The sequence below is a fragment of the Perna viridis genome, chromosome 14 (assembly GCF_037379345.1).
Source record: "Perna viridis isolate PV_CMFRI_1.1 ecotype Kerala chromosome 14, ASM3737934v1, whole genome shotgun sequence".
Lineage (NCBI taxonomy): Eukaryota > Metazoa > Mollusca > Bivalvia > Mytilida > Mytilidae > Perna > Perna viridis.
Genome location: NC_142458.1, coordinates 3,786,005 through 4,060,340, shown reverse-complemented (window position 1 = coordinate 4,060,340; position 274,336 = coordinate 3,786,005). Strand labels below are relative to the sequence as shown.

Here is a 274,336-nt window from a genome sequence, read left to right as displayed (position 1 = left end):
AAATGTTGATTACATATCTTTAAATGAAAAAAAGAAAATTAAAGTTATGTCATCAAACTTCACTCTAAATATACAAAAGAACATGACGTTTGTGGAAGATTTTATTAAATGGCAAATTTTACCGAATGATAGAGAAAGAAATATGGTCCATTTTCAGAACAAATAAATGAAATCACTGATAAGTTTAACCCATACAAATCATAATAAATGTTAAGTTTACCTTGCTGAGTATAGTCACATTAAGTTACTAAATCACATTCATCAAAGAGTTACATGTATGTGTAATTTTTCTTTTATTTCAGAAGACCGTACAATTTGCAAAATTTTGCATTTCTATAGGAGTAAAATTTCTTTTTTGCCAAAATCATGAAAACTTCAACTACAATCTGTATTTATATTTTGCAGCTTTAAAATGCCAAATAGAAAGGAACATCGCTATGTTGAGAACAGTAATGGATCCTCGGTGTCGCGATCAGTATGGAGATACCATATATTCACTATGGTACGGAGAGCAATAGCTGTCAGTATGGTACGGAGAGTACTAGTTGTCAGTATGGTACGGAGAGTACTAGCTGTCAGTATGGTACGGAGAGTACCAGTTGTCACTATGGTACAAAGAGTACTAGCTCTCAGTATGGTACGGAGAGTATTAGTTGTCAGTATGGTACAGAGAGTACTAGCTGTCAGTATGGCATGGATATTACTAGCTGTCAGTATGGTATGGAGAGTACCAGCTGTCAGTATGGTATGGAGAGCACTAGCTGTCAGTATGGTATGAGGTGTACTAGCTGTCAGTTTGGTATGGAGAGTATCAACTGTCAGTATGGAATGGTGAGTACTAGCTATCAGTATGGTAAAGAGAGTACTAGCTGCTAGTATGGTATAGAGGGTACTAGCTGTGAGTATGATATGGATAGTACTAGCTGCCAGTATGGTATGTATAGTACTAGCTGCCAGTATGGTATGTATAGTACTAGCTGCCAGTATGGTATAGAGAGTACTAGCTGCCAGTATGGTATAGAGAGTACTAGCTGCTAGTATGGTATGGAGAGTATCAACTGTCAGTGAGGTATGAATAGTACTAGCTGCAAGAATGGTATGTAGAGTACTAGCTGTCATAATGGTAAGGAGAGTACCCGATGTCAATATGATATGGAGAGTACTAGCTTTCAGTATGGTATGGAGAGTACTAGATGTCAGTACGGTATGGAGAGTATCAACTGCCTGTATGATATGGAGAGTACTACCTGCTAGTATTGTATGGAGAATATTGTCTGTCAGTATGATATGGAGAGTACTAGCTGTCAGTTTGGTATGGATAGTAATTATAGTTCTCACGTTGATAATAGTGATAATAGAATATTCTCAAGTAAATTGTTTCATGGGGGTATAACATCGTTCTTATCTAGAAAGTGCTTTATACGATAGTATCTTGTCAGCCTCTAACAGCCTTCTCAGTGATGTATACTATAGTATTTTGTCCACCTCTAACAGCCTTTTCAATGATTTATACTGTAGTATCTTCTCCGTCTATAAACAGCCATCTCAGTGATTTATACTGTAGTATCTTGACCACCATTAAGAGCCTTCTGAGTGATTTATACTGTAGTATCATGTCCGTCGCTGACAGCCATCCCAATGATTTATACTGTAGTATCTTGTCCATCTCTAACAGCCATCTCAGTGATTTATACTATAGTATTTTGACCATCATTAAGAGCCTTTTGAGTGATTTATACTGTAGTATCATGTCCGTCGCTGACAGCCATCTCAGTGATTTATATACCCCGTGCAGGTCCGGGTGTTAAAAGAATAGGCCTGCAGCAGCGCTAAGCTTGTCGTAAAAGGCGACTAAATAGTGCTCAGAACCTTAGCCGGGGGCTAGGGCGCTCTACCCACAGAGCAACTGGGATGTGTGCCCCAGGTGGTGGAATGGGGTAACCCTGGCGTGTTACATGCTGGGGTTGTCAGGCTATAATACGGAAAACCTGACCGCAAACCATAGTGGTGCACCGTGTTGGGAAAGATGCCATGTTCCTCGCACGTTAAAGAACCCTACTGTGGTATTCTCCCGGAGTAGGAACCATAGGGCTCCGCCACAGGAGGCTAAATTGCCCGACCCTACCCACCTCTCCCTATTTCCAGTGGCGATCAAGATTTGTCGACCCCATTGTCCTTGTGTCCCGTCCCTTTTTCATTTCATTATCATTTCATGTTCATTTTATCATCAATTTCATGTTCATCGTCTGAATATAGCTGAAATATTGCTGCTCGGACGTTAAACCAAAACAAACAAACAAACAAACAGTGATTTATACTGTAGTATCTTGTCCATCTCTAACATCCATCTCAGTGATTTATACTGTAGTATTTTGATCATCATTAAGAGCCTTCTCAGTGATTTATACTGTATTACCATGTCCGTCACTAACAGCTTTCGCAGTGCTTTATACTGTAGTATATTGACCATCATTAAGAGTCTTCTCAGTGATTTATACTGTATTATCATGTCCGTCACTAACAGCTTTCGCAGTGCTTTATACTGTAGTATATTGACCATCATTAAGAGTCTTCTCAGTGATTTATACTGTAGTATCATGTCCGTCACTAACAGCTTTCGCAGTGCTTTATACTGTAGTATATTGACCATCATTAAGAGTCTTCTCAGTGATTTATACTGTAGTACCATGTCCGTCACTAACAGCTTTCGCAGTGATTTATACTGTAGTATATTGACCATCATTAAGAGCCTTCTGAGTAATTTATACGGTATTATCATGTCCGTCACTAACAGCTTTCGCAGTGCTTTATACTGTAGTATATTGACCATCATTAAGAGTCTTCTCAGTGATTTATACTGTAGTATCATGTCCGTCACTAACAGCTTTCGCAGTGATTTATACTGTAGTATATTGACCATCATTAAGAGTCTTCTCAGTGATTTATACGGTATTATCATGTCCGTCACTAACAGCTTTCGCAGTGATTTATACTGTAGTATATTGACCATCATTAAGAGTCTTCTCAGTGATTTATACTGTAGTATCATGTCCGTCACTAACAGCTTTCGCAGTGATTTATACTGTAGTATATTGACCATCATTAAGAGTCTTCTCAGTGATTTATACGGTATTACCATGTCCGTCACTAACAGCTTTCGCAGTGCTTTATACTGTAGTATATTGACCATCATTAAGAGTCTTCTCAGTGATTTATACGGTATTATCATGTCCGTCACTAACAGCTTTCGCAGTGCTTTATACTGTAGTATATTGACCATCATTAAGAGTCTTCTCAGTGATTTATACTGTAGTATCATGTCCGTCACTAACAGCTTTCGCAGTGCTTTATACTGTAGTATATTGACCATCATTAAGAGTCTTCTCAGTGATTTATACTGTAGTATCATGTCCGTCACTAACAGCTTTCGCAGTGCTTTATACTGTAGTATATTGACCATCATTAAGAGTCTTCTCAGTGATTTATACTGTAGTATCATGTCCGTCACTAACAGCTTTCGCAGTGCTTTATACTGTAGTATATTGACCATCATTAAGAGTCTTCTCAGTGATTTATACGGTATTATCATGTCCGTCACTAACAGCTTTCTTAGTGATTTATACTGTATTTTCATGTCCATATATAATGGTACAACATGTATATGCTATTAAATAAAATGTTTTACTTATTTATTCTTCATTTATTTACTTTTTTTAGCTCACCTGGCCATTGGCCAAGTGAGCTATTGTCATCACTTCGTTTCCTTAGTTGTCGTCGTTTGTCGTCCTCTGTCGTCGTCGTTATTAATTAAAAACAACTTTTCCTCTGAAACTACAAAATCAATCAGAACCGATGTGTTATATATATGTTCCCTAGGGCATTCTGCATAGAATATGGGGATTTTTTATTCCTTAAAATGCAAGGCCGCCATTACTAAGAATAGAACATAGTGGACAGACGAAAATTTTTCGCATTTATGAGATCTATCTCTGGTCAATTTTCGTTCTAATCTGTTAACCTATGTTGGAGTTATTGTACCTTTTTAACGTTTCCCCTATTTTTAATGTTATTTCTTTTAAATATCTTTTCCTCAGAACCAAAGTTAGCAAGAATGTTCATTATTGTGTACTGCATAAAACTGATGTTGGGATTTTTGATCCGACGAAAAACTGCCGCTGTTACTAAAGTAGAACAAAAGGGTCAATAAGCAGTTTTCTCATATTTCTCCAAAAGTGATAGGTTACGCCATTTTCTTTCAATTGCCGAAATGATCTTTTTTATAAGGTATACAAAAGTCTGCGGGGATCAAAGTTGTCGAACGACTTTTTGTTAGTTATTACTATTGAAAGGCGAAAAATGATGCTTTAAACAGTTTTCAGCCAATATCTTGAAAACTATAATAGATATAAAGGAACTTTCAATTGATGAAATGATCCTTATGATAAGTTAAACCAAAGTCTTCTTTGAATCGAAACAGCCGGACAACTACTTGTTAGAGTTACTGCCTTTAAAATGCAAAAATTTAACCAGGTGAGAGATTCAGCCCTTGGGAACCTCTTGTTTTATATTTAATTTAAAACATTAGGAGTGTTGAATTATATATGGACGATCTTTCTTATCAAACTTTAGTTGAAAGCACTTTTCAACAATTACTTTTGTAAGCTTATCATTATTTTAATCTATAAAATCGTTTCCTGGAAGGTTCCATTCTGAAATATCCATTGGTGAGGGTGTTAATAGCAACTTGTATAATGAAGCCATTGTCGTCGCCGGCCGAGAGTGCGTTCTTGTGATGGTATAAACTGGTGAAAACTACCCCTTATTATGATATTCATGGTGTGGTAGTACTGTTTGTGAATGCCGAGGCATGTCTTCAAATCAATGAATGTCGTACTGTTTTTGATGACACGTTTTTCCACCTATTGTCTTTTTTACCTAAGGGCACTGACCTTAAAGTCATTTATATTCGCTTTTAAACAGCAAACCCAGCCCGGTTGACGGTTGGATAGTCAATAGTTTTGCAAGATACATAATTGTTTATGATTTTAAAAAGTCTTAGCTTTTTGCAGTTATCGAACTTGGATCTTTAAACAAGCATTGATGTCGCTGAGCATGTACCTCACTGTGTCTCCAATTTTTATACACTTGTTTCTCCTTTATGGAAATCGTTGGTTTCGTAGTTTAGTTTAAGGCTGCATTAGCTGTCATTTTCGTAAATTTTCGTTTCTGTTGAAATATACCTTATCTTTGAATTATTTATACTAAATTGTACTTTTCCTGTATAATTTCATTTGATATCCACAAATTAAAATGCATTAAAATACATGAAGTAGATGTCTATATATTTATTGTCTTGCAAGACAAAAAAACCGACCTAGATAAATCCGTATGCATGTGACTTCTTGTGACCTTAATCCGCGCATGTGCTGTAAGGGTCGCCTCTTTAATAACGAATCTGATAAGCGAAAGTGGTCATTCAACGGTAAGGAAGACCGACGGACTCGAGCAATTATAGAAAAAAGTTCAAATATAACGCAAGGATCCTTTTGCAATTTACCTATTGTGACATAATGTGGCTCAAATATGGTCATTATTTATTTGAAAACTGGTCAAGAAGTAGATGAAATGAAATGAAAACAAGGCATGTGTTTACTTGTGTATCCCTTATTGTTATTTTTTTTTCAAAGGTGAGAGTATTTTTGACCCAGGTGGGATCAGAGCTATCGATCTCCTCTGATTTAAAAAACGTTGCTTTCACAATATTCTGTAGGTATTATCGCCATTCATTGCTTCAATTGCATTACTACTAACTTATTTCATTGAATCAGCAAAATTCAGTAGAATCAAAACTGAACAAATTTGGCAGCTAAAGCAGCTTTAAATAATATTTCATTCAGTATAATGCTGAATATGATCGGGCAGCAGGCACTGCCTATATGAGCCCTCTCCAAAATTAGATTCGTAGGCTAGACCTTTCTGAAGTTCTCGAAGAAGTCACCAAAATAGAGAATTGTCTACTGCAGATAGATATAGAGATCATGGTATACTCTCTTACAATGATGATGTATATCTTTGTTGGAGGAAGTTAACCATAGTCGACGTGATTCATTTCTCCGGATGTATCTTCCTGAAAAAGGCTTTCTGGTATAGAAACTTGGCGGTATCCAGTGTTCTATGATTTTTTTAACCATTCCATAGCTTACTAAGTGAACAGATGTACTCTTACCCAACCATATTTCTCATGTGTTACCAACCTACTAACCTGCATGCTCATGTAGAGATCGGTTCATTTTGCTAATTCAAGATGAAGTTGGATTTTGATTCCAATTTTTTTTTTTGCTTGACCTCATTTTGTTTTGATTTCTGCCGAGTCTTCAATGATTTAGGACATGTTAGTCGAAATAACCGCAAGCTTTGAAAGTATCCTTGCTTTGGGAACTTCTGTTTCTGTTTTGTTCTTTGCGCAAACGCAATAAGAGTAAGTATCTCAAAATGAGGGGTACATTTTTTATTATTTATCCAAATGAATTTGAATGAGTTTTTAATTTCCACTAAAAGTAATATGGGTATTGCTATAAGTTAAGATGGATAGTAATGGTGCATCCATTTATACCCGAAAATCCAACTAAATTATTTGCTCGATCTTATGTTTATTGAATTTGTTTATTTTAATTGTGACCTGCTATTTTATTTTTCTGACGCAGTCGGCAAAGTTTTGCTTTTTACACTTTGACCTTAAAGACGTTGTTCTATGGAAACACAAGTCACCTGATCGCAATTCCGTTTCCCGATTGGTCAAATACTAATAAATTATTGGCTTCGAAAAAACTGTATCGAAAATTGGAATTGCGTGCCATGTATTATTTCCTGAATGAAATGTAGAAAATAATAAGAAAAAAGAACAAATTTACTGCTTGGACTATCTTATTTTTTAAGATAGTACTTGTTTACCTTTACCTATTGTTTTACATGTATGTGGAATTGACTTCAATAAGGTTCAAGCTTGCTAGGGTGCGGGTTCATCTGTTTAGCTTTGCTCACATTAATTCTAGTTTTACATTTTTAGTTTTGGTAGCTTTGTTTTAATCACATCACAAGTCTTGTTTGGTACATGTAAGCGTCATCTCATTTAATTTCTTACCACATGGAGTTAAATGAACTTTCATTCTTCATCGATTATCAAATAAAATCACCACAAAAAGTAGTGTTAAGTACGCGATAAACAATTAATATTGTCGATTGTCCACCCTGGGGAGGTTTTTACACATGGGAATGCAACTATCATTTTGCTTTTTTAAACATTCACTCTTCCACAAGGCTAGATAGTCTAATTACAAGGATCGTGTTTCTATGTCGTTATTGTTATTACACAAATATAAAAACGTTATCGTTTGTCGTTGTTTTTGTGTTTATTGTTATGAGATATCAAAACAAAGTCGTGTCTATATCCTTCGTGAACTTAAGATAACTATATAGAATAACTTTGCTTATTCCGTTTCGTATTCTGTCGCGTTTTCTTCACTTGATTATCATTTCACGATCGAGTAAATTACCAAAATGCTATACTCATGCAAAAATGAGTTAATGGTTTGATGCTCGACTATTTACTGTTGCGGGGTGAATGATGCCAACTTTACGGCTTAAAATCTTATTCAAGCAAAGACACATTCCTGCCTAGACCTAAAACAATTTTTGGTCGAAAATCTTTCCATATATCAGCTGTTAAAATTTGGAATGAACAACCAGCATCCCTGCATGTAAAATGTTATAGCCTGTTAATTTAGGTTTATTTAAAACATATTGTTTTCAACACTGTTTTTTTAACTGCATGTACAAAATGTTACTGCGCAATTGATTATTTGTTTAAATTTCATTTGTGTTTTAGAGTGTCCCATTCAAATGTGGAGTTCTTCTAATTGAGTTACCCTCATTTAATAAAGAATGTATTTACATTCGTACTCACGGCGTAGTAGGCTTGCAGCCTCTATATTATGTTGAAGCTATTACTATAAAAATTCCAAGTGTGCAGACTAGACCATATTGTGTCGAATGTAAATTTATATACGATATAGTTTACATGCAGTAAATTTATTAACGTGTCTATTTTTCTATTGTTTTCTGTAACAATTTTGTTTAATTTGTCAAGTATTGGGTAACATACCATTTTAGATTCTTCTTAATGGGGGGACGGCGAGGAGAGCGAAATCAGTCATGTTCCGCAGTAGCATGAGTTATTGTATGAATTTCATTTGGCAAACTACATTCTTAAGTATTGGGGGAAATTTAATCTTAATATCATTGTTATAAAATAATTATTCATTATAACATCTGGAATACAGAGACAATATGGATTGTAGCATCTGGAATAGAAAGACTATATAAATTGTGCCATATGAAGCACAAACATATGGTATTGATTGTACCATTTGCTGTACAGAGACGGTATGGGTCCTACCATCTGCAGAACAAAGACAGTATAGATCGCACCATTGCTGTACAGAGATAGTATCGATTGTACTATATGCAGGACAGAAACAGTTTAGACTGTACCATTTGCTGTACAGAGATAGTATAGATTGTTCCATCTGCAGGCCAGAGAAAGTACAGAGTGTACCATCTGCTGTACAGAGATGTTATAGATTGTACAATCTACAGAACTGAGACAGTATACAGGGGCGTAGCTAGGCCTGTTTTATTTGTACGCAAAATTACGGCGAGGGGTCTTGGGGGGGGGTCGCTCTAGGCCCCCAGTGAGTCATTGCATAAAACCTTTATTTCATCTTTAAAATGTGTGTTTTTATTTTTGTTACTTTTTTCCGAAAGTACGCAACTGCGTATTTGCGTATAGGCAGCTACGCCCCTGGTACAGATCGCACCATTTGCTGTACAGAGATAGTCTAGATTATACCATCTGCATGACAGAAACAGTACAGTGTGTACCATCTGCTGTACAGAGATAGTATGATTGTACCATCTGCAGGACAGAGACAGTACAGATTGTACCATGTACCATTTTCTGTAGAGAGATAGTATAGATTGTACCATCTGCAGGACAGAAAAAGTATAGATTGTACCATTTGCGGTACAGAGATAATATAGATTGTGTAATCTGCAGGACAGAGACAGTATAGATTGTACCAGTTGTTGTACAGAGATATAATAGATTAAAATATCTGCAGAATGAGACAGTATAGATTGTACCATTTGCTGTGCAGAGATATTATAGATTGTACTATCTGCAGAACAGAGGCAGTACAGAGTGTACCATCTGCAAGTAAAAGACAGTATTGTCATTATTTTAAATTGATCAGCATTGAAATTGTCTCGTCATTCAATGAAAGATTGTTTTTCTTTGTTTTTTTTGTTTTTTTTTTGTTTTTTGTTTGTTTTTTTTTGTATTTATTTTTTGTGGGTTTCTTGTTTGTTTGTTGTTTTATATTGGTCTTTTGTTTTTGCTTAGGATATTTTCTGTTTGATACATTCCCATACATTATGTAAAAACCCATTATATATTTGACATGTATATTCTGATTTGTTTTATAATAGGTCCCCTTGGGTTTTTCTAATCAAATAAGCCTTGAAAATAAGAAATTTGTAAATCTATTTTAATACAAACGGTAACAATTTTTGCACATTGTGCTAATGTGATGTCATGGCAAGATGAGTAAGGATGATGTGTCTCCGCTTCTTATCACAGAATGCTTTATTATAATCCTACTTTATGTTACACTTCCTTCTATAGAATCAGATTCCATTTCAGAATTTACTTCTATTACCCATTTTTTAATCCATTCTTCTTTCTCAGATCCCATTAATTCATTGTCACGAATATACTTTTTCACATCGGTATACGCATATGAATCATTTACATCTCTCCAAGTCTTCCATGTTTGTTCTGAATGTGATCTTTCTACTTCCGCTCCCCCGGAACTATCCTGTGTCGTAGGTAGATCGTCGGGTGCACTCTTCCCATGAGATTTATCGTTACGTCCGTGATTACTCGGACTAAAAACTGTCGGTAGTTCGTTCATATCTGCCATGGGTTTTGTAATTTTTCTCTTGTCAGCGTCATATTGTTCATCAACCTCTTTACGAATCGAGTCGATTTTTTTGTTTATAATTTCTTTCTCGTGCCATTTCTGGTTTACTATCTCCTTTTCATGCCATTTCCGAAACTGTTCAATTTTCTTTCGAATCGAAAAATTCTCGTCTGCTTTAGAATGTTTAAATTTTCTGTCCATTCGTTCCACTAATCCAATTTTATTTGTGTTGAGCAGCAATTTGGGGTTTTTATCGCTTTCAAAACTCCGATGTATAGTATTATTAAACCCTTTTCTACTGTTTTGATTACGATCGTTTCTCGACCGTCTGTCTGTTCGTTCTATGTACGGAGAAGAAGAGTGCAATTTACCGTCTATTATAAAGGAGTTTTCTTTAGAATACCGTTGAACGTCTGCAATATTCCCGCCCGACATATTAGACACACGAGTCAGTTCTTTTTGATTTGGCTGTGGTGAGAGAGGTTCTATCTTGTTACTAAACGTACTGTGCATAAGATATGGCGTTGTGACGTCATTTAGTCGACTTATGGTATGACCATTTACCAGAGCAAGTTCGTTATCCTCATTGTGTGAATTGAAACTCATTTGGGTGTCCTTTCTAGCATTTTGTGATTGAGCAATTGGAGGAAATAATGAATACTCGTGGCGCTTTTGTCTAGCTCGTTTTTTCATTAACATCTTGGTTTTCCCTTTGGGGTTGTGTTCAATTGCCTCCTTCATGAATGTGTCCGATGTGTCCTGTTTATGTGACGGCGAAAACGTACCGTCCTCACCGGCAATCGAATATTTTAGCATTATTTTCGAAAATATCTGGCAAGTTAATGCAATTAAATATGTTTATACTAACGAAATATAGTGATTTGTTCTCTGTTTCAATCCCCTTGATGACCATCTTGAACAGCTACATCATCTAAAATCAAAATAATAAGTCGTTTATCAAGAACTGGAAATAATGTCTGCCAATGTTGTACATATTTTTTTCATTGGTACAGTTCGATGGAAACACTACAACATGAAAAAAATACGCATATAGGGACTACAGTAATATACACACTTTCAACCAGAATATATATATGATAATACTGTATGTTGTTATTTGTTTTTATTCATTAAAACCTAAACAAAACTTTCATAGCAATACATGTAAGCTTGTTTTTAGACACGTGTAACTTCCCGGGTCAACCAAATGTTTGAAATGGCTTGATTCCTTTCTTTTTATTCCTTACATGTTGTTTAGCTGATATCCTTAATACATTTATTAATTAAAAAAACGGGTCTGACTTATTAGTCGTCCTGTCTATTATTCAATGTGCATAGTAAATTCAAAAGGATATTGTACAAGTCAACACGTTTTCAAAAGTAATATGCATATAGAATTTATGCCTTGCCACAGTAGACAAATACTTCTCCGTGACGTTTAAATCATGTCAGGGAAGAAATGTCATTTTTACGTTAAACCATGACCATACATGGGAGGGTGGACAGGGGTGGTTTACGGGGTGAAGAGGACGGGAATCGGTGGTTGAAAGGGTGGGGAACGGTGGTCGAAAGGGCTGGGAATGGGGAGTGAAAAATACGGGAAGCGGGGATTATGTTTGGGAACAAACAAAAGGGGGAGCGGTGGTCTAGCAGAAGGGAAGCGGGGATGAATTTCCCCTATACATGTACTACCAAAAGGAAGTTATCTAGGTATATATCGATTAAAATAAGAAAATGTCAGCATGAAGATCCCTATTGTTCTGATGAAAAGGGATCATCCATTGTTATGGTGATATCATCCGTTGTTATGGTGATAGAAGTTCTCTCTTGATTGTGTTGAATCAATAGTATCAATATTTTTCAATTATAAATCTTCAAAATTTGTTAAAGATTAAAACGTTGGGAAATATGACTGGTGAACACAATCCATAAATCTTCTTAAGTGTTACAAACCTGAAATAGAACCATGTCGAAATATCATTCCAAAGTCAACTCTTGATGTTTTTTTAATATTGTAAAAACATTTAATAGATTTTATCAAAAGATATTCGTGGTTCGGTTTTTATATTTCATTGTGAGTGAGTTTATCTACCTTTGTCAACATGCAGTATAGATCAACACTAGAACTAGAATGTTTACGCTTGTATAATGTTGGATTTATAATCTTTTTAATAAAGATTTTATAAGAGCTATTGACACTTTTAACTGTAATATATGAAAGCATGACAATCAATACATCAATAAAGCTTGATTCTGAGTCAATAGATGTTGATCAATCGAGTCGCTTTGAAAAAACATGAAATTCTCACGTTACTATCTCATAAGTAAGTGGTGAGGGGGTCCACATTAAATCTATAAAAACTAAGGTGTTTGTTGTCTACATTATAAATACAATTCAAGGTTGGTGTCCATATTTTATATATCCAAGTTGATAAATGTTTTCTATCCACATTATGTATAAAATTTAGGGGTTTGATGGCCACATCAATTGTACAATTCAAAGTTTGGTTGGCACATTACGTGTGCATGTGTAATATATAAAATTCAAGAATTGAACATTAGTGTCCACACCGTGTATAAAATTTAGGGGTTAACACTAGTGGCCACATTATGTATAAAATTCAGGGGTTTACACTAGTGGCCACATTATGTATAAAATTCAGGGGTTTACACTAGTGACCACACCACGTATAAAATTCAGGGACTTAACGTTTTTTGGGGGGAGACGCGTCATTTTATAGAAAAAAAATAATTTGTCGTCATTATGTAAATCCATCATCTACAAACTATATGTCAGAAACAGAATATTTCTCACTAAGATCTGAATATCGGAAATATAACTTTTTAGGCAGCATTTGAGACGTATTTTTATAACCTTGGTCCAAAAGCCTGTCTCTCAAAGGAGATAAATGAAAATTTCTTTTCGTTTATTCGGTTTGCAAAATACATAGTTAATTACATTCCTATCAAAACAATTAATATGCTGCAATAACGTTTAGTGTACTCGTGCAACCTAAGGCTTCACTAATTCTAAATAAGGGTAACAACAAAATTACTGATCAGAAATCCGATCCATAATCAAGTCAAATCCAAATTGAATCTGACAAAAAAGATATTACATCACCGGAGTAGCTGGTACCGCAATGTTCCTGACTTGGTACAGCATTTCAAACGAAATGGTGGGTTAAATCTAGGTTTTACAGCCGCCAAACCTGCCTCTTCCATTGCAGGGTAAATATACCGGTGATGATTAAATAGCATTTGCATGCAAATCAATGGTCATATCAGTACAAAGAATACTAATTTACAAAAAAGAAATCATAAGTCATTGTTTTAGAAGAAACTGTATTTTACAACAAAGGACTGATATCTGGAAAAATTTTTAGTAAGAGACTTTCTGAGACGTATTTCCTCATGCCCCAGATTCAGGAGTATCTATGGCGTTCAAAGAAATCAGAACAGTTAGTACTTGCTCTAGCGTAACGAATCATGTGCTGTACGTATTACAACGTGCTCATCTGAAGAAGTGAAACGATGCTTTCCATTTTTTTCGAATGTTCTTCATATCCGGGCACTTTATTTGGTGAACGCCGCCGTCGACAAACCTTAAATATACATGGCGCTTCATGATATTAAAGTCCAATTAATTTGCATCATGCATCCAATAGTCATACGGTAATGATCCGTAATTATATACAGGTACAAATAATTTTGTTCACAGGAATAATTATGGTATCTGTAATTACATTTTTCTTTATATCCTACAGAGAAACGAAGAATATATAATTGATATTTTATTCATTAATGCAGGACCTGTAAACCCTAGGACCGATCGATATCACCCTGAATCAGATGAAAAGAAGATATTTTATAGAAATGTAGAGAACAACAATATCGGGATACTCACAGGATAACACGTATTCGTATACGTAGTAAAGCGTGTTCGACCGGAAATACATGTGTTTTCTAACCACATAGTAACAGCCCAGACGATACAAAAATCTTATCAAAGCTTGGTTATTCAAGTCTGTACGATAATTAGATGATATGTGTCCTGGAAAACCAAAAGAATCTTATAAAAAAACAGAAATAACATTGTACCGTCCTATACTAATACAGTTAACAACAAAATGAGATGTTATTTTCTTACAATCTTTAAGTATGAAAAGTAAACAATAATTATGTAAAAAGGATAATAGTTCTTCGATAAGTGTAATACATTGCCCCATAGCGAGTTATTTCGATAGTCAGAGTTCGTGACTGGTTTGCTTCTGTTCTCAATGAAAACAAAATTCTTGTACTATTTCAGTATTCTATGCCTTTAAAGTTCCGACCACAATATCTCTTTAGTCTATAATATTATTTTAAATAACACGTAAATTCAACAGGGGGTGTAGAGGAGAAAAAAACTTCCAAATTTATCCTCTTGAGACGTTTAAAAAACAATTGAAACGTAAAAATATTATTGAAACGTAAAAAATAATAAATAAAATGGGGCCCAAGTTTTCGGCCTTACGGTCTTCGTCTGAAAAGAAGACAGACAACTGCCGACCCCCACCACAGCGATAAGGGTGCCCTTCAAAATTTATCTTGATCATTGTGAAGATGCGTCAAGTTCAAGATGAAAAAAATATAAATTTTAGAGAAGCTATTATGAAAACTATTCGAAAATAGTGCTATGATGACTAAATAATGCGGGTTTTTATATTCATCCCAAAGGGATGGGCAGTCCCATGAAAGCTGATGATACGTTGTTCTAGGAACTTTCGTTGTTTCCAAAAGGACAGTTACTTTCATTTCGTCGACACTGTGGTTAGCCTCCAGAAAATGTTAACTGTCTGGACAATGAATAGAAAAGGGTCTTATTATTTTTTACCTTTTTTCCACCTACTCCATGCATGCTTTCATCCTGTGGTAGTGTCTAAGTGCCTGATATTTTATAAAACATAGTAATTGGCTGTTAGTTTTGGAAAGGCACCCCTGATTTGTACTAAAACTCAGAAATATTTTTATCAGTATGTTACCATGGCTGCTTGATTTTATAACAATAATCACTAAATTACTTCTAAATGACATGAACCTCTACACAACAAGGATTACAAAAATATGCACTTTTTATGACAAAACACTGGAAATTTCTCTGCGGACTGCCTCAAAACAGCTTTATTTCAACAAAATGAGACCAAATTTTCAGAAATGACCTAACAGTATTGTACTACCTATACGTAAGGTATACGTGAAACCATAACGTTGGCTGGCCCGACGACCTCGTCAGTTTCCGAAGTAAAAGAACAGCGTAGTCTCTTACAGTGTCGTGTGCCTTTGTAACTGATAGGGGGCGTCTAGTGCCACTCTTGAAAGAACTTGTAACGAGGTGTGCTCTATCATTTTCTAATATATGCAGTAATGGGAAGCGAGTCGTTGAATACTGAGGACATGTATAATCAAACATGTCATGGTGACAGACACTCCACATCGCTCAAACAGGTCACGGTGACAGACACTTCATATCCTTTGGGCTTTTGCGTATGCCGCTGAGCTTATGCTATGGTCGCAATTTCTATCAATTGAAAGCTCAAGGGTTTAGAGACATAATCTTTGTAGCAGAAATGCAGAATTTTTTACATTATAGGAAAGGACAGTTGACAATGTGGAAATCAAAGTCGTTAGGTTTGTCATCGAGGGCTTCTCTTTTTGTCAAATTTGAGATAATGGCAAAAATAAAAGTAAGACTGAACAAACTTTTTCCTAATGCATTCTTTTAATGATTCTATTAAAAAAATAAATGTTTTAATATTAAACATCCATAGAATTAAGAGGACTGCCAACCTTTTGTTGGGCGGACAGTTTTTGCTGAAGTATTGAGCAATTTTCCTGATTAAGCAATACACGACTCAAAGAAAATGTTTATTAATGTACAAATATCATTATTGGTTTTAAATAAATTTGGTTGTAATCCGATAATCTTGATAACCAAATCAGATTATCTCGCCCTAATCTTTTATTTATATCAGTATGTAATTAATATGTATAACCGAGTTGGATTAGGCCAGCTATAGACTTGTTTAGAAAATAAATCATCGAAATACATGTACATTTATCAAATTAGTACACATAATATATAATTTCCATAAAATCCACGCCGTTAATGTACAAGAACTAAACAAGTGTGAACACTTCTCTGCACTTAAGTGCTCATAAATTAACAGAAAGCAAAAATTATAGTGTTGCAAATCACCTAGAAATCATCATGATTGAAATATTACAGACATGTATCTGTCTGAAATAACCTAAAAAGCTTTTTAGGGTCATCATCCTAATCTCTACATTTTATACGTTTTTTTTTTTTTTTAGGAAATCCTTGGTTCTTGCTTTTTTCTTTTTTATTACAAATCCAATTATTCTGATCCTCAAATTTCTAAAGAAGTGTCGTTGTCTTTTATTGAAATTTTTACCATACTTAAGTTTTTGTAATTGAATGACTTCTGCTTTCAGGAAATACCATATGGACTTTTACAGAACATAAATGTTAAGCGACATTGGGCGCCAAAACTGTTCATGCTCCCAATGTAAAAAAATAAAATACACAGGAATTTGCCTAATTATACACATTGGTTGATACTGCTTGTATTTACAACAGCGGGACTTGAACCCCCTTTTTGACGAAAAAGTTTTTAATAGTGTGTAAAATTTTAGGCAAATGCACAAAAGATAGATTGAAGCCTCATTTTTAAAGTTCTTGAACCGAAACCCCACCCCGTTTATAAATTTCCGGGTCCGCCCCTGCACAGTCAGCACTGCTAGTATCCGTATCTCCAACCTTCAAGTCAATCATCAAACTAAAACTACATTTTTACTAAATGTACTTTTTTTTAATTTGGTACGATGCTTGGAGAAATCCGAATCAAACTTAAGTGAACTAAGGTCTAATCTTACCTTTCTTGTGTTAAATTCCAGGCGAACATTACTGTACATTGAAGGATTTATCCACATTCAAATGAATTCACTTCTATTCTTTATCTGTAGGGTTTAAAAATTGATGACGGTAAATGCCAATGACTGCCAAATGAATCTTTTTCTCTGTCTGTTTTTTTTTTCATGAGTATTTGTTTATAAATCTGTCCCGTTGTTAACAAGAATAGATATTACCGTTTGTTCTCGATAATCTACGTTATTGATTGTACACAATGTGACCTTAAATGCCAAGCGAATAGAAACGAAATTAACCGTATACTTTCTAACTTTAAATGTGGGGACACAATGACGAACCGGTATTGTTTTCCGACCCTTTTAAATTTTTGACAAGATCGTCAGGGGATTAAACCGTTAAGTCTTTCAGTATCAAATTTTCACAAATAAACTTAAATGGCCTTTTAACAAAAACAGCACAAATCTTGTTTTGTTAAGAAATCAATATATCTTTCCACATACAAATGATTAACCTAAGTTCGTTCGTTTCAAATTGATGCGAGCTTTATGTATATGAATCGAATTTTAATTTGTCATTTAAACTTTTATAAACTACCCAACTATTTCATTAGGCAGATCAATACAAGTCGCTATGTAAGTTTAACAACAGATAATTTTAATTGGACTCGTTCGTGTCTTCACCGGGATTCTTACCAACCATTTAGGATTATATAGATGATTATTTTTTCCCTTTTATGCAAAGTATATATAATGAATAAACAACACACTATGGTCAGACATTTCTCTCTATTAACACAATATATAACTGCATGGTCAAACATTTCTCTCCATTAACACAAATAGACAACAGCATGATCAAACATTTCTCTCTATTAACATAATACACAACGTGTTTAGACATTTCTCTATATTAACATAATAGACAACAACGTGGTCAGATATTTCTCTCCATTAACATAATAGACAACAACAGCATGGTCAAACATTTCTCTCTATTAACATAATAGACAACGTGGTAAGACATTTCTCTATATTAATATAATAGACAACAGTGTGGTCAGACATTTATCTCCATTAACACAATAGACAACAGCATGGTCAGACTTACTCTCCATTAAACATATGATGAAATGTCTCAAACAAAAATAACAATAAAGATTTAATGAAAATATTTCATAAAAAGTCTACGGAAAATAAGGTCTTCGAGCAAATGCCAAGATAAAAAAGCAATGACCGGATGTAGGACGAAATGTAATATTTGATTCCTTAACATTAGACTCAATGTTAGAACCAATAAAAAACATAATTCAAAGACCTAACATTGACACGGTGAAGATAACCCTTATGGATCGAAAAAAGTCCGGGTCTGAGTTTATTTATATGGACTTTAAAGAATTCATTATTTGCATTTCGAATATACAGAATTTATGTATTTTTTTTGTACAAAGGATAGGCTACCTATATATAGAGTGCACAAGTCTGCCAGGCTATATATCTACTGATTGTTTACTCTGGTGATCGATATATATTGATATTGTATCTGGTTATCTAGTTGAGTGTAATAATATTTTCATGCATACTTCTGACCCCGCAGTGATATATTAATTATATTGTTTTTGTTAGTAAAACCATGCCTGTTTTTTTCCAAATAATATTAACGTTTAAAGACAAACCCCACAATTCTGGCGTTAGGAATTTATCAAGGTTTCACAGAAATGTTCCAAAGTATAAAGGCATGGAAATAGGAATAAGAATATAGGTCACTGTGCTCAAAGTAAATATTTACCAGTTCAAAAATTCGTTATGCACAATGATTCCAATCGTCCTAAACCTACTGCGGGTAATAAAGAATCGAAATATAAAATATCCGAAATCGAATGCTTACCATATACTAGTACGGTAATGTAAAAGGTACCGAGGCGCATGTCGAGGGTATTTATAATTGTATGTTAGTAAGTAGCAGTCTTTATAAAATTCAGACAGTAGATGATTCATGAATGTCAAAAACCCACCAAATTCAGTTTTATTTCTTATTCAGAAACAGTTACTGAGCACATAGCCTGTCTTAGTTTTGATATTGTCACTTTGCAAGAGTTATCGTTCTTGATTTGGTTTCATTTGGTTGAGGTGTAAAACCACTATCAATAGTCCCATTACTTTCTATGTTGAATTAAGCAATTTTCAAGGTCCCAATCTTTTTTTAAAGTTTGTTAAAATGAACTTTAACAGGTTTTATCATAGAGGGGACCCTTTAAAGACTCTCTCATAAAATTTGCAGCATACCTTTAATGGCTTCTAAGAAAGAATGGTGAAGTGAAAGTAGACAGGTACTAAAAATACTGCTTTCTTTTGGAAATTTGACAAATCAATGGGCTTAAGATCTAGACTCTGACAAATTATTCTCTACATCAGAGTTCAAAACTGTTGTATTCAGTGTGTACCTGACATGATAAGCTTTCAGATGATACCAAGTTTGCATATACTGGCTAAATCACAAAAAATATACAATGCATCCTAAGAACTACTTTGTTTTTTACGGACTACTTTCTGGTATGTGCAGGCGACTGGTTCCCCTTAATAGTGGTATTATACCTTAATTCCTTAATTGTAGTGGTAGATAAATGAATGATTTTCTAAAATGTGCAGATCTGCATGCAGCAATAATTATTGTTGTGTGAAAGTATGGCAAATGTAGACTGAAAAGGCATCGTTTGTTTGGTGGGTTTTTCTACACCACGAATCACTTTACCATTGGCAGTGTCTGAATTTTATATGGACTTGTACTAAAAGAGAATAACCGTCTATTAACATGAACTTAAAATGTTTGAGGCAAAAGAGAAACAGTCCTGGTGTATTTTATGGGGCAAATATTTTATGTTAAACTAAATGGTACGTCAATAACTGGTCAGACTTGCAACACTTTGATTTTAGCTGCAATATTCTTTCGATTTTTGTTGAATTCGAAGGTAAATACAACGTAGACCACTCAAAAAGGGAATGCGTGCACTTGTTTTCACTGGCTACAATTTTTACACACCACAGACTGGTTTTGCTATGAATGCGTAACGTCACAATGTGGAAAAAAAGTTGTTGATATATTCATGGTACAGATTACAGTATATTACACACTATCATAGAAACATAGGTTATTTGACCAGTGTGCAGCGACAACCTCGAATACCCCAAGTACTATGTCAAAATATGATAGGATCAATTTCATCTTCGACCCAGACATTATCTATTCAGTTCAGGCCAGTACTAACACTAAGATTGGTTGCTCTACCCTTTTGTTAGAATAATGCTTTGCCACGGTAGCATCAACAACATCTAATTTGATCGATTCCCAGAATGATTTTTATTAGGAACGGAAGTTCAGCAATTAAAGAAAAATGGTTAAAATGACTTACTTTACTTGAATGTATTCCCTTACAACGAATATTGGCGTCTATTACCACCGTGGTGAAAATAATTGTCAAAGCATAAGTTGGTTTACGTAAAATGTACATGCAATCTTTAAAGGTACAAATTCTATTATTAAGAGTTTATAGTTTACCTAATTGAATTCTATCTGTAAGAACTTGAAGTCGATAATAACCTTCATGCCTTTTATTCGGTAATACGGATCTATTTAACGATTAAAAGAAAAATAATAAAGATCTTGAATTTCAATCTAAATAATTTCACACCTAAAAATATTTTCAATTCATATAAATACTGCAAGTCATTGATATGACGTGAATAGAACGTCTCACTTTTGTGTATCATCAACAAAGTGTTACAGACGTCTAACTAATGTGTATCATCACCAACGTTTCACAGACTTCTCACTTATGTGTGCCATCACCAAGGTGTCAAAGACGTCTCACTTCATCACCAAAGTGTTACAGACGTCTCAATATCCTTGTCTCCGTGACTGCGACAGCGATAATGACCAGTTTATCGACAACTATTTTATAATTAATGTGTATCGTCATCAAAGTGTTACAGACTTCCCATTTAAGCGTATCATCACCAAAGTGTCACAGACGTCTCATCTAAATATAGGTTTCGTTTTATTTAAGGAGGACATCCATTTGAAGAATGGAAATTAAGGTAGAAATTTCGATCTCGACTTTTTTATTCCATTTTTTACTTATCATTTTGAAACATCTTGACCCTTAGTTTTTATGTTTTATCTTTTGATCGCGAAATATTTTTTTCTGGATTATTTTTAAAGTGTTAATTGTTATGACATTGTGTTTACTCCAGGATTTCAGTGTCCCATCAATTCGAAGAATATCAAAACTTATCCAAACATATTTCCCTACGAATTATAATTAATCACAATAATAATGTGAGTAAATGAACTAAGTAAGCAAAAATCAAAGTCTATATATATTTTTTTCTTAAACATTTTCATTAAACATACAACTGTATTTATATGGCAAAAAAATATTTTTCATTAGGAAAAATTCTTTTTGGTTTTATATTTCCCTTTTAAATTGTGTTGAAATGTTTTTTTTTCTTTTTTGTAAACTTATGGTCACGAAGAGGGTGGCTATGAATAAAATTTTCAAAGGAGGGGGCGACCGATGTATTTAGATTACGGATGTACCTGTCGTAATATGGTGGCATAGTATTGTTTAAAATGAATATTTCCACCAGTTTTACATATCAAATTGTATTTTCTGAACTATTGATTTATGACTTACAACATATCGTAAGATCAAACAAGTGTGATAAGTGTGATAAGAACATGGTTAAACAGTCGGTTTTATCATCCTCGGGTACTTTAAATTTTAGAATTCATTATTTTTGTTTTCAACGAGTTATCAAAAAATTAAAACTTTCGTTTAGAAAACGATAGATTTTTTGAAGTTTCTTCCCTAACACATTGTATTGTTTACACAATCTTACATGTTTATAAACTTGTACAATAATGACACTCTACCTTGTGATTTACCCGTATCGTTTCTTTATTAACATGTGATGTGGAATTTTTATTAAAATATTGCTTGAAATACCACAAAAATTAAAGTGTTATAGGAAGAGAAGTATACATTACTTTAAATTGATATTTATCTTCTGATATGATCTAGTCGTTCATTCTGTACCAAGCAATCAACATACACAGTCGTATAATACTAGCTAAATAAATAGACTAAGTACATACTAATACATACCAGGGTTCTGTGGCATCCCTGTTATGATTTCAGTATTCCGGATCCATTTCAATCAAAACATGGCAAACTGTATACCATAGAAAATCTTGGCATGTAGCATGTTATTCCATCGATTACAAATTTACAATTTCTAAGATCGAGCGGTTTAAGGATTTTACAATGTCTTCTAATCGGGGCAATCGATCCTCATTACAAAGTAGGTTCATATTGTTAACATTGAACTTATACTTTTAGACATTTTCCAGTCATACAGTGGGTTATACATTCTGTTTGAATATATCACAGCGGTCTGACTTTTGTTTAGATATTTATATCTTATATAGACAAATTAATTTTGTATTCCTAGTTACTATGATCAAAACAATCTTCAGCTGTCAACTTAATACCTTGATGTAAAATTGGTGTAAAAAGCAAGGAAATAAAAATCACACAAGTACTAACTAACATTGATTTTACTGATATATACAGTCTTCAGAATACAACATAAAATATAGTATGTAATCACAAACAAAAACACCACTCGTTATGAAGAGATGGACAAGGGAGTACTTCATCCCCGCATCTCTCCCCCTAGACCACCGCCTCCAACCCTCCTGACCACCGCTCCCCGACCTCTTTCATTTTACCCCCGGTTATTATTCCCAACCACATTCCACACTTCCGGTATTTTTCACACCCCATTCCCGCCCCTTTCAGTTACTGTTCCCCCTCCCTATCCCCATCCCCATGTCCACCTTCCCAGTTATGTTTCAACTATAGTATGTCAATTGTTTGTAAAACAATACGATACGATTATTATCACTCATACAGTGCATGGTTATGGCATATTACAACAGACAGAAATATTACAAAAAAAACATATGACGAAAAACTGTAATATTTAAACAGTATATTTTTGTTAATTTACATGACTTCGCTATTGAAGACTAGTGTCTCTTGTTTCAAAACAATTCAATACAAATGTGGAGGACATTCTCAGAATAATTGTTTAGCTACTGACAAGAACATTTATATTTTAGATGAAAGCTAAGTTTCACAAAGCCTTCATTAGATTTTTTCTTTCTTGTTCATAGTGAATACAATGAAGTAAGAAATGTTCTTCATTTTCAAATTGTCAAGAGTTACAAACTGTACATAGACGTTCTGAAACGGAATTCTATATGCCATCCCTTTTCTATCATCAAAGAAAGGGACCTTGTCAGTATTTTAACAAAGCATCACATTGGGCTATTTTCTCTATTTTGTCTACATATGATATTCGTTGTCCCATCTCGTATGTGTTAAAAAGATCTAGTTTTAAAGAGTATACAAGGGAACCAAGATTCTAGCGGAAATCAAAAGGATGTAATTCAGGGATAAACATCGGACATGGAAAACAGACAAACACATCAAAGAACATTTAATAACCAAAATAATACATACAAAGTAAAGTAACAAAAGTAAATAAGGAACTCGGAACTTGAGCATTTTGCACTTACTAACCCCAATCAGTTTCTTTTTCGGTAAAACATCACAAAATTGATATTTATGATGTTCACGTTAGGACTTTCGTTTGATATACAATCCTACATGTAGCCAATTTTTGCACGCCCTGACCCCACCACCCAACCCATCCATATTTCGAAATGTACGTTTTAAGACTAATCTGGAATGATCAACAGAATAGGATTAATCTGGAATGGTAACCATAACAAGACATATCTGGAATGGTAATCATAGTAGGGCTAATCTAAAACGGTAATCATAACAGGACTAATCTGGAATGGTAATCATAACAGGACTACACAGGAATGGTAATCATAACAGGAATGATCTGGATTGGTAATCATAACAGGACTAATCTGGAATGGTAATCATAACAGGACTACACAGGAATGGTAATCTTAGCAGGAATAATCAGGAATGGTAATCATAACAGGACTAATCTGGAATGGTAATCATAGTAGGGCTAATCTAAAACGGTAATCATAACAGGACTACACAGGAATGGTAATCATAACAGGAATGATCTGGATTGGTAATCATAACAGGACTAATCTGGAATGGTAATCATAACAGGAATGATCTGGATTGGTAATCATAACAGGACTAATCTGGAATGGTAATCATAGCAGGACTACACAGGAATGGTAATCATAACAGGAATGATCTGGATTGGTAATCATAACAGGACTAATCTGGTATGGTAATCATAACAGGACATATCTGGAATGATAGTCATAGCAGGAATAATCAGGAATGGTAATCATAACAGGATTAATCTGGAATGGTAATCATAACAGGACTACACAGGAATGGTAATCATAACAGGAATGATCTGGATTGGTAATCATAACAGGACTAATCTGGTATGGTAATCATAACAGGACATATCTGGAATGATAGTCATAGCAGGAATAATCAGGAATGGTAATCATAACAGGACTAATCTGGAATGGTAATCATAGTAGGGCTAATCTGAAATGCTCATCATAACTGGACTTATCTGGAATGCTCATCATAACTGGACTAATCTGGAATGATCATCATGACAGGACAAATCTGAAATTGTAATCATTACTGGACTAATCTGGAATGATAATCATAACAGGACTAATCTGGAATGATCACCAGAACAGGACAAATCTGAAATTGTAATCGTGACTGGACTAATATAGAATGATCATCATAACAAGACTAACCTGGAATGATCATATTAACAGGATTAATCTGGAATGGTCATCATAACAGGACTAATCTGGAATGATCAACATAATTGAAATAATCTGGAATGCTCATCATAACAGGGCTTATCTGGAATGGTAATTATAACAGGACTAATCTGGAATGATCATCATAACAGGACTAATCTGAAATGATCATCATAACAGGACTAATCTGGAATGATCATCATGACAGAACAAATCTGAAATTGTAATCGTGACTGGACTAATCTGGAATGATCATCATGTCAGAACAAATCTGAAATTGTAATCGTGACTGGACTAATCTGGAATGATCATCATAACAGGACTAATCTGGAATGATCATCATGACAGAACAAATCTGAAATTGTAATCGTGACTGGACTAATCTGGAACGATCATCATAATAGGGACTTTCATAAAGGAACAATTCAAATATGCATGAACCATTGTAGCGGAAGCGTGGTTGTATCAAGATTATCTCCTATCTCCTATCCAAGAATAATATAACACGTTTTACTTACCATGTAAAGTGTTGAATATTATTACACAGGGAACATTCAATAACACTACCATCTATATAATGTATAGGTAATTGACGCTATGTCCGTAGTGTACAGTTGTATTAGCTTTTCAGTCACAGTCACCCGGGACTCGCCATTCTTTGCCCATCTTTGTACTTGTAATTTATTTATGAAACTGGCTTGACTTGCTTCCCACAGTAAAATACGACGGAGTTTTTTAAGTATTGGCTTTTCTTATAATTAGTTTCTCTCTCAAAATGATTGCATGTTAAAAAGAATAAATCGAAGCATTTAACTAAGGATACCTGGGGGAGAATTCGATTTCTCTCTATAGCTAAAAACATGAAAAACTCTGAATATTAGCCTTTACTTATCCTAGAATTTAGAGATCCTTCATAGTTCTTGTGTTTGTGGTAGAAGGGAGATAATCCTAGCATATTCATATTCGGACAGGAGAAGACTGACTACACAAAAAATAGTTTTATTTTTCTCTCAAAAGAATATAGTGTAAGAAAATTCTAGATATACATATATGCATGCAATGCAACGATGTTAGAACTGTCAAATTTGCGAAGCCCTAGATTAATCCTACGAGGAGGAATGACCCGGCCAGTGAAAGCTGTATTTTTATATAGCCTAGCTGGCCAAGTGGTCTAGGGCGCTGGACTTAGTGCAGGCGGTGTTGCCATAGATGTCACAGCGGTACGAGTTCGAGTACCGCGGAGGGAACGATCAAAAATTTGCTTCGCAAATTTGACAGTTCTAATATCGTTGGGAATTTTTCAGACCCTTCTATAAGTTTACGTTATCTTCCCTGTATCAATTTGATCCGATGGAGCAGTGTAGCGAATAGAGTCGTCACATTCTGAGACGTTGTATATATGTATATATATATATATATATTTAAAATCGTCTAAATAACAATAACAATAATCTTACGGGGTGATGGATCGTTAAAAACGATGCGAAACATAACAATATATAAAAAAATAACGTCTAAATATGTTTAATATCACCAGAAGATGGTAAAATTTAAATTGAATATTTCGGATAACAGATATCCTTCCTCAGCATAAAACTCACAAAACTTAACGAGCATAAAGTTCAAGATCAAAACAGACTCAGAAGCTGAATCGCGTGCGCTATGGGTGATTGTACCTTTATCAAAGGCTCACATAAGCAACTGATGAGGAGCCTGAATGAAAATAACAAAGAGAGTCTTTTAATCAAAGTTACAATTAACTGTTGCCATAGATGTCACGGCGGTACGAGTTCGAGTCCCGCGGAGGGAACGACCAAAAATTTGCATCGCAAATATGACAGTTCTAACATCGTTGGGAATTTTTCAGACCTTTCTATACGTTTAAATATCTTCCCCGTATCAATTTGATCCGATGGAGCAGTGTAGTGAATAGAGTCGTCACATTCTGAGACGTTATATATATATATATATATATATATATATGTTTCACACAGAAATCAGCACTTTCATGCCGATTACTTACAAGCATTTAGTTCTTATTGTAACTTCATAATTAGGGCAGAATTGTATTCAAGGGGCGGAAGAAAAGTGGCTAAAGCATTAAAATTACGGTGCCACTATATTATTTAGTATTTTTATAGATACTTATCGTTTCCCTTCCTCTGGAAAATAAAAGCTTGAATTCTGTATTTATTATTAAATTCATCGTTGGACCAAGGTTTGATTCAGTCAATAAAATGTTGTTACGTCATGATTATTGCCAACTATAATTGAACTTTTTACACACTGAGCAATAAATAGATACATAGGTTTAAAATCAATAAATCGATAGTCGTTCTTTATGACAAACACACAATATGAAAATGGTATTTAAATTTTCTCAGGTTGATGTTTAACCTTACAGGTACACAATCAATAAACACAATGGAAGTCGTTGGTTAACTTTAAATGGTAAGTCTATATAATGTATGATAATATTCTGATTCGTTGTAATCCTTGTTTTTTTTTTACTGCATTATATCTTTTGTATGATATATTCAATTTTGTGTAAGTTGATGTATGTCAAGTTATAAAGATGTTTAAGGAAGAATGTAACACTCGTGTCAAGTATCACACAGTACATGTTTTGCACAAATTACTTCCAAAAGCCAATCACAGGCGCGGATCCAGACAGTTTGAAAAGGAGGGGTGCCAGCTGGGGTTCCTGAGAAAAAGGGTGCTAGGACATTATTAACCATTTTTTCTCAATTTTACATATGAAATGACAATTTTCCAATATATAGGCTAGTTACCAACCCCCTGTACCCCCACCCCTGGATCTGCTATTGGCATCCGCCGTTGTCATGTTTTGAACCATACACAGACGAATATTGGTTGTTTCCCTTTTGTTTTCCTAATGTCATGATAGTTCATTATACCACGTATGATTGACGAGCATTAATAGTATTTATATATGTACTTGCTTTTAGAACCGTTGATGTGAATACATATACAATGGACGACTTTGAACGGAGGTCTCTATACAATTGTCGTCACTATTTCTATGATGACGTTAATATAAAGAATTTCCTACAAAAACTACAAAGATATGGCATTCTGTGTGATGATCGGAGAAAGGATATTGAGGTAATAGTTTATAAAACTAGTCAGTTTGTAATATTAATACCGCACCAAACATAATATTTCAACCTGTTACTAAAACTTTGTAAGTTAACGTTGAATATATCTCATGTAACGACACTTCGTATCACTTACCGGTATTCTTAAGTGAATAGTGTACGACACTTTGAGTCACTTACCGGTATTCAAGTGAACAGTGTACCAATTGGTGTCATAGTATATGAATACTGAAAAAATACATGGAACAAAAGTTTGTTGAATTTACGTCGTGATTAATTTACTTCATTAATAAGTCTTCTTAAAAAAATATAATATTCTAATGTACGTTTATATACCAATAGAAAAATGAAACGGTACCTTCCCGTTTAAAATCAATATAAAGTAACAAAACTTCAAACACACATTAAATTCTTAAAATTGCAGATATTTGCTGATTTTTTTTTATTTTACCTAATGACAAGCTAATAGGGTAAATCAATTTTCAGTCAAAGTAGAAAAACGTGTGAACTTTAGTTTCGGAGATTCAAAAAACACCTTTTTTTTTACATAAAAACAGAAAAAAAGACAATTTTGTTGCAAAGTTCATGTGTAAACTTCCCAAAAATGATGATCAAATGTTGTAGTCAGAAATATCTTCGCAGTCAGAAATTGAAAATGTACGCTGCTGTTCAAGATCAGATTGTGAATTCATTTTTCGTACGACTTATCTTTTTTTTCTAAATTCCCACTCAAGAAAATTTGAACTGGAAAGTTTAGGAAATGGGAATAAAAACAAAAATATGTTAACATTTTGACGTAAGACCATTCCGTCTTTAAATCATTAAACTCGAAAGGTGTGTATAGTATCTTTTTCCATTAGTACATGTATACTTGAAGAGAGAGAATCTACTTTAGTCCGGTAAAATCCATAAAAATCGTGTGCTATCAAGACGAATCTAGTAAAAACAAATATAAACACTACTGATTTGACAGATGGATTAAAATACTGACAAAAATACTTCAATTTTCTGAACAACTAAGTGATTTACGGCATATAAAATATTCTACTTGAATTTTTAGACTGGAAATTCAGAAAAAGAACACATGGCAAATCTGTTACGGTACTTATCATTTAAAAACGAGGATTGTTTCCAAATCGTTATCAATATTATAAAAGAAGATTATCCGGTCATTGCCAATAAAATTGAGCTCGAGTTGCTGAAAGAACGAACGAGTTTTTCCAAAGATATAAATGATGGTTTGATAGAGATCATTAATGAACAACTGTTACCACTTGTGTATGGCAAAGGAACACATCCTACAAAGGCTGACAAAATGAACTCCGAGAAGCCACAAGAATCGCTGACAAGACTTTCGGAACTTATCAAACGTCTAAAATGTCGGTGTCTCCGTATTCTTGGCGTGAAACCTAGTGAGCTGAGATATACGTCACTTCCTAATTTGATAAATCAACGTATAAAAGAACAACAGTCGACTATTAGTCAACTTAAAGCAGATATAAAAGAAATCAAAGATCTACCGAAGAAAAATAAACTTTTAGAAGGAACAGAGGAAATAACTCCTTCTGAAAAGGTGTTTTATTTACGGAAGGATTTACAGGAGCAGCACGAAAGAACACGTCAGCTTCGACTGACTTTACATGCAAAAGAAGAAAACATAAACAAAATTAAACACGAAAATATTTTGATTTCAAAGGAAATTGAAGAACTTGCGAAAAAAGAGGGTTCTGGAAAGTTGGAGCTACATCCTCTTTTCGACAGCTATACTTGATAATTTTGTACCCGATCTAATGAAAATAAATTATGATATGAAAAGTAAAATCTTTTACAATCTATTCGACATTTTACAAATTGAAGGGAAAAAAACGACACAAAAAATAATCTCATGTTGTTAAATTAATTTTGTATGTTGAGGTATTCCGTAGAAACAGTTTTATGTATTATTCAATATTACGGTGCGTTTATTTGTTGTTTCAGTTCATTTTTGACCTTACATTAAAGTTTGGTTGTTAATGCCTTTGTTGCGTTTCACAATATCACCTTTTTTCTATTACTTAATATATACAACAATATGACATATATACAACGTGATAGCTTTAGGTTTGACTATGATGGTACTTAATCAGGGAAAATATATGTGAAGTCATGTCATTCTATTTGTAATTTCAAATTCTGGATAGTAAAACAGAGCAAACCTTAATTTATGTATATAAAATTCAATTGTAATCTGTGCAATACATCAATATACTGCACATTCAGACTTCTCTGGAGCTAAATGGACAAGGTGACGTGTGTTCAAAATGGATACAACGCGTCCCGTAAAAACAAAGTTTTCGCTATTTGGAATAGTGGTAACGTTTATGTGGTTTCAGATAGGTACACATCTATAAAAACGTACTGTTTGCTCTGATTGTTCGGTTTTGTCTGTTTGTTTGTTTTTTTTTCGTTTTGTTTTCATTTATACTTTAATGATGATTTATAGTTAATGTAGGTTTGTGTTGCTCCGTGCGTAGAAACAATACCTCCACACTAGTTGTGTTGTCTACACATAATATACAATATTTACCTGTGTGATTAACTTCTAAGTTACTTACTAAGAGTTTCGTTACTTTAAGTTATTGAGTATTACGGCCGTATTCCCAAATGATATATTTGCCAGAGGCTTTGAGTTGTATCAGTCTCTCCTTTTCAAGTGTAATAACTTATTTCTTGTCATTCTGAATTGACACCTCAAAATCACAGTACCCGTTTATAAAGTTGCACACGTGTTTTTGTGTTTTAAAGGGGGGTTTGTTTCGTCGTTATTTGTATGGTTTTTTTGGTTTTTGTTTTTTTTTCGTTCGTTTGTTTGTTAAATGTTTAATTATTGAAAGCAAAATCGGTTGTCTCGCGATGTGTAACGATCCTTTTAAATTACATTTCATTAGAACTACAAAGTATGTTCATACTTCTAATTTATACCTGACTTCACAAAAGGCTGGAGAAACCAGAAAGCAAGAGACAAACATCTACTAGTGTTAAACAGGAAATTAATTACCGGCGATGGTTGGTTCTGGCTGCAGCGTTTTTCTCCACTACTGTTACAGCTCCTTACTTCTCCTACTTTTCTATATTATATGTTGAATGGCTTGAGGAGTTTAGACAATCGAACTCGGAAACATCTTTGGTACAGTCAATATGTTCTGGAACGTTTCAAATAGCGGGTATTTATTCCATAAATAAGTAGACTAATGTGATTTATACCATACTTTAAAAACATTGTTTGGAAAAAAAATAATGCACATTATAAAGGTCCGCATACAGCACTGTGCAAAAAGTCAGTCCCATTTTTAAAATCAATATAAAATTACATTTTCACAAAATATTTTGTGAAGCCGTTCTGTCGTCCATCAACAGATGGTATGTATGTCTCTTTGGGTTAAAGATTTAGTAAGATCACTTTGACAATAAATTAAACTCGATAGAAAAAAATGATATCAGAACTTTACTTGCTTTTAAATTGTGGCTCCATAATTTTTAATTTAATTTAATCAATGGTACGTGTGTGTTTTAAAACAATAATAATGGTTTATTCTCTAAATATTTCTCTTAAATGAGATAAAAAGCTCTTTCAAATTATTTGCGAAATGGTTTCACAATTGTTTTTTTTTCTAAGTAGTTTTGTTTAGATTCCATGGCAAATATTGAAAATGGAACTGATATGGTTAACTTGTGCAAAGTTTAGTTTTTGACTATGGTATCAATAATTTCGGCTTTTTCATACTTTTACAATGGATTTGTTTCCACTTTGATGACGTCTACGTTCTTGTTTATTTTAGGAGGTGTTGTAGGTTTATTGGTAACTAAGTTTGGTCCGTTGAAATGCGGTGTAGTTGGTGGTATTTTAGCATCCATAGGACTGATCGCTTCCTTTTTAACTACTTCTATTCTATACTTAACATTAACTATGGGACTTATATATGGTAGGTATACAAAGTTAGTTGTTCCCATTTATTGTGCGTCATAGGAAAACTAACATTAATCAACTAAACTGGACATGCTATTGTCATCTCTTAGATTTAGAATCGAAGTGACTATGTTTAAGATGTAATTTTAACCGAGTCGATAATGTACCGGGTAACGCTAGTAGTGTTTATTTATCCTACGATCAAAGTTGACTTAATGTCGATAGAACAATAAGCGATTCCGTTTACCAATGGAAGTCTGAATCGCGTACAAGTACATTGAAGACCCTTATTATCGATGGGTGTCTTAAAGGTTTTTATTGTCGAAGTTTATCATATAGATTCCTTCGTTAATTTTTAAGATGGAATGCTTCGTTAGCATATCGATTATCGATGTATTTCGTACTATCAATAAGATCCTACACATCATTCATATTGTCTAAAAACTACGTATTAGTTATTCATATTCAAATTTGTAACATTTACACACTTCACTTGTTTAATCACGAATAAAAACAGTTTTGTTTATATGAATTATTTGTATCGTATTACAGGTTTTGGTTTGTCTTTAGTATATATATCGTCCTGTGCAAGTGTCAGTCAACACTTTCATGGAAAGCAGCGATTAATGGCGCTTGCTTTTAATTCCACTGCAATAGGCATAGGAGGGGCAGTTTTCCCAACGATGACGCAGTTCATCATCTCCAGATACAATTGGAGAGGTTGTTTGCTTATTTTATCAGGAATTATTCTCCATACAGTGCCATTTGCATGCGTGTATGTCAAACCTAAAGAAAACATGGCATTTAATGGCAATAGAAATTACAAACGTATACAATACAATAAAGTAGAAGAGAAAATTGATATAAATATAACCAAGACTCAACACAGCGTTTTAAATACTAAACCAAATACCACCATAGATAATACACTTGATATACGCCATGTACTGAAATCTATTTTTACCAACAAAACGTTGATTCTTTATCTATGTAACACTTCTGTCGCGTTGGCAGCCATAAGTTCAATTCAAATATTTTTTATTGACTATTACCTATTTAAAGGCCTTGCCAGAACAGACGCAGTGTCCATTTTAACTTACACAAATCTTGTTAGCATTGCAGCCCGTCTGTTCACTGGAATTGTCAAACAAATCCCTCATATCAGTGTCTTCGTCGTACCAATACTGTGCTCACTTCTTTGTGCTGTATCTCTGATGGTATTCCCAAAGATTGGGGATTCCTTTTTATTAAATTTAGCCGTGGCTGCTCCGATCGGAATAGGCAATGGCGGTTTGATTTCTGTAATAAGTATATCACTGATAAAACTAGCTGGGCAGGATAACTACACTGCTGCTTTTGGTGTTAACTTGACATTGGGCGGAATCCTCAGTGTAATGGTCGGTCCTCTGTCAGGTAAGTTATATATGCCTTTATTATATAAATAGCAGTGATTTACCAAATGTTCCCTGTGTAAAAAAAATCGATATTTCACTTTCGTGCTTTCTCCTGCCAAAACACACACGAATATCAATCCGCCGTTCATAAATTTCAAAATTTTATTGAAAATAATGCAATTCCGAAATGGAATGGAGGAAATCTACATGATAAACAGGATAATCAATTGGTAATCGTGAATAACCATAATATGACCACTCGTGTTAAGAACGCAGTAAGAAGTTAACTCGTTACATCTGGGCGTTCTTCAGCACTCATGATCACATTTTGGTTATTCGCTCTTTCCAATTAATTATCCTGTTAATCTATGCATCTTTCTTTCATTAAAAAGGAACATATTAATATGCGATTACAAAACTAAGCTGCGTTTTCATTCAATTTTTATCTTATGTCTGTAATTTTACACGAAATACACGGTTTTAATTACAAAAAGCAACACAAATGGTAAAATGGTCCCTTCTCATATTTTTATATTATCAGGTTATATCAGAGATCAAACTGGTGATTATATTGTGTCATTGTATAGTGCAGGTGCAACACTCTTACTGACGTCTGCGTTCTTTTGTCTTATTATCGTAATTCGACATTACGCTGCCAAAGGTACACCATCGACAAAGGCAGAAATTGAAGTTGTAGTACATGACGAAATCAAACTGTAACAAAATATAAATAAATATCGTGTTATCGTTTGAACCCTTTGCTTATCTAGATGATAATGTTGGTTGTGAAAAGTTGTATGGTGAATTTTTTTTTTAAATAATGCTTATATGAAATACCAACCATTTTTTCTCAGACAATTAAAAACAACAACGATCGAGAGAAAGAAATAACAGAGACTCTACAAAACAATATAACCATCATCATGACTGTCAATATTACATCAGTTTTTAAAGATCTCGATGTAGTCAAAAACAGTATCCACTATACATGATGCATATGTTATTGTACCTGCAGACAAAGGCATAAACAATATTGTCTTTGTCTGCAAGACACATAACATCCAATGCTTATCATTGGAGGTAGACGTGGAAAAATAGCAGTAAGAAGACCTATATTGCTACCACACATTCTAAAGAAGAGATCGCGGAAAACCATAAATCCACTTTATATTCTTTGGGTGTCTCCACTAAAGACGATGATTGTGTTCTACCGTCAATGTACTGGAATCCAAAACTTCGCCAAAATATACCACCAAACCTATTTCGAAACTCTTTACTTTCATACTCGCAGTGGTAAATGAGGGTCTTCAGTCTTATTACGACACTTGTTTCTCCTGTAGGGATATCAATTAAATGTGGATCCTGCAAGTTCGAAAAGATCTTCTGAAAACCCTCAATGCTAGATTATTATCAGAAGATAGAAACATCGATTTTTCAACCCTTTATACTACTATTAGCCGTACTTACTTAAAATCCCGACTTAAAAGCTTTATGCATCTTTGTTACTCATAAAAGACGGTATACCTAGATACCTGTATTTTTTTTTATCGACAACATATTTGTCTAGTGAGGTGGACGCGTTTTTCAACAGACGGTCAGCATTCCAATGGATACAAATTGTGCTTCTGCACTCGCTGACCTATTCTTTCACTCTTATGAGGCTGACTTTATAACTTATCTGATCCAAAAAGAAGGGTCCTTTAGCAAAGATCCTTTGATCTCAGTTTCCGCTTATTAGATGACGTATTATTTTTAAATAATCCTAGTTTCAGGGATTTTATGAATCGCATCCATCTCAAAGAACTTGAGATTCAAAATACTACAAAAGTCAGTCTCATATCTTGATTTACACTTAGAGATCGATGGAAAAGGAAAACGCGTCACAAAACTATACGAAAAACGCGATGACTTCTCATTTTGTATCGTCAACTTTCCTTGCATACTACATGTATAGTATGTGGCAAAATCCCTTCAGCACTTACGTATGGGGTTTTTATATCACAATTCATACGTTATACAAAGGCTTGCCGTGACTACACGGATTTTTCGCACGTGACATTTTATGAGCAACTAGGCGCGTGTTTCTAGAAAAGCAGAGAACGCTTACCATACCGATGCACCTGGTCCACACCCCTTTTTTTCGGTGGAGTCTAGGTTGCTCAATCACTTTTGTTTCATTGTACGTGTTATTTTTGTTATTTCATGTTCTTAATTGTGTATGTCTATTTTCCATGTTTAGTCTTCATTATTGGAAAATGAATTCCGCTCTAATCTTGGGTTCCCTTGATAACTCTTCAGGGTGTCTGCATATCTTTAAATTAACAATTACCATAATGATAATAATTTCCTATTCGTATATTAATTAAAAATGTTTAAAATTGATCAACAACTACAAAGCAATGATTTGCTCAGGTCACGTCTGACATAGTACGACAGAAAAAGGAGATAAATTCAAAATATATCTTGTAGTTCTTTTGGCTGTCGATGGCGTAGAATTGAAGTATGTAAATGAAGTATTTTTGGTCCAATTTTTCCCAATTTTTTTAAGGTTAAGGTTCGTAAACAATTTTTAAGTTCTTAAACGAATAACATGAAATAAAGTTGACAGCGTAACGTAAGTTCGAACGACCTTGTACTTACCTTAACGATAAGATAATTAAGGAATCATGGGAATGATTATTATATTTTCTCGGTCTATGAAGAAATAATCTCAATAACGTGGTGCACGCCCAATTACCTGCCTAGTATGTTATTTTCAAGAGTGCACCACGGTCTTTCTGGTTATTTTAAATTGACCGATAAAATATAACAGTCATACCTTATAATTTAATTTAGGCATCAAATTCAATTTGTAATAATTCTAAAAGGTTGATGACGTCACAGTCACATTACAAAATTTGATCTATGAAATGATGAACAAACGGTTTTATCTAATCAGAAAACGTGTTACTTCCGAAATTTAATTATCGTTTAATAAATTAAAAATCATTCGTTGTAGTTTTTTGTAAGTATTAAATTACACGACATTCGTTCAATATTACATCGCTTTGCCATTGTTTCACACTTGCCAACCAGTACCCATCCATTATTACGTACTTGTAGTCAATACATAATACACATATTTAAATGCATTTCAAAAAATCTATTATAACTTAGTTAACTATAGACGGTCGTTGTTTTATGTTCTTTGTGTCCAATTGTCCAATGTCTGAATACCATCACGAGGAAGAAAACTATTGATGAAGAACACGACAACCCTGACAGAACGTAAAACGGTTTGTCATAGCTACCCGTCACATCCCGAATATGTCCTGAAAGATCCATAAAAGAATGAACAGTTTTAATAGAGACCAAAAGAAAAATAATCAAATGCCATCAGATTTTCACCCATACATGTAACACCGTAAAAATATAATGCATTGGTTAGCAGTTTTGGATAACTTCACAGAAAACAAGTTCATTGATCTGGAGTCCTTGGTGTTTTTCTTTTTGTCATATTGACATGGATGATAAAAAATCTGACAAGTAAAAGATGAATTACTTTGGTGATAATTATGTCGTGACAAGAATAACACACTCTAAAGAGTTTATCTGTAGGTAAATATATGAAAAGTTCCTGTAGGCTAGACAAATTATTATGTATGATTTTGTCCCACTGAGCAATTTTGATACAATATGAAATTCTCTCTTAATACCAGCTAGGACCTTAAGTTTCACTAATTAAAATGGAATGTGTATTATAAATGAAAGACTTTTTTTTCTTCTTCTGCTCTTTCTATTTCTCTCTCGTATTTATACCTGGGGCGGATCCAGGATTTTAGATTGGGGGGAGGGGCGCACAGTTAAAAATTCGCCGAGCGGAGCGAGAGAGTGGGTGCAATGTAGATATCTTTTATGGTAAAATTAGCTAGAAATTAACTAGCACTCCAGCTAAGAATCATGCAAAATGTGATTCATGGGTAAAAAGCTTACATATTTTTATTTTTGATATTTTGTTTGAAATGTCATAGTAAACAGAAATTAACATGTGGTTTTTCATATAACCCGTGCTCTTAGGAGATAAAAATTATATAGAATGCACTGTAGATTTCAAAATTAAGGGAGATAACTCTGTAAATGACGCTCAAATACAATAGAATCTACTGGATTTTCAATGTTGATTATCTCCTAAGAGCGGGCAGATTTGAATGAATAATTACATATTTCATAATATAGACCCATAAGACAACTTAATTACAAAAATAAAAATATGTAGCCTTTTTTAGGATGTATCACATTTTCCAGATTTTGCATGATTCTTACAAAGACAGCTACTTAAAGTTTCAACCTAAAACCGCTTAACTACCCCTGACAACCCATGCTTAGCCAATTTTAGGGCGGGGTGCCCACCCGCCACGCCCCCGCATGAATCCGTCTCTGTATACTTCAATTTGTATGTGTGTGTTTATGATTTATGAAAAACTGTGCTTACCAATGAAAGGTCCAAACAGTGTACTTGTTGTTCCCGTGAATGTCATAATAATTCCCATACCAACTGCAAAATGTTTTACATCAACAAATTTAACCACAGATAAGGACAAAACTGTCACCATGGAGCCTTGTGATGCTCCAGCTGCACATGCCAGAATTGTATTCAATGAAATTGAATTTCCGGTCAGAGCTAATAGTGCTATAGCTATACCTCCCAACAGTGAACAGATGGTAGGTATTGCTAAAACACTCACGTGTGGAATTTGTTTAATTACACCAGTAAGTAACCGTGAAAAGGAGCTGGTAAAGTTCATATAAAGAAATATGGCTACCCCTTCAGATCGCATCAATTCCTTCGATTCGAAAAAGTCAATAAGAAATATTAATAAGGCTGTGTATACAGAATAAGATACTGCATACGTTGCAGCATACACTATAAAAATCTTATTGGACAAAACCTGTCTAAAAATAGACAAAATGGGTGTCTTCGTTACTCTGCTTAATTCCATAGAGATCCTAGATCCAATTTCTTTTTGAATTCGTGAGCTGTTAGGTTCATCATTGATAATGTCTTTATTTGATGCCCCGTCATAGCTTTGGTTTGAATCGGACACTGTAAAAATATCGTTTGTAATAGATGATGTGCTCTGTTCTCTGTTTACCCCTCCATAAATGTAGCTACATAAAATTAAATGTAGTAAGATTGCCGCTGAAATAACGTGGGTACCTCTCCATCCATATTTATTATTTAAAAGATCGAACAGTCCAGGAAAAGAAGATGATCCAACACCAGATCCAAATGTTACTACAGCTAAAGCCATAATCTTATGCTTGCCTTCAAAGTTCATGCCAACCTCAGTTGTGGCACAGACGTAAGTCACTGAAAAAGCTGTACCTAGTAATAAATATAGGGTATGTAAGTCTCGTCACATGACTCCGTGGTTTCATGAGAATAGGTCTTCGTCTACCATTCAAATGCATGGAGATTCGTCATTAACGTAGCATTGAGTTATAATATCATAAGCAAAATATCTTTCTTGTGAAAAAAATACTGATAAAAAAGAAAAATGTCTAGTTATGCAGGATAAAAATGTTAAGAAAAACATAAAATAGAAGATTTTGCATTGTGACGAAGCGTTTTGATTTTTCGGAAGTAAACAATAAAAGGCAGATCGGATTTCAATACGTTCGACATCGGAAATTCCGGAAGGGAAACTGAAACTAGAACGAGACTTGCAAACCCTATTGGAAGAATATATTAGATATGAATGACAAATACATAATGCTGGAATACTAGACAAACTCCAACAAGCGGTATTGTTTCTTTGATATTTGTAATAATTACTGTTCTATGATTTGTTGTACTATTAATACGGTATGAATACAATAACATTATTCTACTACTCATCAGTTGACTGAAGTGAACTAATACACGATGATTATATATAGAAAAAAACTAACAATTTGAATCTATTAATCATAATATTAAGGGGACGAAAAACTTTGCAATTAAGGAAGTAGACCTAGGGTAAGGGACCCAACTCTTACAAATCATTGGAACGTTTGAATTCAGCATTTTACATCAAACTTATGTAGGCATCAAAGTAACTTTGACTGATTTCATTCCGTTCCAAATGAAAGCCAGCCTGAAAGGCTGTTGTGAAATTGAATATGATACAAACTTATCACTGATTTCACTGAGTTATGTCCCTTACCGTAGGTCTACCTCCTTAAATAATAGTGAATTTTGGGTTTGTAGAATTCACTTATCAAGGCTATCAGTGAGAGGATATATGCTTTCTTCTCCGTAAAGTAGTTTTCAATCGCATTTTTAATTCAGTTAACCATACCAGCCCACAGACCAAGCGATACAATAAAATATGATAACTTGCCAGCCTACAGATCAACCAATACAATAAAGTATGTTAACTCATCAGCTCATAGACCAACCGATGAAATAAAATATGTTAACTCACCAGAGCATAGACCAACCAATACAATAAGATAGGCTTACTTACCAATCCATACCAAACTGATATTCTTCATCCCGGTGGTGTTGTTAACTCTTCGACATATTCTCCGTATCCATTCTCGTTATAACATACTACAGCATATACCAAACGATACAATAAGATAGGTTTACTTACCACAGCATAAATCAAACGATACAATAAGATAGGTGCATACCAGACCATAGACCAACCGATGCAATAAAATAGGTTAACTTACCAAAGCATAGACCAACCGATACATAAAATATGTTAACTTAACTGCGCAAAGACTGGCCGATATGATAAGATAGATTAACTTAACAACCCATAGACCAACCGATACAATAAAATTGAAAAGGAACAGATATGGTGAAACGCAACAAATGGACCATGGTATAACCCATATAAATATAGTAAATACTTAAAGATGACCGAAGGGTCTGCAGTAAGCACACCTCAAAGTAGGCACAGAAAAGCCTCGACAACAAAAGTAATACTATCCACGGTAACAAAATGAAGACCCGCATAGACGAACCAAAATAATAAGATATAATAACTTACCAGCCAATAGACCGACCGATACAATAAAATAGGTCAGTGCAAAGCCTGACCGATACAATAAGATAGGTTATCATACCAGCCAATAGACCGACCAATATAATAAAATAGGTTACTTTACCAGCGCAATGCCTGACCGATACAATAAGATAGGTTAACTTACCAGCCAATAGACCGACAGATACAATAAGATAGGTTAAACTCGTAGCAAAGTAAGAAACTCCTACACTTAAGGCAGCAACAACGCCAGCACATATTCCACATTTTCTTGTACCAAACTTCGCAATAACACTTCCGGCTGCAAACCCTGAAATATACACATGCATGTATATATATACCGGCAAAAATATACTGAATATCAAAAAATAAGAACATATAACAGACATCAAAATTTAAATACTGAGACGATCAATATACAATATATATAGACATTAGAACACAATACAATTGCATACATTAAACATGAATATAGAAATAAGACAGCACACTCAATAGTAAAGCATTTGCAATATGACCCCCCTACCCCCCCAACAAAATGGGAGTGACAACAGGAAAAGGGAAGCATGTCTCTGCTGATTCACGAATTCATTTATTTATAGCAGTAATTGTGTCATTTTAAGGGTATATGAAAGGAGTCTTATCCATTGCTTGAAATGATCATCGGTATTTTAGAATTCATATATTTTCCAGAAAGTGAATATTATGTTGCTATCTAAAAATGTACTTTTTATCTTGGTCATCATCTTGGATATGCTTGGATCGATATTTTCTATCACGCTGGTAAATTCGTATCTACAAAACTTAGGCTTGTACATTTTTGAATTTTTAAACAGACTATGTTCGGAATATATTTCGAAAAGAATCAAGAGCATACCCATGATCATGAACATTCCCATGCATACTGACTGGATTACTGCTGTTTCAGAATTAGATTTTCCAAAGTCATCCAGCCATTCAACGTACATAACTGTTAGACTGTATGGGAACCCGGCCACCAAGAAATAGGACAGAAATCCGGCAACTAATACGACCCATTTTCTGAAACTTCAATTTGGATTAAAATCATCAATGGAGAAAATAAATGCGTCGGATATTCTTAGTATGTATTCTCATATTGGAGGTATTTGTCTACAGTGATAGACGAAGATTTAGATTCAAAAACTGGTATTTCCTTATTGCTGAATATAATTACTATAGTTTACTATATTCAACTTTTTATCTTTTTTTAAGTTTAGAGAAATTAGAATCCAGTCAAGATCACACATACAGTAAAATGTTGATAGTTGTCTTACCTGTTCGGATTTTTCATTTGGTTTTAAACAGTACCAGCTGTACGAAGTTCTTTTCTGTCTCGCTTTGATATAAGACTATTTTTTTTATCATTTAATTACAATGTATCCGACCCTGCTGTTGCAAAATTAGTGTCCCTAAAATAGTTCCTTTGATACAATATACGTGTTCTTGAATAATAGAATAATTCAGCAAACCGTCAGTGTGTCGAAAATCGTTTAAACGGGAAATAAACAACCAAATTCTAACGTTTTCAATCAAGGAAGGCAGACTGATCGATCAATGAACGTACTCTTACTATGTAAGAGGTTAGAATTCCGTTTGTTGGGATGGCACCAAGTCAGAAAACAGCTTGCCAGACAACCTCTAGTAGTAATACATGTGAACGAATATATTTCTGCATTATTTGTCGAAGATTTTACATGTTTTTAACATTGGCTAACCTTTTCAATACAGATTTATGACAATTTACCTCTGACTTGGTCTCCATGTAATGATTGGCCGATAGATCTCTGGGATATTTCCGTTCTGTTATTACAAATATGAGCCTCTCGTGGAAACAGCGTTAATCGATACTAAATCGGTAAAGATCGGTAAATCATTTGTACTTAAATCGTTATGGAATGATTATGAATTTCGTTAATTATCGGCAGATATTCTTTATCACAGGTTCCTATTATGCTAGAACACTCGCTTCTGGAAAATATCAAGGCAGACCCGTCCATGAGATCACACGAATTACATCATGAATAGTCACAGTAATAAACTTGGGAAATCATGTTGAGAAATTGCGATCACCAAAAATGAATATTCATAGGCTAATTAACCACGTGACCAGGAGCCCGATATCCGACATTTCGAATACCACATGGTTTTCCAGATATCAATAAAGAACTGAATATTCGTTTCTGTCATCGTTCTGTGGTTTAGTGATATTGTCCTAGTGTGTGACCCGGGAAATTTCAAAAACAAACATTAAATAATTTTACCATTTTTTATGTTAAAACTATGGAAACGCATATGGTACACCCCTTGTAAGGATACTTTGTGGCAAATAAGTCAGAATAATAAGTTCTGTTGTGCGTTATAAGCTGGAATCAAGTTATCATGTTGAAGATAGCATGTCGGAATGATGTAGAAAAAAAATGAATTGCAATATCGACTTGCTAATAATGATGCTATGACATATTAGTAAGATGTCGACATGTTGAATTCAACTTGTTTATTGATGATGTCAACATATAAGGTCAAATTGCTCATCTTGTGATATATCGTCATGTTGAAATCAACATGTCGGAATAATAAAGCAAAAATTGAATTTACAATGTCTACTTGCTCATATAAATGTAATGACATAAAAACAAGATGTCGACATGTTGATTTCAACATGACAATTTATCATCATCTACACATACAAGTTGACATAATAAATAAACAAGTTGAATTCAACATGTCGACATCTTACTAATATGTCGTTACATTAATATTAGGAAGTCGACATTGTAATTCATTTTTTTCTACATCATTCCGACATGTTATCTTTAACATAGTGATTCGATTCCAGCTTATAACACACAATATAACTTATCATTCCGACTTATTTGCCACAAAGTATCCTTATAAGGGGTGTACCATATGCGTTTCCATAATATGCGTTTCCAAAGGTTTGGCTCTCAATCGATGGCATTTATACAGGTATACGCAAATGTAAGCCCGGGTAATATTTTCGTTCCACAAGTTTCTCTCAAATATATTATCCTAGGGTCGCTTATGATATTGACCCGGGAACCAGATTAACGCAAATGAAGCTGCCGTTATCCTGAAAATTAATGTAAAAACCGGATATTGATGCTTTTTTCCTGCCGTAAGTATACAGAACCAAGTTAATAATATAACCATAAACACTCGCGAAGTAATATTCAAGGCTGATATTTAATTCAGTCTGGTTATATGTTTTTAGCGATCCAAGCTTCAAGAGCATTTAAATTTGATCCCACCGCTAAAAAAATTATTTATTTTTTACTGCTTATGGTTGCCTTATTTATTCGTATAAACCTAATTCAATATTTTTAATAAAATTTGAGTGCCATGGGATTTTTTCTTCAAATATACACTTACTTTTCAATGTGTTTATATCTTTATATTACAGGAATATATGCAAACATTTATAATGGAAACGGTAGCATACATGTATTCCGGTGATGTTGCTGAACTTGAAGAGTTGATAAAATATTATTTTCTACTGAATTTGTAAAATTGATGACTTCCGTGACTTTTTATGTTTTGTACATGGAAAGATGGTAAGCCATTCAAAAGTATCACGAGTTATGAGACGACTGAATCTGAAAAGGAATAACTGAAGCAGACTTCGCAACAGTTGTTGCAACCATTCTACATTTACAAAGAAATGGATACAAAAATTGCGGATATAAAATGTAATGGGTCATGATGAATGTAGAATATGGTGTGCGAGTTACTCAGAGAACCTTCCGTCTAGCACTTGGTGTAGTTGACCCCCAAGGCGTAAATCTAAGATTACACAGAAGGTTACATAGGGGCACCTATCATAACAGGGGACCAAATTATTGTATACATATTGATGGTAATGATAAACTGAAACCCTATGGTATATGCATTCATGGTGCAATTGACGGATTTTCGAGAAGAATACTTTGGTTAAAGGCTGGATATTCCAACAACAATCCAAAATTAATTGGAAGAATCTACCTAGAATACATTCGAGAAGTTGAAAGTTTTTCTAGATGCATAAGAGCAGATGCTGGTACGGAAAATACACTGGTTAGAGATATTCAGCGTGCCTTGTACACCTGTTCAAATCAAAACGGGTCACACCCTTCATATCTGTGTGGGAAATCAAATGTAAACCAAACTATAGAGCGCTTCTGGGGAAGTCTTCGTACAGCTTTTACTGATGTATGGAAAAATTTCCTTAAAGATTTGTGTGACACAGGTTGTCTTGATACCAGCTACAACCTTCATATAGAATGTGTTCGCTTTGTATTCCTACCCTTGATCCAAACTCAATTAGATACGTATAGACACGTATGGAATCTGCATAGGGTTCGTTTTCAGAATCAAGTGTCTACTCCATTAGGCATACCAAACGTACTTTTTTACCAGCTTTACCTTTACGATGCACATGATTATTCTATTCCTTTCCCATTCAACATAGAAACATTGGACGAGCTCACTACTGAATATACTCTATGTTATCCAGAATTTGGCTGCAGTGACGATTTCAGTAAGCTGGTTGAGGCCTTAACAAACACTAACCGGTATGAACTTGAGATGCCAAAAGCTATGCAAGAAGGATTGGAGCTTTATGTTTGTCTTTCTGAACTCATCGCTGCTATTGATAATGCGCTATAGACCTCAGAGATTGAAAATGCCATTTTACTTGCATTACTTCGATTTGGTCCTACTATTATTATTATGATGTGATGAACATTACTCTATTTTTCCCCATATCGGTATCTTAGACGACGATTAAATAACAAATGTTATGATGTTTACAAACTTTGATGTACATTATCTTAATTAAATGCAGTTCCATTGTGAAATAATAACGGTTACAGAATACCCATTTAACAATTAAAGACACTATCTAGCTAATATAATCCAATAGAATCTTTGATAGATGATATGATATTGAGCTCTGTGGCTGATATGAGTCGAGTGCTGATACAAGGACCGATATGTAACAATGAAGTCATAATCTATTTGAGTTTTTGCCAGCACTTTGCGTATGTCGTCCGTCTTTCGCCGTCTGTCATCCGCTAACTTTCCGTGTTTTATCTTCTTGGGAACCACTCAACACAATTGACTAGTACTCAAACATGGCACAGAGATTCCTTTTGAGAATCTCTTTCGTTTTTCTTTAATTATGAGTGTCAATTTCGTAATGAGTCGTTATAACTTGGCCGCCATATGACTTTTAAGTTTCGGTTGGTCCAATTCTTTGGATCTTCTCAAGAACTACTGAAGGAATTTAATTCTAGTTTAGTCTGTATGATTCTATGACTGTCCTTAATTCCAAGTCTTATTCGTCGGCAATCGAAAATTCAAAATTTTATCGCTGCCAACAAAGTTCAAAGTTCACATCAAAACCCTATGGGAAAGACTTAATTATTTTCTCCAATGTTTAATGTTCTGCCTCGTCATTCGCAGCCGTATATTCTGAATATTTATGTTATGTGCAGGATATCCTAAGAAATAAACATACAAGGTCTTGGTACAATAAGTTTACGATTTCAGTAGAGAAGGTTTTTAAAATAAAATATCATTAAATATTTTAAAAATCATTAAAAATTCAGATAAAATGTTGTATCTGGGGAAAGGGTCATTCCAAGTATTCTTCCCTGTAAATTTTATTTGTAGAACAATTTACGATTGAAATTATCTTCCTATCAAAATTAGTTTTGAGCTATGTAGCAAAATAAACATACACAGGCATACATAGTTCACGGGAAATTCACGTGAATCGAGATTCACATGGCATTCACGTGAATTTCGCATGCATTTCACGTAATTTTCATATGAAAACTGAATTTGATGTGAAAGTTCGATTCACTTGAATTTCACGTGAACTCTGTAACAAAACTTTTTAACTCAATTCAGGTGAAAATCCTGTGAAATTCACGTGAAGATATTTTGCCGGTGTAACATCAAAGAAAATTGCGAATAAAGGACCATAATTTTATTATACCAGTTGTCTAATTTTCTTCCAGTGAGATTGCTATGAATAAACATTAGACTTTTCTACTTTATACTGCCTTCCCGCATAAAAAAAAACGGAAATTACGTTCAAAAAGATTTTTTCCGTAAATTTTTTTCCGATGCAAGGAATTTGTTGTTTAAGGCTATAATTCCAGATATTTTTCAAAGTCATCACCTACAGGAAAGGAAAAGTTTACTACACCAAAATATGTTTGCAGCATGCTTAACATCATCCGTTCGATAAACATTTGTCATAAAGGGGGAGAGAAATATATAATCAACAAGAAGTAGCCATACCCATTGGTTCAAGTTGTGCAAATCTCCCTGCTGAATTGTTTTTTTTTATTTAATCGAGACTGAATTTCTTTAGGAACTCGTGAGGAACAAACTAATGAAGGATGTCAAATGCTTTAATCACAATAATAGATATATCAAAAACGTCCTGTCCATAAACAACACTTCCTTTGCAAAGTGTATTCATTCAATCTATCCGCCAGAACTTGTGTTTAAAAAACAACAGATATAGCTCTATATCCTTTGTAGACTTATACCTCGAAATTGACGAAAGTGTTCATCTCATTACAAAAATCTACGAAAATGTCAATTCTAAAATGATCAATTTTCCAAACTTGTGAAGTAATATCTTCTCTTCTTCTGGTCATGGGATGTTTCTTTCTCAGTTGGTGCGACAAGCACGTTCTACTCTGATATCTTGACCCATCATCGCTATCTAAGAGACCAGGTTACAAGAAAATACGTCTTAAACGGTCCCTCAAAAAGTTATTCTTTAGATATCAGTCTCTTGTGAATAAATTCAACGTTTAAGCTAAAACAATGGTTCAAGATGGTTTTTCTTAGTTACGTTTTACTTTTGTACTGGGATAAACACTTTGTATTCGCAATTTATCCGTTCAGTAGCGTTTTACCGTTTTGATTCTAAAGAACACTATGGACCAAAATCACTGGGAGTAAACTGATAACTGCAGTTACCGACATTCCGACATGGCAGATGCAAAAACAGGCAGGATCGACTTCTTCAATCTACAGCTTAGATCGTTTAAAGAAACATCATATTAGGTACATCAATCTTCGACATTGGAACAAATTGGAAGTGAACGTCAGTCAAAAAAGTCCCTTTCTTTGTTTCTTGGTTTGATTAATATCTAAAGATGACGGTTACTAAGGTCGAGGAAGCCGGTAACTTAAAAAGTCACATACAATAGGAAGTCAGTAACATCAATTGTTTCTTTGGGTTAAAGGATTTTTTTAAAACCAAATTAGTTTATAGATACATGTACATATATTCAAATTTATCAACTTACACTTTTCGTTGATGATTAGAAAAATCCGTTATTCAAACACATCTGTATGCAACCCATGAAATATGCTCAAGGCATACCCGTTAAAGTAAATATTGATAATTAGTTTTTTTTTCAGCCGAGTGGGTACTATTCTTGTTATCTTTTTATGAAAAAGGATATGTTAGGTTATGAATACTTATTGGAGACTAATGTTTGATTCTGGTCTTCCTATGTATTTGGTTCTATTTGTTGATGGTGAGATGATGCTCCTTGAAACACGTATACAGCACAATGCAATTCAAAATATTCTTTTAACATCGGTATTTTGCTTTTTTTATAAAGTTAGGACATGTATTAGTATAATTATGTTTATTGACTACAGTAAAAAATATCTACATGTACATGGAGAAGCTCATGGTACAGATATAATGTCTTTTGGGAAAACTTTGACATGTTGCGCGTGTAAACTTTGACTCCTCATGAACGTTTCTAGATTGATAATGGAGTCCATGTCTTGATATATTTACATGAAAAACACAGGTTCTTAACCCTAATAAAGAAAGTGAATGGACCTGAAATAAAATATGACTTGCTTTTGAAAGATCTGTAAAATTTTATTATAGTGTATATAGCTTGACGTTTTGGTGACCTTAGTTTACTTAGACCAGTTGTAGTAATAAGAATCATGATAGTTGTTCAGAAATCAGGCCGAAACAAATTCAAAAATAACAACGCACGGATTATGCCCTAAAATCACACTATTGCAACGATCAGCATACACGTAAGTGATTAGACAGGCAATCCGGACGCGACTAAAAGGAAACTAAGCAGTATGAAGAACGAAAACCTGAAATTTCTGTTGAAAGGGTAGCAAAGGAGAACAGGAGTCCCGGGTAGGGGAGAATCAATCGGAGAAGATGCAGGTGAATATGAAATCAGTAAATACTCCTGTCAACCTCTTATTATTTTATATAAGCATACCTTGTTGACTGTGTTAGGACGCTTTGCAAGAGGTATTGTGTGCTTGAGACAATAAGTCCTTCTGTCCCAGAATTCTCCTGCTGATATCACAATATAATATCATTGAAAAGATAACAATGAATTTCTGCAATCCAAATTAATGCTAGATGGTGATTGGACTTTTAAGAAGTTGACATCAACCGTGAAGATCGTAATTTTCTACTTCCCAACACAATATAGTGTGGCTCTGGTGAGGTTACTCCTACATTGTAAAAGGTTGGAATTCCGTTCCTCCATACCCCAACCTCTTACTTCCGAGCGCCATATTGCATAACGCTCTTTCCGCCGTTCCTTGAAATCGGCAGAATTATAGTAAACTATTTTCCATTTAAAACATTTTATACAGTTAGAAGGTGACTAAACTAAAGAACAACCATGACCTACCCGATGAGAAAATCCAACAATGCTGGAAATCCTTTGCGAAAGCAATTAAAATGAACTTCATATCTGGTTTTTAGCTTTTTTAGTGTGTAATTCCGGTTAATAAAATTACGGATTTTAAAATTAGTGAAACGAACATATCAAATTAACCAACGGCCTTTACCAACTTTAAGGTCGTTTTGTCAAAAATATATTGTATTCCGTAAAAGTAGTGACCTAATTAAAAATTGCTGGTCATTTTGACAACTGTCTTCATAACAAATGTTTTCTAGTTATTTAACAAATATTTAGGATTTTTATCGTTCGATTTCCGGTAGGTTAAACTTCGTTTGTGTAAATAAAAGACAAAGTATTTTAAAACACACATTGAGCTAATTAACATTTGCGTTGGCTTTCAACATGTCAGCTGCTAGAGGTTAGGATGGCACCAAATCAGAAAATAGCTTGCCAGACAACCTCTAACACTGATGGAGTAAGGTTAGGTAGAAGATGAAATGCATTTCCTTTTCTGATGTACAAAATATGACAATGAACGCCAACAACTGTTTGTAAAGCACTGCAATCATGTTAAAATTGTACTCATTAAGACCTCCAAATAAATTTATTTTGTTAATGACTTGTTAAGAGAGTAATATTTTTAGAGATCATTCAATTTTTTTTAAAAATAATGTAGCAAATATACTTATTGCAGTTTAAAGACAAATTGGCAGCTGGCCCTAATAAACCATTTTTTCTGCATTGACACAAGGAGAAAATCTGCATCTCCTATCAGGGGATAGCACATCCAATAACACCGTTCCTTGGTGTCTTCTAGATACACAACATTATGTGATTTGCTTTGAATGATCTATGTGTATGCATGTTAATATTTACGTTTACTTTACTCAATTATATTTATTTTTTCTCTCTGTTGGCTTTTCTGCATTGGATAGGAGGCAAATTTGTATTCTTACTAAATCACCGTCCCCTATCAGGGCCGCAAATATCATTGAGGCATATAGGCATTTGCCTCCTATTGCGGACTGGCAAAACAAACAAATATAGAACACATTCAAATGACTTGTAGATAACAGAAATACCGATTCAAACACAAACGTGCTAACCAATGGCATGAACGACAGAATGTAATCGATACTTATGATATTAGTTATCACCGAGAGGTGATTTATAATAATTAGGGCTGCGTCACAAAAAGTGGCGGACACCCTTTAGTGACCAGTATGTCTTTCCGTGCGTCCGTCTGTAACAAATCGCAGTATTTTTCTCTGTCTTTTGTTATAGGTTTTGATATCAGGCAAACGGAGGTGGATTCCATCTCAATGATATCCAGTACGTTAATTTTGTAATCGAGTTTTCCGTGCATGGAATGTGTTATTTGCGTTTCTTTACATCCACAAATCTAATTTACTCATATCAAAAAAGGCATACATGTAAAAGATGATGAAACAATTTTCTTAGAGAATAGAGACAACATTAACCATTTGCCTGCGAGAAGTTTGTTTACCGTACGTGACGTTATTTTACGGTAACGTCACAAGCGTCACTTTTTCTTTGTTACGACGTCGTTAATTAAACGTCGCAGGCACCTGTTACGTTGTTAATTAACTGAACGCTCTAAATAACCATGTAATCTACACGGATGAAAAAACTATACCCAAAACACTTACCATTACCATTGTACATTTCTGCTTTTATCTTACTTTAACTAAAGTGTTCTTCACTAGAATACAAGACGGAATAAATATACAGAAACTGAATTTAGCCAATTTTATTTTATTTATGATTTTCTTTGTTGTGTATGTCTGTTTTCCATGTCTGATCTTTGTCCCTGGATTACATTCTTTTGATTACCGCTATAACCTTGGTTCCCTTGATTACTCTATCTATTGCTTTACTCCTCTGTAACCACCCTTCTGGTATGAAATCGTTCAAAACATTCCCCTATGCACAGTCCTACATTACAATGGTTATCCGGGCACCAAGTTCTCACTTTTCCATTGCAAACTTTACAGACTTTTCTCTTTTTATCTGAAATAAAATATGACATACGGCAAACTTTTACAGACTGATTAAAAATCGCCGCGAACCGGAAATGTATATATTTTAGCGCTGTAGGTATTTGGTTGCATCTTCTGACCGATCTTTTACCAAGTTCATCATCAGTATAATTGGGTTTTTTTTACAGATTACCGTGCTAAAAAAAATGAGATATTTCATGTAACTCAAAAATAAACTTGAGATGCGAAAGACAAGTAATGTTGTGACAAACGGATGGAGAACTTGTCAGTTTTTTAAGTTATAACAAGTCATCAACATGTAGTTTTATATACTTTTTTACAATACTATGTATGATTATAATTATTCGGCCTGAACCCTGGAAATTTATATCATAAATTATAGTGTTATAATAATCATGTACCTGGGATATTATGTATAAAAGGACTTTCAGTCAATATTAATGGGATGGGGTGAACGGCTGGTTTTCCTGTTCTTTTCTTCTCACAAGCGTATTTCCCTATCAGTTCCCGGTAAAGTCTGCACGTAAACTCTAAATGACTCATTTTGCTGACTAAACCTCTGTTTTGCAGATAAACTATGTAGCTATTCACTAAAAAGAAAGTGAAACATTTTGAAGCCGAGAAGAAGAATCAGACGTTCAAATAATGTAGATTTTTAATATTTTTTTTTATAGATGCAGGTGACTTTTCCGAACAAATAAACGGACGGACAGGTTATAGACTATGTAACAAAAATAGTACATGTAAACAATTTGATTAAAGACATATTTGATAAAAAGAAAAGCTGATGGGAAAAAGAGTAATCAAGGGAACCAAGGTTATAGCGGTAATCAAAAGAATGTAATCCAGGGACAAAGACCAGACATGGAAAACAGACATACACAACAAAGAACATAAAGTAACTAAAATCATACATACAAAGTAACAAAAGTAAATGAGCAACTCGGACTCCACTAAAAACTGGGAGCATGGACCAGGTGCACCGGTAGGGTAAGCGTCCTCTGCTTTTCTAGAAAAACCCACCGAGTTGCTCATAAAAAGTCAAGTCCGGATTAGACAAACGAGGAAAGGAAAACTATGACCCGTTGAATAAATCAGTTTTCATGGTGCTGATGGATACACCATAACGATCTACGAGTTCATGATGACGACCATAAAACTTCTGTAGTGATGACTTCAATCTTGTAGCAACATAACCCTGTTCCAGAAGCCTATTTGTTAGAGTTCTAGCGCGATACAAAAAGTCTGCGTAGTTTCGGCAAACTCTGGCATAAGTATGAGTTGTGATATGAACACCCCATGTGTTTATGTTTTCTAAGAAAGAAATTAAGAATATCAACAAAGGTAAATATGACCAAAGTATTACCCGAATAATAGCAGAACTTCACATTAAATTGGCCAATTCGCCAAAAGTAGGGGTATGTGCCATCACCCCCACCCCCACCCCCACCCCGGCCTACGACTCCCGCTTCTACGCCGATGTTGAAGTTTGCAATCACCTGTACTCCTCTGTCGTGACTCGTCGTTCTTATGATTTAACGGCGGATTTATGCTTTAGGGGAATGAAACCATACTTCCACAAGCGGCGTTATTTCAGTTGTGTATCGAGCGTATTAGACGAATTCGGCTGGGTCGTCGTCGAGGGCATACGCCCTCTTTGATTGCATTTTTTCATGTGTTTTTCCAGAAGAAAAAAAGGCAAAAATGTTTTTGATCTTTTTTTGGATAAAATAGTTTAAAAAATGTGCAAATGAAATGGTTAACCAAGTGTGCATCATTAACTCGAAATCAAAAAGCTCTCTCACAATTGTAGAGAATGGGCTGGTTCTGGGTCTACTAAATCATCCTTGTTTAATCAATCCTGGTCATGGTAGTAATAGGGGTATGAACAAGACGGATCGAATTTACGATAATTGATACGTGAAATTTTAGGTTACAGACCACCAATTCAACCAATAAGCATTTGGAACGTACGCAAAAATAGTCCTACGCAGAAATTACCCCTGTTCCTCATAGTGCTGTGAAAAAAGTTCTCATCTCATGTTAAAAATTTAAACAGTTTCTGAAAGAAAAAACATTTCTGTACATTTTATAGGTGCATTTTGCTACTTGTGACGTGAAGCCTAATCTCCATAATGATTTCTAAATATACCCCTATCTTGTGAAAACACTGGGATTTCCCATGCCATTTATACACTTCACTTCCGGTGACCAGTACTGCACTGCAAGTCTGCTAACCCCACATGCCATTCTGAGGATTGTGAGCTGACATATGTAGAATCATGCTGATATATAGTCCTCTGCAGGTTAAAGTTAAGGTAAAGTCCAGAGAAGCCATTGAATATTGTGAAATTAGCATAGAAGCCTATGGGAAGTGGAATTAGTGGTTTTTAGCCTTAATAATATCTATAACAAAACGTATAGGTAAACTCGAATCATTGACAAGTGGCACTTCCATTTTCAGCAGCCATTTTCTCTCACAGACTGTCAAATTACTTAACCGGGTTGTTTATCTCATTAAAATAAACCATTTTTTGAATATCATCTACTTCATATGATTTGAACCAAAATGCATGCCGATAATCGATATGTGACAAACAAGTGGACAAGTCTACATACAGATAAACGTCTTATTTCATAAAAGTTGCCTTAAATATGTCAATATGTAATGATCAACGTTTCAAGTCGCTTAATCGTATGTCATCCAATAAAGTTTATAAATAAGTGAAAAAAATATATTGACATATTTTTTAAATCATGTTAATGACATTCCAAGGAAAGAAATAGCGACGCCAAATCGACGTATATTTGTCCACAAGAATAGTGCAGTAGAACAAGTGCGATTATTTAAGTCGATTTGTCATATTAATATACAATAACTTAAGTTAAAAAAAAAAAGTAGAGATGAAACAATGAAAATTTAAAAGGTGACCCAAATGCGTTTCCATAGTAAGTTGATGTAACAAGTTAGCTAAGTTGATATAACAAGTTAGTTAAGTTGTTATAACAAGATAAAAAAGAGCTTCACATGGTACTAACGGGCTTCCGTAAAAAAGGGAAAAAAATTGTACTGTCAAAGATTAATTTCAACACCTGAATTCGTGCAAAACAATGATATCTGACTGCAAATTCAAGTCGTCTTTGAAAATCACTAAAGCACGAAAGCCGCCATTTATCTACAGCATTTTTGTATAGAAAAGTACGTGCTCCCGCTTCGAGATTTCATTTTCTGTGGGAACCACTTGTCGTTTGTGCATTGTGCAATGTTTGTTGGGTTAAACTAAGAGATAAAAATATTTTATAAAATGTGGAGGTCCTGAAATAATTAAGGACCTTAGAAATCGAACGTGGAGGACATGAAATCGAATTAAATACGCCAATATCTGTAATTGAGGACGAAATCCTCATAATAGTAATCAATACGAGTTTAACCTTTAATCTTAGAAGTTTTAGTCTGACAGGAAGTAAAACTGAGTTAGGAACTTTACTAGTTCAGTATCTTTAGAAAACAAATTGTTTAGTAACGTTTTGTTGAAAAAATAATGTAAAAAATAAAGTTCTAGTTTATGCAAAACTCATAGAAAAGAACAAACTAAAAACAATAAAAAAATAACATATATTGTAAGATATATCCCCATTTCACTCATTTAATTTTAAGCTGCCTACAGAGAACGTCCCCTACAATATTTTCAGTTCATTGTAAATATTTACAGGATTGTATATGTATTGTTTCTATTTTGTTGTTAAGTGAAATGTACCAGGAGCTGTTGCAGTCATCATGTAATGTCACAAAACTTCATACTTTGAAATGCTTTTAGAAAAATACAATTGAATTTCTGTATTGAAAATGAAGGTTTTACTTCGTTTATGTGTAAAAACGGCAAAAGAAGATGTGCCATAATTAAGCATTAAGGTCAAGGTCAAAAAGTGAACTTCATATCAAAGGTCAGGCATTGCACATTAAAGATCAAAACAACATTAAAGCTTTAAATTAACAAAATTCTCTAACAGCTAACTTTATATTAATATAATAATAATAATCGTATACATATAGCAAACATTACGGAAATGATATTCAACATCCAGAAAACAAAATGTCAAATCTTTTACTAGCATTTTCATTAATATACTTCAAACATAAGAATGAGGAGCTACAAAGACGGCAAGCCTTTTTGAAAAAGCTCAGCTTGTAATATACATAGTAATTCCAGCTTGGATAGTTCTTCTACTAAAATGCCACTCTTTGTTAAGGTATATCATCTTTTTAGATTTTAAAATCTGTTATAGTTATTCAATTTCTAACTATGGAGTTCATAAATTGATTTACAATTTTACCTTTTAAAGAATATTTTCCAAAAATATAAACCTAAATGTTTTTATTTTATTTTTTTTTCCAATCACAATGATATAGCATAACGTAATTTATTTATATCGGCTTATAGAGGTCTTGTGTGTAAATATGGCCCTAAATGTTCAATTGTGCTGTACATTTAAATAGTTGTTCAAAACTATAAACAATGAATAAAAATATAGGGTTAAAGGAGACTACATTTTTTAAGACAAACAGGTGCCGTAGGATGAGGAAGATCAAGGTGGTGTTTGGGAGTTGGAACGCTCTTTTCAAAAGCGTTTTGAAAAACTACATCAGTTTTCAAAGACCCCGATGTAGCAGAAACATTGTCTACTATACATGACAAATATCTTGTCGTACCAGCAGATAAAGCCCAAAAGAACATTGTTTTTGTCTGCAAAACGTTTTACATCAAATGTTTATTATCAGAGGTAGACGTAGAATAATAGCAGTGATAAGACCTATACTGCTACCACACTCTCCAAAGAAGAGATTGTAGAAAACTATAAATCTGTGCTATCCTCTTTTGCTCTCTCTACCAAGGACGATTATTGTAATTTACCGTCTATGTATTGGATTCCTAAACTCCACAAGAATCCATACAAACAACGTTTCATAGCTGGATGTGAAAAAAGTACTAACAAATCTCTTTCAAAACTTTTAACTTCTATACTCACAACTGTCAAAGAGGGTCTGCAGTCCTACCACAACACTTCTTACTCCCGTAGTGGTATTAATTCAATGTGAATCCTGATAAATTCGAAAGATCTTTTGGAGACAATCAGTTCAAGACTATTATTTGAATATAATAGCATTAAAACCTATGATTTTTCAACACTGTACACTTCTATTCCCCATACTCAGTTAAAATCCTGACTTAAAAACATTATACATCGTTGTTTTTCCAAAAAAGATGGTACACCTAGATACAAATATATAGTTCTTGGTAGAGATTTCTCATGCTGGAATTTTTAATCGACAACATATTTGTCCAGTGTTTTTCAACAAACGGTCGGCATTCCAATGGGAATAAATTTGGGTCAAAACTTGTGACCGCTAGCCTCTAATGTAAACATCTTAATGTGAAGGAGCTGAACTACGTGTAATTAACCTCTTTTAGTACAGCTCTGGTCATTAATATTTTTAGATTCGTACTGCACGTATCGAAATCCAATTAATTGTTTTCAGTTTTAAGTAAAAAGTAAAGACAAGATATAGCTCTGTTATTCTATATTATTTTACTAATTACTAAATCTAAGTGTAAGTGCGGCTACATAGTATTCGGTATTCAATTAACATATACCATCAGTTCGTTCTCATATTATAAAATTTCACTACTAAATATAACTTGTAGAATCCTTAAAATTATATCTAAAAACCCAACACCCAAAATTAACATCAATCCTCTTTTTTATATCCCCAGACTGCACGTGCTTTCTACAATTCAAAATAATGAATATGCATGAGCAGTTGGGGTGTGGCATAACTACCATGCTTATTATGAAATGATAAGTCAATATGAATTGATTTGATTTCACTAACTGGTATCAATTTCACAAATATAACATTCCCGCCCCTTTTCAGAAATTTTATCAAAAATTTCTTACCGCTTTGAGAAATCAATAAAAAAATAAAATTAACTTTACTAGAAAACAAAAGAAAACTGCAAGTTATTTCACAATCAAATATATGTAAAAGCAAAAAGTTAAAAAAAAAATACAATGTTCTAAACGAAAAAAAATGTTTTATAGTAGAATTCATCGTTGGGGAGGTAAAATTAATATATAAAATTAATTTAACTGGAAAAAGAAACCATCAAATAAAAAAAAAATAAGAAACAATGAATCTACATTTTCAAGAACAAAAATTTAATAATAATAATTAAAAAAAACTTTTGTCTTTATCAAATACTTCAACAAGTGTCTCCCTGGTGAAATAGAAAAGAGGCTTTAATTTTATGTACAGTAGACATAAAAAATACAAAGCAAGATCTGTCATTCTCAATTATTTAAAATATTTTGCTCTTTCCTGACCTTTTGATCCCATTCCCAATCTGACTTCAGTTTACTAATTATGTTTTGAGAACATGGGTTTGCCTTGGCATCATGTTACAATTAATTTGTCAGAAGTACTCTCAGATTAATGTATTCTTGATTATCTTTCAACACAAATGACAAGAAACTAAACAAATCACAGGAAATGCATCCTTATCAAAACCGCAAAAGTCAATTAAGGCACCAACAATAGACTTATTCATCAGAAACAATATGATATACAGTGTCATTCTCGACCACACCAAGCCTTAACTATAAATTTCCCATGCCACGGAATACCTAATCGTTACAATTTGCTGATGCATCAATTTGTAGCTTCAGACTCTATATAACATGCAGTCTTATGAAAAATGAAACTAGCATAGGCCTTTAACATATGAGAAAGGTCGTGCGTCTTTTAATATTAAAAAACTTTCCTTATATATAAAAAATGATTTTGTAATATTAAAAATTCATTCTCTAATATTACAAAATATTGATTTTTGTCCATTTTGGCTTGCATTAAATCAGGATTCAATACATTCAGATCAAAACTTAGTATTTCTACTAAAATCTGTAAATTAGATCCAAATTTACTCAAACGAAAAAAACGTCAATTTTAATAAAAAAAAAACTTCAATATTTGCAGGACTTGACCAGACCATTCCTACTGTACATAACATAGAAATAATATATTAAACATTCAACCACCTTAAATTTCAATCCTAAAAAAAATGAAGTTGAATGTAAAAAATGCAGAATTTCAATTAAGTAAAAGTCAGTCCGTTTCAAAAATCGGTACAATATCATTAAATGTCAACAGACTTTTTGTAATCTTATAAAAATTACATGTTTGTGACCAGAACTCCTGAGGAGTTTGTTGACTGGTTGACAAACATGACCCCAGTTACTACTGTAACGGAGAGACCGAAATAATTTCTCTTGATTAGAACTTTGTATCACAATAAACAACAATTATTGTTGGATTCCAGGGAAATATTGAACATTGATTCTGCGTATGGAAGATTTTTAAAAATGGATACTTGAACTAGACATTTTGTACAGGGACCATTGGTTACGTATGTTGTCATGCATACTGATTTGTGCTGCTGAATTCTTCTTGTAGAAATCGCCCCGTGCAGGTCCGAGTGGTAATAGAATAGACCTGCAGCAGCGCTAAGCTTGTCGTAAAAGGCGACTTAATAGTGCTCAGAAAGCTAGCCGGGGGCTAGGCGCTCTGCCCACAGAGCAACTGGGATGTGTGCCCCAGGTGGTGGAATGGGGTACCACTGGCGTATTACATGCTGGGGTTGTCCGGCTATAATACAGAAAACCTGACCGCAAACCATAGTGGTGCACCGTGTTGGGAAAGATGCCACGTTCCTTGCACGTTAAAGGACCCGGCTGTGGTATTCGATAGGAGTAGGAACCTTTGCGCTCCGCCACAGGATGCTAAATTGCCCGCCCTTACCCATCCCTCCCTTTTTCTAGTGGCAATCAAAATTTGTCGACCCTATTATTACTGATCACAATACTGGTAATATAGAAATGTGTTCCAGTATTGTATACCAATATTGTACCAGTAGTGTACCAGTATTGTGATTTAAAAAATAATCACCCATGGACAGAAAAAAATCAATATCGCCCATTACAATGTAGATCTTCAAATATTTTTTAACTCCGGCTGCTGCTAAAAAAATGTTCCAACTCCAAATAAGATCACAGGCACCCCCGCCCCAATCGACCAGAAAATGGTGCACAATACTGGAACAATTGTTATATCAGTAGTGTACATTAAACTGGTATACCAGTATTGAGATCAGTTAGTACAGGATTCTCTTTCACACAGTTTTATAGGTAAAATGTTATTTTATCTTTAATAAATATGAACTATCCCATTGCTATAGCTCAGACCTCAGTCTGACACGAGGGAATGAGGGGCATAGTCACCCGACCCTCCTGTTACACGAAAAAGAAGATACACCGCAATCGTGTAGCGCTTTTAAGATAAATACGAAGAATTCCGAATGGTATGAGGGATACTTTATTTTACAATACAGCCGCGCCATTTCTCGTCATAATTACTGTAAAAATTCCATGCGTGCTAGTTCTTAATGACAAGTGCCTATTGCGTATTGCTTATGTCTGCTATTTCGTACTAAGTGAAATAAACAGTTTTCCACAGAAGACAATTTTATTAAAACATTTAGTGTTTCACAGTTTGGATAATATGGAAGTCATTAGAAAATATACACTTAGCCGTACGTATTATTAAAGACAAGTATTGCAATACTAGGAATAGAAAATAAAGTAAGCATTACAAAGAAAGAAATTGGCAGTAGTAACAACAGACTAACAAATTGTCAGTAATCAGTATGCATTAGAAAGGATTCAGTTGTCAGTAGTCAATTACCACTTAGTTGAAGTTAACGTTGTCAGTTGTTTTTAAAGTGTCCTTATAATTCCAATCCCTATTATAAATATATTTCTATTTTTTTTTCTTGTAGACTCTCATGCAGTGAAATTGACACCTGAAATCGACATTGTAAAAGGTGGCGTTCCAGCGACGTGACATGGTTGTCAATATTCGAAGTATTTACAGGCTACTGATAACTGTATTCATTCAAACTAACTGCTTTGAATATACAATGCCGAATAATGAATGGAATACAGCAGAGAATACTGTTTTGGGCCTCTAAACGACTCTTATCTTTTGTCGAAGCGATGGTAGCCATATTGTTTACAATATGTACATGGAATTTACAGTCAGCTAATTAGATTGGAATGATTATTTTCTTAACAACTATCCACAGGCCCAATCTATGACCAGTTTGTGTATAATGCTACGCATGACTAAATTCATGTGACAATTCTCATTCCATGAAAATATCGCAGAACTGCATGGCTAACTGTATATGAAATAGGTCTTTAGCTTTGTTAAAGTGAATATTCACCTTGTACTCTATACTGACATGTTGGTAAAAATACTCTAAATCATGTTTTAATTTTTATGTAATTTGTTATGCACAATTCATTCTCCGTAAAGCAGGTCGTTTTCACCAAAATCAGACTTCAGATGATTTTTTTCACTTGTTGTCGCTGATTTGCAGATTATAATAATAATAACGGATACCAGTGATGCTTTATAATGAAGTTACATCTACAGACTTCCTTCGCCAAGGAAAAATACTGGATCTTCGTCTTGATTTACGCCGTATTACTAATTCAAAATCAAATCGCGACGGTTGGTCCTTTCTCGTGCAGTATCTGGTAACCATGACAATGCTGAAGAGAATGGATCCTAACAGCATACATGCAGATGAACTGTAGATGACCATGTCATAACTCCCAGTCTGGTCACGTATCAATCCTTAAAATATAATTTGAAACATTTTTTTCACAAGAGCAGGAACTGTTAAATTTTGGTTCCGCTAAAGTAAAAATTTATCAAAATATTTTTATTTACAATTTCAAGAATGCGTTTAAGGAATCCGTGAAATTTGCTAGATGCTTTATAATACAATAATCTGCACATAAGCATTAAATAGGTTATTGTTATCATTATACTTCTCAAACAAAATGAAGATCTATTGCTTCACTAAGACATATTTTTGTTAAGAGGCACATATTCTGTAGCTTATACATGTAAATCTGCATGGTGCAGAGCAAACGGCCACAGATTTGAACATTTAAACTATAAACTATGAAGAAATGATAATTATTTTATGCAAATGAATGACTATTAACCCTGCATAATACACTTAGGATCTGGAATATCTGAATTTCAGTAGTAAAATCTGAATTTTCAAAGTTGTAGATTTATTTAAAACGATGTTGTTTAAACTTTTGTTGTTAAATAATGATATTTTTTCCAAACTTGGCATATGTACATTGGTGTTTAATGACGCATCAATATCATACATATAGCAAACTTTTATATGAATAACAAGAGTAATCAAGGGAACCAAGACTATAGCGGTAATCAAAAGAATGTAATCTAGGGACAAAGACCAGACATGGAAAACAGACATACACAACAAAGAACATAAAGTAACTAAAATCATACATGCAAAGTAACAAAAGTAAATGAATAACTCGGACGCCACTAAAAACTGGGAGCATGGACCGGTAGGGTAAGCGTCCTCTGCTTTACTAGAAACACCCGCCGAGTTGCTCATAAAAAGTCAAGTCCGGGTAGACAAACGAGAGAAGGAAAGCTATGACCCGTTTAATAAAACAGTTTTCATGGTGCAGATGGATACACCATAACGATCCACGAGTTCATGATGACAACCATAAAACTTCTGTAGTGATGACTTCAATCTTGTAGCATCATAACCCTGTTCCAAAAGCCTATTTGTTAGAGTTCTAGCGATACAAAAAGTCTGCGTAGTTTCGGCAAACTCTGGCATAACGTATGGGTTGTGATATGAACACTCCATACGTAGGTGCTGGAGGGATGTTGCCACAGATGAAAGGAAAGTTGACAGTTCTGAATGAAAAGTCATCACGTTTGTCGAAAAATTTGGTCAATAGTTTTCCTTTACCATCTATTTCTAAGTGTAGGTCAAGATATGAGGCTGACTTCACAGTGTCTGTAGTATCCTTTATCTCAAGTTCTTTGGGGGTAGATGCGATGTATCAAATCCCCGAAATTAGGATTGTTTAAAGATAATATGTCATCTATATAGCGGAAACTGAGATTAAAGGATCTAGCCCAACGATATTCTTTCTTTCTGATCAGATCAGCTATAAAGAAATGTCCTAGATATTAGTTTCAGTGGAATCTGAATATTCAAACAGTAATTTATACCATGGACCAAAAAGTAAACAAATGTAAACACACAGAAAACTTAAATTAAATGGATCACACACAATTTCAACAATATTTTCATTTTTTATTCTGGTAATATGATAAATTATAAGATTGCGCGTTCGTTCTTCAGTGGAAATCTCTAATAATAGAAAATTATCAACGTAATGCATGTAATGCGTGTTTGATATACATTGTGATATGAACATGCAGCGCATTTCGATGTTTTTAAAACAACGTGTTCCTTAAGTTGTACCAAATAGACGTCAGTTGTGATGTTTTAAATATACTAATATACTTGCCTGCAACGGGGCCATAAGTTGTGTTTAGTACTCCTGTCACTGTCATGCTAACGCCTAAAGCGACAGCATAGTGTTTATCCCCCACCAGTTTTATTATTGCTACTGTAAGAACTGAAATGATTCCACCAAGCCCGGTGCCAAACACCATTGTCACTGCTAGGTTCTCTGTGAAGGAAGATCCAGCCAACGGGAACAAAACCAGAGCTATACAACCAGCACCTGTAGCAATGGCGGGAATGGCTAAAATACTGACATGAGGAAGTTGCTTGGCCAGACCTGGCACTATCCGAAATACTGTATTGAATATGTTCATGTATGTTATTATTGAAACTGCATCTTGCCTACTCAATCCTTTTGATTGAATGTAATCGATGAAAAATATCAAAACAGAATTAAATGAAGCAATACTAAGTCCAACTGCAAAAATGAAAAGCACAAAAACTTTATCCTTTAATACTATTACTAGAATGCGAGAAGCGCTTTTCTCTTCAAAGTCATTTTCTGCATCGTACAATTGTCTCACCTCTGAGCTTGCAAAAGACACACGTTTTTGTTCATTTGTTGTATTTGAACTTAATGTTGATAATTCAACTTCAGTGCTACAGTTTTTGCAAATGGAAGGTGTTTTGTTAAAATCGATTCGTTGTGGGTCTTTTGGTTTAGTAAGCAACATTGCAACTACAAATAAATGCATCGTAGCTCCAGCAATTACAAGTAATGCTCCCCTCCAGGCGTATTTATTAATTAACGTCTCACATAAGATAGGTAAAACAGAACCTCCAACCCCTCCTGCCATAGTAACAAATGCTAAGACAAGCAAACGTTGCTTTCCTTCAAAGTATAGACCAACAGTCGAACTCGCTGACAAGAACGACAAAGAGAAACCGAAACCTGAAGAAGAAGGATAATATTATATTATGCATTATCAAACAATATATTGTAATAGCTGTTGGAACCGATGCACCGGAACAGTTGTCCTGACTTGTTCAAACAAGGAATATAAAAAGTCAGGGGTCGAATATAAACACATGCAACACAGAAGGTACCACTTGAACAACGAACGACAAAACGTGAATAGCTCACGGATATATAGGAAATATGATACAGATGCAGCGGTAGATATAGTTCCATTGTTTCTTTTTAATGCCTACTATGTTGCTTTTTCACAAGTTATACAGAAGAAATGGATAAACTATACAGACCACAAGCTTATAATCACGGCCATGCTTTCAACTTTATCTTGGCTACATATAATACGAAAATACCATTATAAACCATAAACTCATTAAAATAACAGTATTAGAAAAATATATATAGAAGCAAAAATAAAGTTATCATGATAGTATCATAGCAGTACAACTTACCAGCCACAACACCCACTGATAATATCAGATGCAAAATAGATTCTGCCAAAAATGACAATCCAAGACCTAAAACTGACAGAAATGCTCCCATGATTCCACATTTTACCGGACCATATTTGATTACTGCTATTCCTGTTACAGAACCTTAAAGGAAAAAATACAATCAGTTACAGTAACTAACTCCAGCAGACAACACGTTGATACACAGATCCCTATGTGTTTACAATAAAATGACTTATTGACTACCGTTCGATTATTAGTCTAAATATGATCAAAACTGCGTATACAAAACAAAATACAAAAGTTCGTCAATACAGGATTTAGTCGTCCAAAACGGCTTTTACCCGTCCAATACGTCATCTTAGCCTGGTTGAAATTTATAATGGCCTAGCCCAATATGACGCCTTTGACACATTCACGGATCACCACTCCGGCTGCACTCCGGGTAAAATTCAACGGACGATTCCGAAAAAGTCATCTCATCACGATTTTGTAAGAAGGCCTCTAATTGGATATAGTAACCGAAGCTCGAAATATTCGGGAACTTGTGTCTGCGAGACCCGCAGTTACTATATCCAATGAGAGACCTTCTTACAAAATCGTGATGAGAGAATTCATTTGCATATCCAGAGGGTTCTGTACACTAATTGGCATACAAAATTGACTTCTGTGACACAATAATGACTTTTATGACACAAAAGTGAATTTTGTGTTAAATCACAGTCATGCAAAAGTGATTTTTTATGACCGAATTCAATTTTGTAAACACACACAAAATTGAATTTTGTGACAATATTTAATTTTGTCATGATATTTCGCAGTTGTGTCTGCAAATTAGTTAACATAATCCATTATACTAAACTAATTTGCATACAAAATTTACTTTTGTTACCCAATATTCAAATTAGGTAACAAAACTAAAGTCTATGATACAAAAATGAATTTTGTCATGACAATAGTAACTTTTGTCCTCTGTATGACAAAATGTTATAAGTTTTGTTAATCTGAAATCATTTTTGTTGAACAAACTCACTTTTATGTATGTACTGCAGATATACAGCGTGCGGTGTGCTACGGAATAGGTAGTCTACTATGTATAAGTACGGTCCACTACGGAAAAGTACTAATCGCTACGGAGCGATACGGACGCTTAAACAGTAAGAAAAATAGCTGCACTAAAAAATCTCGTCATTACACAAAAAATGCACAAGACACATATACAGGATATCTGGTCGAGGAGGTGGAGTTGATGTAAGATTTTAAATTTGTATTCTCTTTCCACGGATTTCGAAATAAGCAGATTTTTAATGATTTAAAATATCCATTTAGTATTAATGATGAAATGCAGTTTAAGAAGAGATAAACGTTAGAAAAACCTTCTTTCCTCCATGTATGTGTATCAACAGTCAGTTTTGCGGTGGAAGCTGAATGTGTAGTCCATACGTCAAATGTCAAAATTTGTCCGTGATTGCCATAATTGCATAGTGTAAAATGTGAAATGATGCTTCCTTGCAACAAGCACACGACATAACAATGTGCAATTATATTAAACTCCAAAATAATCAGCTGACACACTTTCCATTCTGTATTTTTCTCTTCCAGTTTATGTCAAAAATTTGCGACAAGCATATATGCATCCAGAGCGTTTACCCGATCTTGAAAGCGACGAGGAAAAGGATGACAAACTTTAGGACACATCGCTATCTTTGTCTACTGCTAGTGTGGATACATTCACGCCAGCTGCTCCCAATGTGAAGAGAAAAGTAAAACCAAGGACAACTCCAATGCATTCCTGCTGCGTTCGGAAGAGCGTATTGAATAACCAAGTGCCTTGCAGGCGATTTTGTTCGATCAAATTTGGGCACCTACAGACTCGCGATATTAGACGACTCGCTTTGATCTGATTTCAAGGCGGAATCGTTCCATGCAGTTGAAAAATTCATACAAGTCTCGCTCAAAGCGTGTACAGCAAGCTACAGCTACCATTCAGCAGCAGGAACGTGCATGCAGAGTTCGATGCAGCAAATCGATCATCTCCAAACGTTTATATTAACTATTTGTCCAATCATGAGGGCTATTTACCTATATGGCAACAGGTGTATCAACCACCTCCTCCTCGTGCCATGCCTGCACTCCTCTCTTCTACCATGGGAAAACCTCTATCAGCACCATTGCCGGCGACAGGTACATTGTCATCCAGCAAGACCACAGCTGGACTGAATTACATACTGTTGGGCAGACGGATTCTTTGAGGGAACTAATGAGTTATTTTGGAATTTCTGGCATGGATGCATCTTGTGATAGTAACACACGTAGTATTGACGTGTAATATATGTAGACACATTAATATTGAATTATAAGAGATAAACAATGACAATTCTATCTGATTAAAGACTTTTCCATTTTTAAATTGTCTCATTCCAATATGGCTAGCCAAGCTAATATGGAAAACCTTGTGCAATAATACTATATTACAGTTCCAATATAGTTGTTGTACTTGGATATAATGTCAGTTTGTCAACACTTTTTATCATCAAAATTCTTCAAAGCAAAGTAATAAAGATGTCCGTCATTATTAAGACACTGACAAAAAGGGAAACGTTCAGTCATCTTTCAGAAATATCCCGTCCGTTACTTTTATATCTGTACTTATCTCAATTTGCTTACAAGTTGCAGGTTTGTACCAAATATTAAAAAAAAAAACATTCAATACCATGCATCACATCACCCCTTCCGAAACTGGTTGGTCATTACAGAGAATTGCCCTTCAAGCTAGGCTATGAATACATCTTACACAGAAATTTAAGCTATTTTATATAAAACTCAGATTTTAAAGAAAGCTGGTCAGTATATATTTAACATAGGATTATCGAGTTTTTAATCGCTTTCAATTGCTTTATGTGTTTTATTGTTGGTTTATTTCTTTACAGTCCTATATTATATATACATTAATTTTACCTCCAATTAGAAACACTCCGATACAGACAGATTGAACTAGTGATGTCTCGGAATTTGATTTTCCAAATTCTTCTAACCATTCTACATAGAAGATTGTCAAATTAAATGGTAAGGATGTAGAAAGTAAGACTGCTGTAAAGGTAGCCACCAAAACAATCAATTTTCTCTTGAAGGTGATGGCCTGTGTGGAGGTTATAGTTTCGTTTGATATCTTTCCATTGATATTGTTTTTCTGTACGGAAGCTTGCCTAAAATTTAAAAAAAAATGATTGAACGAAAGGAGTGAAATGTATATAAATCAACCAAAAACAACAATCACATATGCATGAGGAAACTTACATAAGATGACTAATGACTGATAGAAGTGTTGTACCTTTGTGTCGTATGGGCAGTACTTTATAATTTGCATGGCATGCTTGTTTCTTATGTATAATTCAGTCTTTCTGGGACAGGTAAAGGTAATTCAGAACTATGACTGATTATAGGCCTTACATTGATCAACAAGAATATTCTAGAACTATAGGTACAACTATCTTAACAAGATTTACCCATCTCCAAACATCTCAGGGCCTTTAATAATGACATCTTTAATCGGATGACTACCATCGTTTCTACTATAAAACATCGTCGCGTCATCATCATTGGCGTAAATAATAGTGATTCGACTATTCTCTCCATTCTTAAAGCTTCTCTCTTCGTTCACCATGTTGGTAGTTTCATCATGTTCACGCTTTTGTTCCATGTTCGTCTTATTTTCAACACGTTCCTGGTTTTCCTGCTTTTGATTAATGTTCGTCTTATTTTCAACCGTTTCATGATTTTCCCACTTTTGATCCTTTTTCGTCTTAATTCCTACCGTTTCCCGATTTTCCCATTTTTGATCCATGTTCATCTTGTTTTCAACCATTTCCCGATTTTCACGTTTTTGATCCATGTTCGTCTTGTTTTCAACCATTTCCTGATTTTCCCGTTTTTGATCCATGTTCGTCTTATTTTCAACAGTTCTATTATTTTCTTCTCGCTTTGTTTCATTTTCCGTTTCATCGGTTTCCAATGTTTGTTTCTTGTTAGCATGATTTCCAAATACATTTCCGTTTTCAAGAGTCCGTTTCTTGTATGTCTGGTTTTCAATCGGTACATTAATAGAAATCTCAAAAAAACCCTTTACAGCATGGTCGAATTTAGAAAGGTCACATTGTGTATCGCATCCATTAGCCATCATATCTCTTTATCTGCTGTGCAAAATTTGATACTAATTTGAGGCTTCTTAATATTCAATTAAAAGTTGCCGTATCGTGACCAACAATATATCATGTATACATGTTCTGAAATAACTTACATTGCACTACTATATATTTACTAAGATCGAGTCGTACACTCCACAGACAAAATAAAAACCGTAACATAAAAATAGACTTACAGACAAAATATTGAAACTATGGTATTATTTCGGAAGGTTTTCCATATTGGCTGAGTTATTGGTCTGCGGCTAGCCATATTGGCCTGAGGCGTATCCGAAGTCCAATATTGCTAGCCGAGAACCAGTAATTCAGCAAATATGGAAAAACTCACGCATTTAGGTTACAGACCACCAATTCAACCAATGAGCATTTGGAACGTACGCAAAAATAGTCCTACGCAGAAATTACCCCTGTTCCTCATAGTGCTGTGAAAAAAGTTCTCATCTTATTTAAAAAATTTAAACAGTTTCTGAAAGGAAAAACATTTCTGTACATTTTATAGGTGCATTTTGCTTCTTGTGATGTGAAGCCTAATCTCCATAATGATTTTTAAATATACCCCTATCTTGTGAAAACGCTGGGATTTCCTATGCTATTTATAGACCCTTCACTTCCGGTGACCAGTACTGCACTGCAAGTCTGCTAACCCCACATGCCATTCTGAGGATTGTGAGCTGACATATGTAGAATTATGCTGATATATAGTCCTCTGCAGGTTAAAGTTAAGGTAAAGTCCAGAGAAGCCATTGAATATTGTGAAATTAGCATAGAAGCCTATGGAAAGTGGAATTAGTGGTTTTTAGCCTTAAGAAGAAGCCATGGCAAAACGAAAAGTTTCTTGAAATAGCTTTAAACTACTTGAAGATCTTGTTAACTTTGCCATGAGAGGAATACACTACAAAAATCCTTCAAAATATGCATTTTTTTAAGTTATAGGTCCAAATTATGGAAAATTGGTCTTTTTGGCTGATTTTTATGTCCTATCTTGTAAAAAATGTAGAAAATTTAGTAAAAATATCAAATATTAAACTTTGAGGGCTATATTTACCTAAATATGGTGGCAATAAGCACTTGAAATCAAGTTTTGTGTAGATTTGGGCAAAAATTAGGTTAGAAATGAGGAAAAACTCACTTTCATTACTGCGGTTAAGGCCATATCAGCATTCCCCTATGGCAACATGGAAAATCCATTATTGAGTACTTTTTTTGCTTTAGGTGCCCTTTACTGGTCATGTTTTAATGTGAAAACACTGTATTTACAAATTTAAAGCCAAATATATCACCTTTTGTGAAAATTTAAAGATTTAGGATTTTTGACATGTGATCAAGAAAAAGGGGGAGGCATGTCAGAAATAAATTTTTAAAAATAGACCAATTTCTCAGAAAATGATTACTTTTAAAACTATTTCTTCATTAATATTGTTAAAAAACAAGTTGTGATTGATATTTTTTATTTGAAAAGTCAGAAAAAGTTCTTTGCAAATATTTAATGCATTTAAGTATGGTAGAATATTGTCACTTTTTTGCTCACACAACTTGGTTACCCTATATTTAAAAATCAAATATTTAAAAAAGTGCTTGTCACATTTCACTGAAACTTTGCAAATGCATTCAGTATGTGTGTAGGAAGATACCTGTATAGTTATTTATTTTTTCTAAGACAAAAAGTGACTCTTTAGGTTACAGACCACCAATTCAACCAATGAGCATTTGGAACGTACGCAAAAATAGTCCTACGCAGAAATTACCCCTGTTCCTCATAGTGCTGTGAAAAAAGTTCTCATCTTATTTAAAAAATTTAAACAGTTTCTGAAAGGAAAAACATTTCTGTACATTTTATAGGTGCATTTTGCTTCTTGTGATGTGAAGCCTAATCTCCATAATGATTTTTAAATATACCCCTATCTTGTGAAAACGCTGGGATTTCCTATGCTATTTATAGACCCTTCACTTCCGGTGACCAGTACTGCACTGCAAGTCTGCTAACCCCACATGCCATTCTGAGGATTGTGAGCTGACATATGTAGAATTATGCTGATATATAGTCCTCTGCAGGTTAAAGTTAAGGTAAAGTCCAGAGAAGCCATTGAATATTGTGAAATTAGCATAGAAGCCTATGGAAAGTGGAATTAGTGGTTTTTAGCCTTTACACCTTTATTGACTAACTAGTCCAATATGCTATGCCAATATGGATTTTAACCAGTCCAGTATGACGTATTGGACGGATGAAAGCCGTATTGGACAGTTAAATCCCTTATTGGCGCACTTTTATATTGTGCGTTGTATTGGCAGTTTTAATCATATTTTGGCCAATATTCGAACGTTAGTCAATAATATATATTAATAAATATGTAATTTCATATTGGCTCTGTTATAGGTTTGAGGTCTGTCATATTGGTCGAGGCGGTTATATTGGTCCCGAGGCATCGCCGAGGGTTAATACGGCTGTCGAGTCCAATATGATTGACCGAAACCTATAACAGGGCCAATATGAAATTACATATTTATTGACAATTTTATTAACCAACTCAACTAGATGATTTGTAGAACAGTTGTTTTTCGTGTTTTACCAAAAATGTGTAGGTTTATTTGCATTAAGTCTTAAATATTCTTTTTGTATCAAATGGAAGATTTTTTTAAGTTTCTGCAGCTTTTAGTCCTGATGATCAAAGTTCATGAACTCCCATTGTAACTCGAAATGGCGGTGTCAAACGACCGGAAGTTATGATGCCGTATTGGCCCTGGTTTGATCCACATTGGCCATCATTTTTCATATTGGCCCCGTATAAATGCCCGGCTTGAATTCATGTCAATTGGTCAGTTTTTAAAATATTTTAACGTATTTTGGGTAGTTGGTTAATAATACACATGATCGCATAGTCGATAAATGATTTGATACATTCTTAACTGCACCAGTTGGGCATAGATTTAACTTTGGTGTACGTTTTTACTACTTTTTCGCAGGCACCAGCAACAGTCAGAGGTGGAAGACATTTTGAATCGTCTCATCTTAATTTGGATAGATCACAAAGCAGCAGGTCTTTTTTCTGTTGAGAACAGGGCATGGGTCGACATGATGTGGATTAAAGATGAAACTGGATTGTGTTCATCAGGAACATTTAATGCAGAATAACAGAAAATGCATAAACTACCATTCTGAGATTATATAAATAAATATTTTCGTTTACTATTTATTATTTAGCTATATATCCTGTTGGTCCAATAGACTCGAAAACTGAAGAACTTCTTCTGTTAACAGCATTTCGTCTATCATTAAAAATATCACCCTTTTGATTGTTCTTGTACGGAAGTGAATCGGTATATAAGCTATGACAAACAAAACAATGAGGTGACTATGTATTTAATCGTGATCAATAATAAATGTGAAGAGGAACTAATTCAGTTCGCATATAATTAAACACAATACATGTATACACCTAAAATAGAGAGAAATAAAGTAAACGGCATTGCTATATGAATGTGAATATGATGGTACGTAACGTTGAGCAAACTTACAAACAGAATTTCCAGCTTCAATGGAATCAAGTGTTTAGTGTCTCCCTGTATATACCTCATATAGATATAATAACAGAAATTTTAATTACAATTTTCATCAAAACCCCTTGAGGTGTTTAGGAGGATTTGTGCTCATTTAATAAGTTAAAAATACTGTTCAGGACACGGTCATGTGTAGGTGTTCAGGGGTGTAACCAAGTATAGATGCATGTGGAAATTCATTACAACAAGGGGGCTGAGGGCCGCATAAGGAATTTTCGTTAATTGGAGACCAAAAAAATCATGTCCAGAAATTACCAGCATTTATACCTTTTTGTGGTCTCTTATACGTTGAACGAATAATAATGGATATGAGGAAAATACTGGTTCACCAAATTAGTTACCATTCTTGACTATAATTTAACAGATTTAACATATTAATATATCAAGAATGCGAAGTTGGCATACACAGTGACAAGATTTTCTTATTTGGATTACGCGTAAATCGTATCTGCATGGGTTAAGAATATGTTCAACATAGAACTGACGTGACTGAGGTTTCTCTATCTCAGACGTACAAGAATTATTGTATTCCTAGAAAAATTCCCAAAACTGGATAATTATATTTAATAATGTAGTAGAGAGCTAGAATATTAATTTACTCTTTAGTATACTCGAAATTAAATAGTGTTTAATATAAGTATAATCCAGGTCAGCGTCGTCTTCTACTCTGAATAGGAATTCTAGTCTTTGGTTCTTGCATACAATCTAAATCTTATCAGACAGGTTAATTACATAAATTTCCTGTGTCCTTTATATATGATAAAAAGGGACTTGTAGCAAGTCTAGTTAATTTCTCTACTTCATCTACGCTATTCAACATGGCTTTCCGTCTACGAGTTTTAATTTATCGAATGTTATGTCTGCATGCCAGGTCAGACCTGAAAGTGTCATAAAAAGTGTCTGAAAGTGTCATAAAAAGTGTTTGTAACATCATCAGTAAGACCATCTATCATTGAATGAATGATGCGCTCAGCAAAATAACTATCTTCGTTTTTTTTTATCAGTTCATCATGAAATTCCCGGAAAAGATGGTCATTGAATGGAAGAAACTAGGCTTCGTTCTATTACTGATTAGGGTTTGCTACCAGGACATTGACACGGTGTTGCTCTTTTGAAGCTCCTCGAGAGATACGGGGAATCACTTATACACTGTTTTCGATCGCAACTGCTTGTTCAAATATAGTCTCATTCAGTTTCATTATTTCGCTTTTCCTGCAACCGAGATACAACGACCTTTGCCTCTGAAACTACTGGAATCAAATCATAGTCCTTGGTTTGAAGAATTGTAGATAACCGATCATTTCGTGCTGCAACCAAACCAAAGTCAAAGTCAAACTTTGTGACTTAGTAGTAGTAGCTACGTGCCTTAGCATCGCCATCTTGTTGCAGATAATCGAAAGAGCTATCTGCACCATGAGAACCGATTTGTTCAACGTGTCATAGATTTGCTTCCCTCTTTCGTCTACCCCGGACTTGACTTTTTATGAGCAACTCGGCGGGTGTTTCTAGAAAAGCAGAGGACGCTTACCCTACCGGTGCACTTGGTCCATGCTCCCGGTTTTAGTGGAGTCCGAGTTGTTCATTTACTTTTGTTACTTTGTATCTATGATTTTAGTTACTTTATGTTCTTTGTTGTGTATGTCTGTTTTCTATGTCTAGTCTTTGTCCCTGGATTACATTCTTTTGATTACCGCTATTACCTTGGTTCCCTTGATTACTCTTTCGTCAGTTGAGCAGCTTGTAGATGTGGCTGCAGAAGTTGAAACATTGGCATTATAAGCGTTAACAGGTTCACTGGTTTGGTTGATTTCTTATATTTCGTTGCATTATCAACTTTACGTAAGTTGTATAAACTGTTCAAATTGATGGGTCAAGAGAGAAGTGTGAAAAAATTGCTTATTTCGTTTGGTCAAAACTGCCGCCGTCGGAATCGATTGATACTGTATAAATTGAATTTGTGCATATCTTCATCAAACGCGGTCGGCATTTGATGACGACATGTTTGGTTACTGGGAATATTTGGTTGATGGGAAACAAACCCTATATAGACAAATTAAGGGATTCAGACGAAAACATATTTACATCGTAATTAAATCTGATACTTTCACGTAGTATGACTTCTAAATTCAACAAATGGTATATAATGTCTACCAGTGGACAAGTAGTGAATCACGCCCCTTCCCCTTCTCTCTCTCTCTCTTGACAAAAGTATGTGGAAGCTTCTAGCTTTCGAGCTTCCATCTAGCTACGCGCCTGAGTGTTGCTCAACAGCCAACTTCTTCTTTTTATTTTATGTAACCAATGTCTCCCTAGTATTAAGTAGCAGTCTTTCTGAAAAACCGTCAGAATGGGGTTTATGCATGTCAAAAACACATTGAATTCAGTTTTATTTCTTGTTCAGAAACAGTTACTGATCACATAACCAATCTCAGTTTTGCATTTGGTTGTTGCGCTTTTGAGATAAAAAAAATTACATAGATTGTACATGAAATTTGCCCTTTGGAAGAGTTAATGTTCTTTATTTAGCTTCATTTGGTAGATTTTAGCGGGAGATGAGAGTAAGATTTTCTAAAAAGTGCAGATCTGAATTGCAGAAAAAAAATGTTGTTATGTGAAAGTGTAGCATATGTAGACTGAAAAAGCATTGTTTGTTTGGTGTGTTTTTCTTCACCATGAACCACTTTACCATTGGCAGTGTCTGAATTATATGTGGACTGGTACTTATATAAATTTTATCGCAACCATGCGATTTTTGGTACGACTTATATAGGAGTACGAAATAAAATTTTTCGCCTAATTTCACGCATGCGTACTACTTGCGGAAAATGGCGGATGAATTAAATGCGTACGAAATGGCAAAAATGTAAACAATGCTTTATATTTAACTAATATAGGTCCTTTTACAGTATATTCTTCGTCTCAATTGAAAAGTCAAGTATTTTAGAATCCCACTGATGTCATCGGCGTGAAACGTTACACGTCACAAGCCCATGAAGTTTTAAGTCTAACCTGTCAAAACAAAGCGCAGCAGAACTTGCTCGAATGACATTGACAGTCCGTGCAAAGGGGCTCGTAAAAGTGATATACAAGATATATACTGATATAGGGGCCTCGATGGTATATGACTGGGAGAAGGGAAGAAACAAGTTTTCTACCGCCAACATTGTCAAACTTTTTTCACGCCAATCAAGCTACCTAAAATTACCGAAACTCAGATGCAAAAACCATGTGTTTATATCAGAAAACCTCCTATGTTATTTAAATTTATCCTGCAATGAGGTTATTTGTTAAACGAATAAAGGTATACGGTTATTTTTTTTTGCTGTATCCATACATTCAGGGATTGACACCAACAGTCGCCCGTGGCGACTTAAATTTTTGCTGGGCGACGATAATAACCATTGTTTGTTGTCCGAGTGGCGACCGTAATTTTGGTACGTGGTCGGGTTTGTTTTCCGGTTTTTAGGCATACCGGAAATCGCAACTGGTTGAATTTTGCGTACAAATACAAATAATAAATACCATTTCATGAAATGTTTATTTGTGAGTACTCACTACAGTACTAGATGAGAACCAATTAGGTAATAAAGTGAAGACAGGGAAATAAATAGTTTATTCCATAATACTTTTAAAATCTCTTGAAAAGAAATGTATTTTCAAACAATTACACATTAAACTAATATTCTGAAAAATTTTCTGGGCGCCTAACTTTTTTTCTGGGCTCCTAGATTTTTTAACTTAGGAGCCCGGGTGGCAACCAAGATAAAAAAGTTAGTGTCAATCCCTGTACATTAGCAGGTAATCGACTTTCTGGCTCCTCCCACTCACATGATCGGTGGAACTGCTTTTTTCTGTTATGCATAAATTAATCATGGCCACCACCATAGATACGATATAAACAAATTGCGATTGCGTATCCGGTTAATCTTTTTTTCGCTGTTTTGTTTCGTTCTCACTTTTCTTTAGCTGAATGAAATAAAAGATTTTATGTAAACCAAATAATGATTTTGTTTGTATTTTTTTCACCGATATATATATGGCAAATCCCAAATTTCGTTTAGATTTGATTCATCAGTTTGCAGGCAACTTCCCCTGTTATTTCAGTCATGTCGGACTCGGAACAAGAGTATCAGTCACAATTTAACATGAACTGGTCCCCACTTCAAGAAATTGAAGCATTACAATATGATAAAACTCTTGAAGAGACAAATGACCAGGAAACTGTTATGCTCTTGGATTTATTACTGCTTAAACTCCAAGATAATCAAAGGAACACTACATTATAGATCTGCCCATACAACTGCCTCTTCTTCAAAAATCTCAAACAAATATTTCAAATCCCAAAGAAACTAGTGCACAAATTTCACCCCAGAAATCTGCTGCCATATACCAAACAGAAACAAATCAGCTTCCACCTTCCTCGCGAAATTCAAAACTTTAATGTTCTTAAAATCGACTTGACAACATTTAAAATATTTGTATTTATTGTTCATTGTACTTATTCTTCTCTTGGAATTAAATAAATTTTGATACATTGCTTATTTTCTTCGAACAGCTTTGACAGATTATATGGTGCGGATCAAATTTCAATGTTTGCTGAGTCATACGCCATGCGTATTAATTTTTTTCTTCCGGTTTAATGTTCAGGGCTCCTCAGGGGATATGCATTTTAAAATTTTATTTTAAAAATGTACACACATACAAAACTATTAATATAACAGGATAAAAACAATAAAAATAGGTACATTGTCAAAAATTATTGAAGATATGTGTATTTGGCTTGGAACAGGGGAAATAGCTCTGCAGAGCCTCGCATTTCCTACCCGTTCCGTCGCCTCATCACATATCTTCAATAATTTTTGACAATGTACCTATATTGTATATATACATTAAATAAGCTTTTCTTGAATAAAAAGTGTTATATGCACATTACAAGACTTTCTAACAACCCAGCAGAAGTGTTATTGAGGTACATGTGTTGTTATGTAGTAGTCGTTGTAAGAATCATGCAAATTCTGTAAAATGTAATACACCTTAAAAAAGGCTGCATATTTTAATTTTTGATATGAAGTTGATTTATGGGTCTATATTATGAAATGTGTAATTATTCATTCAAATCTGTCTGCTCTAAGGAGATAATCAACATTGAAAATCTAATAGATTCTATTGTATTTGAGTGTCATTATGGAGTTATCTCCTTTAATTTTGAAATCTACAGTGTGGGAAACCACCGCTCGCCAGCTTGCCAAATACAAGTAGATGTTTAATTTGGCGAGTTCTCATTAGCTTGCACTTGTCAATTTGGCAACCGTCATTTGATTGGCGAGTTCCAAGGAAAGTTAGCCAGCCAACATCTTATTTAGTTTAACATCCCTTAACATCATACATTAAAAATATGTTCCCTACATATTAAGAAGTTTAGCTTGAATATGTCAAGTGAATTTTGCACAATTTTATTGATTTGTAAAGCATTGTTTACGATCTTCCTTTTTAATTTTCTGTAAACGGGATGTGCCGAAACCTACGCGACGGTCCCGATCTCGTATTAGTAGTCAAACGAAATTATCTGGGTAATTTATGAAATGTTACCTTAGCTGTTTATTGTAAAAATAAAAATGAACAAGAAGCAAATAATAAACATTTTCTTGTTTCACAATGATGAATCTGTTGAAATATAATTTTATTTTTAAATATGAGTTCAGAAATGGAGTACTTTAAGTACTTGAAAAACTTCAACAGGAGGGAATATTCGAAAATGGAAAAGTTTTTGATGAATTTAAAAACAAATGAAAAGATAGTTGAAGAAAGAAAAAGAAAGGCAGAAGATAGTCAAATCTAAGCGAAAACAGATGACAGTACAGACAAAAAAACCAAAAAAAATTGGCTAGTTGAATTTCTGTTTGGCTAGCAAGATCAGTATTCCACTAGCCAGTATGGCAAGTTGGGGAAAAAAATGGTTTCCCACACTGATTCTATATGATTTTTATCACCTAAGAGCATGAGTTATATGAAAAATCCAATATTAATTTCAGTTTACTATGGCATTTCAAACAAAATATCAAAAATAAAAATATGTAGGCTTTTCACCTATTAATCACATTTTGCATGATTCTTAGCTGGAGTACTAAATACAATACCAAGGTTTATGGTTATTTGAGCTACCTCTTTTTTCACCAACTGACTACTTATTTAGCATTTTTCTGAACCCAGAAGCTGATCTTCATATTTGAACCATGCATTTGCAATGACTATGCAATTAAGTCTGCAATGTTTGAGGAAATTCAGCTGTATTGTACGAAATCAATGACCCAGACTTCAATTTTGTCATTGACGAAAGACTGTGGGGTGACGAAAATAATCTAGTCTTATTTCGTTACCCAAAATCTTTGAAAGTACAAAAAAGATCATTAAGAGCTGTAAGCCCAACATTGGTTCAAGTGGCAAAAGTGATGATTTTATTACCCTAAGCTAATTACAACTGAAAACATGTGTCAACATTTTGTGTAAACAATCACCTAATGTTGAGTTAATGTCAATCTCTTGATCACTCAACTGTGACTTTAATGCACACGGTTAATGGTCTGTAAATATGCTTATAAAAATTTCTGCTGGGAAAATTATTTTACTTCTCATTATTTTTGTAGCGAAATGACATAAAAAGTTATTTATCATTTATTTTTGCACATCAAACATGAGTAAAACAAATTTGGGTAATTTGGTCACTACCCCGAGGTCACTACATTTTGTAGTTGTATATTGGCAATATTAACAATCTTGAAAATATCATTTATGATATCAATGAACTCTTCAGAGACCAATACTAAAAATAACAGCAAAATAATGACATAAAATTGAGTTGAAATTGTGCTAAAAGTAGAATCTCATGAGGCAACATAGGGGATATATTTATTGAAAATATTTTGTCTACACTATGGTAGATATATTGAGTTTTTGATCCTTCAGGACACTGAACACTACACAAAAATATAGTCCAAATGTAATTCCTTTTATATCATTTAATACCTCATTTATAACAAGTTAATATGTTTCTTGCAATTTATCTGCTCAATAATACTCTATTATTTATGCAAATAAAATTATGATCTAGTCTTCATATCAACTCAAGATTTGAGGGACTCCTTTTTGAATTTATTTCTTGTAGTAATGTATCTGGAATGATAAAATGTGTTTAATATTTTCATTTTAAAACACTTATAAATCAAATTATCCATCCTTTCATTACTTTTTTACCATTTGTAAACAGGAAGTGAAGAGCATTGACCAAGTAAAATTGGTGGGAAAATTCAAATTTATTAAGAATGTCCAGATTTTGAAAATCTTGTGTTAAGGAAATTATGTTCTTCAGCTGATATTGCTTTTATTTTATTTATGATAGACCTTCAAAATTGCATTGCACACAATACATTAATGTGCACTATACACACCAAAATACGGTATATCTCCAAAATTGTTAGGTTTAAACAAATTTTGTCAGGGTAAAAGTATTTAGCATGATGAGGTTTATCTGTGGTCAAATTTTGGTGAAAATCTGTTGACCCATGTTGGAGTTATTGCCCTATTTGGACATTTTTTGCTGTTTTTTTTATATTATTTTCAAAAATCTTCTCAAAAACTGCTATACAGAATTCAATGAAAGTTGGTATTTTTGATTTGTGTTTTGTAGGGTATAACAAAACAATCTTTTGGGTTTATGATCGGTTAAAAAACATAGCCGCCTTTACTGAAAATAGAACATAGGGGTTGTACAGTAGTTTTTTGCATATATTTCCAAAACCGTTAGATTTGGCCAATATCTTGTAATTGCTGAAATATCCTTATCATAAGGCCTACAAAAGTCTTTGGGGATAAAAGTTAAGAGACGACTCTTTGTAAGGATTATTGCCCTTGAGATGTGAAAAATGAGTAATTTTTTTTTACAGTTTTCAACCTATATCTTGAAAACTATGATAGATAGAATGAAAGTTTCAATTGATGAAATTATTCTTATTTAAAGGCCTACAAAAGTCCATATAAGAGTAATTGCCCTTGATAGGCAAAAAATTATGTTTTTTGCAGTTTTCAGTCAATATGTTGAAAATTATAATAGATAGAATGAAACTTTTGATTGATGAAATGATCCTCATGATAAGTCCTACCAAAGTCTTCATGGAGTCAAAATTGTCGGACAATTTCTAGCTAGAGTTATTGCCCTTGAAAAGCAAAAAATTTAACTAAGTGAGTGACTCAGGCTCCTTGGAGCCTCTTGTTTACGATTTTTACGTTATACATGTATTTGTCAATCTTTCATACCAAGTGCTAATCGTCTCAACCGCTGTTTTATTGTACCAATGCCTTGGATTTTAGCTGGACAAATCAACGGATCTAGTATCACTTTCGGCGATTGGACTAAGAATTTTCACATGTCCTTTGGACTCCCTTGTGATTTTCTAGGGTCCCAAATGAATTTTGGAGATCAGTGACCTGGGAGCTCGGGTACTAACGTCTATATTGTCGGTGAAGATCAATGAGTTAACCTTCACTGTGCTGGTGATTTTTCACCAAGTTCGGTGGTTCTCCGCACACAAGGCCAAAAAAAAAAATTTGTTTAGGGTTACATTCCTGACCAAAAAAAAGGTAGGTAGGTAGGCATTTTCATTTTATTTTTTCTCAAATAAAGTTGAGCCTTTATTTGTAAAATAGCATCAAGTTTAAGTCATGAAAGTGTATGGTTTTAAGAAGAAAGTTTAATTTTTTTAATTTTCATTTATTTGTTATATTAAACTTTGAGTATGAAGAATGTCTGACCTGTATGTTATAGAGGTACAAATGTATATCTGGTACTGTAAAATAAGTGGCAACAAGCAGAAACCGATACCCTGTCTAGAGCAGCTGAGTTCACTCCAGAACTAATGCAAGTTCATGTTGCTGATTGTAATATGTTTCTTTATAGTGTTGTTCTATGTGTCTTCTATGTCTAATAATTTTGTCTGGTTTTGTGTTTTGGACTTCAAAATTCAAACCTCCTTAAGGCTTTTAATGTTTAGTAGTTAAAAACTATCAGTTTGACACTGGACAAAGACTGGGGGATAAAGGCTCTTGAATATGATCTGTTTAAGTTGTAATTTAACCTGCACAAGAAAAATCTAATTATTTCATGTACAATCACTTTAAATCTAGGAGAATGTTTAAAGAACTTTAACAAAAACAAAATATTAAAGTATTGTTTGACAAAAACCAACTGTGTCAAAACAACATGGATGTCCTGTTCAACACTTTATAGTATTTGATGCAATATTTTTGTTGTTGCATGTTGCTATTTAGGCCATATCAAGTAAATTATAAATAGATTCTCATCCACATATGTTAAAAATATTTGGCAGGATGAGAGGCTTTTATTTTTTAATTATTTTCATTTAAAAAGTCCATAAAATTAAAAGAATTTTGTAAAAATTCCAAAAATAAAATAACTTAGCAGTTATAAAGTTTGAGCGGTGGGGATCAGAATCTACATATTAATTTGATATGGCCTATGGATAGTAAAGTGAATAAAGTTTCATTAAGATCCAACTGACTTTTTCCTTAAAGTCAACCAATCAGCTTCAATGTGAAGGTCTGTGAAAGTACATGTGAATCATAGGGAGAAGACACAAACTGAAACCTCTGGCATTGAAAGTAAGCCCTTCACTATACTATAATATCAAGTCTACTCTTGGTGTCTTAAGAAAAAACAATTACAAATGAAAGTACAGGAAAAGTATCTGACATATTAGTCTGAGAAACTTTGTCACTTCTGTTTGCCATATGGCCTTTGAGCAATTATTTTCTTTCCAGCTTGTAAGCAATCTTCGCAGATTTGACACTGTTTTAAATTTTTTTTCATTTCAATATCAACAACCCCGACATCACAACAGTAGCAACACGTCTACATTTCCTAAGCCACTACTGTAATATGCTAGTTCAATGGGCATACTACATGTCAAATTTGACCTGCACATCACTTTCTTACTCATTGCATTTAATGGTGGGAAAAGTGCAGGTCCAAATGTATATTCATACTCAGACATATGCAATAACCAGGAAACTTGCTTTCGCTCTGTTAATCTGTGGCAGGAATAAACTACCCTAGGCTTTTCACCCTTGATCCATGTACAAACTGATCTAGCACTTTGAACAGTGCATAGAAATGGGTCTGACACTGGAATCTCTATTTCCGTATCGGCTTCAGTTTGATCTTCAGTAATATTGACTTCTTCAACAACTTCTACCGTTTCTGAGTTACCTATCACTACTTTATCTTTCTTTAGCTTACTTGTTTTTCCTTTTCTGGTTTTAAAGATGGCCTGTTCTTCTCGTCTGTTTCCATCCCTTTTAATTCCATGTATGGTTATAATGTTCTCCTGTGCCATCCAATACAGGATCTTGCAACCAGTTCAACTCTTCCCTACTTAAAACTGGCTCCAAGCAACAGTTACGGTCTTCACATTTTCACAATTGAAAGACATACTGACTCATTTTCGCATGTTTCTGTATCCAGTCGATGTAAGATGGAGGTGAAATCTGTCTTGCACTTAACAGTTATTGTAAATGTTTTTCTGTTAACTTCTTCATGATAGAGCTCGAAAAGCTCTGTAAGTACAATCAGTCTATTTGGAAGCGCTGACATGAGAGATTTGCTTTCTTGGTGACAGCATTTATTATATTTTAGTGCCATGATACTCGTGGCTTCCATTGTGCTCATCATCAGTGATACGCTTGGATTTACGTGATATAAATCAGTCTCCTATTCAAACGCTATTGTGACCTGGTTTTAAACGTTCTTTTGGTTTTACCAGAAATGATCCGTATTATACTGGAAAAAGGTGGAAAGTACCGATTTTGTTAATTTTGGAGAAAAAATGTATTAGGGTTTGGAGAAAAAATTAGGGTCGATCAGGAAACCCGAAACAGACATATTTTTTTTTTGTGCCCAATTAACAACTGGGATATAGAATGTCCCAGCTGGGTGGGTGTAACATTTCACCGTGAAAACATCCGACTGGCACTGTGTTTCACTCACTAACACAGATTTAAAACTCTGACATGAGTGTTAGAGAAACACAAGTTGCTTTGTGAAGTGTAGATTGACTTTCGGTTTTTACATATTAAAAAAGGACAGTTCTTAATAGTATTTTAAATGCAATGTATGATCACAATTTTATTTAACATCATATAATCTTTGAAATTTTGTTGATGCTACAATTTTCACAAGAATCAAAAACCACCAGTGCTATCAGTACTTCGATTGTGTTTCAACAAAAGGTGGCCATGTAGAAAACAGCTTTTTTTCAATATAAAGGGCTTTAAAATTATGTCAGGGATGATTAGGTTATATGGTTCTGAATTAAGTACATGTACCGTACATGTATAAGAGCTTTGTTAGGCGTGAAATTACCCAATCTATTTTATAGCGTATAAAATGTTCAAAAATAGAAATCATTCCACAATTAAGATGAAAATTTTCGCAAATACCTTAATAAAAGTCGCACTTTTGATGTTTCAACATCAGTGATTTTCTTGCTTGTTGGTTGTAAAACTTCCATACATTAATGAAACATATATTTTTCATTGAAGTGTATTTTATTAAAATTATTTGAACAATTCTTATGAATTTCATACTTCCATATGAAAATAGCATCACTCTGACTATTTGTTTGCTGAAAATTCTTTAAAGCAAAATGGCATTCCTTCTTGTACCTCTGTCAAACACCATGTTTTAGCCCTGAGGCATTTATTTACACAATATTGATTTACCTATATGTGCAAGCATCAGGCTAGTGATTGATAATTACCACTAATCTTACTATTTAAGCTCAACAAGCCGTGATGGGTTTGATATCAATCAATAATAAGTTTTGTTTGTTTGTTTGTTTGTTGGGGTTTAACGTCCGAGCAGCAATATTTCAGCTATATTCAGACGATGAACATGAAATGATGGTGATATGAAAAAGGGATGGGACACAAGGACAATGGGGTCGACAAATTTTGATTGCCACTGGAAATAGGGAGAGGTGGGTAGGGTCGGGCAATTTAGCCTCCTGTGGGGGAGCCCTATGGTTCCTACTCCAGTAGAATACCACAGTAGGGTTTTTTAACGTGCGAGGAATGTGGCATCTTTCCCAACACGGTGCACCATTATGTTTGCGGTCAGGTTTTCTGTATTATAGCCTGACAATCCCAACATGTAACATGCCAGGGGTACTCCATTCCACCACCTGGGGCACACATCCCAGTTGCTCTGTAGGCAGAGTGCCCTAGCCCCCGGCTAGGGTTCTGAACACTATTTAGTCGCCTTTTATGACAAGCTTAGCGCTGCTGCAGGCCTATTCTTTTAACACCCGGACCTGCACAGGGCATAAAAAATAAGAGAGTGTATTTTAACTTCACAAGACTGGGAAAGATGCACACCGAAACAACAAGTCTAGAAGTGTTACTGAGATCTCTGACTATTTAATTTTAATACAGTAACAATTTGCTAACCAGTTATGTACTTAAGATAGAAATAGAATAACTGGAACTACTTCCAATTGTAGATCAAAACATAATTCAGATATGTATCACATGAATCTGCCGGATCATGATCTGTTTTGTAAAGGACGAAATATTTATTTCTTATGTGCCTTGTTTTTGTTTCTTTTTTTCTCACATTTATTGTCCCCTTTCGGCAAATGCCGAAGGGGACTTAGGTTTGCACTCCGTCTGTCAGTCAGTCCATCAGTCACACTTGGTTTTCTGGACTTTGTTTTGTAATGCCTCATCTAATTGATTTCATATTTGGTATATAGTCTTATCATGACAAGTCACAAGTTAAGTTCGAATGACGTAACGGTCGAACAATTTTTACAGAAGTTATGGTCCTTGGACATAGAAAATTTCATAAAATTTTATGTTTTCCGGACTTTTTTTTGTAATGCCTCTTCCAATTGATATCATATTTTGTATATAGTCTTATCATGACAAGTTACAAGTTAAGTGCGAATGACATTATGGTTAAACGATTTTTACAGAAGTTATGGTCCTTGGACATAGAAAATTTCATGAAATTTTATGTTTTTCAGACTTTTTTTTGTATTGCTTCATCCAATTGATTTCATTTTTGGTATATTGTCTTATCATGACAAGTTACAAATTAAATTTAAATATTATTGCAGCAAAATGGTTTATATGGAACTTATGGTCCTTGGACATAGAAAATTACATAACATTTTACGTTTCATCATTTTGATGCAAATTGCTGCTGTCATTGTAGAGTTATTGCCCTTTAATTCATAATAATAAAGTTTTTTCAACTTTCCAGGTGATAGAAAGAGAATACTTTATGCAGCTTTCTGTAATGCAAAAATGTTATTGTCTACTGTAAAACGAAGCTCAGGTTTGATTTTGATTGTTAAAAAAATAACACCATCCATTGTTATTTCACATATATATAAAAAAAAAATCTCATAAAGGCAGTGAGTTCAAAGGCCGAAAGGGGACACTATATTGCATCAGCAATACTGTCAGAATGCTTGTTTTATCTACTCTGACTTTCTTCACATTTCAGGCACATTCCAGATACTGACAGTAGTTACAGAATCAATGATTTAGAGACCAATTTTACATACAAGAGAATGACAACACCTGAAATTTTACCAAATGTAAGTATAAGGTCATTAATAGATTATGTACAATTTGAATAGATTCATGGCTCTCACTTCTACAAGGTACATACTGTAGTGCATTCCCGTGCCTTGGTGTCAGTAGTAGTTCTGAGCAAAAGTATTGCTATTGACAGTGAAAACATTCTGACATTATGGACTTCAATCATTGTCCTAAAAATTTTCATATCTAGAGAAGAAGTACATGTACTTCCAAAAACATTAATATAACAAGACAGAATATATACATGTACTCAGACCCAGTCTTTGACTTCTAAACTTCAAACAAGACCTACTCTTAATCTAAAAAGAATTTTATCTAGGATACATTGGCTTGAAAGCAAAATTTCTGCAAGCCCGCGTCTATTTTGACCAGCATTGGCTGGTGGGCAGGACTGGGTCACTACTCTAAATATTTCAGTACATCCATGTTATGGTTGTTGAGTTTTACATGAAAATGGGATGGTTTTATTCCCATGAACAATTTCCCTATATGTGTAGTGTACATGTAGAGTTTTATTCTTAGTGCAGACTTTCAAGCGAGCCCTTATTTTCCTAATTTTCCTTATTTTTCAAAAACAGTCGTAATTTTCCTAATAAAAGCAGAAGAATCCTAAAAAAAGTTCTATTTTTGTTGAGAAATTCCTTATTTTTCGAATTTTGAAATGTTTAAATAGTAATATCCCTTTATATTGTTTGTATTAATGGAATCTAGCTGAGTATACTTTCAGAAAATGAATATTATGATCAAATAAACATCTCAGAAGACATTTTGATGGTCATTAGCAGTTGCTGAATACAATTGTTGACGGCCACTGACATGATCTTCTGGGTTGGTAAATAGCTTTTATATTATTGTCTTTAGCCAGTGGTAAGTAACTTGTTTTTCTTTAAGTATTATAATTGAAAAAGAAAGAATGTCATCCCTTATTTTTGTGTTAAAAGCACTAAAAAATCCTGAATTTAACCCTTATTTTTTAAGAATTTGGCCTTTAAAATAGCCCTTATTTTTTACAAAAAGTCACTTGAAAGTCAGTGTAAAAATTAGATTATTTTCCTTTTTCTATTGCAGAATCACAATTTACATCTTGATAAAGCTGGTTTGACTGGAAAACGACTGTCATTCGGTACTCCTTCATATCCTTCTCCTCTAGATAGGATAAGAGGTGGGCGATATGAAAGAGCTAACCAGTTTGGATTGCAGATTGGACAGGAGGCTTCATTTGAAGGAAGTCAGTCTTTTCCCAAAATAAATATTGGTCAGTTCTGCCTAGATGAAACTATGTCTAAACCTAAGACTAGTAAAAACCATGTTGGTATCAACAGTGAGTGTTACAATCTTATCAATTAAATAAGTATATAACAGTGTCCTATTTTAAAATAAAGGGTACAGCACCCTTTCTTCTTTCAGTGTATTTAGAAATGTCCATCTCTTGCAAAAGAAAATTGAAAATAAGTTCTATCGAATATGCTTAATTCATCTTTAAATCCCTGTATATAGTTTAAAAAAGAAATTGTTGAAATGCTATACACATAGCATGGTCATTATATATTAATTATTGCTAGACAGACTACTGTAGGTCTTTTTGATATACAGTGTACCAGTTTCAAGTTTTAATTGCTTGGCTTTTGAGACATGACTAATATCATACATGTAATTAGATTTATCAGAATTTCCAGTGTCATGTGAAAATTATATTTCTTCAATAGAGGTACATTTTACAGTTGAACAACACTTTCCTTTAAAACTTCACACTTCCCATGATAGTAGACTGTCTAGACATTTTACAATTGTCATGGTAGTAGACTGACTACACATTTGACACTTGTCATGATAGTAGATTGTCTAGACATTTGACACTTGTCATGATAGTAGACTGACTAGACATTTGACACTTGCCATGATAGTAGATTGTCTAGACATTTAACACTTGTCATGATAGTAGACTTTCTGGACATTTGACACTTGCTATGATAGTAGACTTTCTGGACATTTGACACTTGTCATGATAGTAGATTGTCTAGACATTTGACACTTGTCATGGTAGTAGACTGACTAGACATTTGACACTTGTCATGATAATAGACTTTCTGGACATTTGACACTTGCCATGATAGTAGACTGACTAGACATTTGACACTTGTCATGATAGTAGACTGACTAGACATTTGACACTTGTCATGATAGTAGATTGTCTAGACATTTGACACTTGTCATGATAGTAGACTGACTAGACATTTGACACTTGCCATGATAGTAGATTGTCTAGACATTTAACACTTGTCATGATAGTAGACTTTCTGGACATTTGACACTTGCTATGATAGTAGACTTTCTGGACATTTGACACTTGTCATGATAGTAGATTGTCTAGACATTTGACACTTGTCATGGTAGTAGACTGACTAGACATTTGACACTTGTCATGATAATAGACTTTCTGGACATTTGACACTTGCCATGATAGTAGACTGACTAGACATTTGACACTTGTCATGATAGTAGACTGACTAGACACTTTACCCTTGTCATTATAGTAGACTGACTAGACATTTGACACTTGTCATAATAGTAGACTGACTAGACATTTGACACTTGTCATGATAGGTGACTGACTAGACATTTGACACTTGTCATGATAGGAGACTTTCTAGTCATTTGACACTTGCCATGATAGTAGACTGTCTAGACACTTTACACTTGCCTCGATAATAGATGTCTAGACATTTGACATTTGTTTTAATAGTAGATTATCTATGTTAACTTGTGTACGACCTTACAGTGATGTCTCATTCTCTTTATTTTATTTGTCATTTACTTCTATTTTATTTGTGTAGATGGTAAATTAGATGATGTGAGTTACTCTCCTGTTAGGAGCAAGGGCTCATTCCTGAGTCCACATGATACCAGTTTAAACATGTCTAACAGTGAGAACTGGTCATTTTACAACTATCTTGGCGGACACACTACATCAGCATTCCCTACTACAGTCAGAAACCCTAACAAGGCAATATGTACGATCAACGCCAAAACATCAGAGGTCAGTTTAATTAATACTTGTGCATATATGTACTTCTTAGGGTGAAACAATATCATATAAATGGCCAGCCTATGGTAAAAATGGCGTTTCTGTGATTTATATTTTAATACAAAACCATTCCTTATCTTGTTTTGTAAAATAGTACACATTTGCAATACACATTGACAAAAACTCTTAAAATACATAATTTAAACACATTTAAACATTGAAAACATAGGAACTTTGTAAAAACTCTAATCCTTTAATACTTTGTACATGTGGAAATTGCTACACTATGGATATGTTCTTTACAATATGAAATAAATTTTAAAAAATGATGGAAATTTCTTGAATTAAAGCAGGTATACGAAAGTCTTATTTATCAGGCTGATGAAATGGTCTGTTTTCTTCCCAGTTTTCTTTCACAAATAGACTAAGCCATGGAATAGGCAATTCAAATACAATTAAAGTTAATACATCGTATAATTGCATAAAATGAAGTTTAAAAAAAATCGATTTTTAGAAAATCGATCAAATTTTGCTTCAGAAAGTTGACATAGTTGTGATATGTTTTTAGATTCTTATAGCAAATGATATTGCCTGTGTTTTGTTTGGCTATGAGTTAGAAGATTTGATTGGTCGTAACTTAAGGGACTTAATCAAATTAAAACCTAAAGACCAAGCTACTATCAGTGAGTCACATCTTGATGAAGCTTCAGGAGAGATGGTCACAATCTCAGGCAAAGTGGTAGGTATTCAATACAGAGATATGTTAAGGAAACAATATCAGTCAAGGTGGTAGGTATTCAATACAGAGATATGTTAAGGAAACAATATCAGGCAAAGTGGTAGGTATTCAGTACAGAGATATGTTAAGGAAACAATCTCAGGCAAAGTGGTAAGTATTCCACACAGAGATATGTTAAGGAAACAATATCAGGCAAAGTGGTAAGTATTCCACAGAGATATATTAAGGAAACAATCTCAGGCAAAATGTTACACTTTTTCTCTTAATTCTAATGATGAATCATATTGTCATTTATTTTCTCACAAGCAGGCAACATTTTATCTGTTTTGCTGCATGATTGAAGTATCTTAAATGAGCACTCGCTCAAGGTACCTCTGGTATTTTTCAGTTTTCCATAAATTTATTATCATGAAAGCCACATCCACATAAACCAAAAGTGCGTTCAGTGTCTGTTGATTTGGCAAGAGTCTTGCTTTTTTGTTACTTTTTTTTTTTTTTTATTATTTTCTGTTTACACAAAATAAATAATACAAGGACTGAAATTTCCTTATGACTTTGCATTGTAAAGACAATTTGGAATTCCTTTATAAACGTTTCTCCACAGTCATTAATCACGATGTTACCGTTCATACTTTGATGGCTTTATTGCAGGTAGATGCTTGTGATAGTGAGGGTATAGTAATGGCAGTGTCTATCTGGGTCCGCAAGTTAAATTGTAAAACAGAACCAAGATGTTTAGTAGTCATGGAACCAGTAGAAAGAACAGTTGCCATGGTTACATTTAATAATCAGGTTTGTTTTTACAAAGAGACAAAGTTTCTATTTTTACAGAACGATAATGGTTTTAGTAAAGGTGACAATGGAAGTATCAAAGAAAATGAAATAAAAACAAATTTCTGACCCTTAAACTCAAACTCTGAAATTTTCATCAACATAACCTTCTGCACACGAATGAAAAATACCCTAGAACTAACAAAACTCCAGTAGGAAGTATGCAATTTCTAACCATCAAGTCGAACTCTGACCGGCAACAGAATAAATCTGGAAATCTTCAGACTTCAATTTCTTGAACTCTTTGATAACTTGAACACAGTTTAATGATCCCTTTGTGTTTGAGCTACAGAGGTTTGACTGTATACACTTGGCCACTGAGTGGAAATATTTCATTTCCATTTTAGGGTGTGATACTGTCATGTGACCATCAGTTAGCCTATTTACATGGATTTGATTCTCCTGATGATATTGAGGGCCTTGACCTGACACAGTTGATCCCTTCCTTTACCATGCCAAAAACTGGTAAAACTTTAGACAAGGTAAACAGTATAAATCAATGGTAAAACTTGAGACATGGTAAACAGTATTAATCGTTGGTAAAACTATTGACATAGTTAACAACATTAATTAATGGTAAACCTTTAGACGAAGTTTCAGTATTAATCAATAGTAAAACTTGAGACATAGTAAACAGTATTAATCAATAGTAAAACTTTTAGACAAGGTAAACAATATCAATCATTGGTAAAACTATTGACATAGTTAACAACATTAATTAATGGTAAACCTTTAGACAAAGTTTCAATATTAATCAATGGTAAAACCTGAGACCAGGTAGACAATATTAATCAATGGTAAAACTTTACACCTGGTAAGCAATATTAATCAGTGGTAAAACTTTACACAAGGCAAGCAATTTTAATCAATGGTAAAACTTTACACCAGGTAAACAATATTAATGGTTAAAGTAAATATAAGGTTACCAATATTAATCAAAAGTAAAACTTAAGACAAGGTTAACAATATAAGTTAATAGTAAAACTAATTACTAGGTTGATAATATTAACAGTGTTAATCAATGGTAAAACTTAAGACAAGGTAAACACATTCAGTATTAATCACTGGTAAACAATGAAAAAGATGAAATTTAGTTATTGTGTTAACAGTGTAGAATAGTTTGTATTTTGTTATAGGTTTTTTAAACGGATCCCTTAGGATTAGGAGCTTCTAAGGATTGTATCATTTGAGTTCTATCTTGTGATGTTACATGAAAATGTTTTAACCAATTTTGTAAGAAGTGTCTCTATGAAGAGTAAAATTGGTAAACTCTTTGGATTAGGTATTAACACTTATCTCTTGTGTTTCAGAATCTTAGATAATCCCTTGTATGCCACATTCTTTCATATGATAGAGCATTGCTTTATGATACCAAAGATTTATCAAACACTTCTCAAGGTACACTTTAAAGTATCTTAGATGCTGAAAGTGTATGTTATATATGTCAAGAAAAGCCTATCACAGTCTTAATAATATTTCAAGATCAAAACTTCTGCCCTCACAGATGTACCAATTTTTCATCTGTATTTTATGGTTATAATTTAATAGTCATCTAAAGATGCAAGTAGCTTAAATTGAAACTCAAGCTTAAGGGTTTTTGGTCTTTTTCATACAACACAAGTATTTCAATGAATGAAGTCTCATGCATTCGATAATTGGCATGTTTAAAAACCCCATGGTATTGGCAACATGTTTCCATCATAGTAATTGAGACCTGCAGTAAACATTTATCAACAGGAAATAAGAAAACAGAGAGCAACAGGCAGAACAAGAGATGGTGTTCCTTTCCCGTTAAGTATCTCAGTAAAGAATGCATCAGATGTCGAGGATGACCCTAGAAATATACCACCTCATCTCCAAGGTAAATCTAAAAACTATCATCATATCTCCAAGGTAAATCTATATACTACATGTGCCGCCTCTCCATCAAGGTAAACTTGAAACTGTTACCTCATCTACCAGGAATGTGGTAAGGGAAATTTTCAATAGTAATTGAGAGTAATGTTATCACATATAATTTGAATTATACTGAGTTTAATTGATTATAACAAAAATTGGCGGTTTTTAATTACTATAGTAGAAAAATGTAACCATTTAAAACGTGCCATCTACCTGAATTTATGCTTTTGGCTTACGCATTTCATACTTCAGTGATTCTGTAGCAATACATTTATTTTTGCATGCATAGGGTTAGATTTTTATCATTAGCATTACTACAGCTGTTTACCCTTTCCCTCATGAGATTTGGTTGATGTGGTACCTATGTGATTTGAGCTAAAAATTTAAAATGTTCTAGATCATTCAAATTAAGTCCATGAAACTCAAACTTGGGGTAAGTATTAACTGGCAAAGTGTCCTGAGAAAACAGGTTGCCATGATTGGTCAATAGTTGCTATGGAAACAGCAGTGGGCCTCAAAGGGAATGAAAATTGAAAAATGCATTTTCAGACCATTTTTAGCATTTTGCTTGGCGCCTGTCGTCGTTGTTGACAATTTTTCAGAACTCTTCTCCTCTGACACAACTTATATAAGGCCTACAAAAGTCTCCAAGGGATTAAAATTGTTAGAGGAATCCTTGTAAGATGAAAAATGACTTTTTTTTGTTTTTTGTTGTTTTTTTTTTTTTTTTTGACAGTTTTCAGGCAAAATCTTGAAAACTATAATGGATAGAAAGAAACTTTCAATTGCTGAAATGATCCTTATGATAAGTCCTATCAAAGTCTTCTTGAGTCAAAATTGTTGGACATCTCCTTGTTAAATTTATTGCACTTGAAAGACAAAATTTAACTATGTGAGTGATTCAGGCTCCTGGGAGCAGTGATTGGGATTACCGTGTGCCATGCGCCATAGTCGCATTTCCTCTTAGAAATAGCCCATTGAGTGACTAATGTGTCACGTCATGTGTGCGCATTAAGTTTCCATCATTGATGGTGGAGTGTTGTCCACTACTTGTGACAGTAAAAAAGGCATGAACGTGTCTTTCAACAATGTTTTTATTAGCTGCAAGTGGATGTTTTGATCACCACGTTTTTTTTAGGGGATTTGAAGACTGGGAAATGAAATGGTACTTTGTCAATTTTTAGATTACATATTCTTGATCGCTTAAGCTTTTGAAAGAACAATAAACATTGTTTTAAAGAATAAATTTAATACCAAAACAGGAGAAATTATCTTTTTCAATGCCTAAAAAATATTAATGATGGTAATTAACAGAATCAAACTGCATTTTTGATGAAACTAACTTGGCAGCAAGAGACAATTATGAACCCCTTATTGAAAATACTGATAATGGTGGAGTCATATTATCTGGTCCTGAAGCACCCCAAAAAAATTCAAAATCTGATTGCAGCCAAACAAAAAAAATAGACTCTTTCATATCATTTGTCATTAGCTACTTTAATAGCCTAACTGATGGCGGATCTGTGGACTATGATAAAGGATAAGACAATACATTAGTATAAATGTGACAATTAATTGACACGTTAATTGTTAACTCTTAATAAACATTTGATCTGCAGTGTAAATTAAAGTTTGTTTATGTTACATTTAGTCTTCTATGTCTAGCCACCCTTAGCTGTTATTCCAAATTTTGTCCAGTGTTTTTTTTAGAATGGTCCATTGAAATTGAAAATCTCCCATTGAATTGAAGGGTAAAGGGGCCATAGTCCCATTGGCAAAATTTTAATCCCAATCACTGTGAGAGCCTCTTGTTTGACTAAAAGTTGGTTTAAAAAAATTTTTTTAAATCAGTATTAAATGGTGGGATCAGAAACCTGTTATATCCGTTTTGAATGAATTTTTAGGCAATTTGGCAAAGCTGAAAGATGTTCAGATTTTGCTATCAGCAAGGGTCTCTTTGCTCTCATTTGAATTTCAAGATAGGAGAAATTTAATTTTTTAAGAATTGTTATGTAAGACCCCTTTTTTGTAATTTCTTAAAACAACATAATTTACAACTGATGTACGATTTTGACCATTTTCCAATGGGTTCCTAATCTTGACAATTGGGAATTTTTCAACATATTGGAAATTTTCAAGACTGTTGGAATCAATACATACTAATTCAACTTTTATGTGTTACATCAATGCAATGAGCAATAACCTAAAACATGCAAAATTACGCACCAACATAAGTTATCCACCCAAAAATATATTCCTTAAATCTGCCTCAATGAACTTTTCACATAAGTTCATTGGGAAAATACCATGAGTTCCCACAAAAGGAGGCTGGACTTCCTCACTACTTCAGTCAAAATTGTGATAAAAAGTTCAGTACTAAACTTCGGTTAAGCTTATTTGACATAAAACCATAACTATTCTAGAGATGGTTTGATTTGTTGGAAATTTCAGAAAGTATCAATTTAATGAGTTAGGTAGTTTCATGACTTTTATTTGGTGGTAATTATACAATAATACACAAGCAATGTTTTTTTTTCACCCAGTGCGATTTAAAGATTAAGGTAGATCATACTTAAATATTTTTTGTCAATATATTCATTTTGTTTTCTTCTAAGATGACATTGAATGAACATACTGTAAAATTGAAAAAAAAAGAACTTATTAGATGTGTGTTCCAGCCAATTATCTCCCCTTGAAAGAGGATTTTACAATAAATGTGTGTATGTGTTTATATGTCATATGTTAAAATGTTTTAAAGCTGATTTTTTAACACCATTTCAATCATTATTTGCTCATTGAAAATACAGACTTGCTAGGTGACAGAATAAAAGATGCTCCATATATAAAAGGGATGATATACCTTAATCTAAAAAGTATAATAATATATTTCATGTACATTTGAATAAAAGATGCTCCATATATAAAAGGGATGATATACCTTAATCTAAAAAGTATAATAATATATTTCATGTACGTTTGATTATCTAGATGGATGCTATGACAACATATACCTGGGTATAGTTTGGGTTTTCTCTAGTATCAGTGGACTTATAACATTCCTGCCAGATGGGAGAATCCAGTCTATCAATGAAAACTTCTCCAGGCTCCTGTTTGGTTATAATAGTGAGGAACTCATTGGAAAGGTAATTATAATTGAATCATTTATAATGTCTAATCTAATACATGACTTAAACTGCAATGGTAAGGGACATAAACCTTACAATCATTGGAACGTTTGTATTCAGCATTTTACATCAATGTCATGTAAGCATCAAAGTAACTTGGATTGATTTCATTCTGTGTCAAATGAAAGCTTGATACGCTTTGGTGAAATTGAATACGATACAAACATATCACTGACTTCATGAGTTTTGTCCCTCACCCTAGGTCTACCTCCTTAAAAAAAATTCCATAATTGTAATAATTTCAAACTTATTCTGTTTTGTTTCAATATAAAGAACTCAAATATATTTTGTATTTTTTATGTCAGTCTCAATGAATTAAAAGTATAGTTATCTGATATCTGGGTTTGAAATTAACAGTGAGCCACTATCCAAATAGGCCTGCCTTTTTTCTCTAATTTCTAGCCAGTTTTCACATCGCACGACTGGTTAGTCTCTCTCTAGAGTTTTCTGTTTCATTGCATTTGATTATCTAAGCTACAAAATATGTATCTATTGTCCTGAACTCTTCTTGAATTACTATGCTGGTCTGAGGTGTTTATTTCATTAATACAAGATATTTTTTTTTTTTTATTTTCTTACCTTGAATACACTATTTGAAAATTATTATGAAGAATTGAAAAAAGAAATAGACTGATTTATGTTTTTATGGATGGTAAGTATGCATGTGATGTCAAAAGGTGTGTGTAAATCAGAATGGTAATATTTCACACACAAATTATTTTTTTGTTTTGAAATATTAAAGGAAACAGAATCTACAGTTCGAGCTTGCTAATTTCTCTCGATGTAAGAAATTAGATAATCCACTCTCTAGTGTTGCAGATTCTATATTTCTCTTCATGCTTACCCTACCAGTGCATCTGGTCCATCCTTCCAGTTTTTAGTGGAGCCCGAATTGCTCATAAACTTTTGTCACTTTGTATGTATTATTTTGGTTACTTTATGTATTTTGGTGTGTGTGTCTTGTTTTCCTTGTCTGGTCTTTGTCCCTGGATTACATTCTTTTGATTTCTGCTAGAATCTTGTTTCCCTTGATTAATCTTTATATGCAGACTACCAACATTTTAACTAGGTGCTTCCAAGCAAATAATTGAATTTAAAACTTTTTAAAACTATTTAATCACACTTTATCATTACCATTATATAGATGTATAATGATCTTGATAGGTTGGGTATCATATGTTGATCATTACTAGATGTGCATGAAGGATTATATTTACTGTCGGAGGACTCCAGAGGGAGATAATCTAATGTAAGGGTTTTAAATGTTAAAATCTTGTAAGCCCAATTCCTCCACTCATGGGATTTGATAAAATTTGACATGAAGGTTGGGTATTCTATGTAGATGTGTATAAAGGGACACAATTACTGTCAGAGGACTCCTAAGGGAGATAATCCAAATCATGGGTTTTACATGTGAAAACCTGGTAAGTGCAACTACTACACCATTCAAGGGATTTTGATGTAATTTTATCAGAAGGTTGGGTGTCATATGCAGATGTGCATAATGGAATGTAATTTTTATTGGAGGACTCCAAAGGGAAATAATCCGAATTATGGGTTTTACATGTTAAAACATGTTAGAACTTGTTTTATGAATTTTGCTTCTGTGTTGATGCTTGCCAGTTGGTGGTATTCTCCGTGTTAACACTGACCAGTTGGTGATGGTCTCTATGCTAATACTTGCATTTTCAATGTTAATACTTGCCAGTTGGTGGCATTCTCTATGTTGATACTTGCCAGTTGGTGGCTTTCTCTATTTTAATATTTGCCAGTGGGTGGTATTCTCTATGTTAATACTTGCCAGTTGGTGGCATTCTCTATATTAATACTTGCCAGTTGGTGGTATCCTCTGTTAACACTGGCCAGTTGGTGGTATTCTCTATGTTAATACTTGCCAGTTGGTGGCATTCTCTATTTTAATACTTGCCAGTTGGTGGTATTCACTGGCCAGTTGGTGATGGTCTCTATATTAATACTTGCCAGTTAGTGGCTTTCTCTATTTTTTGGTGATGTTTACTTATTGCCATGGAAGAACTGTAAGTTTGAGATTTTTGTTGTTTCTTTATTTTATGGCATTTTGATGTTAATACCAGATTTTGGTGTGATTTATATTGTTTTTCTTTTTTTTTGTAGGATATTTCAATTTTAATACCAGATATTGGTGAGATTTTAGAAGACAATGGATTTCATGCACCAAAAGAAGATCTCGGTGAAGATAACAGTAGCCATATAAAGAGAAAGAAGTGTAATATTTTTTGTGTTACACAGTGTTCTAGGATTCCTATTTCCCGTTAGCCGGGAAAAGTGAAAATTGGGTCAGGGAAAGTTAGGGACTTAGTTACACTTTCTCGTGGCAATTTGAAAACTTCATATGCTGTAAGGATTTGTTTTGTTAGAAAAGCAGTCATTGACTGTGGGAAAGTTGGTTTTATATGGATTTTTCCTGTTGAAACCTCAATTTCTGAAAAATCCTAGAACACTGTTATACCCATGTAAACCACAAGAACCTTGGACATGTCTATCAAGTTTTGCAGCAAATCATTTTAAGTCTTTTCTAAAAACATGAATTATACGATTTTGTTTAGTATGAAATACAAACCAAGTTCATAGAAAATTGAGACATTTTAGGTTTTTCTAAATCAAAAGTAATGTTGATATTGCAGGGATGATTTTTTTCTGTTTTTTGTTTTGCGGAAATTCTGCTATTTAAAATTTACTGTTACGATTCTTTTTTTACTGTTTTTTTTTCCGATTTTGCCAAATTCTGCTTTGTTTGTAGACCTCATAAGATCATCCCAGATACTGTGATATTTGGTTTATGTGATTTTAGCAGTGAGTATGAAGCTAGGTTCTCTTGAAATGATGGATGAAATTCTACAGAGGTTCATCCAATTGTAGCAATAAAAATGATCAGCAATGCATTTTCAAACAGTGATCATAATTACTAAGATCATAATAATATAAAATTATTTTAATTGGTGAAAACTATTGTTGTATATTCCATGCCTCAAAGGATTTACTATAGTCTGTCTATCAGTGTTTTTTGTAACAGTTGTTAAAACAACTACTTTGTGTTCTCTTTTAGAATTGGTCATTGATTATGTAGAAAAATAAATCCCAGGAATTCCATTTTATCATTTTTTTTACCATGGACTGGCCATTTATGTTGCACAATTTTACCCTGTGATTTAATTTGATTCTTAAAGGACTTGTTTCTCCACATGTTTAGAAAGATGGGTTCTGTGTGTTGCAGGAAATGGCAACCATTATAAAGCACAATTGTATTGTGACCTTAGTAAAATTGGGTTTATCCCTGATGTCTGAAATAAGATTATTATGGCATTGTTCATATGTTTATCAAAGTTTTACCATGGCTACCTTTAAAGGACATCATAGTAGAACAGATGTTGGTATATTACAGTGACAGAAACTGATTGTAGTGAGGATCAGGGTATCGGAAGTAGTATAATTTATGTTTGTATATTACAGTGAAAGAGACTGATTGTAGTGAGGATCAGGGTATTGGAAGTAGTATAATATCTGGCCAGACTGCATCAGCTTTAGAGACATTAGCTGATCTAAAACCTGGAGTCACATCTACACCTAATAAAGGACATGCACAGTCATTTCTTAGGTTAGCACAATAACTTGACCATTCTCAGTTTGTTAGTAAAACTATTTAGAGTGTGTGTATGTATATAGTCTTTTGAAGACACAAATTCTGTATATTTGTGCAAGTGAGTAACCCTAAATGGAGATTATCCAACTAAAGGGTTATATATTTTATTACATGTAAAGCAGGGGGATTCTATTTTGTGATCTTGCTCACAGTATTTCTAGTTCATTACTGTGCTGGGTAAAATTTCAAGATTTCTATCTGTATTACATTTTTTAAATTTATCTGTAAAATTCCATGTAAAAATTTGCAGTTGTATAATGGTATCATGCTGTCATCTGCATTTTTTCTGGTGTTCATAGACAATTTGGTTTCCAGACAATAACTTGAGTATAAGTGAATGGATTTTAACTTTTTCAATGCTGCAAAGTTAATAGGCCATTTTGGCTGCCACCTCTGCATTTTTCTAATATTTTTATGCTCATTGCACACACTGTTTCATGCTCAAACTTTTTACCTTTGGAGTTACAAAGAAAAGTTTATATATGAAGAATTATCTACAGGTTCCAAAATATCATAATTTTACATTAATTCAGACTTACATTGCACATAAAGCACCCAAGTGAAATGTTTTTTAATCCAAGTATTTAAAGTTAATGGTGCATGAAACAGGAAAACACAAGTCCATTCAATGTCTGTGTTCTCAAATTCAATCAAATTCTATTTCTTGGGAGAACATCATTATGATTTATGATGTTCACTTTCAATGTCCAATTGACCAAAATACATTTTGATTAAGTCGGCGTCTTTATTGTATGCCATTTTGCTTCATATTTTGTTGATTCAAGTCCAACTTTTCGTGCAACAATTTCCTAAAGAAAGTACCTAGATTTTAAACACAAAGATGATATTTGTATGCATTTTATAATTGGGTAAAACCTTTAGGTCTGGCAAAATCAAGTAGTTGGAAAAACGACTTCTGCAATAGAAGGCATTGATTGATTTTTGGATTGTCACTTAAACTGTTTAGGAATTATGGACAGGAAACAAATGTTTTTATGCTATCTGGACGACAACTTGCATATAAGTGAATGGATCTCTTTTAAATTGTACTGCAAGATGCCATATTAGGAAAGGAAGGCTTGAATTTATTTAGGGGGTTGTCAATAGAACTGTTTAGGAATTGAGGTCAGAAAATTGCATTTTCATTACTATTGGACAGTAACTTTAATGTAAGTGAATTGATCTCTTTGAGGCCACCCACAAGGAAGACTGATATTGATTTTAGGGGTTGTGACTGAAACCATTTATTAATGAAAGGCTTCTTTGATTCTGGTTGAATTCTTATCCCATGTCATATTTAATCAGAATCAAAATTGGAGCAGTATCAAATTTAAATAGTGTGTCAAACTTGCTCTTACAGATCAGTATTCTACCTCTGTGGTCGTATCAAGCTTGGGCCAGACAAGTATTTATTTTTTCATGTATTTTGTAGGACTGCCTTGGACAGTGAAAACAGCAAGACTATTAAAGATATTTCACCTTTGGCTGAGACAGACAGTATCGCAATGAAATTAAACCTTGATTCTGACAGTGACAGTGATGACATTATAAAGCCTCTTTATAAATCAGATGTTAGGTCACCTGTGCGTTTAAGTGATGTTTCATCTTCAAGTACTGATACTATACCGACTGCAAGAGAGAATAAAAAGTTCTTTCCTCCAATTGCCCCAGATGCTGGAGGTGACATCCCTCCATCTAAATTACAAAAGTCCAGTGATACAGAAATGGAACAGTTTACAAAGAATGTACAACCAGTTGAAAGAATAGATGATTTAAGTGACATTGAGTCTGGCAATGAAGAGTCAGAACTTAGTAGCACTGCTGAACTTCTCGCCGCCAAAGTAGGAATTCTACATATTCATTCTACTGAAGATTTACTCAATAAAAGTATCCCATCAGAACAGTTTGACTCTATAGAGCAGGGAGCATCAGGAGATGTTAGTAACAATTGTCAATCAAGTAGTGGATATAGAGAATCAACAGATGACAGTTTCCATGACAACCCAATGCAAAACAATGTAGACTACATCCCTCCAATTAACCACCATTTTGTAGTGAGTAGTAGTACAGAATCAGACCTCTCCTGTGACGAGATGCCACAGATTCCTAAAGCATTATCTCCCTCATGTGGAAACTCTTGGGAGAACCTTGGCACAGACAGTAACTTAACAGACTTAATGCCTGAGTGTGATTCTAGTCTTGCTGAAAAATATGGATTCTTTTCTGCCAGCAGTGCTTCAGACTCTATGAAAAAGTCTAATGGATCTTTGTCTTATTCAAAATCCCGAAGTCCTCGAAAACATCGACGAGGTCGTGGAGAGTTCAAACAGAAGCCAGATTTTAATAAAAATGGAAGTAAATTGGACAATAGTGTGTATGCTGAGGGAAGTTTTGCTGGTGCCTGCGTACATAAGGATGGATCACATTTAGGTAACCTAGAAATCAATGATATGTTGTGTCATATTCAATTTCATCGAAGCCTTTCAAGCTTTCCTTTGAAACAGAATGAAGTCAGTCCAAGTTACTTTGATGTTTACATGAGATTGATGTATAATGGTGAATACAAACATTCAAATGATTTATAAGAGTTGTGTCCCTTACCCTAGGTCTACCTCCTTAAATAGGAATAGATTTAATTGATTTTTGTCAATAGCATTCTGATAGATGAACACCTTTTTGGTGTTAATGCTATGATAAAATATAAATAAATGAATAATGGAAGAAACCTTTCAACAATTAAATTGAAATGAAGCACTAAAGAAGTAATGAACAAAATTGGTCAATTACACATAATTTTTTTGGTCTTAATTACTTTTTATCCCCCCTCCTGCTAAACAAATTTAGGGGTATATGCATGTAGGAATCAATCTGTCTCTTTGTTCATCTGTCAACTTTTCTTATGACAACTTTGGATTTTGATGAAACTTTTTGAAGAGGTTGGACAACATATGTAGATGTGTATGAATTAATAGAACTCGAAAGGGAAATCATTCTACTAAAAGGTTTTTTATTTGTGTTGAAATCTCACCTTATAAGTGCAACCCCTCCTAGGTCATTTCAAGGATTCTGATGAAATCTTACAAGAAGGTGGATATCAGAAGTAGATATGCATGAAGGAATACAATACTGTAAAAATACTTCATATTCATGGATACCAATTTTTGTGGATTAGGGAAGAAACACAAGTTCTTGGATTTTTTAATTCATGGTTTTGAGGTTTGTAGTATACACATCAATGAAAATTTCCTTTTCATTGGAGACCAAATTTTATTGTTTGGCCTAACCACAAAAACAACGAAAATTGGTACCCCATGAACAATAGTACTTTCACAGTAGTGTGAAGTCACCAATGGGAGGTTTTTCAACTTAAGGGTTTAACATTTTAACTTTATTTGAATTGGGGGTGGGAGTAGGGGTCTTGCACATAGAATTTCTAATATATTTGCTATTTTTTCTAAGATGTGTGTATCAGTCACACAAAGAAATTGATGAAGTAATATCTGTTACAACTAAAAGTAAAGACAATATCCTTACTGAATTAATATGGATGAGTATTTTATAATTCACAGGTGTGATATTCCAAATTAAGAAGATAGAATTAGATGATGGGACATTTACATATTGTATGTGGGTATCTCGTGATCCAGAAGATGCGCCTGAGTATGGAAAATCCTTTACTAATCTGACACTAGCTACAAGCTTTAACAGTACGATGGACAGGTCCAACTGTAGTGTAGGGGAGGTAAGAATAAATTATCAATTAGGGAAGTCCAACTGTAGTGTAGGGGAGGTAAGAATAAATTATCAATTAGGGAAGTCCAACTTTAGTAAAGGGAAGGTACTGAACAATTGCAGTCCAAGCAACTTATTGCCAAAAGATATTCCTAACACTATCAGTTTAAGAAAGGATCACATTAAGTTTATCCATAAGAGCATCTTAGACTTACACTTTTCGAAATTTCAAAGTTTTTGCTATCATTTGCTTTAGAGAAAAATGAAATTAGCATTTGACACTTTACTCTGAGGTTTTGTCATTAACAAATTTTTTTGTGCTAGTTTATTATAGATAAGAATGACAATGAGCGGAAAGAATCTGATGAAACCGAGGATAAATCACCAGGACGAGGGTTATATGACCTAAAATATGAAACACTGGACTCCATTGGTAAAGGAGCATTTGGTTTTGTCAAGATAGGTGCCCGGAGAACTGATGGCAAAGAGGTAGGAAGACAAACTTTTTTAGAGTGTTCAGTGTGTTTTGGATTTAGTATGAGTCTTTTTTTTTTCATTATATATACATTACCAGTTCTTGTCAACTCCTGTTTCCATGAAAAAGCCAAGCATATTGTTTTTTGCATTATTTATCTTATATCCTGAAAAAACATTGGATACAGTCTTTGAATTTAGCCAGGGGCCATGTGGCCCAGGCCCCTAAAATCTGCCTCGTTTCCCTAAAATTATGTTCTTATGAAGCCTGACAGACTTCTACAAATTTTGGGGTGTTGTAGTGTTCTGTTTATTTTTTGGTTCTTAGACATAACTAAATAGTCTGAATCGAACGGGCATTTATTGTTATGTAATTTCATTATACAGTCAAACCTCCATGTGTAGAACTCGGATTAGTCGAAATCTCGGATACCTCAAACTAATAACAAAGTCCCAGCAAAACTCCCCTTACTCCAATTCAATTTTACCTCAGATGACTCGAACTCGGATGAATTGAAACCTCCGATAACTCGAGGTAAACAGTCAGTCTCCTCGATAGGACTTTAAGGTTAATTGACCGTGATGTCTCGAGGTCAACTAATTAGTCGGAAATCTGATTGCTTTATTATAAACCATGATTGAAGTTGGTTTAACTACGTTTAGTGTGGCTTTTGAAATTGATTTGTTGACACTCTTTATGACTTGATTTGTTTATTTAATTAATTTAAAATTGTGCGTTTGAAAAGAAACGAATTTTATTAATCACAAGTTGGAATTCACCCTAACAGTGATATCAGATATTTTGATAAAAATTTGTTTAAAAATACAGATGAATTGTAATGATATCCGACAATTTATTGAAACACCAAACAGACAATAGTAAGTGTATTTCAACGACTACATTTGTTTCGCTAGTGAATTTGAAATTTTATCGTAATAATGTAGAGCACATGGTTTGATGACACTCCTGATTGTGAGTCAAACAAAGCAGCATGGTTCCTTCGACTTCAACTTAACGAGGTAGACATATTCAGATTTTAAAAAAAAGTGTTCCTAATAAAGCCCTGTAAAGAGGGGGAAGCTGGCTTGGATTATGATGATGATGAAGATGTTGACTACCCAAAAATTACAGTAAAAGACATTGACAATATTTTATTTAATATGTTTATAGACAATTTTCATATAATTTCAAATTTTTTTTGGCCCCTGAATAGTCATTCAGACTTCCAATTGTTGGAACTTTGGAAGTCTGAATGGTTTCTGTCTGAAAAAGTTAACCGTGAAGACTGTGGATAGAAACTTCTAAATGATAAATTATTATTATTACATTGTCTACAAAAGTCTCCCTTGGGTTGAAGTTATATGAATGACTTAAAATGACAAAGTTTGAATCTTCAAAATGACAATGCCAGATTAGGATAAATTTTTGCTGAAATTAGCCAGCCCTGACAAACAATAGCCAGTCTTGGGTTGGTGGGCAGGCTACTATTTCTAACTCTGCCAGTAGTTGTAAGCTCAGTTTTAACAGCCACAATGCCACTATTATAGTTAAACTTTGAATGTTATATTATACAACTATGTTCTTGTTTCCTCCTGTAGATATATATCTGGCATTTTTTATTACCCCCACTGGTTTTACATGTTATATGTGTTGAAATCACCTTGTCTATTTGTCTTTCAAAATATTATTAAATAATTGATTAATGGAAAAAATGTTTTTGAAAATATAATCTAAACAAGATCATTCCCTTTCATTTTTTGTGTTCTATTTGTTTTAAGTATCAGTCTTTCTGAAAATCAGACAGAAGGTGATTCATGCATGTCAAAAACCCACCGAATTTAGTTTTACTTCTTATTTAGAAACAGTTATTGATCACACAACCAGTCTTAGTTTTTCATTTTGAATAGGCCTGCAGCAGGGCTAAGCTTGTCGTAAAAGGCGACTAAATAGTGCTCTGGCGTTGGTTTCACAAAAAGTCGTAAGTATGAAATTGATCGTAAATCATGACGTCACAATGCTTTTTTAGTTTATGACGTCATTACTTACGATCAATTTTACACTTACGACTTTTTGTGAAACTGACACCAGAATCCTAGCCAGGGACTAGGGCGCTTTGCTCAGAAGCAACTTGGTTGTGCGCCCCAGGTGGTGGAATGGGGTACCCCTGGTGTGTCACAGGCTGGGGTTGTCAGGCTATAATACGGAAAACCTGACTGCAAACCACAGTGGTGCACTGTGTTGGGAAAGATGCGACGTTCCTCGCACGTTAAAAAACCCTACTGTGGTATTCTCCTGGAGTAGCAACCATAGGGCTCCACCACAGGAGACTAAATTGCCCGACCCTACCCACCTCTCCCTATTTCCAGTGGCAATCAAAATTTGTCGACCCCATTGTCCTTGTGTCCCGTCTCATTTTTCATTTCATCATCATTTCATGTTCATTTTATCATCCACTTCATGTTCATCGCCTGAATATAGCTGAAATATTGTTGCTTGGGCGTTAAATCCCAACACACTTTCATAAATCTTGTACTCTGACACTACTTGACCAATTAGAACCAAACTTAGTATGAATATTCTAAGAGTATTCTGTCCAGAATAGGGGATTTTTTATTTTGTAGAATAACAAGGCTGCCATTACTAAAAAAAAAATATTGGTCAGACAGTACCCATTAGGTTTAGCCAAATTCTAATAGGATAGAATTGCTTTCTTTCAAAAATCTTCTCCTGTGGAACCACTGGACAGAAAATCAATGAAAGTTGTTTCTTATGAGTTAACATCAGGAATTTTTATCCAAGGAAAAACATGGCCACTTCTCCAAAAAATATAATGTGACTTATTTAGCCAGGTGAGCTATGAGGATCTTTAGAGCCTCTAGTTTTATATTCACTTCAGGTTGTGGTGAAGTTTATTAGGAAGTGTAAAGTACTGCATGAGTGTTGGATCACTGAAAAGACAGGAGACAAAATTCCCATGGAGGTGTCACTGCTGAAAAAACTTTCACATCCAAACATTGTTTCTGTATGTATTTCATTACATATTGTAACAGGTATACCACATATGCATTGTAGTAATAACAGTTTTAATGTGTTCTGTTTCAATAAACAAACCAATTACATCTTCCATTAAGATATTTCTAACACATCAAAGACGGGGCATCACTTTGTCTGGATAGATTTTCATAATATCAAAAACATGGATTCTTCATGGATGAAAAAAAAAACACAATAAATAATACCTTAAATTTGTAATACATGTTGAAGACTCCACTTTCTGCATCATTTACAAGTAAAATAATCTCAATAGATACACCAGCATAACATGTTAAAATAATTAGATATTCACACAAATCTTTAGGCCAAATTATCTGTGTTCAATATAAGTGATCATAAGTCTTCACCTCTTGTCATGTAAAATTACATCTTAACAGTAAATAGCATTGTGACATTATATCTTTCAGCAAACTTTACACTTTCAACTTTTGTGAAATTGACTCCAGTCTTCTGAATCCCTTTAAAAGAAACAATTTTGTTAAAATCTGCTTTATTGAAAAGACTGCCATGCTGACAAAATTTATGTGGCAAACCAGCTTTTCTGTAAAAGTGAATTTTGGTCCTTGCACCAAAATGAAAAGTTATGAGAAAAAATTAACTTTTCTGGCAGACTGCTGTTGCTTGATACACTATGATTATTTCTGTATTTCAGATACTGGAAGTATTTGAGAATGATGACTATGTACAGATGGTGATGGAGAAACATGGTAGTGGTATGGATCTGTTTGAGTTTATTGACAGGAGTCCTCTACTGGATGAAGGTCTAGCTAGTTATATTTTTAGGCAGGTTAGTTTAATATCATTATTGACATTTTCTTCATCAATTTCAAGCATTTGTTCTATCAATAAAGAAGATAATGAAGGAAAACCCAAATATGAAATTATTTTTTACAAAACTTTAATTTGATAAAAAACTTTCTAAAATGAAGAAAGGACTTCTTTTTACCTGCGTCCTACAGGGAAAGCAGACCTAGTTGTTGCTGGACTTAATTCATCCATCTCGTACTGACTGGAATGCTTAAATAGTTGGTATATTGCTTTCTCATGATGACTTGTACTGTGTGTTTCTCATTTTAGGTTTTTGGCTCTTCTACTTCCTGTTTACTGATTGACTTTATGGTTTTTTTAGGTGCCTTTCGTAACAGATTTCTCAGCTTTTAATGGAGGGAATGCTTAGATATTTGGTTTATTGCTTTCTCATAATGACTTATACCATGTCTCCCCTTTTTAAGTTCATGGCTCATCTACTTCCTGTTTATGAATAAATGTAGTAATTTTTTTAGCATGCAACAGTCTTGTTATTGAAACTTTTCACACTACATCTCCTATTATTGAAAAAAAAATTAACAAAAGTAATCCTACATTTTTAGCATGTTGAACAGTTTATGTTGTCAAGGGAACTTACTTTGAGTAATATTATTCTTTACTGCAGTCAAAGTGGTGAAATATAATAAGAAAAATATTTTAATGATTTATTTGAGCCAATAACATTTTTTTATTATGTTTTATTGTATGGTAGTGATAATAATTACAATGTGGATATAAAAGTGAAAGATTTGATTATTTTAGATGGTGAGTGCCATATCGTATCTCCATAGCAACCATGTCTTACATCGTGATGTGAAGGACGAAAATGTCATTCTGAATGAAGTATTTCAGATAAAACTTATAGATTTTGGTGCTGCAGCCTACATGGAACCATCCAAACTATTTGGCACTTTCTGTGGAACATTAGAATACTGTAGTCCTGAGGTCCTGTTAGGCACCAAGTATGTTACAAATAATTAAAAGCATTGTTAATTTTTTTCTGCTTTTTAGCGGAATTCTGCTAATTGAAATCGGGATTTTACCGTTATGATTCTTATTTTTACGTTTGATGTAGGTGTTTCTCCAAAAAGCACCGTGCTTCATATTGCATTCTTATTTTAATTAGTTTCTGATACCACAGTGCTAAAAATCATACCAAAGCGCAGCACTAAAATGACCTTGTGAGAACTTATATAAAATGAATTGAATTTAAAGTGAACCATTATAGTAATATGAAATGCTGTGTTATTATACCATCGCTTCGAAGAAGAGTAGGTTTACTGTTTTAGCTCTGTCCATTACTCCATCCATAACCAGAACTTTAGTAACATTTTTCTCAGTAACTTCTGACCATAGCCACCAGATCTTTGGTATGCTGCCTCAACTAGTGGTCACATACCGCACTTAACAATTTTGATAACAACTTCTGGAAGAATACTTTTTTGGGGGAAAGTGGGGGGTATTCTCAGTGTGTAGTAGCTCACGGATCCCTTGTTGTTCATGGGTTACAAATTATTATTGTTTTAGCAAATATAAAAATTTGGTTTCTAGTGTTCAGAAATTTCTCTTTCATTTATATGGTGGAGTTAACAAATCCACAGATTCAGAAATCTACAAAGATTTAAAGTTTTTTCTTAAACCATTGAAATTAATTCTCATGAATTAAAGTACTTCCACTGCATTGATTGACGTGTAGTTTACAATACTGAAGATTACATTGTTTTTCTCATTTGAACATGCTCTTATAACCGAAGTTGGATTTTGAGGATCAATTTCACCAATAGATATATTTGACGTATTTGACTTTTAAACAAACATAAAAGCTGTGTTGACTTTAATCATTGCACTCTTCATATTAGATACCGTGGACCAGAATTAGAAATGTGGTCAATGGGAGTTACCCTGTACACCCTGGTGTTTGGAGAAAACCCTTTCTTTGATGTAGATGAAACAATCCAGTGTGTACTTAAACCACCATTTGTTGTTTCTAGATGTAAGTTAAATAGATACATGTGTTGTTTCTAGATGTAAGTTAAATAGATACATGTGTTGTTTCTAGATGTAAGTTAAATAGATACATGTGTTGTTTCTAGATGTAAGTTAAATACATACATGTGTTGTTTCTAGATGTAAGTTAAATACAGTCGACTCCACCTAATCGCATATCTCTTTATTGCATATTTCGGTTATTAGCATAATTTTCTCCTGCACAAAACCATTTCCTATTATTCTATTAGGGAAAAAATCACTTATTTGCATAGGCCTTGCAGGTGCATTTCGGTTTATTTTATAGAGAATTTTGCCTCATCCAGGTAAAGACAGGTTTTCCCAAATTCTATTTGAAGCCTTCAGGTCTTAAATATGTCAATCATATTTATTGTTGTAAAAACTATATTATCATCAATCAGGGGGTGTTAGTAATGGATTAAAAACATAATGGACATAAAAGACAATTTAAATTATTTCTAATTACATTAAAATAAACAAGCACCTAGGTGAACAAGGACTTTTGACGACATGCCAAACATCACCTTATGATGCTGCTTGGGGTTTGGCTTGGGGTATTTTTGTCCCTATTTAAATTCTTCCGACTACAAATGATTATCAATGTAAATTTAATTTTCTTTAATGAGCTGAACAGTTTTGAGTGAGCTTGGGTTACTAGGCATAAATATCAACCGAAAATTAAAAGTCATCATTCATTCAGTACAATGTCTAATGAAATTCAACTACCCTAAGGTGCCCCATACTATCCACACTTCATAGGATTATATCGAGGTCAATGACATGTATAATACACAACTATCAGTGTACAATGGTGATGAACAGAGGAATAAAAACACACAGACCATTTCAAAAGCCCACAAACTGCAAACATTGATGAATATTACACTGAATCCTGGCTGAAATATGAAATATGGGATTTTCTTTCATAGAAAGGTCAGGAAATTACTTGACTATTTATAGATGAGAAACACGTGGTTTTACTTATAAATACACACAACATAAAGAAGGTCAATAAACAAGACAAACACAATATATATTATTATTCATTGATGAAAGAACAATACAATGAGAAGGTCTATAACAATTAAATACCAGATCAGAAATGTTGAACAGTGATATTCCTGGTTGATCCACAGTATCGTCGTCTTACCTGAACTCACACTTCAGGTAAAATCATAATTTCGGTCATAAGAATAGCCCGGTTATTTGCATAATTTTTACTGGCAAATAGGCTATGCAATTAAGCGGAATCCACTGTACATACATGTGTTGTTTCTAGATGTAAGTTAAATACATACATGTGTTATTTCTAGATTTAAGTTAAATACATATATTTATTTTATAGACAGCAGTGATTTACCGAATGTTCCCAGTATAATTTTTTTTCGATAATTCACACTGTGAAATAAATTTGGTAATTTCACTCTCCTGCCTTCTCCCGCCAAAACGTCACAACACAAATATATCAATCCGCCGTTCACAAAATTTAAAATTAATGTTGAAAATAACATTAAATAATGCAGGAAATCTATAGAATAAATAGGATAATCAATCGGTTATTGTGAATAACTAAAATATGATCACTTGTGTCAAGAACGCATTAATTTTTAACTCGTGTGCAGAACAAGTTCTGCTAACTCATTAAATCTAGGCATTCTTTGTGATCATATTTTGGTTATTCACTCTCTCCAATTACTTATCCTATTAGTGTTGTGTCTAGATGTAAGTGAAATGTGTTGGTTGTTTTACAAATGCATTATTTTGTGCATTTATCTAAATACCAAACAGGTTACTGTATGCAAACAAAATAAATACCAGTATCTGTTTTTTTTATCTATATTTCAATGTTTTTATACCTCTGCTTCTAAAGAGTTGAGTTTATAGTCAAGTCAAACTAGTAAAATTTGACAATAAATATTAACTAATTGCAAAAGGATTTTAAGTTCTAATTAATACCAAAAACAAACACACAAAAAAATCTTAAATTATCTTAAAAACTCTTAAAGCTGAATTAGCTGTCACTTTCGTAAATTTTTGTCTCTGTTGAAATATACCTTAACTTTGAATTATTTCTACTAAATTGTACTTTTCCTGTATAATTTCATTCGATATCCACAAATAAAATGCATTACATACATGAAATAGGTGTCTATATATTGTCTTGCAAGACAAAAAATCAACCTAGATAACTTTGTATGCATGTGACTTCTGGTGACCTTAATATGCGCATGTGCTGTAAGGGTTGCTTCTTTAATAACAAATCTTATTGCAAAGCAAAATCCTTGTAAGTGCAACCCCACCTAAACCATATTTGGGGTTTTGATGAAACTTTATAGGAAAGTTTTGTAACATGTAGATGTGCATGAAAGAATATATTTACTGTCGGTGAACTCAAAGGGAGATAATATTACTTAAGTGTTTTGAATGTTAAATACAAATCATTCAACTTAACATTCAAAGGATTTTGATGAAAAACTTGGCAGGTTTGTCATCATATGTAGATGTACATTAAAGAATATAGTTACTGTCAGGGGACTGGAACGGGAGGAAGTCAAATGTACTGGTTGTACATTTAACTGAATTTGAAGGGGGGATGTATTCTTAGACAGGGATGATTTTCTTCTGGTCTTTTAACTGATTTCCGCTATTTCAAATCTGGATTTTACTGTTACAATTCTTTTTTTATTGTATATTTGCTTCCGATTTTGCCAATTTTCACTTGTTTGTTGTAAAATGGTCCCTGCTTAGAGAGCTTGCACACAGTAATTTTAGTTTTTTTTTACCCTTACATATCATGATAGCAGAATATATGAGATAGTCAAGAAGGAACAAAAAAAGAGATATTGATGTATTAACATGAATTTAACATGCAAATGTTAAAAATGAGGCAAAAAAAATCGACAAATAAGGGTAACAACAAAATTACCGATCCATAATCAATTCAAGTCCAAAATATATGTAAATCTGGCAAAGTAGATATTACACCACTGGTACCGCAATAGTCCTGACTTGGTACAGGCACTTCAACTGAAGTGTAGGGTTAAATCTAGATTTTACAGAACACTAAACCTGCCTCTTCCACTGCGGCATGACTATACCAGTGATGATTACAATGGTAGTTTTTCAGAGCTTAGAAATGCCTATTTTGAGTTATTTGCAAATAGTATTTTTAGAATTTTTTTTCTATGTGGCATAATGCTTTAGATTTGGATGAAAACATTTTCTGTAAATAATAAATATTTTAATGTTTTTAATGTATAAATTATTTTGACTTCACAATTATTAGTCTCACCATTTATTTCTTAATGATATTTTATATTAGAAGCTGCTTCCAATTCTTTCCATCCTGTGGATCATGAAATAGAGCTCTTGTCTGTTCAGGAGCTATTGCCAGTTTCCACTTCAAAACTTCAGTATACAAGTCACAACATTGATATGCTGTAGATTTTTTTAATGCATGGATAATTGTGATTACCTGGTAGTTTTTTTTAATGTAGGGATCACAGGCAAATTTTGACAGCCCATGCTGGACATTTTATCAAACTTAAGCAGATGTTTGTGTCATTCTTTTACATGCTCAGACCGAAAGTAAACTTTTTATGTAGTTATTTTACCATAGAAATTGTGTTATTTCATCACATACTCTGTCTTTTATATTATATATTAGAGGGAGCTGACGAGTTCGGTTTTGACCACACGTGGACGTTCAAACATGTAAACAGAACATTGTATCTCTTAGACTTTTTCATCATATTGGCAAACAGCCGAAAACTTCTGAGTGATGAAAAAAATGAAGAAAATTGCTAACACATTTTGTATATTTATTTAAATAATTTAAATTGGTCCGTTGACTTCTGTGTTAAAAAGATTCAATCGATGAATTAATAATTACAAACTACGACTGATTCATAGTTTCAGTTCCACATGCTTTCGTTACCTCTGAAAGATCGGCGGGAAAATTGTGGACTTTTTTTCTTAATTCTCAACTAATACATGTATGAAAATTCTCCGAGTTACTTCAAATGATTTGTATACGCAATAGGGCAGCACGTGCACTGTTAATGCAATTATGCTATCAACTAATCGGTTACAGGTAAATCACAGTCACAGGTGGCTGCACATCGGCTAAAATTGACACACACCTGTCAATTCATTTCCAATAAACAATTAGGAGACTGGTAGACAGGATGTTTATGCACTAATAAAACCATGCAGTCTGTAATTTATAAGGTTTGACAATTTTTTAATGTTCAATATTGGAAAATGGTTGTTGGTCAATGACCAGCATTTTTTACCGTTTCCGGATCCATGATCACCGGGTTAATATACTCTAGTTTTTATTGTAATTCTGACTGGCTACAACTCTTGTTATAGATTTCATTTTTGCTTGTTTTCAGCATTAATGTTCTTACTAATGGGGCTACTTCACCCAGATCCACTAAGACGGTCTACAATCAAAGACTGTGAGAAAGATAGATGGGTTAATCAGCCTGTAGATATAACTAGATACAAGTGGGAGGATGTTTTACCTAACTCAGGTGTGTTTGTCACTAGATACAATGGGGAGGACTTTTTACATAACTCGTGTGGATTTATCAACCTTTAGTTGCAACTAGATATATGTTGGAATGTGTTTTGCCTAAATCAGTCACTGAACAGATTGATTTCAAGAGTAATGTGTGGCTTAATATAGATGAAGCCTCAGTTGTTAGTGATTTTTGGGGGGGGGGGGGATCTCTAATATCGACTTTCTGTTTTGGTTGGAATGCTGTACTAGTGTATGTATACAATGTTTGCATACAGTTTATTAAGGAGCGATCAAGGTAAACATGATTCTAGCCGAAGTCAAAAGAATGTAATCCATTCTTAGACCAGACATGGAAAACAGACATACACAATAAAGAAACATAAAATAACTAAAATAATACATACAAAGTAACCAAGGTAAATGAGCAACTCAGATTCCACTAAAAACTGGGAGCATGGACCATGTGCACCGGTAGGGTAAACATCCTCTACTTTGCTAGAAATACCCACGGAGTTGCTCATAAAAAGTCAAGTCTTAGTAGAAGAAAAAGGAAACGACAACAATGACACGTTGAACAAATCATTTGGATACACCTTAACAATCCATGAGTTCATGATGTAGAATTTACATTACAATAAGATATACTTAGAAAAATTTCTCCACATCTGCTCTATTGGTTTGAATGAAATTTTATAGCAAGGTAAATATGTAGATGTATATCAAAGACGAAACCTGTAAAGGGAGATAATCAAACATTTAGCGTTGATATGATAGTGTCTGATGCATGCAAAGGGAGATAATCAAAGTTTAGAGTTGACATGATGGTACTAGTATCGCATTGCATATCACTGAGTGGGTGTATGTCAAAACATGGATGCAATAAAGATATAGAGCATTTTCTTTTTGCTTCTCTACAAACAAATGTTTTGACAAAAGATATGAACAATGACTTGTAAAATAGAGGCAACATCACACTGTAAGATGAAAAACTTTTTTAAAAAGAAAATCTAACATAATAATATAAAAATGGTCTACTGAAAAGGTTGGTTTGTTGAGTGCAAAACGAAAGTGAAAGTAGAGAAAATGACTATTTATAGTTAAATACTACTTTTCTGTCCAATCTTTGTGGACTCACCCTATTTTCTTTGTGGGAAATTATTTTTGCACATGTCCTTAGAAATGCTACATAAGTGAAAGGTTTATTGAATCAATTTACATATTTTTTCTAAAATTGTAAAAATATGCACTTCACTATAGAAGTCTGTGGGAAAATTAATACGATACTGAGACCTGATAGTGTCTGATGCCTGCAAAGGGAGATAATAAAACTTTAGATTTAGCATGATTTGAGTCCACTTTCTTCATTTTCTGTTGGATTTGATTGAAATACTGTCATGAATATTTCTCTTACAAATTTGAAAAAAAATCAATGAATATTGTGCAGGTACATGTATCAACTGAGGCAAGCTGGAGACATGGAACACATTTATTTTTTCATATATTCTGTTTTATTTTTTACAGTAAACTTTACTACAGAATCATCTAAGTTTATAGTAAAAAGTATCATCCATACTAAATACCTTCTTAACATATTTACACAAAATGAATACAGACACAAGAAATGTGGACAGCAGATGAATCGACAGATACACAGGTGATTCCTATAAATCTCCCTACACTTAGTTTGAAATGAATCTCCTACCACCTATACATGTATGATAATTTGGAGTTTGTCATTCCTTTGTAAGTTATCAATTTTTTTTATAATTGTAGAATTTCATGGAAACACAGCTTCAGACAACAGAATGAAATCTCCAGACCTTCACAAAGAACATGATAAATGGTTAAAACATAGTGGTCTGATGCCAGTGAAACCCGGCATTTAGCAAGGACAAGATGCCACTTTAATCTTAACATATTCTCTTATATGTACTAAACAGCTGTAACAAATGACTAATATATCTATACTCATGTAATAGATGTTTCTATTTTTATACCATGGTAAAGAACAGTATTTAGCAATTATTTGTAAATCTGAGCAGGGGAATAATTACTACAGCTTTCATACATATAGCTGGCAGCACATTGTATCATGTCATACTGTTATTATTTTCAATTAGATGGACTTAATTTTCTTAGGAAAAGGTTATATTGTGTAGGGCCTTCCTTCTAAATCTAATTTTGATACAAATTTCATTCCAGAAGGCCTGACATGTTAGAAAATTTTAAATTTGATGAAGATTTAATTTTTTTTTTTTTATTCCACCCCAAACAAACTTGTTTGCATTTGTGTATCTATACATCTATCTATGTTTCTTGCAACTGCTCTTAAACCGGGCAAGGGATTATGATTGAATTTTATAGAAAGGTTGGGAATCATTGGAAGATATACATTAAGAAATATTGTTATGGTTGGAAAACTCCAAAGGGAGGTATTCTAATGTATGTGTTTTACATGCAGACATGGTATTTTTCCTGCTTTTTAGCTTAATTCCACTATTTCTAAAGCAGAATTTTCCATTTCGATTCTTTTTACTGTATATTTACTTCCGATTTCGCCAAATTCTTTGGGTTTTTTTTACCTAGTAAAATCATTCCTTTACATGCTAGATCTTTAAAAGTGCAACTTTTCCTAAACCATTCACAGGATTTTGATGAAATTTTATTAGTAGGTTAGGCATCATATGTATATATGCATGATTGAATATAATTGCTGTTTGAGGATTTCAAAGAGAAATAATTCAGTGTTTAGGTTTAACATGTTAAACCTCTTAAATGAAACTTCACTAAACCATGGAAAGGAATTTATTGGAGAACTTCAAAGGGAGATAATCCAACTCATGATTTCACATTTTGAAATATCATAAGTGCAAATCTCAAAAAATCTTGATGGCTTTTGGTTGGAGATAATTGAACTTGAAGAGTTTAACTCCCAATGAAGCATTAGGTATTAAATTTGTGAGCTTGCTCACTTTATTTTTTAGTTTCTTTAATTGTTGATGTAAGAATTAGAAAAAAACTGTCTTAAACACTGCTGGGCAGTGGCATGTTACAGTTTATGATATTAAGATAATGTAGATTAAAGTTGAAATTTTTTTTTTCAGCATAAGAACAAAACCAGTAGATGTTACAATTATTATCATTGTTATGATTGAAAAAGTAGGATAATTACATGTAACAGAATAGGAACTTAATTTGTATCTTATGAATTTTTATCTATGCTTTTCACAAACTGTATTTGAGAAGGTCTAGGAATTGAAGTAAAAGCTTTCGTAATTTCACAATTATCTCATGTAGACTGTATTTATGGAGGTGAAAATAAAACACCAGAAAAATTTAATACCTCTATTCATAAAACAAATAGTGAAATTTGGCACCCTAAAAATTACCTGCTATATGGTATTTTTTAGTCCAACTTCCCATAGACTGCTCTGGATTTATTTTTTTTTTAAAATATAGAAAAGTAAGGCATATGTAGATGTGCATGAAGCAAGGGATTTATTGCTAAATGCTTGAAAGGACAGAGTAGTGAACTTAAAGGTTTTAGGAGTCCAAGTGGGGTTATCTGCATTAGTCCTCAGTATAGTTTATTAGTTGAGGATCTATAGAAGACACTCAAAGTTTGTTTATAGTTATGCAATAAATTAAATAATTAAAGTCTGTGTAAATTAAAATTGTTACCCTGAAACATGAAGTAACTATGCATATGTTGTATTGATGAGTTTTTTTGTTTTTTTTACCTTTTTATTGATCAGTTTTATGTTATTTTCAATTATTGTGATTACATATATGGATCAAATTTATGAATCTCCTAGTCATATTTGTCATGTTGTATATACTACATTGCTGGAGATATTGACCTATAACCTAGAACGCTCAGGGGTCAATGATCAGGGTCATTTTTATCATTAACCACTTGAGATAAGGTCGATGGCTGGTTTTTTTTTTAATAGGAGTCTATATTTTTTAAATGAAGTAGTGGTAAATTCTGCTGTTAGGCAAATGCATATTTTTACAAGTTTTTCTGATTCTTTTTTTTTTCAAATTTAGTCATTTCCTCAATAGAAAACTTGTATACAAATATAAGTGCTACTGTTTGGAAACTGCTCCCCTGAAGATACATGATCCGTAAAGCTTTAAGTTCGAGAAAAAATCATTTTTAGTTTTAATTAGTAGAGTTTTCTTAGGAATAGTATTCTTCATTTTTTTCATAGAATTACAGGGAACTTGATTTAGATCATACTGTGTTCTCCCAATAATAGCACAATGTCCATGGAGTATTCATTTCTGGTGGCACAGGGCTTAAAATAGTAGACATGCTTGTCTCAGTACCTTACAGGCATGGGGAGAAGACTGGCACATACACATTTTGTTCACGAAGAGGGACCGAAATCTTCATATCATCTTTTTACCTGGTATGTCATAAACATGCTAGTCACCATGTTTTACAGGGGAGAAGACTGACATTTTGTTCAAGAAGAGGGATCGAAATCTTCATATTATCTACATATGTCATTTAACAGTTGATATGTGTTCTGTTGTTATCGCTGAACAAGTGGTTTTTCACAATTTAACCAATTTTCTGGACCATATTTTATACAAGAAGTGTTCTGTTAAAGGCTCAATTATCTCATATTCAACTTCAGTGACCTATGATTTTGAGTATGCCCATCAAATTATCTTACACAAAAATTTGTCTGAAAAGTTATATTTAAAATTAATATGGAAAGCATTGAATGTACAAATTACAAAGTACTAGTATGTGCATAATATCTTTATTCCAAATTATGATTCTACTGAGATGGAGTTTACAGGTATATTTGATGGTTGTATATTATGTGCTTTTGAAAATGTGTGTACAATTTTATATTCCATCCAGTTAGTATTTAAAATATATAGTATTTATAAATAAGATGTAAATAAATTTTAGTCGAAACAGTAGTATTTGCCTCATTTCAAGGACATTGTTCTTTATCAATACTATATTTGTATGAATTAACATGTCTTCAAACTCTATCAGACAGTGGTATCCAGGATTGTTCAGGGTTAAAGATCTATATAGGAATTGGGAGTCAAGGGACAAGATAAAATAACCAGGCTCCAAGAAGCCTGAATGACTCTCCTGGTTCAGTTTTCGCCCTTCAAGGGAAATGACTAAGAAAGAGTTGTACTACAACTTTGATGACCTTATCATAAGAATCATTTCATCAATTAAAAGTTATTTTTTGTTACCATAGTTTTCAAGATATTGGCCAAAAAATGCAAAATGAGTATTTTTTGCCTTTTGAGGGAAATAACAAGGAGTTGTCCAACAACTTTGACCAAAAAGAATTTAGTATGCCTTATCATAAGGATGCAAGGGTGTTAAGGTGCTTTGAGGAATTTTTTTGGTAAGGGAAATAACTCTACATTGACATTTTTGATGTCAGGATGGCGGGACCATAAGGAGTGGTCTTTTCTGAGAGAAAACGTTCGATTGCTATCGTATTAGCATCGTGCAAACAGTATGTTGTGGTTCTTATGATGCATATTAATTTCTTGTTTGACAAACAATTCTTATTTTTTGGTTTAAAACTGATCGGAAAGTGTATTTTGAAGAAAACTGGTGAATCTTGCCATGCCCAGCTTTAACTTTAGACCAATCAATGGCTTTTGGTCATTCATCAGGATGAATGTGAAGCTTTTCTACAAGGTCAGCTCAGCTGTCAACACCCATGACACTGCTTCAAGTAAACTCTGCATGATTTCACCATTTCACCAAGTACTGATGACACAAGAGGGGGAATGATAGGTAATTAATGTTGATTTATATACCTGTATCTGTCAGGTCTGAGCTACATATGTATAAAAAGTGCTCCTTGGAAATATATCCCAGTTATCAACTCAATTATATACACATTCTTTACTTAGACAAAAAAGGGACAAAATTCTATGCATATCACAGGCATACATGTATATAGACTAAGAGTTAGTATGATAAAAGCTACTGTTGTTGTTGGTGGTCTGTTCCTCCAGTGACAGTGGAGCACTCTAAAAATGTAGATACATATTAAATTGTATGTTCAGACACTTTATGGGACAGGATAGATTGTACATTTCGCCAGTGACTATATTACTGGTACAGGGCATAATGACCTGTTGTGTTGATCTGCATATACATGTATGATTAAAGGTTTCCATAACATACTTGTTAATAAAGCAGACACAAATCTGGTTTGCTAGTTTGACTATTGCTGTTTACTTTATGGAATCTTTAACACACTTTTCCTTAATTGCTCTTAGTAACTACACAAAATGTATGTTTATAAATGACATGCAGTGATAAAACTTTGTGTGCATTAAGTATGATCACAAGAAGTTAAAAGCTATATATATGTACAATAATGTTGGTTATTAAAAAAATATGTACATACATGTATTAACAGTCTGCACATAAATATGTAAATTGTTTATACCCACACAAGTGCATCTCTGAACATTGTGGACTACAAATTTTACCAAAGAAACAAATGTACATGAATATTGTGGCACAATAATGAGGATGGGAACAATATATGTCATTGTTAACCACTGTATGAACAATTTTACACAAGCATATACTGTACATGTACATGTAGCTTACCAGTTTTTTGGACCCATATCAGTGTACATGTGTATACATCTTGTGTTAAAAGAGCAAGAAGAATAAGATTTACAAGCAAGTATGACAGTATGGCATTGATAGTTTTTGGACTGTTAACTGAGCGGATATATACTTGTTAATTGTAACCTTATAAGTTGATGGTCTGTTTCTAATATTATAATCCAGTCTTAAACAGAAGTGAGACACTCAATGTTTTGTTCAGGCTATAAAAAAATCATTTGTAACAAAAAAGAAAAGTATTTGTACATTCTGACATGGGTACATATACCTGTACAGTGTGACTAAGTATTGTTATAGGTAACAATATCATTTTTGAAAAGGATAATTTATGTCTTAGCATTTGTACTTAGGTCATTATTATGCATGCATACATCATTTTACATGTATTTTTGACCATAACATTTATGTATTATATTTGGTATTATCATGATTATCATACTACCTATATGTTTAATCATCAAAGAATTGAAAAGCTAAAATACATTGTGACATAGGGTCTCACTCGCTTTCCATTAACTTTTGTATTGAATCATGCGTAGTAAGTACAAGTACCTGAACTTGCCATTGTACATGTATGTGCATGTGCATTTACCTTTCATTTAGGTGCTTGGTAATTATACATGCAGGCCAAATAGTCACTAAGTCAGTAGTGATTGAGGTACATTATCTGATGTAGCATGTTCATGATGTTGACAAAAAATAATTTTCGATCATTAAGCTAGATTGAATGCATGCATATGATTAACATTTAGGGACCAGTCATTTTTGTCCCCATTCGGCAAATGCCACATCCAATTGATTTCATATTTGGTATATAGTCTAAGTTTGAATGACGTTACGGTTGAACGATTTTTACAGAAGTTATGGCCCTTGGACATAGAAAATTTCATGAAATTTTATGTCTTCCGGACTGTTTTTGTAATGCCTCTTCCAATTGATTTCAAATTTTGTATATAGTCTTATCATGACAAGTTACAATTTAAATTTAAATATTATTGCGGCAAAATGGTTTATATGGAACTTATGGCCCTTTGACATAGAAAATTACATAAAATTTTATGTTTCATCATTTTGATGCAAATTGCTGCTGTCATTGTAGAGTTATTTGCCCTTTAATTCATAATAACGAAGTTTTTTTCAACTTTCCATGTGATAGAATGAGAATGCCTTTATGCAGCTTTCTGTAATGCAAAAATGTTATTATCTACTGTAAAATGAAGCTCGGGTTTAATTTTGATGGAATTTGCTTTTGCTGTTCAAGAGTTATTTTCTCTTGATTGTTAAAAAAATAACACCATCCATTGTTAGTTCACTTATATAAAAAAAATCTCATAAAGGCAATGAGTTCAAAGGCCAAAAGGGGACACTGTATTGCATCAGCAATACTGTCAGAATGCTTGTTTTATCTCCAGGTGTGGGCTGGCAAAATATAAATTTACATTAGAAAAACAGGACTGACTCCCTTTTCAAAATATGGTAAAATTAATATTCAACCCACCCTCTTTCAACTACAATGTACCGGTACTAAAAAAATAGAAAAAAATTGATACCCCCTTTTAAATGCATGTGATGGAAGTATTTCTGCCAAGTGTAAATGCATTAAACAAAGAATTGTCAATTTTACTGTCAAAATTATGCTTGAGTGTCAGTATTCATTTCATAATGAAAGCATGTATAATTTTGATTTAAAAGTCATAAAGTCTGCAGTATAAAAGTGCAAACAGGCTAAATAGGAAGTGGTTTATGTAAAAATCCATTTAGATTGATCAGGGATTTATCTTTATTCAGACTGAGGCAAAAAATAGAATACAGAATTCACAGGAAGTAATTTTATAAGCAAAATGGAGTATAATAATAATCTGAAGTGCGTTTTACATATACAGGGATTTTATATGCAGACTGGAGTAAAAATTACTATATACGCATACATTGGATATGATTGTATATGTTGATAGGAGTATGAAAGTGCTTGAGATTGGTGAATGATTTCATGTGCAGACTGGGTTATAATAGAGTATTAAGCATCCAAGTATAAAAGTGTATATTGCGTATATACTCAAGGAGCAATACTATATGTGGTTGGGGGTTAAAAATGCTTATAGCATACGCAGGGCGTACTTTGGTATAAAAGCACATATTACATTTTCTGGCGTAAATTTTATTTGTATCATATAACCATGACTAATTAATATTAAAAGAAAATCATGATCCCCTCCCCCATTCAATAAATCAGAAAATGTGTTTTTTTTTTTTTTTTTTTTTTTTGTTTGTTTGTTTTTTTTTTTTGACACCCCCTTTTTTAGCTACCCTACCCCTGGAGATAATGACCAGTCCCTTAGTATTATAACCCCACTCAAAGAGTGGAAGTATATTGCAATCACTTTCTTTATTCTTTCATATGATTTTTTTTGCCCTTATCTCAGCTCTCAAGTTTAGTATTTGGTTTTGGATAGATTGGGTGTACACTATAAATAATTTTGGTTGCTGTCCGATATCAACTTCCTGATTTATCTTGTACGAAACTTCACGTTTAAAATATTTAAAAACTACTTGTATGTACAATGTACATCGTAAATGTGTGCCGATATATATTAATTCTTTATTTACAGACTTCAAAGTTGTATGAATGGACCTTTACTATAGTCTGGTTTGTAACCATTTGCCTCTACTAGTGCCTGGATTATGTACATGATGTAAGTAGCATAGACTATTGCAATTCATGTATTTTAAAAATTTGTTTATAACAGTAAAAAATTGAAAATTGTCTTTAACTATCTTGATGAAAACAGCAGTGCATGTTTCATGTAGTTTTCTTGTGCAACTTTTGTATCATATGATTTTCGTAATGATGGATACAATAACATGTGTACATAACACATCAATGTAGAAAACATCTGTAGGGCCTTTCGAGGGGAAGGTGAATTGGGGCACAATAACTGTTCTTTTTCATATTTGAAACCGGGTTCTTTGATATAAATTTGAGAAAGGCAAAATGGGACTCAATAAAAATACCACGAGGAAAGGGCAAACTAGCGTAGGCAAAAACATCTAATATTGGTCCCAGTATATGCAGTGGGGTAAGAAACAACCTTTCGTTGAAAAAAATTGTTATTTTCGTGAAAATACTGGCGAAAGAGCAATCCACCCCTTTCAAAATCTTAAAAATTGAAGACTGAAATTTAAGCGGTTAAATCCTAGATATTGAAACAGTTTATGATTCAAGAGTAATCAATGGAACCAAGGTTATAGCGATAATCAAAAGAATGTAATCCAGGGACAAAGAACAGACATGGAAAACAGACATATACAACAAAGAACATAAAGTAACTAAACCCATACATATAAAGTAACAAAAGCAAATGAGCAACTCGCACTCCACTAAAAACTGGGAGCATGGACCAGGTGCATCAACTTCCACCTTTCCCTGGCTATACCTGCAGTTTTGTCTGCACAAAAATGACAGAAAATTTGAACATAAATTCCGCCCTTAGTGCATATGTCAAGCAAAGTGAAACCGATAATCCGTTTCTCCCTGCGACGCTTCGGAATAAATGTATTTTTGTCGATATTTGACAACGACGGTACCCAAATTATTAATTATAAATAAGCCAGTTATATCATGTTCAGTTTAAACTATGATTGACATCCTATGTTTCTTTTTTCGGTTGATAAAAATAATTTGAATTCCAAGTTTACTGAAAGAATATAACATTTCAAATGCAAAAAGGAAACAACAACAATAATAAAATATCACAAGAAGAGCTATTACATGCCAATAAATTACCAGAGAATAGACCCTTTTTCTGGTAAGGTGATGAGCATGCTCAATATACACTTCCGCGGGGTAGAGCTTGGGTAGAACGAAAGAATTTTCCTCGCGGAGTGTAAATTGAGCATGCTCTATACGCATACTCATCGACTATCCCCAATTAGCACAAAAGGGTCTATTGATGAAACGTTTAAATGTTTTAAAAACTTGATTACCCAGTACATACAATTAAAGGGATTTTACAAGATTTATAAATGTCATTCCACTTATTTTTTTTTACATTATAATACATATATTATATTTTGAGTTAAAATACCATTTGTCCGACAAACGAAATCATATTTTGTTAACATCGATATCCCGTAGCGTAAAGTATGCGCACAGCGGGATTAGTACAGAAAAATAATGTTGGTGGATCAGCCCAAACTGCTGTGAATAATCCAGATCAATCAGTAGTTACATGTCAACTGTGCAGTGCTGACCCAAAGATAAAATGGAGATGTTTCACCTGTACCAAGTTGACCTGTGATTCGTGCATAGACGGGACATACCAGAAAAGTTGGAGGCCATCTTATAATTCAAATTGAAGACGATAATTGGATACAATATCATCTTTACCTGATATAGAATGTTTAGATACATATCATCTTTACCTGATATAGAATGTTTAGATACGTATCATCTTTACCTGATATAGAATGTTTATGCTCTTGCTCAGATGGTTCTATATGGATAAGTTGTGATAAAAACAAACGAATTGTCAATTTAATGGCGGATATGGGAGGTAATCTTGTAAGTAAATCAAAGTTTTTTTTTAAAGAATTGGTGCCTCCGTTCAAAGTATTTTTCTGAATTTAATATTTCACAATGGCTGTAGATACTTCAAATAACCTTCTTTTTATGCCAGGTACAGTTATCATATCCATTCTCCATGGTATTTATTTCATATCAATGGTTTGACAAACTAATATTAACAGTCCCTATATAGATCCGATCCAAAATGTGAAAATTATATCCATGTAACAGGTCAGGGGTTACTTATGTTATACGGCTATCGTCGGATGTTCGATTGGTGTAAGCTAACAATAATTGAACCATATGGAACACTTAAAAATTAGTTTAAACTTTATAAAAAAAAGACAAGCGTATTCCTGCTTTTTCACGAGGGTTAACGAGCACGCGTAATGGGTTTATACATCTGTTGGATAACTTTACTGGTATATCATCCAATTTGAAAGTAAGAATCGTGGTTCTATCTGAAAAAGGCGAGAATGTCAATACTCACGAAAATTTCGTCCCTGGAGGAATTTATTCAACTCCACAAGATAATGTTATAGTTATGGACCGCATATCTGGAAATTTGCACATTACTAATTGTTTTTGGTTATCCTGTTTCCTTGTGTAATACAAGAGACGTTGGTATTACCCGGCCGTATACATTCACAGTAACCTGGAATGGATCAATCTTGATCTGTTCCAAAAGAAGCAAGATATTTCAAGCGAATGAGAATATACAAAGCGAATTATATCTACGTACTTCGGACAGATGTTAGAATAAATTGTGTAAGGTGTATTTCCAAATGTTAAATTTTCCTTTGAGCAAAAAAAAAAAAAACATTGGGCATAGGGTCTTTGACACCTAGTGAAAATATGAACAAATTATTGATATAAATTCATAAGTTAACAAGTACTATCTTTGAAAAAAGATAGCCGACTTAGTAAGATTTGTTTTCTACATTTCATTTAGGAAATAACACGTGATACACAATTTCAATTTCCGATACAACTTTTTTTCGAACGCCGCTAAGTTATCAGCATTTGGCCAATTGGGAAACAGAATTGCGATCAGGTGACTTTCGTTTCCATGGAAGAGCTTCTTTAAGGTCAAAGGGTAAAAAGCAAAACTATACCGACTGCGTCGCAAAAATGTTTGTCAAGAAACATGAATAAGGGCTTGTACTTAAATATAAACTTTTGTTAATTGTATTTTTGTCAAACGAACGGTTTTTTTAAGGTTAACACAATATCCAAAAACTCAAACATCAGTAATAACAATATCTACAGACATGCTTCTGCTTCTTGATTAGTTTGAATACGCCTTCCATACTTGATACAGAATCCTGGATCTTTTGTTCAAATATTTATCGGTTTGATAAACGTAATTCCCTGTACAACCTTCTAATAAAAGTTATCCTGTGTGTAAACTGTATTCAGCAGATATAAGGTTTTGAACAACTGAGTTCTGTACAGACGAAAAGCAAAGTCAATAAAATTGCGCCGCCAATCTGCAAAAGTCATGTGACACATGAACCCAGAATGCCGATATTTTTCACTGCCAAAACGTGCACTGAAAAATCGACTCGTTAGAGCTTCATCGATTACATCGGCAAAATTAACCGATATGCTGCTCATCTTTGTTCATTTTATCATTAAAATATAGCAATAAAAAGCCAAAATATCTCACAGAAGAGATTCTGTCAGCTTTTTCCAGACCAACCCCTTGTCAAAAATTCGCCGCCTAGCGAAATAAAAATAAAGATATCTCAATTTCTAGATTTTGAAACACAATGAAGGACCGATATATTTCTGAGCTGCAGTGAATGTTTTTACTTGCGAAGTGGTGTTAAATGCAATTCTGTCAGCTTATTTAAAATTTCGTTCTTGACAGGGGAGGCAACTGTGTTCGGAAGTGTAAGTAAAATTCGGAAATAACAAGTACTTGTTGCATTTTGACGCCTCACCTCTTTATATTACACACAAAATATATATATACTATAATTTTAAATACAATTATAAACAGAAAAAATGTAGGAATACATTTTTATTTCAAAATTCACTGCACTGAAATCAATTTGGTACATATGAGACTGTAATGGGTTCTACTTAGGTTTGTTCTTATACAAACTGAAATAAATGACTATTTTTTATATATATATAGCTACATCCACAAATTAATAATTAATTATTTGTTCATTAAAATAATGTATGCAAGGATTTTTATAGCATATTTCAAACTCCTTAATTGGTGTATGTAAGCAGAAAGAATAAAGACATTAAAATTATGGACCATTCTGACTTGGTTGGGGCAATCCAATTTGCCTTTTGGGAAAATATATGTGTATTCGTGGTGTATAGGCTAGAAACCACTAATTCCACTTCCCTTAGGCTTCTATGTTAATTTCACAATATTCAATGGCTTCTCTGGACTTTACCTTAACTTTAACCTGGAGAGGACTATACATCAGCATGATTCTACATATGTCAGCTCACAATCCTCAGAATGGCATGTGGGGTTAGCAGACTTGCAGTGCAGTACTGGTCACCGGAAGTGAAGTGTCTATAAATAGCATGGGAAATCCCAGTGTTTTCACAAGATAGGGGTATATTTAGAAATCATTATGGAGATTAGGCTTCACATCACAAGAAGCAAAATGCACCTACAAAATGTACAGAAATGTTTTTTTCTTTCAGAAACTGTTTAAATTTTTTAAATGAGATGAGAACTTTTTTCACAGCACTATGAGGAACAGGGGTAATTTCTGCGTAGGACTATTTTTGCGTACGTTCCAAATGCTCATTGGTTGAATTGGTGGTCTGTAACCTGTATACTGATGATAAGAATGAGTGTTTACACCATGCTAAACACAATGTTCGCTGTTTCAACGTAGATTTTGCGTTGGAAAATGGGGGGGGGGCTTGAACCATTTCATGACTAATCCCATCAAAGATAACGCACAAGATATGTTAGGGTGGCATAACTAACCTGAATAAACATGCTCTGGTCCCAATTTTACCATTTATTGTTCGTATCAACAGGTATTTTGGCGAGATATCGCTTGATTTTGTCACTGACAGCGACGTGCACATTCCATTTCGGTGGTCTCAAAAGTTTGCAAACAAACGGTGATCCCGACTTTGAAACAGTTAATCCCCTTAGATGGTCAAAGATCATTGGTCAATCTACAGAGAATACCCCTCTATCTTTAATTATGACGTGTTAAATGCGATTTTGTCAGCTTTTTCATTGGGTATTATGTTTTCCGTTTTCCGAGAGAGTGATTTTATTTCGATCTCATCGCTCATCATGAACTCATGGATCGTTATGGTATATCCATCAGCACCATGAAAACTGATTTATTCAACGGGTCATAGATTCCCTTTCCTCGTTTGTCTACCCCGTACTTGACTTTTTATGAGCAACTCGGCGGGTGTTTCTAGAAAAGTAGAGGACGCTTACCCTACCGGTGCACCTGGTCCTTGCTCCCAGTTTTTAGTGGAGTCCGAGTTGCTCATTTACTTTTGTTACTTTGTATGTATAATTTTAGTTACTTTATATTCTTTGTTGTGTATGTCTGTTTTCCATGTCTGGTCTTTGTCCCTGGATTACATTCTTTTGATTACCACTATAATCTTGGTTCCCTTGATTACTCTTTGACAGTTGTAGATTTATTCTATGTATGTAGTTTACATTTTTGTTGTTAATGTTATATAGAAGTTAAAACCTATGTTTCTAAATTTGAGATATGCTTGTTTGTCATATACGTATAAAGATGCATTTAGCAATGTTTCAGTGTTAGATTTTTTTTAAACAAATGTTTTTGATGTTATTATTTTAAAAATCTTCTCAAAAACTACTGCACAGAATTAAATGAATGTTAGTATTTTTGTTTTATAGGGTATTGACAAAATGACTGTTTGGATTTTTGATCTGTTAAAAGCATGACCGCCATTGCTCAAATCGAACGTTGGGGTCAGATAGCAGATTTTTCCATATATCTCCAAAACGGTTAGGTTTAACCAAATCCTGACAGACTAAAACTATTCAGCATGATGAGATCTATCTGTGGTCAAATTTTGGTGAAAATCTGTTGACCCATGTTGGAGTTATTGCCCTTTTTGGGGCGTTTTTTTGCTGTTATTGGTGTTATTACTTTACAAAATCTTCTCCGCAGAAACTATTCTACAAAATTCAATGAAAGTTGACATTCTTGTTTTATAGGGTATCCTTAAGGCACTGACCATTTTTATACTGAGAATTGGGGGGGGGGCTTGGATTTTCAATGTTGCTAAATATTTTTTTCTACTCTTCTTAAAACTATTTGATTATTTTTTCCAGTAGCAAATGAATTATATATTTTTTTTCTCAGCATAATGGCAAATTTGTTTTTGCCAGTCAACTTAACGATAAACAATAAATGGCCCGTGAATTAAATAAATGGGACAGGAATTTCAAAATTAGGATTTTTGTTCACGTCAGTTTCTTGTATTTAGGCCTTATAACACACAAATCTTTCAATTCTTGTTGACCAAAATAATGTTTCTTATCTGAAACTGATGTGGCTATGGATTTAGAACATGTCTATACATCAGATAGCTAAAACTAGGCTATAGCAAACGTTTGGTAAGGAGTACAGAAAAAAAATCCTGACAACAACCCCATATTGTTGGTGAGGGTTGGATGTAATTTACTTGGCCTAAGCAAGACAATGCCTTGTCTGTAGCCAGGAATTGGACAAGAAGCTGCCTTTTTTTATAAAACATAACAAAGCACGAGAAAGTCTGGGACTCGTGCAGTCCAAGAAGCTTCCCTTGCGATAGCATGAAAAAGTCTGGGACTCGTGCAGTCCAAGAAGCTTCCCCTACGATAGCATTAGAAAGACTGGAACTTGTGCGGTCCGGGAAGCTTCCCCTGCAATAGCTCGAGAAAGTCTGGGACTCGCGCAGGCCGGGAAGCATCCCCGGCAATAGCACACACACACACAAAAAAAAAGACTCGTGCAGGGAAGAAGCCCAAGTCACAATCAATTATGCATGGCCAATCTACCCAAGTCTACCCCTTCTTTTGCCTTGCGGATTCCACTCTCGATTATGTGTGGTGATGTTGCTATCTGAGCGTCTTAGTATATGGCCTATCCATCTCCATTTACGCCTCTTGATGGTGTCAGTAATGGGTGTTTGGTTGGTATGTTCCCATAGTTCTGGTAATTTATCAGGCCGTCTGATTTGTAGAATCTGTCTGAGGCATTTGTTTACGAAGACCTGTCGGTCATGTTTGGTTTTCTTCGTCTGTTTCCAAGTCTCCGATCCATACAAAAGATCTGATTTGACATTTGTCTCGTATATTATGAGTTTTGTTTTTAGGCTGTTGTTTCTGCTCCTCCAAATTGGCCTTATGGTTACAAAAGCTTGTCTGGCTTTTCCAAGTCTCGCCTTGATGTCCTCATCGGCAACTCCATTCTTTGAAACGACACTGCCAAGGTAGGTGAAGTTGTTGACGTCTTCAATGGAATCTCCATTTAGCATGGTGGCTATCAACATCAAGTTCTTCTCCAGAGGTAGATCAAGAGCATCTGGTATATCTTCTTAATTTAAAAGTGGTCCATCTAGGTTTGTTTTCATACTGCCATCTTTGTCTACCACTGGTTTGGATTTGTTGGTCTTTCTACCTGCCAGTTGGCATGTAATGTTGTACGCAGTCAGTCTGGGTGTCATTTCTGGCCATTGCATTCTTTGATTTTGAAGCGAACTCGTTGATGTAGGTTCTTTTATCCTGCTTGGTCTTTCTCTTTACTTCTTTCCTGATGCTTATGTGTTACCTCGTCAACCAGGTCTTAAGGGAAAAAAGTTTCATCGAAGGAAAAATTATTGTAAAGTAAAATCGAATGTATTTTGCAATACATATGCACATATCACAAGTATTTTTCACGAATGTTGTATTGGCTTCCGATCATGTAATGAAAATATTAATTAGTTTCCTAATTAAATGTGTTATGTAAAAGATATATACAAATTTAAAGAACGGTATATACAGGTAATAATTTTATCTTAAACAGATAAAAAGTGCTATGAAGTGATATTTGTAGTTTAACTGTTCATGAAAGACGCACATTATTAAGGTTTGACAAGAGTCTGCTTTAGTGGTCGTTCAAGTAATTGGTATTCAGGGTCACTAATTATACAAGACCAGTACTAGTGCTTTACTAAAAAATACGAGATTGTGTGTAATGTTGGATAGTATTTTGTTACAAATTTTAATAATTTTTTATTATTTTTTTATTGACTTTAAGTCTGCGTGCACACGCTCTGCTAGTGGGCAGAACAGGCTGTATACTATGGAGTCGAGTAGTTTTTTACTGAATAAAATTGTTAATATGTATTAGGCACACTGGACTACTATTAAGTCTTAAGTGTTGTAAGGTTTCAACTCTGTTCCGTTTGGATTTGCACATTCGCTAAGAAATTTACTGACGACTTAAAGAACATATAATTAAATTTGAGTAGGTCAGGTTCTTATAACAATGTTAAATAACAAGACCCATTGAAGACAACAAAGCCATCATCTCGGAACTAATTATGTTGTGCTTGTTTGGGAACTTTTCAACCATAAAGTTAATACGTTCTTAGGCTTGTTTGTCGCATATTCCAGGACTACATACTGTCCCCATTGTGTGTGGCATATGCCAGGACTACATACTGTCCCAACTGCACATCTCTAATTCCAATATTAGAAGTAAGTTCTCATTGTTCAAAAGTATAGCACAGTCTTTTTTTTTCACTTCAAAGTAGACATGCTTTCCACCGCCTTAATTAGTTCATTACTGAACATGCTAGTATACATGATTGTCATGTCATAAGTACCTGAGAAATTTTTTGTTGTTTAGAAACTGTAATAGTTCTGAACTGTCTTGTACATAAGTTCCTTGGTGTTTAACTATAGGTAGCAAAAATTAGTCAAGAAGTCTACACAAGTAATGCGTTGGAGAACCACAATAGGATATTATCGGAAGGCCTGGTTATAGTAGTTCGTGTATTTTCGTGCACCCTTCTTAATAGTTTAACATACTGGATTAATATAAAACAAAAGTATATGGATATTGATATCCATTTAATTGCTCATTATAGCATGAATTGTGCGACTATAAACCGTAAAATGTTGATATTAAAGACATTTGTTACATACTTCTTCATACATAATTTAACATATTGAATGGCAGTTTATGATACATTCATTATATGTACATGAGATTCCTCTCTTTTCTTTTTTCTAATTTCTTCTTCCTAAACTTTTTTTTAATGAAAAATAGAATACAGCATTATTTTTTTTACCAATTTGGAGCTTCATTTATATTTTTTCTTGCCACAGCAAAAATATTTTTTTTATTTCTCTTCAAAGTGAAATTAATATTTTTATCAAAAATATCCCAGCCCCCTCCAACAGTATAAAAATGGTCAGTGCCTAACAAAATGACCGTATGGATTTTTGATCGGTTAAAAAAAACATGGCCGCCGTTTTTAAAAATAGAACAATGGGATCAGACAGCAGATTTTTGCATGAATCTCCAAATCCGTTAGGTTTAGCCAACAACTTTCAGTTGCTGAAATGATCCTTATTATAAAGCTTACAACAGTCTCTAATGAATCAAATGGAGTCAAAATTGTCGGACAACTCCTTGTTAGTTACTGCCCTTGAAAGGCAAAAAAATTAACCAGGTGAGCGATTCAGGCTCCTGGTAGCCTCTTGTTTTTTGTTTTTTGTTTTTTTTTTTTTTTTTTAGATTTTACATTTCCAATAAAAAAAATATTGCTGAAACATTTTACAAGATAACTTCTGATATTTTTAAATATCTTGATCACCCTCCTGAAAATTAGGACTGACACACTCTTCCCCTTGTACAATGAGACACTCAAAAAGAGACGTTTCTTGCAAGCACAACTCCTCAAACCTCTCATAGGATTTAGATAAGTTTCTATGGCTGATTAACATCGCAGTGAGTGTGACCAGGTGGGAATAATTTATCGAGGGGTGAATATGCAAAATATAAATTCACATTACATTAGGCCCCCTTCTACAATAAGATAAGCACTCAAAAAACAGGCACATTTCTCTAAGCGCAACTTCTCGTAAACCTTCCAAAGGATTCATGAAGGTTTGGCATCATATGTAACTGTAGGAATATTAAGTACTATCCAACTTAGCAAAGGGACATGATAAAACTTGAGGGTCTTCAGAATACAACTTCTAACCACTCAAGGGATTTTGATAAAGTTTTATTGGAAGGTAAGGTACCTTCTGTTGATGGGTATACATTTGCTGTTGAAGGACTCAAATGGGAAACAATTTAACTTTTCATGTATAAGCTTGTAAGTGCAACTACCGTACTGCTAAATCCCTCAAGGGATTTTGATGAAATTTTAAAGGAGAATTGAACGTCATATTTAAATGTTCAAGGAATATAACTTGACTCCAAAGGAAGATAATTGAACTTAAGTATTTCACATAAATCATGTATCTTCATTTGAAGCAGGCGACATTCTCTTAGTGTGCTTTCTAACAGTATTTCCAGTTCTATAAGGAGAAATACTTAATATCAAATCAATACTACATGGAATCCTGCATTTCTCATCAATGACTGGTTAATGACAAGTGAGAACTTAGTAAGTATTAACTAAACTTAGTAGGAGATATGATACACTTTCTGGGTCCATTGATTTACCAAGATGGCTGCCTTATGCCATTAAAGATTCTAAAAGAACAACTCTGAAACTGCTCAAGCTTTTTTTTCACACAGTCGATATAGATTCACTTTTTACCCTTTGACCTTAGAAACGAAAGTCACCTGATCACATTTCTATTCCCAATTGGCCAATACTATAACGTAAAAAGAAACTGTATTGAAAATTGAAATTGAATGCCATGTGTTATTTTCTTGAATAATTTTTTTTTCTTGTGTTGGCTATCTTTTTTTAAAGATAGTACTTGTTAATTTCTTATAGACACACCATTCAAGCATGATACAGCTTTGAATTTTGATTGCAATTAAACATTTGACATTGGATAAGAATTTGACAAGGAACCTAAGTGACACCTATTTCCTAATTGTTAACAGCCACTAATTCATAATACACTCACAACTGACAAGAGACTATTATCATGTTATTTTCTAAATGCTTCTTCCTGGCCCCTAAATTCCTTATTTGTTCGTCATAATTTCGAAATTATTCCCAACCTTCCTTTGGTGGTACGTAACCTAAGTGCAATTTCAAAGAAATATGTTTATTTGTGATCAAGTTATTGGCTGGACATCAGGGAGATGCGCGTATCTGGCCCCTTATTCCTAAACAGTTCCAATCTTAACCAAACTTGAGGCTCTGGAGAGCCTGAATCGTTCACCTGGTCACAAATAGTTTTTATAGCTTTCTCAAGCTGGACTCTTGACCTTACCATACTATTGTCACAAGAATCATTTAATCAATACAGAGCATCTAAGTTATCTACTCTGTTTCATATGATAAAATAAATCTCTCATAGTCATTTTTTTTATTTTAAAGGGCAATAACTGAGCAAAAGATCGTTATGAAAATTCTGACATAGGCAGTCTCACCATGCTGATCAATTTTTTCCCCAAAGAAAATTTGGCTAAACCCATTGGTTTTCAAGTAATTTCAACAAGTCCTCAATGTTTAGCAGTAGTGGCCATGTTTTCAACAGAGAAATTGTTAAGGATATCCTAACAAACATTCATGCCATGTTTGTTTACAATCCATCCTACCAGTTCTCTCAGAGGAAAAGATTTAAAAAAAAAATCTATTTCAGGACCCATAACTCATTCATTCGTCAACAGATCTTCCTAAAACTTCTGCATAGGTCCAATTTCGGTACAAGTCCATCCGGTCATGCTGAACAATTTTACCCTCTGCCAGGTTTTAGATAAACCCAACTTCCAGATTTTGACCCCTATGGTCTATTTTTAATAACAGCGGCCATGTTATTTGCCAGATAAAAAATCCCAACATAAAGATTATTAAATATTTTCTACATGTATATAATATTCAAGCAGTTTTGATTGAATCTATCCAGTAGTTTTACAGAAAAGATTTTCAAAGTTGGAAAAGTAAAATTCAGAAAAAATTTGATTTACAAGACCCATAACTCATTCATTCGTCAACAGATCTTTCTGAAAATTTTGAAAAGTTTGAGTCACAACCCTCAAAATCAATATCAACCTTCCTGTAGTTTAGAACCTTGTTATCAAATGGTTATAAGATCAACCAAATAATATTCAAGCTATTGCACAAAACGAACACCAAGTGTCAAGTGACAACATGAACGGTGACAGCGCCATACAATAAAGCATCCACAATTTTTTTTCAGTTCTATAAAATCTGTTGAAATATTTTGAACTTTTTGTCGTAGCGCTCTGCATCTGAAATTTCAATTAAAATGTAAAAGAACAATACACAATTGAAATAGTCTTTTATTGTTTAACAACAATAAACTGGTGTAATTTAAAATGTTATTTGAGCAGATAACAAATTTATAGGTAACATGTAAAGCAATATTGTATACTGTATGCCAATAATATATCACATCAATACTATGTACAATCTAAAAATATATCATACTAAAATGCAGAAAAATATATATACAAAGAGTAAGAAAAGAGAAAAAACATAACTTAAATCAGCAATAACTCACATCCATCCTCAAAATAACTTGCATCCATCCTCAGAATAACTCACATTCCTCCTCAAAATAACTCACGTCCATCCTCAATTTAACTCGCATCCATCCTCAATATAACTCACGTCCATCCAGAACTTGCATCCATCCTCAATATAACTCACGTCCATCAAGAATATAACTCACATCCATCCTCAAAATATCTCGCGTCCGTCCAGAATATAACTCGCATCCATCCTCAAAATAACTTGCATCCATCCTCAATATAACTCACATTCATCCTTAAAATAACTTGCATCCATCCTCAATAAAACTTCCATCAATCCTCACATACATTCTTACAATAACATATCAAATCAAACCAGCATATAACAATGTAATACCCACAATATGTCAATTGTTATACCTATAGAAACATAAGTTGTAAAGATAAAAGAATCTGAATACAGTACAGAAATTCAAGATATATGTATATATATATACTATAATATATATATCTTAACAAGACAAAGGTTATATCCTGCTGATGCTAGTAAAGATGAAAAGTGGTCCATTTTTGTGCTTTAAAGAATTTGTATACAATTTACAAGATTTTTAAGTCTAATACAATATGATTGAATCAATAAAACCCTCCTTATTTTTTTAAATGGTTTATTTTCATAAATGTTTTGGAGGTCATATAAAAATCTGTTTAATAAATATGAAATATGGCTTTTCACATTGTAATGAATGGATTACTCGAAAGTTAAATGGCAGTATCTTTTTTTCAGCACCAGCTTTATGACATGTAGATTGGAAAAATCTGATAATCTATAAGTTATCATAAAGGAAGCACTTTCTCTAATTTCTTAAAATATCAAAATTTACAATTAAATATAAAATTCTTCCAACCTTTGTGATTAATGACAAAAAACAAAAACAGCTTGTTTTAATAATGATAAAATGGAATATAAACCAATCATCTGTCGAGGATAAACAACTCAGGGTGTTAGTTATTTGTTTATAAAGTGTTCCGAGTTCATTTTAAAAAAAGGAAATGATTTTGCAATCAAACACAGGATGATAAGAAAAAAGTATTTCCCAAAAACAAAGATAACACAAAAATTTGAACCCCCTTAAGAATAAAACCTTTTTCTAGCTGTATAAGAACAATAACAATGTTTTCTGATATTTACTCATAGACCCATAGTGAAAACCTTATATCACCATTTTCAGACTCTTAGCAAAGTAAAGTTCTGGCTATTCTAATTCTCTGAATAAAAATTCAATCCCACTAAAACAATAGAATTGATAAAACCCACTTTCAGGGTTTATGATTCATAATCATCTTCAAATACTGACAGCACAACTTTCTTATAGATAACAACAAATAACAACCTTATAATAATAACAACAGAATATCTTACTAACATTCCTTTACCTTAATAACATTCCTTTACCTAAGTAACATTCCTTTACCTTACTAACATTCTTTTACCTTAGTAACATTCCTTTTTTCTACTTACAGTATACATGTTTTATTCCCCATTACTTACACTTTTCAGCAAGGCCAACATAAGTAAATTGTGAGTTTCCTATTTCACCCCCCCAAAAAAAACCCAAAAACTTAGGTAGGGTAGGTAATACTATATAAGGTGACCATCTATGATTATTTAGACAGTCAGTAGATTTGCTTTGTTTGACACTGCGCTGAAAAGCCATGCTAGCTGTTTACAATCTTTGTTCTTGAATTGATCTACAAATGTATGATAATCCAGCTAGTACACATATTAGCCATATTATCAAATTCTTGCAGATCAGTGATAATCATATTCTAAACACGAAATGAAGAAATTGTAACCAGATCAACAAACAATTAATTTTTTTTTCTCAGTTGTCAAAAAAATGTTAAGGTATCTGAAACAGAAATAGGGTCAGGAAACACAATTTATTTTAGCCCAAATGTGAATAAAACCTCTTTTTTTAACCTTAATTTGCTCTTTCCAGGAATTCTGCCTGATTCTGCTACAAAATCAAGCAAATATCAAAAGGTTTATATGTGTATCAGGCCTTAAGTGTAAGTAAATACATTCTGAAAAATTTCAATAATTAAATTTCAAGCCAAAATGCTGAATACCTAAAAGACATTCCAGTCATCATATCATTGTATAGCAAAAGGATTTATATGATCATAAGCTACTTAATAATGTTTCTATTAATTGCCATTTAACCAATCAGAGTTTAGGATCAGTCGGGTTAATAAAGTTAAGTACTCAAAGAATGACGACTCAAAAAAATGTGAGATAACTCTAAATGGAAAAAACTTTACATTATATATACATGTATCCAGTAGTTGACCTAAAAGAGTACATTGTTTTTATACAAATACTGGGAGACTTTGATAACCTCATGTAAAACTAACATTTAAAATGATTAAATAAATACTAAGACTGATATATACACTTGTAAATTAAAAGTTAGCACTATATGTGTCAATTATACCTATCACCTTAAACACAACTAACAAATATTCAATGCATAATAAAAACAACAACCAATCAGAAACATTACTAGCCACATCTTAAACTTGGATACAAAACATTCCTATTCATAATGAAGAGAAGTACTATGAAATTCAGAAAATATTGTGTGCATTCATTAGTGTGATTTGTCAATTTATTCAATAATGCCATTTTAATTTTTAAGATTTAAAACAGCCCATATTATTTATATTAAAAGTTCTACAATGCAAATTTATTATTTTTCTTAAGATTTAAAGTTAATTGCATTTTTGCTAAAAATAAAAACACATAGTTTTTGATTTACAGTATATACAGTTTACTACAGTAAACCTGTATATTTGAAATTAAAACATCTCAAACTTCTTCTTTGGATGAATCATCATTTACAGTTTTACCAAAAAGATTCAAATTTTGAAGGTTTTATATTGACCTGTAATTGTAAAATTACTTCTCTCATCTTTCAGGTTACTGGGTAGAAAAATTAAATTGACGAACTCGTAAAATTCAAATGGCTAAGTAATTACACAATGAACATTTGATGCATAATTACAAAATATGCAATGATGAAAAAAGGCAGTGAGACTTGACACAAACATTGACCGTATCTTTGGTTCACATGATTCACCTTTATCAATATTTCTTTAACAGATTTACATTATAACTTTAAAATTAGTCTACAAACTAAATAAGTAACAAACAATATTAAAACAAAACCCAGAAAAATCAATTTGAAACCTTTCCAAATGTACCAGTATCAACCATTACATAATAGTCATGTGACATTATGAAGAACTACTTGTTTTGAGATGAATCTGACATTAGAATTATTAAATTAATGGCATGTTTATATACATTTTAGATAAACTTAGGACTTACTACATGTATCATATCTAAACAGTATCACTAGATATACACAACTATCCAAATGTCATACATGTATTTAAACCTGCACATACAAGTAGTTAAACCTGTACATACATGTATATAACCTACACATACATGTAGTTAAATCTACCAAAACATACAGGTCGTTAAACCTACACATACATGTAGTTAAACCTGTACATACAGGTAGTTAAACCTACATATACATGTAGTTAAACCTGTACATACAGGTAGTTAAAGCTGTACATAAATGTAGTTAAACCTACACATACATGTAGTTAAACCTGTACATACAGGTAGTTAAACCTACACATACATGTAGTTAAATCTACCAAAACATACAGGTCGTTAAACCTACACATACATGTAGTTAAACCTACACATACATGTAGTTAAACCTGTACATACAGGTAGTTAAACCTACATATACATGTAGTTAAACCTACACATACATGTAGTTAAACCTGTACATACAGTTATGTTAAAGCTGTACATAAATGTAGTTAAACCTACACATACATGTAGTTTAACCTACACACAGGTAGCTAAACCTACACGTACAGGTAGTTAAACCTACACATACAGGTAGTTATACATGTACATACATGTATGTAATGTATAGGACAAATAACAGTGGCAAACAACTCCACAATATATAAACATTGTGTAATTACACATAGAAACAGTGATATTGAATTTATCAATCATAACAGTGACAATATTACTATGATACTTCAATTTCATTAGAAATACCACTTCACACAGCTTATAAAAAACATGGAAATCCACAATTAGAGGTGTTGAATACACTAAAAGGGGTAGAAATAATAAAATCCTGAATGAAAAAAAGCAGAATTCTGTTAAAAATCTGCATAAAATTAATGTTTAACTTGTGATAAGTTTAAAACAAATCATAATGACAACACTTTACATTTACAATTTTTTGTGAATTCTACAATGGGTCATTTAAAAGTAGACAGAAAATAACAATTAAAATCAATAATAATAAAAGCCATGTAGCTGAGAATAGTTTTATAGATCTGATAAATTAATCAGGAAACTTAGTATCCTGCTTGTCTTGTTTTCCTGAATTTTTCAATATTTCTGACTTATTAAAATCAATCTGAGCATAGGAGTTAGGTGGTAAAGGACCAGAGTCATCTGCGATTGATGCATGTCGACTCTTGACTGTTTTATCACAATCTATACTCTCATGAGAACCTAAGTCTAACGAGGCATAATTTAAACCAGGTGTTGTATTAACTTGTTGTTGAGATCCAGACAGCTCAGAACTATTCAGTGTATCACTGGGAAAGTTCATCGGTTCATAAGAAACAGTTAAATCAGAACAGCTGTGTCGACTAGTTTGTGAGTTTTGTGAATTTTCTCTCTCATAATTGACTTTTTCATCTGTTTCTTTGATTTGAAGCTCTAAAATCTCAGCAGGAAGGTTCATGCAAGGGAGACTACCTTGTTTAGTCAATTCTTTTGGACTAGGAGATATTTTATATGAAGATGAACTTGATTTCCGACTTTTGTCCACTTTATCTGTCAGAGAATTATCTTCAATTTTAAGTTCCTCTAGAGAAGACACATTACTTTTGAACACATCTCTACAATTTCTTGTTTTTGCTTCCACTAACATTTTTGCTTTATTTTCAGTCTTCTCAATATTCTCTGACTTTATATCTTCCCCACTTGAACAAACAACATTTTTAGAACTAACTAACTGTTCATGTGATAAATTTTTACAAGAAGGAACATTGCCTCCTAACAAGAAACGTTCTGTTGATTTGAAGTCTAAGCCGACATATTCATCAGTTTCTCCAATAGAACTTGGAAGAGAAGGACGAGTTATAACAGTTTTATCACCAGATGTACTTTCATTAAAGTTTGACCTTTCATCAACAGACATATTTTTTTCAGTAGTGTCAGTTTTCTCAGGAATCTCCTTACCTAGTTCCTCTTCCATTGAAGTGTCTGTTATGAAGGAACGAACACGAGTTGGTGTTTGAATTATTGAAGATTTCTGTGTTTCTTTTTCAGGATCGAAGTCCATGTAGGGATCTGATTCAACATGCGAAGCTGAACCAATGTCTTTCAATGTTTCTACACTTGATCCCTCTGATTCTGTCTCAGTGCGAGTCATCTCCCCCTTTTCAACATCAGATTTCCTTGGAGGGACAGGTGGTCCAGTTCCCATCTGTACACATGTTTTTATTGGCACTGTTCTGTCAGTCTGTTCAACAATCCCAGGTTCGTACTGCATATAAGGAGAACTATCTTGTTGATCAGTACATATCTCACTAGACTTAGGAACTGGTCCTTCTGGTTCATACTCTACATAAGAACTAGTATCTGCTGGAGACTTTTGAACTGAAGTGTCCACTGATACAGCACCAGCAGTGCTTTGATTTGTTGTCACCATTTCAGGTCCAGTGGAGAATTGTGGAGATCCAGGCATGCCTGGTGCAGCTAAATCTAATGCTCCAGGCTCGAAGTCCATGTACATACTATCACGATCACTTTTCATTTCCTGAATATTTATACCAGGTAAACCATCAGGTACACGATAACCTAAATTGTCTGTGGATTTGTGACCATGTTTTCTGTCCTTGTCTTTATGTTTTGATTTTGCATGAAACATTTTTTTCTCCTTTTTATGTTCGGTCTTTTTGTCTTTTTCACTTGAAGCAGGTTGAAATGGAATATATGATTCCTCCTCTGACTCCCGTCCTGAACTGGCAGGACTTCTACCCTTCACAGAGGGACTACGAGACCCTGAAGGTGAGACGAAGTTTATAGGACTAAATAAAGAGCTTTGTGGAGGTATACTGTCTGTACTGCTATTTATAGTAGAAAACCCTATAGACTTCTGTGTTCCTGATGGCTTTATTATCTTAATACTCGGAGAAGAGGTAGCATCTGGCCTATTTGTACTCTGTATGGCTGGAGAGGAGGCTAAGCTACTAGTGGATGATTTACTACCCATACTTTTAGGATTACATGTCATATCAATGTAACCGGGACTTTCTGATTTGTCTAAACGCATGTCCACATACTCTGATTTCTTATTAATTTTTGAATGTATCTCATTCTTTTTTAATGATTCTGAGGATGATGCACCAGAAATCTGACCCGTCAGTGATTCATTAGAATGTTTAAGGTGAAGTTCTTTTGAAGTTAATCGCACAGATTCATATGATCCTAATTTGCCACGTGCACTAGTGCCATAACTTGATGACCTTGGCCTATGACCCTGAACACCACCGAATCCTCTTCCAAAGCTTGAAGATCTTGGCCTACAACCAAAACTATCACTAGAAGTTCTTGGCCTCATACATTCCATTTCTATAAAAGAGTCAGAGTCAGAGATAGAGGATTTTATAGACTGACTTGGACTACAACTTAATGAGGAGTCCATCTGAGTGTAAGGAATCATACTTCGCAATTTCTTTTCTATCAGATGTGGGGCACTAGAGCTCCTACCATTGGTTGAAACATTTTGTTTATTCACTGCATGATGTACATGTTGAGGAATAAGTTTCCTAGGTGGACGACTGCCAACAGAATATGCTCGTTTAGGGAATTCCCCTGACATTGAATCATCAGAAAGGTAACTGACAACTTTGTTAGGTCGAAGTTCAACATCACCATATGGGTTGGTCTGTGGAGTCATCGGTAAGTATCCTTCACCACCTTTAAAATATATATCAGTCATATTAAATATTTCATCTTTTTATCATCATGTTGTTCAAATAATTCAGTCTGTTTAAATCTTATTGAGTTACACTGTAGAACATCATTTTAAATTTTGGTACAATGGAGAAAGGACTGTAACCTAATGTAGGCATCTATAATATATGTGTTGTGTCACTTTCACTTTAAATTTCATTGTCTAATGGACAGTCAGTCTGTCTATTTATGTTTTCCCCTACCATTCCAGAGACTCAAAGAAGCCTTAACAGCTCACATGTCATATTGAGGATCTAAACATTGACAAATTGTGACAATTTTCTGAACAAAATCAAGCACCTTGTAAGGCCTTTCAGGGGATATTTTCAGGATTTTCATATCAAGAATTTTATTCACCGTCACTCTATTCAATTTCCAACGAAAAATGCTATTTATAGATTAGGTGATTTCCACAATAAAACTGTGTTTAGAATATGAGCTTCAAAATTCTACTTTCAACAATTAGGTTTGAAACTGAATATGGTTAATCAAATGGCAATTTGTTTAAGCTTTCTTTAATTAAAAATATGACATTCAAAGAATATGAAGGACTCTCATAAAATTTTAAATACTTGGAAAATCCTTGATTTTCCAAATTTTATTTTTCAATCCTTTAAGGAATCCAGGTGTCTGTACAAAACCAAGCGTAAGTTGACAAAAGACAAACTGTTGCGATTTAAGCTGTATTTTTTAGAAGCATGAGGAATTTGACTTAACACAAACAATTGTAAGTTAACCCATATTTTTTAAATAACAAGAAGAATTTGACAAAATACAAACTGTCGTAAGTTAACCCATATTTTTCTAGTATCAAAAATAATTTGACTTAATACAAACTTTTGTAAGTACCATATTTTTAGTATCAAAAAGAATTTGACTAAATACCAACTGTCGCAAGTTAACCCATGGTTATCTAGTAGTGAGAGAATTTTAACTTTTTCAAACACTGTCAAGAGTTAACCCATAGTATTCTAGGAGCAAGAGACTGTCAAGGGTTAACCCATAACTTTCTAGGAAAAAGAGAAATTTTTAACCCATAGCTTTCTAGGAGCAAGAGAAATTTAACTTTTCCACACACTGTCAAGAGTTGTATATTACAACTTACTTCCACCTTCCTTTACTGGAGCTAATGGCTGACTTGATGGTCCCATCTCTAGGTATCCTGACTGTTTAGTGGATCTGATGGGGATTGGTGCTGTACGAGAAAGTTTTGGACTACCATCTACAATAATACACCAAAAACAGTTAATTAGTCTGTAAAACTACTGAACAAATGTTTACACAATGATCTCATACTTGTTCTACTAATATATTTTAATGAATCTGAACAAGTTCCAGTATTGTGAAATAGATGTGTGTGAGTGCACAAGCAGCTGAAACAATATCTGTTTTTTCAGTGACGATATCAAAACCCGCATTGTATAGTAAACAAACCCTGTTTTCAACTGCTTTTCGTTTTCGCAATTTTCATCATGAACTCGAGATCAATTTTGAATGGCACCTTGTCTCTGTGGTAAGGATTGACAGTTTTATCTAAAATTCTTTTTGCCCCCGATGAAGGCCATAAGGCTGAAAATTTTGTCTCACATTTGTCAATTTGTTTTAAGGTTTATTCATATTTTATTTGTATTTAGTTCCTTTTCACCTTTTAAATGTAGCTGTCGTTCACCAATTCATTATTCTTATTGATATTTTATTTAAGCCACTTCACAACATAGATTATTTTTATTTTGAAACAATTTCATTTGGATTTGTTTATCTTAAAAAACAGTAATTGAAACTTTTCAATCAGAATAGGTAATGACTGATGCATTGATATATAGAACTATTCATCTTACACTTTTAGATTAAGTACCTAAAGTAATTTGTTCATTGATTTTTATAGAGCAAAACAATATATTTTACACATTTTTTTTATACAAATTAAACAAAAAACATTAACAAGTCTAAATTGTTCTTTAAGTACCATCAAAATAAAGAACTTTGATTCAAGAAACAGTTCATTTTCAAAGGGTGATAATCCACAAATAACTACAGTCTATAATTCCTCTTACAGCTAGTTGAAATAGACCAGTTAAAAATTCAATACAAATTTAGGTAGACCAGTGACTAATTTAAATAGCTCTGTAGCCTACATTATACCAATATGTCCTACCCAACTACCAGAGAACACTGGTGTGATCTTTTAGACAGTCTTTTAATTTTGAATAGGTGTCAATTATGACCTTAACCTTTAAATTTTCCATTCACCATAATAATTAGCAGCTATTCAAACTTAAAAGACAGTGTACAATAGATCAAGCAGGTGTCCTATGGTAGTAATGTAGAGCACATTGGAATGATGTAGAACAGATATCTACCTAGAGAACTATTCAAATTACTCACTAGCCTACATAAATTTCTATTGAAATTGAAACGCCTATTTCAACTAGCCGTAAGTACTTTTTTCACTGATTTTTATAGCAAAACAATTCATTTTAAAGAATTATTAAAACACATTAAAAATTCTTACGGTATTTTCCGGACTATAAGTCGATATTTTTTTCAGCAAAGTGTCAGCCTTGACTTATTGTCCACTTTGACTTATCTAAGGATTTTTCAAGAAAAATGTTCATTAACAATGCATTTCATTTGTTTAGTTCACTTTTGATTGCTTTGATTCAAAATTTTCAGTAAACTGCAATTAACAGAAGCCATCACTCAGTCAAACTGGCGATTGATTTCGAATATTATTGATCATTGCTGCTATCCTTTATGAATGAATACGATGATGTTAATAAAAACTCTGAAACGTTAAATCCGCTAAAATATATAAATAAACTCTAGAAGATACATTAACAAAACTCTTTTTTTCAACTTGGAAAACATTATCGAGTGTTTTGGAGTTAACATCCTTCAATATGCAAATTTATACCCATTTCAGTATATCATAACACATTCACTCAAGGCTCAAATTATAATTCAATTAAGATGTTATCTAAATGGCTAATTGCAACCAAATTTGCAGGTAACAATTATTTTTTATTGTATTTTGTAATATCAGGTAATATTGTTTACTAATTACTGCTCGTAATTATGACCAAATCATCAAACGAATTTTCCACTTATTTCACACATGGCTGCCCACGTTTGACATGTTTACGATTTCGTACTCCTGATGATCTATGGCTTCAGAGCCATGGACACGCCATTCATTAAAAATAATTGAACTGGCCGACAAAGTACACTTTAACAAAAACACAGATATTTATTTAATTCAGATATCTTATACTTAGTAACATTGCTGGGAATATTATGCTGTTGAAAACAAACCTCTCAACTCGGATCTTCACTGACATATGATATAAATGCACACATCTGACCCTCGACTATTCTATGTTTTTTTCGTCAATTATGGTCAAAATTCAGCAATTCAACTTATACTCCACATCGACTTGTAGTTCGGAAAATACGGTAATTCCTAATGATAAGTGTTTCATAAAAGATTCAAGAAACATGCCACTTTCAAAGGGAGATAATCCAAAAATAACTACAAGTAGATCAAGTGAATCTATATTTTCACTTGAAATAGTCTTTAAAAAATTATTTGATTTTAATACTAGTTAATTATGAAAATATGCTGCAACAATTGTATTACTTTCATTATTACAACAACAAAGAAATTTCATCTGACAGCTCTTTTTGAATCTTATTCTATTAATTATAATTTACATACAAACATATATTTTTTTTTCTTTGTATTAAGTTGTATGATTTACAAATTTACAATGATTCTTCAAATTAATAACCTAAATAACACAGTTACTTCTTTTGAATAAGTTTGAAAATTCCTTATGACCTGAGTAAATACATACAGCATTAAATATCAACCTCTTCGCTTTGCACCAAACTCATCAAATGCATGTTATGAGCATTAGAGCACTACTTCCTTGAGCTATGCTATATATCAATGATATAATTACTATTCATAATTTCAGAAGACTGACTGATATAAGACATTAAGTCTTGTTTCTGAATCCTGTGATTAATCATTCAATTGTTTTTGTTTGATGTTAAAATATGCAAATTACTTAATGAAATATGTTTAAACTGTAAGTTGTATGATTCAGGAGCCTATTGATTGATAATAAATGTAGGATAAAACAAACCTTTAGAAGATGTAGAGGAACTACTACCAACAGTCATATCTATATATCCCTGTTCTGGTCCAACTTTCTCTGAACTTCTGGAGTTCTCTGCTGGGTTCATTTCCATATAACCTTCTGATGAATTCACTGAAGAATCATGGGAACAAGACGATCCTAAAATGTAAATCAAGTTATCATCTAGATATACCAAAAATATGTGTAACAAGCAGGAAAAACTCAAAACATTTGAAAAATGTAGCAAAAAATAACCAATTCTTAAAAAAAAAAAAAAAAGTGAAAAAAAAATTGTGTACTGTTAGGTCACATTGGTCTCCTCAATTCAAGGTTTATCTATGATAAAATATTTAAGTCTCTGTAGATAAAAGGTGTAAAATGAGATCATTTTTTGTCAACCTTTACAAATCAAAACATTATTAACATTTTTATTTTAATTGGAATAAACACTTATTAGGCCCTTCATATTTGATATCTTGGTTCTCAAGTCAATTTTCATAAAAACCAAGGGATTGCTGACAAGTAGTGAAAGTGCACTGTTAACGAGAAAGGTGCTTTTTCATTTTTGTTATGATTAATATTGCAACAGAAATAGACAAAATACCAGTAGACGAAAAAGGCCTGAGAATCAAGTACTACACTTTGTAACACCTTATGCATCATTTCTTATATCAGCCTTCCATTATGATTGGATTGAAATAAGTGTTGATTTGCAAATAGTTGTGTATATCTTTGGGAACTGAATGTACAATAATATATACATGTAATAGTGCAATACCTGGACGAGATGTTCTTTGACTAGGTGGCGTTTCTGGCCTTGAAGCTCTTTGACTAGGAGGTGAATAAGGTATAGAATGACTGTGTCCCTGTTGACTTGGTAATGTTGTCATGGAGTTACTATGTTGTCCTGGCAACATAGCCATGTATGATGATGACTCATTAGTTTCCGGTGTTACTTGTCCAGGAGACATTGCTAGGTAAGGTTTATTACTTGACTCATGGCCAACAGAATTCTGAGTAGTTACAGGAAGACTGGAAGATCGAGCATGTTGAACAGAGGTCAAAGCTACAGGTTTGGCTTGGCCTGGAGACATGCTAAGGTAAGGAGCATCACCCATAATGGCAGCTGATGTCTGACTAGGACTCATATCCATGTAAGTACTCAGTGATTCCTCTGTTATAGGTGTTGTCAGAGATTCAGGTGTCATTGATCTGAGTGAACTAAAAAAACACCAAAAAGACATTAATTCTAAATTAGAGGAAGATATGAAGTGCTTAGCTGTAACATTCAACATTTTCATTCTGTGGTTCATCAGATAAGTTTACTTTCAGACAGCATTACACAAACAAGGTGATTACATAAATGGTATAGCCTCTCTACAATAAAAAATCATAAAATTTAACAGAAGTTGTCCTTACAGGGCTTAAATATGTAAAACTGTTCAATTCTCCCTTTGGAGGCATTAAACAATATTTAAATTACTTAATACACATCTACATATGATAGCAAACCTTCCTTTAAAAACTTATCAAGATCTCTTGAATGGTTAAAGAGAAGCCATGCTCTAGAGTTTAAAAGCTGAAGAATCTCCCTTTTGTAAGTATCAAATAATAGCTATATTATTCCCTCATTCACAAGATATGCAGTCAAACAAAAATGCAGACAGACAGAGTTGTATCTATAACCCCCTATACTTTCGCTGGGGTATAAATCCTTAAATAAAATGCTTGGCAGGGCAAAGCTTGATATGAGCACAGAAGTAAAACCCAAAACAGTTGGGGCAAGTATGGACACACCATTCAAACATGATACGGCTTTGAATTTTGTTGACATAGGGAAAAAAACTGGTCAGAACTGCAGTGACTCCTCTAAATAAGCACAACCCACAAAGCCAATCCTAGTTTTTTGTTATGGCACCTTAGGTACAATTTCAAAGAAATCCATTCACTTTCACTCAAGCAATTATCTATACCTCAGAAAAATGCTTGTTTTTGGCCCCTTTTGAGCCTTAATTGCTTATCATTTCAAGTCACAACACCCAAAATCAACCCCCGCATTCCTTTTATGGTAAGGCACCTTGGGGTAAAATTTCATAAAGCTTTCTTTACTATTTAAAAGAGATCCATTCACTTATAGTAAAGTTATCATCCAAACATCGTGAAAATGCTGGTTTCTGGCCCCTAATTCATATCAATTCAAGTAATTAACCCCCAAAATCAATCCCAGCATTCTGTTTCTGGTATGACACCTTGTGGTAAAATTTAAAAGAATTTCATATACAATTATATAAAGTTATTGTCTCGGTGTTATGAAAATGCTTGTTTTTAGTCCCTTACTCTATACAGTTCAAATCACAACCCTTAAATCAATCACCATATTCCTTTTTGGTATAACATCTTGTGGTATAATTTCAAAGAGATCCATTCACATTTACTCCAGTTACCGTCTCGGCATCATAAAAATGCTTGTTTCTGGCTCATAATTTCTAAACAGTTGAAGTCACAACCCCCTAAAATCAATCCAAAGCTATCTTTGTAGTATGGCCACCTTGTGGTATAATTCTATACAGATCTCAAGCTTCCTTTTGATGTATGGCACCCTGTGGCATAATTTAATAAAGATGTTTACACCTATACTCAAAGTACTGTCCAGATATAAAGTGTCTATGGAGGAAGACACTGCTGCCACCACTGACCATTAACATTTTACCATTATACGACCACAATTTTTTGTGTTTATATAAAATGTTGTTGTGTTTGGCATTTCAAAGGCAATAACTCTAATAATGAGTTGACATACTTTATCCCAGTAGAGACATTTGTAAGCTTTATCATAAGGATAGATTCACTATTATCGGTATCTACATGTATCATGATTTTCATGGTTAAAAATTACCCTAAAAAAACAATCATTAATGGATTTTCCTCAATTGAAACACCTCAGCTTTTCTAAGTACACAAAAGAAAAGCATCGGAGGCACTAGGCAGATGGATATGTCCGTTATTTGACCAATCCAATTCTAAATTTATAGTTAAACTGGTTGAATTTTTTATCATTACTTTTTTCCTCAGCTCCTCGCTTCGTGCCAAAATTCTTGGAAGAGTTGTTGTTCTTTATTTCTAGTGCTATTCAACCAAAATTTTTAGCGCCACCTGGTGGATAGAACTACTTTGATTCATGAAAGACTACAATTCTGGAAAATTTTTCAGGAAGAAATTCTCCTTTCTGCATCCAAGGTTATTTTTAGTGTAGCGGAAATGGATGAGTAGTTCCAATTGGGACTTTCCTGTTGATTTATTTTGATTTCTTATTACATAAACATATATTTGTAAAATATCAATAAGTGTTTATATCTTCTTCAATTTTCTTTAATATTAAGTAGTAAAAAGGAGCAATACATGCACTAAAGCATAATGAAAGCTTATTCCAATTTCAAATTAAACTGATTTTTTTACCATTTCAATGTTAATTTCAGCATCAGACATTGTAACATGCAATAGTTTAAATCTGTTTAAAATCAAAATCAGCTGCCATAAAATAATCAACAATCTACAAACTATGTCACTGAAATCTCACTTTTTCTGTCAACATTTTTTCCTTTTTGCATATTACTGTGAATGTACTTTTTAAATTCCTGGATACCAATTTTTGTGGATTAGGGAAGAAACACAAGTCTGTAGTTTCTTGAATTCATGGTTTTGAGGTTTTAAGTACATGTATAAACATCAATGGAAATCTCCTTTACATTGGGGACCAATTTTTGTGGATAAGGGAAGAAACACAAGTTCATAGATTCTTGAATTCATGGTTTTGAGGTTTTAAGTGTAAACATCAATGGAAATCTCCTTTACACTGGGGACCAATTTTCATGGATTAGGGAAGAAACACAAGTTCATAGATTCTTGAATTCATGGTTTTGTGGTTTTAAGTATAAACATCAATAAAAATTTCCTTTTTGTTGGGGACCAAATTTTCATGGTTTGTCCTAACCACGAAAACCACAAAAATTAGTACCCCACGAACAATAGTACTTTCGCAGTAATTTGCTCAAATGTAATCTTCTGGAAGTAAGTATTTTATATCAAAATAAAAGTTTTACTCAAAGGGGATTGCATATTGGACAGTTGTCTTATTGAATTAGTGTACTGAACACTTGATTTTGTGTCTTCCATTATTACTTGGTGAGATTAGTTCATTCCAGATTGTACTTTCTATACAGTGGTCCTTCTCAGATCACTGATCATGAACAGTGTTCATATCCACACACACAATGCATAAACATTAGGAGGCATGTTCAAATTACAGTCAATGGCATATGGAATACTGGTTACATTTTTGGAGTAGATATCCCACAGCTCTTAATGAGCAAAATTTTGCAGGTTCTAATGGATACTTGAAATTAACCTGTGACCTTTATGGGATATCTCTCCTTGGATTTTATTGGACATAAGATATTATCTTGGTCCTCACTGGTCAATTGTTTTCTATTTCTGATCATTTCAAATAACAGACATTAGAGGGAAGACTTCAAAGAAGACATGGTTAAGTTTTGACATGAGTGACCCATGGTTCTTTCATCAACATTCATTTGAATATAATTGTTGATGAAATGAATCTACCCTAGCCTACAATTTTTCATACACTGCAGTTTATCAATATCCTTTTAAGTAATTGATCTGTGTAGCCTTTAAAAAAGTAAATTTTTGTATCCTTTCATACTGTTAATTTTTTGTAGTCATTTCAAATCGTTAATTTTTAGTAGCTTTTCAACTGTCAAGGATTTCAAATTGTAAGAGCTAACTTTTGGTAGTGTTTTCATATCAGATTTTTTCTTCTTACTATTTCAATTGTAAGAGATAAATTTTTATGGCCTTTTCAAATATCAGAAAATTTTTCTTTGTTTTTTCACTTGAAAGATTTAAATTTGTTTGGCTTTTTAAAAACCTTGTTTTTTTGTGTTTGTTTTTCATTAATACGAGCTAAAGGTTTGTGGCCTTCTAGAATTTCATTGTTTTTTATTTATTATTTTCAATTGTAAGACCTAAATTTGTGCTGCCTTTTCAAATAAGAGATTTTCTCTCTGTTTTTTAATTTTAAGAGCTGATCTTTTGTGCCTTTTCAAATATCAGAAATTTCTTACTTCGTTTTTCATTTGAAAGATTTAAATTTTTGTGGCCTTTTTCAAATATCTCTCTTTTTTCTTTGTTTTTTATAAGTTAGGGCTAATTTTTTCTGGCCTTTTCAAATATTAGGGATTTTTTCTTTTTCTTTATTAGTAGGAGCTAAATTTTTGTAACCTTCAAGAATTGTAGGTTTTTTTCTTTGTTTTTCAAATGAAAGAGCTAAATTTTTGTGGCCTTTTTCAAATATTCTTGACGTTGACCATTTTTTCTATTGTGTGTGATAAATGTTCAGATATTAGTGATTTTAATTTTCTTTTTGAAATTGCTTATTTTTTACATTTGATTTGAAAAGCTGTATATTTTTGCTTTGTTTTTCATTTCTTAGTTTAAAATTTTTGCAGCCTTTACAAATACCAAGTTTGTTCTTTTTATCTTGTTTTGTTCTGTTATTTTATTCATTTTATTTTTACTTCGTATTACAATTTTAAGTGATAAATTTTTGAAGTATTCAAAATTATTCTGATGTTCTTTTCAATATATTATTTTTTTCATCTTTATCTCCAGAAGATCTTTTGATTTTTTTAGGATCCACATTGAATTAATACAACTACAGGAATAACATGTTGTTGTAGGACTGGAGTTCCTCTTTGTCAGCTGTAAGTATAGAAGTTAAAATTTTTGAAAGAGGTTTGGTGGTCCAGCTATGTAGAGTTGTTTGAATGGATTCTTGTGGAGTTTCTAGGAGAGACCAAAAGAGGATAGCACAGATGTATGGTTTTCAACTATCTATTCTTTGGAGACTGTGGTAGCAGTATAAATCTTATTACTGATAATGTTTTCTGTGTCTACCTATGATGATAAAAATTGGATGTAATACAGTTTGCAGACCAAAAAAGTGTTGTGTAGGACTTTGTCTGCAGGTGCAGCAACACATTTGTCATGTATAGCAGATAGTGTTTTTGCTGTATCAGGGTCTTCGTAAACTGATATAGTATTGACACTCATTGACCTACTTGAAACTTTCATACGTTTCATAATTAAAGACCTCACAGCCTTAACCCATTCTGACAGAGAATCAATGTTTTCTTGTTCTCATTTTATCCATACTGACAAGAGAAATCCCCTCTACTTTGTAATGAGAGTATACTTAACCTTAAACTTTATCAATCCTTAAAAAGTAACAGTGAAAAGGATAATAGATTATTCAGGGAAGAAGTTTTAAAAACAGTGTACATATTTTCTCAAGCAATAAAAGATACTATGTTAAATCACAAATAATTCTGCATTTTCAAATATCATCATTAAATAAAGATATAAATATAGGAAGAGAAAACTCATCTCAAGCTTGGTCTGGCTAAAGGAATCAAAAGGAAAGCCATACATGTCAAACTGAAGAAAACATGCTTAACATAAAGAACTCTTTCCATAGTTACCTGTTTCCTGAGACCTCTTTGGTATTCTCATACCTACCAGGATACATAATATTGATAAGAATGATGAAGAAATTACATATCCTTTAGATGGATTTCTGTAAATTAAAAAACCCACTGCAAAACTTATTCGAGAGATGAGACCTTTCACCTGCAATCAGTTAACCTAGCTATTCTGTGATGCAGTAATTTAACCTAACTATTCTGTGATTCAATCAGATAACCTAACTATTCTGTGATGCAGTAATTTAACCTAACTATTCTGTGATTCAATCAGTTAACCTAGCTATTCTGTGAGTCAATCAGTTAACCTAGCTATTCTGTGATTCAATCAGTTAACCTAACAATTCTGTGATTCAATCAGTTAACCTAACAATTCTGTGATTCAATCAGTTAACCTAGCTATTCTGTGATTCAATCAGTTAACCTAACTATTCTGTGATGCAGTAATTTAACCTAGCTATTCTGTGAGTCAATCAGTTAACCTAGCTATTCTGTGATTCAATCAGTTAACCTAACTATTCTGTGATGCAGTAATTTAACCTAACAATCTGTGATTCAATCAGTAAACCTAACTATTCTGTGATGCAGTAATTTAACCTAACTATTCTGTGATTCAATCAGTTAACCTAGCTATTCTGTGAGTCAATCAGTTAACCTAACTATTCTGTGATGCAGTAATTTAACCTAACTATTCTGTGATCCAATCAGTTAACCTAACTATTCTGTGATTCAATAATTCTCCATTATACACATCATCCTATACTTCCAAGACATTGAGAAAAACGCTCCTTTCAACACTTTTTTCCTTTAATATCATGGGAGAAAGTAATTATCATCTGTCTTTTATTTTAAATATTCCACAAGTTGAATTTAGATTTAAATGTCCTCAATAAGACTACCAAGTTAAAACTAATACAAATCACAGATAAAACATACACAGGTTCAGGACTGTAGCCATCATCAGCTGTCAGTGATCTGTGACTGGATGCTCGTGAACTTGAACTGTCTGACCGATCTCTTGGCATGGTAAACGTTGAAGGGATGTTGGCATAAAAGCCTGGACTATAACAAAGAAATAAAAAACTCAACTAACAAAATGTTTTTAAGTAGCAGCCTTTATAAAAATCAGACAGGAAATGATTCATGCATGAAACCACCAACTTCTACATCCTACACCAACTTCTACATCCTACACCAACTTCTACATCAAAATAATTAACACTTTACAAGACTTATCGTTCTTGATTTGTTTGATTTTATTGTGAAGAGATTTTCTCAATCTCTAGTCAGGGTAAAGTAAAGTACCAAATATCAAATGTATATCTGCAAGTAAGACAAAAAAGTGTGAAAAACTGATTTACCGGACCAACTGACTGACAGATGGATTGCAAATCCAAAGTTTCATTCAGGAAAAATAATTATAGGACCTTAATATATTCAGAAACAACTCTGTTGGGATCAATGTCAAGATCAATGAAGACTTTATATATTACAGACTCACTCATGAATGAGACCATACAAATATGTTAACATGAAAACTGTTTTGTACCAAAATAATAATCTTTGTTTACAATTCAGCCGCACAATCACCTAATGATTTATTCAGTTTCAAATTAATTTGAAATATTTTAGTTTTTAGGACTAATTTTGATATTTATTTTTATATTATATGCCTTGAACTTTTACAAAACTGCAAGACAATAACACTAAATACCCTTCTTCATACACACCTATTGGGCAAATTGGAAAAGTTAGCATCTGGTGAGAGATTGGATACTGATTGAGGTCTGGAAGTGTTTGATCTTCTGGCCAGACTGTTAAAATATAAAGAGAACTGAATTGAAGCTACAAAAAATATGTTTTTAAAGTCAACATGGAGCAAGAACTAGAGACTGTGAACAATGCTCACTAAATAGATACCCCATTCACCAATTTGATAACATGCACCTTCTGACCTCCATATTAATTGTGATCAAAATCTAAAATATTACATGTAGTACAATAGGAACATGTAATGAAGATTCTGTGAAAGTTTTATTCAATTCCATTCAGTAGTATAAGAGAAATGAGTCCCCTGTATAATGGAAGGAAAGATGGACACCCCTATCACTTTGCAAGTGGGGCCCCACTGTGGGGGTATTAAAAATCACTGTATTGCATAATCTAATTTTAATTCGAGTATTGCATTCAAAACTTTCCATTGAATGATGAAAATATCTGGCTTTATTAACACATTCTACTGATTTTATATCTACCATATTTTTTTCAAACTGTTTGGACGACGGGCATAGTATATGATACATACTTGGAATGTTTTTTACTTTCACTTAATGTTCTCTGTCTGGCAGCAGTGACTTGACTCTCAGGATCCATACTCTCTCTATTACGACGTAAGGTAGATGTACTTGTAGAACTTCTTTGACGGAAATGTTCTCCACCAGAGGCACTCTTCCTCATGTAGCTATCAATGAAATTGCTAAATATGAATAAGCTGAAACTTGAATTATAGTGTTTGTCAGCAAGCGAGTGTGATAGATTTTGTAAATATATATGTGTATCAATATATCAACTCATTAACAAAAGCTTTGCCTAGCGCAGCATGATACAATTTTTTTATATTGGGGCAATAACAAAGTATTGTGACATGAAATTAGTGATTTAAATATAACACAGAGATGACTTTAAGAGGTAAAAAAACAAGGCAGAAATTGGCAAAATCGTAAGTGAATATACAGTAAAAAAAAGAATCTAATGGTAAAATACAGAATTGAAACAGTGAAAATCCTTTAAAAACAGAAGAAAGTCATACAGAAAGGGAGTTCCTTGAGGAATCCAATAAAAAAAAAATTCAAAATGGGACCAGAAATAAAGAAGTTGATTTTTGGGTGTAGCCCCACTTCTGCCCCCTATAGACTGAAAATGTTAAATGCTATATAAAATCTGTTAAATATTCCGAAAACAGTTAAACATAAAAAAAAAAATGTCAAATTGAATGAGAAATAAACCATCTATGTCAATTTTATGTAAACACCTACTGAACCACTTCTGGCCCTTTTTTTGCTGAACAGCTGGGGTCAATGACCCCATTTTAAATAGCAAGCTTCCTCTAGCAACAAATAACAATATATTAAAATGTTGTGACACTAAGTTCACTATACCTACAGATATTGCACAGAAACAAAAATAAATGTATTAACAAAACAATGAAAAAAATTCAAGACAACTGAATGATGGCAGATGACCTTTAGATGTATGGACAGAACTATATTGGTCATCCTGTAGGAAACTTAATTATTTGTGTAGTTAGATAACAGGGTTACAAACTCAATTAACAAAATTACAAAATCAACCCTGAATAAACTGAAAACCTGTCTAAACCAGACACTTTGTAACGTTCCTAGATATTGATTCGAATGTATTTCTAACCTTGGTAGACTGAACACCAAACTGTACCATTCTAACCTTGGTAAACTGATCACCAAACTTTACCATTCTCACCTTGGTAACAGTCATGGTGAAATTCGTCAAACCGTTGGACATGACCAGTGTTTTTAGCAGCCCCTCCGGTAAAATTTGTGTGATTTCCGGACCAGATGTCCAGTATTTTTTTTATTTGACACACCTCAACTGCAACTTCTGGTTTAAAGATGCGTCCGAATCAAGGCAAATTTAAATTGGATCAGAGAAATGATTTTGGTCCAGCACATAATTGTTCGGTCATGCAGATTTTGTTAGGTTGCCGGACCAAATGTCCGACGGGTTGAAAAATGATTTCGCCAGGTCTGTGGTAAACTGAACACCAAACTTAACCGAAGTCCAAAAAGGTGTATGCAGGTTTCACTGTAAAGTCAATGTACTTACATCAACATCTGTTCATGTATATTTTGGGCACAAAAACTGTCTTCTAATTGCATGATTATCTCCCCTGGGCCTGTCGGAGAATGACGGCCTACTTCAATGAAGAAAAAACTTTCTGTATTTCCATATTTCCTGATATTACTTAACTGCAAAATAAATATAACATGTATTTACAAAAAGTTTAAGATAATAAGAGCTAATCCAATTTATTTTTACCAATACCCACTCCTGCTACACATGATCATAAAATGGCACAAATAAGATACAAAAATTAATATAAAGAACGCAAGCAAAAATATCAGAGAGAACACTAAATAACAAACAAATATGTTTCTCAGGTATACAGTCCTTGAACCGATCAATGCAACAATTTGACCAATCGATGACCATTGACTGATTGATCGCTGATGGATTGATGACCGATGACTTGTGACTGACCTGATCGCGGTTTTGTTATGTAAAATGACGTAAGATCTGTTTTAAATAAGAGAAATGTAAAATAAAAGTAAATATTGATGTTTAAATCTTTTTCATTATGTAAATATGTGTAAAATTGACAAAGAAAAAACAAAAACCTGTAATACATTGACCGCTCTGTGGTCATGTGATGTGATGACCAGTTAAATGGAACGGTTTGACGGATCAATGACTGACCGGGAAGTGATCGGTGATCTATGACCGATCGCAATTTTTGTTGCACGGATCGGTTCAGGTACTGTACATGTTATTCTGTTCTTGCAAACCAAAATAACTGCCTTAGAAGACTGTTCTTGTGCAAGTCATAAATATCAAAACTAATTTGTTAAATGTTCATAAAAATTACATTGGAAAACAATAATTTCCTTTTCTTAACTAATTAATCCTAATTTACAATAAGGGAATTTAAATTTTTCGTGCCTATGAGCGCCACCATTTTCGTTTGAGCTGTGTGTCATGAAGTCGGTCTGTAAAGTGAAAGTAAACAGATAATTGATTATGATGTCCAGTGAAAGCACGAATTTGATTTTTTGCCCCCTGTAGTTTCAACTCAACATATGCAGAAGAATGAAGACTATTACAGGCACGAGACCGCAATTAATTTTAAAGTGCATTTCAATATACACATTTGAGCAGATTAAAAAAATTCCACCGGCGCAAACTGAATAAAACTTCTCTGGCCTAAAGATATGTACAAACAGGATTTTATATATAAATTGTAGAAAATTTTACCATCATTTTCTGAAATTAATACATATAATTTGGAGATGGGGTAAACATGACAAATGAACTGAGTTAAAAGTCCTAAATTTTAACCTTCTTCCACTGAACCAAATCACAACTTTTAGTCAGAATTGATTAATGAAAAAAAATCCCATGTAATTTTAACCTATTTTCTACCAATTAGAGGCAAAACTTCAGCAAATAAGTTTCCAGTAAAAATATGAAAAAATGTGGAAGGTACCTACTACCAAAGTTGGAACTATATTCGTAAAAAAACGAAAACCAAGGGAAATTAATTGTGTTCTCATATCTACATGTGTATGTCTGAAGAAATCTAATGGCCACTTCTGAAGAGTGTTTGTGGGAGTGTTCGTGTTGTAAGGGTAAAAAACTTTTTGAATGTTTCTCTATTATCATTTGTGCAATTATAAGCATGAAAAGACATGTTTTGGTGATTAGAAAAACAAGATAGTAGAAATATTTACAGAATATTCTTTGTTTACAAATTACAATGCTGTACATGTATCAGTACCAAACAGACAGTGACATCACAAGCTAATCTGAAGCTATTGGTAAAAATCGATGAAGTCTGCTTATGATCTTTCTCCTGATAAAAGAGTTCTGCAAGATGGCTATTCACATATATTTCAAAGATTTTGAATTTTGCATAGCTTATTGTATTTTGCAAAAGTGCATTAAAAGTTGTTTGTTTTTGCCTACATGGGTATGATTTTTTTATAAGTGCCTGCCCCGTGTCGGTCTGGGTGTCAAAAGAATAGGGCAGCAGCAGCACTAAGCTTGTCGTAAGAGGCGACTAAATAGTGCTCAGAACCCTGGCCGGGGGCTAGGGTGTTCTGCCCACAGAGCAACTGGGTTGTGTGCCCCAGGTGGTGGAATGGGGTACCCCTGGCATTGCTTCATGCTGGGGTTGTCTGACCATACATGTAATATGGAAAACCTGAATGCAAACCATAGTGGTGCAACGTGTTGGGAAAGATGCCATGTTCCTTGCACGTAAAAGAACCCTTCTGTGGTTTTCTCTCAAAGTAGGAACCATTGGGCTCTGCCACAGGAGGCTAAATCACCAAATTCTACCCACTACTCCCTATTTCTAGTGGCTATCAAAATTTGTCTACCCCATTATCCATATGTGCCATCCCATTTTTCATTTCATCATCATTTCATGTTCATTTTATCATCCATTTCATGATCATCGCCTGAATATACCGCTAGCTGAAATATTGCTGCTTGGGTGTTAAACCCTAATAATCAATCAATCATAACTGCCTGACTTAATGCAAAGGTGGTCTTTCCCTTTAATGAATTAAGATGTTGTTGATTTTTCTAAATAATTTATACTAAGACGTCCTTTAATATCTTTTTACCATTTTTATTCCTTCAAAACAAGATGTTTCAAGAACAGATAACAATAACTGATGTTTCCACTAAATCAAGGACCATAATGTACTAGATCAAAATATATACAATAATAACACCTGCAATGCATAACAGTATATTTTGTTTACATCATGTAGAAGAAAAGCAGCCAATATTCTCTTCACACTGAGAAACTCAATTTAACTGTAACTATCTAGACTAGCTATGATTTAATTAACATCTTTTATCACCCAAACACAAAGTTGTTTACTACCATCAAGCTTTATTTTCTACTTTGTTCATGACCTTGAGAAAATGTTTATCGCTTGTAAAACTATATCATTTCAAATATTCAAAGTCACAAATGAATAACATTTTCACCATACTAAATATTTATGAAAGCCATATATTGCCCCAACTAGTTAATACATATATCACATTCAAAGTTCATAGAAGACAGTATTTGGGATAGTCTATAAAGGGAGGGGGAGGGGTGGCAATCAGAAAAAAACAGGAAAATTTAGCACAATAAAAAGGATATACATATACCTTACACATTTTAGAAGAAAAATGAACTTTTAATACTTTTCTTTATTTTTGGCTACTAAAAACGGTTTAAACCATATTAATTAATATAAAACTATGTTACGAAATCAAAGATAGGTAAGGTACATTGTAGTTAGATATTTCAGCAGCTTAGTAGGTGCATAGGAGGAGACTTTAGTGTGTAATGTAGACCATCAGATTTGACAGATTGATTATATAAAACCTGGTATAAATGACACTTTAAAAGAGAAAATATTTCATACAGAGATGGCTTAGGTGACAATGTTTACATGTAAAGAGACAAAAGGTCACTCATGGACAACATAGGTTGAGTGCCTGCCCTTCCAGTTATTTCTTTTTTAAAAAGGGCTTTGTTTCAGAATAGAACTTATGTTAAACAATATAGCTCATCATAATCTCCTTTAATTTTTGTTTTGCTCAGAGTTCATCATCAGTTATCTAGTTACCAATACTACTATCTATGGTTGTTTTTCATTATAGTACATTAATATTTAATAGTCATAATAGTAACTAGATTACAATATAGTAATAGCATCAACAACATATATTCTCTAAGACAACAGCAGACAACAGGAATGTAGATAAAATTAAACCAGACTTTGTTTATATGGATTTTTTTGCTATATTTGTTTACAGTAACTATCAATTGTTCTAATTGCAGCATCACTGTAATATCATTGGCCCCTCATAAAAAGAATCCATAAGTATGATAAAAATCTAGAGCATAATGTGTAATCAGGGATCTCCATGGATCAAAATGAACACGACTCACTCTCCAGTTGGAAAAATTTTCAATGTGGCGATTTGACAGATCCGAGATTTGTTTACTACACGCATTTCACTCCCTGACGCATCAATGCCCCCTGAAAATTATCAATTAAAACATTGTTTTAACCTTAGAATAAACACATGCTCCAATCATAATGATTTATGACATGTAGGTGGTTATTAAGCTAGAGAAATTGGGAAATACAGTGCCGATTTGCAATGCATGATGCAAATATGAATACATCCCGCACTCCCTGATGCATCAATCCCCCCTGAAAATTATCAATTAAAACATTGTTTTAACCTTAGAATAAACACATGCTCCAATCATAATGATTTATGACATGTAGGTGGTTATTAAGCTAGAGAAATTGGGAAATACAGTGCCGATTTGCAATGCATGATGCAAATTTGAATAAATCGCACACACCAAACAAACACATGGCTCTAGTTTTCAATTGACATGGCACAGCACCAAGCAAAAAGAGGCCTTGGAGAACCCTGGTGTAACCAACAATTTCTTTGATCAGGTCAGTTATCTTATCAAAAAATTACCAGCAAACACATACCATAAGAATTTTGTACAAATCACCAATAAATGTTATTTGACTGAACATATTGTTTCATGGACAATGTATATGTTGAGTTTTACATTTTCAATCCATACCACAAACTATAGATAGATTGTTTGTCCTTTTCTATCCAGTACACATGTACTCTTTTTGATTAATTAATGTTTATGGAATACATGTAACCAGACAAAATTACAGTTATCTAAAGTGCACCATGGGATTAAAGAACAGAAAATACTGTACATATTACATAAATATACCCCTTACATTGTATTATTTCCCTTTGCAAGGATAGGAAATTTTTGAAGTTGTTTCATGCAAATCTTTATTTCTTCATGTGCATCAGAGATGATGTAATTGCAATTTAAATAATCTCATTGTGTTATTGCTTATACATGTATATACATGTACCAGTATATGCATTATACTTGTGTACTCAAAGATATTTTATGCAACTAATTCATCATTCAGTTTTATCTTCACCATTTAAGCATTCAATAACAGAATACTAGTTTAGCAAATGCATATTCATTTGGTACATTAATTTTTAATTATTAAAATTCAATTGCTAATCAAGCATAACACAACCCTAAGGGAAAATGGCTGGCATAAAAGATTAAAGTTAAGCAAACATATTTTTTAACTTCTAAGTTTCCCTTTTCTCTTTGGTCTACCCTTAAGAGCAACTTGGTGAGTGTTTGTAGAAAAGAAGAGGACACTTAAGTTAACGGCATACCTGGTCCATACCTCCAAGTTTTTAGTGGAGTCCGAGTTGCTCATTTGCTTTTTACCTCGTATGTTTTATTTTGGTTAATGTTCTTTGTTGTATATGTCTGTTTTCAATGTCTAGTATTTGTACCTGGATTATATTCTTTTGATTTCCACCAGAATCTTGGTTCCCTTGATTACTACTGCATAATTATACAATGATTTAATGAAAGTACTCATGAAGTTGTGGAATACATACTTTTAAACATTTCAACAAAACTTAGTTTGGACTTAAAAATATGTATTATCAGCAGAGCCTAATCTAGATATTGATGGCAAGAAGAAGTTTTAAAAATTGTATGTGAAAAATATTGACATATCTGTCTATGTAAACTATTACAAAACTTCTACCTGTCAAAGACAAATGGGAGAAATAAACACAAACAAGAAGTGAAAGCTCATTTCTCCACCTAGATTAGGCCATGTTCAGTAACAATGTATATATATATATTTGTACTGTATTTGAATAAAATCCAAATTGGATCTTTTGGTATCATCATCATTATCCAGACTATTGACCTAGATAATGGACACGAGTGTTTGTTTACTTTGTATTTCATACTTTTTTTTACATGATAGAACTTTCCTTCAGTGCTATGCACAGAGGATCAATTTGTTCTAAGATGTAAAAAGGGACATGACACAAAAAATTATTTTTTTTAAATTTTTGGTTTATTTGATTTATTACACCATATAATAAATCAAAACTGTAGTACATGTACTTACATGTATGTCGTTTAATTGAAGATAAAATGATTCAAAATCGACAATTACACAAACCATACAAATTTTAGTTAGCCATGGCATGTGGTCACATGACCGTGTTACGTCACTGTTTCTAAATTCATACATGTACAATGTACATGTAGATCGAGTGGTTGAAATGCATGGGGTTTCTGCACTTGTTGCAAGATTTCTACAACTGAGAGTGAAAATATTGAAAGCTTTGGTTTGCCAGAGAACATACACATACAGTTATATTAATTTAAACCACTTCGAAAAGCAAATGATAACTAATGTCAGAAATATTAAACTATTACATGTATAATTACTAGACTATCCACAGTGAGACAGAAGATCACATAGAAAGATTTCATTATGTTCTGTCATGTACATTATGTAAGACTGAACTTTTTAATCTCAATCTTCAATGAAAATGTCGATTTCACCCCTTTTTACAGAATATTTCTACTGACAAGTGTGCCAGCACCAGGGAGAGTAATATACATGTAAAGTACCCAAATGGCTATTGAGAACCAATGACGTAATATTTCCATATATGGTAATTGAGCGTTACTTCCAGTTTTTATTTATGCAGATCAATTAGGTCATCATGAAAACACAAATAAATCAATCTAACTTTACATGTATTCAGCACCTGATGAGAAACAAACTAAACATACTACTGTTTTATGTTTATATTTATAAAATGATTCGTGTCATGTCTCCTTTAAACACTTATGAGATATACAATGTATAGTGAGGAATGAGGTATTGAAAACCAAGGCACATGTACATTATAGTATTAACAAGAAAAATATCCTAGTCCTGTCATCTAACATGTAATCAATAAACGGAAGACAGCTGGTGTACTTAATATGGTACTCATTTCATGTAAAGTAAAGTCGCAAGCACAGCTTGATATGGCTACACAGGTCTAACCCTGAAGTTCAGGCAAGTGTGGACAGCTTGATATGACAGCAGAGGTCAAACCCTGACACCGCTTTTAATTTTGATTACGTTCAGACATTTGACACAGGATAAAAATTTGACCAAAACCTAAGGCTAAGTGGTCATTTTTTGGTCCTAAATGGTTCCAGACAAAACTGGCAAAATAAATCCCTAACTTCATGTGGGGTTATGGCACCTTATGGTACAATTTCAAATGATAAATACAATTTCACTCAAGTAATCTAGAAATAAGTGGCCCCTTATTATACCCCACTCTTGAAATGTGAAAGGTACATGTACATGTAAAAATGTATATAGTGTCCATACCCAGATTTAATCCGCAACTCCTCTGAAACAGCTGAGGAGATTATGATGACACTTTCACAGATTTTTTTTATATACATGTACAGTATTAAATGCAATTATAAACCTCCTAATTTGTTTTTCAATCTGAATGATTTTTTAGGTTTCCTGATGAAAAATACAATGTATGTACTTTGTCATATGTCAACCAAGATGGGATTATCATCTAATCATCTGATAAAACTTTCACTGATTCTTCATTACATGAAGCGAATGTGCTTTTTCTAGTTTGTTCTTTTCCATCAGAATGTCTTTAATCACTTATGAGGTTTCCTATATGGTTTCTGGGGAGGGAGCAGGTGGTACCACCAAGTGAGCTTTGCTCACAGCTTTTCTAGTTCCTACTTGACTCCAAAAATCAATCCCAGTCTTCCACGTGTGGTATGGCATCTTGTAGCAAAATTTATATGAGATCCTTTCACTTTTACTTGTTATTATATGAACATAAGGAAAATTCTTGTATCACACCCCTAATTCCTACATGGACAGAGTTACCGGTAATCCCATTCTTTCTTTGGTGGTATGGCACCATGTAATACAATTTCAAAGAGATTCACTCACTAATAGTCAAGTTATTATCTGGATATCATGCATGTTCCTGCCTCCCTTTTCGGCCCTTACAAAATGTATATTTGAAAAGTTTACATGTAAGTCTTTACCCAAAAATCAATCCAAGTCTTACAATTGTTGTGAAGAATATTGTGGAACAATATCATAGACATTCCTATGCTTTTACTTGTGTAGTATACATGTACATGTAGTTATATTCTATGAAATACTTGTTTTAGGTACCTTGTTGGGCTATAAATCTAAATTCTAAGTTAAAAAAAACCTTAAAAGACACCATATTAAATGAGTAATAGTCGCTGACAAAAACATCTTACCTGAAATGTAAATTCTGGTCTATCTGAGTTTTTCTTGATCATACAAATCTCTGATTCTGACAAACATAGTCTGTAATCACCACAAATAGTTTTACTGGCTCCTAAACCTTTAGGTTTTACTGATACTTGCCACACATGGTCTGAAAATAAATAATACAACATGTAATGTATATGTGCTTTGTACACTTGTATGTTTTACAAGTACATCAGTTCACCCAAGCTCATAAAATCTGTGGGATCATAATTGCATACATTGTATAATGTACATGTGCATGAACATTTTGTACATGGACATGTATATATATAATACATGTACTTATGCATGCACTAAATACATATGTACGATCACTACACAATATTCTCACTTGATACATGTAGAAATTGCCCTGCACTCAAATATCTGCTTTTTTTCCGATCCCCTAATTCCCTCTTAATAATTTCAAGGTGCCCTCATGAAATGTTGATAAACTAACACCATCTCAATTCGAAAAATACTTTTTAATGATTCAAATGCCATATGTATACGAGATCCTATGGTACATTGTATGTCCAGCACATTACATGGGGCCAAAATTTAAACTAAAGATTTTAGCTATAAAACACTGACTGAGAATTGAATGTTAAGTGACATGACTTGCATGTACCAAAGTATGGTTTATGTATTTCTCCTGACAGAGAATTGAATGTTAAGTGACTTACCATAATGTGGTTTGAGCATTTTTCCTGATGGAGAATTGAATGTCTAGTGACTTACCATAATGTGGTTTAGGCATTTCTCCAGCAGGAATGAATTCATTCTGTAACTTTAACAACAAATTTAACCAGAGTTCTTGTTCTACAGCATCATCAGCCAGGACTGAGAAACATTCATCCTTTGTGTATAATGCAATAGCATATTTTTGGCGTGTATCATTTTTCTTGTTGATATTAAAACATGTATGAAGTTTCAATGAACGTTTAGGGGGTTGTCCTAAACGTAATTTCTTTTCTGAATCATAGTACTCCAATCTTGCTGGACCACTGCTACTTGTAGATCGCAGAACAAAATATTTCTTCTTATTTGTCTGAAAAATATTCAAAAGGTGTATATATATATATATATATCCACTAATCTCCATGGTGAACAAACAAATGTTATGTAATATAATATATGTTTGCTCATTACAAGTACATTTTGTACATGTGCAACATGTACAAAACCAAGCAAAAACAGGACGGTTCAGGCAAAATTTATCACTACAAGGAATTTCTTCATAAACATTTTAATCTGGCAATACTACTCAAGTTGTGATCATAGTTCATTTTCTTTTTACATCCTGCATATGCACATCAAAACACACATGTACATGTGCATTTAATTTTCTTGAATGTGTTTCCTCATATACAAATGTACATTGCACATGTTCTTCGAAAACATGTACATGTATACAAATACATGCCTTGGATGAAGTAAATTGTAAAGGTAACAAATACAAAAAATTGTTTGGTATGTCAGATGGACTTTAATCAAACTTAACAGGTTTAACAATATTCTACCAGGAAAAGTCTTATGTTCAGTAACAAAATTAGTATACTTGTAGCAGGGTTTTTCCCAGGATTTTGAACCCTTTAGTCACTTTTGCACTAGAGAAATCTGCATCATCAGGAAGTTTCTATGATGTTTTCAGATGTTCAGTCTGAAGCGCTTTCTTGTGGTCAGCGCTCCTGACAATGTTTCCGGAAGTTGTCTGACATCCTATCATGAAAGAGTTCACAAGATTTGTTGTCGTACAATCTTTGCAAAATATTGCTTTGCTTTCCTCATCAAAGAAGATTTTGAAGATGACATTCTCTGGGTTTATACCTAACAATGGCATTTTGAGTAAAATGCGTAGTCTACTCAATAACACAATCATACATGTAGGATATCATCAAAGATGATGACTGCAGAATGAATGCTTACGATCACGGCTGATAGATGATCTCATTATTAACCCAATAATCGGATATCTTAAAAACAACTTTTAATACATGTTGTCCACCTGTAAAGACTGTTGACTGGTGTGGGGTTACAAACTTGTAATGATTACCAAAACAGGTACATGTATGAAAGTTTTTAATGAAACTTTTAAACCTTGGTTTGAAATTACGAAAGTGACGAGTGCTGGCAAAATCACTGTGGTAGTAGCCAAAAATTCCAATAAACCTACACATCATTAATTACAATAAAACTGTTTATATATACCTGTAAATGTAATAAATTTCTTATGTGGCAGGACAGCCTACTGTGTTGTAGTAGGTAGTGAGATTTAAACAGCCAGTTAATTGACTTGGCTAAGGATTAATTCTTTAGCCAAATCAGTTTGTCGCTGGCTTGTTCCCGAGGTGTCTAGGGTTTGATCCTCAGTGGGGGAGTATAATTTTGGGAGTCAAACCATGCTCTCCCGTTATACATGAACAATACTACATTAATATAATCACAATATAAAGGCAAAATACAAGTTGGATCCCAATACAATGTACATGTACATGCAATATATAGATGCCCCATTTTACTGTCTCATTCCATAGCTGCTACATATGGAAACCAAAAAGACTCATAAAAAGAATGCTTTAGATGTTTAACCATTTTTATTCAAACATCCTACACTGTTGTAAGTGAAGTAATGATTTACTACACAAAATTGTACTATGTACAAAATGAAAACAGGATTTGCTCACCTTTAATTTTTTTAATGTCCCTTCTCTTTGAATGTCAGATCCAGGTAACTCTATTATGGAAAACCTGGGTTGAGGAGTTTCAAAATCTGTACTTCCACTTAGCATTTCCATTAGATATAAATTTTCTTGTTTTGGTGTTAGAAGTTGTTGCATACACACCATGAAAAAACTATTTTACCATTAATTTTTTACTCCAGATTTTCACTGAAATGAACAATACAGAATCATGTTTAATCAAAAAAAAAAAACAAAACAAAAAAACCCCACAAATTTAAAAACTTATACAATAGAATAAACATCCTTAAACAGTGTTATTCCTGTACCAAGCAATAACAGAAAGTGAAAATGAATCAATAGTTAGAATGACTATTACAAACTATTTCCCCTCAAAATTATTATAATCCAGTGATTTCACCAAATAACCAGACACACAGAATGATGCAGCTGAATTAAAATTGTCACAACAAGCTTCAAAGCACCATTATAATAGGGAAGTTCTGAACAAGACGAACCAACAGTTCATGTAAACAACTGTGTGGTAGTGTTGATTAATGTTTGGGTTTTTGATCACAATAAATAACAAGTTTTGAGGTGAGCAGTATGAGATATCTTTAGACGTTTGAGGTTTTCAATTTCCTATGCTTTTCACCTTAGGGATTTTGACGATGATTTTTAAGTTCACGTTTTACCAAAATTTACATTTATAACACGCCAGATAAGCTGCACCTTGCACGCACCTGTTAGCCTTTCCAATCCCCTAAAACCACACTGCGTCGGGTCTGTTGTTTGGCAATGGCCACAAACATAACTATAATTTTGTTATTTATGAAAAGATGCAACATTGTATATAATTTACTCGATGTTTGTTAGAAAATTTATACGTGTCCAGCTGACGAAGGACAGACAAATAGTCAGTAGCCATTTTTTGTGTATAGTCACGTGATTAGATTATACGTAAACAACCAATACGCATGCTTAATGACCCGTCGTTAATATTCGCGATGGCTTTTGCAACGAAATTCATAGAACTAAGTGATGACACTCAACCTATCTGTATATTTTTAATATGTGGTAGGCATTGCATAAATCAGCTAGCACCGTGAGCTTTACCATACATGTACCGTCTGTGCAAGATTCGTAAAAATAATAAAGTACATTATAAAGAGGGGAAAAGGGGGGGGGTCGACCCAGATGAAAATTTTTGTTTTGCAAGTGCGATATTTTATTTATGTTTAAGCAGAAAGCAAAATCAATATTTCTTTTTTAAAATCTGTCTTGTTAATTAATGGGGAAGTTTTTTTTTTCAATAAATGAATAACTTTAACAAAATTTCCCCAAAATGTTGTCTGGCAAGCTATTTTCTGACTTGGTGCCATCCTAACCTCTAGCATCTGACATTTTGAAAGCCACCACAAATGTTAATTAGCTAAACATGTGTTTTAAAATACTTGATGTCTTTTATTTACATAATCTATCGGAAATTGAACGATAAAAATCCTCAGTATTTGTTAAATACCTAGAAAACATTTGTATGAAGGAACAGTTGTGAAAATGACCAGCAATTTTGAATTAGGTCACCAATTTTACGGAATACAGTATATTTTTGACAAAACGAACTTAAAGTTGGTAAAGACAATTCGTTGGTTTCGTTTCGCAAATTTTAAAATTCGTAATTTTATGAACCGGAATTACGCACTCAAAAAGCTAAAAACCAAATATGAAGTTCAATTTAACTGCTTTTACAAAGGATTTCCAGAATTGCTTGATTTTCTCATCAGGTAGATCATTGTTTTTCTTTAGTTTAGTCACCTTCTCCCGTGTAATGGTAAAGAAACTGTATAAAACATTTTAAATGGAAATTAGTTTACAATAATTCTGCCGATTTCAAGGAACGGCGGAACGAGCGTTATGCAATATGGCAAGTAAGAAGTTGGGGGTATGGAGGAACGGAATTCCAACCTCTTACGTTTGTAGGAGTAACCCCCTTCCCCTCGTTCTCAAATTGTCAATAACTTCGAAGTACTTTACATTTTTTTGTCACTTAAGGGCATCTCTACCAACATCCATTTCACTTTTGGCCTGTCAGAGTAATCTGTACAAATACGGGAAATATTACAATTATCCAAGGATTGTGGGAATATTTTACACATATCATGTTATGCAAACAAAAATCAGACGACAGCTGCAAATTCCAAACGGATACTTTTTTGGCTATAACTTTAGTTTCCTTCTGTGAAATTCAAAATTTATCAAAAGAACCCCAGAAGTATAAATTGTGATAATACTAAACAGAAAATACCAAATAAGCCATTTTATACTGACGTATAAATACTCTATGGGTACTGAAAATATATCAATATATGTCAATTTAAGCAATTTTTCGGCGGGGTAGGGGTACATTTTCATTTTACCCCTAAACGCTCAGTGTTACTGCAACGGTATTGGTACCATTGTAAAGCTGAGACATCGGGTTACATGATGATATACATGTATATGGCAAGCCGAAGTAGACAAAAATGCCTATTTATTAATAATTATAAATAATTATAAATATTTATGATTCATTTGTAAATATTTAGAATTCATTTATAAATATTTAGAATTCATTTATAAATATTTATGAATCATTTATTAATATTTATAATTGAATTATAAATATTTATGAATCATTTATTAATATTTATAATTGAATTATAAATATTAATAAATATGGAAATTATAAATATTTATAATTCAATCCAAAGTGGACAAAAAATCCTATTTATAAATACTTATAAATAATTAAAACTACTTATAATTGAATTATAAATATTTATAAATGAATTATAAATATTTATAAATATAGGACAATTATTAATATTTATAATTCATTTATAAATATTTATAATTGAATTATAAATATTTATAATAACATCATCATTATAGATATTTATAAATAACATCATCATTATAAATATCTATAAATGAATTATAAATATTAGTAATTCAATTATAAATATTTATAATTAAATTACAAATATTTATGAATATTTATAAATAGGCATTTTGTCCATTTTGGCTTGCCATAGATATATACATATGCAAGTTTGTTTTCGTATTTCAATAAATTCAATAGTGCCATATATATCCTACTTTCATCCCAGAGGCATGGCTAAAGCATTATAAAGGTACATATTTTCAAAAAGTTCGCAAATGCAACAAAGAAGTTTGCAATTGTTATGTACCGGTTTTTATTGGGTTAATTTGTGTTACAAGTTAAAGTGACATGTTGTTTTAAAAGATTAACTGAGTAAACAGAGTCCGTTATTTGTGTGGTGTAATTGCTTGATGTATATCTAAGTAGGCTGTGTTTAGTACATTCCATGCTTTCTCAGGTTCAGCATCTGCACAAGATTTGTGTTTCCAAACACTATATTATAATATATCACTTAACCTCATTTTTATTGTCACAACCTACCATATCCTCAATACCATCGACCTCACCACAATCTCAGTTCATTTCTACAGTTTTTTATTACATTTTACCTACTTGACCCATTAATGAATTAGAAAACATCCCGAACTCTTCCTTTTCCAAACTTGAAATCAAATGTTCTCTCATATATGGTTTTCAGTACTGAATATGAAGACCCCCCAGTAAAACCACTTGTACAGAATTGAACCGTACTTGCAATCGCATGTAAACCATAATCAATTGAATAAGAATGTTAACGAGTTTCTGGGATTTTGACGAGAAGTCGTTTTGTCATCACTTGGCGTCCGTCGTTGTCGTTGTCCGTCGTCGTTAACACTTTTTTCAAAATTCTTCTAGCTCCTCTGACACTACGTGACCAACTAGAACCAAACTTTGTACAAATGTTCCCTTACGTATCCTGCATAGAAATGATGTGGGGATTTTTGATCCGTTGAAAAACATGGCCGCCGTTACTAAAAATATGACATAGGGAGAAGACAGTAGTTTTTCGCAGATATATATAAAACCGTGAGGTTTGGCCAAATTCTTTTAATTGCTGAACTGATCCTTATTATAAGGCCTAGAAACGTCTCAGGGATAAAAGTTGTGAGACGACCCCTTGTATGATTTATTGCCCTTGAAAGGGGAAATGATGACATTTTTCATACAGTTTTCAGCCAATATCTTGAAAACTATGATAGATTGAAAGAACAATTTTTGGACAGCTTCTTCTTAAATTTATTGCCCTTGAAAGGCAAAATTCAACCGAGCCTGATTTGCCTGACACTTTTTCAAATATTTTCTGTGCGATGACAACTATTGGTTTTCACTGTCAAACACCGATGTCAGGAAAGTGTCTTGAAACCCCGATATATGCGGAAACTGTTTAGTTGAAATGAAATGTGTATGTAATCATCTCTGAATTAGATTAAAAAGGTGTGAAAGTTTTATAAACCAGTTAATGGTGATTAGAGATTGTTCATCCAATTAAGGTCTATGTGTTATATTTCTACGCCTAATTATGTTCTACCGAAAAAGTTTTATCTTTATTTTATTATTTTATCTTTAAGTTTTATTTTTTGATTTATCTCTACATTAATTTCAAAAATATATACACCAAAATGTTGCACAAAATATATAACCTTTAAGAATATGATAAATATTTTTGATGAATATTAAATAAATTTCAGATATTTTTTGTTTTGTTACCATATCCCCGTAAAAGACTGTACAAATCACATAACAGAAAGAGTCCGTCCTGTCAAGATTTTCTCCTTTTAATGTTCTCAGAATTAAATATTTAAATATACTCTTGAATATAGACTTTAAGAATATGTAAATATTTTTTGACAGACATTTATAATTTAGAAAAAATACCTTTGTTTGTTCCCACATTCGATACTCAATTGAAGATTTCATGTTGGAAAAAGTTCGTCCTGTCAAAATTTTGAATTTATTTCTGGACATATTTCAAAAACATATAGAATATGTTAAGGACTTTTGACAGACATGAAGTAATTTTCAAGTTTTGGGCGTTTTGTTACCGCATCCCGTAAAAAACAACACAAATCACGTTTCAGAATCAGTCCGTGCAGTCAAGATTTTCTCACCTAACTGACTCCAAATGAAATAATTTTCAATTAAAATGTGCCTATTACTAAAAGCTTTAAGAATAAGTAAACATTTTTTGACAAAGTTTTACGTGACACAATTCATCAATAATGAACTTTATTCATCGACTTACTCCCTTTTTATCGCCATTTTCTTGTCAGAGAAAGTTCGTCTTGTCAAGATATTCGCTTTAATGTTTTCTTGATATTTTCTAAAAAAAAAAAAAAAACCCAAACTTTCAACCAATTTAAAGCACTTTTATTATTCTTTAAAAATCACTTTATTTTTTTTAGTTCCAGTGAGTGAAACTTAAGTCATAGCCAAAAATGTATCAAAAAATGCCCATCCAGTTTTAAGACCAACCAGTTTAATTTCCGTTCTGGACAGCAGTGTCGCATTTTGTTTTTCAATCCCGAGCGCCATCTGTCGTCATAATGATCGTCAGCATATAATGCAACTAAGCATAATTTGACATTTCATGAATGGACATTTTTCACGTCACAAAACCTCAGATTGGGGTTTTTTCAAGCTTACGTGGTTTATTACACTGTCAAATTGTCCGCTATTTCAAAGAAAGTTACAAGGAAGTTGCAAATGATTAATTTCAAAGTTAGAAAAGTTGTATTTCAAAGTTGCAAATACAGATTTTCAATGTACAAAATGGAAAGTTACACACTTGCAAGTTACAAATTGACAATTTACGAATTTCAAATAGATAATTTACAAATCAAGAAGTTACACATTAACAATTTACGGATTAAGAATTTTGACCCCGTTGGCATTCCATGGAAGGAAATGATGAATTTTCTCCGTAAGGACAGTCACTTTTTGTTACTTCCGGGACATGACTTTTTTTCCGACGCAGTCGGTATAGTTTCGCTTTTTACCCTTTGACCTTAAAGACGCTCTTCCATGGAAACGCAAATCACCTGATCGCAATTCTGTTTCCCGATTAGCCAAATACTGATAACTTATTTGCGTTCGAAAAAAAAAAAACTGCATCGAAAATTAAAATTGCGTGTCATGTGTTATTTCCCGAATGAAAAGAAAAAAAAAAGAAAAATTGCGAAAATCTGACAAAGTTATGACTATCTGGGTCATTGAAATATATTCAATTCAAATATATCTTATTTTCAAATGAAATGAGCTGACAGATTTGAATATTTAATTCTATTTAAAAAAAAAAACATTTCTAATCAAGCAAAAAAACTTTATGTGCACAATATATATATAAACATTGTCATCCGTTTGATGTGCAACTGAAGTTCTTTTTTAAATTCTCTTGTAGCAACTATTATATTACATGCCGCTGAGGTGTGGTTTTCAAAACGATGACCGAAACTTAGATGCTCAAAATTTAAATTAAATTTCCGATTTAAACTAGACGCTGGTTCGGAATACAGAGGAAAATGAATTTCACTATCTTTTTATATGTTAAAATTATAATATTAAAATCATATACCACAATACTATTTTCTAATTCCAAGATAATTTGAAACAAGAGGCCTCAGGAGCCTGAATCGCTCACCTGGTTCTTTTTTTGCATTTCAAGGGCAATAACTCTAACAAGGAGTTATTCGACAGTTTTGACTCGAAGACGACTCCAATTTTGACTCAAAGAAGACTTTGCTAGGACATATCATCAATTGAAAGTTTCTATCTATCATTCGCCTGAATTTAGCTGAAATATTGCTGCTTGGGCGTTAAACCCCAATAATTAATCAATCTATATTATAGTTTTCAAGATATTGACTGAAATCTGCTAAAACATCATATTTCACCTTTCAAGGGCAATAACTCTAACAACGAGTCGCCCAACAACTTGGATCTCCACACACTTTTATAAATCAACCCGACAAGGGGAAACATACATATACAGCTTTTACAACACTGCGAAATAAGAGAGTCCCATATTAATTTCCCCCAGAATATTTAACAAAATTACCTTAACTTAAGCCATTTCACACGCATGTTTTTTAAACTAATGGATTTCACCTTATGGGAGCGAATAAACCATGTTTATATATATAACGTCTTTGCACGTTTCCTGTTTTCACATTCAGGCCATGCGTCTGAATTGTGGACCATCCTTGTTATTGCCAATATATTTAAGGTCTTTTTATTCTTAGTTCCAAAGGTACAAATGATGACACTGAATGAAAAAATTACGAAGTCACAATTTTACTACAAAAGTAAGTAAATGAAAATCCGATAACATGAATTATGCTTTAAAGCATTTTGGGCACTATATTTTCTTGAAAATCCACGCAGTTGCAGATCTAGGACTTCAGGTTACGGGGGAGGGGGGGGGGTAATAAAATAAAATGCCGAGCGAAGCGAGTCAAACAAATTTTATGGTGGTAGAATTAAATTGTGAAAAATCAAGATTTCTAGCGACTTTTTTTTCCAAAGTTAGGGGTTGGCACTGGGTGCACCCGCTTGAACCCGCGTCTGAAAACCAAGCGGCAACATAACTCACTCATTATCTCTTTAAAGGGATTTTCTTTGGCAACTCTAACTATATATCATTAAAGTGAAATGAAATTCAACAGTTTAAGCAGCTGCACTAATATATTTTCCAATTCAGACTCAGATCCTGCTATGTGTTTTAACTTAACATTTCAAAGCCGTATATAGTACGCAATCTTTTCATTTTTGCATACTGGAATAACTTTAACGTAGGAAACACTGGAAAATAATTAAGCTTAAAAGAGAGTAACAATTGAGCAGATATTTCAGGTATAAACTTTTAACCCTTATATTACTCTGTGCTACATTTGTATTTAATAAGTGTGTCACTGAAAAACACATTTTGGCGATTTAATTTGTCTTCTTAATATTCAATGCCAGGATCACCTTTCCAACACATTTCCTTGCTTAGAACTCATCGTTGATGGATTTGGCTTCCTATTTCTGTATTTTTGGTTTTGATAACTTCTTTAATATATCATTTGTTGTTTGAATCTTGAACTTCCCAAGCTCATGAGAGTACGTGAACAGCATATCGAAATTTGCAATATTTGAATGATTGGTATTTTTGTAGCTCCCTATTTTAACAGGGTCATCTTTTCTTTACTTCGAAATTGTAAAAAAAAAAATTATATAATTTGCAGATAGATAATGAAGATTTTACTCTTCTTCTATTACTTAAGTGGCAGGTGCAGCTGAATACGTACAACTACAGTGAACAAGCCCTCACCCTGTACATGTACGGCCTGTGGTCAAATACTGAAATGAATGCAACATCATTCAAACACGAAACGGCTCTGATTACATGTATAAATTGTGATCAATTCTTATAGCAACCAACGGTTTTCCATAATGGTATGACAGAAGTACAAGAACTCAAGCTATTGTGTGAAAATCAGGAAAATGCTTATTTCTAGCCCTGTTCTGACCAGTTCAATTACAAACTACACCCCACCCCCCAATATCATTCCCAGTCTTCCTTTTAAGATACAACTGTTTATTTCACATAGTTCTATACATTTAAACTCAAGTTATTGTATGTAAATCATGAAAACGCATATGCCCCTGGCCCCCTTTAGCCCTGATTACTACTAATATTAGGGAATTCCCATTTGATTTTTTATAGGCAAACTAAGATCAAATTTGAAATAAAAAAGCAAGATTGACATTTTAAAGGAATGAAAAGCCAAGTTAGGTCATAAGGAAAATTAAAAAGGCAGGTATTTATATTGTCCTCATATTTTTTAGTCATAATAAAAAACAATAACAATTTCGCTGATTTGCGGAAGAAAAAAGGCATGACCTAAATAGGATATAAAATTTGATCACCCCCCATAAAAAATCAATTGGTTGCTCCCTTATTACCATATGTTAAAGTTCCTATCTTCACAATCAAGCCCAAGCCTTTCGTTTTTGTGGGATAGTACATTGTGATAGAATTTTATGGAGATCCATATATGTATACTCAAGTTAAAATTGTGAATCCTAAATGTCGACCACATGGCTGTATAGAAATAAATATTCAAGTCTCATCACTTATATCCAAGTTATACTGTCTGAAGCTTGATCATTATGGCTGACAATAATACATCACAATAACAAATACATTCACATTTGTCAAAAAAAAACCCCAGAGATTTTGCTTTAAAAAATGCTTTCAAACCAAAGAACTGATGGACAAGTTGTATACCTCTTCTCTCAAGTATGATAATGCCATTAATGGTACAACCTAGTACTCAACTAACTAAAGAAATCAGTTCAAGCAGAGAAGATGGTGGAATTTAAATTAAGTTAAATTAAGGGAAAAGGGGGCATTCAGTGAATAGAGTGAAAATTCCCATACAGAACTTCTGCTAAAACAACAAATATCTACTTCACACCATACCTTAAATATAAAAAAAAAAACCACAAAATATATAATTAAATCTGTAAGTGGAATTTATTGTGAAGGGAGATAATCATAGAGCTCTAATTATTTACCAACAAAAAATGCAAACAATTAATAGAATTGTAAACTAAGAAAATGTTTTATTCTTGTATAATCAGTACAACTTTAATCAAATATTCACAACAAAACAAGAAAATAAACAACCAATATGTGACATACAGAATGAAGATTTTTTCTTGGTGAATTAGAACGTATTTTCAAAATAGATAAAATACTGTAACTGCTGAAGTGAACAATTCTCAGCTATTGATTTGGACTAAATGCTTTTAAGCTTACATTTTTTCAGTGAAAAAAAATAAAAATAAATGCAACTTTTAAGTCCTTTTAAATTAAAAAAGAAATGTACTATAAAAAACACTTTCAAATAAAGAAAGAAATATTCTGTAAGACAGAGAACTATGGCATTCATAATACAACACTGTAAGACAGAGCAAATGATGTAGATACTGTATAAAGGAATGTATCAATCAATCATTCAATCAATCAATCAATTATTGATATTTTGAGCGTTTTCTTTTTGCGCCATAAAGGAGGGCTTTGCACCAATAAATTAATGATCCTTTTGCACCAGAATACAGGTAAATTTAAATTAATACATATGTATTGATTTAGTGCTACATAAGATGCATGGTAAAGTTATTGTATGCTATTCACAATTTAAAAAAAATTCTCTTTATAATTGGTTGTTCATCTCTTTGGCAAGTATAATTATAAAATATAAGAAATATAAGACTTATTTTAGTTAAAAAATGTAACTATAGACCCTCCTCCTTTTTCTAGGCTTGGGACTGGCAGCTTTCCCTGGCAGAGTTAATGTTAAAAAAAGTTATTTTAATAAAGCATGCAGATATCTTTTATCTTCTTATCTTTAATCTATTTCATTTTTAACTAATTTTCTTTATTTTATGATCGGTTTATTTTACCAATTTGAGTATACACAGATATAACATAATTATAAGCATGGGATAACAGTAGCTAGTAAGTTACCAATTTATCCCATTCAAAATTTTGTAATATAAGATTAAGTCCAATTTTCCTTAGGTATTATACACATATAACCAGTTTGATTTATTATAACATCTAAACAGGTTGATATATCGTCAGGTCAAACTGAAAAAATAAAGCAAGGCTTCATATTGAGTATAATTTCACTCTATTCATTCTTTGATGATATGATAAGGGAAACAGCTCTTACAAATAATTGGAACGTTTGTATTCAGCATGTGACATCTGAATCTCATGTAAGCATCAAAGTAAATTGGATTGATTTCATTCTTTTTCAAAGGAAAGCTTGAAAGGCTTTGGTTTACCCTAGGTCTACCTCCTTAAGCTGGGTACACATGGTAGGATTTGTTTTTGATGAAAGTTTAACATCGAAAAGGTGTCATCTGGGAGGAGTTATCGTGAAAAAAAAGGAAATTATGGTTTTATATCTCACATTTCAATGTGTCACTTAATAACAAATGTAAAATGAACACAAAAATTGCTACAAAGAAAGTCTTATGCAACTCTATTCTTTACAGAACAAAAATAGCACCAATTCATGTACCTATGGATGTAAACTGACAGACTTTGAAAACATTCTGTCAAATTTCTGAACCTAACTCACACATCATGTATCTTAAAACCAAACATTCTCTTGGTTATTAACATTTCACGCATAATGTTTGTGGTCTATATTTAAGTCTTATTGTATAAATCTAGCAACAAAATTATACTGTGTATAGACACCAGGTTTTCCATTAACTGGGTCAAACCGACTTTCACTAATTTCATGTTGAGTTAAAAAAATTGATACCCCACCAAAAATTGGGTGGCACAATAGGAATATGTAATGAAGATTCTGAGAAAGTTTCATTAAATTCCATTCAGTGATGGATAAGAGTACTCCCCCTCCCATGTCTGGGAATGTTATGTCATTCAAGATGAAGCATAGGGTACAAACCAACAATGGAACAGACGTCAGGTTCCAGTGGTACTAATGGAAAGCACCAGAAATGTCAACAGTACTAAAATAAATAGAAAAATTAAATCGCAAAAACCTTCCTAGCATTTGGTCAAAGAATACAAATTGGGAGAATAAAATTAAGAATAACTGACAGTGGTCAACATTGTTTTTCTCTTCAAGAAGTTCATGTGGTTTTTACATAAGTCTCTAGCAACCTTCAAGATACTCTGCCATAGTTATCATTCTGCTGGCATTTCATTCACAATCATGTGACTTGTATATGTCACATGACTAATGTAAATGTTCCATCATCATTCATCAGTAGATTTGTTGGACAAAGTCTCATGAACATCTGGTATGGTCTGAACTGTGAACCGACTTGGCCGCCTTGGTAAACTGGTCTCTGTTCTAATGTTGTTTGTTTTAGCCTCAAAATGGATTCCATTGTCATGTGGAATTTCTGGCAATGTTGATTTAACAGATTCTGAAATGAGTCTTTGTTTTGGTCCTGGGTTGTCACGATTACTGAGTGACCTAATTAGTTTTGATTTGACTTTGTTCCATCCTCCTTGTTTACTTGGGATAGCATTCATACAACTCGGCTGTATCACATAACTATAATGATAAAAATAGATCTCTTCTTTACCACATATTTTGATTTTTTCTTTGATTTTATTATTTATTAACTAGTTGTTTCCATGAGAACATGGACTTCTGTATAAGTACTATTGTTCGTAAGGTACCAATTTTTGTGGTTTTCGTAGGTAGACCAAACCATGAAAGCTGGTACCCAACAAATTAAAGATTCCCATTGATGTATATACTGAAAACATTAAAACCACAAATTCAAGAATCCATGAACTTTTGTTTCTTCCTTGATCCACAAAAATGGATATCCATGAATTAAAGTTCTTTCACGGTACATTAAATTTATTCTAGAGTTTGTTGTTTTAAGGTCAAGAAAAAAAAATATTTCAGTTAAGTGATAACAAATGTCAGTCAAGTCTGATATCATGCACACCGTTATATGAATAACAAATAAGTGAAAAAGTAGCCACAATTAAGCTGTAAAACCAACACAACAAAACCAGAATAATGTGAGCAGAATATTGATACCCCATCACATCCTGTACTTACACTATATCTCCCAGTCTGAATTTTCTCTTTGGTGTGGGGTTCAGTATAACATATGATAACACATCCTGTACTTACACTATATCTCCCAGTCTCAGTTTTCTCTTTGGTGTGGGGTTCAGTATAACATATGATAACACATCCTGTACTTACACTATATCTCCCAGTTTGAGTTTTCTCTTTGGTGTGGGGTTCAGTATAACATATATCACATCCTGTACTTACACTATATCTCCCAGTCTGAGTTTTCTCTTTGGTGTGGGGTTCAGTATAACATATAATAACACATCCTGTACTTACACTATATCTCCCAGTCTGAGTTTTCTCTTTGGTGTGGTATTTAGTATAACATATGATAACACATCCTGTACTTACACTATATCTCCCAGTCTGAATTTTCTCTTTGGTGTGGGGTTCAGTATAAAATATATCACATCCTGTACTTGCACTATATCTCCAAGTCTGAGTTTTCTCTTTGGTGTGGGGTTCAGTATAACATATGATAACACATCCTGTACTTACACTATATCTCCCAGTTTGAGTTTTCTCTTTGGTGTGGCATTTAGTATAACATATGATAACACATCCTGTACTTACACTATATCTCCCAGTCTGAATTTTCTCTTTGGTGTGGTATTTAGTATAACATATGATAACACATCCTGTACTTACACTATATCTCCCAGTCTGAATTTTCTCTTTGGTGTGGGGTTCAGTATAAAATATATCACATCCTGTACTTGCACTATATCTCCAAGTCTGAGTTTTCTCTTTGGTGTGGGGTTCAGTATAACATATGATAACACATCCTGTACTTACACTATATCTCCCAGTCTGAGTTTTCTCTTTGGTGTGGCATTTAGTATAACATACGATAACACATCCTGTACTTACACTATATCTCCCAGTCTGAGTTTTCTCTTTGGTGTGGCATTTAGTATAACATATGATAACACATCCTGTACTTACACTATATCTCCCAGTCTCAGTTTTCTCTTTGGTGTGGGGTCCAGTATAACATACATCACATCCTGTACTTACACTATATCTCCCAGTCTGAGTTTTCTCTTTGGTGTGGGGTTCAGTATAACATACATCACATCCTGTACTTACACTATAGGCTAAAAACCACTAATTCCACTTCCCATAGGCTTCTATGCTAATTTCACAATATTCAATGGCTTCTCTGGACTTTACCTTAACTTTAACCTGCAGATGACTATATATCAGCATGATCCTACATATGTCAGCTCAAAATCCTCAGAATGGCATGTGGGGTTAGCAGACTTGCAGTGCAGTACTGGTCACCGGAAGTGAAGGGTCTATAAATAGCATGGGAAATCCCAGTGTTTTCACAAGATAGGGGTACATTTAAAAATCATTATGGAGATTAGGCTTCACATCACAAGAAGCAAAATGCACCTATAAAATGTACAGAAATGTTTTTCCTTTCAGAAACTGTTTAAACTTTTTAAATGAAATGAGAACTTTTTTCACAGCACTATGAGGAACAGGGGTAATTTCTGCGTAGGACTATTTTTGCGTACGTTCCAAATGCTCATTGGTTGAATTGGTGGTCTGTAACCTATATCTCCCAGTTTGAGTTTTCTTTTTGGTGTGGGGTTCAGTATAACATATGATAACACATCCTGTACTTACACTATATCTCCCAGTCTGAGTTTTCTTTTTGGTGTGGGGTTCAGTATAACATATGATAACACATCCTGTACTTACACTATATCTCCCAGTCTCAGTTTTCTCTTTGGTGTGGGGTCCAGTATAATATATGATAACACATCCTGTACTTACACTATATCTCCCAGTCTCAGTTTTCTCTTTGGTGTGGGGTTCAGTATAACATATATCACATCCTGTACTTACACTATATCTCCCAGTCTGAGTTTTCTCTTTGGTGTGGGGTTCAGTATAACATATGATAACACATCCTGTACTTACACTATATCTCCCAGTCTGAGTTTTCTCTTTGGTGTGGGGTTCAGTATAACATATGATAACACATCCTATACTTACACTATATCTCCCAGTCTGAGTTTTCTCTTTGGTGTGGTGTTCAGTATAACATATAACACATCCTGTACTTACACTATATCTGCCAGTCTGAGTTTTCTCTTTGGTGTGGCATTTAGTATAACATATGATAACACATCCTGTACTTACACTATATCTCCCAGTCTGAGTTTTCTCTTTGGTGTAGGGTTCAGTATAACATATATCACATCCTGTACTTACACTATATCTCCCAGTCTGAGTTTTCTCTTTGGTGTGGTGTTCAGTATAACATATGATAACACATCCTGTACTTACACTATATCTCCCAGTCTGAGTTTTCTCTTTGGTGTGGGGTTCAGTATAACTTATGATAACACATCCTGTACTTACACTATATCTCCCAGTCTGAGTTTTCTCTTTGGTGTAGGGTTCAGTATAACATATATCACATCCTGTACTTACACTATATCTCCCAGTCTCAGTTTTCTCTTTGGTTTGGGGTTCAGTATAACATATGATATCACATCCTGTACTTACACTATATCTCCCAGTCTGAGTTTTCTTTTTGGTGTGGGGTTCAGTATAACATATGATAACACATCCTGTACTTACACTATATCTCCCAGTCTCAGTTTTCTCTTTGGTGTGGGGTCCAGTATAATATATGATAACACATCCTGTACTTACACTATATCTCCCAGTCTCAGTTTTCTCTTTGGTGTGGGGTTCAGTATAACATATATCACATCCTGTACTTACACTATATCTCCCAGTCTGAGTTTTCTCTTTGGTGTGGGGTTCAGTATAACATATGATAACACATCCTGTACTTACACTATATCTCCCAGTCTGAGTTTTCTCTTTGGTGTGGGGTTCAGTATAACATATGATAACACATCCTATACTTACACTATATCTCCCAGTCTGAGTTTTCTCTTTGGTGTGGTGTTCAGTATAACATATAACACATCCTGTACTTACACTATATCTGCCAGTCTGAGTTTTCTCTTTGGTGTGGCATTTAGTATAACATATGATAACACATCCTGTACTTACACTATATCTCCCAGTCTGAGTTTTCTCTTTGGTGTAGGGTTCAGTATAACATATATCACATCCTGTACTTACACTATATCTCCCAGTCTGAGTTTTCTCTTTGGTGTGGTGTTCAGTATAACATATGATAACACATCCTGTACTTACACTATATCTCCCAGTCTGAGTTTTCTCTTTGGTGTGGGGTTCAGTATAACTTATGATAACACATCCTGTACTTACACTATATCTCCCAGTCTGAGTTTTCTCTTTGGTGTAGGGTTCAGTATAACATATATCACATCCTGTACTTACACTATATCTCCCAGTCTGAGTTTTCTCTTTGGTTTGGGGTTCAGTATAACATATGATATCACATCCTGTACTTACACTATATCTCCCAGTCTGAGTTTTCTCTTTGGTGTGGGGTTCAGTATAACATATGATATCACATCCTGTACTTCATCTGGAGCTAGAAAAGTATAACAAATAATATCTTGCTCTATTTAAGTAGCAGTCTTTATAAAAATCAGACAGGAGGCAATTCATGCATGTCAAAAACCCACCGAATTCAGTTTTAATTTCTTGTTCAGAAACTGTTATAGATCACAAAATCAGACCATGTTTTCCTTTTAGGGGTTGTGCTTTTGAGATAAAATTTATATATACTGTGCATGAAGTTAGCAATTTGCAAGAGTTATGGTTCTTGATTTGGTTTGATTTGGTTGATTATAGTGGGAGGTTAAAGTGTAGTTGTCTTAAAAGAACAGATCAAAATACAGAAAAGACACATTAAAATATAGCATATGTAGACCAAACAACTGTTGACTAATCCATGAGTTTTTCTACACCATGAATCACCTTACAATAGGCAGTGTCTGAATTTTATCTGAACTGGTACTTAATAAGAAATTTCTACTCTGTTATAAAAATCACTAAGAACTAGTGTTTTGCACTTAACAAAATATGAATTTTAAGGTTACTATAAAACAAAATTTGTGAAACCATGCATCTCTTGTGTACTTATTTAGAAACGTTCATTATTTATTATCCCATACATAAGATTCATAGAAACTTAAAAATACTTAAATTCAAGGAATTTTTATTTCTGGTATTATTTTTTAAAGAAAGAATTAGCATTTGTCTTTATTGTAAGTTTTTGTTAGCTTTAAAAACGAAATATAATCAAACTAACTGTAATCATTAGGATTTAATCCAAGGTTTTTAAGACGATTTCTGATGAGATCTCCTATGTCAGAATGTTCAGTATCTTTCCCAAGGAATGGTTGTTTTGGAAATGATGGTCGGACACATTTTTTTCTGAATGACTGGTTGTTGGATCCACTGTCTTTCCCATCCTGTTAAAGTAATTAGAGTTATTCATTATTGTGTTTTTACTTTCAGACAAATCATTAAATCCTTCACTTTCTAATCCTTGCTCAACAAATAGTATTGTATATCAGATTCGGTGACAGTATTATGGTTCGTACTGATTCTGTTCGTGATTCACTGAGAGTGTAACTGTTGCTACAGTCATTCTGTATGTGGTTCGATGATAGTATTATGGTTCATACAGATTTTTTGATAGTACGAATATCATCAATGTAAGTTAAAACATCTGACAAAACCAAATAAACAATAAAACTTGTACAGCTGGTAAATAAGCCATGCATACTTTACATTCACCACATGTATAACTAGATATCATTGAGATGGAATCCATCTCGGTGGGTTCCTTGAAGTAAAAATCCTCTACATTAGCCATGCTTAGCAAATTCAATTAATCATGCAAAAGTCATTACAGTCAACACATAAACAGTTGTGCAAAATACAATAGGTAAGGTCAAAGGTCACCAACCATAGTTGGTGACACATCATATTTAGATGATCTTCCCACATGCCAAATATCAAAAGCCTACATCAAAAGACAAACAAATTACAGTCTGGACACCAGTTTGTCACTGAAAAAACAGGAATTTGACATTGAGGTTAATATTCAAGGTCATATGCCACTATCCATGGAACGCGACACATTGTTTTTAGGTCATCTACACACATGCAAGATATCAAACCCACATCAAAAGACAAATAGTTACAGCCAAGACATGAATTTGTAACGGAAGAAAGGACAGACAGAGAAATCACTATAGGACGACTGCCTCTTTTTATTTATCCCTAATTATGATCATTATAAACTAGGTATTATTTGGAATTATTTTGGATTTAAGAAAATAAGTGAAAAAAATATTTTTTTAAAACTTACCCCTACTTAACAGGGTTAGTCATGCCATCATTAAGAAGAGGGGTTAGTAAGTTTTCTTGACTTTTGATATCCTACTAAACCTACCCATTAGCCATGCTGGCATGACTAACCCCCTTAGTTAGGGTTAGTTTCATACATTTATTTTTGGTTATTTTCTTAATTCCAAAATAATTCCTAATTCAAACAATACTTTGTTTATACAGTACTTCTATCTATTAACACCGAGCAGCCTATCAGCCAAGCACTGTTAAGTTTCTAAATCTATCACTAAATGAGGACTAAATATAGAAGCTATAACATCATAAGTTAAAACAAAACACAGCTACCTTCTTACAAAGGTACTGATAAATTAAAAGGTCAATTGTTCCAGAACAATTGAAAGGTCTTTCCCACCAATTCCCGACAACTGTCATGTTCATGGGAAATGACCTTTACCTCACAACTAATGGCTTATTGTGTTCTAGCTTGTAGAATAGCTCGATCGACAGTATTTATTTCTTGTGTATATTTAAAAGGCGAGGTTTTTGACAATTGTTAAAATTTCAAAATAGTTCTGATTCTTATAAGAAAGATGAATTCTGTAGTAACTGTGTTGTAATAAACTATTTTTCCTGTCAATTTCATCAATACAATTAGTTGAGAACAAAATGAACTTGTGACTTTCATGAAAATAGATAAATTCAAAGGGAGATAATTATAAAGTATTTCAAAGCAAAAGGTCTCAATTGTCACTTCCAGGTCAAATGGCCACTCCTCTATGAAGTACTAAAACACACTTAACATAGAATTATCCATTGTAAAGGTATTATTTGAGTATGTATTGAACAAATGTGGTCAAAATAAAACTCACATTGTAAACCCTAAATTCGTACTTTTAAGTCTCTACAAAAGTATGAGTATTGTGTATAAGTGTGAATAATGTGCCTCCATTGTGTAAGTTGGAACAACAATGTCAGAACAAAGTGACTTTACAAAATTACTGTACAATAACTGTTTAAATATTTTGATAACCAAGAAGTCGGTCTCTGTTTAAGGCAACTAAAAGAGTCAATGTAAATTGATTCAGTACATGAGTACTCTGATTTTCCTAATTTAATGACAATTGAAAATAATTAATACATGTTTATTTATCGTGATATTCTCGCTATGCTGTTGTTTAAATGTTAGGCCATACATGGGGTTGTTTTGCATTTAAAGATCTTAAATAGTGGTTTTTTACTGATAAAAAGCTGGACATCCCGATTTAGGTCCAAGCCACTTTTTGAAAAATGTATTGGAAGTATACTTTTAAAGACAGTTTTCAGAAACTAACATTCACGCATGTATTAATATTATTTACTTATTGTCTTTATCCAGATGCATTTTTTAGATTATTTTATTAAAAAAATGCATTAATTACGGTAAGTACTGTTGTTTTCAATGTGTGCACCAATTTTCAAAGAGAGAGGTGATTTTCAATAACCAAAACCGACAAAGACACCACTATAGGAATTGGTTGTATACGAATATAGTTCTAAATTTCGGTGGAGAATTTTCCTATATAGATACATATTTAGACAGTAAATACCGTGTTACCAGTAGTTATAACTCATACAATAAAGACTTAAAGAAAAAAACTACAGCAAAAAAGTGCCTCATAGAGATTCAGAAATGACCATACAAATGAGGTAAAATATCTTGTCAAAGTTGGACTAAGAACCAAAAAATACAAAAACATACTGCAAATCATTTAAGATCAACAGTGAAGGTCCCAAGTCTATACGACTTACGGTTTAAAAGTTTAGTGACCAACCGAACAATTTCATTTTAGGTCGCGAAATCGCATAACCAGGGAAATCTCAAATCTTTTGGAAACTTTGTCAAATGGTACTGCCCTGGGTTTCTAAAAAATATGGAGCTTTCAGTTTGTGTGTATCTAAAACAGTTTCAGAAATTTTAGCAAAATTAGTTTTTCCGCTATGGGGCAGATAACTCTGGACCGACAAAAGATCATGTCTCACAGGGTGAATTCCAAAGTCCCCTGTCAGATTGCAAAAGATTGTCAAAATCTTGTCGTGATACGTTCAGCCAAAACTTTGGCAAAATGCCTGGTGGAAAAAAAAAAAAAATAATAATCAGAAGAAATACAAGAAGGTCTTCCCATCGAAATGGGAAAAACCTTAAAAAAATTTGTCGAAAAGGGCTTATATTGGTTACTCGAAGGAAAATATGGTATCCTGGAGTCAATACGACAAAAAAAATGCAATTTTTGAAAATGTTGTGAATCGGTGTATTTTCACCAATTTCTGAAAATCGTCAAATTTGACCTGAAGTATGCATTGTGGCATATCATTAGATGTGGAACCATGCTTCTAAATTGATTGGAAGTAGTTTGAGTTGTCTATCTTGAACCATATTGGCAAAAATGGCAAAAAATAATTTTTGACCCAGTTTTTCACCATTAAAACAAATGACCTTGACTTTTGACCTTTGACCTTGGTATTTTTAGATAGCATTTATGCTCCTGATCAAGAATATATGTGGTTTCTATGTATTTTTATTTGAAACAAATGGAAAAAATTGACAGTTCCTATCAAAATAGCATAAAAAATCAGTTTTTTGGCCATAACTCCTACAGTTTTGAAAATGCTGAATAAAAACCTATACTTTTCTAGTAGAACTTGTTATTCTGAACATATTTGGCTTCTACAGTAGACCTCTATCTGTAACGGTTTGTGATATATTGGTAAAAAACTGCAAAAATCACCAAAAATACCAGTTTTTGGGCTATAACGTCAAAATGCTTCATCGAAACGCTTAGAACTCTCATAACTTTTGAACATATAATCAAGATGCATATTTTTCATGTTCATCATTTTCTTCTATCTGTTACCAATTTCAAGTTTGAATGGGAACAAGGCCAAGGTCAAATTTTAAAGTGACCTTTGACCTTCACATTTTTAAACACACAACATATCATCTATGATCAACAGTGAAGGTCCCAAGTCTATACGACTTACGGTTTAAAAGTTTAGTGACCAACCGAACAAATTCATTTAAGGTCGTGAAATCGCGTAAACAGGGAAACCTCTAATCTTTTGGAAACTTTGTCAAATAGTACAGCCCTGGGTTTCTAAAAAATATGGAGCTTTCGGTTTGTGTGTATCTAAAACAGTTTCAGAAATTTTAGCAAAATTAGTTTTTCCGCTACGGGGCAGATAACTCTGGACCGACAAATGATCACGTCTCACAGGGTGAATTCCAAAGTCCCCTGTCAGATTGCAAAAGATTGTCAAAATGTTGTCGTGATACGTTCAGCCAAAACTTTGGCAAAATGCCTGGCGGAAAAAAAAAAGAATAATAATAATAATCAGAAGAAATACAAGAAGGTCTTCCCATTGAAATGGGAAAGACCTTAATTAAGTGTATTTCTGAACATGTTTAAGCAAAATTTGAGAGTGATTTTTTTACTCTTAAAAATCCTACTTTAAGTAAAAGAATTCGCTCATTAAGGAGGTAGACCTAGGGCAGGGGACATAACTATTGAAATAAATGATATGTTTGAATCATATTCAATTCACCAATGCCTATCAAGCTTTCATTTGAATCAGAATGAAATCAATCCATGTTTCTTTGATGCTTACATGAGATTGATGTAAATTGCTGAATACAAACATCCTAATGATTTTTAAGAGTTGTTTCCCTTACCCTAGGTCTACCTCCTTAAGTGTATCAATGTCCATATACTGTATCACAGAAAATTTTGTACTTTGTAAACTAGTGAATTTACTAGTGCAGCATTGTCTAAAAAAGACAACATTAAATTTTATAATTAAAAGGATTTGCTAAACAAACTGTACACTTAAAGGGCATTTGCTTAAAAATATCATTTTTATGGAATACTTAAAAGAAATACATGTATCAACCAAGGCCCAGGTCAAAATCTCTTTTGAAGTGTTCAATAAAACATGACATTGCAAAAAATAAGCTACCATAATTGTTTTATTACCGGTATATTTTTATGTAGAACTTTTAAGAATTCCATAAAATGTATCCAGCTTTTATTTTATGTACCATAATTGTTCTTGGTATTTTTTTTAAATAGGGGATAAATTTGGGTAAATACCTATTAGTGATTAATTGAAATTGAATGTGATTCTAGTAAAGGGGTAAATTCACTACCAATAATTTCAGGCCTACTATTTTTCTGAAGTTTCAATTTACTATAAGAAATTTTCTATTTGCCTATTCCAAAGCTAAAATATTATCTGAATACTAATATACAGAAAATACAAGCTGTTGTGTCATAATTTTGCCACAAGGCGGACACAAAACTCTGTTTTCTACAGTTTTCAAAAAATTTCCACTAAAATGAGAGAACTGATTTTAATATTTTCTGAACAAACAAAGAAAATAATTATATAATAAATATAAACACCCGGCATCAGCTCTGCAATATCACTTCTAATCAAAACATCACAGGTGTGTCACAAATACATTATTTACATGGTAACTATAGAATATGAAATAAGTATGACATATACTGCATCCCATTGATTAAGCAATACTATATTCTGGGTAGAATGTTGCATTGCATTTTATGAAATTCATATAAAAGCCCAAACAATTTATGATTTAAGTGTCAGTCCCTGTAAGAATTGGGCAGTAGGTGAAACATGGTATGAAAAAACCCATCATTTTGATAGTATGATTTGACTAGTTGCACTATAAGAATCAAGGAAAACAGAAAAGATTTTCCATATCATGCTGGACCATTAAGTTACAATTTCACTGAAATACACTGAAAATGAACATTTCAAGGGCAGATAACTCTATTGAAAAATTTCTGAGCAAAGCCAGTGATGCAGAGATCAAATAATGATAATTTCAAATAGAGAAAGCATCCTTGAGTGATATTTTTTAGTCAGATCAGTGGGGTTTTGACATGCATGTTCTGATTTTTCCCATTTTGCCTGATTCTTACAAATACTTACACTTAAAAAATGCAAGTGACAAACTTTAGAAAATATAGATTATGACCTTCACAAAATAATCTGATTATAATCAGTATGTGCAGTGTCTCAGTAAACCTAAAACTATTCTATCACTAGCTTCTGGGATTAGATAGGGTTTTGGAGAAAAGAAATGCTTTGCAGAGCACAGCTAGATACGCCCACATAGGTTGAAAACTGAATACATGTGACCACAAAATTCAACCTTGATACAGAAAAAAACCCATAAAAATCAAAAAGGACCTTACATTGAATAAATTCCAATTGAACAAAGTTTCATGAAAACTGAATGAAGTCCCCCCTCTTTTATTTGAAAAAGTCCAAACACTAAAAAAAAAAAGAAAATCAGAAATTCAGAAATTTTTTAACAATTGAAATGTCTCAAAACTCTAATCTTAAAATTGAAAGGGAGCATACAACAATAAATACTAACAATTCACCAAAATTTCAATGATAAAGCTGCAAAGGTTTTTGAGCTAAAGTCTGAAAACAGAAAATCATCCCATTTTTGCACAAATAAAGACCCATTACTCAAAAATGAAAAATCAGAAATTTATGCGCAAAATTTTGAAAGGGAGATTTCACATCAATAAAAACAAATCATTGAAGTTACACCAAATTTTTGAGTTATTGTGGACAGACAGTTGCAATGACACACACAAGTATACCATAATATGTTCTGTCTAAATAGATGGGCATATACTTAATAATAAAAAGACGACCAAAAAAATACAACATAAAAGGAAAGAAATTGTACAGTAGTCTCTAATTTCAAACATCTCACTGACTATTTATAGAAATATTCAAAACCTGAATAAAAAGATATCTTGTCAATTGTCAAAATTAATTGTCAAAATTGTCAAAAATAAAATGCAAGAGCACTAAGTTATTAACAGTACCGGTAATACTACTCTGGTGTAATGGTAAACTAATCTAAGGGTTTATAGCAAATGTTCAGTCAGATTTAAAGTGCTATTAATAATTAAGTGTTTTTTTCTCCTACCAACTTAAAGAGTTCCTTCATAGCAATCTGTGGTTCATGTGTATACAAATCCTGAAAATCAAGTCAATATAGATATAGAAAACCAGGAAATACACACCATGATTCATCACGATCATTCAAATGTTGGACTAGAAAGCTTCAATCGTAATAAAACAAAGCAGTAATCAGAAAAGAGACAGAATACGCAGCCAAAATACTAAACACACTAAGTAGGTAATTAAAATGCTTCATTTTCAAAATGCATGTATAAGAGCACACCAATCATAAAAATCTTTAAGAAAGTTATGATATACATGTATCTTACAGTCAACTTGACATGTTCTTACAAAAATATATTGACCCTTTATCTCTATGGTCAACCATGACTGTACAGAAATAGCACACTCTGCCAAGCTTGTTTTTAAGAAAAAGTTCAGGTAACAAATGTAAAACTGAAGCGATAAAATCTATAAATAGCAAATGAATTTTCTTTGGTCTTATATTGTTTTTGTAAATAAGTCACACTTCCATAATATTAAATAATGAGCTTTTCACCATTTTACTCACATTAGTCTGAGATTTCTCTGTTCTATAAATAGCAAAAGGTATTTCCCCAGTTGTAGTAGCAACACCATGATATAGCTCACCGTAAGTAGGGTACTGTGCTAATGTCACTCCCTTTATACGAATCTGTAATCAACATGTACAGTAAAGAAATTATATCTCACATCCTGGTACCAGTAATTAAAAGTAATATGTGTATAGTTCTTACACAGCAATTACAGCAAGTTGAAAATGACTGGTTCTGATTTCAATACAAATAATAGGATAGCTACCAGTTCCTCTCTGAAAATTCAAGAATAAATGAAAAAGTTGATTGACTGTATGTAGCTCTCTGATAATCTACTAATTGTTATGTGAGTTAGTAGAAGCATTATCAGAGTGGTTTTATTAGATAGATTTTCTGTGTCATATAATAAGATGGACTTGAAGCAAGTCTATACAAATCTGTGTAAGCTGCTGAGTAATTTAAATAGCTCTCTAGGTAGAAATCTGCCCTACAATATACCTAATTGTCCTATTTCACCTGCTTAGAATTTAGAACCAGTCATTTTCAACTTGCTGTAAAAGAAACAAGAAAGTAATTAAATGCAACATGTGTATACCAGTAGTTATCAAATGTAATATGTATAATACAGTAATTAAATGTATCAGTATACAAACTAATGTAACACATGTATTTATCAATGTTTAATGACTGTTTCAAGTACTTGAATGCATGTGTATAGTAAATGTCATATATACAGTAGTTATTTAATGCAGGTCTACATGTTCTATGAGGTCAACAATGTTACATATAGTAATTAAGAACTTTGATTCAAAAATTTTGCACAGAAGAAAATGATTAAGGTTTGTAAATATCTGTTGTGTTCAGTCATAGTTTAATGGCTTCAAGTTTTTGGGCTTATTTTAACTAAAGAATACATAATTTGTCCTCAAAAAGACATTGTCCAGATTTCAGAACTTACACTACAGAGATGTTCAGATTTCAGACAGAACTTACACTACAGAGATGTCCAGATTTTAGACAGGATTTACACTAGAGAGATGTCCAGATTTTAGACAGGACTTACACTAGAGACTTGTTCAGATTTCAGATGGAACTTACACTAGAGAGATGTCCAGATTTTTCCTCAGCATCAATGCCCAACAGAAGTCTAACAAATGTTATGAGATAACCTTTCACAAATGTCTGAAATAATAACAATTTTGTGATGAGAAAATTTATATAATTATGTTCATATATATACTGTAAATCAACTGATTTTCATGTTTCTGCTAGAACATTTATTCAATTTAACATCTATCTTTTTTTTTCACAAGAAAAATAATGATTAAAATGGTTAATGTAATTATAACTGATGGAGTAGACATTAGGGTTCTGTTTTGGTTTTTCTTCCATGATGGGGGAAGTTTTAATGAAAACAGCACCCTTGAAAAATAATTAAAATCTCATGCAATTCTTATCCCATCCAATCGGAAAAAAATATAATTTCCAAGAATACTTGTAAGTTAATTATAAAGAAAGCAGGTTCTAAAATGAGCAACCGCAATAAATAACAAAATAATCAATAAAAGTCAGTATACCTGGTACAAGAGACTGTCAAGCATGCTAGCACTGAACACCTGGCCGGAGGCAAATGGCAGTCGGAATATATGGGATAGTGCTGAACTCATACCACCACTGAGTTTCTCAAAAACAAAACACAGAAGTTACAGACATTAGAGTAGCAAGCATATCATCAGTAAGTTTATCAAAAAAAAACAATAAAAAACAAAAAAACAAAAAAACACAGAGGTTACAGGAATTATAGTGTCAAGCCTAACCCACTTATAATCAGCAGAAATAGTCACACAGAAAATAAGAACATGTGTCACTCATATTTGGTTATACCATAATGTCAGATGTCACTTATAATGTCAAACCAATTAAATCTGCATATAACAAACAGGGTAATTATGTAATATGTAAGATCATGCCAAGATCCCTATATCAGTAGGCTTATTATCATCATATTTATTCTTTGACATTTTTTATCATATGATAAATCATTCCTTCCAATTAAGTATAAGTGTTTGTAAGAATCAGACAAAATGGGAAAAATCAGAAACATTCATGTCAAAAACCCACTGATCTGACAATGTAATATCAATCAAGGATACTTTATCTATTTGAAAATAACACTTTTTAATCTCCGCATCACTGGCTTTGTTCAGAAATTTTCCAACAGAATGTCTGAAAAATGAGGTTTTTGACAGAGTTATCTGCCCTTGTAATGTTCATTTTCAGTGCATTTCAATGATATTGTAACTCAATGGTCCAGCATGATATGGAAAATCTTATCTGTTTTCCTTGAATCTGATGGTGCAACTAGTCAAATTACACTATCAAAATGATGGTTTTTTTTCATACCACTTGAATCTGATGGTGCAACTAGTCAAATTACACTATCAAAATGATGGTTTTTTTTCATACCATGTTTCATTCATTGCCTGATTCTTCCCAGGAAAGACACTTAATTATTATAAATCATTTAACAAATGCTATGTATGAGATCCCAATAAGAAACTATTATAGGTAAAGCATTCAATCAAAATACTCATGTACTGAATCAATCAAAAAAGTATAATATCTGACGGCAGATCTTCATGCTTCTGAATGAACAATTTAAATTTATTTTCTAATGGGAAAAATAACATGCTACATGGGACACAACCAGATACTACCATTGAGTTTAAATCTGAACAGTTGAGACAATTATTAACATAATATTCAAGTTATTGTCAGGGAAGAAAATTTCTGTGGTCTATGATTTCATCAACACCACCATCATTCATGTTAACACTGCTATACTATCTACTAACACAAACTATAAAAACTGTAAGCAATGCTCACTAATTTGATAACCCACTCCCTCATTTCACAACATGCACCTTTTATCCTCTGTATTAATTTGGATCAAAATCTAGAATAGGAGGTGCATAATGGGAACATGTAATAATGAATCTGTGAAGTTTTCAATACCATTCAGTGGTGTAGAAGGAGTAACTGATGAGAGATGGGTCACTTCTGTATAATGGAAGGAAGTAAGAACGGACAGACACCCCATCACTATAAATTTCCACAAACAAAGTGGGTATAAAAAGAATAAAATACTTCATACAAATTTATTTCATATTGACATGTATATACAACATGATAAAATAGAATTCTTGTCTTCTACCCTAAAATACTCATATGGTCCATCTGTTTTTAAATGTTTGAACCTAGTATTCCCTCCTACTTCATATTATATGTACCTTTTCCATCCTAGACACATATTTGTTGTACTCATTATTGGCCTGGAACTGCATGAATCTGATGTTTGTTGCCTGGCTTAGCTCTGTGATGATGTTAGTATGGGGAAACATTCTATACAATAGATACAAATATATTGTGTATTATCAAAAAATCTACTTGCAATAATTGTACATGGTTGTAAAAAAAAACTATTATTGAATGTCTATATAAATGTACAATGTATCTGTGTATTTAAAAATTATAAATATTGTTTGGTCACTATTCCTGTGAGCCTGTGATTTGTAAAATAAAATACTTGATCTTTGAACTTTGTATTGTATTATGTGGAGATAACATCTAAATAATCTTTTCTTTAAAACAGAAAAAAAAATCACAAAGCATGTTAATGTAATATATAATGAGAATAGGTATGGTGTAGATGTAAAAGAGACAGCTACTACTGTCTGTGACAGTCTTGCTTGAGTATTGTCTGAACAAATACCACTGTCTGTGATAGAGTCTTACTTCTTACTTGAGTATTGTCTACCACTGTCTGTGGCAAGGTCTTACTTGAGCATTGTCTGAACAGCTACTATTATCTGTGACAGTCTTACTTGAGTATTGTCTGAAAGGCTACTACTGTCTCTGACAGTCTTACTTGGGTATTGTCTGAACAGCTACTACTGTCTGTGGCAAGGTCTTACTTGAGTATTGTCCGTCTGTGAAAGAGTCTTACTAGAGTATTGCCTGTCTGTGACAAAGTCCTACTTGAGCATTGTCTGAACAGCTACTATTGTCTGTGACAGAGTCTAACTTGAGTATTATCTGAAATGCTACTACTGTCTGTGACAGAGTCTTACTTGAGTATTATCTGAAATGCTACTACTGTCTGTGACAGAGTCTTACTTGAGTATTGTCTGAACAGCTACTATTGCCTGTGACAGAGTCTTACTTGAGTATTGTCTGAACAGCTACTATTGCCTGTGACAGAGTCTTATTTGAGTATTGTCTGAACAGCTTCTACTGTCTGTGCAAAGGTCTTACTTGAGTATTGTCTGAAAAGCTACTATTGTCTGTGACAGTCTTACTTGAGTATTGTCTGAACAGCTACTACTGTCTGTGGCAAGGTCTTACTTGAGCATTGTCTGAACAGCTACTATTGTCTGTGACAGTCTTACTTGAGTATTATTTGAAAGGCTACTACTGTCTTTGACAGTCTTACTTGAGTATTGTCTGAACAGCTACTACTGTCTGTAACAGAATCTTACTTGAGCAGTCTGAACAGATACTATTATCTGTGACAGAGTCTTAATTGAGTATTGTCTGAACAGCTACCATTGTCTGTGACAGTCTTATTTGAGTAATGTCTGAACAGGTATTACTGTCTGTGGAAAGGTCTTACTTGAGTATTGTCTGAAAAGCTACTATTGTCTGTGACAGTCTTACTTTAAAAAATGTCCGAACAGCTACTACTGTCTGTGACAGAGTCTAACTTGAGTATTGTCTGAACAGCTACTATTGTCTGTGACAGAGTCTAACTTGAGTATTGTCTGAACAGCTATTATTGTCTGTGACAGAGTCTAACTTGAGTATTGTCTGAACAGCTACCACTGTCTGTGGCAAGGTCTTACATGAGTATTGTCCATCTGTGACAGAGTCCTACTTGAGCATTGTCTGAACAGCTACTATTGTATGTGACAGAGTCTAACTTGAGTATTGTCTGAACAGCTACCACTGTCTGTGGCAAGGTCTTACTTGAGTATTGTCTGTCTGTGACAGAGTCTTACTTGAATATTGTCTGTCTGTAACAGAGTCTTACTTGAGTATTGTCTGAACGGCTACTATTGTCTGTGAATCTACCATTGTCTCTTCCATATCCCCAAGAGATTCTTTGTTTACTATCACAAAATGGCTGACTTTATGTATCCCAGCTAACAACAGGTCATCCAAGCTAGAAGTATGTATAAAATAGTTATTAATGGGATTCATAGTGTTTTATTATTTGAGATTGAAACAAGACCAATCCATGTCTATGTCACCATCATATATCTGTCACATAATTATCCTTAATAGGTATAAAGAAACATTTACCAAAGGTCTCCATAATAGGAGGTAAACATCTGCAATTCGTATATAATCACTGTTCAAAGTTTGAATAATATAGGTTTAAAAAAAGTAGGTTCCATTCATAACATAAGGGACAAATAGTTCGACATGCTAAGAATATAGGAATAAAACAATTAATCAAATCTTCATAATAGGAGGTGAACATCTTCAATATATGTTTTATCACTGTGCAAAGTTTGAATAATATTGGTTTCATTTTTTTTTAGTTACAGATTATACAAAGTAAGTACAGTTCACAGAATTAAGTGACCAAAAATTGAAACACTCTAACATAGGGCTGTTCCATATGAAATAACTTCATTCATATCCTTAATTCCTCATTAAGAGGAGGTAGACCTAAGGTAAGGGACACAACTCTTATAAATCATTGGAATGTTTGTATTCAGCATTTTACATCAACCTCATATAAGCATCAAAGTAACATAGGCTTGTTGAAATTGAATATGATACAAACATATCTGATTTCAAGAGTTATTTCCCTTACTCTAAGTTTACCTCCTTAAACTTTATATTTCGTCAAGAGACCTGAATACCCTATCATACATAAAGAATAAAAGTGACTTCTCCACAGCCCTCATATATTTCACTGGAACAGCCTATCCTAAAAATGTAGGGAAAAAATGAGTTGATTGCACTATGTATATAAACTCAGTGCAAAGTTTGAATAATATTGTTGAATACTTTTTAATTTACAAATTACATGAAGCAGGTACTGACTAACCATGAAAGATGAACGCCCGGCACACATACAGGTACTGACTAACCATGAAAGATGAACGCCCAGCACACATACAGGTACTGACTAACCATGAAAGATGAACGCCCGGCACACATACAGGTACTGATTAACCATGAAAGATGAACACCCGGCACACATACAGGTACTGACCATGAAAGATGAACGCCCGGCACACATACAGGTACTGACTAACCATGAAAGATGAACGTCTGGCACACATACAGGTACTGACTAACCATGAAAGATGAATGCCCGGCACACATACAGGTACTGACTAACCATGAAAGATGAACGCCCGGCACACATACAGGTACTGACTAACCATGAAAGATGAACACCTGGCACACATACAGGTACTGACTAACCATGAAAGATGAATGCCCGGCACACATACAGGTACTGACAATGAAAGATGAACACAAGTAGCTATCTGACCTGCTTACATCTTACACACAGGTAAAAATTGGAGAATCTTAACTTAATTATACAATTTCTGATTCAACTGATGCAAATTTCCTTCAGTTCCTGTGTATGGAGTTTTAATATCACACAGAGCTCAGCACATGGAGTTATATACAGATTATTTTCTAACTTGATTAATGTTTAAAAAAAAGGCTTATGTTGTTGCAGAACTCAAGTCAACACTTTATATATCGGCAAAGGGTTAAAATTAAGAACTTGTTGATCATCATAGTGTAGCCATCCCCACCATGAGAACAAATCTGGTCACCATGTTATAGTTCCCCGCCTACATTTCAGTCTAGATCTGACATTATATGGTAGGTGATTATAAAACAGGACAATTACCCTACTGGTGAACTTGGTCAAAATTACTCCAGGATTTTAGTGGAGCTCGAGTTCATTTCTTCTTTAGTTTCTGTGTGTACTACTTAAATAAATTTGTGTTATTCATGGTGTCTGCTGACCAAAGAAAACTTGTAAGCTTATGAACAGATGAACAGACAGACCAAGCCTCCTGTTACCTTGTTATCTTTCCCTGCATCCAGTATACCATGGGGAACTCACAGATTGTCTCTAGAAATAAATCTTCTGGTCTGAAACGGAGAAATAAATTGAATTAGGTTTTTGTATAAACATCTGAATATTGTGTATCTTAGAACTGATCCATGTAATAATCAGGCAGACACAATGAAACATCAAATAACTGCCTACTACTGAAATACATTCAATATTCATAACAGAAACAATAACTATTTAAGTAATTTGGGTTTGTAGTAACGAAACAAAATTATTTTTTATTTGATTCTTTCCACAATATTAAACTTAAACCTTCCATTTACAGAAATATTTCGTTGCAGCACAAACACTACATCATCATGCTTACAGTGAAAGGGATAATTAACTTTTACCAGAAAGTTTATAAATAGTACTCACTCTTCCTCTAGTAGCAGCACAATAGGGCTAAGAAGATGCATGCCGATGTAATGTGACCGTAAAGGGACCAGAAAGTTGTGAATACCACAGGACGCTTTGTGAGCAGCCATAATAATCAGCTGGTTCTTCCATCGAGAATCTTTGGCATTCTTGTATGTACAGTGTTCACAGTCCTATAATAATACGTAAAAAATCTCTGAAAAGTCAAACAATATCCAACTCTATGCTTGAGTGATTCTGATGCGAAATAATCCATCTTTGTCATATTAGGACAGAAATACTGTCAAACTTCATTCGTATGAACTCAAATTACTAAAACTCCTAGGATTTCTCAAACATATTTTAAAGACCAAAAATGTTCTCCTATATACCGGTAATCAATGTAAATAAAAATTGGAGTCTCAAACACTTGGACGTATGTTTGGGTCTGTTTAAAAACCAGGCATGGGGTGATTCATCAAATCTCAAGATAATCACAGAAACCGTTCAAATACATTTGTTACAACCTAAAAACAACTCTTACTGTGTTAGTTTAACCTGGATCTGCTATACTGTGAAATATTTATGGACTAGATACAATGTACAAAATCTACTTTCCTATAGTAGAATGCAACTAAATTTTAAGTGTTTATATCTCCAGTGACCACCTTTCATTAAAACACTTATTGTCGAATACAGTTTCTATGAGGCCTACTGAAGGATTTCAAATAAAAAAAAATTGGGATTAAGAAATGCATGAATTACTAATCACAAGCTTCAATAGTTATTTCACATGTTAATAAATCTTGAGAGAATATTCCATGCCAACTTTAATCTGTCCACCATTTTGTCAGCTTGAGTAATAAAAGGTGTAAATAACTGGAGCCAGATTATTAATTAAATGGTTACATGTAATACACTCCTTGAGATGTTTAGGTTTCCAATACTAAGGATACCTAGAAGCACACTAAATGTTCACCAAACACATGATAAATGAATGCTTCTATCATGTGTTTAAATGAATGCTTCTATTGTGTGTCTAAATGAATAATAGAATACTGCTGGCATGGGTGTAAATGAACAATAACAGAATGCTGCCAGCATGGGTGTAAATGAACGATAATAAAACATTGCCAGCGTGCGTTTAAATGAACGATAATAGAACATTGCCAGTGTGGGTTTAAATGAATGATAATAGAACGCTGCCAGCGTGGGTTTCAATGAACAATAATAGAACGCTGTTAGTGTGCATTTAAATGCATGATAGACAAACAATAAAAAATTATAATGTTAAAAAAATAATGAAGAAAAAAAAATTGAATTAAATAAAAAAAAAAAAAAATGAAAAATACTAATGGCAAAAAAAAATATAAAAATAACAATTGAATAAGGAAAATAATGGACGTACAAAAATAAATGAACACTTTTATTGTGCATTCATCATTAAACAAATGCAAAAGGATATGTAAATGCACGATAAATGATGCTGGAATGCTAAAATGGGAAAGGTGAACATTTCAAGGAGTGTGTTTACGTCCTAACTTATTAGGTGATTTAAATTGAATACAGTACCCCAATTGATGCTGGAAAAAGTTTTGAAGTACCATGATGAAAGAGTTGAAGAAAATTAATTGAAAGATATCCAAAGCAGAACTCAACCTTATAAACGAAAAATTCTGGAAAACTTTGAACTTCAGTTTCTCCAATTCTCAATATTTGAATGGTCCCTTCAAGGTGGAACGACCAAGGTTGTTAATGTTTGATATAAAATAATTGAATATAATGAACCAGTCCATGTGTATATGAGTTCAATACCATTTCCCCTAAGATATTTTTCATATGTAGAGTGTTCCAAAATCTATAATAAAATGTAAAATCTTTGACATATTTTTTGAATTATTGTATTTACAATTGTGCCCCTACCCAAATCTTGATTAGATTCTTCATTTTTATTTTTGAACCTGTAAGTTATTTTTCCTTGTAGAGTCCACACTGGAAATAAGCTTCCAGACTTTCAAGGGATATTTACGGTGAATATCAACTTTGGGTCAAAATCTAATTTTTTCATGTCTGAACAACAAGTTATTTTCCAGTGTAACTTACCTCTCCCCATTTAAGACAACATTTCTTCCTTGGATTTTTCAAAATGTGACAAATGGTTCTTCTATTCCCAACATAGAGAGTGGTAGGAGGGGGACCAGTTGTAAACCTTTAATAAAGAACCAGTTGATAACAAACTTACAACTATCCTAAACAAGCAAAATTAAAGCATATCAAAATAAGTTAACTTTAATGATGACTTAAGTATCAGTCCATATAAAAGTCAGATATGGAAGACGTGATTCATGGTGTAGAACAACCCACAGAACAAACAATGCTTTTGTGGTCTACATATGCTATCTTTTTATGTGATCATAGTCTTTTCTGTATTTAGACCTGTATTTTTGAGAAAACTACTCTTTAACCTCCCACTTACATCAACCAAATCAAACCACATCAAGGGCAATAACTCTTGTAAAGTGCTTATTTCATGTACAATCTATATAAATTTTATCTCAAAAGTGCAACACCCAAATGAAAAGCTAAGACTGATTAAGTAGTCTATAGCTGTTTCTGAACAAGAAATAAAAGTGAATTTTGTAGGTTTTTGACATGCAAGAATCACCTCCTGTCTGACTTTTATAAAGACTGCTACCTAAATGAAATTTCTATAAGTCTAAGTCCTGTAATAGAAAGCAAGTTTTAAAAGGCTTGAAAAGAGAAAGTATAAAATACCAGAGAGAAATTGTTCTGTTTTGGTTTTAAAACCACATATTTTTCAGTTCAATTAGTTACTTTTATTCACCCCCGGTGGTCAGACTCGACTTGCATTATATCATATACTTTTTACCAAATTTTGCAGTACAGTATTATAAACTTCCAAATCACAAATAACACTCAGGGTTCATTCCTTGTATTACACGTGGTACTTCTTGGTGCTGGATTTGGCTTCAATTTCTGGGTTATAAGCACTTTTATATTTAGATTTCAATCTTTCTATGTATGCGTTTCTAATGTGTTGCTGATAAAAGGTTATTATTTGAAATACATACACAGCATATAGAAGTTTACAATACTTATATAAGATTGTTATTTTAGTGTATAAAAAACTAGAAGGCCTGTCAAACAAGAAATAAGAGTGGTAATAGCTTGGAGTGGATGGAAGTACTGGTACTGACTTGGTCAGTATAAAGATAGAGGTAGTAGCCGGGAGTGGAGGGAAGTAATGGTACTGACTTGGTCAGTATAAAGATAGAGGTAGTAGCCGGGAGTGGAGGGAAGTACTGGTACTGACTTGGTCAGTATAAAGATAGAGGTAGTAGCCGGGAGTGGAGGGAAGTAATGGTACTGACTTGGTCAGTATAAAGATAGAGGTAGTAGCCGGGAGTGGAGGGAAGTACTGGTACTGACTTGGTCAGTATAAAGATAGAGGTAGTAGCCGGGAGTGGAGGGAAGTAATGGTACCAACTGGGTCAGTATAAAGATTAGAGGTAACAGATTGGAGTGGAGGGAAGTACTGGTACTGACTGTCAGTATAAAGGTTAGAGGTAATAGATGGGAGTGGACGGAAGTACTGGTACTGACTGTGTCAGTATACAGGTTAACTTACTCTTCCTGTCCCATATCATTGTAGATCTGTAATACTTTAGGTGCTGTTGAATCACTGTGGCAGTGTGTGTCCACCTGAGAATTAATCACATTTACATTAATATCTGTTTGAACTTCATCTTCACCGTTCTGTTCTGAGTTCCTTCGTACACGACGTGCTATTTCCTGACCCCATTGGAATGTTATTGTATTATTGAACACACTTTCTTCCTCCACATCATCGACTTCTAACTCATGCTGTAGTAGTTTCTCTAGAACCTCTGATATATGCTCTGTCAAGAGAAGATAAAGTTAAACTTAAAACTAACTATTCAACATGCCACAGACTTGAAGATAAAATTTTTAACAAACATGATTGACTACCATTTTTGTAACTATTAATTTTGAAAAAAAAATTAGCATGAGCAATTTTGGTTTACAAAGCCTCAGCCATTTCCCTTTGTGGCTCAATGTAAAAACAAACACTGATAAAAAAAGCAATCTGCACCTAAATTCTTGTGACTTTTATCATTATCTGTTTTCTGTAGATGTGGAGTTGATGTGACATCATGGCAGACTTTAGAATATTCCTCTTTAAACTCGCCGATATAGAAACAGTAGTCAGATTCTTTCAAGATGTATTCCTGTCCAGGGTTTAACTGTAGGCGTGGGTCCAGTTTAGTAATGTCCAGGACGGCCACAAGACACACTCCAAATCTGAAACACAATACCTGTTCTTTTATTTAGATTGATTTTTCGTACTTTGATCTGCAGCTATATATTCAACCCATTATTGGTCAATGATCATTCAAAGAATAACATCAGTTCATTAACCAACTGACCACTTGTATAGGTTTTGAAGTACTAACATATATCTTGTGTTGATCACTACATGGACTTATCTGTATTAAATCTGAAGTCTGTTAACATACCAAGACCTGTTTATACTACATGATGACAATCCATATTTTTCACAGTATTCTATGGAAATGATTCGTAAAATCCTTAACTTTCTGAAATTTTAACAGATACTATGGAGATATTCACAATCTGTAGAGCGTAATTTGCAGTCAAAATCCGTAAAAATACCGAACATCTGTATAAGTAAACACCTCTGCATACCTTCTGTGTAAGCCCTCTGAAAAAGATTAATAGGACTTATCTGTATTACATCTTTAGTGAGAGCATACCTTCTGTGTTATCCCTCTGAGACTGATTATCAGAAGGACTTATCTATATTAAATCTGAAGTGTTAGCATACCTTCTGTGTGCACCTTCTGAAGCTGATGTGAAAGGCTTCCCGATATATGATCTAAAAAAGACACTTTTACAGATCTGGATATGGTAAACCTGGTTCCCTGCATGTCTACCATAAACCTGCTGCCATTGCTCCTTGTAATCTGTGGCTATTCTAAAGTAAGTAATGTAATAGGCCATAAACATTGTATAGTGTTCATATGTAAAGAATATTTGTGAGGGTGAGATTTTTTTGCTTGAAAATCTTTCAGAAACAGAAAGGAAACTTTGAATACCTTATTACCCCAATCTGTTCTGTTAACATATTAGAAAGAACTTGTGTTAAGATATTAGAAAGAACATGTTAACCAAAAACCATAGAACTCCAGCAGTTTATTTCACAAAAGCCATAAGTGTAGAATTAGTCATAAGTTAGCCATCATGACAGAAAATAGCATTGTAACCACAAGTTTTACACTTATCACTTTTTGTCAAATATACCAAAGACCTTTGTATTGAAGTGTGATAAATGGTTTTCATGAAGAAGACAACATATTTTAAAGATAATCACACTTTCTTCAAGGTTATGTCACCTGGGAAGAAATCCCATCTCATTCTTTGGCATACATATACAGTCAAACCTCGGTAGCTCGAACTCCAAGGGACCATTGAAATGTGTTTGAGTTAACGGGAGTTCGAGACATTGAAGTTCGTATATTTCCGGATTTCTGTCGTTGCCGGTCCGAGTTCGACTTTATCATTAGAAATTGCTTACTTCCTCCGAAATTGTGTTAGTTCATGGATCTTTTTCATTCGCTTTCGGATGATTATGTTGATTTGTGGACATTAAAAATGCTGTGTTTTCTTTTAAAAACGTCCAGAGTGTGGGTTCATTGGTCAATAATTTGTTTTCATCCGAATTTCTTTCATGGTTTTATCATACTGACTTCGGAACTTTCTCGAACTTCAATCAGTTTTATCAAAACTACCTAATAAGTGATGACTTAAATATTACCTGTAATTAACTAAAATGACACTGATTAATGATAGGGTTTCAGTTTTTCACACCTTCTATTACCCAACCTGACAAAATGGCTGACGAGTTCGAGTTAGTGAGGTTTATCCTCTGAGATTTATTACCGAACGGACCGACTAGTCAGTTCGAGTTTTTGAGAAATCAAAGTTCGAGAAATCCAAGGTTATTTATATTGATTATATAGGAGAAAATTTTGGTACTTTGAATTGTGTTCGAGAATTCCCGGGTGTTTGAGCCATCCAAGTTCGAGTGAGTGAAGTTCGACTGTATCTTGTATAAATCAAATTTTCATGAGATGAGGAGCAGTCACAGAGAAAAAGGTGAAAGAAAGATGGACAAATCCACAAGAATAAAAAAGTATAGCCTACTATTATGATGTGATATAAGTAATTGTTTGAATGTGTGTATAAACATACTGTTCTGTGGTGGTATGTAGAAGCAATGTAACAAGGGTAGATAATCCAGGATACAAACAATTGTTGGCTAACAAAGCATACTTGAATTCATCAGCACAGACTACATGCTCTACAGTAACAAAAACAAACAACAAAAAGTGACAAAATAATAGAAAACATAAAATACAAAATAAAGAGAAAAAATGCATGTAACAGATAAATACCAAACAAAATGCAAACTAAATATATTTATATGGAAAACACACAAAAATATTAAGGAAGTTATATTAAAAATGAAATGAACTAAAGTGCTCAGAACTAAGACAATAAATTGGCGCAGGAAGGCCTATCTGCTTTGTAGTAGGTAGTGAGATTTAAATAGCCAGTTAATTGAATTAGCTAAAAGATTAATTCTTTAGACGATTGGGTTTGCCACTGGCTTGTCACCAAGCGGTCTAGGGTTGGGTCCTTTATTTTAATTTTGTATCATAAAAAATATAAATCTACAATAAAACATGATGAAACACTGAACAAATTACGTCAAAAATAAAACTAAGACTAAAAAATAAATAAAATAAATAAATCTACAACATCACTGATCCAAACCTGCAAATGTCACATGTATTTTGTATTCTGTTTTAAACAGCTGTATATACTGTCTACAATCTGGTGCAAAATCTTTAACTGCCCAGGATCTCATAATGGAATGTTCATCCTATGATAAAAAACATGTACATTTCATCAATAATAATAGGATAATTAATTGGAAAGAGTGGATAACTAAAATAAAAAAGTGCCAAAGAATGCCTATATTTAACGAGTGCTAACTTTTAAACCGTTAGAATATATAAACAAACAATAAAAGACAGGTTGTAATATTCTTTACATGTAAAACATTATCAGATCGAGTATTTCCAAGTTATCGGTCCTTCAATATGCAATTTGTGTGCACTTACAGTATGTTGTAACACATTCTCATGTGGTCTTAACTATAATCAATTAAAAGTGTAACATTAATGGCTAAATTGCAAACAGATTAAAAAGGTAATAACTTTTGTTTGTAATTTTAAATACCTGGTCATTTTTATATTATTAATTATCAATTGTAATTATGTCTGATTCATCAGTTTACAATTTTGCACATGTGCTGATCTATGCCTAAGGCCTTCAGAGCAATAGACACTCAAGTCGATAACTTAATTGAAAATATACTGCGGAAAAAACGCTCAACTCAATCTCCGCTGACATCTACAGTTCATATACCGCAATGAACATGGCTGGTTATGAGAGGCCAGATCTTTGTTATTCATTAAAAGTTGAGGCCGCTGGTCACGTCAGATGGGTGGCCATTTATATATGGGTCAATTTGCACTATAAATCGTTAATGCAATTGAAATGTGGTTGCATAAAGTGGGTGGCCGTTAGTCGGTGGACCATTTCACTGAGAGACTACTGTACTAGTATTTATATCCATGGTCTACTATTATCTTGTTGAGAAATCCAGCAAGAGATCACAAAGAACGAAGAAAAATTTTGAATCACCATGATGACGATGTAGGAAAAACAATAAATTGGTAGACTGATGAAAAATAATATTGAAAAACCAGAAACATGTAGTAGCCCTTCTCTACCATAAAAAATGACTTACAGCTTCTTCTCTGTTTTCGTAGAAACTAGGAGATAGAATAAAGCATGCGTCAGCTTCCTGAATCCTGAAAATATCACCAAAACATTAATATAGCCAACATGATAAATATGGTCAGTTTCAAAGTTTCATTATAAACTGTAGTGGGTATTAATTTTCACAAATTTTAGAGGTCTGCCTTAATAACATCAAATTAAATTCCACAAAATATTTATCCTGGGCTTAGGTACTTAGCGCACCAGTTATCATTCACCAAAATTAAAAATGTCAACATTTTTCTTATACCTTTTTGCATCAAAATCACAAAATTTTACACATGCCATAAAAATTAAAGCAAAACTGTAATATCTTGTTAAAACTTTTCTTTTTTTCAATTTTACACATACTGTCATGATTAACAGCTCATCTGGGTCTTTTTTATTTAAAATTTAATCCTAGCCCTTATCATAAGTAGCTGTGCTCCAGCATGATATACCACCCTCTTCTTATCAAGATTCAAGTTAAATACTATTAATTCTATAACAAAAACGTGGAAAACAAATACAAGTCAATTGTCATTAAGTTACAAGGACTTACCGACATCTCTTCAGATCTATATCTTTCAGAGCGGATCCTTGGATGTAAACAACCCTGTTGACCCACTTGGGATCCTTTAATATCACCTGAAGATTACTATCCTTTTCATCAGAACTGACAAACACTACTATATGTTCCTGTAAAGGAAAGGGTTTATCACAACTGACAAACATTACTATATGCTCCTTTAAAGGTAAGTTTTCATCAGAACTGACACACATTACTATATGTTCCTGTAAAGATAAGTTTTCATCAGAACTGACAAACACTACTATATGTTCCTGTAAAAGTATGTTTTTATCAGAACTGACAAATATTACTATATGTTCCTGTAAAGATCAGTTTTCATCAGAACTGACAAACACTACTATATGTTCCTGTAAAAGTATGTTTGTATCAGAACTGACAAATATTACTATATGTTCCTGTAAAGATAAGTTTTCGTAAGAACTGACAAACATTACTATATGTTCCTGTAAAGGTATGTTTTTATCAGAACTGACAAACATTACTATATGTTCCTGTAAAGGAAAGTTTTTATCAGAACTGACAAACACTACTATATGTTCCTGTAAAATATGTTTGTATCAGATCTGACAAACATTACTATATGTTCCTGTAAAGATAAGTTTTCATAAGAACTGACAAACATTACTATATGTTCCTGTAAATGTAAGTTTTTATCAGAACTGACAAACATTACTATATGTTCCTGTAAAGGAAAGTTCTTATCAGAACTGACAAACACTACTATATGTTCCTGTAAAGGTATGTTTTTATCAGAACTGACAAACTACTATATGTTCCTGTAAAAGTATGTTTGTTTAAGAACTGACAAATATTACTATATGTTCCTGTAAAGATAAGTTTTCATAAGAAATGACATACATTACTATATGTTCCTGTAAATGTAAGTTTTTATCAGAACTGACAAACATTACTATATGTTCCTGTAAAGGAAAGTTCTTATCAGAACTGACAAACACTACTATATGTTCCTGTAAAGGTATGTTTTTATCAGAACTGACAAACTACTATATGTTCCTGTAAAAGTATGTTTGTATAAGAACTGACAAATATTACTATATGTTCCTGTAAAGATAAGTTTTCATAAGAACTGACATACATTACTATATGTACCTGTAAAGGTATGTTTTTTATCAGAACTGACAAACATTACTATATGTTCCTGTAAAGGAAAGTTCTTATCAGAACTGACAAACACTACTATATGTTCCTGCAAAGAAAAGTTTTTATCAGAACTGACAAACATTACTATATGTTCCTGTAAAGGTAATTTTTTACTAAAATCTTATTCTGGTAAAACATTACAAAATCACAATCTGTTTTGTTTTGTTATTATATATAAACCTTGTTAGTTACTGCTAATGATTTTGTGCTTATTAAGGAGTAGATCTAGGGTAAGGGACACAACTCTTACAAATCATTGGAATGTTTGTATTCAGTGGTTTACATCCATTTCATGTAAGCACCACAGTCACATGGATTGATTTCATTCTGTGTCAAATGAAAGCTTGATAGGCTTTGGTGAAATTGAATATGATACAAACATATCACTGATTCAAGAGTTATGTCCCTTACCCTAGGTCTACCTCCTAAAATACAGTAAGATTGTCAGTATTGAAAGTTCAGTTTTAGTAGGCTTAAACCTTTTTGTTATTTATTTCATGGATACTTTATTTGTAAACTTGTCAGAACTTTATTTTGTCTGTGTTGTTTGTTTTATTGTGTGTTATTTTTTGGTACTGTTGTGATGTATATTTTATTTTTGTGGTTTTATTCGGCTGTCAACAGATTTTCCTTCATTTATACTTCCAGCTTTTAAATTTTCTACTAATTTTGTTAAAAACTTGAGAACTAGGAAAGCAAATAAATTAAGTGCTTCAAGAAAAAGCTTCTTTTTTCCTCATTCACTTCTTGCATAGACGATTATAGTTCAGAAAAACATACTATTTATCCCCAACTTTGCAAAGTGGGGATATAAACTAGAAATTAGATAAATACCTCTAACTTTGGATGAGCATAGAACTCCAATAGAAAGTCCATAACATTATCTGCTGTCAGATGACTACTGAACACAACAACATGTCGATGACCAAGAGCATCATTTTTACTGTATTCCCCACCTGTCTTCTTCCTCTCCCTCCAGGTTGACATTATTCCCTCTATCTAAAATATTGGATAAAAAAATCTTACATAGGTTTGGCTATCTAATAACTGGTTTCCATCAAAATTACCGTATTCCTCCGTGTATACCGCACACTTTTTTTCAACTTTTTCTCTGCACCATAAGAGGGATGTGCGGTATACACCAAAACAAAGAGTTTCTAGATTTTTTTTCTAGAGACGTAATTTTCAGGTCCGTAATTTTCGGGAATCAGAACCAAAGTCGTCAACTAAAGACAACATCGAGCCATTGCATTTTTGAGAACAGTTTTATGTGAAATAAACAAATAAAGTTTTACTGCTATTTAATAGTTGTTTTATCCATCAATGCCATTTCCTTGCATTTCATATTTCGTACGAAAACCCAAGACTAGCTTCTTATTGTTCTCTCAAATCAAGTCGTCTAATTATAACTTCTTCACCTGTGTGCGATAGACTGTTAAATACACAATACCGGGAGTGCCAACCTGTCCTCGGGCCTATTGTCATTTAATTATCAAATAACAAAAGATCAATTTAAAAGGTGAAACAATTATTAATAATGCTTTAATCCGCTTGATGAACTGTTTACAGATGTCAGATATCAATACACAACTTGGCAAATTAAAACATCTTTTTATAAACGGTCGGACTTGACGCCATTGTTTTAGTGAATTACCTGATTTGTATTCGAACAAGAAATATAAACATTTTAGCTGACTCAGATCCAATACATCGCCATTTATAAACTACTTTAATTAATAAATGACTTGCAAACGCAGGGAAACATAGAAAATACTTTTATTTAAAAGATTAATGATAAAAAGATACGCATTTCGGGGATTTACCGGAATCCTTTCATCTCAATATGGTTTTCTGCTGGTGATTTTTCCTCGCTTCCCAGTGCGCGTTTTACACAGAAACTAACTTTTTTCGCCGATCTCCCTTGCCAAGAAAGGGGTGCGCGGAATACACAGATGCGTGTTATACACGGAAGAATACGGTAAATGTACCCTTTCACACCTGTACTCAGCAAATTGTCAAAAACCTGAGAAGATTATGCAAATGCTTTTATTCAACATCTGCTGTTTAAAAATCCTATCTACAAAGGAAAGATTATCTTAGTTATGTACAAACAAAAACAATACATAAGCAATGATTGTGTAGTGCATGTCATACAAATAAACTGTAAGCTAATTCTATATGATTCAGTGTGCCTGGTGGTGATTGTGGTTGATGAAAGCTAAGAAAACACTGCCAATACATGTAGTGGAATTAACCCACGATCTATTTTGTATATAATTGTCCATTGTCATTATTTTGAAAGTGAAAAGTAAAATGAAATTGAATTTCAGAGTATTCTTTAAAAACAACTTCAATTGCACAGGGCAAAATTTCCCTGTTCCTGTGTTCACCTTTTTATCAAAATTGCAGAAAAAATCATTGTAAATTCTCTGTACATGTGTCATAAAGGATATTTTCCTAATACAGGGCTATCAGTGATCTTACCTGTCTAGGAATAAAGGCAAAAGCAAAACAGATCATGAATGTCATAAAGAGCTGTCCAAGCCAAGTATCCGGAGATATATCACCATAGCCTACTGTGGAGAATGTTACAATCACAAAATATACTGATTCAAACATGGCAAGGGGGTGGCTAGCACTACCTCGTTGGATATGTTGTATACCACATATACTGAAATAAAAAGTTTAAATATGGCTAGTCTTTAAATTGAATTTAAAACGCCAAAACTATTGACCAAACCGTAAGACAAATGTGATGACTTTTCATTCTGTATTGTCAACTTTCCTTTCATCTCTGACAATATTCCTTCATCATCTCTGTATGGAGTTTTTATACAACTCATACTTTATGCTATAGCTTACTGTAACTACACAGACATTTTGTAACATGCTAGACTTCTTACAATTAGGCTTCTGGAACATGGTTTTGTTGCTACAAGATTTATGTCATCTTACAGAAGTTTTGTGGTTATCATAAACTTGTGGATTGTTATGGTATATCCATCTTCACCATGAAAACTGATTTGTCAACGTGTCATAGTTATCCTTTCCTCTTGTCTACCTTGAATTGGACTTTTATGAGCAACTCAGCAGGTGTTTCTAGAAAAGCAGAGAGCCCTTACCTTACCAGTGCACCTGGTCTATGCTCCCAGTTTTTAGTGGAGTCTGAGTTGTTCATTTGCTTTTGTTACTTTGTGTGTATTATTTTGGTTATTTTATGTTCTATGTTGTGTGTGTCTATTTTCCATGTCTGGTCTTTGTCCCTGGATTACATTCTTTTGATTTCCACTAGAATCCAGGTTCCCTCGATTACTCTACCAAAGAAAGGGACAAACAAAGTAGAGGAAATTCTATTTGTAAAAGTTGTCCCTGAACTTTGATCTAGACCTCAAAATGTTGTCCTTGACACTTAAGCTTTTACTTGTGCAAGGTTCAGTAAAATAATGGTTTAACAAGTGGAAGGAAGATATTTTTCTACTTTAAATTTGTTTACTAATACTAGATGGTGACCTTAACCTTTGATTTGCTGGCCAATCATATAAGCCATCACACACAAAAAAAAAATGGGGGACGTCATCGAAAATTCTAAATTTAGTATTCGGGAACTTTTGACCTTTGTCTAACTGACCTTGAAATCAATCATAGTCTATTCACTAAACTCTCAGTCTGTGAAAGTTTAATTAATACCTTCAATGCAATCAAAGGTTACATATGGACAGGAATAGGATCAGAAAGCTTCCATGTAAATTCAGAGACAACAAGTGAACTAAAAAGCATGGACAAGAAGAAAATATCGGAACTCTGATCAGAAGTCTCTTCCATTAAATCTACAAATTATTCATTTAGTACTTACGTGGTAAATATGAAACATGCTAAAGTAACAACTAAAATCAACATCTGTTGTGACAGAGTGACTGATATGGTCTGAAATCTCTGCTTTGTCAAATGTAGGTCATGCTATAAGTGAAACAAAACACAAGCTGAGATGTACCGATATTAAAGGCAATAACAGTTAATCTAAAGGTTTGTGCAAGATTGTACCCAATGAATGATCAGTGTTTGTATTTTCAACATTATATTCAAAACAATAAATTCATAATGAAAAAAAACAACACAAATGTTCTGATTGCCAAATAAATAGATATTGATAATCATAAATGATTGGCTGTTATTATAATGTTACTAAATAATGTAGCTATGAAAAACTTAAAGATTTACTTGGCTTTATGCCTGTGTATCAAATGTGACAAACATAGACAGCAAGTCATTCAGAACTTATAAAGGATCAAGAACAAAAATCATACAAATAATTTCTGTAAAGATCTTCTCATCAACCAGCAGTGTAGAAAACAAGGAGCAAAAAGATCCTTTAGTAACGGTGGATAACACGCCTAAAATACAAAGAATTAGCATCATTTCATAGCTTTGAAGACATGGAATGTAATAAAAATACTACTACGTCACATAGTCATATGTCACTTGTAACTGATGAAATTTGAAGATGCCAAAGTCCCATTACTCCTACAAATTTGATGAATTAAAATGATATTATAGCAAGAACATCAATAATTTGTCACAATATATCCTACCAAATATGGAAGCAATCAGCCAGAGGTTTCCGAGGAGATATACCTACAAGGGTTCTAGCATTGAGAAATATTAAAATATATCCAAGTCCTTTACTTCAAGTGTTGCAAATAAACAGACAGATACAAAATGTATATACCATCACTATGTCCCTCTGCCATGTCACATTGGGGAACAACAAATAAACAGACAGATATATACCATCACTATGTCCCTCTTTCTTGTCACATTGGGGGACAGCAAATAAACAGACATATACCATCACTATGTCCTCTGTCTTGTCACATTGGGAGACAACAAATAAACTGACAGATATACACCATCACTATGTACCTCTGTCTTGTCACATTGGGGGACAACAAATAAACTGACAGATATATACCATCACTATGTCCCTCTGTCTTGTCACATTGCAAGACAACAAATAAACAGACAGTTGTAATATCATCACTATGTGCCTCTGTCATGTCACATTGCAGGACAACAAATAAACAGACAGATGTTTACCATCACTATGTCACTCTGTCATGTCATATTGGGGGACAACAAGTAAACAGACACAACTAACTTCATTTTCATTTTCCAGAACATGAAATTAGAAATATTCAACATGGTTTTATATTATGCTGATGTAATAAATGATATTGGCCAACCAGTATATTGGGCAGATGTGATAAATAATGCTGGCCAATCTGTACATTATGCAGACGTAATAAATGATGTTGGCCAATCTGTATATTATGCAGATGTAATAAATTTTTGTGGCCAATCTGTATATAATGAAGATGTAAGAAATGGTGTTGGCCAATCTATATATTATGCAGATGTAATAAAGGATGTTGGCCGATCAGTATATTATGATTCAACTTACCGTGGCAATGATTGGTACAGAACAAACTAATTCTAAAATGAATCCATCACCTGTCATCTTTGTAATACAGATGCCCTGTAAAAAAATATCATCAGCATGAAACATTAATATAATAAATAGTATACAAATATATACAAATACATATATATAGTATTTGAATATTTTTTGGCATGGCATGGAGAGAATATGAATAACTCATGACCAACAGTCAGTGCAGTTGTAGTAGTGAACAGTAATAGTTAAACTGTTTGCTTATTATGAAGACAAGTGAACAAAGAATTTTGTCACAACTCAAGTGCTCTCAAGCTGTTTAACAAAGACCTTTGACTTTTAGGCAGATGAATTGGAAAACTAATTTAGTTTCAGATTTTCTTTATGACTCAGTACATGCTATAAAATGTCGAAAATCATTACAAAATTAACTAACAGCGACAGATTTACCACATCCTTATAGAAACTGGTTATTAGTCCTTTATTCTCACTATCTATGATTCTACCTTAAAAATGTAAAAATCTTTTAAAAAAACTTAATAATCCTGAACCAACATTAAACAGGGACCTAGCAGCAGGTATGAGAGGTATGGCTAGCACCATACCAATATTTTTTGTTGCCACCTTATGCCATATGTAAATTTCCAGTCAAAATCATGCCTTGAATAGGAGTTAAGGAGGTAGACAAAAGGAAAGGGAAACAACTCTTGAAATCAGTTACATGTTTGTATCATATTCAATTTCATCAAAGCCTATCAAGTTTCAATTTGAAAAAGAATGAAATCAATCCAAGTTAATTTGATGCTTGAGATTGATGTAAAATGCTGAATACAAACGTTCCAATGATTTTTAAGAGTTGTGTCCCTTACCCAAGGTCTACCTCCTAAAGCACTCACCTTGGATCCTATATATAGCTCCAAGCATGCTTTGACTAGTGTTATGACTGAGAAGAAGACTTGTAGTATCCATTGAGCCAGAGGTCTCTGTACCCATATAATCACATACCTACAGCAACCAGTACAGAGCTACTTGAGAATTCATAGTAATATTAAAAAAAGGAAACATTATATATGTACAATCAATATAGTAATTGTCAGTCAAGCACCAACTCTGCACTGATGTTCCCATTAACCTGCTAGTTTTACACATTTCAAAGAACATATGTTTACCTTTATATTTGCTTTGAGAAATCGAAGAAAATCCATCAACAGACAAAAAAATATATTTAGGCGTGATATACTGCAGATTACAATCACAGTAAGTCTACAAAATAATATTAATCTGGTGAAAACCTATACCACATACCAGTTGATAACCCTCCCACATTTCTTGTAACAATACCCCATACATGTACCAGTTGGTACTCTCCCACTTTTCTTGTAACAATACCCCATACATGTACCAGTTGGTACTCTCCCCCTTTTCTTGTAACAATACCCCATACATGTACCAGTTGGTACTCTCCCCCTTTTCTTGTAACAATACCCCATACATGTACCAGTTGATAACCCTCCCCTTTTCTTGTGACAATACCCCATACATGTACCAGTTGATAACCCTCCCCTTTTCTTGTGACAATACCCCATACATGTACCAGTTGATAACCCTCCCCTTTTCTTGTGACAATACCCAATACATGTACCAGTTGATAAACCTCCCACTTTTCTTGAAACAATACCCAATACATTTTACCAATTGTTAACCCTCCCACTTTTCCCACAATACCCCATACATGTACCAGTTGGGACTCTCCCCCTTTTTTGTAACTACAACATATACCACTTGATACCAGTTGATAACCCCATTTTCTGTTACTTTGCTACATACCAGTTGATAGCATTTGATGAGAATTTCATCTGGTCACTGTCTGTTGGTAGGGATAAATTGTGAGCTTTACAGTCTTGTCCCTGACTGAAACAGAGAAAAAAAATCTTCAATTATCAATACAATGTGAATACTCTACTTCTTGTCAGAAATTTCTTGTGGCGAGAAAGCCTGTGTCATGCATTATTTACATACTCCAAGATATTTGTGATTTCATTTGGGTAAATTATTTCTTTCTGTTTATTATCCAAAACACCCAGAAGTTCTTTTTTAAAAATATATAGCAAGTAGAAAAAGTGTCTCCAAATATGAATTCTTGGCACTCTAGTGCTATTTCTGATATATAATAATCTTTCTTCTTGGGGTAAAATATTTAAGGAAGAAAATTACTGCCAGATATGATGTTGTCAAGGTACAGAGAAACAAAGTTATGGACAAAACAATTGTAAAAAATAATCTTGGGTCATAATTACTCAACTAAATAATATATAAAAACCTCATCAAAATAACCACCTATATATTTATTACTATTATATAGATAGTAGTGTTTTATCGAATGTTCCCAGTGTAATAAATTTTGATAATTCACAATGAAATAAAATCAGTAATTTCACTCGGCTCTTTCTCCCACCAAAACGTCACAACTTTGATATCAATACGTCAATCACAGAATTAAAAATTCATATTGAAAATATCGATAAATCATGAAGAAAATCTATATAATAACTAGGATAAGCAATTGTTTATTGTGAATAACCAAAAAGACGATCACTCATGCCGAGAACACTGTTTTAATGACGAGAGATTTGATTTGCTTTTTAAACTTCTGTTTGAATACTTGTCTTTGGCAGTTTTATGGCACCTGGTACAACTAAACATTATGTAACTCACCAAGCATAACTTTGAACATCATCCAATTCCACACGGATAACATACAAAAGGCATATCAGGAATTTCACTACCAGGTCAAATATTCTACTGCCTAATCCTAAAAACAAAATAAATTTCATTAAAATTATACACATACAGGAATTGTTTATCGTTACTTTAAAAACTCAATGTATTACTTCCTAGATAAACCAAATCCTGTCTAAAGAAAAACTCTTGTATTACACCCTAGATAAACCAAATGCTGTTGAAAGAAAAACTCTTGCATTACACCCTAGATGAACCAAATGCTGTTGAAAGAAAAACTCTTGTATTACACCCTAGATGAACCAAATCCTGTCTAAAGAAAAACTCTTGTATTACTCCCTAGATGAACCAAATCCTGTCTAAAGAAAAACTCTTGTATTACACCCTAGATAAACCAAATCCTGTCTAAAGAAAAACTCTTGTATTACTCCCTAGATAAACCAAATCCTGTCGAAAGAAAAACTCTTGTATTACTCCCTAGATTTCACTATACTGTAAGTTTTGGGATTAAATTTTTTTCTGGTTTATCATGACTATTAAAAAAAAAAGGTTGGAACTGCATGTACGTCTCGGAACATGTAAGACATCTCAATAAATATGCCTCATTCTAAATATTTTTTTGAAATTATCAATTTGAATTTCTGTCCCTTTTGCCTCCATGATTTGCAATTTCTCTAATATTTTTGCCATCTGCATGACCTCAGTTGACCTCAACTTTTTAAAGCTTAAACAAAGCTATGAGTAAATATCATAATCTTTTAAAGTTCGTAATGACATTAATTTTTTAATACTCATGCAGCATATTACACCATTAATCTGATCTTGAATAACATTTATTGTAGACCCATCGACTGATGTTTTTCTACTGTTTTGTAGCATTGCCACTGTTGTCATTGTCTTTTTGACATATACATATATATTCCTCTCTTTTACACTTTTTTCTATAATGATTTTAAAGTTATATATACAAAAAAAACATATGGAGTAGGAGTAATATTAAATATTACAAAGATAACCCAATGAAGTAGATTACAATATGTTAAAAGGCCATTTAAGTAGTGCTCCAGCTAAGAATTATACAAATCGTGATTCATGGGTGAAAAGCCTACATATTTTTATTTTTGATATTTTGTTTGAATTGCCATAGTAAATAGAAATTAACATTCAGTTTTTCATATAACTATGCCCTTAGGAGATAAAAATTATATAAAATGCATTGTAAATTTCGAAATTAAGGGCAGTAACTCTGTTATTGACACTCAAATACAATAGAATCTATTGGATTTTCAATGTTGATTATCTCCTAAGAGCAGACAGATTTGAATGAATAACACATTTCATAATATAAACCCATAAAACAACTTAATTACAAAAATAACAATATGTAGCCTTTTTTGGGGTGTATCACATTTTTTAGATATTGTTTGATTCTTACAAAGACAGCTACTTAATTCTTGATGTAATTTTTCTCCATAGGTATAAATCTGACACAAGAGATTTACCCTTATCATATAGACCATGTCATTATGGTGATAAAGTATGGTTACATACAGATGTATTATTATACCTTACTAACTCTACAGTGTAATAGTCACTAAGTTATTGATTTGGTTAAGATGGATTAAGTTTGAATGTTTGATAATAAAACCATTTGTGAAGAGTGTCAAAGTTTTAAGTAGTAGTCTTTGTAAGAATCATGCAAATTCTGTAAAATGTGATACACCTAAAAAAGGCTACATATTTTTATTTTTGTTATTGTGTTGATTTATGGGCTTATATTATAAAACGTGTAATTATTCATTCAAATCTGTCTGCTCTTAGGAGATAATCAACATTAAAAATCTAATAGATTCTATTGTACTTGAGTGTCATTTACAGAGTTATCTCCCTTAAATTTGAAATCTACAGTGCATTTTATATAATTCTTATCTCCTAAGAGCATGAGTTTTCTTAAAAACGGAATGTTAATTTCTGTTTACTGCAGGATTTCAAACAAAACATCAAAAATAAAAATATGTAGGCTTTTCACCCATGAATCACATTTCGCATGATTCTTAGCTGGAGCACTACTTTATTGATGTATAATTATGATAACAGGAAAGATTTCCATAGCAAACAAGATAGATAATGCATCAAGCTGAATACCATAAATAATAAAATTCATTTTGGTGATTTTTTATGAGGAAATATGTTACCTAGACTTTTATGTCATGTTTGTGTAGTCAATGTGATTTTAACATATAGAATAAGGTAATCAAAGTGTTGTTAGCACTGAAGATTTTTTATCCTTATGAAAATAGTAGCATACACAGTCAGTTTCAAAGATTATATGATGTAAAATGAAACTGTAATCATAAATTTTTATTTCCCATATAATTTACAATTGTTTTTCCCCTACATGTTTAAACTGAATGTTAATCATTGATACTGATTTAAAAGAAAGATCAATAATTTAACAGTATCCAACTTCATTTACAAATTTTGTTTTATTTCACTTTTTTCACAAATTCTTAGACCTGTCCAAAAATTCGTTTCCAATAACATTCAAAAACAGAGTATTTATACATACTCTTAAGTAATCAAATAAAACAATTTCAGCTTCAGAAAATAATTTCCAAGATGTACATTTTTTCCAAAACAGACACTTTTTATCAATTTGAATTCTCCAGCCAATTTTACCTGACAAAAATGACTACACTTCACTTCCTGTTTTGTAATCATAATGTTTGAATGAAATGATAAAGAAATTGACTAATAAGTGTGTTAAATATAACATGCTTAACACATTTAATGTTTCTTGACATATTCTGCAAAAGCTAAATTTTCTAAATGCAAAGTTTTTACTTAACATCTTTCAAGGCCAAAAAAAGAAGTCCCCATATCTTCAATTATTTTGAAAGAGATATTGATTGATCAAACTTGTGGTAGAAATCTTGAAAAAAAACAATAAATGATCTAACTTGTGGAAAGGTTCATGGGAAAACAACAAATGATATTACTTTTGGAAGAGTTCTTAAGAAAACAATGAATGGTCTAACTTGTGGTGGGATTCCCAAGAAAATAATTAATTTTCTTACTAGTGGTAGGATACCTGAGAAAATAATGAATTATCTTACTTCTTGTAGGATACCTGAGAAAATAATGAATTATCTTACTTCTTGTAGGATACCTGAGAAAATAATTTTCTTACTTGTGGTAGGATTCATGAGAAAATAATTTTTTTACTTGTGGTAGGGTTCCTGAGAAAATAATCAATTTTCTTACTTGTGGTAGGATTCATGAGAAAATAATGAATTTTCTTACTTCTTGTAGGATACCTGAGAAAATGATTTTCTTACTTGTGGTAGGATTCATGAGAAAATAATTTTCTTACTTGTTGTTGGGTTCCTGAGAAAGAGCCGTTTTAGTCTGTTCCTTATCGGTAACTCATTGGAGAAGTATTTCACAGGAGCTGATCTAAAAAAAAAAAAGTATTCATATTAAGTGTCAGTCCTGTAAGAATCAGGCAGTAGGTGAAACATGGTATGAGAAAACCCATCATTTTGATAGTGTAATATGACTATTTGCACCATCAGAAAGGCAAACAATATTTTCCATATCTTGCTGGACCATTGAGTTACAATTTCATTAAAATGCACTGAAAATGAACATTTCAATGGCAGATAATTCTGTCAATAATTTTTCGAACATTCTATTGGAAATTTTTTGGGCAAAGCAATGATGCAGAGATTAAATAGTGTTATTTTCAAATAGAGAAAGTATTCTTGAGTGATATTACATTGTCAGATTGGTGGGTTTATGACATGAATGTTTCTGATGTTTCCCAATTTGCTTGATTCTTACACATTTATAACACTTATACTTAAAAATATACCTTCTACTAGTAAGTAAATCCCTCATCTGTTTAACATGTAGAAGTGATGTATATAAATATTCTCTGTGTCACCAATTAATTCTTATATGAATTTCAAAATATTCATTAAAATCAAAATATTTTCTTAACCTAATTCTGTAATTATTTTGTTTCCCTGCAAATTGGGATAATAAGGTTGATCTAATATATAAAACAACAACTTATTAAGAAGCCTATCAAGCTTTCATTTGAAACAGAATGAAATCAGTCCAAGTTACTTTGATGCTTACATGAGACTGATGTAAAATGTTGAATACAAACATTCCAATGATTTGTAAGAGTTGTGTCCCTTACCCTAGGTCTACCTCCTTAAATGGTTAAACATTAGCAAATGAAACCATATTTAATATTAAAGAACCTTGGTGAGCGTGCTCACATACCCAACAAATCCACATATTGGACTCTTCAATAAAAAGTATTTGAAAATAAAAGGAAATTGAATAAAAATTCTCAATGAAACATAAATTTGATCTGTAACTCATGAGGGTACATTGTAGACTCACATACCTAAAATCAGTTCAATATCTGAAAGTGTTGAGAAAAAAATTTGGAAAACTGTTACTTTCATGAAAACTGCTTAGTCAAAGGCCTGTTATTTCGGTAAAAATAAGCATAGCAGAACAAAATGTGAACTTCATCTGTAACTCATCATGATTGACTCACATACCAAAAAATCAGCTCAATATCTGCAAGTGTTTAGGAAAAAAGTCAGGGAAACTGTTATTTCTGTGAAATTTGCCAAAGGCCAATAATTTCAGTAAAAATCAGCGAAAGGGAACAAAACCTAAACTTGATGGTAGACTCACACACCAAAAATAAGCTGCAAGTGTTTAGAAAAAAATCTGGAAAACTGTTTGCTAAGTTCAAGGCCCTTTGATTTATCTTTAGATTTTAATACCTTAAATACGTTGAATATGAATGAAAGTATCAACTCAATGGACTTAAATTTAGGAATTCATGAGGGAAGAAGTTCAAATGCAAGATAAATGTGTGTAAAAGAGTATTAAGAGACATTGTCATATTTTATAGATGTAAAAAAAGTTGTACAGTAATGAATAATAAAACAAGTAACGGCAGCCATGTTTTTTTAGCGGATCAAAAATCTCCATGTCAGTTCTATGCAGGATACCTCAAGGAACATTCATACCAAGTTTTACACCAAGTGATGGCAATAGCTCACTTGGCCTTTGGCCAGGTGAGCTAAAAATGAAAAAAAAAGTAATTTATCATCTTTGGTTCAGGCAGCAGGCCCCTTAACCATAACAACTGTGGAATAAATATGATATTGTAACAACTGCTGTCACTCAAAATATCTTTGATATTTAACATTTTTGTGACACTTTAAGAATTTTAGAAGAACTTTGCACTTAACCCAAAATTATTAGTTTGATGAAGCATGAATACCTTAAAATGTATTAGATAATAAATACTCCTTTATCTGATTTCTAAGCTGTCTGAAATGGTTTAAACTTTCAAGCCCCTGGTAAAAAAAAAGTTTAACTTTGAAGATTGCAGATATAAAATAATTAACAGCATGCCATGAAAGATTTTTTTTCTGACATTCTTACATCAATTGTTTTCCTTAAGTCTCTCCTATTTTTATACAGTGGGTTATATCTTTATATATACTTTGTATGGGAAATCATAAAGACAAGTGAATAACACACATATCTCTGTAGAAAGAAGTAAAGGAGTGTACATATACATGTTAATCAATATTAGGATATTGACCCCTGAGTATAGCAAGAATGCAGTTTATTGAGGGCTATTGTTTAAGGAATTATATATACAATGTATATATATGTAAAACCTGAACCTTATTTCATTAAGCAATAAAAAAATCTGGTTTAATTCTTGATTTTTATGGAAAAAAGTGTCATATTAAATCACTGATTAGTAAAACAAGGATATACTTATTTTGATAAAAAGTTCACAGTCAGGTCACATTTGATTGCTTACAATTTAACATAATACATTTAAATAAGTTAAAAGTAAAACTTATACAAAAGAATTTCAAGTTCTGAAAAATAAAACAAAAACAAAAAAACATTAAGATATTACCTGTCAATAAAGCCAGTAGATTTCTGTTGCGATCTCATATTTTAAATAATAATATCCCAGGTTTATCATTTGTTTAATTTTCATCATTCAGTAATCCTAACTGACCTTACAAGATCATTGTAAACAAATCAATCAGAAAATCAAATGGAAAGTCAACTTCACATGTTTACAATCCAGCCATGTGTACACAACTGTGAATGTTCATTCTTTTTTTCTGCATAGTTTTGTCACTTGGTATTTTTATGACCTACATTTTAACCACTGCCAGCTAAGATCCTACAGATTAAGAGACTTGACAATCAGCCAATTGAAATGTTTGATATCCTGATTTGTTTGCTATTGAACATCACTTTAGTGATGGAAAACTATTGAAAAAAAAAAACAAGAACAGTGATTGATGAATATAGTAATTCTGATGTCGGTTACTTAAATGGGTACTGCCCTTAATTATGGAAAGCTTCAACCTCAGTCCTATTTCATGTTTTTGTCCCTAAGCATTACTATTTCTTTATAAAGGGTATGTGTACATGTAGTTTACATGCCAAAAGTCAATGACAATTTTGGACACCTAGCCCCAGTAAATATAAGTGGTAAATTTGCCTTTTCGAGATTTGTATTAAATAAACCAAGAAGGTGTTTGCCTATAACATTCTTAAATCATTTCAATTAATTCCAAAAAATCCTCATTTTCATTTCTCAATCTTCAATTAACATAAAGAAAAAAACAGATAATTAACCTTCAAACAAAATATCTCCACTTAATAGATTTAGACAGTGGTCTATTGAGATTCAAAGATTTTTGTATGACATATATTCCCTCAGTAGTTGAATCCCAGCAGATCAAATTTGACATGACATGTTCATTCACATCCTGGACTGTACTGTGCACATTTTAAGTCTTTTAAGTAGCATCATGCAAATTCTATAATATATGAAAATGATACACCCTAAAACAGGCAACATATTTTTTAATATTTTCATTAAGTAGCATTATAGGTCTGTATGATAAAATGTATAATTGTTCATTCTATTCGGTCTGCTTTTCATTCTAATTGAAAATCCAATAGTTTCTATTGTATTTTAGCGTCTGTTACAGAGTTATCTCCCTTAACATTGAATTCTATAGTACATTCTATATAATTTATATCTCTTATGAGGAAAGGTTATACGAAAAAAGCCACATGATATTTTCTGTTTACTTAAGCATTTTAAACAAAATATCAAAAATAAAAATAAGTAGGCTTTTCAACCACAATTTTGCACAATTCTTAGCTTGAGTGCTACTTAAATATTGGGCAACAAAACAAGAGTATGTAACCTAAAGAAGCATCTCTTCTTGTGGACAACAATTTTTTTCCTAATTAAAATTTGTACAGCTGGGCAAAAAAAAAATAATAGTCCTATTTCCTGCTACCAGCAAAAATAAACAAGCCCAGTGAGCCAGGTCCCCCACCTCACAACAAAAGTAAAATTTCATAGAATATTATTTCCTTATCCATAACTGCATAAGCCTTCAACTAACCAGGTTTGGTGAAATTCCAGAAAGGCGTTCAAAAGTTATCCTTCAGAAACCAATTTCGCCCCAAAATAATATTTTGTCAAGTCCATGTGACCCTGACCTTCAACCTACTGAACTCAAAATCAACAGGTGTCTTCCTTATGTCATAAGGCTTCAACTGTCCAAGTCTGGTGAAATTCAATGAAGGTGCTTAAAAGTTACACCCTTAAACCAATTTCGGATGGACGGATGGATGGAAAGCCAAGTACTATACTATCCCACTTGTTCAGGGACAAAAAAGGGTAGGTTTGTAGAGAAAGCATTCTATTTTTCAGAAACATTTTACACTGAGTTAATGGACAGACAATCTAGACTTTAACAGTACATGATTCAAAATAGCCACAAAATGTTAAGGATAGGCACAAACAAACAAAATAAGTAGATAAGAAACAGACATATTTTTTTTGCATTATCTTTTCTTTCAAGTAGGTATACATGAAAGCCATGGACAAATAATATTTTTCTAGTCACAAATATAATTTCTAGTATCCAATAGTGGAAGGAAAAAGACATTTTAATAATATATACTGTTTACACATCATATGTCTTACTGACCCAATATACCCTTTTTTGTTGCCAACTCAAAGCATTTATCAAGAAAACAAAAAAAAAATATAAAACCCTATTTTCTGATTTTTTTCTGACCAGAAATAGGCAAACAATTCAAATAAGTGCATCAACCAAGTTTTTCTTGAAATGACAGGATGCTGCACACATTGTCATGTTAGGGTTATCCCTGTTCTTACCGGAAGTAGATATCTGCAGAAAGTACAAAAAAAATGCTCACAACATATATATCTATATCAAGTCACAAATTACATTTGAAATCAATCCACCCATTGAGAGCTAATACTTTATGACAAATAAAAAATCATCAAATCCAACGAAACAGGTAGCGGTTACAAAGTATGCCTGGGCACCTACATAATGCCACACACCAAATGTGTTATCAATTCGTCCATTGGGAACTGAAATAATTATGAAAAAATATAGACGAACGTATGGATGGACAAGGTTATTCCAAGTTGAATGAGGGTATGTATAAAATCAACCCGGGAAAATCTCACGGTCTTTAATTATTCTTATTTACAATTTCAAAGAGGTCCATGAACTGAGTACTCAAGTTATTGTACATACATAAGAAAATGTGTGTGTGTTTTTTAATAAACTGTAAGATTTATAATTACCAATAGAATCTTTGCACGGTCAAATCAGAACAGAACCCTGCAAGATTAATCATCGTTTAATAGGGTAAATTTTGTACAAGGAAGGGAAACGTATGAAAAAGTCATCTCCTATGTCAGTCGCTTAATAATATACTCTTATTCTTTACAAAATGATTTCACCACAGTCGTAGGAATCGGTACCGGTACGATTAGTACTGCTCCGGCCGTTCCAATAATTTTGACAGACACGGAATGCCGTACCAATAAATTTCACATAAAATGTTTTTTTCTGTTCTTTATTTTGACATATTTCACCTGTTTGCTTATTTTCTATCTTGTTGAGCTGTGCGAGATGAGAGGTCATTTCGTGTCTCTATGTCAGAAACAGTACCAATAAGTTTCTGCCTCCTACGCATGTGTTCACAATTGTCTATAATTACGATTCCGATTTCACCACAGGGGGGAAGTGGGGTTATAACATAACATATATTAAGGACTGGGTGTACACCGTAACGGTCCAGAAATGTTTTAACCACCACTCTAAGTATCATGAAAAATTAAAGTGACATCCTTTTATGCTTTTTATGTTCTTCAGTGGTTCATTGTGAAGACCCTATCTATATAAATAAAATATAAATATCTAGAATTCCCATCCTTTGCAAATAAGTGGACCTTTTTGGTTAGCACATCAGTCCCTTCCCATTTAACTCGTTACCTCCTCGGGTTTTGGAAATATTAGTATTCTCTTTTAAATTGCAAAAATATAACATTTCTTTGTCCAGTCCAACAAGGACCATAACATATCTGCCGATACAGACTCCATGATCATGAGTACATTGTCAAGCATTACCATAAAATTTGCACCATCACGAAGTCTTGGAGATCCGCCAGACAGGGAATAACTACCCACTAGAGACTGATCCCAGTGAAATAACCACAGACCCCCATTTCAACGTAGGCCTACAATACCTGATCCAGTCTTCCTCGTCTGATTGGCTATCCTCCATAAAATGGAGGTCTATTCCATCGCACAATGTTTCTCCGTACCCCATGGTCGCACTGCATCCCTCTGTAAAAACAAGGTAATGTAGGTTACTCACCGGTGATATATATGGTAAGGCATCCCTAGCTATTACATTCGAGACTCGTAGAAATAATCATAGAGGTTAAAATAAAACTTTACTATCCTCTAATAGGATATTACAACCGTTTATATTTTAACCCGACGTTAAATTTGTCCTGGTTTCATAGTAATAATAGGATACAATGATTTTACATCGAGTTACCGTTAATGGCATAAGTATTTACCAAAATTTTCAAGGGTGTGAAGTAACTAGATTTAAAGCTAATGCGTCTAATACTATTACCCAAGGGGTACTTAGGATAAAAAACAATGAACATTCATATGCGATAATCAATAAAAATAACATGAAATTAGAGGGACAACACGAGGCAAAAGCTTCTCAAACATTTTTATAAACATCCCAGCGTCCAAATAAATATTCACTGTTCTAGATCTATTACAAAACGATCTTCCGGTTGTTTCTCTCCATGTCGTCATTTATAAGAAAATTTACAATTTTTCTGTACTTTCAAGGATAAATTGATTTAAAACCAATGTAAATATATCTTAATCAAAAACACATTCCAACATATTGTTATTCTGTCAAAGTACAATATATAAAATATCAAATGAAAGTGATAAACTCCGACATTTCCTTTTGAAGTAGAAGTGGTACACAGTCGATAACAGGTGTAAATTTGTACCTGACATTCATATAATTTTGTTGACTTGGAGCCATTTAAATCTTAATCTTATGGATTGTGTTGCATAGCTAACCATGTGCATCAGAGAAAAGCAGCTGTACAAATAATATATGCAGCGCTTAAAAAAAACAAAAACAAAAACAAACAAAAACAAAAAAAAAACAAAAAAAAAAAAACAAAAAAAAAGCAAAAAAAAAACAAAAACAAACAAACAAACAAACACAAAAAAAAAAGAAGAAAGGAGCTTTCTTTTTCCGTACAGTAAAATAACAAAAAAAAAACAAACAAACAAACAAAGAAGAAAGGAGCTTTCTTTTTCCGTACAGTAAAATCCATACGTCACGTTATGATAACAAAAAATAGAATCCCTCCCTTATAAAAAATAACAAACAAACAAACAGGACTTGGGAGGAGATTAAATACCAAAAAGGGATACACAATTAGGAACAACATTCAGTCGGCATAAGTTCCAAGACTTCAAGACTGCCAATAGGTTATAAACATATAAAACAAACATAACAAACACGAAAAAACAAAACGAAAACTGTAGACACTTAAAACCAAATTGGTAGTTCTAAGACATATTTAGAGTAATGAAGTAAAACCAAGGAAAATTACATACCAGAAACATCCTTTACATCGTCCGTTTTGGGATTCGGTCCAATTTGCAATTTTTAATACCGATAAAATTTTCCCTATCAAATTCCGGGTCAAGATAAAGTTGAGAATTACACAATATGTAATTTATAGCAAAAGCCTTTTATAATCTATAATCAAAGATGGTCGTCATATGCATGTTTGTCAAGAACAAACATAGGAAGACAGAGCAAGTCAATGGTGTATATGTACGGTCATCTGTCTTTGTTAAGTCATTACATTATGTGGCAATAATAAAAATTGGTCTATTGGATAATAACGTAATTTTTCATGTGTATATTTTGTTTATTGCGCGAAGTGCACATGGAAAATTTATGTCATTTTTCAATAAACAAAATTTTTATCACAGCCAATTCTTATAAAATAATTTTAAAACATATTTTTATCTTTAAACATGAGAAAAGTAGCTCTGAATTCAACTGTATAGGGGCGTGTCAATATTTTTTATCCATCGAGATATGTATAAAAAATATTTTAACCAGTCAGATTACAGTATTTATCCCAAATTAATTTCAATGGGAATATTAAAATTAGCATGAAAAATGAATACTGTAAATTCAGAAATTAATGTATGCGTTACTTATTGCGGTTTTGTCATTATATTTATATTGTAAATCAAATTTTAATTATTGCGAACAAAAAAAAAAAAAAAAATAACAAAAACAAAAAAACAAAAAAAAAAAAAAAAACAAAAAAACCATTTAATTCAGTTATGTTGAAAATATCACATTGCGAGTTTTTAAATATAGTCTGTCGCATTTTTGCAACAACGAAAACATCGTAGTTATTCACAGTACTTTTGTGTACCTTTATAAGTTTTAAACGTTTTTTGTATACACGCAGTGTATATTTTTCTAAAAAAAAAATGTACAATGTAGAGTAAAATCATCAACACACTCTACAAAGAAGTCCTGAATCTCATGTACGGTATTGTTTCTGAACCACAAAAAAAAAAAAAAAAAAAAAAAAAAAAAATCACACACGAAAAACGTATCTGCAACTTAGGAAATTTAGAATGACCACGAAATAACTATTAGATGGGGGACCACGGCATAAACATTAGATGGGAAAGGGGGTAGTTGTTTGATGGAAGTGTCTGTCTTTACAATTATGTTTCACTTATATTTCTCGCCTCGATTTTATCTGTGTATACGAATCTGCCTTTTTAAAAATATGCCCCCATCTTCTATAAAAAACTAAAAGGTTTATGCTTTAAAACATACATTTTGATTAAGGGTTTATCTAATTTTACAATTATATATGAAATCCCTTAGTGTTCATTACCTTGTTCAGTTCCTCTGTTTGGTGCATTGTTGGACAATTTACTCAAGTTTCCAACCTTGTGAATGGTTTCCATTTCAATCTCAATTACGTTGCATGTATGATAAATATTTCAGTAAGACATCCATTATTAAACTGATGTTGTTTTGTTCACATCAGTGACTGACACTTTTGTTATGAGATTATTTACCCAGGTTGAATTTGATCTAGGATCCGATAGATATCTCTACAATCTAGCTCAAATTCATTACCGTACAAAAACACATCATTTTTCTTTCCATCATCTGATCAAAAGGTTGAAAATTCCACAACTATGAAACAACAAATATAAATTTAAGACAGTACATTATACAAATAAAAGTCAAAGGACACCAGCATCAGCTAAGGTTGTCTCCACAAATTAACACACATACGATTAAAATATCACACAGTTTTTTTGTAATCCAAACTTATGGTGAAATAAGACCTGGCTAAAACCGTTCCATATTCGTCACGCACATATGCCCCACACTATCATCTTAATTTTACTTTCAGTTTTCTCATTTGTAAGCAATAAACTGTTTCAGAGGATTACATTTAAACGTTTATTGGTATACATAGATGAACAGCGGGGAATTTCCACGTGGGTAAAACGATTTTAGCCTGACAGCTGACAGTACCCGGCTTCGTGAGAACGCATATCTACTTATAATTTATTGGAGTATTGTAAACTTTCAACAACTGCGACAGGACGTTAATGTCCCGTAATATACCTGGTATAAATAAATCGTGGAGAAAACAGCCATTGTGCTATTTACTGGACATTAGCGTTACCAAATACTTTTTAAAACACTTTCGAAGATGTGTTCTCAAGGCTCTCCTCATTCTTTAGTATTATAGTGACAGTTGTTTAAGTCTTATACGCACTTTCGGGTATAAATACAAAGTTATTTTCATTAGTAGCCAGAGTAAATCCAGTACAATTCTTTATTTAATTGACAGCGGAAGTAAGAGTAATCAAGGGAACCAAGGTTATAGCGGTAATCAAAAGAATGTAATCCAGGGACAAAGACCAGACATGGAAAACAGACATACTCATCAAAGAACATAAAGTAACTAAAATCATACATAAAAAGTAATAAAAGCAAATGAGCAACTCGGACTCCACTAAAAAGTGGGAGCATGGACCAGGTGCACCGGTGGGGTAAGCGTCCTCTACGTTTCTATGATTGAAACCAATGCACCGCTCAACGAGTGGAAGAACTTGTGAGTACACTCACATGTCTAAAGTATCTTACATTGAATGAGACGAAGATGTTCATAAATTTATAATGTAAACAAAACAATGGCCCACTCGCTTGTATAATAGGGGGATTTGCACTGAAAATATGGTTCAGTGAGGCATTACAGGTGACTATCATAAATGAGGCACAACTCGGACAGAATTAGGAACAAATCTAGTCATAAACACGACTATGTATTGTGTCCTTATTATATATCGAAGGAAATACCGTATAGAAGTTTGAGAGACGTTTTAATGATGCCAAGGAGTGTTTTCAGTTTCAAAGCGGCATACATTGTAACCGCCTACATATTTTGAGATTAAAATTTTCTGATAGTATTCACAACCAAATTTTGAGAGTTGTGTTAAGACGACAAGCTGCTTAAAACTTGAAGTGTTCTCCAGAAAACTCAGTTCAAATAAGAAAAACTCCAACAAAATTATCCTGGTAACATTGCATAACTAGATGTTCACACTAAGCACCAAATTTCGTGAAAATTCTGTGCAGTAAAACCATTATGCTTTCCAAAATTCGTTTTGCAGAGCATAATCAATTCACAGATCAATAGTGGATTCAGGTGGAGATCCGGCGGTTGGAACACCCTTTTTTTCAAAGTTTCTGGATATCAGACAAAGTTCAACAAACTTTCTCAAATTGAGAATGTTAAGACCAGACCTTCCATCTTTGAATTTATGTTTGTACATGTAAGTAACAATTAATTTTGATAGGCATGCAAAAAAGAAGACAAAAATAGATAATAAAAAAGCTAAAAAAAATCAAACAAACGAATACCACTCAATCTTAAACTATGAAAATCATTGACGCTTTGAAATTACAGTTATACAAGGTGTTTATGCGTGCTTTTCCCAGACTTAACTTCTTACTAAGCAGTATTTGGGCAAGGGTTATGTTACATTGAGGTCTTCATTTCAAATAAATTCTTCAGTCACCATTTTAAATTTCGACTGATTTAATGTGATCCATCTCCGATTTAATATTGCCATTATAATATAGTAAATAGAAAAGATACAGTAAATATATGTGAGGAGAATAGAACTTACTCCATAAGCAGAGCATGTCTTCGTTGTTGTTTGGGTCAACTCGACTTGGCTTTTAAGTCGTAGTTATTTCCCTTTCTCCTTTTCATATAATTATGTTCTTTATTCACATTGTCCGTGTGTGCGCGTTTTTTATACAAAAAATAGAAACACGAATCACCTACTATATAAATGAGCAACTTGGCGGGTGTTTCTAGAAAAAGCAGAGGACGCTTACCCTACCTGTGCACCAATTCCATGCTCCCAGTTTTTAGTGGAGTCCGAGTTGCTCATTTGTTTTTGTTACTTTGTGTGCATAATTTTGGTTACTTTATGTTTTTTGTTGTGTATGTCTGTTTTCAATGTATGGTCTTTGTCCCCGAATTACATTATTTTGATTACCGCCATAACCTTGGTTCCATTGATTACTCTTAGACATCCTCAATAGATTTGTATTACTTCCATTCTGGTGAATACATACATATTCTGCATATTCCCCTTAACGAATTCACAACATGATTGTTTCCTTAAAAAATAAGATATTTGAGTAACCAATATCATTTTTAGTAAAATCAATATTGCTATAAATTTGTTATTGGTAAAATTCCGCTCGTATGATTTTAACTTTTCCTACAATTTAACGCTAAATTTAGCCCTTAGATAATTCCCTTTTCTACCTGGATATTTCAACGATATTTCAAAATATATATATAATTTTTCTATTTACCTAAAATGAATATCCCTCTAATATCCTATGTTTTTTTTTTATAAATATAGGCAAGAAATTGTTGTCATAATACAATGAAACAATTACTGATCGTTCACAGTGCACAACTGGAGTGACTGATTGTTCACAGTGCGCAGCTGGAGTGACTGATTATTTATAGTGCGCAGCTGGAGTGACTGGTCGTTCACAGTGCGCAGCTGGAGTGGCAGATCACGCATAGTGCGCAGCTGGAGTGACTGGTCTTTCACATTGCGCAGCTGAAGTGACTGATCGTTCACAGTGCAAAACTAGCGTAATTGATCATATTTATGGCCCCTCCTTTTGCCCCTTAATTTCTGAACAGTTCAAGTCTTTATCCAAAGATTCAATTCAAGTCTGTAGATTGTGGTATAGAATACTGTGAATCAATATCATAAATATTCCTATGCTTTTACTGGAGATATAGTTTATTTCTATGCAATATTTATTTTTGGTCCCTTTTTCGGCACCTAATTCTAAAACAGTTGGGTCCATTATCCCCAAAATCAATACCAACCTTTCCTTTTGTGGTTTTAAACTTGTTATAAGATTTTAATTAGATCAACCAACAAATTATCAAGTTATAGCACGAAAACAAAGTGACTACGGACGAGGACGACGACGACGACGACGACAGAGCCATACCAATATACGACCGCAAATTTTTGTCCCAATGTTGTACACCTTTGCACTCAAAAACAGTTTAAGTAAGCCTACCCTGTAAATAAGTTTCCTAAAATTTTATGCGGTCGTATAAAAAGGGGTCGAAAACCTCCTCATAGAAACAACTGTTCTAGACTAGAGCATCATTGTCAACTAAATACTCACCCTAACCATGATTGAAGAGCGGTATCCAAAAAGTCTTGAATTAGAATTTACACTGGTGGATCGGCAACAAATGCAATAAAACGACGGAGGATCTGGTTTATACATTGAATATCCTAATGAAGATAAACAATATGAGGTCATTCCAACAGGCAACTACTGCAGAAATACAATCAATGATACAAACAACAAATACCAGACATAGAACCTAAATGTACATCACAGATCAACTTGTTTTTCTCACTGATGTCCCATCTGTACTACAAGCATTGACAAACAACAAACTTCAAATGCTAAGGCACGCTCTAAACAACATCAGAGCTTACGAAAAATAGTGTAATGGATTTCACTCTAAATTTATGGCAATGAGAGAGCAGACAAGAAAAGGTATGAGCAAAACAAGAGCCAAATGATCCAGTCCCCATAGCTGAGAAGAAGACGATTATAAAGTCCATATTCCAAACACATCAACCACATGATACTTACCATCAGCTTACAAGATCTGAGCAAGTTATCATCTTCAGACTAAGAACTGGACACAATAGACCTAGCACTTATAAAGAAAACTGAATGCAGAACCATCTCCAAGGTGTCAATGAGTAATCAAGGGAACCAAGGTTATAGCGGTAATCAAAAGAATGTAATCGAGGGACAAAGACCAGACATGGAAAACAGACATACAAAACAAAGAACATAAAGTAACCAAAATCATACATACAAAGTAACAAAAGTAAATGAGCAACTCGGACTCCACTAAAAACTGGGAGCATAGACCAGGTGCACCGGTAGGGTAAGCGTCCTCTGCTTTTCTAGAAACACCCGCCGAGTTGCTCATTTTTTGTTCTTCAATGCGGTAAAGAGGAGCAAAACTCTCAACACATTTTTCGGACATGTACAGAATTCAAAGACCTCAGATGACAAATTTGGAGAGTACCAATTTCCATTTACGAAAAGTTATGTGGAATTATCTTAGACCTAAAAAAGAAAATCAGATTCGTCGAGGAATCAATTATCGAATTGTGAGAGGCGTACATGAAGAAGAAGTAACATATCAAGTGTTACTTTTGTGTATTAATGGTTCATACTAACTTGGTATAACATCTCATCAAATCTCGTCTCACGTTCATAGCATAAAAATAATGTTCGCAAATAAAAAATATCTGTTAGAAATAAAATAAACAGTATAGACGTTATGACCATGTGAAGGGTAGACTCCAATAAGTTGCTTTATTGTTTTATAACCTTTAAAATGAGGACTTAGTTTTTCGAGACTGTGACACGCATTATGATGATGTTAATAGCACTATATACATGTAAGAACCAGGGGTGGTATCAGGCAGGGGCGTGGCGGGCGTGCGCCCCCTAAATTTGGAAAGCATGGATTTTCAGGTGTAGATTTAGGCAGTTTTAGGTTGAAACTTTAATTTCTTGCTAATTTTACAACAAAAGATATCTACATTGCACCCACCCTAGAAGAACATTTCAAAAATTTAACCTAGAAAAATTGTTCGCCTCGCTCGGCCCCCCTAATCTAAATTCCTGGATCCGCCCCTGAGAACGCAATTTATGTCAACACTGGACAAGGAAACAATTCGAGGCAGCTTACCGAAGCAAGTTAGTGTTAAATGTTTTTAGATTTTTTAAAAAGTAAAACTAGACCTCATTTACATGGAATCAATCACAGTAGGCCCGCTGCGGTAACAGTCATGTACCTCAGCCATGCACAACAAACTAAATTTATCCACAAAACTCATTACAGACTAGACAACAGTTGTGAAAAATTTATTAATTTGACAATGAAGTCAAAGTTCAAAGTAAAATATCATGATCTTAAGCTGATCTACGCTCATACCAAATATGAATTTTCGGCCTACACAAAAAGACATGAAAACGTTACAGCAGACAGGAATCTGTAATGCGAAAATCATTATTTTGACATTGAGATCAGAGTTCAAAGTTAAAGTTCATCATGATATGTGACATGTCATCATGAGTTGATCTACCCTAATGCCAAATATCAGACGCCTACACCAAAGACAATAAAGTAACAGCTCGGGCACAAATTATTACGGACGGACAAACTGATTACTTTAGGGCGTCAATCACAAAGTAGATATAGCAGAGCCTTAATAATTTGACTTTTAAGTAGTGGCAGAGATAACTGTGGCGAAAACTGTCGATTCAAACATTTAATAAGTCGTCAAACAGGAAGCTGAAAATCACACACCAATATAAGAGGCTGTAATATGGTGTTGCAGAGAAAACTGTTAAAGACATCATGATCTATATACCTCTCTTTTGGGTATTTAAAACCCAACTTTTAACGTATACATACACGGGAACAATTAATTGGGGTAGTCATCATCGAAGTAAAAACGAAGTTTGTATCTACATTATCCGGTATCAAGTGGACAGGGACTAACTGAATCTACATCACCCGGTACTAAGTAGATAGCGAGTAACTGTATCTACATTCTCCGATATCGAATGAATAGCGAGGTACTGTATCTACACCCCCCCCTGGTATCAAATGGACAGCTAGTATCTGTATCTACATCCTCAGGTATCAAGTGAACAGCGAGTAACTGCATCTACATCCCCGGTATCAAGTGGATAGCGAGGTACTGTATCTACATTCCTCTGGTATCAAGTGGATAGCGAGGTACTGTATCTACATCCCCCGGTATCAAGTGGATAACGAGGTACTGTATCTACATCTTCCAGGTATCAAATGGAGAGCTAGTAGCTGTATCTACACCCCCGGTATCAAGTGGATAGCGAGGTACTGTATCTACATTCCTCGGTATCAAGTGGATAGCGAGGTACTGTATCTACACCCCTGGTATCAAGTGGATAGCGAGGTACATTTGTTCAGTGACTTAAATACGAATAAGTCAAATATGACGCATATGCTGCCTTTAAAAAAAAACTTCAAAAGTGATCTGGGAATGCTACTGTGAGAAAAATCCTAAAAAAAAAATATGGACACATAAAAAATATAGAAAACTAAAAATATATAGATTTCAATTCTGTTGCAGGCAAATTGTTTTTATAGGTCATACAATTTAGTTGTCTATTTACATCCATTTAATTTTATGTACTCAAATTTGGAATCAAAATTTCTACATTTTTCCCTGAATGTTATACAACCCAGTTTACATTACCATTGTGATAATATTCCATGCTATTATTACGTAATAAGTTGACCCATTTTAGTCTTTCTTTTGCTTGTACCCATATTTTTAATAGCGAAAATAGCAATGCAAGAACATCGAACCACTTACCTCAAACTAAGCAATTACCATGATGTAGCCATTATTCAAGTGTATGTTTAAGGTACGGAGGGGACGTTTTATAAGAAGATCACATTACTTACATTTGAAACCCTAAGAAAATATACGGTCCAAAGCCAGTCATTATAGAATGTATACAGTTACAGTCTACTACAGAAAAGCGAGGATCCTAATAACAATGTTCAAAGACATTTGAAGGTCATTGAAATTTATAAACCCGCCATATTTCAGTCTATCAGTTATTATCCATGCATTACTAGTTTTGTTAATTACTTGTCATCAAGTATAGAGAATTGAGCTAAAGGAAGTCAATGGAACCAGGATTCGAACATGTTATTCAAACAGGAATGACCACTAGAAAAAGGAAATAAACACACAAAATTAGCATATTAGTTAGAATAACACGCACAAAGAACCATAAGTAAAAATGGGGGAATGAACGAGGTGCACCGGTTGGGTAAGCTTCCTTTGCTCCCCGAGTTGCTCATAAGGTATCACATCGTGGTTTTAGACGAGAGGAAAATTATGACATGGTGTACTAATCTGTTCTCATGCTGCAGAAGATCCTCGTCGACCAACTTCAATCATTTCCGGTTACCGAAGAATAATAATGCATTGTTACGGCAACTGCCTGAAGTAGAACTGTTGCAAATTTGAACAGGACATTTTCACATGAAGAACTTGTGCTCTTTTAAAGTGGTTCAGAAATTCGTTTTACACGGGAGAATTTCATGTGAAAATGTATATGAAGATTCAATTCCTTTGAAAATTTCACTGTTTAAAGAATGTTTTTGTACTAAATTAAACTGAAAATAGTACATAAAATTCGTTTGATTTTTTTCGACAACCAACTTGAACAGTGCGTCTGTTCTATTTTGTCTAAGTACAAATCGAACGCATTTGTTTTGTAATAACACAAGACTTAAATATCAGCTGTAGAAGATATGTTAATGTACTTGTAGACTTGGCTAAATACATGTATAATTATAAAATAATGTCTATCTACTGAATTACAGGTCTATATAGCAAGACAGTAGTCTAGGTCTTGCTAATACATGTAGTAAGTATACAATTTGGTTCAACCTTGTTATGCGTAAATGTCTACCATGCCTTGTAGAGACAAAATGCATGATGCAGCCAAAGCAGTGACATGATAGTTAAGTTATGCCAGGTATAAGTTACATTTTAACAAAAGGCAATACTTAGCAGGAATCACTGTCTGTTTTGATAACAGTCGCCAAAATTGCAATTATGTACATTTTGTATATTGAACAGATTTTGTATAGTTGTATTTCTGCTTTGTAGCCATAATCAAACCATTAATGTATTAAACTTTAAAAAAAAAAGAATGGTTTATTAAATATTTCAAATACTGGTAAAACATATTGTTTTAAAATGACACTGCGATGGATACAACTATGTCCTGGGAGATGGGAAACAAGATCATTTCCCCCTTATTCAGCTCCTGATCAGTAATAATTGGTACTTACCAAAGGGAAGTAGTCCACAATAATACGGCGACATTAACTATGGACACCTTTATTACAACATTATTACAATGGTGACAACATGTTATGTAACTAACTAATTCATCTAAATACATTGTACTCATTTATTTCTCAGCTTGACAACTTAAGCCAAATATGTAATTAGGCTTTTTATTTTTTATGTTCAGAACAAGAACAGACCGATTAAAATTAATGATGCACAGGCCAGCTGGTTAGTACAAGGGATCTAATGCCAAGTCAGCTATATACCTTCTTAGATGAAAAATTACTTTACATTTTGGTTCATTTTTAGACTTTGTCTTCAATCATGTGTTAAATTATACATTTTTTTCAGAAAAAAAAATGTCACAGTGCAGCAGGAATCAGTCTACGGAAATAAATAATATTCTCAGTAATACACATATGTTTAAATTTTAGCGCACATTTTATATCTAACAAATTGCGAGTATTCTCAACCTAGAGCAGTTTAAGTCTACTCAAAATATAGGAAAAGTTGTTAAAAGTTGAAATCAAAGTTCTTCAATTATAGGCTATGCTAAAACTATTTTCATTAAAGCTTTCCGAATGAAGCTCGATATTTTCCCCTGATATCTACCAAACGGCCACAGACAGTGTAAACATGGTCGTATATAAACATCAAGGCCAGCAGAGACAAATAGAATATTAATCACATATGGCCAACTGTCTCAATCGAACTTCGAAACAGAACTGTTCAAACACATTTTTTTATTAAAATTTGAGAGGTGTAGCTTGATACGACTCTGGGACAAGTTGTGTTTCTATGTACTTGCTATTTTGGTTTTTTCATTTCATTATTGCGTGAGCTTATTTTCCCTGTAAAGTCTTTTATCCTTGGAGTATTGAGAAACAGTTCACGTATAATTGCATGAATTACATAGATTGTTTGTTGATGGTTCTTTGTGGCCAAAAACAGTTGATACCACAAGTCAACCCCAAAATATTAATACATGTACCTACACCTTTTTGTGGTATTGAATAGTGTTATAAAATTTCATCAAGATCAACCAATTTTATGTAAACTTAAAGTACCTATTCAAACGAAAGCACCCTGTCATTTAATATCTGCCATCATCGCAAACTTTTGCAGCCGTATAAAATTTATGATTATTGTACAAAATATCAAACTACGCAGCCAAGAATGTTCGGTAAGAACCCCTTTTGGCCTCTTAATTTGGACATTTTTGAAAATTTGATTAAAGCTGATTGCACAGTAATAGTATAGTAAAATGGTCGCAAATTTTGAATATAAGATGTTAAATTTTGACGAGATTTAGGGCGTAATTAAAGAAATAACAGTATGCATTTATGTAACTTTTACAAAAACTTTAACATTTCCGTAATTTTTAAGATGGTTTTGTGCGGAACGGAAGTGGCCTCACATCTGTTGACTGAAAATATTTTTACATGGGTTTTAACTGACAATTATACACAAAATATATAAAGCACGGAGAGTCAACACGCATGTGGCCATTGTTAAAAGAGTGAAAGTGCGAAAAAATCTGTGTTTTCCAGCCTTCAATTTTAACAGATTTTCCCAATCTCAGCCAAGCTTGAAGGCCATATATGACCGTATATGTTCATATTATAACCATAAATCAATCAAATCATCTATAAAATAGATTAAAGAACTAGAGAAACATCATAAAATGTTCTGCATGTAGACTGTTATAGATGTTTTTGAGGCAAAAGTTTGCCCTTACCAAACCAACTTCAAAGTTTAACACTATCATCAGCTCTGACTGGAAAATGAAGGTCTGGTGTAATCAATATTGTTTTTCCAGAAACATATCGAAATAACGAACTATTTAAAGACATAACATCATGTTAAAATAGTGAAATATGTAAATGATGCAATAAAATGCAGACATGCATTTAATTCGAATAAGAGTACTGAAACGTGCTTACCTTAAAATACAGTGTAAATATGTTGATTTATTTATATCGGTTGACATCATTAGTCATGCTGTCAAAATGAAGTTATGTTTTCCGCAAGATAACAACACCTGTTAATATTGGGCTTTGTCAAATCATGATGACAAAGACTGAAGGATCAAGAAACTTATTTATAAAGAGGATTCCCATATAGAAATCTACAAAGAGGGTACCAGGCTAACGTTATGCACAATTGCACAAAATTGACAATATGTTCGAACCCCCGGAACCCCCCCCCCCCTTACACCACTAGTACTGTGCCCGGTAAAATCGGCCCATACACTATGTCTGGAATAAAATGAGGTCAAAATTTCATCAAAGGAGAGTTGACCACTGTGGACGCAATTTTACATATATACTTCTGTAAACAAAGAATTAAATCTCGTCTTACGCATGTGTCATTGGCGGATCCACGGAATGCAGGGGGTTCGCACCCCCTTTTTATTGGAAAACTTGTCGTTTTCATGTGTAAAATTGGCAAAAATGGCAAATAATGTTCTAGCACCCTCCCCTTTTTCTGAGGAACCTCGGAGGGCCCCCTCCCTCTTTTTGAAAGTGTCTGGATTCGGCCCTGTTTGTCTACTCCGGACCCATATAAACTGTCCGTGAGAGATATTGATATAATAAAAACACAAAAAACTCGAGGGAAAGTTTACAGGAGAAACAGGAAATTTGTTTCACATTTATTTATTTCTACAGTAAAATTCTCTTCAGTCAAATCAATGATTCTTACTAAGAGTGGCACTGACGTAACACTTGAGTGTTCATTTCAATGTATAAATAACCAATTCTTTAAATAAACTGTGTTGTATATCAGATAAGAGACGGAAATATGTGGTTTTGGTCATACAATCCATTGTTATTTTGAAAAAAAAAAAAAAAAAAAAAAAAAAAAAAAAAAACACATGGAAAAAATTAAGACTGATTCTTTGTTTACTTTTTAAATTTAGGTTAACCACGTGTCCAGTGTGCTTATCATCCATATTTAAATAAATTTGATAAAACTGGAAAACACCGATTTCTGGGTCAATGATCTTGTGGTTTTTCTATAACAATCAGATTTAAAATAAAAACTAAATATCAATAACAAGATAGAACAAAAATAAATAAATTTACCTGAAAGCCTTCTTTGTTCGTCAAATCCTTTTCCCGCTTAAAAAATAACGGAAACCACACAATTTCTTCAAAGCAACAATACTTTAAAAGTTGACATTTAAAGGGAAATCCGTCAAATGTTTACGATATGATCAGTAGGGTACACGAAGTACACATGTTCAGTGTGTTTGACCTCGGTAATGACAGAGGCCTTATCTATGATATATAACTCTAATGAGTATGTTAGGTGACAACAACGAATTAGCAAATTAACTAAATGGAAAATCGTTTATAATGTCTAAAACGCATGAAGAATATACTTAACTAACGGTTTAATGACTGGAGAAAATTTTTTTCTTTCTGTGCAATGGGTTTGTCGTTATTGACAGTCATTTACGCAACTTGTACATTACACTTGCATAAATAAAGCTCAAATGTCCAACCATGAACTGTTGGGGATATTATGGGCCCTTTATCAAAACGTAACTTTGAACATGACTAAAGAGTGTAATAGAAAAAGCCTTGGTAAAAACTATTTTTAAAATGGGCCCTTTCCTGCCAGAATCTTAGTGAAATTTTGACTTCGCACATTATTTAGAACGAAGACCAGTCAGGAATTTGCGGAGCAAAATGTGACAAGAACTTGACATGTACTTCTGTTACCAATGAAAGATACGTATACACTAGCTCACAATTTCAAGATTGAAAGATATCCGTTTATTTAAGAAAGATAATTTATGTAGCTGTCTTTGTAAGAATCATGCAAAATCTGAAAAATGTGATACACCCTAGAAAAGGCGATATATTTTTGTCATTAAGTTGTTTTATGGGTCTATACTATGAAATGAGCGATTATTCATTCAAATCTGCCTGCTCTTAGGAGATAATATCTGCCTGCTCTTAGGAGATAATCAACATGGAAAATCCAACAGATTCTATTGTATTTGAGTTATTTCCCTTAATGTTTAATCTACAGTGCATTCTATACAATTTTTATCCCCAAAGAACACAGGATATATGAAAAACTTAATATTAAATTCTCTATACTATGGCAATTCAAACAAAATATCAAAAATAAAAATATGTAGGCTTTAAACCCATGAATCACATTTTGCATGATTCTTAGCTGGAGTGCTACTTTTAAATAGTTAATATAATAATTTAGGACTACAAATGCTTATAAGATATTTACATGATTAACTTTGATACATCTGTATGGTAGACATGCTCAGCTAGGAACTAACATTGTTCTCCTTTATTCATGGAGATTTCGTGAATAGAGAGGCATTTAGTCAAGTCATTCTATCTCACTGAATAGAAAGGCATTTAGCCAAGTCATTTCATCTCACTTTTCACCTAAATATAGATAATTTGATATAAAGATGTATAAGACTTAACATTAGGTATCTGAGAAAGCTTAGAAACAGTTGGCTGTGGAATGACAAAACAGGGCTCCTTGTGTTGAAGTTATTATTTCCTGCATGTCATTCACAGTGAACATTAAGTGTCAGACCCTGTAAGAATCAGGCAGTTGGTGAAGCATGGTATGGAATAACCCTTCAATTGATAGTGTAATTTGACTATTTGCACGTCAGAATTAAAAAAAAAAAAAAAAAAAATAAATAAATAGACAAGTTTTTCCATATCATGCTGGACTATTGAGTTGCAATTTCATTGAAATGTTTTGAGAATGAACATTTCAAGGGCAGATAACGCTGTCAAAAATCTCATTTTTCTAACACTATATTGAAAAATTCTGCGCAAAGCCAGTGATGCAGTGATCAAAAAAGGTCTTTTCAAAAAGAGAAGTATCCTTGAATGATATTACATTGTCAGATCTGTGGAGTTTTGACATGCATGTTTCTGATTTTTCCCATTTTGCCTGATTCTTACAAACACTTACACTGTAGTATTGACTTCAATATTCTGTCAGTTTGTTACTGTCCTGCAAGCCCAAATATTCTAATGCCCTATTTAATCAACTGCTCCATGTTTTATAACCATAATTCTTAAACTGTCAAGACATCAATCTCTTGTGGTACAATTTCTTATAGTTTCACACACTCATTCTCATATCAATTGGAAACAAGGACAACATTATTATAACTTCAAAGGACTACTAAAATTTGCTTGTAGTCATGTAACAAAACAGAGAAAAATTTCATCAATGAATCTTGGAAGAAATTATTAATTTCCCCTAACACTACAGGTTCATATATTGAATAGATTTTGGATTTCAAAGATATATATAGGCTGCCAAAAAGAAATTTTAGGACATATATTGAAACCATTGGCAAATTTTAACCATAACAGAACCACTAGGTTGTGCTGATAATACCTGGCCATTTGTGTCAAATCTTTAAAGGAACACACTGTTCAACAAGTAATATATCAAATATTGAAGTATTTGCTTTCAATAGAAGCTCAGAAATAAGTTTGAGAAGTGTAATGGATGGACGGATGAATGAGAAGTATAACAAATGGACAGACGAATGAGAAGTGTAACAGATGGACAGATGAATGAGAAGTGTAACGGATTGACGGACGAATGAGAAGTGTAACAGATGGACAGATGAATGAGAAGTGTAACAGATGGACAGATGAATGAGAAGTGTAACGGATTGACAGACGAAGAGAAGTGTAACGGATTGACAGACGAATGAGAAGTGTAACAGATGGACAGACAAATGAGAAGTGTAGCAGATTGACGGATGAATGAGAAGTGTAACAGATGGACGGACGAATTGAGTTAGTGTGAGGGTATGATAATTCATGGAGTTTATAAGATTCCTCTGTTGCTTATTATTTTTAGAGTGAATAGAAGAAGAATGGATATGGTGAAACGTTAAATAATTTTAATCATAAGATTCTTCATGCTTACAGCCGTTTTTGATTGGTCGAGAACGTCTTTGCCAGAAAGTTCATACTTGCATGAACTTCGCCAATCATGCATAAAAACGCCTGTCAACTTGAAACTAATATAATGGCCATGTAGTTTGAAAAAGTTTGGCAATGACCTAAAGGCATAATATAGCCGTAAGAATAATTTATTACATCCATATTGATTTTACCAGTAGTTTGTTTACAGAGAGTAATTTTCAGCTTGGGAAAGAAACTTAAAAGTGCTTAAAATCTAACTACAAGTAAATTTGCCCCAAAATTAAATTGTCCCAGAACTAGATTCTATAAATACATTTACCAGTTCAACACATTTGAAAAAAAAAAGAATTCCCAAATGTCGCGATATAATTATAAGGATTAAACAGCTAAAATAGATGTTTAATCCTATAATAATACTTGCATAGATCACCAAAAGGTCTTTGATAAGTGTAAACACACCTTTAAATAAGCACTGGATGGCCCCGACAACAAAGTTATAGAAACGTTGACAATTCTCCAGACACGTTAATGACCAATGACAGGCGTGAAATCTGTGTTGGGGTTAAAAGTTTTAAAAGGCCATAACCACCCCCTTTAAGGTAAATTCAAAATGAATTGACCTGTCTTTTAAGGCTGATTATACTTTTAATTCTGAGCACCTTTTAAACAAACTTGCAAAGTCGACTTGAAATACTGTGAGCAAGCTAAAAATTAAATATGATCATCAAATATCATCTCTGAGGAAAAAATATTAGGTAATAATTAACCTTTGAACAGCATTTCATGGCTTTGCAGTGTATGCTGATTTTTTTGGGTTAAATTTGGACATAAACAAAGAATAAATAATGAACAAATTTTCATTGAATTAATATAAACACATGTAAAACATGGTAGGTAAATGATGTCATTTAAAGACTACAGCATGAAGCATTGCTCCTAAACACTGTACAATGTTCTTGGTCATCAGTACATCAACATGTTCCTCTAAATGTCTCTTTGGATCCTACAATGTAAACATAATTATTTCTTATTCTAATGTGACAAGCTTCAAAGGACCACAGCCATGGTAAAACTTTGATGAACATATGACCGACATCATTGATGTATGGCAATCTTATTTCCAAAGTCATATATATGTTTAACCCAATTTTGCCAACCTCACAACAGAACTTTTCTCCATGATCGTTGCCACTTCGTGCAATATATAGGATACATATTTTTAAAGATATGAATTAAAGCACTGATAGTGTTGAACCTCAGAAGTCATGAGATATTTATAGGTACATGTATTTTAAAAACTTTATAATCTGCTGATGGCAATTTGTTCTTTCTGTATTTCCAAAAAGATGAATTATTTACAAATGGATCAGTGCTTTTACCACTACAAGAACTAGACATCCACACAATACTAATGATTCAAAATTTCAGTATAAATTTCTATTTTTTTCTTTTTTTTGTTGTTTCCTTTCATTTTGTTTTTATTTTGTTTCTAAATGTGTAATCTTGACAACCTATTTTAATTTTAAATGTTACCAATCACGTGGAATCCATATATAGATATCAAAAGGAAAGTTCAAACTACTATACATGTATTTTGTTTTCTTTGACAATGAATTATACTGGAAAAACAGGCAATATATTTATACAAAATAGTCAATTTAATACATTTTAGTATTCATCTGCCAGACCGTCAGATGGTTATCATACAGTCCTTTTGATTGACATCAGATGTATTTAAGACTCAGAAGTCAAATGACTTCTGAGTAAAAATCTAGTTCAATTTGAACAGAAATAAATAACGGAAAGTATTGCTTGAGGTAAATTAATACAATGAAAATGGCCAGCCAGTGGTAAAACAAAGAGAAAAAGGAGTTTCCAGAACTTATTTCTTAAGGAAGTTGCCCTAGGATAAGGGACATAACTCTTGAAATCAGTGATATGTTTGTATCATATTCAATTTCATCAAAGCCTATCAAGCCTTCAATTGAAACAGAATGAAATCAGTCTAAGTTACTTTGATGCTTACATGAGATTGATGTAAAATGCTGAATACAAATATTTGAATGATTAGTAAGAGTTGTGTCCCCTACCCTAGGTTTCCTTCCTTAAATAAGCGAAATAAAAGTATTTCCAGGAACGAAAGACAGCCAATAAAATGAATGACCTTCTAACACTGAAGCTGTAAACCTTAAATTGTTTCTACTAAAGTTCCCAATGTTTCATTGCATCACATATTATGGATCCTTAAACTTTAAATATTGAAACAAAAATAATTGGGCTTAAAAAGAATTTTAAGTAAGCACACAGCACACATGATAATTGTTTCCTTCACCATTAATCATTATGTTTGATTTCATAATATTGGAAATAAAAAAGTTGAGAACTTTATATTATTTATTCTTAATTTGTCCCTGAACTGTTTACATATAATGTCACTTACACTAAATAAAACTATCCATACACACTATATTAACAAGCAGCTTGGTACACTTCGACTCCTTCCATATAGTGAACAAGAGGCACCCAGGAGCCTGACTCAATCACCAGGTTATTTTTTCACCTTTCAAGGGCAATAACTCTAACAAGGAGCTGTCCAATAATTTTTACTCATAGAAAACTTTGTTTGGACTTATCATAAGGATTATTTCATCAAATTATATAGTTTTCAAATATTGGCTGAAAACTGCTAAAAACAAAATTTTTTGCCTTCAAGGGCAATAACTTTAACAAGTGGTCGTCCAACAAGTTTGATTCCCACAAACTTTCCTATGTGGTATCATATGGACCATTTCTGCAACTGAAAGTATCTTTCTATCTATCATAGTTTTCAAGATATTGTAACCTGAAAACTGTAGAAAAAAAAATCATCATTCTTTACCTTTCAAGGGCAGTAACTCTTATTATGAGTCATCAGACAACTTCTATCTCTTGAAATTTTGTAGGCCTTACAATAAGGATCATTTCAGCAATAAAAGAATTTGTCCTAATGGTTTTGGAGATATATGCCCAGAACTGCTGTCTGACCCCTATACTCTATTTTCAGTAATGGTGGCCATATTTTTTAATGGATCAAAAATCCCCACATCAGTTATACATAGGATACCCAAAGGAACACTCATACCAAATTTGGTTGCAGTTGGTCATGTATTGTCAAATGAGAAGACTTTTAAAAGAAAAAAACATTACAAAAATGGCAAAAAAAACCATTGAAAAAGGGTAATAACTCCAAAATGGCAGAACAGATTACTACGAAAATTTTCCAGCCAGCACTCCACAGTTCATTTAGTTGCGCACTTTTGGCTAGGGATGAAAAATGACATAAATGGAAACCGGTGGTTGCTTTAGTGATTAAAAATGAAGAATCTATTGTTGATAAAACATTTTTCGAAAAAAGGGGACTTTTAAAAGTATTTTGCAATGTTCTATATATTTTCAATGTTGAAGGGGCTTTTTTTCAATGACAATTTGACTTCATTGTTAAAGTGAAAGTAAGTCAATTTTTTACCATGCTAAATTTGATAAGTGGATTGCAAAGTGAAATAGCTCAAAATCTAACCGGTGATGCCCATATGAAGAAGGGGTTTTCGAAGGAAAAAGTTTGGACAGTTTCAGGGGATGAAATAAAAATTTAAGATATTTTGCGGGAAAGTTGATATTTTTAAACCTGATTTTATTAACTTTTTTTGCAAATTTTCGCATATTTTTGCATGGTTTCTATGGCAACCTTATTTGCTGTGGGTAATTTTTTTCCATAAAATTTTTACTGCATCCTGAAGGCCTTGGCTTGAGCTATTTCTAGATATATGGATTTACAGATGCTTGACAATTTTTTAAAGTGATAAATGTTATAAAGCATCAGATTACAAGACCAAAATTAGGCAGTTCTACAATACTGTGGAGTGCTGGCTTAAAGGGAGCTGCCAATACCCCTACACATTAAAAAAATTGCTTTTCATCTAAAACTAGTGTTTTTATGCTATGCTTTGATACAAGGGTTATAAAAATGTAACTTATGGTGTGGACCTATGTTGTTGTCAGCTAAGAAGTCCCTAGCAACCAATTATGCTGATTTTTTGCAAAGTTAACAAAACAATCATTGAACAGATTCATGTGTGAATATGGCTCTTGCCATCACAAAGAATGGAATATATTTTTATAACCTAAATATTTGTGCAGGTTACATGTAAAATAGTTCACCGGGCAACTTTTAAGTGCACAATAAGCACAGGTTTAATAACCTTAGACCTAGAGTGGGCTCTTTAGCATTTGGTTTTCAGTTCATTCAGATTTCTGAGATTTTTCATGCCATGAGCTTCAAATGCACTATTTTGGCATAAAACCTGTGTTAAAAGCTTACAAAACCCCAAATTTAGGGTTTATAAGTACATATGGGTTACAATTTTGTATGTTTTTAAGTGGAAATTTTCATTTAAAAGATGATTATAGCAAAACAAGTGAAATGTATGTCTGCACTTAAGTATAAGGAAAGTTCTCCACTAATGAAAAGGAGATAGCCTAGTATGGGAATGCCTCTAAAATTGTTATCAATTGTCCAATTATGATAAATTTGGTATCATTTTACTCGTAAGAAAGTTAACTTTCAAGAAATAACTAGAAAATTACAATATTTAATATTGCATTCTGCTTAAGCCAGCACTTCACAGTTTAGTTTAGTTTCGCACTTCTGGCTAGGGATGAAAAATAACATAAATGGAAACCGGTGGTTGCTACAGTGATTAAAAATGAAGAATCTATTGTTGATAAAACATTTTTCGAAAAAAGGGGACTTTTAAAAGTATTTTGCAATGTTTTATATATTTTCAATGTTGAAGGGGCTTTTTTTCAATGACAATTTGACTTCATTGTTAAAGTTGAAGTAAGTCAATTTTTTACCATGCTAAATTTGATAAGTGGATTACAAAGTGAAATAGCTCAAAATCTAACCGGCGATGCCCATATGAAGATGGGGTTTTCGAAGGAAAAAGTTTGGACAGTTTCAGGGGATGAAATAAAAATTTAAGATATTTTGCGGGAAAGTTGATATTTTTAAACCTGATTTTATTAACTTTTTTGCAAATTTTCGCATATTTTTGCATGGTTTCTATGGTAACCTTATTTGCTGTGGGTAATTTTTTTTTCATAAAATTTTTACTGCATCCCGAAGGCCTTGGCTTGAGCTATTTCTAGATATATGGATTTACAGATGCTTGACAATTTTTTAAAGTGATAAATGTTATAAAGCATCAGATTACAAGACCAAAATTAGGCAGTTCTACAATACTGTGGAGTGCTGGCCCAACAGAGATCTCATCATGCTGAACACTTTTACCCACAACAGAATTTGGCTAAACTTAAAAGTTTTGGAGATAAATGCCAAAAAACTTCTGTCTGACCCCTTTGCTCTTTTTTCAGTAACAGTGGCCATGTTTTTAAATGAATGAAAAATCCCCACTCCTGTTTTATGCAGGACACTCCAAGGAGCATTCATACCAAGTTTGGTTCCAATTGGTCAAGGAGTATCAGGGGAGTTTTGAAAAATTGTTAACGACAGCGAACACCAAGTGATAGCAATACCTCACATAGCCTTTGACCAGGTGAGCTAACAAGAGGCTCCCAGGAGCCTGAATCGCTCACCTAGTTAAAGTTTGTCTTTAAAGGGCAATAAATTTAACAAGGAGTTGTCCAACAATTTTGACTCAAGAAGACTTTGGTAGAACTATCATAAGGATCATTTCAATGATAGAAAGTTTCTTTCTTTTATAGTTTCAAAGATATTGGCTGAAAACTGTAAAAAAAACGGTCATTTTTAATTTTTCAAGGGCAATAACTCTTACAGGAGTCACCTGACAACTTTGACCCCTGACGACTTTTGAAGGCCTTATAATAAGGGTCATTTCTGCTATAGAAATAATTTTGCTAAACCTAACAATTTTGGAGATATATGCGAAAAACTATTGTCTGACCCCATTGTTCTATTTTTAGTAACAGCAGCCATGTTTTTCAATGGATCAAAAATCTGAACCCCAGTTCTATGCATGATACCCCAAGAAACATTCATACCAAGTTTGGTTCCAATTGGTCAGGTGGTGTCAGAGGAGAAGATTTTTGAAAGAAATAACATTCAAAATAGCAAAAAAAAAAAAAAACGTCGAAAAAGGCCAAATGGCAAAACATATCAAAATGAAAATCTGACCACAGATGGATCTCATCATAATGAACACTTTAATTTGTGTCAGACTTGGCTAAACTTAACGGTTATGGAGATATATGCGAAAACCTATTGCTGGACCCCCCTATGTTCTATTTTAGTAACAGTGGCCATGTTTTTCAACGGATCAAAAATCCCCACATCAGTTCTATGCAGGATACCCCAAGGAACATCCATACCAAGTTTGGTTCAAATTGGTCAAGTGGTGTCAGAGGAGAAGAGTTTTGAAAATTGTTAACTACACGACGGACACCAAGTGAGGGCAATAGCTCACATGGCCTTCGTTAAGTGAGGGTATCTTAAGTACATATAAACTATAAACAAGTGATACCTACCAGTTTTCCTACATTCTTAATTGCAAGTTGTTCTGGTGTCATTTTTTCTTCCTCTTCTAAAGCCTACAAAATAGACAATCGTAAATACTAAAAGCTCAATGCCCAACTTCTGTCATTTCTACCACCTTTTGTTAAATTAAGGCCAATATTAAAATAATACAGGCATATTGTGAATAATTTACACAGTACATCCACTCACATGTATGTATTTCAAATTTAGGAGTTGCCAAGATTTACAAATTATATTAAATTCCTAGCAACTTCTGTGGATATATTCTTGGTCTATTTTAAGTAAATATATTGCCAAAGTTTTCTTACTGTTAATTTAAAGTGATGACTTTTTTCTGTTTCTTTGTTTGTATTGTTCTTTTTTATTTTTTCATATCCTTTATTCATCAGCAAAACATGGTGCCTTCATCACAAAAATTCAAAATTAAGATAATAGATAATGTGACCTTGTGATAATTCTTTGCTAGTTCTAACATCTCCTTTACAGTTTTTTCATTAGTTTGACAGTGAGTGTTGTAGTCTTCCAGTGACAGACCATCTACCCAGCTCTTCTTGTGGAGATTCAACAGCATCTTTAACAAAAAAATAACACATTAAAATGCTTGGTGCCAGCTTGATACAACCACAGAGATCAAAGCCTGAACCATTGGGGCAAGTTTGGCCTCACCACTCAAACGTGATACAACTTTGAATTTCAATTAGATATTAGTCGCAGAATAAGAATTTGACCTGAATCAAAAGTGATTAATTTTTGGCCCTTTATTCCTAAATGGTTTCAGTTGAAACTTTCAAAATCAATTGCAACCTTCTTTTTGATGTACAACAACCCATTCCCTTTTACTCAAGTTATTATCCAGAAATCAGAAAAAATACTTGTTTCTGGCCCCTTTGTGGTCCTTTATTCTTACTTGGATCAAGTTACGACCCCAAAAATCAATCTTTTCTCCCTTTTGTGGTATCACAATTTGTACTGTAATTAAATTTATATGAGATCCATTCACGTTCAATCAAATTAGACACAAGGAGAATGCTTCTTTCAGGCCCATAACTCCAAAATGATTCCAGTTTTGACCCCAAAAAATCATTACAAGTCTGATGAAAATTAATTCTTTTCCTTGGCTCCTAATTCTAAAATTGTTATGATCATGACCCCAAAAATTAATACCATACTTCCTTTTGTAGTTTGAAATCATGTGGTAAAAATTTTATGAAGATCAAACAAGTAATATTCAAGTTACCGCATGAAAAACAAGTGTCTTCGTACGGATGAAAACAACAGCACCAAACCATAATACAACTGGAAATATTTTGTGGTAGTATTAAAAAATGTTAGAAAGTTTTATATTGTATAAATATCTTACGGGGTATATGAATATAAAATATTTTAAGATATTAAAATTTCAAGAAAAAAAGGCAATGAAAGACATTTAAAGTTTCTGCGGCCATCAATAATCTTTCCTAAAAAATTCTTATCTAACAGGGTTATTGATCTTTCCTATCTAACAGGATTACAAAAATGTATCCATACTCTGAAATGTTCCAGGACTTCTTGCTTTTTACACAGTATAGTTAGGCTAGTTACATTATGTAGTGTTCAGCCAAAGATGCAGATAAGAACAATAATGTCAGATGAAAAACAAAACAATGCTGACCCATGTGATAAAAAATCAAAGAGAATAATAAAAAAAAAATTGGAACTGAAATATTGAGTAGCGGGCTTTGTAAGAATCATGCAAAATCTGAAAAATGTGATACACACCAAAAAAGGCTACATATTTTTGTTTTTGTAATTAAGTTGTTTCATGGGTCTATACTATGAAATGTGTAATTATTCATTCAAATCTGCCTGGTCTAAGGAGATAATCAATATTGAAAATCCGAAAGATTCTATTGTATTTGAGTGTCATTTACAGAGATATCTCCCTTGATTTTGAAAATCTTCAGTGCATTCTATATAATTTTTATCTCCTAAGAACAGGTTTATATATATAAAAAAAAATGAATGTTAGTTTCCATTTACTGTGGCAATTCAAACAAAATATAAAAAATAAAAATATGTAGGCTTTTTACCCATGTATCACATTTTGCATGATTCCTGGCTGAAGTGTTATTTAACAGTTGACAAACAGGAAAATGATGTAATCTAGGTTCTTGATCAAAATGATAAGTGGTCTTAGGATTGGTAAAAACGAATACTTAGGTTAAGCTTGTGGAACAAAAACTCCAGGTTAGAGAATAATTTTGCCTGGGTTGAAATTGTATTCCACAATATGACATATTTATATAAAGCTTACCACAAAATATAAATCCCCTTGTGTCAAGAAGTTGCAGAGACAAATGTGAATGGGCATTTGACTACATACAGAGACACATAGAACCACAAGAGTAATAATTTGGAGAGAATATAGAAAAAAATATACTTCAAATATAAACACAAAGTCTAAAAAGTACTAAAAGATTTGTATCATTTAAGCAGGTTCACAACAAACTTTCAAAGGTCTGGTTATCAAATTTTGTAGGAGCAAGTTGTGCTTGGACTATTTTCAAGTATCTCAAGTTCACAACAATAATATAGTTTTTGTTGTAATTTCTCTTAAGAGTTTATACAACTACATTTAGTGCAAAGCTTTCTGTCACACTTGAAACAGAACTTGTTACTGATAAATTAGTATGTGTTCTTTTTAGGGTCAATTCCTAACATTTGTTTTACTTACACATTCAGTAGATAGTCATCAAGTAAAACCAAAAAAACCATCCATCATCATCAATATTGACCTACTTGTACAAGTACAGATTGTAACCAAGCGCAATGTTAGGTAAAATACTCAGACACAAATTTACATTCAAAACAGAAAATTCTCAGTTATAATTTGATTGTCATGCAAGATTGTAATCAAATGCCATGGAAATAGTAGTCTGCATTTGTGCATAATATTGTGAAAGTACTTTAATTTGTGGATATCAATTTTCGTGGATAAGGCAAGAAACACAAGTTCATGGATTCTTGACTTCTTTGTTTTAAGGTTCTTAGTATAAACATCAATGGAAATCTCCTTTTAGTTGGGGACCAAATTTCATGGTTTTGCCTGACCATGAAAACCATGATAATGGGTACCCCACAAACAATAGTAATTTCACAGTATGGATTTTTAAATGATATGAGTTATATGCATGAGCTTTATAACATTTATACCCTCCAACCCATTATCATAAGGACTGTACTAAATACATATCACTCACCTTCTGTTCTAATTCATTCTTTCGATAATTAATGGCTATTGAGTAGTAATGCCTGTTCAGTCCATGGATCAGGGCCTAGAAAAAAAAACAGTATATTTCAAGTAAAGTCCACGAATCAGGGCCTAGAGAAACAAACAGCATACTTCATGTGAAATCCATGGATCAGGGCCTAGAGAAACAAACAGCATACTTCATGTGAAATCCATGGATCAGGGCCTAGAGAAACAAACAGCATACTTCATGTGAAATCCATGGATCAGGGCCTAGAGAAACAAACGGTATACTTCAAGTAAAGTCCATGGATCAGGGCCTAGAGAAACAAACAGTATACTTCATGTGAAATCCATGGATCAGGGCCTAGAGAAACAAACAGTATACTTCATGTGAAATCCACGGATCAGGGCCTAGAGAAACAAACAGTATACTACAAGTTAAAGGATTGTCTTATATATGAAAAATATTTTCAGTGGCATTGCATATGGTAGAACCACTTGGTGATGGATTTGGCTTCCTGTATCAATAGTTTTGGGTTTGAATACTTATTGTATACAATTAACTTTTGGTTAAGTGGTTACTCCATGAAACACATGACCATTATAAAGTATATCAAAATTTGCAATATATATGATTGGTATTTTTGTTTTAAGAAACTGATATAGAATAAAGGCAGGTTTGAAGTCAAGACAAAAGGCATACCAATGATCCCAATACTGCAAGATGTGATATACTGTGAAGACGTTGATGTCATTTCATTAATCACAACATAACATTTAATTTGACATAACATTGTCATTGCAAATTGTCAAAACTTCTAGTATCATGATTCATGACAGTAGCTTGAGATAGAATATATCAGGCAGTAAGAACAATTGTACAGTAATGAAACTGCCATTAAAACAGATAATTACGAGTACATGTATGTAAAAAGTAATCAAGGGAACCAAGATTCTAGTGGAAATCAAAAGAATGTAATCATCAGGGACAAAGACCACACATGGAAAACAGACAAACACAACAAAGAACATATAATAAATAAAAATGTAAAAATACCTCACAGAACACATAATTGCTATTTTCAAAAAGTATGGTTTTGAGTGATTTTCAATATCAGTGGAATACTGTCAACAAACTGATTCTTGTGGCTACTTACTATCATATATAATGATATGTTCTGCATCATTTTTGGACATATATCCCAAATTTGACAACAGTGGTCATCTCAGCACTAAGATTTACATTTGTATGATAAGAGAGATGCATTCAATTTTAATATCATCAATTTTCCTTACCTGTGCAGCTATTTATCTTCATCTCCTGCATATGGTGTTTATATTTCACAATTAATTCATTATGCTAGGGCAAGTACTAACTACTCTGATTTCCTTGAATGCCATAAATATCTGCCTAACAGACTCCTGAATCAAGGATTTGAGGAAATGCATCTTAAAATGTCTCTTACCAAATTCTTTTTTGAAAAATATTTAGTTTCTTCTAAAACAATGAGCAATGGTTGTGTTTTTTGTACAATGTTCTTTGTGCTGATGTGACCACTGATTTACCTATTATGACAATAGCAGGCAAATGCTTTTTAATCACCACTGGTATAGTCATGCAGCAATGGAACAGGGAGGTTTAGTGTGCTATAAAACCTATATTTAACCCACCATTTCGTTTGAAGTGCCTGTACCAAGTCAGGACCATTGCGGTACCAGCTGCTACAGTGGTGTAATATCTATTTAGCCAGATTTATACTGGACTTGACTTGACTTGATTATGGATCGGATCAGTGTTTGGTAATTTTGTTGTTACGCTTATTTGCTATTTCTTTTCCCAACATATTCTCAGTCTTACATCTACTACATAACACAGGGAATCATTCGAATCTATATTCCCTTGCTAACTTAATTATAAGCAAATAAATGATTGCTCACAAAAATCTGTTGCTTTACACAATGAAAGATTTCTGTAGTTGTTCTGCCCTGACCTACCTGTATGGAGGGTTTCTGTAAACGTCCTGCCCTGATCTACCTATATGGAGGGTTTCTGTAGATGTCCTGTCCTGACCTACCTATATGGAGGGTTTCTGTTGACATTCTGCTCTGACCTACCTGTACAGAGGGTTTCTGCAGATGTCCTGCCTTGACCTACCTGTATGGAGGGTTTCTGCAGAAGTCCAGCCCTGACCTACCTATACAGAGGGTTTCTGTTGATGTTCTGCCCTGACCAACCTGTATGGAGGGTTTCTGTAAATGTCCTGCCCTGACCTACCTGTATGGAGGGTTTCTGTAGATGTCCTAAGTTAGATGTAGTCTGTCTTGGTTCCTGACCTAACACCATCATGTTTGGATTAATAAGTCTAAATGCATCAATGACAACCTAAAATTACAAAAAAAAACAGTAATCACTAAAATGATTGTATAAGACTAATAATTGCTACAGTAACTTACTTTGCCTTTAACAGACTGTAAAGGACTGTAATAATTGCTACAGTAACTTGCTATGCCTTCAACAGACTGTATAGGACTGTAATAATTGCTACAGTAACTTACTTTGCCTTTAACAGACTGTAAAGGACTGTAATAATTGCTACTATAACTTGCTATGCCTTCAACAGACTGTATAGGACTGTAATAATTGCTACAGTAACTTGCTATGCCTTTGACAGACTGTATAGGACTGTAATAATTGCTACAGTAACTTACTTTGCCTTCAACAGACTGTATAAGTCTGTAATAATTGCTACAGTAACTTGCTATGCCTTCAACAGACTGTATAGGACTGTAATAATTGCTACAGAAACTTACTTTGCCTTTAACAGACTGTATAGGATCAACAACTACTGCTACAGCTCTCTCTGACAAAGCTTCAAAGCTCTGCTGTGTATTTATATCTACACCTGATAGCCAACAACCAAATCCTGGATGTGAGTGATACCAACCAACCACCATTTCTGGTCTAAAAGGAATAAAGACAACAACTAATCAAATGAACACATGGCAAATACTGATTGGGAATGAGAAAGGTGCTGATAGACACACGCTGATCAAGTATACACAGCTTATAAAACAAAGATTTCAATATGTAAACACATTCGTTTTTACAGTTACTACGGTACCATAACTTTCACAGTTAAAAAAAAAAGAAATAGTATATAACTGAGTAAAAAAGTCAATTTCCCTGGGATTGTACACCACATTCATCTGTCAACAAAAAATATAGCTAAATTAAGTCCACTGAGAAAATGAATGTTTACAGTAGTTACCTAGTCGTTTACAATGTTCTTAGTCATATAACATATATGAAATTTGATCAGGTGTCTTTAAAGTCCCATAGGGAAGACTGACCATCCATTACCATTTACAGTGTCGGTATCACTGCGAACGTAACTGGTACAGAGACCATTGTCAGTTTGATAGAAATTATAATCTGTATCTCACCTCTCTTTATAGACTTGGGTGACTTACTGAAATTATTCTTGATTGATGTCTTACCTGCCAGTTTGTTTCAACATGTCCAACATCTTAGCCTGGAATACAGGGTCTACAGCCTCTACACTTACTCCCTAAAACATTAAAAGAGCTATGGTTAGTACAACGTATGCTCAGAAACCTCATGTCCAAATATTGGCCACAAATCTTGTGTATTACAGATTTAAAATCAAAACCCTGCCCTGGGAGTCCCACTTTTTTTGGTAAGATGTTGTTTGCATGCACTCAAAAATCTGCATGGATGAATTTTATCTATGCCATTTCACTTAATTTACCATTAAAAAATTAATGAAATCAATATTTCTAGAAGAAGTTCTATGTTCAATCTGCTATTGCCTTTATGAACTACTGAAAGTCCCTGAATTCCAATAATATTTGTTGAATAAAATTGCTGTATAGTAAGTACGTCTTCACTTTATAACAATACATCCTACCAAATCTGGAAGGAATCCATCAAGTAGTTTCAGAGAAGTTGTGCTCACAATGAAGTGATGGTGGACAAATAAGTAAAAAACATCATACCTCAGCAATTTTGTTGTGTGGGGTATAATAATTGTCAACTTTTTGCATTAAAATATATACATTTATAGGATGACACATATATGATATCTTTTTTAATTGAGTGACACTAAAATTATTGGGATGGAGTGACTGTGACATCCTGTACATAACGGGGGACTGAGACATGTATGGCTAAAAATCATTTTGTTGAAAATGAAGTACAGACAAAGCTTGATGTGTTGAACTTGGAAGCGATGATATCTATGATAACAGGAACTAATTTCAAAGACCCTGCAAAACTCCCCTTACTCCAGTACAATTTTACCTCGGATGACTCAAACTTGGTTGAATCAAAAAATCAGATAACTCGAAGTTTTCAATCAATCCTCTTGATAGGATTTGACTTTAAGGTTGATTAACCCTGATGTCTCAAAGTCAACTAATTAGTTGGAAAACGGAAAAAGATTTATTACAAACCATGATTGAAGTGTGTTTTCCAATGATTAGCATGGCATTTGAAATTATTTGTTGACACTCTTTATGGCTTGATTTGTGTATTTGAATAAGCTAAAATAGCGAATGTAGTGAAAAGAAACAAATTTTATTAATCACATGTCGGGATTCACACTAACAGTGATATCGGATATTGTGATAAAAGTATAAAAAAAATCAATTGAATTACAATGGTATCTGAACATTAAATTAAATATCAGAGAGACAGATAATAGGGTATTTCAAGGACTACATTTGTTTCACAAGTGAATCTGAAATTTTATCGTAGTAGTTTAGAGTACAATTTTTGACGATACTCCTGACTGTGAGACATTCATACCAACATATGAACTTATGTTTTTGATGTAGTAAAAATAAACAGGAAAATTCCCTTAAACACTTGGTGCCATTCAGTATTTAAAACATGATATACAACACACAAAAATATCACTGTTAAGTGATGTACATACATGTATACACGTTCAAGCACAAAAAATGATGTAAATGCAGAGACAATCATCGATCAAACTATTTCCAGGTTACACTCAACCTCAGATGAGTCAAACCTTTGATAACTCTAACATTTTTGCCTGGTCCCCTTGACTTTGACTCACTGAGATTCAACTGTACATAACTTGGAAGTGACCGTTTGAATTTTTAACACAGAAGCTGAGCAGATGTTCTTAGAAGTCTTGCATATCTCCACAGGTGGAGACACCACGCATAGCAACATGGCAGTATACGTATATCATCAACAATGTACAAATAGCTCTGTTTCTCATAGGCAAAGTCTATAACTGTCAAAACATACTTACAGTTCCTGATTGTGGCATAGCAAAAACATCAATCACTCTGACAGTATAATCATCTACAAATTCTCCCAACATTAAACCCATGACTTCCATAGGTACACCAGCTCTTCCATGCTTTAACATCTGTAACAGAGAACTAATGATACTTATAATAATTCTTTAATAAGATTCTTTGGGTATACCAAATAGCATCACAATGCCATTGATCTACCCGCCAAAATTGAATTTGTTTACATGACCTATGTGCTCAGGTTGATATGAAATGCAGAACCCTGAAACTTTGGCACAAGTACATAGACATTGTATAGCAGTTTGACACATGTTGATTTGGTATTTAACAAAATGCAGTGGATTTAATTTATATCAACCCAACTTATTGCCCACCTTAGTCACTTAACGAATGGATTGATAAGTTTGAAAAAGAGCTGGTGAATGCTTTTAATAAAAATTCAGATATAATTCTTGCAGGTGACTTCGGCCTTTTTAACCACGAAAAAATGCCTCTGAAATGGAAAAATATATAGAAACTTATAGTTCACGCCAAATAGGATTACTGAAAATACAAAAACTCTTACTGGCAATGAGTATGTCAAGAAAATCTTACTACTCAAAAGAAACATAAATACGCTTTTATAGAGTATAGGAATTTCAGAAAACTTGATGAAAATTTGTTCTTGTCAGATCTACATTGTAGAACAAGCACCTTTCTATTCAATTGAATTCGAAAGTGAACCCTAAAAATGTATGGATATGTGGTTCTATATTTTTAATGGTGTACTAAACAAACGAACTCCTTTCATTAAAAAACTGGGTAAAAAAGGATAAGTACCCTGAGTGATATAATTGTAATATACTACTTACATATCATGGAATGTGGGATGAATATAAGTTCTGGACAAACAAAACCTCACATATTATTGAAAACCCTCAGAAAGAGTACTATAATAAATTTGTTGGGGATTCAAATAATTGTAAAACATTGTGGAACTGCATACACAGTCTTAATACATCAAACCAATTCTAAAACATTTAGAATAAATAAATAAGTTTATTATCATGAAAGTAACACCATGGAACTATTATAAGCTTTGACATAAATGTCAGAAACATGATGACAATAGGAAATTACATTAAGAACTTATTATTCTGACCATGTTAATTAAAAAGGAAAAAAAAAATAATTAAATACAATTTTTCGAAGGTGATGAATCCATTTTTCTCTCTCTTTTTTAATTCACAATGTATTACTTTCACTTGAAATATATAATTAACTCACCTTCCATGTTTGTTTCAGAATATTACATACTTAGCAGGCAAACCAAGATACATGTTTGTACAAGAGACTTTGTGCAAACACTGGATGGTCAGTCTAATCTGAATAGACCAAAAGACTGACAACAAGGTATAATTTGAATTAGGAACTATTTTGGAAATCAGAAAATGACAATAAAAAAAAAATCTGCAAAACTAAACCTAACTTAGGGGGTTAGCCATATCTATGGCTAAGAAATAAGGTTAACTAACCCCCTTAGTGAGGGTATGTTTTATGAATAATTTTGGGTCTTGTTTTCTAAAATCCAAATTGAAATAATACCTTGTTTAATACTGAAAGAAGGACACCTTTCTAATTTCTACTATAATTATGTAAATAACTTACCTTGAGTAAAGCTAAAGATGAGATATAAACTTGCTCTGCTGTGTCTACAGCGGGGGCATCAGATGGTGGAGCACCCTGAAATCATACATTTGTAAACATAGAGAGCATTTTATACACTTCACTCTGTTTTTTTCTCTCGATGTATTAGATCAACATTCTACATGTTACATGAAGTTGTCTCTTTTATATGCATTTGATCCTGCAATACTAATGGCTAATATTACAGTCTACAATACCGGAATAGCATGATGCAGTTTATATATTACTGGAAATGAATGAGTTGCCACGGAAGTCTAATCCAATTTGGGTTGTCATTACAATAATGCCTCATACCTGACTGATTATACAGCTACAACTAAGAATATGTAAATTACTTGCCCTGACATATGATGATTCCTTGGCATATCCACTCCAGTGATTTAGCCAATATGTGACCTTTTTTCATATTCCTGACTTTGACATTCCTGACTTTTTTTTACAATTTTGAGCAAAGTCACTCCCAAGCCTGACAAACTGGTTTACCGTCCGATTGGAGCAATGGCCAGCAGTACAGTTCAAATTCAAATATTTTACTTACTGAAGCTGTGGTAAGTACTCGGATACTATTAAATAATTCAATTCAAGCCATTTAGCTACTTAACGAAGTGTAAATACTTTAAGTTTCAAATTAAAATAGTAATTGTTCTTCCTACAACTAGGTTGCTGTTGGTGGGTTATGTTCCTTTCAAAAACTTGTTAAAATGACTTGCATTCCATAAATATGAAAAAGGACTAACAGTTTGTATTTCAACTGACCCTAAAACCCTCCCTTTTTTTATTCAAATATGTCAGCAGTGATTTTGTTGTCTTTTATAAAAGCAGTCCCCTCCTTTATAATTTGGAAAAACACATTGTACAGTACAGAAAGAGACATACCATGACCGATCACTGACATACGGGCACACCACTCTTTGAGTGGCAGCCAATAGCATTATTTCTTAAAATTTCTTACAAAGTCTTTTTGGAAGTTGTACAAGGGTAGTGACCTACCATTCACAATTTGAAAAAAAAATTGGGAACTACAGTATCTATTTGGATAAAAAATTGTGGGTTACCACTAACAGAGTGGTGTACCACCATGTCAGTGATCATTCATGGTACATGTCCATGTGGACTGTATATCTAAAAAGAGGCTCCCAGGAGCCTAAAAATGCTCACCTGGTTCAAATTAGTCAAGTAGTGTCACAGGAGAAGAGTTTTGAAAAAAGAAAATTGTTAAGGACAGACAACAACAATGTACGCCAAGTGATGACAATAGCTCACCTGGCCTTTGGCAGGTGAGCTAACAAATAGAAAAAGATAGCATTATTGCATTATTAAACAATTATACATTTAGGTCTATATTCTCTGTTTTACAGTCCTTTTGATATGAAGAATTAGCAGTCTTGAAGAAAATAATTCATGAAACTTACATAAATAGCCACCCCTGCTACATGTATATATGCCAGTAAAATACATTGATTCACACTTGAATGACTTAAATTTATGCTGGTCAGTCACACAGACATCTATTGATGATGAAAACTTGTAAAATTTAGAGAAGTAGAATGAACCAGTAGAAAGAGTAATCAAGGGAACCAAGTTTCTAGTGGAAATCAAAATAAGGAATCCAGGTTGTGTTCAGCCAAATGTGGAGATTTAAGCTTTGGAACAAATGATAGCCTTTTTTTCAATTTTAGGTTTATTTGTTTGTTGAGGATTCTTCCTCATAAAGTTAGACAGTTCACATGCATGTACAGTGTACTGCACATGTACATAACTTGTTATGATGTAGATATTACATGTTCATGTACCTGTCCAAGTCCTGGCATTCCCCCTCCTAATCTCAGCAATCTGTCCATGATGATGGTTCTGTGGTATTATCTTAAAAATACACATACAAATGCATCAATGATACATGCTTCATTTGTGTATACAAGTCAAATGTAACAACAATTAGTGTAGTGTAATTTATGATGAATCAATTACATGTATATTCAGTGCTTTTTTCCCGAACTGTAGGCATCCGCGCATAAATAACAATCTAAGAGAAGATTTTTTTTTTGTTGTAAAATGGCTAAACAATATAAAAATTTAAAATAACAGTATATGTACAGAACACGAGAAATGCTAGCGATAACTTATCGTTTTCAGTGTAAGATGACCTGCAAAATTTGATACTTAAAGTTAGGCTGAGAATGAGATATGACAAATGACTAAACAGAAAGACATTGAAAATTTGGCATGGTAAATCGGCAGAAAATGAATCTATCAAGTTAAATTTAGATTTTACTTTCATATATAATTAAATCTCTTACGTCAAAACAATAGGAACGAATATTAAGAGAATAACAATGAATTCACTCTCGAATTATTCCGGAACTAGAAACTGAATTGTAAGAGAAGAAACATGACGGAATTGACCAATATTCCGCGTTGTTTTTATTTTTAACATACTATCAGATAATTCATATTCAGGGGCGGATCCACGATTTTATGAAGGGCAGGCGTAATTACGAGATTCGGTATTAAATGAAACTAGGTTATGACATAATTAATGAATGCATATGATTAATTGCCATATTAATTACAATATTTAGCAGGCTACGATAGTTTTTGGCATTATTTCTTTGAAAAAAAGGGGGGGGTCGTAATGGGCCCGTTACGCCCTCATCTGGACCTGCCCATAATGTGAAGCAATTAATTAACCATATGCATGTATATGATAGGTAGGGTTGTTGTCTTCTTCAAAATTTTGTTATCGTGAGGGATAAGATAAGATAAATACTGAATAATACATGTCAAAATCTGTCTTACATGCTGTATCAACCGCGAGACTCCTATATCACCTCGCAGGACGGTGGCCGTTGCATGGTTTGATATAGAAGTCTGGCGGTTGATACAGCATGTGATACAGATTTTGACAGTCATGTTAATTCATTATATTATATATTTTAACCTTACTTCATATAGGGCATGGGATATGGGTCTAGGGGTGTGATATAGGGTATGGGCTATAGGTAAGACGATATAGGGTTTAAACAAACATTTATAATGCAAAGACAAAAAGTATTTTTTAATCTAAATACATGATATAGATAAATATCATTTCAATCAATATCAAGGGCTCCTTGATATACATGTAGCATAGAATAACATACAAGTGATTGACGTATGGACACAATGTGATAGATAAAAGATATCAAATAATAACAGGGGCGGATCCAAAGACTTGGAAAAGGAGTGGTGCCAGTTTGGTTTCCTCAGAAAAAGGGGGTGCTAGGACATTATTTTCCATTTTTTTGTTGTAAATTTGAATAAAAGGAAGGGTGCCAACCACCTGCATACTCCCCCCTTGAGCTGCCACTGAATAACAATTATGGGCGGGGTCCGATTTCTCGTCCATAACAAAAATTGGCTAGACTGTATGATCATATAAATGAAGTAATGTTGAAACACAACATGCACTGTTGCAATTTGAAATACTCAGGCTTTAATAGATTTTTTGTATAGTTCTGCCTTATATTGAGTGAATTTGACCCTGGGTAAAAAAATAATGTCCAAATATTTATAATTACGTGCAACCAATATATTTTCCTGATTCATAGCTTGTGTTTTTATCAATTTAGATCGAAGATCAGAATTGATATAGCAGCCACCAGACCTTTAGATTTGTAAAACCTGATAGCATCTGTAATTATCTTACACTACCGCAGGAAAATAGTCCCAATGACATTCCACGTTAAGGTTCAAATGCAGATAGTGATGTCCACTTAGTAGGTTTTCCTAATATATCAAATTTAATTCTATGCTATTCACGCAAATAAAGAACCCCAATTAACAACTTTTACTGCGAACTAAATATGCTGATTAATTTGGTTTGTTTTAATTAACAACGATCCAATTAAAAATAGTTGACCTCTAACCTCTTATCAGTACTGTACCTGTTTCTCTTTGACACCCAAAATTTTCGAGCATATGGAGAAATAATGACTCTGCCCCCTGTGATCCGCCTATGCCAACGACAAACATATATTTGACCACGGCTTCGTTCCGCTATCGAATAAAAATCACGATACTCATTTATAGTACACCGCTAGGATACTCCAGCAATTCTAGAGGTTATCGGGCAGCTATTTTCTGACTCCGTAAAAAATAGGAGATGTAGTATGATTGCCGATAAGTCAACCACCAAATGCCAAGCTACGAACAATTAAACTTCTAATGATAGTCTTCAATGATAGGCAAAACTAATACCATAACGAAAGCTTTAAAAAGGCCCCAAAAATGAACAATTCATAACACGAGAATCGACCTAATTTATACCCTATAAAAAACAACGTAAAACGAATAACAACGAACATGAAAACAACGACAATCACCGGGCTTCAGATTCCTGGTTAGGGAGAAGCACGAAAAGTATGTGGTATGGCTTCAGATTCCTGGCTAGGGAGAGGCATGAAAAGTATGTGGTAGGGTTTCAGATTCCTGGCTAGGGAGAGGCACAAAAAGTATTTGGTAGGGTAAAAATAAAATCTGATCGCTCAACCCCCCCTCCCCCCGCGCCCAACATTGGACAACGGCGGGAAAATACAACAATAAAACCAACTACAGTACTTTATGAACAAAATTTCTGATTTCGAATTCTGATTTAACACTTGAGATCGATACAGTATACGAACACCATAACAAATCGAACAAAAGACACCAAGTTACATGCCTACCACGAAACAGTACTCGCTGTTTCCACAAGCTAGTTCAAAATCCAAAAAGCAATTGATAAGCACACCTAGTTTACTCAAACAAAAGTATCAATGAAAACATGTCCATCAGGATTTAGTGAAAACATATAAAATGTCTAAGAAAAACAAGGTCTTCGAGCAAGATGATAATTACTTTAATATTGTCATCCAAACATTGTACGTTTGTAACCCGTGATCTGTATTCCTTTTCATACGAAGATATTACTGGTTCGGGATATTTTGAACGATAGCAGTATTCAAAGTTTACAGTTTATTTCCCTAGACATGTAACATACAATTCCTTCCATGGTGGACGCTTACCAATTTATTTTAGAAAACTTAATATCCGAGTCCCTCCAGACGATAATAGAAGCTTTGTTCTTTTTAAGTCGCTAATATTGTTAGTGACTTCTTGCACTCGTCGTAATAATGTGGTGTAATAGTATGCAATTGTGACCAACAAATACCCCCCACTCCTAAAAAAAAATACCTGCCTTTATAAGACATGTTACGGGGGTGGGGGGAGGCAATCCCGCTTACACCACCTTATTCCATATGATTTGCATACTTACATATTAATACACCACCTTATAATGCTGATCGGTTTCGTAAAACCGTCAAGTATAGCTTCATACGAGTTCAAAATGTATCTCTTAAATAACATACCTATGTTCTACGTGTTTTTTCTGCTTTTGTGAGAACGGGAAGTTTACATTAATAATTAAATAGTCAGTTAGCATTGAACTTAATATATTACTCAGTCTCCGATTCAGACACAGGGGCTCGTTATAATTGACTTTATAGTAATAAACACACACACACACATATATATATATATTTGACGTACATGAGAACACCGCTTGCATAAAGTCCCACGCCCTAGACCATTCGGCCAGCAAGGCTATATAAAAAGATAATGCTGGCTAGGTCTTTCCTCCTTGTAGTGTTAATCCAGGGCAATCACTTAGCACACGATGTATGGTAGTACGGAACAGCACATCTAGGTGCTGTTATGTAGAATAGAGGATCAAATAAAGATACATGTCACAACAAATCAATATTATTCAAACGTTCCAAAATGCGACGACTTTATTCGCTACACTGCTCCATCGGATCAAATAGTTTTCTCTGGGCAGGTCTTCCCTCCTCGTAGGATTAATCTAGGGTTGTATCTTGGTACATGATGTATTGTAGTACGGGACTGCTCAACTAGTTGTTGTTATGTAGGATAGAGAATCAAATTAACGATGCATGTCACAACAAATCAATATTATACATACATCTAAGAATGTGACGACTTTAAAAAGTAATACTACTCTTGTTTCTATACATGTACATAAATAAAAGAAACACAGACTTATTGTTACTACTTAAAATATATGTGACCCCCTACTGCCACTTTTACAGTTATTATGGGTCTTCACACCAGATGAAGTTTTCCGCTTATACGTTCAAGTTAACCACACACGTCAGACTGGAACTGCATGATTTTGGTGATATTGACATTCATATCAGTTTAGAAAAGGGGAACAAAGACAAACATTGCGTACTGTTATCCACAATATTCCAAGTCACAAGAGTTTACTAAAGTATTGCATATGACCATCATCATTTTCCTCGAAAATATGTGTTCACCCTTTCAATATCAGACAGTACCCTTCGTATGCATTGTTATGTCAAACAAATAGTTACATGGAACATCAATTAAATGATATAACGAAGTTCAAAATCGAAGGACACTTCAGAGACACCAAAATACGAGAACATGGCTTAAACATGAAAACACAAAACTAAAACACACAAATGTGATATACAATGGTTTACAACATGATGCAGTTTTCGTACTTTGAAATAGTAGTGGTTTAATTTTCCAACACATGTTGAACCGGAATAGACAATAGACTCTTTGCATTTGTTCATCTCAGACAAAACCACGGAAAAAATAGATATATAACAGCTGCCAGTTAATAATAATAATAATTATAATAATCACCCATCTTCGTACAAAACTTGTAACGATCGACTTTTTTTTATTAGTTGTCAGGTGATCTGTATATTATTTACATTTTCTTGTTACAGACACAACTGACTATAAAAGAACCAAAGTCTTTCCCGAGTTTTTTACCTTATGAATGATTATTCAATATCAGTTTAAGGAGGTAGACCTAGGGTAAAGGATATAACTCTTGAAATCAGTGATATGTTTGCATCATATTCAATTTCACCAAAGCCTATCAAGATTTTAATTGAAACAGAATGAAATCAGTCCAAGTTACTTTGATGCTTACATAAGATTGATGTAAAATGCTGAATACAAACGTTCCAATGAAAGAGTTGTATCCCATACCCTAGGTCTACCTCCTTAAGTTTTATAAGTATAATTGGTGTTGGTTTTGTCTTCGTTTTGTTTTTCGCTAATTTTGGTTTCGAGTGCTTCTAGTATACAGTTTACTTTTGAATTTTGAATTTCTTTAATATTTTTTTCGGAGGTTACCCTTTGAAACACGTGTACGGCATCCCGCAATTTGCATATTTATGTGATTGACATTTTTGAATAAAAAACCAAAAGATTGTCTGAATTTGTATGAGTAAGTAACTGAAGAAATACAACATTTTTTTTACTATTTTCCACAATTTTATTTCATATCATACGAACAACAACGCAACATTAATTTTAAATGTAACAGTAGATATGTTAACGATGGTAAAATAAGACAAAATGACAATAAACCAATGAGTCCTGTCTCGTGTTTTTACCATGAACAAGAGCAACCACTAGTGCTAACATTACATTTTTACAAGTTAGCATGGAGTAGCTTGTCTCAGTTATGTCAATCGTACAGGCATCTGTAATGATAAATGATAAACAAATCCAATGCACTCGAATGATTTCTATATAGCTTGTGCAATGAAACTATAACTATTTTATGTTTTAATTATATTAATCATTTTCATAATTTAAGGTAATAACCAAATTACAGAACTAACCATCGTTAACAAGGAGGGAAATACTAGTAATACAAACTGGCAAAAGCTAGGATGAACCGAAAAAAAAAAGAAATTAGCTTCTTTATGTTCCTGATTTGATATAGACATTTCAAAGTGAAATGGTGACGAAATACAACCTACGATACGTTATTCAGTAATAACATATCTTATTATAGTGTAAGATATCAAAAGCCAAGAACCTTCACTTAACAGAAAAATGTGTCTTCATTTGACAGATTTCACTTCATATTGACAAACACACAGTTAGCCTTTGATTTTTCAAGTAAGCAGCAATCGTCGTTTAGTATAATGTAAGAGAAACTGTTTTAATTTCTAGGAAATTGATGTGTTCTTTGAGGAAGTCTAGACTTCAAATCCCTGATACTGAACGATCTTCCATCAAAACCGAGAGGCGTCTATGAAAAGAGTTTGATTGAGAACTGGAAACGACAAAAACTGGCCTTTCAAAACGTTCTGTTGAACTGTCCACCATAATAGATAAGAAGACAAATCCCAAAGAATAATTGGAACTTGAAATGTCCAATTATGAGAATCTGGAAGCCGATGTTCAAGCAGATAAACTGGAGGAGTAGAGTGTGTAGTCGACCAAGTGGAAAAATAACTGTTATGGAATTCAAGAGGCCTAGCATGTTCTTCCAGAAGAGTAAAGTCCAGAGTCGGAATTAGGTCTTACTTTTGTAAAAAAATTGAGAACCCCAGGGATAGCAACAGTTTGCTGACAACACTTATGAGAAGTTTGTCGCGGGAAAGTTCTTTTATTAAAGAATCGCCTAAATAAGAATGTATCTGAATGGTCTGCTTTGACGGACTGCACCACTTTTGTGAATACTAGAGGTGCAGTAGATAGACCGAATGGCAGAGCTCTGAATTGGCAAACCTTGTTGTCCCAAAACAAAGCAAAGAAATTATCGAAATGAATTAAGGACATATTGACACATGAAAATAAGCGTTTGCCAAATACAGGAAAGTGGTTTACTACATGCCTGATAGGATTGAAAATCTGATAGAACGCTTGGTCTTTATCTTGAAGTGGGGAACAACTAGATATGTATTGAGGATCGGCAAATCGATTACTGGTCTCATTCCTTCTGTTTTTGAAATAAGGAAAATGAGAGAATAGAAACCTGGATCTCTTGAAGATACGGAAACTTTCTCCATTGCCATCTTTGTCAGAAGAGAATCAACTTCGGCTGACAGGAGGTGAAATTTTCTGAGGTAGTGTCGTGTTAGACAGTGGAATAGGAACTGGACAGAGAGGTAATTGTTCTCTAATTTGAAGAGTTAATACCCCTCGAATTACTGACAGCCAAACAATCTGAGGAAAATTAGTTAACCTCCCCTACGAGAAAGATAAGTCTTGTTAACAACCCCTGGATTAGGTTTTCAGCAACCTAAGAAGATTAGGTTAGAAGGATTAGTCTTGTTATCACTTTTTAAAACCACCTGGTTTGTGTCTAGGAACTCCTTTCTTATGACCACCTTAACATGAACATTTACTGATGCTGTTGTATGACTGAGAAGGTTCTGAACCTTAACCTCATCAAGTGGCAGACTAAATATCTTGTCGTATAAATAAGACATGATGAGAAAATCCTTGTTCTTGCTTCATCCAAAATATCGATCTTTTTGATTAAGTAACATTGGCTAATTTTCCAATAACCCAAAACTGATTAGAGCCAAGAGCTTTGTCAACCTGATGTAATATGGTTTTACTTCAGGAGCAACCGCGAACAAATAATGTTCCGCGGTATCTTAAACATGAAAATCATTTCTCAGATTCTCCGTTTTTGACCAGACTACTGATTATATAAATATTGACACAATATACCGAAGCGTCAGCAGTGGGAATAATTAAAATACGTCAAAATCCATACATCGTGTACTAAGTTACAGCCCTAGATTAATCCTACGAGAAGGAATGACCCGGCCAGCGAAAACTATATTTTATATAGCCTAGCTGGCCGAGTGGTCTAGGGCGCTGGATTTAGTGCAGGCGGTGTACGAGTTCGAGTCCCGCGGAGGGAACGACCAAAAATTTGCATCGCAAATTTGACAGTTCTAACATCGTTGGGAATTTTTCAGACCCTTCTATAAGTTTACGTTATTTTCCCTGTATCAATTTGATCCGATGGAGCAGTGTAGCGAATAGAGTCGTCACATTCTGAGACGTTGTACATATATATAGTCCTATGCTAGGAAGGATAGCATCACTTTAGAGCTGTTATAAACGTCTATTAATCCATGATCAGAGTAAAAGTTCTAATTGTACAATAATGTAACTAGATTCACTGTCACCAATTAGCATCCTTGATTCAGAAAAAGAGAAAATTATCGGACAAATTTTCTGATCCATTTGCCGAGTTTTATCTGTAACTTGTCAATTGCTTCACAACATTTTATGTGCCATATTTAGCGTCTAGAAATACATTAAGAATTTTAAATAAAAACAAGGAATAACTAAAAATGACCTGGAGCACTTAGAGCACAGACGATTGCAAAGAGACTTAATGAATAAATGAAACTTGTTTTGTGCGCGATTTATATTAGCGTTCATGACATGTATGATAATTATGTTAAGAAAAGGCTACTATTTGTAAGGCATCATGCACGTACAAGTTAGCGGTTAGTAGAAATCAATCCAGATAGGATCTATCGCAGAGAGAATGCACGATATTAATAAGAGTTATAAATTTCAAAAACTAAAACAATTCAGTAGAAATCCAAAAATCTACCTCAAACAAAGACAAGTTTAGTATATTGATTAATTTTGAGAATGACATTTTGAAATCACGCCACCCTACGCCTTTATCTTTCTTTTATTTTTTTTTGTTTAAAAATAGGAGTATTTCACGGTACAAAAAAATACTTTTTGTTAGTAGATATGGGGATATTTAGGCATGTAACTTTAAGTTCCAAAAGTACACCCTGATGAGCAAACACTGAAAATAAAAGGCTTTCAAAGTTGTTTCATTGGAATTCTGCTATTGATTAAAACTACAGTGTCTAACCACTAAAGCAGGTTTTACGCTTTCAACGCCGGGTTCTTGGTTTTTATAACGGCCTCGTTGGTTTATTTAGGTCGTTTCATGAGAAAAAAAGTGGGTACATTCATTCTGATATAAAATTCCGTTCAGTAAATCTCTGTAACAGTATAAGCATTCGTTGCTAAAATGATCCACCATTAAGCGATTGCTTGTCTGCAGAGGTATATGTGTACGGTTTTCTCATTCATTCGAGAAAAGCAGATGCAAAAAAAAAAGGGAATTCGTCTGATCTTTTGCCTAAAGCGGTCTGTCAAGAACGTTAAATGAATATCAAGCACTCCGTATGTCCCCATTAAGTCTGCAGATTTAAAAAAAAATCCATAAATGCTCTGATATTTTCAAAATCATGAAATTAAAAAAATGGTTTTGTAATAAAAAAAATCTTATTCTATATGTTCTGCAACCATCGTCCTCATGTAATTATACAGAAGGCGTTGATATGCCAGTTTTTACAATGCATCGTAAATCCTTCATTTTAATATTAGACAATTAATAGCGTAACCCAAAAATACCATTCGGCGAGGCAAAATAGGTATGAATTATAATTAAACAAATTCTTTCTAACATATTTGACGCTTTTCATCTTTGTTTTTACGGTACTACCATAAATACAGCTTCTATTGTGTATGCTTGAGTTTTTTTTTCTATCATTCTCATATTAAGAATATGTAACGGAAACACATCCACGACATCCATGCTTCGAAAATGTGTAATAAGGTGAAGGTAGCGGTCTTCAATAACACATTTTTCCTTTTTCTTAACTATTAACAATTCGTCGAATTTTTTTGTTAAGATGCGTACAACGACAAAATCGTAAGATCATCCGTGGAACTAAAGTTATCGGTCGAAGCACACCATGTAATATATGTGACAATCACAAGAAGGCTTGAATGTTAATTTATATCTTTATAACAGATAAGAAATTCTGGAACAGTAGTATATATACTATATAATATTTAATAATCAGAACATTTTAAAAACTTATTTCAAAAATAATAATTTAAAACATGAAATCATAAAACCTTATTTTTAACACTTGTTGTTTTTCTTGTGAGAGTATTGCTTGAAAGACTTTGCTCACACTACACACATAATATATAAACAATAAAAAAAACATCAAATTTACGTCGAAACTTACAAAGTTAGTGTCTTTTCTATTTTAATTTACACATAACAACTTTTCAAAAGCAGTGTTTGGAAATATCTTAACCAATAAAGTAGCATTTAACGCGTTAACAATTTGTATAACGCGTTTTTGTTATATTTAACACTAAAAAACCATTACTAGTTATTCGCATTGCAGTCAATGCAAAAAGTAACGTGTTTAAGTTGCATTAAATCGTTATACGTGCATTTAAGGCGTTATATGCGTTTTATGATCACATTATGCCAATAGGACCCTATTTTAAACGAGATTTTTGAGCTTAATGAGTTAAATCAATACTTAACGCGTTAATTTATCGGGCTATTGACATGTACGGCCTGTCATAAATTTGCGTCAGGGGTTACACACGGTGAACACTAAAATCGAGATTTAAATGAATAAAAGTTGGCTTTACCTAGCAAAGTATGCATACGTCTGCAAAATCTGAAAGAATAATCAAGGAAACCAAGGTTATTGCGGTAATCAAAAGAATGCAATCCAAGGATAAAAACCCGACACGGAAAACAGACATACACAACAAAGAACATTAAGTAACTAAAATCATACATACAAAGTAACAAAAGGAAATGAGCAACTCGGACTCCACTAAAAACAGGGAGCATGCACCATGTGCACCGGTAGGGTAAGCGTCCTCTGCTTTTCTAGAAACACCCGCCGAGTCCAGTCCGGGGTAGACAAACGAGGAAAGGAAAACGATGACCCGTTGAATAAATCAGTTTTCATGGTGCAGATGGATACACCATAAAGATCCACGAGTTCATGATGACGACCATAAAAACTTCTGTAGTGATGACTTCAATCTTGTAGCAACATAACCTTGTTCCAGAAGCCTATTTGTTAGAGTTCTAGTGCGATACAAAAAGTCTGCGTAGTTTTGGCAAGCTATGGCATAACATATGAGTTGTGATATGAACACTCCATACGCAGGTGCTGAAGGGATGTTGCCACAGATGAAAGGAAAGTTGACAATTCTGAATGAAATGTCATCACGTTTATCGTAAAGTTTGGTCAACAGTTTTCCTTTATTATCGATTTCTAAGGTCAAGATATGAGGCTGACTTCACAGTGT

General features: G+C 33.3%; 10 protein-coding genes and 3 long non-coding RNA genes across 27 annotated transcripts; 7 read left to right on the top strand and 6 right to left on the bottom strand.

Moving 5' to 3' along the window:
- Nucleotides 1–9,584: 9,584 nt before the first annotated feature.
- LOC148597790 (uncharacterized) lies at nucleotides 9,585–20,516 on the bottom strand. 4 transcript variants are annotated; one of them, XM_088560930.1, is made up of 4 exons: nucleotides 20,378–20,516; nucleotides 16,977–17,060; nucleotides 13,948–14,094; nucleotides 9,585–10,971 (listed from the first exon to the last, which is right to left on the bottom strand). In XM_088560930.1, the coding sequence occupies exon 4, from the start codon at nucleotides 10,854–10,856 to the stop codon at nucleotides 9,720–9,722; it is 1,137 nt and encodes a 378-aa protein (XP_088417056.1). In that variant the 5' UTR covers nucleotides 10,857–10,971; nucleotides 13,948–14,094; nucleotides 16,977–17,060; nucleotides 20,378–20,516; the 3' UTR covers nucleotides 9,585–9,719. The 4 variants fall into 4 exon arrangements, with proteins under 4 accessions (XP_088417056.1, XP_088417057.1, XP_088417058.1 ...); XM_088560931.1 differs by lacking the exon at nucleotides 13,948–14,094; XM_088560932.1 differs by lacking the exons at nucleotides 13,948–14,094; nucleotides 16,977–17,060 and having other exon boundaries at nucleotides 20,378–20,493.
- Nucleotides 20,517–27,149: 6,633 nt separating this feature from the next.
- On the top strand, nucleotides 27,150–29,762 carry LOC148597789 (uncharacterized). The gene is made up of 3 exons (XM_088561357.1): nucleotides 27,150–27,273; nucleotides 27,792–27,948; nucleotides 29,002–29,762. Exons 2-3 carry the CDS (start codon nucleotides 27,817–27,819, stop codon nucleotides 29,710–29,712), a joined length of 843 nt encoding a protein of 280 aa, XP_088417483.1. The 5' UTR covers nucleotides 27,150–27,273; nucleotides 27,792–27,816; the 3' UTR covers nucleotides 29,713–29,762.
- Nucleotides 29,763–29,913: 151 nt separating this feature from the next.
- LOC148597788 (monocarboxylate transporter 13-like) lies at nucleotides 29,914–34,423 on the top strand. Its single transcript, XM_088561354.1, has 5 exons — nucleotides 29,914–30,317; nucleotides 30,918–31,144; nucleotides 31,760–31,903; nucleotides 32,440–33,300; nucleotides 33,823–34,423. Exons 1-5 carry the CDS (start codon nucleotides 30,217–30,219, stop codon nucleotides 33,999–34,001), a joined length of 1,512 nt encoding a protein of 503 aa, XP_088417480.1. The 5' UTR covers nucleotides 29,914–30,216; the 3' UTR covers nucleotides 34,002–34,423.
- Nucleotides 34,424–35,520: 1,097 nt separating this feature from the next.
- Nucleotides 35,521–41,335, bottom strand: LOC148597787 (monocarboxylate transporter 14-like). Its single transcript, XM_088561355.1, has 4 exons — nucleotides 41,175–41,335; nucleotides 40,464–40,607; nucleotides 37,753–38,646; nucleotides 35,521–36,592 (listed from the first exon to the last, which is right to left on the bottom strand). The coding sequence occupies exons 1-4, from the start codon at nucleotides 41,263–41,265 to the stop codon at nucleotides 36,438–36,440; spliced, it is 1,284 nt and encodes a 427-aa protein (XP_088417481.1). The 5' UTR covers nucleotides 41,266–41,335; the 3' UTR covers nucleotides 35,521–36,437.
- LOC148597786 (uncharacterized) lies at nucleotides 38,726–42,601 on the top strand. The gene is made up of 3 exons (XR_015918522.1): nucleotides 38,726–39,065; nucleotides 41,226–41,399; nucleotides 42,260–42,601. It is a non-coding gene; the product is annotated as an uncharacterized LOC148597786 (long non-coding RNA).
- A 1,152-nt stretch (nucleotides 42,602–43,753) lies between these two features.
- LOC148597785 (uncharacterized) lies at nucleotides 43,754–45,523 on the top strand. Its single transcript, XM_088561545.1, has one exon. It carries the CDS (start codon nucleotides 44,036–44,038, stop codon nucleotides 44,978–44,980), a length of 945 nt encoding a protein of 314 aa, XP_088417671.1. The 5' UTR covers nucleotides 43,754–44,035; the 3' UTR covers nucleotides 44,981–45,523.
- Nucleotides 45,524–60,574: 15,051 nt separating this feature from the next.
- Nucleotides 60,575–68,090, bottom strand: LOC148597784 (monocarboxylate transporter 14-like). The gene is made up of 5 exons (XM_088562100.1): nucleotides 67,417–68,090; nucleotides 66,869–67,116; nucleotides 63,911–64,054; nucleotides 62,547–63,437; nucleotides 60,575–60,801 (listed from the first exon to the last, which is right to left on the bottom strand). The coding sequence occupies exons 1-5, from the start codon at nucleotides 68,088–68,090 to the stop codon at nucleotides 60,575–60,577; spliced, it is 2,184 nt and encodes a 727-aa protein (XP_088418226.1).
- A 6,386-nt stretch (nucleotides 68,091–74,476) lies between these two features.
- On the top strand, nucleotides 74,477–118,246 carry LOC148597783 (PAS domain-containing serine/threonine-protein kinase-like). Its single transcript, XM_088560568.1, has 20 exons — nucleotides 74,477–74,530; nucleotides 85,247–85,340; nucleotides 86,413–86,665; nucleotides 88,179–88,381; nucleotides 88,938–89,112; nucleotides 89,764–89,900; nucleotides 90,287–90,421; nucleotides 91,677–91,800; nucleotides 94,827–94,981; nucleotides 97,157–97,268; nucleotides 98,513–98,657; nucleotides 100,135–101,132; nucleotides 102,272–102,444; nucleotides 102,759–102,923; nucleotides 105,806–105,931; nucleotides 106,616–106,750; nucleotides 107,533–107,732; nucleotides 108,630–108,763; nucleotides 113,175–113,315; nucleotides 115,079–118,246. Exons 1-20 carry the CDS (start codon nucleotides 74,493–74,495, stop codon nucleotides 115,189–115,191), a joined length of 3,756 nt encoding a protein of 1,251 aa, XP_088416694.1. The 5' UTR covers nucleotides 74,477–74,492; the 3' UTR covers nucleotides 115,192–118,246.
- A 21,337-nt stretch (nucleotides 118,247–139,583) lies between these two features.
- LOC148597782 (uncharacterized) lies at nucleotides 139,584–168,663 on the bottom strand. 5 transcript variants are annotated; one of them, XM_088562431.1, is made up of 13 exons: nucleotides 168,464–168,663; nucleotides 167,727–167,930; nucleotides 165,781–166,090; nucleotides 165,027–165,166; nucleotides 156,860–157,002; nucleotides 155,304–155,459; nucleotides 154,729–154,812; nucleotides 153,935–154,060; nucleotides 152,999–153,031; nucleotides 147,220–147,662; nucleotides 146,448–146,600; nucleotides 143,405–143,521; nucleotides 139,584–142,263 (listed from the first exon to the last, which is right to left on the bottom strand). In XM_088562431.1, exons 2-13 carry the CDS (start codon nucleotides 167,886–167,888, stop codon nucleotides 139,613–139,615), a joined length of 4,518 nt encoding a protein of 1,505 aa, XP_088418557.1. In that variant the 5' UTR covers nucleotides 167,889–167,930; nucleotides 168,464–168,663; the 3' UTR covers nucleotides 139,584–139,612. The 5 variants fall into 5 exon arrangements, with proteins under 5 accessions (XP_088418557.1, XP_088418555.1, XP_088418556.1 ...); XM_088562429.1 differs by lacking the exon at nucleotides 168,464–168,663 and adding an exon at nucleotides 168,206–168,288; XM_088562430.1 differs by lacking the exon at nucleotides 152,999–153,031 and having other exon boundaries at nucleotides 168,464–168,604.
- A 767-nt stretch (nucleotides 168,664–169,430) lies between these two features.
- On the top strand, nucleotides 169,431–177,179 carry LOC148597781 (uncharacterized). Its single transcript, XR_015918588.1, has 3 exons — nucleotides 169,431–169,504; nucleotides 174,921–174,983; nucleotides 175,944–177,179. It is a non-coding gene; the product is annotated as an uncharacterized LOC148597781 (long non-coding RNA).
- An 84-nt stretch (nucleotides 177,180–177,263) lies between these two features.
- Nucleotides 177,264–241,942, bottom strand: LOC148597779 (potassium channel subfamily T member 2-like). Of its 8 annotated transcripts, none has more exons than XM_088561622.1 (30): nucleotides 241,689–241,942; nucleotides 227,214–227,313; nucleotides 220,920–221,002; nucleotides 217,523–217,619; nucleotides 216,635–216,718; nucleotides 215,704–215,812; nucleotides 214,817–214,891; nucleotides 213,663–213,749; nucleotides 213,212–213,315; nucleotides 211,843–212,029; nucleotides 210,193–210,357; nucleotides 208,168–208,304; nucleotides 207,595–207,658; nucleotides 206,553–206,661; nucleotides 205,968–206,076; nucleotides 204,541–204,690; nucleotides 203,788–203,996; nucleotides 203,302–203,572; nucleotides 201,756–201,861; nucleotides 199,674–199,846; nucleotides 199,262–199,333; nucleotides 197,232–197,363; nucleotides 195,433–195,544; nucleotides 193,720–193,824; nucleotides 193,241–193,324; nucleotides 192,139–192,261; nucleotides 191,593–191,643; nucleotides 184,531–184,693; nucleotides 183,726–183,807; nucleotides 177,264–179,771 (listed from the first exon to the last, which is right to left on the bottom strand). In XM_088561622.1, the coding sequence occupies exons 2-30, from the start codon at nucleotides 227,294–227,296 to the stop codon at nucleotides 179,468–179,470; spliced, it is 3,630 nt and encodes a 1,209-aa protein (XP_088417748.1). In that variant the 5' UTR covers nucleotides 227,297–227,313; nucleotides 241,689–241,942; the 3' UTR covers nucleotides 177,264–179,467. The 8 variants fall into 8 exon arrangements, with proteins under 8 accessions (XP_088417748.1, XP_088417752.1, XP_088417746.1 ...); XM_088561626.1 differs by lacking the exon at nucleotides 241,689–241,942 and adding an exon at nucleotides 240,546–240,670; XM_088561620.1 differs by lacking the exon at nucleotides 241,689–241,942 and adding an exon at nucleotides 238,602–238,650.
- LOC148597780 (uncharacterized) lies at nucleotides 208,253–212,052 on the top strand. The gene is made up of 2 exons (XR_015918589.1): nucleotides 208,253–208,360; nucleotides 211,825–212,052. It is a non-coding gene; the product is annotated as an uncharacterized LOC148597780 (long non-coding RNA).
- A 3,448-nt stretch (nucleotides 241,943–245,390) lies between the features above and the next one.
- LOC148597778 (ubiquitin C-terminal hydrolase PSMD14) lies at nucleotides 245,391–263,756 on the bottom strand. Its single transcript, XM_088561628.1, has 11 exons — nucleotides 263,626–263,756; nucleotides 263,122–263,191; nucleotides 261,290–261,364; nucleotides 259,636–259,755; nucleotides 257,831–257,901; nucleotides 257,144–257,294; nucleotides 256,608–256,715; nucleotides 254,340–254,414; nucleotides 251,546–251,671; nucleotides 251,091–251,153; nucleotides 245,391–245,550 (listed from the first exon to the last, which is right to left on the bottom strand). Exons 2-11 carry the CDS (start codon nucleotides 263,167–263,169, stop codon nucleotides 245,452–245,454), a joined length of 936 nt encoding a protein of 311 aa, XP_088417754.1. The 5' UTR covers nucleotides 263,170–263,191; nucleotides 263,626–263,756; the 3' UTR covers nucleotides 245,391–245,451.
- Nucleotides 263,757–274,336: the final 10,580 nt, after the last annotated feature.

Bases quoted from the DNA above. Each gene is read 5' to 3' on its own strand.
- LOC148597779 (XM_088561619.1), bottom strand. From the start codon at position 230,025: ATGGAAACCATTCACAAGGTTGGAAACTTGAGTAAATTGTCCAACAAT. The intron at 195,545-197,231 runs GTAAGACTCTGT...TCTATTGTATAG, and splicing joins GCCGTTCAGACAATACTCAA to AATGTTTCCCCATACTAACA. The intron at 193,825-195,432 runs GTACATATAATA...TTTGTTTTTGAG, and splicing joins ATGTGTCTAGGATGGAAAAG to AAACTCAGTGGTGGTATGAG.
- LOC148597787 (XM_088561355.1), bottom strand. From the start codon at position 41,265: ATGTACGTTGAATGGCTGGATGACTTTGGAAAATCTAATTCTGAAACA. The intron at 40,608-41,174 runs GTATGCTCTTGA...TGTATATTTCAG, and splicing joins GGGAATGTTCATGATCATGG to GGTTTGCAGCCGGAAGTGTT. The intron at 36,593-37,752 runs GTAAGCACAGTT...TGGATCTTTCAG, and splicing joins ACTGTTTGGACCTTTCATTG to GACATATTCGGGATGTGACG.
- LOC148597784 (XM_088562100.1), bottom strand. From the start codon at position 68,090: ATGATGGCTAATGGATGCGATACACAATGTGACCTTTCTAAATTCGAC. The intron at 67,117-67,416 runs GTAAATCTTGTT...TTTAAATTTTAG, and splicing joins CCTGAGATGTTTGGAGATGG to GCAAGCTTCCGTACAGAAAA. The intron at 60,802-62,546 runs GCAAGTATATTA...TTATATTTTAAG, and splicing joins AACTTATGGCCCCGTTGCAG to GATTGATACGTGACCAGACT.
- LOC148597782 (XM_088562431.1), bottom strand. From the start codon at position 167,888: ATGGTGTGTATGCAACAACTTCTAACACCAAAACAAGAAAATTTATAT. The intron at 154,813-155,303 runs GTATGTATCATA...ATATTTTAACAG, and splicing joins GAAAGTAAAAAACATTCCAA to TCTGGCCAGAAGATCAAACA. The intron at 153,032-153,934 runs GTATGTTTTATC...GTATCCTGGTAG, and splicing joins GGCTACAGTCCTGAACCTGT to GTATGAGAATACCAAAGAGG.
- LOC148597790 (XM_088560930.1), bottom strand. From the start codon at position 10,856: ATGCTAAAATATTCGATTGCCGGTGAGGACGGTACGTTTTCGCCGTCA.
- LOC148597778 (XM_088561628.1), bottom strand. From the start codon at position 263,169: ATGGACAGATTGCTGAGATTAGGAGGGGGAATGCCAGGACTTGGACAG. The intron at 257,902-259,635 runs GTAAGTATGTTT...TTAATGTTTTAG, and splicing joins CTATGCCACAATCAGGAACT to GGAGTAAGTGTAGAGGCTGT. The intron at 245,551-251,090 runs GTAGGTATCACT...TTTACATTGTAG, and splicing joins TTAAGAATGTAGGAAAACTG to GATCCAAAGAGACATTTAGA.
- LOC148597783 (XM_088560568.1), top strand. From the start codon at position 74,493: ATGGCGGATGAATTAAATGCGTACGAAATGGCAAAAAT. The intron at 94,982-97,156 runs GTAATTATAATT...TTTTTTTTGTAG, and splicing joins GTGAGGAACTCATTGGAAAG to GATATTTCAATTTTAATACC. The intron at 98,658-100,134 runs GTTAGCACAATA...TGTATTTTGTAG, and splicing joins CATGCACAGTCATTTCTTAG to GACTGCCTTGGACAGTGAAA.
- LOC148597788 (XM_088561354.1), top strand. From the start codon at position 30,217: ATGGACAAGGTGACGTGTGTTCAAAATGGATACAACGCGTCCCGTAAA. The intron at 30,318-30,917 runs GTACACATCTAT...ACTTCACAAAAG, and splicing joins GTTTATGTGGTTTCAGATAG to GCTGGAGAAACCAGAAAGCA. The intron at 31,904-32,439 runs GTAGGTATACAA...ATCGTATTACAG, and splicing joins AACTATGGGACTTATATATG to GTTTTGGTTTGTCTTTAGTA.
- LOC148597785 (XM_088561545.1), top strand. From the start codon at position 44,036: ATGATGAATGTAGAATATGGTGTGCGAGTTACTCAGAGAACCTTCCGT.
- LOC148597789 (XM_088561357.1), top strand. From the start codon at position 27,817: ATGGACGACTTTGAACGGAGGTCTCTATACAATTGTCGTCACTATTTC. The intron at 27,949-29,001 runs GTAATAGTTTAT...TTGAATTTTTAG, and splicing joins ATCGGAGAAAGGATATTGAG to ACTGGAAATTCAGAAAAAGA.